The 284,142-nt window shown below is 50.2% G+C and overlaps 4 protein-coding genes, 1 non-coding gene and 1 pseudogene across 6 annotated transcripts; 5 read left to right on the forward strand and 1 right to left on the reverse strand.

Moving 5' to 3' along the window:
• Positions 1–59,557: 59,557 nt before the first annotated feature.
• Zcchc14 (zinc finger CCHC-type containing 14) lies at positions 59,558–116,894 on the forward strand. Of its 2 annotated transcripts, none has more exons than XM_041649699.1 (13): positions 59,558–60,264; positions 83,936–84,059; positions 96,948–97,021; positions 103,850–103,921; positions 104,709–104,818; positions 105,763–105,857; positions 106,061–106,115; positions 106,615–106,897; positions 108,297–108,388; positions 108,938–109,065; positions 110,312–110,452; positions 110,543–112,003; positions 113,280–116,894. In XM_041649699.1, exons 1-13 carry the CDS (start codon positions 59,671–59,673, stop codon positions 113,297–113,299), a joined length of 3,249 nt encoding a protein of 1,082 aa, XP_041505633.1. In that variant the 5' UTR covers positions 59,558–59,670; the 3' UTR covers positions 113,300–116,894. The 2 variants fall into 2 exon arrangements, with proteins under 2 accessions (XP_041505633.1, XP_041505632.1); XM_041649698.1 differs by having other exon boundaries at positions 59,559–60,264; positions 113,200–116,894.
• Positions 116,895–117,509: 615 nt separating this feature from the next.
• On the reverse strand, positions 117,510–127,184 carry Map1lc3b (microtubule associated protein 1 light chain 3 beta). The gene is made up of 4 exons (XM_041650438.1): positions 127,039–127,184; positions 122,501–122,556; positions 119,513–119,619; positions 117,510–118,976 (listed from the first exon to the last, which is right to left on the reverse strand). Exons 1-4 carry the CDS (start codon positions 127,076–127,078, stop codon positions 118,802–118,804), a joined length of 378 nt encoding a protein of 125 aa, XP_041506372.1. The 5' UTR covers positions 127,079–127,184; the 3' UTR covers positions 117,510–118,801.
• An 8,388-nt stretch (positions 127,185–135,572) lies between these two features.
• Trnam-cau lies at positions 135,573–135,645 on the forward strand. The gene has a single exon. It is a non-coding gene; the product is annotated as a tRNA-Met (tRNA).
• A 401-nt stretch (positions 135,646–136,046) lies between these two features.
• Positions 136,047–165,417, forward strand: Fbxo31 (F-box protein 31). The gene is made up of 9 exons (XM_041649831.1): positions 136,047–136,456; positions 149,694–149,765; positions 155,425–155,501; positions 155,840–156,007; positions 157,095–157,169; positions 158,577–158,686; positions 159,278–159,431; positions 160,157–160,506; positions 162,072–165,417. Exons 1-9 carry the CDS (start codon positions 136,159–136,161, stop codon positions 162,292–162,294), a joined length of 1,527 nt encoding a protein of 508 aa, XP_041505765.1. The 5' UTR covers positions 136,047–136,158; the 3' UTR covers positions 162,295–165,417.
• A 7,448-nt stretch (positions 165,418–172,865) lies between these two features.
• CUNH16orf95 (chromosome unknown C16orf95 homolog) lies at positions 172,866–180,122 on the forward strand. Its single transcript, XM_041650889.1, has 7 exons — positions 172,866–172,902; positions 173,980–174,023; positions 174,601–174,741; positions 176,142–176,288; positions 176,905–176,941; positions 179,128–179,419; positions 180,002–180,122. The coding sequence occupies exons 1-7, from the start codon at positions 172,866–172,868 to the stop codon at positions 180,018–180,020; spliced, it is 717 nt and encodes a 238-aa protein (XP_041506823.1). The 3' UTR covers positions 180,021–180,122.
• A 100,520-nt stretch (positions 180,123–280,642) lies between these two features.
• LOC121447430 lies at positions 280,643–281,201 on the forward strand (annotated as a pseudogene).
• Positions 281,202–284,142: the final 2,941 nt, after the last annotated feature.

Below are 284,142 nucleotides of genomic sequence, written 5' to 3' on the forward strand. Positions count from 1 at the left end.
GTCATGTGGAGATGAATCCCTTTCTGCCCATTGTCCCTCCCTCGGAGGAGGAACATTTGGCTGTTTCTGCTTTGAGGTTGCTCGGCAGGGGTATGCGTATGTTTTTGCACGGACTTGGGACTTTAATGTCTCCTGTATGACCTGGGAGAGGAGCTGCTGTCCCCGCGACAAGCTTGTGCTTTGTCTTTGGAGATACTACCCAGCAGTTTTCACCATGGTGGTCTCGTGTTGCATTCCCACCGGCAGGGCATGAGAGCAGGGGATTCCCGTGTCTTCAGCACCTTCTGTACTCATAGTTGGTCCTTTTGATGCCGCTGTCCCTGCAGCGTGCAGCACAGTACCTCTGTAAGACTGTGATTTGTGTTTCCCTGGCAATCAGCCATTGAGCATCTCCTCCTGTGCTTCCTGGCCATCTGTGTGTCCTCGCTGGAGAAATGTCTGTTCAGGTCCTTCTCCCACTGAAATGCGTTCCTTTGAATTTCTGTTGTGTTCCTTACACCTTCTGTATATAAGAGTCTCACTGGATGTATGATTGCAAAACCTATTTTGTGAGCTGTCTTACCCCTTTCCCCCTTTTCTTTCTTCTTCTTCTTTTTTTGTTTCATTTTTTTTAGATAGATCTCGGTTTGTATCCCAGGGTGGCCTAGAATTCATGGCAATCCTCCTGCTTCATCCTTCCTTCTCCTGGAATCACAGACAGGTGCATAGCACCTGGAACTCGGATTTCTTCATGACATTATTTGCAACACGAGCTTTTCCTTTTCGTTTTTTGAAGGAGTTTTTTTAAATTACATTTACTGGAGGGATCCACTGTGTGTGTGCCATGGTGCCATGGCGTCCATGTGGAAATCAAAGGACAGCTTGCAGAACTTGGTTCTTTCCTTCCACTACATGAGTTCTGGGGTCAACTCATGTCATCAGACTTAGCTGCAAGTACCTCTACCTTCAATCCATCTCACTGCCCTGTAGCGGGGACGGGAGACATGGAAACAACTCCAAACTCTGCCAAGTCAGAGACTCTGTGTCTCCTCTATCATTTGGGGGCTTCCAGAGAACCCTGACATACCCGATCTCCTTCAGGATGGCTTGATCTGTGGGTGCTCCTGGTCCTTTATCTCCTCCACCCCTATCACCTTTTCCTTCCAGTAGACCTGGGAAAGTGGAAGCCAGCTCCTTTACAAGAAGTGGGGACCCTGTGGACCCGTTTCCTGCCCAGATGACAGTTTTTTAAAAAAATATACTTGGTTCGTGTTATAATCAATCCAGTCATTATAGAAACTGTGCAAAAACAACTAAACAAAACAAAGCACAAAAGAGAAAATGCTCACCACTATCTAGAAACCCTGACGGCTAATGCGCACTCCACGCAGCTCCTCCCAGAACGTTCATGGTGCTGCTAGCCTAGTGCACTTCGTGGAGTGAGGCACACACTGCACGGGCTTCCGGACCTTCTCTTCCTTTTGCTTTGCAGGCCCTCCTGGCAAGTTCCTTGCTTCATCACATCGTCTTCAGCTGAATTTATCAGTGACTTGCATCTTTCTACAGAGGCAGGAAGGGCAGATTTTTTTTCTTTTTATCTATATCACTTGCTCAGTGCCTCGGAGCCCCGTCGTGTGTACTTGAGATGTGTACGTGATTGCTTACACGGTTTAACTGCTGTCCATATGTGCACCAGTCAACTCCAGTTCCCAGCTCCAGCTTGTGAAGTAGTTAACTGCTGACTTCTTTGGGGAGGAGGAAGCTCAGAAAGGCAAGGCATTTGCCCAGCGTCACACAACTAAGACTCAAGGTAGGACTTGAACCTAGGCAACTGGCCTCTGGAGTCCATGTGGTCTCACTCTGGGCAAAGTGGGAAGGACAGCATGGGAGAGGGTGGGCATGCCAAGGTGAGCATGGGCAGCTCTGAAGCAGACAAACCTCTTTTACTGTGGGTCTCTGGTGGACAGAAAGTGGCTAGCCAGCTTTGGGTGTGCATACCAGCCACCGCAGGCTGGGGGGCAGGGGTAGGCATAGAGGTGAGGGTGGTGGATGCCATACCTGTTCGTATGGACATGTACTACATCCAAAGGACACGTAGGGAACAAAGCTCAAAGTCTTTGTATCTGCAGACACAGAGGCAGGGGCAGCATCCTCCTCTGCTCTCAACTCCTCTCCCCCTTGGTCCCAAGCACCAAAGTCTGGAATGAGAATCTGCCAGCTGCTCACGATGCCAGAGTAGGTTGGCACAGAGTATGCTGTTCAGTGGAGACAGCGGTGGCTCAAGACATAGGGCAACCTCTGTGGGCAGAGCAGCTAGCTGTCTTCCTCTCTGCAGGATCTCAGGGGAAAGAGGTAGACTTCAGGGGGAGGGGCTAGTCATCAGGGGAGGAGCTAGCCATCAGGGGGAGGGGCTGGTCACCCAGGGGGAGGGGCTAGTCTTCAGCCGCAGCATAGGAGAAGTTTGCAAGCATATGTGTCACATGATGTGTTCCCATGCAGACCTGTCCTGCACTGGGCATGCTGTCCAGGGAGGTAGTGGAGGTAGTTGGCAGGGACAGGAGACATGGAAACAATTAACTCCAAGCTCTGCCAAGTCAGAGCCTCTGTGTCTCCTCTATCAAAGCAGCCACCTCCCAGCTGAAATGGAGCTATCCCCTGTGCTTGTAGACGACAGTAATAGCCCCAACGCACCGAGTCACTGTCCCAAAGGCTCTCACACACACATGCACACACCACACTTATACACTACAGTACTCACACACCACATATACGCTACACTACACACACACACACCACCCGCAGACACACACACTACACACGCACACACACACTACACACACACCACACACACACAATTGCTCCTTTCCAGCAGGATGGTGGGTGTGTGGCGGTCAGAGAGCAACCCGAGGAGTCAGTTCTCGACTTCCACCATGTGGGTTCTGGAATCAACTCATACCTCAGACTTGGTGACAAGTCCGAGCTTCTTTACCCACTGAGTCACCTCGTCAGTTCTGCTTCCACCAATTCTAAACCACACACGCCCAGGCCAAAGGGCGTGAGCAGTCCGTACAGCTGCTGTCTGTTGTCTGTGGTCCACTCCCCATAAACTAGCACAGCCCACTCCAGACTCAGCTGGACCCTGTGGCTTTTTCGCAGATTCCCTGGTTCTGCTGAGACCCAAGTTCCTGCACATCCACAGACTGCACCCTCTGTGTCCAGCACGGGCAGCTTCTTTCCCACCACCTGTCACGCAGGAAGCCTGGTCCAGGCAGCAGCCCAGAGCAGCATGTCAATAGCCAGGCCAGACATGTGCTTGCCATATTGGACACTGCTCACGTCCGGGCTCGGCTCCTGCCTCTCCATGATGCCTGAAACTCTGCCATTAGCTTCCAGTCCGCCTGGCTATTTGTGTAGCTAATGTCTGAACGTGACCAGTTCCAGAGAGGCACAGGGACTGAGGCTGGGTAGTGGAAGAATCCATGAGGTCAGAAGGAGCTGGAGCCCGTGGCCTTGGTTCTCTGGTGGCTTGTTTAATCAGGCTCTCAGAGGATCACAGATCGAGGGAGACCCCCTCTGGCCCAGGAGTGACACTGCAGCTCCAGCCACATTGTCCTGAAGGCACAGCCTTGAGGGAGCCTGAGCATTCTGAGCGCTATGCCAATTGACTTCCCCCCTCCCCCACTGCACATCCCGCTGCATGCTCTGCGTTTGGAAGGCTTTATGTGTAGCCCAGGCTGGCCTCAAACTCGTGATCCTCCTGCCTCCACCTCCTTCGGCAAATCCTACCGGTGTGCGCCACCACAACCGGCTTTATGTTCAGGCAAAGGTTGGGGGAGGGTGTTCCTTAGGTTGTTTTACTTTCCACTTGAACCATTGTTATTTTTGACTCTGGGGCATTTTCTGTCTCCAAAAGAGAAATTTCACAGCGTTTAACATTAACACCCGACTTCCAGCAAACCTCCGAGGCAGCTTTGTGAGCTCCCTATCCCTGGGAGGTGTGATGTTGATGCAAGGGTGCACAGTCACGCACATTGCTCGTGTGACAGGTGACATTTACCACACGCCACTGAATCGGAGACGTCACATGCAGGAGGGCTCAGGACCCCTCATCCCTGGACAGGGAGGCAGCGTTAGGAGAGCGCTGGGATAGGCTGAGGAGCATTGGAAGGACCACGAGGGGCTTCCCGCACACAACAGCACGTGTAGGCAGGACTGATAAGCTATGAAGACATAACCCCTGTCTCCTGGAGAGAGGAGCAGACCTGATGTTCTCATTGTGTGTGAGTGTGTGTGTGGGGGGGGGTATGTATAGATGAGTGTGCAAGTCCTTGTGCAAGTGAGGGTCAGAGGGCAGCCATGTTCTCTCACTGGGATCTGGAGATTTCCAGTTAGGCTAGGCTGCCTGACCATTGAGCCACAGAGATCTCCTGCATCTGCCTCCCCAGAGCGAGGATTATATGCATGCACTCCCACATCTGGCTTTTTCCCGGGTGGCCTGGGGATTGAACTTGGGTCCTCACGTGTGCTGTGGGCTGGATACCCTTTTGACCCTGGTTTTCTTTCTCTCTTCAGACATTCTGGGGGTCAGTCCTGGGGAAGTTTTAGAGGCAGAAGAACAAGGCCAGAGTTCCAATCCTGGGAGCATGTCAGCCCAGGGGAGGAGCTGAGCTTGGCTGACTTCAAAGGATGGATAATAAGGCTGGCAGACGGGCAACCCGCCCACCTGATGTCCAGGCATCCCAGGGTAGTGACCACACTGAGGTCACAGGAAACTCTTGCCAATGTTGAACTCAGCAAGCATAGTGGCTCAAACCTGTACTCTCAGGGTTTCGAAGGACGAGGCAGGAAGATTATTATGAGTCTGAGGCCAGCCTACGCTAAAGAATGAGACCTTGTCTCAAAACAAGAGAGAAACAAAGTCAGGCTCAGACATGGGGCACAGTGGGGAGGTAAGGCTTTGTGAGGGAGCAGGATGGGCTCCACCTGATGTAAGTCAGGGATCAAAGACAGGAGGCCAGCTATGGCTGCTATGTGGCTGGAGTGTGGCCTGGGTAAGGGTTCCATGTGTGTGAAAGGGCTTTCCTGCCTATATCCCAGGAGGAAGGGCCTGAGCTGCCCCTGCTCCGGCATCCAGGTGTTAAATCTAGCATGCCCACTTCCTGGTCCCAGATGAACACACGGGGGTGCTGAGCAGGATGCTGAACACTTGCTGTCATTCTGAGACATGACACGTGTGTGTCAGCTGGGGAGGCTAAGATCAGTGTGGGGGTGGGCGTGGGGGGGGGCACACTCTGCCACGCTTCCATGGAGCATGCTCAGGGAGGCCTGTTGGCAAAGCATAGGGAAGATGTCCCATCATGCACAGTTCAACATGTACGGATGATGGCATGACCATGGAGCAGAACAAGTTCAACATGTATGGCTGTCATGTACCACGGAACAGAACGAGTTCAACATGTACAAATGTCATGTACCATGGAATAGAATGAGTTCAACATGTACGAATGTCATGTGCCACGGGACAGAATGAGTTCAACATGTACGAATGTCATGTACCACGGAGCAGAATGAGGTCAACATGTACGAATGTCATGTACCACGGAGCAGAATGAGGTCAACATGTACGAATGTCATGTACCACGGAACAGTGAGTTCAACATGTACGAATGTCATATACCACGGAACAGAATGAGTTCAACATGTACGAATGTCATGTATCACGGAACAAAACGAGTTCAACACGTACTGACACGTGTACCACAAAACAGAACGAGGTCAACATGTACGGATGTCATGTACCACGGAACAGAACGAGTTCAACACGTACTGACGCGTGTACCACAGAACAGAGGGAACAAATGTTCATCTTTCTGCATTTGTTCTTGAGTGTTCCTTCAGGAGAGCAAACTTGGAGAGCCTTGGCACTGTCCCCAGGTCTCAGGTCGACCAAGGAAACCTATCCCTGAAGTGACAGTGTGGTGCTCCCATTCACATCCCTGCCCCCCCTGCTCCATGTGCCTGCCTCCAGGAGCTGTCCCGAGGGGCTCACAGGGCATCACCTGGGTCACACTTCTTGGCAGCTTCCTCTTAAAGTGGCGGCTGCTTTTTGAGGAAGGATGCAAGGCCACTGCATGGAAGCCCGGATCAAGACTCCTCCGACTTTAAAGAGCTGTCTGAAAAGCCCTGGGTATTCTGCCCCTCAAGAGAGGGGGCTCCTTCCTCCTGCCTCCTTTTCTGTCTCTCTTCTTTCCCTCTCCACCCCACCCCCGCACTCCTCCTCTTCTTTGTGGGAACTCTCTCTACTCTCCGAGAAGCCAGCTGCCTGCTGTGAGCTTCCCACAGAGCAGGGAACAGGCTTCCCACAGAGTCCGCCTGGATGTGGAATCCTCAGTCAGTTGAAGCTTCAGACTGCGGCCCTGGCCGGTGCCTCCTCTGCAGAGACTCCTTGGGCCAGACACCCTCAGGACAGTTCCTGCTTCCTTACCTCACAAACACCGCAAGATAATAAGCTATTGTGTTAAGTGCAGACTCTGGGGTTATTTGTTAGGGGGCAGTAGATCATAGATACATCCGGCCAGCACTGCAATCCTGAAATGAATTCAGAGGCAGCAGAGCCAGCGTCAGGGTGAGCGTCCCTGTTGGGTGTCACTGCTCCCCTAACTCCAGCAGCCCGTCCCTCAGAAGCAGCAGAGAGGGATGGTTTAGTGGGACAGGGCGTCCTACCCCCCCCCCCTCCTTCTCTTCTGTCCCCAAGCCTTGCTTCTCTCCTCTGGTCCAGAGGGAGGAGGGCTGAGTGTGTGAATGGTCATGCAAGAGCCCCCAATGCCCAGGCCACCTCTGACATGGTCATCTGTGGGATACAATACCAGAAGACTGTGTGCCAACCCCAGGGAGACCCAAGACCCCGAGGCATCAGGGAGCCTAGGGCTCAGGAGCTGCAGCCACTGTTCCTAAATGGCTTGCCAGTCATATGGACATTGTGGCTTCCCGAGAGACTGGAGACGCAAACCCCCACCCTGGCTCCTTTTCACTTAGACAGAACTTACAGGTAGATTTACCATGTTAACCGTTTTCCAGTGTGGAAGCCACAGCACAACGCAGCCGCCATTGCTGTTCCAGCCATCCTGTTTTCCTAGGAGAGATCCTGACCAAGGTCAGGCTCGGGGAGGCAACAAGGCAGGGTTTGCGGGTACTCACTGATTAGGGGTGGGGAGTGAAGGCAATCACCAGGTCCAACCTAAGAGAGGGGCCATGTGCACACCCAAGAGTTGTGTCAATATGTACATGTGTATACTGCATGTGTATGCACATAGTCATGTGTTTGTGTGTAGACTGGTGTGCAGGCTCCCATGTGCGTATACACACATGTACAAGTGTGTATGTGTACACCTGTGTGCATGGGTATGAATGTGTGTGTGGCTACATGTATGTACTAATGTGTATGTGCTTTTGTATCTTATAAAAATGATTGCAGGTTGACCTCAAGCCCAAGACTGCTCTGAGGGCTTTTTATTTACTAAGCCCTTCAGTCCTCACAGCAACCCCATAAGGTGTAGCCTGTCAGTATCCTTGAGTCACAGTTGAGGGAACTGAGGCTCAGAGAGGCAGATTGGCTTTCCCAAAGCCACACAGCTGGTAGACTGGCTAGCGTACCTGACTGGCTGCCGTAGCACTGACCTGCTGGGATGGCTCTCTGAAGCCGCCAGTCCTCCACTGTGTGTCTTGGTCTGGATTTTCACTCAGCCTGGTTGGGCCTTTCTGACCAGTGGCCTCGGGAAGAGACAAGCCACCTGTCTGAGTGTCTTTTCTTGGGCAGGGCGCTCAAGTGAAGTCAGCTGATACGATACCCATTCTCCGGGGTACCACAGGCCTGACTCCATTCCTTGGGAGTGTGGTGGTGACCTTTGTCTGTCTTTGTGGAAGACTCTAGGAAAGCAAAGGTGGATAGATGTAGTCTGGAATAGGAAGGGCCTCAGCAGTGTGCTGAGTTAGAGTAGAGTTACCAAGGCTGACTCAGCTCCAGGCTCCTCTGCTCCCACAATGTCACCTATGTAGAGGTCCTGCCACGACAGCTGCCCACACACAGCCTGGCCTCAGCTGGAAGTCATATGTACCAAGAGCTTTCTGTCCCAGGAGTTCAGGAGAGAGCTTCATTTAGTCCTTTGAACTTTCCTTAAAAATCCACTTGTTTTGCCTTAGCTTTTTTTTGTTTCTATTTTTTTCATTGGAGAAGACAGGGTCTCACTATATAGCTCGCTGTGTAGACCAGACTGGTCTCAAACTTGATATGTATACTGGGCTAGACTGAAACTTGCAGCTATCCTCCTGCCTCTGCCTCCTGGTACTGGGATCACAGGCATGCACCCTCATACCTGGCTGCCTATTGGAGTTTTAGACAGTTGTCTCAATATGTAAGAAATCCGTATCCACTGTAGAGGAGAGAGGTGCTTGAAGAAGCCAGGACTTGACGTTCTCCCTGCTCAGCTACACGGGGGAGGATTTGAGCGCATCTTCACAGGCAGGAAGAATTGCTGCTAGAGCTGTCCCTCCTGGCTGGGTGTGACCATGGCCATCTTGAAGCAAAGCGGTTGTGATTGCTGATGGAAACCCTCCCAACATCAGACCTGATGACATCCCTTTGGGAGGGCGGGCAGAGGCTCAGGGGTGAATGGTGAATTGGAGGTGTGACAGGGGCACTTCCAGAAGACACCACAGCTGCCTTTGGATGCCCATTCTCCTGTAAGTTGCGGAGGAACCAAGAAGGAATGCTGAAATTGGACTTACGGAGTCCTCCCTGAGACCTCCACTCAGTGACTCCTCCTGAGCCACCAAAACGTGGGCTCAGTAACTGTGGACTCTCATGCTTTAACATGGGGTAATTCCTGTCAACCCTGCCCTTGGGAGCGGTAATAATTTGTTTTTAATTGTCAATCTGACTCCATCTGGTATCAGCTAAGAGAAGGGCCTCTGAGCACATCTGCAAGGGATTATCTTAATTGTGTTGATTTATACGAGAAGGCCTGCTCACTGTGGGCAGCATCTCTCCCTGGCGTGGGTTTCTAGACGGAATGAAAAGGAGAGAGCTGGCTGAGCACCGGTGTGCACACTTTCCCTCTCTGCTCTGCACTGTGGTGTGACCAGCTGTTTCAAGTTCCTGCTGCCTTGACTTCTTTGCAACGATGAACTGTAACATGAAATTGTGAACCAAATAAACCCTTTCTCCCTTGAGAAAAGGCATTTTACCTCAGCATCAAAAACAAGATGGAGGCTGAGGCAGGAGGATAGCCGGAAGTTCCAGGTCAACCTGGACTACACTATGAGACCCTATTTCAAACTCCAAAATGAAACAACAAAACAAACAAAACCCAACAAACAACTTTTTCACCCAACTTGACACAAACCTCTTTCTAAATAAATGGCATTTGTGCATAAATATTTACAAGGGAACCCCAAATATAGGATTACTCCCAACCAAATCCTCCCAAATGCTTAGGACTCATTAGAATATGTAAATGTTCAAGATGCCATGAGACACTTAGAATGTTTAATTCACTAGTGAGTTAGAAATCAGAATGAAATTAAACAGAATGTGTATGGCGGGTTGACTAACGGACAAACTCTCTCTTCTGGAAATACAGACAGATGCCATTTCCAAGTGTCCCTTGCAGTCAGAGCTGTCCTATAACAGAGTGTGTCCAATGGCATTGAGATCGTCATGGTAGGCATCGCATCTGAGCCTGGCCTCCCCATCTCTGGCATATACCAGAACTCACTGCATACATTGAGGCCCCAGATGATGGGGACCAACCACACAGAAGGTGCTCAAAGTGCCGATTAAGACTATGTGAAAAGGGAGTCCACCATCTTGATTCCCACAAACGTCAGAGTGAGATCATGGCCGTCACCCACACAGATATGTTATTTATTTATTTATTTATTTATTTATTTATTGTGTATACAATATTCTGTCTGTGTGCATGTCTGCAGGCCAGAAGAGGGCACCAGACCTCATTAAAGATGGTTGTGAGCCACCATGTGGTTGCTGGGAATCGAACTCAGGACCTTTGGAAGAGCAGGCAATGCTCTTAACCACTGAGCCATCTCTCCAGATTTGAGACAGTCATTTTGTCTTGGTAGAAAGAAAGCTGGTTGGGGCCAGGAGGGTCAGGTCAGTCAGTGAAGTGCTAGCCACACAGGTGCGAGGACCTGAGCTTGGATCCTAGGCAGTTTAGCCAATCAGCAAGCTCCAGGATCAGTGAGTGATTCTGACTCCCCCCTTCCCCCCCAAAAAAGTGGAGAATGATTGCAAAAGCAGCAATACTAACAACTCTGGTCTCCATATGTGCATGCACACACATGCACAAGCACATGGACCCGAACACGTAAACACATACATAAGGAAGGAAACTGGGGTTGGGTAGAGGAAGGTTGCTTTTCTCTTTTCGTCTCTTGAGGTTTGGGTTTGTCCCTTTGAATCAGGGGCTCACTTACATAGGCCGAGCTAGCCTGGATCTTGTCAATCCTCCTGCATCAGCTCCACACGCCGGGGTTTCAGGCTGTGGCACTCCCCACCCCACCCCCACCCCCAGGAGCGTCCATTTAGATACTGCAAGAGCCTGATCTTCTGCTTCAAACCATCTCTCAAAGTTCCTGCAGCAGGTCCTTTTCCTTGTACCTCTGAGTTTGTGACGCTTGAGCCCATTCAGGTTGCCACTGTCCCTGTTAAATGCTGAAATGACATTTGTGCAGGGAACTCCCATAGCATGGGAACCGTGCCTTGGGACAGTAAACTGCCACCTGCCTCTTGTGGTAGTGGTCCTTGTCAGAGGCACACAGAGTGGGCCATAGCCAGCATCCTCTTTTGTGTGTGTGTGTGTTTAAATCTGAAGTGATTTGGGTTGTTAAGGATGGCGAATGATATTTTCCTCTCCAGTTTGCAACAAAGAAACCTATGGCTCAGGGGTCAGCTGACTTTTCCCGTGCCTTCAGATTTGCATACGTGTGGCCTCTGTAATAACCACTGGGCTCCACCCTGTAGAACTGCAGTAGCCAAACAGATGTGACCTGAAACTCATTTTGTGCCTATGCAGGACTAGAACTTGCAATCCTCCTGCCTTTGGGCTCCCAATTAGCTGGGATTGCAGGCCTATGACCATGACCTCTGTAAATGTAATGGATCTCCAGTAGAACCTCACCCCCAGAACCAACCTCAGCTGGATTCAGTCTGAGAACAAGCAAACCCACTTGACTCACCCGCCCTCATACCCTCAGTGGGCACCCTGCTTCAGCTTCCAGAGCCTTAAACAATAAAGAGCCTTTGAACCAGATCTGGGGGGACAGGGAAGGAACAGAGTCACCTCAATATATATCAGCTGCGTGACTCCAACGGGTCTCCAACTTTTTACCCTGGTAGAAAGGAAGCTGTAATCCCAGATCATTGGAAAGCTGAGGCAGGAGGATTGCAGGTCATAGACCTGCCTGGGCTACAGGGTTGAAGTCAAGGTTAGCTTAGATAACCTGTCGAGGACCTGACTCATGAAAGGTGAAAAAGAGGGCAAGACTGGGGCTCAGCAGTGAAGTGTTTGCCTAGCTCCTCCCCCTTCACACACACACACACACACACACACACACACACACACACACCCGCCAGGTGCCTGGTCTCAATCGCTGGTATTGTAAAAGAAACTAAAATAAATGAAAGGAAACGGGGAGCGGGGAGGTGCGTGTGTGCACACACACCCTACCTCCCTGGGGTTTGTTTGGAATAACAGCTGTTGTGCCAGGGGCTCAGCCTAGCTGCTGAACTGATGGGCTGTCATTCTAGAAGGGACAGGGATGCCCTTTTGGGCTATGAGACCAAAGCACTTGGGAGCGAGCAAAGGCATCGGAGAGAGGCAGAAGTAATTAACAGGCAGGTCCTGTGGGGCAGGAGGGAGAAATTGAGGGCGGGCTGGAAGCAGAGGCAGGAGGTGGAGATGCTCTGTAGCACAGATGATGAAGGGGCAGCTTGTCAGTCTGTCCTCTACCCCTGCCCCCACCCCAGGCCTCTGCTCTCCAGGTAGCCAGGGCCATTGTCAGTACCATGTCCTCAGCAGGTGTTCCGAAGAGAACAGAGCAGCCAGGCTGCTCCCACAATCAGCCAGGTAGGTAAGTGGGCTAGCGGGCAGAGAGGGACAGAAGCCTTAGCACGAGGACTTGATGTGAGGCCTGTCTGGGTCCTAATGATGAGGAAACCCCATAAAAACATAAAATTGGGTAGCTGCAGACATTTGAGCATGACTTCTGAGTCTTAGATCACATGTGGGAATGTTGCTACTGGCTTCCAGTGCCAGAATGCTGAGGCCATGTGGTTTGTTAAGAAGAGTCATTAGAAGTGGGCAGGGGTGGTGCATACCTTTAATCCCAGCATTTGGGTGGCAGAGGCAGATGGACCTTTGTGAGTTTGAGGCTAGCCTGGTCTACAGAGTGAGTTCGAGGACAGCCAGGGCTACACAGAGAAACCCTGACTAGGGAAAAAAAGAAAAGAAAAGAGCAAAGTCATTAGTCAGAAAACACTGACGTTGTGCTTTATACTGTTGTTACATCAGAGTAACCACCACTGAAATGCTTTAAACCTGTCTGAGGGCCCGTGAGATGGCTCAGCGCGAAAGGATTCTGCTGCCAAGCCCAAAGGTCTGAGAGTGACCCCCAGAACCTTTTGTGGGAGGAAAGAACTGATTCCTGCAAGCTGCCCTCTGTCCTGGAATGTGCAGGCACTATCCTCTGTACCAAAAATAAAATTAATTAAAAAGGAAATAATTTATAACTTCATTTAATTTAAAAGGCCGGAAGTTCCAGCACGGTGCCGAGGTCAGCACAACTGAGGTCATGTGTTAGGTGCAGACTTTGCTATAGCCTGGCTTGGGGGTGTGAAGAGACTTGTCATGAATGATATGGCTGAGACCTCGGGGTGTCAGGTACACAGTCACACCACCCTTACCAAACTGCACACATTAAATACAGGCGGGGCATGGTATACCAATTTTATCTCAATAAAGCTACTTTTTATTTCAGGTGAAAATATTTCTTGAAAATACTATGGCCAGGCATGGTGACACACACCTTTAATCCCAGCACTCAGGAGGCAGAGGCAGGCGGATCTCTGAGTTTAAGGCCAGTTCTGTCCACAGATCAAGCTCCAGGACACCCAGGGCTACGCAGAGAAACCCTGTCTCAAAAGAACAAAAAAGATGGAGGAGGAAGAAGAGAGAGAGAGAAGGCCAGCTGAGCATCGGCATCCACCTCTTCCTGCTTCCTGTTTGTGAATGAAATGTGACCAACTCATTGTTCAGACTCTGCAGCCATGACATCCCTCCAGGAGGGAATACATCCCCTTCAAATAAGGCGAATTGTTTTTTTTATAAGAGCAAGTGGCAAAGATAAAATTCTAGAGTATTTGAAGAGCGGCCAGTGAGAGTCTGCCCAGCCAGTGGCTCCTAGTCCAAGAAAGCAGTCCTCCCTCCCTCCTCTTCCTCAATGGCTCTGGTCCAATTGACCAGCCTGCTTCTCCCTTCCTCTCCTCTTCCTTCTCTTTCTCCCCCTCCTCCCTGCCCCCCCTTCTTTCTTCTTTTGAAGCTCAAGGAAAATATTATTAGGAATTTATGGCATAGGTTAGGTGAAAGATCTGAGCAGCCAGCAGGAGGAGATGGAGAAAAGGCAAAGCTTCTTATGTGGGGCATGGGATAGTAATGAACAGTGTATCGGCCACATCCAGCAAAGCTCACCCAAGCAGGACCCCTTGGATGAAGCCCTCCAGGCACCACCACCCCATGGGGTCACTTCTGTCCCCCTGAGGGCCTCAGTCCACTTTACACACAGCTCTTCACAGATGGAGCCCCCTTCCAGGCCTCATGCAAAACAGCTAGTAGAACAGGCTGTGGTTACTCCCAGATCGGTCTCTGGTTGCCGGCAGTTAATGTCAATAGAAGGCGAGGTGCAGAGCTGGGTGTGATCAGATGAACAGTGGCCTCCAGGACGTCAACATCATAACCTACAGAGGTTGTGACTCTAAGTCAGGGAGTGATTCTAGGTTGCCTGACGACACCCGGAGTCACCACAGGGTCCTTGCAGAAGGGAGGCAAAGAGAAGTATGTGGGTGCTGGCCATTAAACTCAGGGTCGCATCCTGAAATGGCCACTCCCTGGGTGAGCTGTGTCTGCAGCCCTGAGCCCACAGTGTCTAACTGTAAGACCCTCAGATTCCAGATTCCCTCACAGCTCTGACTGAGTCACAAGGCTGGGACACCACACTGAGAAGCCATACTCAAAGGAGACACTAGGGGTGTTACTCTTTAGCCATTCCAGCTTCCTCAAGGCTGGAGTTCTCTGAACCCCATTCTCTGCTGATGGGCAGACTGAGGCCCAAGATGGTTTACCTCACTTCCCTCAAGCAGAGCATCACTGAGTCCTCAGTCAAGGTCAGGTTCTCTGAGGCCTTATTGGAGCCAGAAACCCAGGGTTTGTGGTGGAGGGATGGGGCCTGGAAGTCTGAGACTCAGGGAGCTGCCCAGCCCCTAATATCCCATCTTCCTCATCTGTCCCTAGGGAACAACACCACCAGGCCTTCAAGTGACTTTTAAGATGAACATCACGAAGTAGCCAGGGCTGTCCTCGGCAGCTGCAAACCTGCTCCAGGTACTTCGCGTCTTGGGTTTCAGTTGCCTTGTTGGGAAGTACAGTACTGGCAGTGACATCGGGGTGGTGGCAACCATGCAGGGACTAAATCGAATGTGACTTATGGCAAGATCCAGAATGGGGCCCGACCACAGCAAGTGCCCTGAAGACTGTCTGAGTGTGGGCGTGAGTGTACAGACAGCATCTGAGTGCCTGGGAGTTAGTCTGAAACTGTAGTTGTGCGCCCTGCAGATGCCAGGCCTGCAAAGTGGTGGAGCTCAAGAACCACCTGAAACAAACCTAGCGACCAAGAAGCCTAGGCAGGTTTGAGGACCAGCTCTGGGCTGACAGGGGGCACCAAAGGACATTTGATATGCAGACAAGGTTAGCCATAAGCCCTGACCTTGTCCCCAGGCCCGCTCAGCCACTGACAAACATGGCCTGGTAGCAGGCTACCTCATTCCTTCTTAGACTGACACCCCCCTCAGTCACCATCTGCTGCTTCACCTGGCACCTGGCACCGCCCCATCCTCCTGCCAGGAAGGGACAGTCCTGTTGCCTTGGATCTCCTCCCTGCTAGTTCTGCCTACATCCTGCCCCACAGGGGGCTCAGAGCAAGCAAGACCATGGCTAGCCTGCAACACTAGGGGACCACACTAGGGGAGGGAATGGCTTGGTGGCTCAGGGCTTGTTTTCTAGCCTCCGTCCTGGGCTCTATGTTGAAGAGCACAGAATTTATAGAGGCTGAGGGCCCCTTCCATGGCCCCGTGCTTTCTACAGATTCTCAGTTCAGGGCAGGGCAAGCACAGCTGTGAGCAGTTACCATCCTCCTCTGAGGCCCCAGGCAACGCTGACTTCTGGGAGAAGCCCTTCTCACTCAGTGCCCCCTGGTCCACGGACTGCATTCACTCTAGGGCCTCTGGACCTTGACAGAGGAGTCACACTGCCAACCTTGAGCACAGACAGGAGCCAGCTGACGTCCATCTTGCCACTGTGGACTTGCTGTCCTGGCCAGGGCTGGCCATATCTAAGTGGGATAAGCATGTGTAATATTTTATTGCTGTATCCCAGCACTCAGGAGGCTGAAGCAGGAGAATTGCTGCGAGCTCAAGACCGGTCTAGGTTTCATAGACAGACCCTGCTTTAAAAGGAGAGAGACTGAGTAGGAGGGAGGAAAAAGGACAGAGGAGGGGAGGAAGGAAAGAAAATTAGGAAAGAAGGAAGGATAAAGTTCCCTAGGGTCCCAGACTCCCCAGAAGTGTGTCATGTGACCAGTCTCTGGATGCAGGACTAAAAAAACACTCAGCAGTTTCTCTTTTTACCCAAGTGACACCCCAACACCAGCAGCCGCTCTTTGGTCCTTGTTTTTCTACCTAATAAGGTGCTTGGCCATCCTCTGAGGGGCTGCCCTCAGCAGTCACTGTGTGTAAAGCCAGCCGCATAGGCTTGTCCAGCTCCCCACTGAGAGGGCCACAGCCCTTTTCTATCTTAGCGAATGCATCAGCCACGATTTGGGCCAGAGAGTTGAGTCTGGTGCACCGAGGTGACAGCCAGATGGAAAGCCAGCAGGATGACCAGCAGGATGCCATTCGAGAAGCCTGGCCCCACCCCTAAACTTGGCTTCTACCAACATTGGCCTCCACTGGGGCTAGCCTAGCCCCAGGAAGGCTGGCTTCTACCCTAGGAAAGATCCCTATCACAGGAGGTCTGGCTATACCCTCAATTTAGCTCTGTGCCCAGGAGACCTGTCTTCACCCCTGTAAACTTGGCCATTTCCCCAGGACAATAACCACACCCCCAACTTGGCCCTATAGACCTGATCTCTCCCCAAGAAGGCATGTTATCCTTATATACTTGGCCCCTCCCCCAGCTGGCATGGCCACACCTCCTCTATAACTTGCTCCTCCCCCAGGAGACATGACCCCCCACCCCCCCACCTCTCACATCCCCCTCCCTGCTCTTGCGTTTCTCCTCCAACCGGGCTGGGCTGCGTCTGCATCAGGCTCTACCCTCTAGCTCCCAGACAGGGGTATGTGGACCTCAAGAGTGGATGTCCTCACCCTCCCTTCTGCAGTGACAGCCAGCTGCAACATCAGCCTGTCCCCTCTGCATCTGCCCCCATCGCACTAGCTACCCCTGCTGGCCCAGTTCTCAGAGCTGGTGGCCCGGGGCATGCTAATCCTGCTTCCCTACCATCTTCTCACTTAATTCTCCACCGGTTCTAGGTCAGACTATCGTTATGACAAAGCCTGTTTGTATTACACTCCCCTGGGATCCACACCGGGACTTGCTAGTTAAGAGAACACATAAATGAGGAGAGCAAAGGAGAAAGAAGAGGCAAAGAAAATCCCCGGTTTCTATAGCAACAAGGATGTAGTCGTGTGAACCAAGGAGCCTATCTTCTTTCTGTGAACGGTGCCGTTGCCAGCTGAAGTGGAGGTCCCCTGGGGAGGGGACAAGTCACAGACTTTCAAGACAGAAGTGTGCCTGGATTTCCTCTGGTCTAGGGGTCCCTAGCTGGAGCGCCTCTTCCCTGAGGGACATTCTGTGGTGGCTGGAGGTCATCACTTTGGTGCACCGGTCACTCTTACCACAAAGAGCTATCTGGCCCAAAATATCGATGACGTCAAGGCTGAGACCTGAATCAGTTCAGTCCCTGCTCTGGGTTATGCCTCCCCCACCCCCGCAGGGTTGTCTCCGTCTTTGTGACGGAAGCATGCTGCCTCTGGGAGCTGCTGGCCTGAGGTAGTAAGCTGGGCAGCAGAACCAGTGCTGGCCACACATGCAGGGGAGGTGGAGTATAGATCGCTGTCAGGAAAGCAACAGTGGGCTCCTACTGACTGGTTTTCCTTCAGCAGAGGTTGGGGACAGAATGGAGGGAGGTGAAGGCTCTCCCTGCTGGGGCTCAGCCTCAAATCTCCCAGCCTGGAGCTGCAGGATCAGCATGGGAGAGACCAGAAAGAGAGGCAAGTTTGACAATTGTTTTTAAAAGTGTAAATTTACTTCTTTTTTAAATATTTATTTATTTATTTATTATGTATACAATATTCTGTCTGTATGCCTGAAGGCCAGAAGAGGGCGCCAGACCTCCCTACAGATGGTTGTGAGCCACCATGTAGTTGCCGGGAATTGAACTCAGGACCTTTGGAAGAGCAGGCAATGCTCTTAACCACTGAGCCATCTCTCCAGCCCATAAATTTACACTTTTAAAGTTCTGTTAGTCATGCTGGGGAGATGGCTCAGGGGTTAAGATGGCTCTTCCAGCATGCCTTTAATCCCAGCAGAGGCAGGCGGATCTCTGTGAGTTCGAGGCCAGCCTGGTCTACAGAGCGAGTTCCAGGACAGCCAGAGAGACACAGAGAAACCCTGACTCAAAAAACCAAAAAGAAAAGAAAAAAAAAAGATTGCTCTTCTAAAGAACCCAGATCCAGTTCTCAGTACCAACGTAGAGGTTCATAACTATCTGTAACTTCAGCTCCAGGAGATCCAATGCCCTCTTCCAGTCTCCCCAGACACCGGGCATACACAAAGTGCACAGACATACACACATGCAGAACTCCCGTACAGATAAAAGAAATGAAACAAAACACAACCTTGTTAGTGGTATGTATTCTGAGCTACTGGAGTGGATATTCCTAACACATTAAAAGTAAGATTATTAGCTTGGTAGATAGGTGATGGGTAGTAGGTGGATGGGCAGATAGATCAAGAACAAGGAGGTTGTTCGGTTCCTGCTGTGCCCCTAGGGCCCAGCTGGCCAGAAAAACCTCCAATTCTGATGTCCAGGCCCCTCTTGCCACTCACTGCCCAGCTGTTTTCCTGGAAGTCCTGGCTGGATGGGTCATGCTGGTCTGGCCCAGAGGTAGAGACCTCGGCCAGCCATGAGTAAGCGCAGCCATGGCTGGTTGTGAGGCTGGCTGGCAAAAAGTCCAGACTCTTGCCACTGGCCTTTTTGCCCTAGGTGCTGGAACCCTGCCCACATACTCCTGCCTCATGGACAGGAGCAATGAGGGCATGCCAGGCAAAGGTGGCACCTAGGCAAAGGTAAGGCCACAGCCCTGAGATGGGGATCAGCACGGGAAGAGATCAGAGAGAGAGGAGCCCCCTTCTGCCTTATCCTGCTAGTCTTCAGGGTATGGGGATCTCAGTTAAACTACTTCCTCTTGCAACATTCTTTTATTTATTACAAAATAGCCACACATACAGGTTCCAAAATATTCAGGAAATAAAAAGTATAATAAGGGCTGAGGACACGGCTTAGTGGGCAGAGTGCTTAGTACCATAAACAAGGCCCTGGGTTCAACTTCCCAGCACCGTGTAAACTGTGCTTAGTGGTGCACACCTAAAATCCCAGTATAATCAGGAGGGAGAGGTAGGAGGCTGAAGAGTTCAAGGCCAACCTGGGCTACAAAGAAAATTTAAGGCTAGCCTGGGCTCACAAGCCCGTCTCAAAAAAGAAAAACACTGTCATTTTGGAACTTGGCACAGTTGAGTCCGTGGTTAGATGCTGAGCCGTCCCCCCAGTGTGCCCTCTGCCAGGCCCACTGCCTGTCTGGTCTATATCCTATCTCTCCCGCTTTCTCCCACCTCAAGCACCAGGTGCCCCACTTATCCCCAGATCCCTGAGCCCTCTGTCTGTCTTGACTTATAGGAAGATTTGGCCAGGAGAAGCTGAGAGGACAGAAGAGATGGGATTTATCCCAGGGGCATCCTGAGCAGGAATCACTGTAGGTGGCTCATGACCCTCCCCAAGGACCTCTGCTCCCAAGCCCGGCAGCGTCTCTCATAAGCCTAGTGCTGTATCTCCTCTTCAGTGGTGACAATGGTTTTTTTTTTTCTCCACAGCCATGAAAAGTCTTATTCTTATTTCTTTATCCATTCTGTCATAAAAATCTTTGGGACAAATTCTAGGAAGTAAAATTTCTGGGTCCCTGGATAGGCCCTTTACAGTGTCTGGCCATCACTTTTGACGACTTCCATCTAAAGGACGCTGCATTGTTTATCCTACGTACCCCACAGCAGGTTGTTTCCAGTCTTCCCATGGTGACTCACGGCAAAGGGGGCATCTGTATACACGGCTGCTTTTATTGCACTGGGTCCAGAGAAGGCGCTTGAGGATGGTTGAGGCAGTACTTGGTGGTTTATATAAAACACATCACTCTCAGTCGGGCAGTGGTGGGCACGCCTTTAATCCCAGCACTCGGGAGGCAGAGGCAGGTGGATCTCTGTGAGTTTGAGGCCAGCCTGGTCTACAGAGTGAGTTCCTGGACAGTTAGAGTTGTCACACAGAGAAACCCCGTCTTGAAAACCAAAACAAACAAACAAAAAACGGGTAACTCTCACTGGACAATGGTGGTGCACGCCTTTAATCCCAGCACCCAGAAGGCAGAAGCAGACAGATCTCTGCGAGTTCAAGGCCGTCCTGGTCTATAAAGTGAGTTCCAGGACAACCAGAAGTGTTACACAGAGAAACTCTGTCTTGAACCCCACCCCACCCCAAAAGATAAAAGAAAACATGCCATTCTCATCTCTACTTCTGCAATGGCTTTATCTGTAACCTGGCATTTCCCTGTAGCCATTCTGTTTAGGGTCACCCTGCTCCTGTGTGACCTTACCTTACTCGGTGACAACTGTAAATAACTTACTTCCAAAAAAATTCCTGTTCACGGGTTCTGGGATCAAACCTGAACATGGTTGTTCACAAACCCAAACCACCATATCCTCCAATGAGATCAGGAGAGGCTGTTCAGGTGTGGAGGCCTCAGTGCTGCCGAGAACCCTCTGTCTTGCTGGGACCCTCTGTGTTGGGGACATCCATCCACACATTGCAGTGAAGGAAAAGAGGCTCCGGGAAGCTCAGCCATGCCCAAAGCCACACAGCATAAGCGTGATGCAGCTGAGTGAACTCCGTGTAAGCAGACTCCACAGCACCGCAAGCCCTTCCCAGGACAGGCTGCCTGTGCCCCGGGGAGGCGGACCCGAGGGACTCCCCAGTCTGCTAGGAGAAATGAGGGGCACATGGCAGCAACTGTTCTGCAGGACCCCGAGTATCACAGACTGTACTGGTGTAGGGTGAGCAATGTCTAGGATCAGGCCCTCCCTACAGGTATGACCCTCTCAACACTCGGAGAGGCGGCCCTGGTGCTTCAGCTCATCACGACTTCCACGCCCCAGAAGAGGTGGTCAAGAGCCTCAAACATGGGACTGAGGAGTAATTACCCAACTTGCAAGGGAAAGAAGACGCTCCAGCCTCAGTTTCCTCTCCAGCAGCAAGGAGCTGGGACGGAGGCCCCAGAGAGCCTACTGCAAATTGCCCAGGCTGAGCCACCTGCTGGATGTCCTAGGTAATGCAGCAGCCTGCACCAGGTAGGGCTCATGGTCTATCTACCCTGAGGGACAGGTGCTCACGGCTGCCCAGTCAGTCCCTGTGATCCTTCTGCTGCTGCTGCTGGGTTCTACCTTCAGGGACCACACAGGCTGTGGTGACAGAATGACCCAACCATCTGTGATAGGGAGGGACCCAAAGAAGGGTCAGCCTGGGGCTATCCCAACGGCACCTGGTATGGAAGCCACAGTCGCATCCCTGAGACCCAGATCCCATGCTCAGCAAGTACGCGTGCACACTGTTGCACATGTATGTTCACACTCACGTTCTCATAGGCACTGCCTCACGTACTGATACTCATAGATGTGTGTGTGTGTGTGTGTGTGTGCATTCTCACACACACACAAAAGAATTCATGCTTACACACACATACCCATCTCCTGCCTCCACTGTACAGAGACACTCAAGAGTTCCTGAAGTGGAGGAAAGACCCAGCTCCCCTTCTTTGGGATCTTCCCAGACTTCCTATAGAGGGGTCTGTCGCGCACACTGCTCAGCTTTTCGGACGCCACACCACATTCGAAGCTTCCGTTTATCCACGGTTGTCACTCCAGAATCCCCTCTCCCGAGTCTGCTGCGATTTACTCATCCTGTCAGTACTGACATGGTCACATTAATTTCTGTTCAGTGGACCGGATGCGTAACTTCTCCTGGAGAAAAGTCAACAAGGGAATATGTGTATCAGATAGGATGCAGGGCAAAGACAGGAGGAAGGTCTCCACACACATCCAGCTTAGTGAGTTGGTGTGTTCACCGCAACGTGGGTGAGGGTCACTCCCAGCAGCGTGGGTGGGGGTCACTCACGGGAGCATGGATCAGAGGTCTCTCCCAGGACCATGGATCAGGGGTCACTCCCAGCAGCAGGGGTGAGGGTCACTCCCAGGAGCATGAGTGACTCACTGAAGTGCCCACTCCAGCATGGGTGACACCTCAGGACAGAAAGCCGTACCCCCATAGCTCTCCACACAACGTGCAGGCAACCTCACTCCCCAGCCGTTGTGACTACTTACAAATAGCCCTTACTTAGGCAGGGCCTCGTGAGTCCTGCCTGTTTCAGGAATTTCCTGTAGGTTTTATTTAATTCCTAAGTCTTGTGATCCTCCCTCCTCTTTCTAGAAGGGCATCACCACCTAGACATGACCCCAGCCATGGCGGAGACACCTCTACTCTGTTGGACACTGAAGGCAGTGACCTCTGACCGAGTCACACTCCGCTCTTTCTTCCTTTCCCCATCAGTGCCTCGGTGTGGCCAGGAGTCTCAGACTTTCTCTGCTAGTCTGCCGGGTGTGGAGAGGAATCTACTGTGATCCCTGAGAGCCCTTTTCCCATAAACATCACCAACTGTCAAGTTCCCTTTATTTGAGGGCAAGTCATACCCTCTGCCCAGCTCTCCATTCCTGTGTGTCCTTTAGGTTTTGAGTTCTTATCAGCATGGGTACTCTCCTTCCATTGCGAATGACTTTAGGAAGTTTCTAACCCATACCTGGGCATCCATTACTCAGGCCACGGAAACTCTTCAGTGCTGTGACAGGACACTTACCATAATGACTTAGGAATGAAGGATTTATTTGGGCTGTCTGACTCAGAGAGTTTGGCCCACAGTCCTTTGAGAATCCTGGTCCAAGGTGAGTGGTACGAGCATGGGGCAGAGATGCTGCCCCTTGGCCAACTGGAGAGCAACCCAGAGGGACCCAGGACCGTACACTCCCAAAGGCACCACCCAATGACTTACTTCCTCTAGATAGGCCCCACCTCCTAAAGTTTCCAGAACCTTCTAAATTAGGGCCACCAGCGGAGATCAAGGACTTATACCACCAGCCTTCTGGGAAGACACTTCCCATCCATGTTGCAAAGCATAGGTTTTGTTTTTGTTTGGGGTATGTGTTTTATTTCTTGTTTTTTTAGCCCTGGCTGACCTGAAACTCACAGAGATCAGCCTGCCTCTGCCTACCTGGTGTTGGGATTAAACTGTGTGTCATCATGCATGGTCTGGTTCTGATGTTTGGAGACAGGGTCTTACATAGTCCAGGCTGGCTTTGAACTTGCTATGCATCTGAGGATGTCCTTGAAGTCCTGACCCCCCTGCTCTCACTTCCTGAGTGGTGGGTGGGCGGACACAGGCCACAACACCTAGTCTTCTATTTGTACTTTGGGATCTTGTTAAAGATCACCTTTTCAGGAAGGTGAGCTGATTCAGAGGGGAAAGGCATTGCCACCAAGCCTAACACCTGGGACCACATTGTGGAAGAACACCAAGTTCTGAAAGCTGACCTCTGACCTCCATGAGTGTGCCATGGCAGGTGCACACCCACACAGAAGCAGTAACTAGGTGCAATGTTTTGAAAAGAGAAATCATTCCTCATGCCTGAGTCACACAGACCCCAGGGGTTTTCCCAAACATTCCACACCTTTATTTAGTTTGACACTGTCCTGGAATGTAGGCCGTCCCTCCTGACCTTTGCTGGCTCCTTTCTTTTCTCTCTGCCACTTCTCATGCCACATTTCCACCTCTGAGTTCCCACCCCTAATCTATTGCAGAACCATTTGCCCTCCAAGGTCCAGGACCTGGTCCTGCCTTTCTACAGGAACAGTAATAACCAAAGATAAGATCCAGGCTCAGCCCAGCCCAGCGCTTCTGTCCCATGAGCCCATCTCCCAGCCTGGAACACCTGTCCGCTGGCACATTTCAAACGAGTGGTGCACAGCTGTCACCTGTGAGATGGTGCCTGCTGCAGGAAACTGACCCCACATAGGGCTCCGGGCTTTGCTGCTCTGGGAGGGTGGCTGGGGCAAGATCCTCATCCTCTGAGCCTCTTGCAGAATGGTTGGGATTTCACAGGACTCCTGGGAAAGTCGGGGCCTGAGGTAGCTGTTAGCCATCCATTTAGTCAGAGCTGGAGAATCCTTCCAGTGCCTGTTATGTGCAGCTAGAACTAAAGGCACCCTTTGATCTCAGAAAAAACATTAGGTGTCTTCAGGATGCTGGGGCTGTGATGGCTCACTGACCTGTGCTCCTCAGCTGTACAGAGCAGGACACTGAGGCCCAGCAGAGGTGGCAGGCTTGCTCAGTGTGACACAGCAGGAGGAATTCCTGCAGGTCAGGCCTTCTGAGTGTTAGTACAGTATTGGTCATGGTAGACTCACGCTGGACTGACCTGCACACAGTGAGTCACATGGTCCTTATGAGGCAGCAGGCCTGAGACCTGCTTCCAACCAACCACACAAGCACACTTGTGACTTTATCAACTGTCAGTGTATGCAAGCCTGGGGCCTGCGAAGCTGTGGAAGCCTTTGGGGAGGCCACACAGCAGGGAACAGAGATGGTCAGGGACCTGAGGAGCCTCAGGTGACAGCCACAGAATCAGGCTCTCTAGCCTGTAGCTAAGGAATTGAGCTTGGAAGCAGACACTCCAGCAGCCGAGTCTACAGGGAAAACTCAACTCCGCTAGTCCCTATGGCTACCTCCTTGAATAACAGACCTGCACAAGCTGAACTGAATGACTCTGGACCCTCAGAGGCATCTAGATGATGGTTGTGTGTTGTTCTGAGCTGCTGCGTTTGTGGGTACATTTGCAGCACACATACCCCCTGGATGCTCCTAACCTAAGATCAATTGTCCTGATACATCTCCATCCCGTGCTTACATCATCATCCTGAGCTTACATCATCACCATCCCGTGCTTACATCATCACCATCCCGTGCTTACATCATCGCCATCCCGTGCTTACATCATCGCCATCCCGTGCTTACATCATCGCCATCCCGTGCTTACATCATCGCCATCCCGTGCTTACATCATCGCCATCCCGTGCTTACATCATCGCCATCCCGTGCTTACATCATCACCATCCCGTGCTTACATCATCACCATCCCGTGCTTACATCATCACCATCCCGTGCTTACATCATCACCATCCTGTGCTTTCATCATCATCCCGTGGCTTTCTTCTTTACACACACATCTAAGCATGGAGGTCATGCAGATGCCAGGTGCATGAATTTCCCTTCACTGAGAATCTCTGCCTTCTAACACGGCAGTTTTAAGTATTCTGCTTCCAGCCTCCTTTGTTAGCAGGCTGTGATACAATTGTAGGGGCCACTTCCCAGTCTTTTTGTGGCTGGGTCACTGGGTCCTGTGAATTTAAACTAATCTGCAAACTAAACCCTGGCCTCTCAGGCCCGTTGTCTAAGGAGTCTTCACATCTTGTCAGGGTGAGATCTGGGCTCTCCGGCTGACAGTTCTGTGGTAACCGCTGTGAAGGTCTTAGAGATGAACGGGCTGCCTGAGACCTCCGCCTGCTGTTGGCAGGTTCCGTTGCCATCAGAGACAAAGCAAGGGATCTTTTCACAGAGTGAAGACAGAGCGTGGACTTCTGGGGAAGTTGCATTGCTGGGTCCTCTGGTATCTTTAGCAGGAGGAGGTCATTCATGACAAGCTGGGGGAGAAAGGTACGCTTGTGTCCTTCCTCAGATGTGTGATGGGGACCAGTGAGCGTGTAAGGCTGGTCACATAAAGATGTGCCTTTGGTGACACAGAGAGCAGTTAGCCATCGCCTGGGTCCATCGTGCTGATGTCATCCAGCTGTAGACCGGTCTTGTGCCCGTCTTGTTAGAGCAGTTGCATGGCGCTGTGCTGACATTTGTCATTGTCCACGTTGAGCCACCATGAGAAGTGAAACTGCCTTTTTTTTTTTTGAGACAAGGTGTCACTATCTAGCCCTTGCTGATCTGAATTCACTATGTAGGCCTAGAACTGCCTCTGCCTCCTGAGTGCTGGAATTACAGGCACAAGCCACCACCACATGGCTAAATTTGCCCCTTGTTTTCCCTGTGCCTAGCTAGCACAGTTCTAGATGGTTTCGCGGATAGACATAAACATAATCCAACAACTAACAGGCCCTCAAAACCCAGGGCTGTGCGGGGAGTTCCACCCCAGGTCTCTCTGATGGTGGCTATGAGCCCAGACCTCCTGGGTAGAAATCGACCATCACCAAGGCCTCCACCAGTCCCTGGGAGCCTGCTGCTTCTCATATCCCTGTTGCCATGGCAACAGCAGACAATGGTTTCTGTGGAGTTCGGTTCTATAAATAATTTCTAGATCGTCCAGGGTGATGTGAGTGAGGTGGGCTCTGCCAGCGGGTTCTTGGTGGCCAATGCCACAACAGGGAAGCTGAAGCGAGGTCTTGGCCTGAGAGATTAGCTCAGGCTCTGCCCTGGCTGACCGGGTCTTTTCATCCTGAAGCAGCTAGAGTCGGTTAGAGTGAGGGATGCAGCTGAGAGATCAGAGGCTGCCTTGGGCGGTGCAGCCCAACCTCGAGGCTCAATATAGTAATCAGGAATTCCACAGGCTTCCTAAAGAGGACCTGTCTGTGGCTCAGAACAAGCTCCTGGAACGGACGGCAAAGGGCAGCTGGGGAATCAGTTGCAGGAAGACGAGGGCAGAACTGCTTAGTGTTGAGTCTGGGAGCGTAGGGAGGAGCAGCTGGAAGTCCAGAGAAAGCAGGGGAAACAACAGGGGGAAAAGGTCTCTAGGTAGAGTGCTTGCTCAACAGGCACAAAGCCGTGGGTGTGGGTCCATCCCCAGGACCACACAGATGTGGCGGCTCACACCGTATCCCAGCACTGGGGGCGACAAGACACAAGTATCAGAAGTTCAAGGTCACCCTCCAATATACAGATGACCCTATCTCAAAAATAAGTAAATGAATAAAAAGAAGAGGGAAGAGATTGGGGAGATGACTCAGGTTAAGAGCACAGGCCGTTGAGCCGGGCGGTGGTGGCGCACGCCTTTGATCTCTGTGAGTTCCAGGACAGCCAAGGTTACACAGAGAAACTCTGTCTAAGACAAAACAAAACAGACAAATGAGAAAGAGCACTGGCTGTTCTTCTGGAGAACCTGGTTCAATCGCCAGCACCCACACAATAACTCACAAATGTAACTCCAGACAGGCATGGGGTGCACAGACATACATGCAGACAAAACACTCACATGCAAGCCCTGAATGTTCCTCATACACTAGGTGAAGGCTGATCACCATGCTTTGGCAGGGGAGTGTGACCACATAAACACTGACCCCCTGAGAAGGTCAAAAGTCAAGTGTCATAGCAACTCATAGCTGTTAACCAAGGAAACATCCCCTCTTGAAGCAATAGAGTGGGCCTGGGCACTGTTCTTGATTTTGACTTCGAAGGTTCCGTGTCTTGGGAAGGGACTTTGACATTGCTGGGGTCACTTGGGTGTTAGCTTGGTGACAGGACCTTGTTAGCTAAGCCCTCAGAAGACCCAGAAGGCAGAGATGGTCCTGACTTTGGAGTGTCTGTGGTTGGCGGATCCCAGTGAGTCCTGAGTTTTCCCTCAAACATCAGGAACGTTTTCTTGAAATGGCAATGGATCCCAGGTGTATGGTGACGTCTCAGTAAGTAACGGTGCTTGCTGTGCCGTCCCAATGACCTGAGCTTGATCCCCAGATCCTATGATAGGAAGAGAGCACTAACCCTCAAAAGTTATCCTCTGACCTCTGGATGAAAAAATAAACAAAAAAGGAAGGCCATGACTGCTCCTAGGTACAGTCAAGGAGAAGGTCTAGGATAGCTATGCCCGAGAGCATAGCCAGAGGCGGAGACCTCTAGGAGAGTCCAGAGTGAACCTGACCCTGAGCCAGGCCATTGGAGGACACGAGGAGAGGAGAGGGGAGAGCCAGGAGACCAGGAGATTGGTCTTCCAAAATGGCTGGATTATATAGGAAGGTCAGTCCAGCCCCTGGGCTGGAGAAGTTTAGGGTAGGGGACAGGGTATACTAGCTGTATCCTGTAACAGGTATGGACTGAGGGATCCTGGGAGAACCTGGCAGCCAGGTCCATTTTGGTTTGAAACCTAACAACCTCCAAATGGGCTCCACGACACACGTGTACCCATGCTCACTTATCATGCACACACAGAATGATGTTAACAAGTAAAAAGCAGGTGTGGCAACACACAGCCGTAATCCCGGTATTTGGTCAAGTTGAGCCAGGATCGGGAGTTCAAGTCTTCAGAGTTTGAGGACAGCCTGGGATACATGAGGCCCTGATTCAAGGGGAAAAAAAAAAACCAGAACAAAACAAAAGCACAAAAACAAAAAAACAAATAAAAAACATAAGAACAAGAAAACCCTTTTCCAATACCAAGTTCCACTGGGGGTTCAGGAGGATGTATTAAGCTTGCCACAAGGGCTGAGAGGCTGTCAGGCTTGAAAACCCCAGGCTAAACCCACATGCCAATGATAGATGGAAATGCAGCTACAAATTTGGAGTCAGGATGCAAAAAAGGTTAGATGAGGCCATGAGGTAGGGCCCTCGGGATGAGATTAGCGCCCTGTAACAGACGGCACCAGGGGGCGCTCTCTCCTTCTCTTCCTTGGAAATGTAAATGAAGGCAGACACTAACACACCAAGGAGGGCCCTTACCAGTCTGGCCTTGCTGCCCCTGCTGCAGATTGACAGCTCCAGGCTGGGACACTGGGCTGGCCAGACCACCAAGGTCAAGATGACAACACACTATGACAGGTCACTTCTGTGGAAAGGGGAATGGCCAAAGGGTGAGGTGGGGGTTCAGGAGAGCAGGCCCCGTTGTCCTTCCACCCACACTGAGATTTTTACCTCTTCTCCCATTAAGAACTCCAGTCTGGCTCTCTTTAACCCAGGTCTGGGAGGCCTGGACAGGGACTGAGCTCTATATGGCGTCTCAGGACGGGTCATTAGAGGGGATGTCCCAGCTACCAGGTCTGGAGTGGTTTGTTTGGCAGCCATCATTAGCAAAAACGGCAGAGGAGAAAGTGGAGGAGACACCTCTCCATCAGAGCCTTTCTTTCCCAAAACGAGAAAAAAACAAGAGGCAGAAGAGGGATCAGCCTGCCAGGCTGGAGCCAGAGCCGGGCCCAGCAACCCGAGGGCGTCTCTGCCTTGTGGATAAGAAAACCAACCTCATGGGGCTGGAGAGATGGCTCAGTGGTTAAGAGCAGTGCCTGTTCTTCCAAAGGTTTGGAGTTCAATTCCCAGTAACCACAAGGTGGCTCACAACCATCTGTAATGGGGTCTGGTGCCCTCTTCTGGCCTGAAGGCATACACACAGACAGAATATTGTATACATAATAAATAAATAAATCAATATTTAAAAAAAAAAAAAGAAATCCAACCTCAGGAGGTACTGAGAGAATAAGTTAAGCCACGAAGGGCTCCACCACCCTCTCCAGCCTGCTCTCTCCTCAGGTAGAGCCCAGGGCACGCAGTGTCCCCTGTTCCTGAACCAGCGCTGGCCTTTGGTAGATGTCACTTTAGGGATGTGGCTCTGAGAGGGACTTTTGTGGTTTGGTTTTTTTTTTGTTTTTGTTTTTTTTTTTTTGGCTTTTTGAGACAGGGTTTCTCTGTGGTTTTGGAGCCTGTCCGCCTGTCCTGGAACTAGCTCTTGTAGACCAGGCTGGTCTCGAACTCACAGAGATCCACCTGCCTCTGCCTCCCGAGTGCTGGGATTAAAGGCGTGCGCCACCACCGCCCGGTGGGACTTTTGTTTTCATTTTATCAAATGGTATTAGTGTGTGTATAAAACATGTGTGTGGGCGGACATGTGTGCATAAAACGCGTGTGTAAGACATGTATTGGTGGGTGGGCATGTGTGTGTAAGACACGTATGTAAGACATCTGGGTGCGTGGGCATGTGTGCCACGACGCACGTGTTGATGTCAGAGGCAACTTGTGGGGGTCAGTTCCACCATTTGGGTCCCATGGACCAAACTCAGATTGCCAGGCTCGGCAGCAAGCGCCTTTACCATCAGAACCAATGGCCGGCATGGAAACAAAAACAACAAATAAAAAACACGAACAAAACCCAAGGGCACCCTTGGTAGCCCAGGCTGGCCTTGAGCTCACATCAACCTTGAAGCAGCCCCTCAAGTGCTGGGGTGACAGGTTTGCACCACCACACCCAGCTTGGGCTCTGCTCTTACAGCAAGACACTGGGCTGTTCGTTCATCCAGCTCTACTCCACTTAGCTTTGCCTCCTGGCTTTTAGATTAGGAATTACTGGACAAGGACATAAACTTGTGAAATTCTTTTATAATTTCTAGTAGTGTTTCTCCTATACAATCAAGTTTCTTTTTAAGGCTTATTTGTGTGTGTGTGTGTTAGCCAGAGGTCAAGGGTGTTTTTTTTTTTTTTTACTTAAAAATTTCTTTATTATGTATACAATGTTCTGTCTGTATGCCTGCAGGCCAGAAGAGGGCACCAGACCTCATTACAGATGGTTGTGAGCCACCATGTGGTTGCTGGGAATTGAACTCAGGACCTTTGGAAGAGTAGGCAACGCTCTTAACCACTGAGCCATCTCTCCAGCCCCCAAGGGTGTTTTCTTCAATCACTGCGCCTTCTTATTCCATGAGACTGACTTGCCTAGGCTAGGCAGCTGGAGACCCTCCTGTCTTCACTACTGCAGAGGCTTCTGGGGATCTGATATCTGACTCTCACACTTGCCCAGCCAGCACTTTGCCCACTAAGTCAGTTCCCCAGTTCTCTTTTGTGCCCCTTTCAGCCGGTGGTTTGGGTGGATAGCCCTGCCTTCCTACACCATTCTTGTCAGGTTCTGGTATCGGGACACTGGCCTCAGGGGGTAAGTTGAGAATGGCCCTTATTTTCTGGACCCTGGGAGGAAAGATCTGTGGCTGAGCTGTGTGTTGCCAGGAACTGTGAGCCTCTATGGCTCCGGGCTTCCTGGGGGAAGACGTCAAGCTAAGTCTGCTCCGCTGAAGACTGTAGAATCTCTCGGACTTGCTTTCTTTATGAGTGGGTTTGGGCAGGCGCAGCTTTGGAACATCACCCCATTCCTCTCCCGCTGTCCACTGAGGTACACTCTGGCCCTCACCTTCTGCGTTCTGCTTACATCTGTGCCTTACATTCTTCCCTCGGAATCCCTCTCTTCACGTCGGCTTCTGTGTCTGTACCCTCAGAAGTACAAGTCACATTGGACAAAAATGATCTAAGCATGTAGCTCAAGGCTTGCCTAGCATACAGGAAGCCTTGGGTTCCACCCCAAGCACTCATATACAGGATATGGTGGTATGTGATTGTAATCCAGGCACTTAGGAGGTGGCAGCAGGACCAGAAGTTCAAGGTCCTCCCCAGTTGCATAGTGGGTTTGAAACTACTCTGGGCTTGCATGAAACTGTACCTCAAACAAACAAACAAACAAAACTATATCCATACAAAAATGGTTTATTATAGTAGCAGAGAATCTTTACTGGATTGCAAAAGCAGCCCAGATGCAGGCTGTCCCAGGCCAGCATAGGCGTCTTAGGGCATCGATGCCACTGCAAGCCCACGTTCTTCTCCACATGGTGGCATAGTAACTGCTGTGATGCTAACATCTGGGTACCCACGAAAATGTCCAAGAAGAGGGGGCGTCTCCTCCTCTGCACCCCTTCCACTAGGAAGGAAGTTTCTCCTAGCACTCCCCACACCACGCAGGCTCTATCAGGTTCTGTTGAGAGGGAGGGGTCAGCACGCACACAGCTCTCAGATATCGGATGAGGAAGCCAGCCTGGCCAGCAGAAGTGTGGTAGAGCCTGGGGCAGCAAGCCCAATGTGGCTTAACCTGGGTCATCCTGCCTGGCCCTCTAGGTCACTGGGCAGCTTGACAGAAAACACTATAGTTGTGGTGTGCTGATAACACTATGGGTTGTGGTGTGCTGACATGCACGTAACACCTGATTCTCTGGGGAGGAGGGGAGTGGAGTGAGCTGTGATTGAAGATCTGTGGTTCTTTAAACGTATATTGGTTGATTCCAGTCTCCTAGTGTGGACCGCCAGACGGAGTTGGATGGATACAGTGGGCTCTCTGGAGCCCTACCAGCAAGCTGCTGCAGCCCTGGCCAAACCACTGACTCTGTCTCCTGAAGAGAGGGGGTAGGACACCCTGGCTAGGAATGACTGAGACACTGAGGGATTGCTGCAGGCAGATGAGAGGCTGCGTACTCTCCACCCCGAGTGCCAGGCACTTCCAAATACTGTCTATCCCACAGCCATCTGTGACAGGAGAGAAAACTGAAGTTAGAGGGGTCACGATGCACAGTGACACGCGGAGTGGGGACCAGCCACAAGTCTGTACATGTCCAAAGCCTAAGTGACTTACTTATGGGCAGAGAGCCCTCAAATGAGAGAGCTGGCATGAACAGAGGCCCATCTGATTCACAGTGCACTCTGAATCCTCTGTAAAATGGGGTGAATTCCCTGGGGGAGTCCCTCTTTCTCCTTCCAGGGTGCTGGTTCATAAGGTTATTTAGCCTGGAAGTTCAGTGTTTCTCTTGGCCAAAAAACAGAAGTCAGGTGCCAAGGGGAAGGGGCCAGGGCTAAGAAGGGAGCATCCTGATCCCTTGTGCGGCCATCCTGCCAGCAACTGTGGGCTGGATGATCAGATGGCTGGATGCGTGGCACACGCTTTTAATCCCAGCACTCCAGAAGCAGAGGCAGGCGGATCTCTGTGAGTTCGAGGCCAGCCTAGTCTAAAAGGTGAGTTCCAAGACAGCCAGGGCCATTACACAGAGAAACCCTGTCTCAAAAAACAAAACAAACAAATAGATGACCAGGTGGTGGTGGCGCTCTTGGGAGGTAGAAGCAGGTGGATCTCTCTGAGTTCAAGGCCAGCCTAGACTACAGAATGAGTTCCAGGACAACCAGGACACCTAAAGCTACACAGAAAAACCCTATCTCAAAAAACCAAAAGAAGAAAAAAAATGACCAGACCAGGGACTGGAGAGATGGCTCAGTGGTTAAGAGCACTTGTTGCTCTTCTAGAGGACCTGGGTTCAATTCCCAGCACCTTATGGCACTCACAAGCATCTGTAACCCCAGTCCCAGGGACCCGATACCCTCTGCTGGCCTCCTTAGGCACCAAGCATGCATGTGGTACACAGACATACATGCGTAAACACATAAAATACTTTTTAAGTGACCAGATAGGAGCTGGGGTGTGGCTCAGTGGGTAGAACGCTTGTCTAGCACGCACAAAGTCTTGGTTCAGTTCCCAGCACAGCATAATCCAGATAATGATGCAAGCCTGTCAAAGCCAGCCTAGGTTACCTATGAGATGGGGGGGGGAAGGAGAGGAGAGAGCAGCTAAGGATGAAGTTGCATAGCTGCTGTAATCCCAGTGCTCAGTAGACAAGAGGCAAGATGGCTGCCCCAATATTAGGCTGGTCTAAATAGGGAGCTACAGGCCAGCCTGAGCTACATAGGGAGACTTTGTCTCAAAATAACAGATCTGGAGAGACGGCGTGGTGAGTAAGGTGCTTTTCTTCGTAAGCATGAGGGTCTGAGTTTGGAATCTAGCACCTACGGAAAAGTCAAGTGTGGTGGTACACACCTTTAATCCCAGTGATGTGGGGAAGAAGACAGGAAAATGACTGGGGCTTGAAGCTCACGGATCAGCCAGTCTAGATAAAATGCTAAGCTACAGGTTCAGTGACAGACCCTGTGTCAAAAAATAGGTGGAGAATGACATAAGACACCCGACATTGACCTCTGACTTTCACCGATGCACAGGGCCTCCGATCCCCTGGGACGGGAGTTGCAGATGGTTGTGAGCTGCCATGTGGATGCTGGGAACCTGAATCTTCCGGAAGAGCAGCCAGTGTTCTTAATTGATGAGCCATCTCTCTAGTCCTAGAGATATATTTTCTGTTAATTTCATTTCAGAATAATTGCAACATCATCCTGAAGTATTTTTAGAAGTCGCGGTGGGGTAGAAGGGGCTGAATAGATGGTCCATTGGTTAAGAGCACAAGACCCAAATTCGATTCCACGCACCCACCTTGGGTGGCTCACAAGCTCCTGTAACTCCAGGTTCAGAGGGACCCCACTTATCTGGCATCTGCAGGCATTTGTACATACACATGCGTGCATACACAAAATTAAAAGTAATAAAAATAAATCTTTTGTCTGTTTGTTTGTCTGAGACAGGGTCTCTCTACACAGCCCTGGCTGTCCTGGGACTCGATATATAGATCAGGATGCCCTCAAACTAACAAACATCCACCTTCCTCTGCCCCCTAAGTGCTGGGATTAAATGTGGACAACTCCATGCTCAGAAAAGAAGTCATTGGACAAGGGGATGGAGCGATGGCTCAGTGGTTAAGAACACAGGTTGCTTCTGCAGAGAATCCAGCTTCAGTTCCCAGCACTCATATATATGATGACTCACAACTGTCTGTAACTCCAGTCCCAGGGGATTGGGTGCTCTTTCCTGGCCGCTGTGGCACTGTACACACGTGGGGTGCCGACATACCTACATGCAGGCAAAATATTCATACTTATAAGTTTAAAACACTGGGGGCAGTGAGGTAGCTCAGCAGGGAAAGGCGCTTGCTACCAGGCCTGATAATCTGAGTTTGATCTTTAGGAAGCACGTGGTGCATGGAAAGAATTGACTCCTACAAACTGTCCCCCCCTCCCTCTTTCTCTCTCCCCCTCTCTCTAAATAAATGCAACTTAAAAAAAATTAATGTCATTGTGTCAATGTGGTTCCAGGAGCTGTTGAGACAGATAATTTTATTCCTTTCAGCTTTCAAAAAAATAATGAAACTGGCCGGGCGGTGGTGGCACACGCCTTTAATCCCAGCACTCGGGAGGCAGAGGCAGGCGGATCTCTGTGAGTTCCAGGCCAGCCTGGTCTACAAGAGCTAGTTCCAGGACAGGAACCAAAAGCTACGGAGAAACCCTGTCTCAAAAATCCAAAAAAAAAAATAATAATAATAATAATAATAATAATAATGATGATGATGATGATGATGAAACTGGATTACAAAACAAGCAAACATTTTTCCTTGATTTCAATAAAGCAAAGTGTAGGGTGCCCTTGAAAGTCACACACTCTGAGGAAGTGCATAGTGAGCCAACTGAAGTTTCTGGCCTGAGGGTCTCTGTGGGTGGCCTCAGACTCACAGAGACCCACCTGCCCCTGCCTCCTGAGTGCTGAGATTAACCCCTGCCTCCTGAGTGCTGAGATTAAAGACAGGTGCTACTATGTTTGGTCCCACACCTGTTTTTTAAAAACAAGAGTTTCCCTAATTGCCCAGGATGGCGTGGAACCCATAATCCCCATCTCCACCTTCTGAACGCTGGGATGGCAGGTGAAGGCTACCATGCCTGAAGACTCAAGAGAAGTCTCCTCGGCTGCCCTGTAAGACAACTTCACATGCCACCTTCGGCTGCTTGTTTGCCCTGTTTGTTTCCCTTTCCCTTCTAAAGGGAAGGGTGAGAGGCTGATATCCCAAATGGAAAGTCTGTCTTAGGCAATCTCAGTGCCTTGACAAGTTAAACGCTTAACTGGAATGTTTTGTCGTTATTGTTTTACTGGAAGGAAAAATAAAATAAGAACCAGAGCTCCAAGGAAGTGTCTGGTAACAGATTCCCACGTGCTCATGCGGTTCAAGCCGCGTGACAGGCTCTGCTGCTCCCTGGGCTCGTCCCCCTACTAACATGCTCTCTTAACAGAAGCCCAGAAGGGCTGGCTGGGCGCTGCCTTTCCCTCAGTGCAAACAGACCGCTCGTGACAGCTGGTGTCAGAGAACCCTCAGATGTGCCAGGGAATGGGGGGGGGGGGTAGTGTGGGGAAAGTAGACTCACCCAAACAGAGCCAGGTCCACTGCACAAAAGGGGGTGCTCAGGGCTGCACAGTGTCCTCCAAAAATCTGCAGACAGCCCTAACCATAGCATGTTGTTTTGCTTGGAAATGGGGTCTCTCTGTTAATGGAGTTAATTGGGGGTAAAGTCAGGCTGGATCTGGGGACCCTGGGCATGACAGGGGTGTCTCTGGAAGAAGAGCAGAAGTCAGAGGGACACACAGGGAAAGCCATGTGAAGATGGAGGTGGAGGCTGGAGTGGTGTGACCAAAAACTACGGGACACCAAGAACTTCAGGAGTTACGAGGAGCTGAGAAGTCATGGCAAGTTCTTCCTGGAGCTGTGAGGTGCGTGCAATTGCCCACACTTAGACTAGAGACTGCTCAGTCAGACACTCTGGGAAACACATTCTTGTTAGCTTCCTCCTTGGGCATCTGCCATGGCAGGCCTGAGAAGCTCACCCAAGCCATCTGATGAAAAACAAAGGGTTATGTCTGGCAGTGGTGGTGCACACCTTTAGTCCCAGCCCATGGGAGAGAGGCAGATCTCTGTGAGTTCGAAGCCAGCCTGGTCTACAGAGTGATTTCCAGGACAGTTAGGGCTGAGACACAGAGAAACCCAGTCTTGGGAAAAATAAAGACCTATTTTTATTTGTGCGTATGCACACCCAAGTGCTGAGCCTTCGGAGGACAAAAGAGGGTGTCACATCCCCCTGAGTTGGGGTTGCAATTGGTGGTGAGCCAGCCACCTGAGGCAGGTGCTAAGAACTGAATTCTGGTCCTCAGCAAGAACAGGAATCTCTCTTAACCACCGAGCTGTCTCTCAAACCTCTACATTGATAAGGTTATCGATGCATAGATGTGAGCACCACTCAGGAAGGTACCCTCCAAACAACTGCGTGGTAGGTCGCGGAATATCAGGTTTGATTCATTCACAGGGTGACATTGTTATAGATTATTTAAGGATGGCTAGAACTCTCCTTCAAATCCTTGGAGCTGCTAAAGTGCAATATTAGAGTCGGCGAGATCTGGTGTTAACAGTCCCTTGCGTCATGGATGAGGAATGTGAGGCTCAAGTCAGATAGCTGTTTCCAGGGAGAGCCAATATGGCAGCTCTAGACTTAATGCATTGGCACTGTCTGTACCTCCTCCCTCACTCCGGAACTTGACATCTATCCAGCACAGAATGTCTTAGGCTGTGCAGTTATTAATATTCAGGGTCCATTCTTCCCACCTTCTTCTTTTAACATTTTTTTTGGTTTATTTATTTATTATGTATACAGTGTTCTGCCTGTGTGCATACCTGCACCCCAGAAGAGGGCATCAGATCTCATTACAGATGGTTGTGAGCCACCATGTGGTTGCTGGGAATTGAACTCAGGACCTTTGGAAGAACAGTCAGTGTTCTTAACCGCTGAGCCATCTCTCCAGTCCCTTCTTTTAACATTTTAACACTATCTTCATTGTGGCATAGTGATCACTCACTAAAAACTACATGTCCCAGCCTCCCTTGCAGTTACATGTGGCCATGTGATAAAGTTTTAACTAACTGGATAGGATCTGAAGAGGGGAAACCTTCTAGGCATCACCCTTTGTAAGGAAGAGAGTTCCCATTCATCTCCCCTTCCCTTTGTGCAGCTGGAATGTAGATGTGTTGTAGGAGCAGAAGCATGCAGCGTAGGTCTTAGGCTACAAACCACATGTTAGGGTTGGCAGGCAAACCCCAGAGAGGCCTGTTGGCTAGAACTGCTTAATCCTTGATAGTTTCACAGGAAATAATCCGCTCTTGCCTATAAGGCACTGTGAGTTTGGCCTTTGTTCTAGCAGCAATGCAGATGAACCCACACCTTTTTATCTCCAGGGCACCCTGGGGGCTGTCCCTGTCCTCTGAGGGCAGTAGGTCAATTTACCAAGGATGAGAATCAAGTACCTAACTCAAGGTTGAGCCCAGAACCCGGACATCAGCACCCTGACTGACTAGGATAGGAAACATAATTCTCCCTCTACGGCCTTGCCCTTCCCCTGTCCCTACACCCCCAATAAATAAAATGCCCTGTGCTAGGCAGCCCCAGACATGCTATCCCGTGCTATAATAGGCCCTGAGGAACATCTTCTCCCTTCCCCGTCAGACATCCCCACCGCCCCACGAGGAGACCCCTGCCCAGTTCCTCATAAGCCTGACAAGGTGGACTCTTTCTGCCCCCTACCCTTCGTCAGGACAGGGGGTGATTTGTGACCCAACCTGGGCAGCTACCTGGAGTTTGCCATTCCTCTGTCCACAGGGATTGTCTAGGCTTGAGGCCTTGATCACTAAAAGGAGAAATAGCTTCAGTCTGTCATGGTAGGGAGGAAAATTGACTCACACCATGGAGGAGAGAGAGTGTGGAAGGGAGGAGGAGAAGGGCAGGGATGGGGAGAAGAGAGAGAGAGAGAGAGAGAGAGAGAGAGAGAGCGCTTACCTGCAATCCCTAGCGGTTTCCTTCTTGCCTTTTACTCCATCCAGGCTCTCAGCCATGGGGTGGTATCACCAGCATCTCAGGGCTCCCCACACTCCCGCAGACACACTGGTGTTACCACCCTCCTCAGCTCGTCTCAGTCCAGTCTAGTTGACAGTCAAGGTCAACCGTCCAAGGCCCTGAGCCATGGGATGAAACACTGTTGTGACCTTTCCGCTCTGCGCCATGGGGGTGGGACCAGCCCTTAAGGCTGAAACTGTCTGGGTCCTGTGCACCCTGCAGTTGTACTGACTGCCCCAGGGGGCTCATCAGACACTCACCTGCATCTCTCTGCCGAACCTAGTGTGAACTCACACCCCACCTCCACACTCACCCGTATCACAGGGCTGCTAGTTCAAAAGGCTATCTGTCACCAGAGCAAGAGACTCAGGCAGAAGCCGTGGTTCCTTTTAAGACCCAATCGTAGAAGTCCTGTGCAGCTTCTACCTTTCCAGAGACAAGGTCAAGAGGAGGGGTCTGAAGGACCCCTGTTCACACTGTAAGGACGTTTAGGTAGACATTAAGATAGAAACCAAGTTCAGAACATACAACTGGTATGACTGGGACTGCCCACCGTTTTCCTTTCTCAAACAGACAAGCCTATCTCTGAAATGATCCTAACACAGTAAAGACAAGGATGGACACCATCTCAGTCCCTAGATCCAGTGGGACCTGAATCCAGACTCATGCATGAATTCCTTTCCAGTTAATAAGCCCGCAAAGGGGCTTTCGTTGTGAGTTAGTCAGTGGAGTGCTCATCCAGTGTACACGAAGCCTTGAGTTCAATGTCCAACAGCTCATGAAATGGTGTGCAGTGGTGCACATCTGTGCTGTGGTGCACATCTGTGGTGCAGTGCACATCTGTATGGTGGTACATTCTGTAACCACTAAACTTTCAGGAGGTGAAGGTGAGAAAGTCAGAAGCTTAAAGTCATACTGATACAGAGGTTTATTTTTTTAATTCTTATTTTGTGTGTATTGGTGTTTTGCCTAGATATATGTCTGTACACTGTGTGTGCCTGCCCACAGAGGCAGGAAAGGGCATTATTTGTCATAGCCAGAACCTGGAAACCACCTAAATGCCTCTCGGCCAAAGAATAAATAAGGAAAATGTGGTATATTTACACAAAGGAATACTACACAGCAGAAAAAATGACATCTAGAAAATTGTGGGCAAATGGATGGATCTAGAAAACATCATATTGAGTGAGGTAACCCAGACCCAGAAAGACAAATACCATATGTACTCACTCATAAGTGGCTTTTAGACAAAATGCAAAACAAAACAAAACAAACAACAACAACAACAACAACAAAGCCTACAATTCACAATCCCAGAGAACCTAGACAACAAAGAGGACCCTATGAGAGACATACATGGTTCTAATGTACATGGGAAGTAGAAAAGACAAGATCTCCTGAGTACATTGGGAGCATAGGGATCATGGGAGAGGGTAGAAGAGGAGGGGAAAAGAAGGGAGGAGAGTGGAAATATATATATAGCTCAATAAAAACAATTTAAAAAAAGAAAAAAGAAAAAAAAGAAAGACAACTTTGCAGAATATAGCATTCTTGGACCACAAAAAAATTATTTGGGCCATTAAGTGTAACTCATTGTCAAAGTTTGTTATGATGGTACAATTACACACACACAGTTGTTACAGCTGGTAGCTGGCCTTCTGCCGTTGGCATTCAAGAGAGTCCGGAGGGAGACCAGGAGTGCATGGAGGTGCCCAGTCTGTACCAGGACACTGGCTAGTGCTGTTAACTTTCCTTTGCTTGTGTGTATGTGTGTGTGTGTGTGTGTGTGTGTGTGTTTGAGATAGTATAGCCCAGGTTGGCCTTAAACTGAGTATGCAGTCCAGACTGGCCTCCAACTTGTGACCCATCTACCCAGCCTCCTGATTATAGGTATGTGCCACCATGCCTAGTGTCGCTGGTGCTTCAAAGGGACAGTTCTCCTCTGTCCCTGACTGGCAGATGCTTCCCTGGTGTACATTCTCATTCTGGTCAGCCAGGTTTCATTTATTAGAATTTAATTTATCCATTTAGTGTGTGTGTGTGTGTGTGTGTGTGTGTGTGTGTGTGTGTGAGATATGGGGAGTGACACGTGCCTGCCATGGTGCACACGTGGAGGCCAGTGGAGAACTTGAGGGTACTGATTCCTTCCTCTCAACTTGTAGGTTTCAGGGACTGAACTCAAATTGCCAAGCTTGGCAGCAAGTGCCTTTACCTGCTGAGCCATCTTGCTAGTCTTTCATGGGGTTTTTAATACCCAGAGCTTCCCCTTCTTGCCCCGAGGACAGCACAGCTTCCATCTACAGCCTCTGGATGGTGCTGGGAAGCGGCCTGGTTCCGGGATGGGTAGCCCTAGGCTAAAACATTCCTCCAGCCCTGATCCCTAGGAGGCTGGAACATTCCTCCAGCCCAGGTCCCTGGGAGGAACAGCAAGTTTGCAGGACTGATACCCATTCCATGCCTGGCATCCACCTGGTGACTAACAACTGCAAAAGAGGTCTCATCCCTGGGTCACACAGGAGAAAATAAGGGGGTAGCTTGTCTTGGCTGTCAACCTGATATCAGCCTGGGCAAGGGGGACCATTACTTGAGGCTCTATCAGACTGACCTGTGGGCATATTTGTGATGCATTTTCTTGATTGCTAATTGATTTAGAAGGGTTCAGCCCACTATGGGTGGTGTTGTTCCTAGGCAGGAGGGCCTGGGGTGTGTATACAAAAGTAGCTGAGCAGGCCAGAGGCGCCAGTAAGCAGCACTCTGTGTTTTCTGCTTCAGACTTCAGTGTTGAGTTTCTGCCTTGACTTCTTTCTATAACGAACTGTAATATGTAAGCTTAAATAACCCCTGTCCTCCCCAAATTGCTTGCTTGCTTGCTTTCTCTCTCTCTCTCTCTCTCTCTCTCTCTCTCTCTCTCTCTTCCTCCCTCCTTCCCTCCTTTCCTCCCTCCCTCCCTCTCTTTCTTTGTTTCTTTCATCACAAATCAAACCAGAACATGGAGGCAGATAAAAGTGGTACACTATATCCAAGAGCCACACCTGGGAAGCTGGGAAGCCAGGCGTGAGGTCAAACTTTCTTCATCCCGGGACCAAGGAGCCTGAAGGGGCATGGGAATGCAGGCTAGGGAAGAGAAACACAGAGGTGGGTGGTGATGTACAGTAAGGAAGGGGTGCTCTGCGGGAGGAAGGGAGGGACTTGGCTTCTGGGGAGTCCAGCCTAGCCAGCTGAGAGGGGGTTGAGTGGTTACAGACCGCCCCCTGCCAGTCTCTTGGCTGGGTGGCTACAAGTGAGTCACACTCCCCATGCCTGCCTGGCCCCCCTTCTGCCTGGTCCTCAGTCTCATGATCCAAAGAAACAATGTGTCTGAGGTTGCCGGATCTGGGAGGGAGCCCTGATCCGGGTATCTAGGGATGGGAACTTCATCCTCTCTAGGGAGGACCCTGGTGGCCTTAGCATTGGGAGAGCCCTACATCCACAGAGGTGACTGAGTTCTTTGTAAAATGGAAGAGTCAGGAGGAAGCAGAATCCCCCCTATGGCCTGCATGCCCCACCCCCCATTCCCAGAGCAGCCTTCCTGAGACCTGGTTGTCACCTTTCCCTGGAGAAGCTCCCTGAGACCCCTGAAGCAACTGTTCTAGCCTCATCCCAGCTCTCTGGGGTCTGCTTCTGTGATTACAGCCACGGAGTCCTGGCTGGAAGATCAGTAGGGGCTCCTCCTGCTTATCAGCTCACAACCTCCAAGGTTCTAGAAGGAGCCGGCAACACCCTGGGCCTTCAGACCCTAGCAGGCGGGGCCCTGTCTCCCGTGGTGCCAGTACAGGCTGAAGCGGGCCACGTTAGAGGGATCCAGCAAGGGAGGCAGCACCCTGTGAAGTTTGCAGAGAGTAGGGTGGGGCTACATGTGTCAGAGCTGCTGAGATGCCAGGCAGGATGTGATTAACGTTGCTGTGGGTGTGACAGCCCTCCCGCCTGCCAGCCCCCAAGCCCATTGTTCAGCAGCCCAGCAGCCCCCTTTCCTTTGCCCCACCCTGCTGCTGCATGCCCAGCCCCCCTGCATGTCAGGTCCCCTCTGCTCCCTACCCAGCACTTATCCATGGTGCCAGCCCCCTAAAAATAGCAGCCAGCCTGAAATGTAGGCCTGAGGCGGAACTCCGCAAGATGAGGCAGCCTCCCCCTGGTGCCTTGGCGCAAGTCATTCATGAGCTGTCCACCCAGAAGCTGAGTTGAGGGCCTGCCTCTGCCTTCTGCTCTAGACAGATGGAAAGCCATCCATAGGCTTCTGCTTATGGCTTGGGCACTGGTTGTGCTTCTGCCTTTCCAGGGACACTTGTTTCTCTCCAGGCATCCTCTCTCCAGGCCCTCTATATCTCCCTGGGTTCAGCCTTGGCATGAGATAGGACGGAGGGAGACTGGCCACGACCAGACAGAGAGCTTGTGGTCCTGCACCCGTCTACCTCACCTTCGTCCCACGGCTTGGTCCTGGACCCCTCTGATCACATCTTGTTGGTATCCTTGAAAACAGCAGAAATTGGGGCAGGAACTATGGCTCAGGGATCAGAGCATTGGCTGCTCTTGCAGAGGAGCAGGTTCGATTCCAGTGCCCATGTGGTGGCTCACAACTGTCTGCAACTCCAGTCCTAGGGGATGCATACCTTTTCTGGTCTCCAAAGGCATAGCACACACATAGTTCACAGAGGGACACTCAGGGCAAACACTCATATACATAAAATAATTTAGATTAAGAAAAAGTTAGCAGAAGAGCTGAGCATGGTGATTCAGACCTTCAGTTTCAGCACACGGGACTTAGAAGCGGGCAGACCACTGTGAGTTCAATATATATATAATTGAATACATATACACACATACACATATATGTTCTGGTACATATATGACCTTGGAAGAATGCTGGAAACTGGAGTGGCTGTGGAGGGAGTGACAAAGCCCTGAGGAGTCCTATGTGGCCTCTGGAAGCGTCCTCCTCTCATCCTTAGATGCCATGACACGTTAGTCATGACACTGCACTGGTAAGTCCATTCCAGAAGGAAAGGAAGAAATGGATGGAATGCATCTTCTGATGTTTATCCTGCAGAACATCTGCGAGCCTGGTGTGTTGATATACCCCAGCACTCGGAAGATGGAGGCAGGAGGATGATGGGTTTGAGGCCAGTCTGGGTTATATGGTGAGTTCCTGGGACGTTTCTCAAACAGAAACAAACTATGATGAATCAGGGCGAGGTCTCTCACCTGTTGATCCCGGCACTCTGGAGGTGCAGTCAAAGGGTCAGGATATCAAGCTCATCCTTGACTATACGGCAAGGCCCTGTTTCTAAACTAAACCTGCCAACAAACAACAGACGCACCTTTGCATCATAAATATCAAGCTGAAAAGTACACACTGGTAAATGTGGTAACTTGGGTGTATACCCCTTTTTAAAGGTTTGGTTTATGTGTTTGGGTGCTTTGCCAGCATGTGTGTCTGTGCACCACATGTGTGCCTGGTGTCCTTGGAGGCCAGAGGAGAGTTCAGATTTTCTGGAACTGGAGTGACAGGAGGTACAAAGGGTTATGAATCACTATGTAGATTCTGGGAGGGGAGAAGTGGGGAGGGAGAGGGAGGAGGAGAGAAAGGAGGAAGAAAGGGAGGGAGGGAGACAGGGGCAGAGAGATTTGAGGCAGGGTAGGATTCTATTTTTTTTTTTTTTTTGGTTTTTCGAGACAGGGTTTCTCTGTGGTTTCTATTTTATTTTTTTTATTTTATTATTTTATGTTATTCAGACGGAGTCTCATTGTGTCATCCAGTATGGGGATGATGTTGGATTTCTCTCTGTATGCTGTGAATATGCTTATTACCATTGGTTAATAAAGAAGCTGCTTCGGCCTATGGCAGGGCAGAAAAAGCCAGGCAGGATGCTGAAGGAGACAGACGTCGGAAACTTACAGGTAGGCCACAGCCTTGTGGAGGCACACAGATTAATAGAAATGGGTTAATTTAAGATATAAGAGTTAGCCAGGAATATACCTGAGCCATTGGCCAAGCAGTGTTGTAATTAAATATAGTTTCTGTGTGATTATTTGGGTCTGAGCAATCGGGAGACAAACGAACAGCCTCCATCTGTTTGAAAGAAAATAGCTCCCAATGGGAGTGGTACTACTAGGAGGTATGGCTTTGTTGGAGTGGGTGTATCCTTGCCAGAGGAAGTGTGTCATCGTGGGGGTGGGCTTTGAGGTCTCATATATGCTCTGTCCACACCTATTGTCTCAGACTACTTCCTGTTGCCTTCAGATCGCCATATAGAATTCTCATCTACTTTTCCAGCACACCACCTTATTCCCAGGGGCCCTGATGATAACAGATAAACCTCTAAAACTGTAAGCCGCCACCTCAATTAAATGTTTTCCTTTATAAGAGTTGCCATGGAGCCAGGCGGTGGTGGCGCACGCCTTTAATCCCAGCACTCGGGAGACAGAGGCAGGTGGATCTCTGTGAGTTCGAGACCAGCCTGGTCTACAAGAGCTAGTTCCAGGACAGGCTCCAAAACCACAGAGAAACCCTGTCTCAATAAACCAAAAAAAAAAAAAAAAAGAGTTGCCATGGTCATGGTCTCTCTTCACACCCTAAGACACCCAGGCTGGCTTTGAACTCACAGATACGCACATGGCTCTGCATCTGGAGTGCGCCTCAGGATTGGAGATATATGCGGCCACACCCAGCTGACTTGAGCCTACTGTTAAGTTTTAAAAGGTAGCGTGTTGAAGAGATAGCTCAGTTGGTAAAGTGTTCACCATGTAAGCATAAGAACCATGTTCAAATCCATAGTGTCCATGGAGAAAGCCAATCTTGGCGTTTCATGTTGCAATCCCAGCTGCAGGGAGGGGAAAAGAGGATCCCGAGGACTCACTGCCCAGGGAAGACTAGGTAGCTGAATTGGTCAGGTCTAGCAAAAGACCCTGCCTCAAAAAGCACAGTGGAGAGAGACCGATGCCTGGAGACACCCAGCTGCCCTTCCAGGTTTCCTCCGGCAGCTGTGGGAGTGCACGCATGCACCAGCCATAGATCCATTTACCTTTGCAGAAGGACAGTTTACATACGGGTACACATGCTAGCTTTTCTCAGTACTCAGCAAGCTGTCTTTGGTCTGTGTGTGGTGTGTGTACCTGTCCATGTAGACAGGTTTATGTGTGTGTATGAAGGCCAGAGCTAGACATCTGGGGACTCCTGCCTCAGCCTCTGAGAGCCAGGATTACGGACGCGGCCGCCATGCAAGGCTTTTTCCAGCTTATGATGACCTTTGACTCTCTTAGTGCTTTTCTGCTTCTGATTTAATAATTAGACTAAGATAAGCACACCTGTCCTTCCTCCTTTCCACACACCCGCTCTTCCCCCTCTGCAAGGACTATCTCGCGGAAACTTCCTAACGGTCCATCAGGGTAGGGGTGCTGGTAGCTTCTATTTTGCAGGATAGAATATGGAGCCATTTCCCCCAAAGCCACACAACTGTCAGTGACAGCATTGGGATTCAAACCTTGGGGCATTCTGGCCCCAGAAGAGGCTGTAACCAATCCATGATTGACACAAACTCAATAGGCTATTTCTTTTCCTTTTTTTTTTTTTTTTTTAGATTTTCTTTGTGTAGGCTTTGCTGTCCTAGAACAAACTCTGTAGACCAGGATGACCTTGATCTCAGAGATCTGCCTGCCTCTGCATTCTGAGTACAGGGATTAAAGATGTGTACCACCACTGCCAGGCTGGAGGCTGTGTCTTAAAAACAGAGAAGGCCGATGACAAAGCTCAGAGGGTAAAGGAGTTTACTATTCAATCCTTGTGACCCTAGCTTGGTCCCTGGAACCCACACAAAGGTGGAAGGAGAACCTGACTCCACAGAGTTGACCTCTGACTTCACACGTGCTGTGGCACATGGCCCCTGCGTAATAATAAACAAAAAATTATTACTTTTTATTTTCTTAAGACCATAGTTCAACTTGGGTGAACAGCATGCAAGAAAAATGCCTGCCGTCAGCCGTGACGCTGTGGTGGGCTTTGTGACACCAAGCAGCCCCTGTGGCTTGAGCAGCTCAGCAGAAACATCAAGTGTCGGGTGTCGGGTACAGAGGTCAGGCACTGCAGCCGGCAGAGCAAGGCAAATGAGGTGTGGGTACTCAGTGCACACTAGGACTGGGGCGGGCCCTGCGTGAGCTCAAGGCTGAGCTGATTTTGCCCAAAGGAGCCACCGAGGGACAGCTGGGAGCCTTCCAAGAGCAGGCAGTGCGGGCTCACTTCCTGGAACTCAGCTGAGTTTCTTTCTCTAGGAGACCCCAGACGTTGTCCAAATAAACAAAAGGCTGCTGGGAAATGGTGGCCAGGAGGTCAGGGAGGCTGGTGGAGCCATGGGGGGTGGGGTTAGGGGGGGAGGAGGAAGTCAGTGGTTCCTGGGATCCTGGGATTGTGGGCTGTGGGCTCTGTGGCTAGCAGCTGGCTCCTGGAGTCTAGGCTCTTCTTAACAAACAGCCCATGTGCTGGCAGGCCTGTCCCTACCACACAGACTCAGGGGACCATGACTGTACCAGGCTGAACACAGATGCTCGCGCTCATTCTTTAAATTCCCCTGGTCCTGCAGCATCTTGTAAAAGTTACAGTCTTGCGCCTTAGAAACAGACTGGGGCTCAGGAGGTGACCGACCATAAAACTCTGTCCTTGCAAGCACGGTGACCTGAGTTTGATCCCCAGAACCACATTAAAATAAATCAATAAATAACATAAGCTGGGTGTAATGGCATACACTTGTAATCCTAGCACCGGGGAAGGCAGAAACAAAGAGATCCCTAAGGTTCTCTGGCCAAGCTCCATGCCAATGAGACCTTGACCCAACTACAACAGAAAAGTCTGGAAGGTGCCTGAGGAATAATTCCTGAGGTTGACTTCTGGCCTCCAGAAGACAGAAAGGCAGGCATGCGCACACGCGCGCGCGCACACACACACACACACACACACACACACACACACACACAGAATAGGGGCCTTCACTGGGTGCAGATGTATATAAATTCAAAGTGGTTTTCATCTGATGATCAGGAACACTATTGACCACTCCAAACTACTCATTTACCTTTTTCTGTGTCCATCCAGGGTCTGTGGATGTTGGGAGGACGCTTTCTCCATCAGTCTCTCTTCAAAATGACCCAGAATGATACTTTCCCTGGAGCTATATGATGCATTTGGGACCGAATTTTACATAGAGGCTGGAGGGGCCAGGACTGCCCTGTAGGTCTGTCTGGCTATGGGAAGCTGAAGATTCCTTCCAGCAAACTACTCAGAAGGGGGAGGTATAGGGTCTCTTCATGTCCCTTCATGTTGTGACACATCCATAAGACCAAATAAAACCAACACTAAACACACCTGTCCCGGTCTACCCACAATACCCCTCCAGAGCTTTTTGTCAGCCGCTGTGTGGGTATCCCAACACACTGCATGCTGTGTGCACATGGTCCCCAACTTATGTGACTTCCACTTCACTGTGACATGAGAACAAACCCCACATTGTGGAAGCTGTTCTTGGCTTTCTCCTGGGCAAATGCTACGAAGTCCCTCTCTGGTGGACAGGGACACCAAGTGGGAGAAACCTGTGTCGTGTGCTGTGCTTGCCCAGCTGTCTAGCGGACTCAGTGTGTTGGGACCTTTTCCGTTGATTGTGTGAATTCAAGGATGGCTTGCTCTGACACTCTTGTGACAAACCTCATCTAGGAGCACCCATCATCAGTCTGGAAGTTTTCAACAGGTCCTACACACAAACTTGTGGGGTTTTGTTTTTATTGTGTGTGTGCGTGCGCGCGCATGTGTGTGTGCCGTGTTCTCCCTCTCACACACACAGGTATATGCCACCCTATCTAGCACACATCAGGTCTTTTGTAGTGTGAGGACATGATGTGGGTTGGGCATCAAGGCTTGGAAACCAGAGGATCCCTGCTTCACGAATGCATTTATTTATGCTCCCTCAAGGAGAACAAACATCCTCAAAAAAGCTGGGGCACCCTTGTGCTGGTCCAGTGTTGTTCTCCTGATTTACCTAGAGACTCAGCAGATGGTCTGCCTCACCTCATCGGCAGCCCTACCACAGAGCGTTCACAAGAGATCCCCACAGAAGTCGATTCTTCTGCCATTCCAGGCGGGCTGAAGTCCTGTGGGCTCTGCTTGTCCTTTTGACTTCTTGATGTCCTCTCCAGGCAGGACTTGGTGAAAAAACCTCTGCTGTACTCAGCTCGTGCCTCTCTTGGATCCCCTGGCCATCCACACAATGTTGTGTGTGTGTGTGTGTGTGTGTGTGTGTGTGTACTCATGCTTCTCTTGGGTCCCCTGGCCATTCACACAATGTTGTGTGTGTTCCTGTTGCTGTCACCCCGATAAAGCCACCTAAGGGAGAAAGGGCTTTTTCTGGCCCATAGGTCAAAGGTGTAGTTTATCACGGTGGGGAAGACAAGGCAGCAGGGGCGTGAGGCAGCTGGGCATATCGCATCCACAGTCAAGAAGCAGAAAGAGAAGCTGTTCAGCTGGCTTCCTCCATTTTATACAGCCCAGGATCCCTGCCCAGGGAATAGCCCTGCCCCCATCAAGAAGGCTCTTACCTTGTTAATGAGTATAATCAAGACAACCCCCCACAGGCGTGCTCAGAGGCTCACCTCCAGGTGGTGCTGGGTTCTCTCAAGCTGGCCGAGTTGACCATTGGCACCAGCCATCACTGTTGGCAAATGAGACATAAGCAGGAATTTGCTAGATGGTCTCTCAGAAGAAGAAAGATGGGTTTAGCTTTTAGCTCTGTAAGGAGGTATTAAACCTTTGTCTCCTGGTCCTGCGTTCACTGCATGGTGTGAGGGCCGGAGCTCTGACAGACAGACTTGGGAGTACAAAAAAGATCCAGAGACTTGTGAAGACTGTCCTGGACGTAAGTGACCAACCCTGGGCTTCCTGTCCTGTGAGAAAATAAACTCCGTGTTTACGTCACTGTTCATTGCAGCCTATGACAATCTGGCATTGCAGCTGCTACTTGTCACGAGGATAAAATGCTTGGCTCAAGGGACTTAATGGATTTATTTGGCTCACACTTTTAGGAGGACAGTACGCCATGGCAGGGAGGCCATGGCGGAGAGCTGCTTGCTCTTTGTTCCCATCTCAGCTGATCAGGAAGAAGGAGGACTGAATGGAACCAGAGGAGGTGAAGTCAGACCACTCAAGGCCCAGCTCCCAGCAGCCCACTCTTCCAGTGAGGCTCCGCCTCCTCATGGGACCACAACTTCTCTAAACAGCACCGTTTGGGAGCCAGGTGTTCAAACACATGGGCCTGTGGGGGACACTTCACAGCACAGCAATCTGGAAGCCACAGGAAGGGATCGTTGGGCTCAGAGACAAGACATTGCGACTCCCTTCTGGTTCATGGGCATTCAACAAAGCATACACCCTGACTGCTCCTGCAGGCTAGAACCCCAGGAGCCTGCCTCTGAGAGCTTCTGGAGAGCAGGTTATATGGACATTGTCTTCTCTAGAGACACAAGAACAGCGAGCAGCATGTGTCTTTCAGAACATTGCCACAGCCAGGACATGGAAGAGTCTCGCCAAACACATCACTGATGCAAATCTGAAATTGCTAGATGGGGCTGGAAAGATAGCTCAGGGGTTAAGAGCCTGTATTGTTCTTGCAGAGGACTCGAGTTCGATTCCCAGCACCCACATCAGGCAGCTTACAACTGCTTGTACCTCTAGTTGCAAGGATGGCCCTAACCTGAGGTATATGTACATATATAGACATGCACACATGTACACTTAAATAATATTTTTTTTTAAAAAAAGAAGTTGCTGGATCAAGCCAACCAGCTCCCCAGCTCGCCAGTACAGTTAGTGATTAGTGGCTAAAAAGTCACCTGTTTGGTTTGTTTTTTGTTTATTTTGAGATGGGGGTCACATGTAGCCCAAGCTGGCCTCAAACTAAGCTAGCTAAGGATGACCCTGAACAACTGACCCTCCTGCCTCTACCTCCTGAGTAATGGGATCACATTTCGTGCTGCCATACCTGGTTTTTGCAGTGCTGGCAATAGATCTCGGGGTTTTCCTCACAATGGGCAAGGACTCTACCAACTGAGCTACAGTCCCAGCCCAAGTTGCTTCTGGGAATTCATGTTTTTCATTTGCTGACTTAACCTTGATGGCCCAGCAATTTGCTTCCAGCACAGGTCTTTCCCATCCCATTGGGGATTATTGACAAAAGATAAGGAAATACTAACACTGCGCTGGAAAACTTCCATTCTGCAAGCATTCCAAGGGAACGCAGAGGCACTTGTGACTAGTCCTACGTGGTGGATAAGGCACAGCATTAACGAAGGAAGGGCCGAAGTCCACAGTCTGCACAGAAGCGGACTCTGTTTAGAAGAAGCATTACCAAGGCTTATACAGGAAGTTGTACTGACCACTGATAAGCACTGATTGAGTACCTGCTGTATACACAGGATCCACCGAGCATTGGAAATCCACAATGACAGGGTATTAGAACAGTCCTTGCCCTCTCGGATAGTGGTTCTCAACCTTCCTAATGCTGCGACCCCTTAACACAGCTCCTCATGTCGTGGTGACCCCCCCCCACCCCAGCCATAAAATTATTTTTGTTGCTACTTCATAATGTAATTTTGCTACTGTGAGTTGTAGTTTAAATATCTGCTCTGCAGAGGGTCTTGGGTGACCTTGTGTGAAGGCATCTTGACCCGAAGGTTGAGAGCCTCTGCTCTTGGAGCTGCTGCTCTCTCTATGTTCTGTGTTGTGTACCAGCAGCACTAACTCTCTGCCAGGACAGCACAAGCTACAGGGTGTTTGATCATATGGATGGCCGTCGGGATGGTCTGCACAGGTGTCCCTGCGCAGAAAGTCACCCCTGGAGAAAAGGATGTGTTGGGATATCAAGGAGGATAAAGGGTTGAAAAGGACCACAGGGGTGACAGTGGAAGTGCAGGTTAAGAGCATCTAGACCCAGGGCTGGGGAGGCCATTCAGGCAGGAAAATACTTGCCCTGCCAGCAAGAGGGTCTGAGTTCCAGAATCCATGCAGAAAGAGCTGGACACGATGATGAGTGCTTATAGTCAAAACACTGGGGAGACAGGAAGAGCCCCGAGGCTTGCGAGTCAGCCAGCCTAGCTTGATGGGTGGGTTAAAGGCAAGCGAGAGACGCTGTTTATAAAAAACAAAGTGGATGGTGCCTGGGGAAGGGCAGATGAGACTGTACTCCGGTTTCCATGTGCACACACGTGCAGATGAACACATAAACACATACACACAAACTACAGACCCCCAAAGTTTTCCAAATGGGTTGGGGCTAGATCATTCACACACACACGCACACACACACACACACACACACACACCACACCACACACTCACACACCACACCACACACCACACACATTCCCAGAGCCACTGGGACTCATAGGGGGCAGTGCTATCACAGTTGCCGGGCAACTGGCCTCTCTGAGCTTCAGTTTCTCTGGCTGTAAGAACTAAGAGGTATCACATTGGTAAAACCATGAAGAGCCACCGCAACAAGACGGTGAGCAGGGCTGAGGCATTCGCCTCGCTCGCCCACAGGATCTGAGATGCTGGCTGCCATTGTAGGTAATCAGGACCACATGCTGTCCCCACTGCCTGACCTCCACACGTGGGGACAATGATATACTGACTTCAAAGTGCACCGCAAGGGTGAAATGAGCCATGAAGGTGCTCTGCCTTCTGGCATCGCTTCCCTTCCTGTTCTTGATGCCAAAACCTTTACTCTGGTAGGCTTGACAGTCTCAGGACCTAGCTCTGCCATTTGCTGTGTGTCCTCTGCAAGTGATTTAGCCTCTCTGTGGTCAGTCTTTTTTTTTTTTGTCTGTAAAATTATGATATGTAGAACTGTGGTATATTAGAGTTAGCCCACAGGAAGTTGCCAATTCATGTTGGCGTGTCTACGTGCGCGCGCACACACACACACACACACACACACACACACATTTGGCAAGCACAGATGCACTCACAGTCTTATGAGAGAGATGCTTGTGACTTTGAGAGCCCTGGAAGCCAAGTCTACCAAGCTACTGCAAAGAACCACCAAGCTTTGTCACCTCTAGCCCTCCCAGTACACTGCTGAGGCCACTTCACAGGAAGACAGACAGGTGTGTGACCAGGGGGAGCTGCTAGTTGTGAATTAGAGGCCTGCAGGGGGGTTATCCAGATGAGAGCAGTCTGGAGGGATGATGTATTCACAAGCCACAGGATAATAGAGAGGTCCTAGCCACCAAGAGCTGGGGGTCTAGAGCCACAGGAGGAAGTAGCTTGCCTACTTTAATGGCAGACCTCTGACCTGTAGAGCCAGCAGATAATATATTTTTATTCTTTTATATTTTAACCACCAAGCTTGTGGCCCTTTATAGCTGCCTTAACAAGCAGGGTTAGCTACTGGTGTTAAGGGGTTGGAGAAATGGCTCAGTCATTAAGAGTGATGGCTGTTCTGGCAAAGGACCTGGGTTCAGATCCCACCACCCACATGGTGGCTCACAACTGTCTGTACCCTTAATTCCAGGGGATCTGACATCTTCTTCTGACCTCCTCCAGTACCAGGCACACGCTTGGTGCTCATACACACATGCGATTTAAAAAAAAAAATAAGTTTAGAAAATTTTTTTAAATAAATGCTTTAAAAATAAATTTAAAACTGGTGTACTGAATTTTTGATTAGGGGCTGAGGTATAGCTCAGTTGGTAGAGTGTCTAGAACACATGAAGTCCTTTGCTTGAACCCAACCTCAGTATCTCATAAATTGGGCACAGTGGCACACAGCAGTAATGCTGTCCCTTAGAAGATAGAGGTAGACCAGAAGTCCAGGGCCATTTTGGGGGTATATAGTGAATTTGGGGTTAGCCTAAAAAAAGATTTTACTTTAAAATTTATAATCGTAGGGCAGCGAGGGCCTTCCATAGTGCGGCCCTGTGGAGATTAGCACTTTTGTGGGGTTGGGTCTTTCACTTTTATGTCAAACTTAGGTGGCTGGCTTGCACAAGCAAGGCCTTTGCCCACTGAGATGTCTCACCTTTCCCGCACTTTATTTTCTGAGCAGGGTCTCCCTATGCTGCTCAAGCTGGCCTTGAATTTGCCAGGTACTCCAGACTGGCCTCAAACTCAATCCTCCTGCCTCAGCCTTGCAAGTGCTAGGATTACAAGTGTGTAAGACCACACCTGTCTTGCCTTGAGTATTTTAGATGTCTACTCTCTCTCACTCAACTAGTGCAGTCTGGGTGTGTCTCCCGAGACTTCCATCAGAACAGCAGTGGAGACAGAAAGGCTCGACTGGGTGGCATGAGGAAGCCGGTCAATTCCTTTATCTTTCCTGTTTCTCTGGAATGTGATCTTTTTATGAACCCCAACCCAACCCAGAGGAGCCAAAGCCCAGGGCTGGTTAAACTGTCCTCAGTATCTCCCTTAGCATGGACTTGAGTCTCCTGAACTGGGAGACTTGCCCAATAGGTCAAGGTACATCAAAGCTCTGTGCCCTTGTACCACCATTGACAATAGCAGCACTGGTTTGGAAACATGCCAGGGAGCCAATTTAAAAAAATATGTATTGATGGTGGTGGCACACACCTTTGATCCCAGTACGTAGGAGGCAAAGACAGGCAGATCTCTGTGAGTTTGAGGCCAGCCTGGTCTACAGAGAGAGTTCCAGGATAGCCAAGGCTACACAGTGAAAAAACAAATAAATAAAATTATATATGTATATCTATATAGGAACTAGTGGTTAAGAGTCCTTACTGATCTTCCAGAGAACCTGTGTTTGGTTCTCAGCACCCATGTAGTAGGACAGCTTACAACCTCCTATAGTTCCAGCTCCGGAGATCTGAAACCTCTGACTTCTGAGGACACCCTCACTCGCAGGCATATATATACCTCCTCACATAGCTAAAACAAAATAGCCTTAAAAGTGTATCCTCTATAAGCACATATATATCCATACATGTTATAGAAGTGTTGAAACGTTTTTATTATACAAAAGTATAAACAATAATCCCAGCACTCGGGAGGCAGAGGTAGGCGGATCTCTGTGAGTTTGAGACCAGCCTGGTCTACAGAGCTAGTTCCAGGACAGGCTCCAAAGCCACAGAGAAACCCTGTCTCGAAAAACCAAAAAAAAAAAAAAAGTATAAACAAATCTTAGATGAAACCAGGACGAGGGGCGTGAGGAGTTGCTGTACCGCTCTCCCTACTTTGGGGCGTTTTGACATTTCCCTAATGTCTCATTGAAAGGGTGAAAACAAGCAGAACCCAACACCCTGCGAGGGAGGTGAGTTAGGCATTGGCATTAAAGCACACCGTTGTGGAATATAGGAAATACCACACAAACCTGGAAGGAACACACACACACACACACACACACACACGAGAGAAAGAGAGAGAGAGAGAGAGAGAGAGAGAGAGAGAGACCTAAGCAGCAGAAGGCCATGAGAGACCCCTGAAGCTATGGACTGTGTGACCTCAGCTCAGGAACCTACCATGCCAGGACTTAGTTTCCCCTTCTGGAATAAAAGAGTGCCTTTGCCAAGTGGTATGCATTTTTGAAATTTCAATAATTTTAGTTGTGCTTTTTGACTTTTTAAACCATGAATTCTGAGCTGACAGTGAACTCTCTATGTCGCCCAGGCTAGTAATCCTCTTACCTGAGAATCCTAAACGTTGAGGTAACACGTGGGAGCCACTCTACCTAACAAAGTGTTTTTCATGTGGAAAAGCCCCTAGGGAGGGAAAAACAATTTTGATTTCTCTTTTTAAAATTATATGGTAAATTGTTTAAAAAAAACTATTTCATTCATAATTCTCTAATCATGCTCATTTACAAGGCCACCAAGACAAAGTCAAACTTTTAAGATTAAGGACAAAGTAAAATTTGTATATTCAAACAGCTAAGCATAACGGAAATGTCAGCACCTTGGTTTGGTTTCAGCATTTTACCAGCGTTTTCTTCTGCCTGTTAACCCAGAGTTAACAGTTTATGATGTGAAAATGTATGTACAAGATAATTTTATAATTTCATTTTGGTTTGTTTCAAAATATTGAATATATAAAAAACATGTTTCTATTTTAAAATAAGCTTCTTGTAAGATATGACTGAAAAAAAAGAAAAGAGAAAAAGAAAAACCCCCTAGGGGCCTGGAAGCAGAAACACCACACCCCAGGAGTACTTCCCTTGTGTGTGTGCGTGCGTGCACATGTATGTAACCCCCTAGGGGCCTGGAAGCAGAAACACCACACCCCAGGAGTGCTTCCATTGTGTGTGTGCGCACACATGCATGCACGTGTGCGTGTGTCTGGGAGGGGGGCTACAAGCACCATGGCACATGTGTAGAAGTGGAGGACAACTGGCAGAAGTAGGCTCTCTATATTTGGGTTCTGGGTAGTGAACTTGGGTTGTCAGGCTTGGCAGCAGGTGTCTCTACCTACTGAACTACCTTGCTAGCTCCATTGTTTTTAAGGCAGGGTCTCTTGATGTTTCTGTAGTGCTACAAATTCAGGCCAGCTGGTCCTTGAGCCTCTGGGAGATTCTGATCTCCACCTCCCTCCTATCTCCCTGTAGGAGTGAATACAATGGTACTCTGTTACCCATTGAGCCGTCTCATTGGCTTTAGGCTCCTGTATCTCAGGCTGTGTTGATGTTTTGATCCTTCTGCCTCAGCGGCCTGAGCTGTAGGGTGACAGGTGTGTGCCACCACACCTGGAAGAACTCTCCACTTTAAATAGGAGTCCAGATGTTTTTTCCTGTTTCCATTGGGAAAACAGGACATCTGACCCTGTACTAGACATTTGGGAGAACAGTTCTGCTCTGGGTAAACCCTGCCTGTGCAACTGCCAGGTCCAGAAGTTCTGGGGGCAGACACCTGCTTATGGCTCCAGGTGATCTCAGCGGTAGATGTTAGCATACAGAAGACAGGCTTGCTTCCTTGGGCTGGCAAAACACTGAGTCAATGAGTAGTGCCTACGATTCTTTCCTGGGAAGGGTGCCATCAGTAGGTGACTGACATGCCAGATTCCACTTCCAACATGAATAAGCTGCCCTGCCAGACTGGTGTCTGGACTGTTTCACATCTGGGAACTGTGATTTGGATGGCAGCATTAGGACCCAATGCTGAGTTGGTCGTGTTAGGAAGCTAGGTCTGACATAAGAATCCTATCAGTAGGAGCTGGAGAGATGGCTCAGAAGTTAAGGCATTTGGTGCTATTGAGGACCTGGGTTCGGTCCCCAACACCTACATGGTAGCTCACAACCATCTCTAAGTCCAGCTCCAGTAGTTCCAAAGGAAGCCATTTTGGAACAAACATACATACAGGCAGGCAATCCAAGCTACCCTGGATCAGATCACATTTGGATGGTTTCAGGGTCCATATGCACCAGCAGCACCCCCACACCTGCCTCTCCAGGCTTAGGGGTTTGGGACCTGAATGACAGTCAATTTACAGCAATCTCTGTTCCCTGCAAGCCTTCTCCTGTGCTGCTCCCACAGACGCTCGGCAGCCCTTCTGGCTCATCCTGAGCCCTGGGGTTAGTTCCCAGCATGCCCTAGGAGCCCCCAATATTCAGTTCTCTAGTTCTTTGGAAGGAGACAGACAGGCGCAGTGAGGAAAAGATGTAAGGAAGTCTGCAAGCCCTTGAACCTAGGTAAACATAGAGTGGAAAGTTCAGGAGTCCACAGCTTGGCTGTGCCAAGGAAGGAGCCTTGAGCCCTGGGACCTGCCACAGACACCCAGAGCTTTGCAATATAAGGCCTGGAGTAGGGACAGCAACAGTGGCATGGACATTGGCTATCTCCTCCCAGGACGTTGTGCCCAGGACTGAGCTGAGGCTGGGAACCATGAGAAGGGAGGCTAGGGAGCAGAGACCTCTAAAGCCTGGGTGTGTGGGCTTGGGTCTTACTCATTTCTAAAGCCCCAATCTCAAAATGAGGTCTGGTCCTATAGCTGAAGCAAAGGGGGAAATAATCTCCTGGTTTCCTCTGGTTGCCCCGACCCCAGTCATAAGCTCCATCCTCCTCCCTTGGAGGCCTTGATCTAGAGTCAAGGTGTGGTGGCCAACGTACCCACAGAAGGCACAGGAGAGGATCTGGCCTGCCCGGGAAGACACAGCTTTTCTATTAGGATATTCTCATTGAATCTGGGACCTAGCCTTAATATGGCACAGTGTCTCTTGATTCTGGCAATTATTGTATCTCCAGAGACCCTATTTCTAAATAAGGCCACATTTACAGGCTCTAGGTGGACATTAACCCTTGTGGGGGGTGTTATTCAATCCAGCATGGCCTTAATTAACACACCACACAGCAAGAAGGACTCCATCCATCCAGGGCCTTCTATGGTTCCAGGCCCTGCTTTCCAGCTAGAAAGAGCTTTGGGTAACACCCATGACCTCCAGTGGCCCCTTCCAGGCTGGGCTCTAGGCTGCCTTTACAGATGAGGAAATTGAGGCTCAGAAGGGTTAAGTAGGTGGCCCAGGTCTCATAGCCAGTCAGAGGTGGGGCAAGGCACCAGGTGCCAATGGTTTCTGGGGCATTCCTGCAGCAAGTAGGGAGTGTGCTGTCTTCCAGGTTAGGCTTCTTTGCTTCCTGGCTCTCAGACTTAGGGGTGGATGTCTTCTCAGCAACTACAGAGAACTATGATTCATTCAGTAGTCTGCCCTAGGAAACCAGGTAGGGGACAGTGGACTCTGCAGGAACCCTACTTCTCCCTATGCCCCCCAGCACACGGGGTAGTCAGAGAAATACGCCCAAGGGGCTTGGTAGGGCCGGGGAACAGTTTACCGGCTCTTGGCGGGCAATGTCCACTCAAGGTGGGAGATGCAAGGCCAAGAATGTTCTGCCTAGAGTTTTCAGCACCTTGGACCAGACGAAAAGGATCTATTTACTGGCTTCACAGACTTGGCTGCAGACTCTGCAGCGGGGCTCAGCTTGACCCAGGTCCCGATACCCTGTACCAGGAAGGGACCTAGGACATCAGAGAACGCCATCCAGGAACGGGAGTGGGGTGTCTCTGTCTGCACAAGGTGGGCCCTGCATCCCAATCACTGCAAGGGGTTGGGTGTCCGCCTCCCCCTCTCCCAACTGCATCCCGGTGCCAATCAAAAGCCTGGGTTGTGGCGGTCCTTGAGCTCTGCTCCTGCCCGCGGGTGTGCATTTCTCGGCTCCAGGGCCCGAGGTTTCCCGCTGGCAGGGCGGGCTGACTGGTTGGCTGACAGACCTTGCTGACAGATGTTGGGGAGGAGGCTTGTTTTTCCCATCACCTTCGCCCTAAGCGGGCCTGCCGCCTCAAAAACGCAGGTGCTCGCCCACTGTGAGCTCACCACCTAGTCCGAAGCCCCCAGGGAGGGTATTATTACTCGCGTCTTCCCCAGGAGGCGCCTAGGGGCTTAGGGAGAAATACCGACACCCAAGGTCACACAGCTTGACTCGGGCAGACAGCGGGAAACCCGGCGCCAGTAGTTCTTCTAGGCCCACCGCCACCTCCCTGCTCTCACGTTCGTGAATAAAGCACGAAGGTCCAACGCCCGTCTTTTCCCAAAAACAAGGCTCCGGGCTAATCTGAGGGAACAAAAGCGCCCAAAATTCCATCCCGGGTTTTCCATCACTCCGATTCCCGCCGACCAATCGGCTAGCACCGGTGGTCGGGGGGGGGGGGGGGGGGGGGGGGAGTGAAGGTGGTCTCGGGGTGATCGACAGTCCCTCTCCAAGGCGGGGCCTCAGCTCCGACCAATCCTGAGAAGCTGCTGGGCCGAGTCCGGGCGCAGGACAGGCGGCCGGGCCAATCGGCGTGGGGGGGCGGGTCCGGCCAGCCCGGGCTGTCGCGAGAGGCGGCCACCCCGCCCACTCCGCTGGCCGCGGCCGCCCGTGCTCGCGAGCGCGCTCTGCTCAGCTCCGACGGCCCGGGCCGCGATCCGTCCGCGGGTCCGGCTGGATCACTCCGCCACGCCAGGCCCGTCCGGGCGCCGCGCCCAGCCTCGCAGCGGGTAACGGCCGGCCTGGGCGCAAGCGCAGGAGGCGGCATGGCCGGGGCGGCTCCGTCGGGGGGCGGCCCGCACTGACAGACCCTGCGGCGCGCGGGGAGATGGGGGCGGCCGCCTCCCGGGCGACGACGACGACGACGAGGAGCGGCCGCCGCCGCTGCCGCGCACCGGCCGCCGCTGGGGACGGGCGCGGGCAGGGCGCCTCCCCGTGAGCGGCGGCCCCGAGGCCGCTCGCCGCCCCCAGCCGCCCCGGCCGCGGCCCCGGCTCCGGCCGCCGCGGGGCCCCTGGCGGGCGGCTCCCCCGGCCCGCGCGCGCCCGGCCCGCGCCCGCGTCCGCGCCCGGCCCGCGCGCGCGCGGCCTCGCCCGGTCCCGGCGCCCGGCCGCGGCCCTGCGCGCCCCCCGGCCGCCCGCGCGCGGCTCCCGGGCCCGGCGGCGGGCGCGGCGCGGGCGGCAGCATGGTGGAGAAGCGCTGCCCGTTGCAGAGGGACGGTGTGTACCGCTGGTTCTCCGAGCTGCCGTCGCCGCAGCGCGTGGAGTTCCTGTGCGGCCTGCTGGACCTGTGCATCCCTCTCGAGCTGCGCTTCCTCGGCTCGTGCCTGGAGGACCTGGCACGCAAGGACTACCATTCCCTGCGCGACTCGGAGATTAAGGCCAACAACCCGGCGGACCTTGGCAGCCTCACCAACCTGACGGACGAGGTGGTGCGGAGCAAGCTGCTGGTGTCGCTGGCGCTGCTGGGCTCGGAGCAGCGCGAGGCGGCGGGCGTGTTGTACCGCACGCTCACGCACACTGACTCCATCATCCACAACTACGGGCTGCAGCTCAACGAGGGACGCACGGGCGATGAGTTCCTTCTGCTCTTCACCATGGCCTCCAACCACCCGGCCTTCAGCTTCCATCAGAAGCAGGTGCTGCGCCAGGAGCTCACGCAGATCCAGAGCAGCCTGAACGGCAACGGCGGCGGTGGCGGTGGTGGTGGTGGCGGCGGCGGCGGCAAGAGCGCGCCCGGTCCGGGCGGCGCTCTGCCCACCTGCTCGACCTGCCACAAGGTGAGCGCGCGCGTGCGATGGGGGCAGAACGCCTGGGGCCTTCCCTGGCCGGCAAGCAGAGACCCACTAGGGACCCGGTGGCCGGCGTCAGTGCGCAGCCCCTTTGTGTGCTCTGTGTCACAGCCCACGCTGGAGACGCGATAAGGCCTTTGTCCTGTCATCCGGTCTCTTAGGTGACAGATAAGAGTTCAGCGATGTGTCCGACTTGCTCTGACCAGATCTGGTGTTTCGGAGAAGGCTCTGGAACCTTGGCCGAAGAGGGCCCTGCCCCTGCCCTCCTGGCACAGGCGTGCATGGCAGGGGTACGATGTATGCGAACGTGTGTGCGCGCGTGTGCGTTTGTGTGGGTTGTGCACGCTAGTGAGCATGTCTGTCTGGAGAGTCTAGCCATTGATAGGGGCTTTGCAGCCACGGCGCCTCTCTCTGTATGTTATTTGCCACTAGTGACCCGCCGTCAGGGAGAGCCCAAACCCACTGAGGTGGGATCCTGCCTTAGTTATTGATAAGTCAGCTTGGTGGACAGCGAGGGCAGGCAGCCTGACTGTTGAGAAATGCCAGCTTTGGCCCAAATGTTTGAGGATTGGTGCAGCACCTGCTTCTGATGGAAGCTGAAGGCCAGGTTTTTGGAGGCCATGGTGACAAGCAGAAGGAATTCGTTCTCCTGCGCTCTCTAGCCTATAGTTGTGTATGGGCATTTGAACCTTTGAAGGCAGCCCTGGATCCGGGAGCCCATATTTGCTGTAAGAGAAAGGCTTTTCAGTGCCAGGGGACCATTGAGGTACCTACCACACTGTGTCCTTGGCAGTAGGAGGCCACAATTGGGCCTTCTGCCCAGTTTCTCTGCAGCCTTTAAAAAATTTTTTTTTTAAGTTAAAACTCTTAATAGGCTTCCCCTGCTCAAGGTGAACAAGATGGGGTGGTCAGGAAAGCAGGCTTTTTTTGTTTTCTTTCAGCTCTCTTTGAACCTTGGGTTGTGGCTTCTCCTTTTTAATGTCTTCCTCTAAGAAGTGGTTGTGGTTACTGGATGGGCTTCTATGGTGTCTTACCTTTTCAGTGACATTTATCTCTGAGACTGTGGTTTTTCTGTTTTGTTTTTGCCCCTCCCCTTACAGTTTCCCACCTCACTTCCCTATTGTGTGCTGGGCAGCTGTCACAAGAAAGGCAGGGCCCAAGGCAATTTCAGCTCCCCAGCCTACCAGACTGTCCCCTGGCTGGGGAGGCTAGGTTGTTGTCATCTCCTCCCCTGCAATTAGTTTTGCTCAAGATCATGCACTTGCCATGTACTTGCTGCAGCCAGACGGCTGTGAGTGAAGCTCACAGTGCATCCAGGGGTACCACTCTATGTCGGAGATGGTGATACTGGGTTTAGTAGGGCAGTCAATTCAGAGTAGAAGTGTCTAGAACACATGTCTTGGGTCCTCTCCCACCTACAATGTTGGGGATGGGACCTAGAACCTTGTGCATACCAGGCAGGCGCTCTGCCCCCGAGCTTCACCCCACTCCAGCCTGCCCTCAGAGTGTCTTGTTTAAGATAGTCTTTGTCTCAGGCATAAGTCCTTTGAGAGATGAAGGAGTTAATCTAGTCGCCAGGGTGTGGGCACTGGTCACCAGCTGTGTAACCTCAGCCTTTGTCTCCTGTGCCCTAGAAGGCCGGGCTAAAGTACTCCAGAGGTGACAGGGCAGCTGGCAGCTGTGCCATCAATATAGCCTTCCCGACCATGCTGGCTCTCAGTGCATTTCACAGAGGTATGCATTGTCTGGTGCTAACATACCTGTCTTGCCTTGGGCATCACAGCTGTTTCAGGAGTTATGTGGGCCTGACAGAGTTGGGGTCCTTTTTGTAAATTTAGGGACACTGCTTGACCCTGGAGCAGGGTCAAGACTTAGCAATGAAGGCTGGGTCATGTTTGCCCAGGTCCAAACAGACATTTTTCTTTTTCTTCTCCATGGCTCTTAGAAGTCACTCCCAAAGGGACTTTAGCTCCCTTAACTGGACTTTGGGCTCACTTGCTGCTCTGCAATTGAAGGTTGATGGTGTGCTTGGAGGGTGAAGTCCAGCTGAGTACCTGGTTAGCCCTGGACTGGACTGGTCCTGGGCCTCCGTGTCATCAGGAGAAGGCAGCCCTTGCCTCCTCCGTAAGTGTCACACTTGCTCTCGAGGCTCTGCTCTCAGAAATGAAGATGTGGGTTGCTTTTGGATGTCTTTGATTTAAATTTTTATTTTTCTTAACTTTCTGAAAAAACATTATTTGTAATCACTTCTCTAAGCCCTCACTTTTCATTTTATTTAAAAATACACAATGTTCTGAGTAATCTAGGAGATTAAAGGCATGGTTTATTGATTTTTTTTTCTTTTTTTTTTTTTTTTTTGTTGTTTTTTGTTTTTTCGAGACAGGGTTTCTTTGTAGCTTTGGAGCCTGTCCTGGAACTAGCTCTTGTAGACCAGGCTGGCCTCGAACTCACAAAGATCCGCTTGCCTCTGCCTCCCGAGTGCTGGGGTTAAAGGCATGCGCCACCACCGCCTGGCTATTGATTTTAAAGACCAGCATTTCACTGTATTGCTCACTCTGGGCTGGGAGTTGCTATCCTCCTGCCTCAGCCTACTGAGAGTTGAGAAGATAGGTATGCACCAAGCCCAGCTGTGAATGGCATTAAATAGGCATGACTTACTTCAGAAAACCGTTTACTGTATCATGCACACTAGTATGGGAGGATGAGGGGCTGCAGGGCTTAATTTCCTGAATGCTGCCAATGTTTTCTATCCCCTAGACATGGTCATAGGGTTCTATAGTGAGAACAGTGTTTGCATTTTATTTAAATAAAAAGCCTTGGTTTTGGAAGCAGGTTAAATTAAGACCTTTGACTGGGTAAATGAGGTTCTTGATCTCAGCACTCAGGAGACTGAGGAAGGAGGAGCTGGCGTTCGACTGCCCTGAGTGGACTTGTACACTTGTTCAAGTTGGTGATAGGGAGCTGGTGCAAGAGAACATTTACTCTGAGTTGTGCTGGTTAAGGGTGTTGTGCAGTGCTCTGTGGTCATTAACATGGTTGAACTTCAGATCATCTGATCATTCTTTTTTTTTTTTTTTTTTTTTTTTTGATTTTTCGAGACAGGGTTTCTCCGTAGCTTTTGGTTCCTGTCCTGGAACTAGCTCTTGTAGACCAGGCTGGCCTCGAGCTCACAGAGATCCGCCTGCCTCTGCCTCCCGTGTGCTGGGATTAAAGGCGTGCGCCACCACCGCCCGGCTCTGATCATTCTTGAAAGACACCTCTGAGCCATCACTCCCATTCTCCCTAGCGGTCCCTCAACAGACAGACACTCATGATCAAATTTCTGTCTCTATGGATTTGTCTTCTGTGATCATGTCATGTAAATGGAATCACAAATACTTGCCCTTTTGTGATGAATTTCTTTCACTTGGCATGCTTTTAGGCTTCTCTTGTGAGAGTTTGCACACCACTTTGCCTTTTTTTTTTCTCTCGAGACAGGGTTTCTCTGTAGCTTTGGAGCCTATCCTGGAACTAGCTCTTGTAGACCAGGCTGACCTCAAACTCACAGAGATCCACTTGCCTCTGCCTCACGAGTGTTGGGATTAAAAGCGTGCATCATCACTGCCTGGCTGCCCTTTTTTTATTGGCTGAGTAATATTAATTTATCATGTGGCTGAGGGTTTTTTTGGGTTGATGCTTAGTTGAGGTCTTTCAAGGTAAACTCTTGAATGCCCAACATTAATACATGCTCCTTGGCACTCTGTTATCACATGCCATTCCAAGGGACTTCATTCTTGGGGTGGACTGCCATCTGGGAGACTGCTGGGCAGTGCTGCATAGCTGTCAGGCCCTCTGGGCACTATGGTTACAATGGCAGGTGGAGTTGGCTGTGGATCTGTCCTATTACAATTGTGACCCTGGTGTCTGTTCTGGAAGCCAGAACTACTTCATTAGGGGTGTTTTTCTCTTAAAGGAGGTGTAGCATGAGTAATAAAAACCCAGAGACAGATACTGGGGTTCAAACTGAAAAGATAAAAGAAGCAAAGCAGCCAATCACTAAAGAGCTCTTACCTCTATGAAGTCTTCAGACTGAAAAGAGAGTGAGTTCCTGTCTCATTCCTGCCTTATATTCTTCTCTAGTGCTGGTATTAAAGGTGTGCACCACCACCACCCGGCCTCTTTGGCTAACTAGTGTAGCTATTGAGATTAAAGGTGTGTGCCACCAGTGCCTGGCCTGTATGACTGACTAGTATGGTTAGCTTTGCACTCTGATCTTCAGGCAAGCTTTATTTGTTAGATCATAAACAAGATAGCACTATAAGGAGGTCCGAAATGGTGTGCTGCATGTGGTGTGTATTGAGGTCCTGGTCTTGCTTTCTGGCACATGTCTGTACAGTTGCAGAACTGTCTACCTGGTTTTGGCCGTGTGTATCCTAGGGTTTGCCTTGTGCAGACAACAGTGTCCATAGACTACAGATAAAATTGCTAATAAACTCTTGCCTGAGACAGGCTACACTTCTGCTTGGCCACTTGTCTGTGGTAAGCTCTTGCAAGTCGTTGCAGTTCAAAGGTCAGGCATTGGGGCAGTTTGTCCTGTGGATATCATGTGAGGAGCAGATGGCTTCGCTTGGTTTCTCTTATAACCCTGAACCCTATACACTGCTGCCAAAAGCCCCCAGCATTCTAAAGAGCTAGAGTAGGTTGTGTCTTCAAGGGACCTGGGACTGAGATGCTATTTTTTTTTTCTCCAGGGCAGTCGGATTTTCTCTCCTGAGTCCACTGTCTGTACACATTGCTCCTTCTGTTTCTACCTAGGTGGGAGTACTTCAGTGCATGGCCAAAGCATTTGTCCTGTTCACAGTGAAGTGCATGCTGTGGGCTTTTAGACACCCTCAAACTCTGTTTTAATAGCCTTCTTAGTGGCATTATCTCCAACAGTAAGCAGAAGCCTAGTCAGGTCTTAGAGTCATAGCAGGTTCGCTTGCTGCCATGGAATGGTGTGGCTGTGTGGCTCTGAAGTGACTGCATTTCCCCCACGTTGAACTCCAAAGCTGTTGCTTTCACAGTAGTCAGTCCATGGCCACCTTGGTCACCACTTGAGCCCCATCTAAACTGTGTGCTAGAGCGTCAGAACCTGGAAGCTGTCACAACAGGACAGGGTCTTATACATAGCATGGTGGCATTGTGTGAGTAGGTAGCCAGCAAATGCCAAGTCTTGCTGCTTTTCTGAAGCCATATTTGCTGAAGTTCCATTCTGTCCATTGTGCCTCAGTCCTGTGTGCCATATTTACCTTGCCTTTGGGTTGAGAGCACACTTAAAATACATAGTTTCCAGAACATTGGCATGCCATCTGCTAAAGGTGCCACCTAAGTGTGCTGTGTTTGTAAGCTGGTCTTGCACCAGCCAGCTTGTCTACCTCTCTGTGGCCACCGATACTAAGGTACAAGCCTTTAAGAGGCTTTCTCTTGATAATTTGGACTTGACATCTCTGTTCCCTCCCTCAGACCTCTACTTGAGTTTGTCCTCTGTTTCCTCAGGGACATTGCAGGGTCAGATGTCTGAACTTTGCTATTTGCTATTTCTTGTCTCCCTTCTTCCCCTTCATCACCTTTGACCTCTACTGTTTTTGTGTTTGGTTCTTAAGCATGTTCATTGGCTTTCTAAACAAAGCTAGCCATCCTTCTTTGTCCCTCCTGAACATGTGCCCGTGATGTCTACTCTCATCTTCAGATATACCCAGCCTTCTGTCACTTCCTTTGAGCCTTTCATTTCTTCAGCTAAGATGTTTGATTTTTTTTTTTGTTGTTGTTCTTTTTTTTTTTTTTTTTTTTGAGACAGTGCTTCTTGTGTAACAGCTGTGACTGTTCTGGAACTCACTCTATAGACCAGGATGGCCTCAAACTAACAAATCCACCTGCCTATTCTTCCTGAGTGCTGAGATTAAAGGTATGTGCCACCACTGATCAGCATGCTAAGATACTTTTTTATTGGTAGGAATTTCAGTAGTTTATTGATTTTAAGGTTTAAGTAGGTTATGTAATCAAAGACAAGTGACCAAAATGGTATAAAAGGACTCTGGATGAAGAGTTCCCTCACCAGGGCCAGATATTGCTCCTTTCTTTCCCTGGGGCTTGGGCTAGTTAGTTTTACATTTAAGGTGCTTGCTGGCCATGGTGTTTTCCAGTCAGCACTTTAGAGGCAAAGACTCTGCCTCAAAACAAAGTCCTCAAAAAAACAAAAACATAGTTTTTGTCTTTTCCCCAGATACCCAATCCCTTTTGTAAAACAGTTCTTTCTAGAACTTTTGGGAGAAACATGTTTCTTCCTCCTACATCCATCCCTTTAACTCTATGCAGTCTGTCAGCATCACATGTGCCTACCGTACAAGTATGACTGAATTGTTCACCTTGTCCTTGTAAACATGACCATTTACCTGCCATTAGTGTCACCTGCACCATTCCAATGATACATCTTGCTGAGTACTGACAGGCTCTGTAGTGTGTGTGTGTGTGTGTGTGTGTGTGTGTGTGTGTGTGTTAGTCTGTGCTCTTTAAAGCTGCAGTAGAGTATAGTGTGTGTGTGTGTGTGTTAAATCTGTGCTCTTTAAAGCAGTCACAGAGCCGGGCAGTGGTGGCAAACGCCTTTAATCCCGGCACTTAGGAGGCAGAGGCAGATGGATCTCTGTGAGCTCTAGGCCAGCCTGGTCTACAGAGTGAGTGCCTGGACAGGCTCCAAAGCTACACAGAGAAACTCTGTCTTGAAAAAAAAAAAACCATCCAAAAATAAATAAATAAAATATTAGTATGTGTATGTGTAGTCTGTGTTCTTTAAAATGGTAGCAGAGTGTGCCTACCTGCTTGCTCCTTTCCCCACACCTACCAGTGCAAAAACAGACCTTGGTCATTGCCATTCAGAGAGAAGAGCCATCCTCAGGGTCCTCTCCAGGTGATGCACATTTTTTCTGGTCACCAGTTGTTGGTATCTCTTTGTGTTCCCTATTCTTTCCTACCAGGGAGTAAATGTGTCTTCGTGTTCTAGAAGTAACTGGGCTTCTGAGGACATTGACTCTAGGAAGAGTTGTGTTTGTTTTCCTAGCTTTGACTTTTCCACACAGTTTGGTTTGTTATATCACATATGGCATTGACCTAAGTAGAAATTTGCTATAGAACACATCTACTATAAAAGATACATATGTGACACATGCGTGTTAAGCATGACACAGCTTAAGAGAGGGTACTTCCCAGTGTCATCTGGCGAGAACTTGTTGAGTATCTTTCTGTTGAATCACCCAATCTGGAATTGATTTGGTGTGAGGGACAAAGCTCCTTGACACTGTACATCCAGCCCCTTTCTCAGCACTGTCTGTTGGATGGTGGTCCTTTCTCCTGAGGTGGGACTGCTGTCACCACATACCTCATCACTATCTGGATTTGCTTCTCAGCCCTCTGCATGGTTCTGAGGATGTATGGGACTTTTTTGTTTTTGTTGTTGTTAAATTTTTAATTAATTAATTTACTTATTTTGAAATGGGGTCTCACCCTGTAGCCCAGGCTTGCCTGCCTGGAACTCATGATCCTCCTATCTGAGCCTCGCTAGGGCTAGGAATATAGCTATGCACCACCAGGCTGGCTCCTGTGAAGGTGCTGTGGACTCCCCTGTGCCAGGCCCGCAGTTCTCAGCATGGCACGCCTGTCTCTACATACCATCTTCTCTTGCAGTTCCTGCTGTTCTCTGATTTGTCCACACCATGAGCCTGTACAAGGGTGACTGCTCCATTGCCCACTTAATGGCTCACATATTCCAGTCTTCCCATCACATCCTTTGAGATTTTCTGCCCAGTATGAGCATACACGTCTTTGTGTGTCTGTTGAAATAGTCACTCACGGAAGCACAGAAATGGTGATCATCCGCTTCCCTGCCCCACGGCTCCAGGGAACATCTGTTCTAGCCAGTGAGAGAAGGGAGGGGCTGGTGCTGTGGCCAGTTCCTGATGCAGCTCCGTGGCATGGCAGGAAGTGTTTTTCTCATGTACTGTGGGCTGTTCCCAGGGAATTGCATCCTCTGTGTCCTGTGTGGTGGTCTTTGACTTGTTCTTTCTCTGGTGCTGGCTGCACAGCTCTCAGGTAAATGCTGTGCCATGGTTCTGGGCTTCATGCTGTCTTCACTGCCAACATGTAGAACCCATAGAATCCTGATTAGGTACATTGAGTGGTGAGGGCCCTGTGAGGCATTGGACTGTTTTCCTGTGGCAGTCTGGGGAGTTTAATTCATTTTTGCAGAGTAACTATTAGTCCTGAGAAAGGCTTGTGTGTACTGTGTTCCTTCTGTGTTCATGCAACCCTGGCTTGTAACAAAGCTGGGTGCTGTAGTTGCTAATGATTAGAAGTAAAGGGAGGAGCCGTGTCACTCCAGTGTCTTGCCTGCTTCTCTCTTAGTCTAACCAGTGATGCCAGGTCCTCAGGAGGGAGAACCGTGGAATCATTCTTGATTGTTTGAGAACCACAGGGAAGTATCAGTAGAGTTCCTACAAAGGAATTAGTGTGCCCTCAGGCCTTGTACTGACCTACAGTGAGCCTCATTAAAGCACATGCAGGTGGGAAGTCCTAGATGTGCCCAGTGCAGCCACAGGGCATTCTGCAATTTGCAGTTAAGATTTAAAAGTTTATGAAGCAGAGGCTCAACCCCCTCCGCCATCACTCTGGACATGTGAGAATGATGCTGGGCAGTTTCTTGGTGCTGTTTGGTTAAAATTGAAGGGACATTTGAAGGTGCCAAGTGGCAGCTGTGGGAAGGTTGGTGTGGTACACCCGTGTATGCCAAGCTCTAGACTTTCTGAGATGGGGGTAGAGGCTTCTGTGCTATGCAGGGTGCTAAAGGCCGGCAGGCAAAGCACATTGGGAGGACAATCTTCTGAGTGGGTGTGGGTGTGGGTGCTTGCCCTATAAAGAGAGTAGGAGCCATCTAGGGGTGGATGAGGAGGCTCTGACTACCCTGTCTTCCCCTTCAAGGTCATGTGAATGTGAGATAGAGAACAAGGGTCCAAGAAGGGAGGATGGATGATAGCTCACTTCTGCCATGTGCTCAGCACTGTCCCCCCTGCATTCCAGGGATGTTTTGAATCATCACCACAGAGTTAGTTGACCCGTGTTCCTCTTTTGGTACCAAGGAAACAAACAGGTAAGCCTAGCAGTTTGCAGAGGTGGCATCAGTTGGTGGCTATTTTTGTTAGGTGAAGACAAAATGATATCTGTTTTAGTTCTTTGTTAGAAATGAAAGGAATCTCAGGAGAGTGAGATGGGAAGGCAACTTGGTGCTAGGATACTGCAGAGGTGGGCAGAGCCATTTACACACCAGTACTTCTCTGTGATTAAATTACAGGCAAAACTTACACTGGGTGAAATGCACAGTTTTCCTTTTGCTATGCTTTTTTTTTTGGGTCGTTGTCGTCAGTTTGGTTTGGTTCTTTTGAGACAGGGTTTTTCTGTAGCTTTAGAGTCGGTCCTAGAACTTGCTCTGTAGACCAGGCTGGCCTTGAACTCACAGAAATCCACCTGTCTCTGTCTCCCAAGTGCTGGGATTAAAGGCATGTGCCACTACAGCCTGCCTTTTGCCATGTATTTTGACAGCTGTGTGAGCCAATGTGACACAAGCCTCTGGCAGGGTAAAGAAGGGGCCATTTTCTACTCCCTTGCTATTTTCCACTCTGTTCCTCCTTCATCCTGTGCCCTCTTTGAGCTTTTTTTGCTCTTGTTCTTCGTTCTGTTCTGCTACTTTTCTGTTATTGGTTAGTTTTGTGTTCTCTGAAGGCTTCATTTAACAGAGTCATGGAATTCGGTTTTATCTCCTGCTTCTTTTACACTGTGAGGTTTCATGGTGGGTCTTGTGGTAACTTGGTGCTGTCTTACCTCTCAAGTCTACTTTGAGTGTGCAGTATTTCACACCTGTGGTGGAGGCTACCTTTGTCCAGGCGGGGGGTGGGGGAGTATTCCTATGCCAACCACAGAGGCCCTGAGCCTCACAGTGCATTGTAGTAGTCTGCTTCAATAGGAATTTTTTTTTTCTTTTTTAAATTAAGATGAAGATAGATGCTGGACTGAAGCATCTTACACACACACACACACACACACACACACACACACGGGAGGGGAAAGGGAAAGAGAGAGGGAGGGAGAGGCAGGAAGTGGTGCCACATACTTAAAATTCCAACATTTGGAAGGCTGAAGTAGGAAGACCACAAGTTCAAGGCCAGCTTGGACTACAGGACAAAACCGCGTAGTGAGTGAGTGAGTGAGTGAGTGAATGTAGATTCTTTCACATTTGCTCACATAGCAAAAATGTGATTTTTTTTTTCTTAGAAGGCCCAGCTTGCTACTGCATCCTTTCAGCTTGTGCTGGCATACAGCTTTGCTTTCCCTGTGTCATCAGCGATATTGTTACTGAGTTCAGGACTTTTGGTTGATGGCTCTTTTTTTTTTCTTGCGATACTTTGAAAATTGAAAAGTGGTGAGCCAGCTGCTGTTTTGTACCTCCCTGTTTTCTGTGTCATCCTCTGGCTAGGCTCAGGATCTTGTATTGATGGCTCTGCTGTGTCTGTGTGCTCTCCTAAGCTTGCCTGTTGGGTACTCCGAACATTTTGGAGCTGTGAATTTATGCCTTTTGCTAAATTTGGGGGCTTCATCAGCATATCCCAGTTGTTATGTCTATTTCCTGTGGGGGTGCAGTTGCATGCATTTACCTGCTGTTGGGACACCTCCATGAATTCATCTTCAGAGTCATTGAGATGACAGTATCTTGTTGCCTCTAGTCTGCTGCTAGGCCTTCCTGTGGGCTACTAGTTCAGAAATGTCATTTTCCTGTTCTGAAGTTTCACCGTTTTTTGTTGTTGTTGTTTATTTGTTTGAGACAGGGTTTTTCTGTCTAGCTTTAGGTGCCTGTCCTGGAATTCACTCTGTAGACCAGGCTGGCCTCAAATTCACAGAGATCCACCTGCCTCTGCCTCCCGAGTGCTGGGATTAAAGGTGTGCACCACCACCACCCGACTTTTGAAATTTCACTTTTAAAATTCCATTTTCTTGAGGGGTATGGTTGCATACATTTTTAATCTCAGCACCCAGGAGTCAAAGGCAGGTGGATCTCTGTGAATTCTAGATCAGCTAGAATTAGTTAGATCCTGTCTCAAAAAAACAATCAACCAACAAAACCAAAATCATCCCCCAAACCATCTCTGTTTTTTTCTTGGTGCCCTTTTGTTTTTCAGCCTGTGCTTTCCTTGTATTGCTTAATAATACTTCCCTGCTCTTCCTACCCGAGGTTCTTGACCAGCTTAGTCGTTTCTAAGAGGCTTTTCCTCTGCCAGGGGTGTATTTTTGTTTCTCTGGTTGCTTCTTGGATTTTGTGAGGAAGATATTGTAGGACCTGTGGATTGCTTCTGAAGAGTAAGGATGCTTGGGTTGGCTAGGCATCCCACACATTTCTCTTCTTAGCCCATGGTCAGCTTTATTTCCCTCAGCATTTTAGTTGCTGTGTTTTCTTGAATGTATGAGTCACAGAGAAGCAATCGACCGTCTTTCAAATCCATGGTTTATTGTTCACACACAGGGAAAGAGAAACTCTTAAGTGACACCACCGTATCCAGGGGGAGAGTTAACACATGGACAGTGGGTAGAGGTGACACAAGCCAGTCACGAATCTATTTTATTTTCTGAGACAGGTTTTCTCTGTTTAACTGTCCTGGAACTCACTTTGTATGACTGGCCACCCACCCACGGAGATTTGCCTGCTTCTGCCTCCTGAGTGCTGGGTTAAGTGTGTGTGCCACCACTGCCTGGTCCAGTTACAAGTCTGAATGACCAATGCACAGCAAGTCACCATGTTCATATCTATAGTGAGTGGGTTCTGACTCTGCATAAGATGCTGTTTGAGAGGGACAGAGGTTAGCTAGTTACAGCCTCATTTATGCTTATCCAGGTCAGCCAGGGTGCCAGAGACTTAGCAGTCACTGAGATCAGAGCCAAGCCAGAGGCAGGAGATCCTGGTGAGAGATGTGGTAACTGAAGGGGTCCTTTGTTGCTAGTGTGTGTTGGAGATCAGCATCTGCTGAACTGCTGGGAGACTTGGTTTTTGGTCTTCCAAATAAACTTCCAATTGGTGGGGTCACCAGAGCTTGCTTCTCGTGGCAGGATGTTGAGCGGGAGTGCTTTCATTTTCCTTTATTTTTGTGTTTTAGGCGTTCACTATACATGTAAAGTGTCTTGGAACCAGCTCCATACCTGTGTTTCTCAGAACTGTGCTGAAACATGGCACAGTTGATAGGTAGGGTATGGGCATCTCTCTTGGAAGTAGCGGGGTTCTCTTTGTGTAGTTGTACTGAAACTCTACCAATAGGCTGCACCCTAGATCAGCTCATGGGTTCCTTCTCCCTTCTCTGGGCACAACGCACAGGGTGAGATACCTACCCCTTGTCTGTCTGGCAGTAGTTTTGCCAGTGTCGGTTGCCCTTAGTGCTGTTCAGCTTGTTGGTGTTTGTAAGTTTGAGCTAGTTACTGGATAAGCCTTTTTTTTTTTTTTGGTTTTTCGAGACAGGGTTTCTCTGTGGCTTTGGAGCCTGTCCTGGACCTAGCTCTGTAGACCAGGCTGGTCTCGAACTCACAGAGATCCGCCTGCCTCTGCCTCCCGAGTGCTGGGATTAAAGGCGTGCGCCACCACCGCCCGGCTGGATAAGCCTATTGCTTTGGCGGTGTGGAGCCCATGTTCTAAGGCTGCACTGCAGTCACATTAGCATTCTTCTTGCTGTGGCTTGAGTTTTTAGTGGGTTTACTGTGTTTGGCCAGTTCATCACACAAAACTCCAAAGTTGACACATGCTTCTGAGCCTGACTCAGAGATACACGCCTGTAGTCACACACACCTGGGAGCCTGAGGCGAGAACATTGCTTGCTTGAGCCTAAGAGTTTGGGAGCTTAGGGCTGGCCTGAGCAGGATAGCAAGACCCATTCCCACTTGTTAATGAAACATATTCCTAGCCAGAATATTCACTGTAACAATATTGTGTATAATATGTTTTCAATATCAGCAGTCCTTGTGATAAGCACCCACAACTTGTGCCCATTGCTTCCTCTTAGGTGTGGGATTGGGGACCTAACTTCCACTTAGAGGCACAGAGCTGAGGGTGGCAGCTGCTGCCTGGGTGTAGACATCCGGGGATTTCCTGTTGGGTGTTCCAGGAGGACAGCTGAGGAATGGTGTGTGCTTTACTTTAGATGGAGTGGGCTTCTTGTACTGGGTTCATTATGCCTTTAAACTTGGCTCCTGGGGGCTGGAGAGATGGCTCATTAGTTAAGAGCACTGGCTTCTCTTCCAGAGGACCTGGGAACTGGGTTCAATTACCTAATGGCAACTCACAAAATGTCTGTAATTCCAGTTCCAGGGCATCTGACACCCTGTCTGGCCTCCTGGGTCCTGCACTCATGTGTTATACAGATAAACACAAAGACAAAAGACATGAATAAAATAAAAACAAATAATCGCTAAGTGTGGTGGTACACTCTTTTAATTCTAGCAGTTAGGAGACAGAGGCAGGTAGGTCTCTGTGAGTTCAATGCCAGCCTGGTCTATGTAGAAAGCTTCAAGTCAGCCAAGGCCTCTGTGGGCACCTTCACTCATGTGTATATACGTATACAAGGAATTTAAAAAATTTAAACTTGGCTTCTGAGCATTCTCTCACCTTCATGGTTATGATCACACCTCACTGCTGATAGTGGACCTTTTTCTGGCAGCTGTGGCATTTCCTACTTCCCCGACCCTAGCCAGACAGCCCCTCACCACATATCATAGGGGAGACACTGAAGCCAAAGCCTGAGTCTGAGGCTGGCATGGATTGCACAGCGTTCCTTCTGCCTGTGTATGTCTTCTGACAGTGCTGGTGGCAGCTGATTCTGTGATTATCACGAGCCCCCATTCTAAGCTGCTCCTGAGAGCCAGCAGCTTTAGTCTTTTTTTTTTTTTTTTTGGTTTTTCGAGACAGGGTTTCTCTGTGGTTTTGGAGTCTGTCCTGGAACTAGCTCTTGTAGACCAGGCTGGTCTCGAACTCACAGAGATCCGCCTGCCTCTGCCTCCCAAGTGCTGGGATTAAAGGCGTGCGCCACCACCGCCCTACTAGCAGCTTTAGTCTTAAGGTTGCTATAAGCTGTTGGAGATGCCACCTGCTTCCTCTAGCTGCATGCACAATCAGTGTATGGCTCAGGGTCCCCAAGGGCATGAGTGCAAGCTATGGCTCTTGATTATAGGAGGATGATAAGGTTTAACACCCTGTTCCTCCTCCTCTCTCTCTAGTACCTGGACTCACTGTGCAAACCTCCAATGGAATGGTGTGTAGTAAGGCAGAAGCTGTAAGTGGTTAGGCAGTAGCCAGTCCCAGTCAGCAATGATAGTCCCTTGGACCTGCCTCATACCATATCAGAAAGGGCATGGTGATGAGAAGCAGGTTATTACTTCCAGGGACATCTTCTGTGTACCATCTCAGCCCTCAGTTACATCTGTGGAGACATGTTTCAGCATCATAAACTAATACCTGGTCACCAGGAAGAGCCTGTTTACACAGTTCCCAGCCTCCTTTTGGTGTCTAGCAGGGTTCTTCCAGCAGACAGGGCTCTTTTGCTGACTGTGTTGAGTAGCTTCCTGTGCAGGATGTGGGAATAGCTTGTGGTGGGGTGTCTAGGTCCTCAGAGCTGTGTCCTAGCCGACCTCACTGGATGTGGAAGAAGCCCATTCTCCCACCACCTTGAGGATTCCTCCCTATGCCTCTGCCACAGTCGAGCAGTCTCTTCCCTTCTCTCCATTTTCTCTATCTGTCTGGTAGGAAACATTAAAAGGAATTTTTTTTGTGTGTGGAAAGTGGTTTTGGTTAGCATTGGCTTTCATTTGCCTAAGTCAGCAAATAGCTTTCACTATTAAACTATTTTCTTGTTCTGGTTTAGAGACACAAAATGACTATTTTAGTTAAAGTGCTTACAAATCGGTTTTCTTTCTTTCTTTTTTTTTTTACATTGACTTGAAAGCATGTAACAGATGTTACTCTTTCCTGCTTAGGCATTGCTGGTAGTTGGCTAGACTGTGTTTGGGTAGTAGTGCCAGCTTCTGTTGCCTTGGCTCGACGCATACCCTTACACCCGCCCAAAGACCCATCCCTAGGTTTGGTAGTTCTTCCTGCCAGTTAGGTCCCGGCATGGTGGTTTCCTGACCACTGTCTCATCCTCTCCACTTGATTTTCCTGAAGTTGTCATCTTCTCAGTGAAAAACAGGGCATCTGGGGTCTTGATCAGGTGTCTCTACCCATCCCACAGTCCTGGGGTAGTACCCTGGGACCTAGTTTGTGGAATGGGTATATGGAGGCTGTAGAAGGCAAGCACAGCTGTGTGTACCCTTCTGAGCTGCTTGTACCTCGTAGGAAGGCATCTATATTTAGACTGGATCTTTAGCTTCTTTTTCTAAAAGTCATGTCTGTTCTTTGTATAAAAGCTGAAAAACAAAAAATTAGAAAATAAAGCCAGACGTGTGTGCCTATAACCTCACTACTCAAGAGACTGAGGCTAAAGGATCACTGTGAGTTTGAGGCCATTGTGGGCTATAAAGTAAGACTGTCTCAAAAACTTACCTTGTCTCTAACTGCTTTACTCTGTGGTATCTGTTGTGATACCACTGCTGCTGAAGGGCCTGACTGGCTCCACCCTGTGGCTGCCAGTGCTTATGCCCAGGACTGGTCCAGGATGCTGCTGGAATAGCTGAGGGGCTCACTTTCTGCTTCCTGGTTGCCTCCTGCCTGTGGGCAAGGTCCTGTCACATCTGAGGACTCTTAAGAAGCAGGAGAGAAGGGATATAAGTGCTGTGAACTCTTTGGTTTTTCTTTTCCTGTCTTTCCTGTGACTGTCTGCTTGTATACACATTTTCCTCTTTTCACGTACCTGTGAGCATTTCCCCATACATTTTGTTTCCTCTGATTCTGTTTAAAGGACTTCTGGTCTGTTGGGTGGTGGTGGCACCCGCCTTTAATCCCAGCACTCAGGAGGCAGGTGGATCTCTGTGAGTTTGAGGTCTACAAGAGCTAGTTCCAGGACAGTTTCCAAAGCTACAGAGAAACCCTGTCTCGAAACAACAAAAACAAACAAAAAAAGGACTCCTGATCTGTAGTCAGACAGCTGTGGCTTTGTGTCACCTGTGAATTTGATGCATGTTGATGTCATTGATTTTCATCCTGTGAAGGTGAATTGTGTCTTCCTACATACAAGTCCTTGGCTATATTGCTGGTTGGTGATAGTTTAGGAATCTGCTGACTTCTAGGTAGCGTCAGAAGATCAGAAGGCGCAGAAGTGTCAGTTAGCTGTGTCCTGCCTACTGGCTGTCCAGCAGTGGCACCAGTCAGTACTTGCCAGCTAAGATTGAGACTGTTACCTGTCTTGTTGTGATGACTTTGTTTAACTGAAATTTGGGTAATGAAATGACTTCTCAAGCTGTCATTTCTAATTATAAATGGAATGATGGCCTATCGTGATGGACATATAAGAAGGATCTGTTTGAAGGAAGAGAGACCCCCTGACCCCCTGTATTCTAATACAGGGAGGTGGATGTTAGGGTAGCTATCTTCTCAAGTCATCATTGCTAGTCTTACATGGAGTGATGACCTGTTTGATGGACATATAAGAAGGGTCTGTTTGAAGGAAGAGAGACCTCCTGTATTCTAACACAGGGATGTGGATGTTAGGGTGGCTGTTTGGAGTCCTGCCCAGTACCCAGGGGAAGTCCAGGAAGGCAGAGAGTCTCTGAGGATCCATGGCTTATGACCCTCCTATGTGGTCATGTGTTTTTAATTGTGCTGTCTGTGGCAGTACTTTAGTCCATTGAGGTGACCTAGCAGCCCCACTATGTGTACCACAGCAGTCGTAGTAACAGTGTCTAGTATCTGTCTTCCAGCTTGGTAAGCTTCATACATGCATTTTAATTACCATTAAAGCCCTGTGAGCGGCCAGGCGGTGGTGGCGCACGCCTTTAATCCCAGCACTCGGGACGCAGAGGCAGGCTATCTCTGTGAGTTCGAGACCAGCCTGGTCTACAGGACTGGCTCCAGGACAGGCTCCAAAGCCACAGAGAAACCCTGTCTCGAAAAACCAAAAAAGAGGGCTGGAGAGATGGCTCAGTGGTTAAGAGCATTGCCTGCTCTTCCAAAGGTCCTGAGTTCAATTCCCGGCAACCACATGGTGGCTCACAACCATCTGTCATGCGGTCTGGTGCCCTCTTCTGGCCTGCAGACATACACACAGACAGAATATTGTATACATAATAAATAAATAAATATTTAAAAAAAAGAAAAACCAAAAAAGAAAAAAAAAGCCCTGTGAGCTACTTACTATTATTTCCAGGTTGCAGTGAAAGAGGCTGAGACAGAATTTAGAAATGAAATCTCCTGATCAGTCTCATCAGTAAGCAAAAGGTCTGCACACTGTGCCCATGTTATCTGCTCATACTCTTGTTCCCCTTCTTTTCTTCCTTCCCTCCCTCTCATCATGTAGCTCAGGATGACCTGGAACTTGTGATTCTTCTGTCTCTGCTTCCATGAGTTCTGGGACTGTAGGTGTTTGCCACCATGTTCACTGCTCTCCTTGATGTCATTGCTGCTGTGCTTTACTCTTTTCTTTCTAACTGGGCATGTGGCCCTAGACAAAGTGTTGGGAGTTGTGCTCCAATTTTATTTGTAATGTGGGGATAACTTGGTGTCTTGTGTGGGCTGATGTGTGTACCTACTCCGGCAGCTCACTTCCATTTCCTGTTGGAACAGTGGCACTGGGCTATGAGAGGTCCATGCTTCCTCTGCTTGGCTTGTCTGATGCAATCTGTATTGGGGGGGGGGGGAGGCTCTACTTCCAGAAATATGACTGCATGTGAGCATGTCCTCTTTGAAAATGAAATTGGTGTTTAAAAATTAAATTTCTAAAGATTGTTTCCCTGATCTATGAATATTAAAGTGAATTTATTCATAGTTTTAAAGAAGCCTGCTGTGGCTAATGCTCTTGTACAGTGTAAAGATTTGTCACTTTTATTGGTTTAATAAAACACTGATTAATCAGTAGCCAGGCAGGAAGTATAGTTGGGACAATCAGACTAAGAGAATTCTGGGAAGAGGAAAGATAGAGACACAGTCGCAAGTCAGATACAGCAGAAGTAAGATGAGAATGCCTTACTGAGAAAAGGTACAAAGCCATGTGCCTAAACATAGACAAGAATTATGGGTTAATTTAAGTTGTAAGAGGTAGTTAGTAACAAGCCTGAGCAATATGCCAAACAGGTTATAATTAATTTAAGCGTCTGTGTGTTTCTTTTGGACTAAACGACTGTGGGACCAGGCAGGAAAGAAACTTCCATCTACAGAAGCCTATAAATGTGAACTTTTTCATAGGATATTACTGTCTAAAGAAAACCTTTTTAAAAATTGTCTATGTTTGAGGAACAGTTTTTAGCTGTCATGATAGGACCGACATCAGCCATCAAGCCACAATACCCCCATGACTTACTTCCCTGGAAGTAAGATATAAGTCCATCTGGTCTGATTATCCACATGACACTGGAATTCTAATGCTAATGGACCTTCTTGTAGGAGTTACCTAGCCTTTGATCTGACCCAGGAATACTCCTTTATTTTGAAATGTCGTGGTAGTCAGGAATGTAGAATCTTGAGGTTCACCATGGGCCCAAGTTAGAATACACATGTACCATGATTTGGAAGTGCTTGTTTTATTTTGTTTTACTTGACCCTGGGGAATCCAGTCTAGGGCCTTGCATATTCCAGGTGAGATTCTTGAGTGAGCTGAGGACACTTTTCCCCCTTTTCACTTTTTGAGACAGGCCATCACTAATTACTCAGGCTGACCTTGAATTTGGTCTCTAGCTTGGACTAGCCCTGAACCTTCCATTCTCTTGTTATAGTCTCCTGGTTATCTGAGATTACATGCCTATGCCACCAGGCTGGATGTACAGGTCTTTACTTAGGTCTGGATGTACCAGTTCATCTCTACATGCCTAGCAGATACACCTCAAGAGCCAGGGGTATGCTGCTTGGGGCCAGTGGCCTAAACTCCACTCCAGCAAGGTACTTCTGAGCAGGCAGCAGCACTAGAACTCAGGTGATCTCTCCTGGGACACCAGGAGAGAGGAGTATGTCTTGGGTTCCGGCAGGTGCTGAACATCAGATCTGCCTGCAGCCATTGCTTGTTGGTGCCAGAGCAGAGCTGCTGAGACCCTAGTGATGACAGCTAGGCAAGATGGGAGTACAGAGAATCACCTGGAAATTAGTGCCACTGGGGCCTTTGGAACTTGGTGCTGTAACTGAATGTCTTACAGATATCAAGTGCTTCTAAATGGAAGACGTTGTTGTATGTTGCAGAGGATCCTTCCATGAATAGACCAGCCCAAAAGGAAAAGAAGAAACAAACAAACAAAACGCAAAACAAAACCATGCCTTGCTGAATGCTGGCAATGCAGCTATATAGAGGTGAGAGATACTAAGGGAGCCATATGGACAAGGAGAACAGAGCCCCAAGGTCTTACAGAAGGGACTTTGTGTCCACTGGGCCAGGGTGAGAAGTAGGGTCAGGTAAATGAGATGGTGGTGCCCACCTGAGTTCCTGTGGGCTGTGCCACAGGCCCTGATGGCCTTGGAAATGTTGACCATGATGTTGAAAGAAAAGTTGGAAGGGAAAACCTATGAACTTTCCTTGGAAATAAAGTAAGGTACTCTGCTCAGAGAGAATTTGAACTCATAGGAAGAGCTGGGCAACAGAGTGCCTTGGCTTAGCCTATAGGCTTTGCACAGGATGGGAGGGCAACATGTGAACATCAGGTCCACTGGGGCTATGCTGAAAGTGAGTCAGAGTATCTGTGTTGAACTGTGGGTCACGTGGACAAATTAACCTAACCAAAAATAACTTAAAACAGCATTTATGGGAATTGCAGTTGAAGGCAGCATTCATTGTAAACAGAAGAGCAAGAGGTGAGAGGAGGAAGACCAGACAGACAAACAGGCAGACCATTTGACCTTGGGGTCATCACTTCTTAAAGCATTTTTTCCCCTGCATGTGTTTTCATCACACAGCTAGCTCACAGCTTTGCCCTGTCCTAGACCTGGCCACTGGCCTGGGGACAGCAGCTCTCAGCTCAGGGCTGAGTCTACATGGACATAGGAAGTGCTTCCTGTTGTTGTCATTACTGAAGTCAGCGGGTGGGCAAGCCTTACTTCCTGGGTCTCAGCACCTGGCCCCACATAAGGATAAACCCCTGCAGGACTCTGGCCTGGATGTGTAGGGGTACCCTAATGAGGCAGCACACCCCTCACTGCCTTCATAAGTACGCTGGGGGTGGAAATCTGGGTTTTGCTAGTGGGCTCTCTGATGATGGGGGATGCTGTTTTCCTGTGACTAGTCAGAACAACTCTGGCCCCTTCTTGGAATCAGGATGTAGAGTCAGGAGCTGTGTGAGTCAAGCAACCAGGATGGGTTGCTGGTGGCTGGTGGCCATATACTGAGAAGTTATATATGTGCTACTCACAAAGTTGTGTGAGAATCTTATCTCCCAATAAGGGTGTGTCTTGTTCTTAACGTTCAGCTATTAAAGGATGAAAACTGGTAAACTAAAGGCAGCTTGCTGTGCAGTCCAGTTTGGTTTGACTTCCAAGTGCAGGAATTATAGACATATGTGAAATTCCAGGTTTATAATTTAACATTTTTTGTGTCTTTTATTATCATATTTATTATTAATATGTGTATATGCATGATAGGGTACATGTCTCCATGTCACTGTATGCATGGAAGTCAGAAGACAACCCTATGGAGTCAGTTTTCCTACCTTTTTACTTTGTTTTCAGGCATTGAACTGAGGCTTGAAAGTCAAATGTTTTCATCCACTGAGCCATTTTACCCTGCCCTCTTCATTGACCTTCCTTCCTGAGACAGAATTTCATGCAGCCCAGGTTAACATTGAACTTGCTGTACAGCCAAGGGAAACCCCGAACTTTTGATCCTTCTGCCTCTACCTTCTGGATGCTAGGATTACAGGTGTGAAATATCGTGCCTGGGGATCCAATTTAGGGATTCATGAATGCTAGGCAGGTACTCTGCCAGCACCTCCAGACCCAAATTTAACTTTCTTGATATCTTCTTGCTAATGTCTTTTTAAATTAAACAAATGACCAGAATCTTTTCCTTGAGTTCTGTTGACGTTCATAGAGGCTGGCTGGTGGCACACTGCTTATAGGCATCTGTTGTGCTCTGCTGGATACTGGGATGCAGAGTAAGCCTTTTGTTGTTGAGTCAGGGTCTCCTTTATAGCCCTGGTTGGCCTGGAAATCACAATGTAGGTCAGGCTGGCCTGTAACTCAAAGAGATCCATAATCCTCTGCTTCCCAAGTACTGAGATTAAAGGCATACATCATCATGCCTGGTCAGAATAAGCTTTCTTGACTCCAGTTTGGCCAGGCTTCTACTGAGTGACTCTGACAAACTGGGTAGTAGTCTGTTGTTGGAGGAGGCCACTTAGAAAAAAATCACTCAGAAACCATATTATTTGTTATACTGTTTGGCCAATAACTTAAGCATATTTCTAGCTTGCTCTTCTATCCCAGACTAACCCATCTCCATTAATCTGTGTATTGCCACGTGGCTGTGGCTAAACAGCAAGGTTCCTGCACATCTGTCCCCAGCTGTGGCTACATGGCTTCTCCTTGACTCCGCCTTCTTTCTCCCAGCATTCAGTTTAATTTTCCTACCTAGCTCTATTCTGCCAAGCCACTGGTCAAAACAGCTTTATTCATTAACCAGTAAAAACAAAACATAGAAGGACTTCCCACACCAGTCTGTGCCTTCATTAAACTGCCTCTGTCTACTTCAGAGCCTCAGGGCCTGGCCTCTGAACAGCCAGTGCCACCTGCCATCACCAGGCAGGTAACAATGACAAGCCATGGACACATGGCAATAATATTAGGAGCAGGCATGTCCCAATGCTCACTGCTTAAGTTACAGGCTGAACCAAGAGTAGCTGCTAGTTCTTCAACTTCCTGCTCCCATGGTACACACAGTAGGCTATTAAGTCATGGAACCCACAAGTCTTTTCCAAAATTTTAAAATCTTGGATCTTTTTCTAATATTTGAAATCTTAAGGTAAGACTGAAGTGAAAACATTGCTATTTTTTATTTTATATCTAGTCTATTTGTGCTATAAATTTTACCAATACTGATAAAGGGGGAGGGGAATGGAGGATACTGCAGTCCACCCCCTTCCCAGTGGCCAGTCAACTGCCCAGAGCTTGTGGGCATAGTTCTGTATGTGTGTACAATAAGAACCTTCACCTTACACCCAGCAATGGCAGAGGCTGTCAGTCTAGCTGAGTGTCCCATATATCAGCAAATAAAGTTTTTTTGTTTTTGTTTTCTTTTTCTTTTCTTTTCTTTCTTTTTTTTTTTTTGACACAGAGTTTCTCTGTGTAACAGTATTGGCTGGCCTATAACTTGCTTTTGTAGACCAGGCTGCCCTTGAACTTACTGAGATCTGTCTGCCTCTGCCCCCCAAATGCTGGGATTAAAGACGTGCACCACCACTGCCTGGTGATAATAAAGTTTTCAGTGTCTGGTCGCTTCCTGTGTAAAAATGTGGTGAACCCTTTTCCTGGGGAGCTGCAACACGTGTCTTCTCACCCTAGATGGGGACCCCAGGGCAGACCAAAGTATGGATTTGGTTAAATTTGGTGAGCCAGTGAGTTTCACTGGGGTTACTTACAGGAGCAGAAGTGACTCAGAAGACAATTGTATCACCAAGGCCCACCCCAGTATGGGTGACAACTCAGATCTGGGAACCTGGAGCAGACTGCACTGCATGCCTGCAAGCAGCTCATCAGGTTAAGAGAGTGCCCATTCCAGATGACTCCAGATGCCTGCTCTTGCAAGCAGCTCTGGTTGGTTTTTGCTTTTTCCAGGCAGCTGTCTTGGTCTTAGAGTCTTCTTGGCAACTGTTCTCCTCTGAGAGTTAACTTCACAGCTCAGCTTCACTTTCATCATCTTGGCAGCTCAGCCACAGCTGTGCTGCTCACTACCTTCCATCTGAATGGACTCTCAGCTTTCCTGTTCATTCTGGCAGGGAAGGGCCTAGTGAGTCTGGTCAGTTTCAGGAACTTCCGGAAGCTATTTTGAGTTGTTTACCTTCCTGCTCCAGAAGCTTCCTTGCAGGATGGAATGTTTCAATCTTGGAGAAAGGTATTACACAGCAATCTCTAGAAGTGGAATTGCTGTAGGATTCTCTTACATGTTTTTCAAATTGTACCTGGCCAGATGTGCTGTGTTCTTTTTCTGTGGCTCCCAGAGCTCTGTGGAATTTGTTATAAGGAAAGCATTTAATTTAAAGATGTAAAAACAGGCTTTTGGCACATGCTACAGTGGCTAAGACTGCTGTTCTGTCTGATGACCTAACCTAGACAAAAGCCCAGGACTGTTTATGGGTTTGGGAGAAGCAGTGGTTGGTGGTGTTTCATCTTTCTCTGGAAGAGCATTGTGTTATGGTAGGAAAACTCAAAGCTACATTTGTGTGCATAACTTTCAACAAGAGACAGTTGTGCAGAAAAAAGTAAGAGGATAATATTTTGTCTTCTCAGATGGCGCCCAGAACTGAGACCCCTGTCAGCAGCATCAGCAACAGTCTGGAGAATGCATTGCATACATCAGCACATTCCACGGAGGAATCCTTGCCCAAGAGGCCTTTGGGAAAACATGGCAAAGGTGGGTGAGTTATACTAGATATTAGTGAGAAGTCCCAGGTGCAGGGAGACGGCATCCACAGTACAGAGCTGTGGACTACTGGGACATAGTGTCATTAGTGAGAGAAAGAGTCAGCTCAGGACCCACAAGACAAAGTCTTTTTTAGCACAAGGGAGATTTATTTGCCCCAGTGGGACCGAGGACAGGAAATAAGAGACAAAGATGGGAGATAGAGGATGAGAGAGAAGGGAGAGGGACAGGGATATTTATTTGTCCTGGAAGGACAAAGGACTGCCTCGCTAGAGAGGAGACAGATGTGGCATATAGGAAAATGGTGGTTTTGTAAAAGGTACAAGTGGGAATCCCATGGTAGGATGAGGTATTTAATTGCCCATGTTAATTAAGTGAGCCAAAGGGAGTTTTTGATTGCTGGACCTCAATATCTTGATAGTTGGACCTTGGTAGTCAGCCTCAGGAGGAGGAAGTGGCCAAATAAGGGGTTAGACCTTGGTGGCTAGCTTTAGGGATGCAGTCTAAGGGTTTTTAGCAAGGCAGAGGGAATCGGGAAGAAAGGTAAGGCCTGCCAGAGCCATGTTTTCCACATTTGAGCTGGCCAAAGTCCCTTCAATCAGACATGCTCAGAGGGGGTTGTTTTCTTTCTAGTTCTCCCAAGGAACTCAAGACCACATTTCAATGATGTAAACTTTAAATACTGGTGTATTTAAAAAAAAGAAAAAAAAAAAAAAGAAAGGTTTAAATACCCTCTGCTCCTCACACCAGAACCAAACCTAGAATCTAAAGCTGCTGGGCCATAGAACACTTCTTTCCCAACTCAATGGTCTCCTGAGACTCACCCCATGCTGATGTGGTGACAGGTACTCCTATCTTCACTCACTCAGTGCCACCAGCCTCAGTGAAGTTCCACATTCCTCGTGCCACTGAACAAGTGTGGTTTTTAAAAGTGTATTTGCTGAGTGTAGATCTGCAGCTGATGAAACCTCTCACCACAGGCCCTGGGCCTCCTCACTTTCTGCCAGATTGATTCTGAAAGCACCTGGGCAGGCACAAAGCGATTATTTTAAATTAGACGAAGTTATTTGTGGGACCAAGTCTTAGCAGAGTTAGGCAGGGACATCTGTCCTGACTGGTCATGTCCCTCGAGGCTCCTGGGAGTCTGTCCATCCCTACTCATGATTTGCTCTGCTTTGCTACTTGTAGCTGTTTTGCCTTTTGTAAGTTGAGCTGGTCCTTCTGCGATTCTCTGTCTCTTGTATCTCAAGCATCAGCTTTTTATCTCACAGGTTCATTCCATGCTGTTGCTTTAAAGGCCTGAGCTCATTCTATGTAGAGTGCTGTCTGCTCTGCTAGGTTGCAGCTCAGGGTGTGTCTGCTTCTTTGCCACTGTGCCACATCTGTGTCTTAAGACCATGGCACAGGGGAGAGCAGTGGGTGACAGCAATGCTGGAAAGCCTGTTCTCCCACCTTGCAGTAGCGGCAAGGTCACAGTTCGCATGATGCAGGCTGTTCCCAGGAGACTATGTCCCTCTGTTGACTCTCCCACCAGGTTTTTCTAGCAGTATGATCCCAGAATGGAGTTGGCACCTAGAGTGCAGGGCTGCCTGCTGGAGAGTCAGCTGAGTGCCGGGCCTCTTGTGAGGGCGGATTGTTTTCTGTAGCACTCTCTAGACCAAGTAGGGTATCCACCCTGTGCCACAGTGCTTTTTCTTGAGACATGACCAAGATCCTGGGTTGTGGAATATAATTTCCTTTTCTTTTCTTTCTTTCCTTCCTTCCTTCCATTCTTTCTTTTTTAAAGATTTAATTTTATGTTTATGGGTATTTTGTCTGCATGTATGTCTGCCATTTCTGTATAGTGTCTGTGGAGGTCAGAAGAGGACATTGGTTCCCTGGGACAGGAGTTACAGACAGTTGTGAGCATGGATGCTAGGAACTGAATCCAGGTTTTCTGGAAGATCAGCCAGTGCCCTAACTACTGAGAAACCTCTTCAGCCTCTGGGTATAAATTAACAACATGGCTGTTGTCTGCTGCTCTCTGATTGTATACTTTAGTGCTGAGGGGGATAAAGGTTCAGCAGCTGTAGCAATGGCTGTGGTGGAGAGATTGTCCTGTAAGACCATGCTGCCCACTTCTAGCCAGCCCAGCATCCCACCACTCATCAATAACCCAACACCAGGAGTTTCTTCTGTCCAGCATAGGCAGGTAAATTAGCTGAGTTTTTGGTGCCTTTCTCATGATCCCTTCTCCTGTGCTTGGCATTGGTCTGCGGTTACTGTAGTCTGAAGTTTTACCTAGTTTTCTCTTAGGAGTCTTTTTTTGTTTTGTTTTGTTTTGTTTTGTTTTTGAGATAGCGTTTCTCTGTAGTTTTGGACCCTATCCTGGAACTAGCTCTTGTAGACCAGGCTAGCCTCGAACTCACAGAGATCTGCCTGCCTCTGCCTCCCGAGTGCTAGGATTAAAGGCTTATGCCACCACGGCCCGGCTTAGAAGTCTTATAGTAATATGATAGAGCTTGCAGAATAATCAGGCTTTGGACAACATTCCTAAAACATCTGGTGTTCCCACTCTCTCACAGTGCTCTCAGTGATCCTGAGAGCATGGAATTGAAACCCATATTCCCAGGAGTAATACACCCCATTTTCCAGAAGAGATTTAAGTCACAAGTGAGCTCCTGAGACACAAACCTGTGCTGCGGGGATGAAGAGAGTGGGAAGGAGAATGAAGGTGTTATTGCCAGAGAGTACTCACTCTTGGTGCTGTTTCTTACCTTTATATGTAGGAGCAGAGGTCTTGATTTGATACGGAAGTCCACAGGCCTGGTGATTGGTTGTTTCCCTTCTTCCCTGCCATGGTTGGGGACCATTGTACGAAAGATAACTCATCTCAGGTCCCAATCTCTGTGCCAGTTGTTACTGGTGCCAAAGGAGGTGTAAGAGGAGACATCCCCAGAGATGCTCAGTGTAGGAGGTTCTGTGCCTTCACAACTAGAACTAGAGTCTGTCTCTGGCAAGACAGGGAAGGGGCTGCTTCTGTCATCTTGATTAAACAGCAGACCTAAAGTAATCTCTGAACTCAGGTTCTTTTTATTCTTAAAAATGTTGTACTTGAAGGAGTTTATGTTTAAGTATATACTGTCTGTAGCAACTTTACACCATCAGACAAAGTGGAGTATTTCAGCCAGAGCACTGTACTGAGGCTATGGTTCTGTACTGAGGCTATGGCTTTGTTATGTACTGTTATTATGATGAAGAGCAGCTTAAGGACTGAACCTTGAGCCAGGGCACTGATGGCACAGCCTTTAGTCCAGCACTCAGGAGGCAGAGGCAGGCAGATCTCTGTGAGTTCAAGGCTAGCCTGGTCTACAAGAGTTTCAGAGCATCCAGGGCTACACAAAGAGACCCTGTCTCAGGAAAAGCAAACAAACAAAGACTGAACCTCAAAAGTCTTAGGCTTTTCTTTCTTTTTCTTTTTTCTTTTTTTCTTTTTCTTTTTTTTTTTTCTGTTTGTTTTTCGAGACAGGGTTTCTCTGTTGCTTTGGAACCTGTCCTGGAACTATCTACATAGACCAGACTGACCTGGCCCTGAACTCTCAGAGATGGATCTGCCTCTGCCTTCCAGTGCTGGGATTAAAGGTGTGTGCCACCACCACCTGGCAATATTTTGTTTTCTGAGACAAGGTTTCTCTGTGTAGCCCTCGTTGACCTGGAACTCTTGTTTTAGAGCAGGCTGGCCTCAAACTCACAGAGATTCACCTGCCTCTGCCTGCTGGGATTAAAGGCGAGTTGTACCACACCCAGCTTATTCTTGGACTTTAATAAAGAAACTCAAAATACGAGCATGAGTTTTAACAAGACAGGAACTGGAGATAAAAAGCTAACTTCTGAAACCACAGCTGTGTGTTGCCTCTCCTGAGGTGCACTGGGATCACAGTTGGCAGGGATAAAAAGCCTTTGGGCACGGAACATCCTGGTTCTGCATTTGATTTTCACTGTGAGTTAGCAGAGATCAGAGCTTTGCAGTGAGTGGCTACCCCCAGATCACACAGTGTTATTTTACTGTACTTATTACTTTACTTTTTGTTTTTTAATTTATTATTGTCATTATTATTTTGCAGTGCTGGGAATCGACCCTCGGGCCTTGCACATGTGTACTAGGTCAGTGCTTTTCCCGTTTCTAAGCAGGCTGCTCACAGCCTTCCTCAGCAGTTCTCCTTTGAACCAAGGCACATGCAAAACTAGCCAAATGACTGCTTCCTTAGTTTCCCCAAAGAAAATGAGGCTGGCGATTTGGGATTGAGGGACATTCCTCTTACAGTTTCTATAGTCAGTGGGTGAGTTGGAGGAAGTATAGTGTATACCTTTCACTTTGAGACACTACTTTGAGCTAATATCTCACCACTTTAGATAAATATAAGAATCTGGGCTAGAGAGGTGGTTCAGCAGCCTAGAACACAGGCTACTCTTTAAGAGGACCCAGTTTGATTCCAAATGATGACTCAAAACCATAGTAACTCCAATCCCAGGGAATCCATTGCTCTTTCCTGACCTCTGTGGGCATCAGACATACATGTGGTACACATACATACATGTAGGCAAAACATACATGCACATAAAATTAAGAAATTTAAAAAACCAAAACTCTAAGAACCTTGCAACTATGTGTGTATATACTGACTCTTCAGAGTCAGTACTGAACGTCCAGATGTGTCTTAGTAACAGGGTTTACACCTCTGCACGTGGCAGGTGCTGTGCATGAGGGTGGTTACAGTGCTGGCATGGTTCCCCACGTGCCCTGTGTAGAGGTGCCACATGTATCGTAGCTTAGCTGTTGTATACCTTGTGCCCAATGATATGTCCTTATGGTTTTTGCATATATTTTGAGAAGGGGAAAGAAGGATAATCTTTGAATGCTCTGTGTGTTTACCCCCTGGCTGCCCTTTTTCTCCCAGTTGATTTTGTACAGCTCTGCGGATATGGACTCTGCCCATTGTCATTAGCCTGAAGATGTGGTTCCTGTGACTTCATTCTTGCTGACCATGGAATGCTTGACTGAGCTGGTTTTGCTCTTTAGCTTTGCCAGAGGCGTTTTGTCTGCTGGCCTCCTTTAATGAGAGTCTTCCTGCAGTGTGCAATTGGCTGTCTGTATGCCAGTGCCATTTTTCTCTGGTTGTTTTTACAGTTTTCTTTGGTCCCTACATGAGGTTTTTCTTATAACTCTTTTACTTCTTATACAAAGCCTGGAGGATTTCCAGCTGTTACGGACTCACTCCTCCTCCTCCTTTTCAGCTGGCACTCCAGGGGCTGTGTCTGCTGTGCCCTCACCATGTCAGAGCCTATAAACCGTCCTCCTCTTTAGACAGGACACTTTCTTCTTCTTCTTCGTCTTCTTCTTCTTCTTCTTCTTCTTCTTCTTCTTCTTCTTCCTCTTCCTCCTCTTCCTCCTCTTCCTCCTCTTCCTCCTCTTCTTCCTTTTCCTCCTCTTCCTCCTCCTCCTCCTTCCTCCTCTTCCTTCTCCTTCCTCCCCCTCCTCCTTCTTCCTCCTTCCTCCTTCCTTCTTCCTTCTTTCTTCATGTCTGTGTGAGCCTGTCAGAAGCCCTGAAACTGGAGTTACAGACAGGCATAAGCTGTTGTGTGGATGCTGAGAATTGAACCCAGGTCCTTTTGAAGAGTAGACAGTGCTCTTAACCTTGAGCCATCTCTCCAGCTCCAGACAGGACACTTTCTTTGCTCTATAAATTCAGTTCCTCTTGTTATTCCCAGCCTGTTGTCCCACTGGATGTTCTTACACCAAATAATGTATTTCTGTCTGTCCGTCCATCCGTCCTTCCCTCCCTCTATCCCTCCCTCCATTCCTCCCTCCCTTTCTCTTTGTGGTTATTTTTGCTTTGCTTTATTGAGGTGGGATCTCACATAGCCCAGGCTGGCTTCAAACTCAACTGCGTAACTGATGATGGCCCTGGACTTACAGTGTCCCTGTCCCTACCTCCCTAATGCTGGGGTTAAGGTTTGGCTACCACACCCAGCAGATTGATTGTTTTGGTACTGATGGTAACTAGGGGTGCAGAGATAGTTTGTTTTCTCCACTGAGCACAGAATTAAAAGGTAGGAAAGAGGTTTGAAAAGCTAAGATAAAAAGAAGATACCTTGATAACAGGGCTTGAACCTGGGAGTTGCAGCAGAGCCACTGTATGATACCAGGGAACTTGGGTCTGCTTTCTTAGTCTCATTAATAAAATAATTTAAGAAAGGACACAAGCTGGGTGGTGGTGGCGGCACATGCCTTTAATCCCAGCTCTCAGGTAGCAGAGGCAGACGGATCTTTGTGAGTTTGAGGTCAGTCTGGTTTACAGAGCAAGTTCCAGGACAGGCTCCAAAGCTACACAGAGAAACCTGTCTCAAAAAAATAAATAAAAAGTAAAAAAAACCCACACAAAAAAGATGGAGGATGGGGAGATGACACACAAATGGAAGCTTGAAGACAATTTACTAAAATCTGAAAGGAAAACCCAAGGCAGGCAAGCTATAAATCTCACAGCTGCCCGGAGGAGAATAGAGGTGATAAGCTAGTATAGAGGGTAGCCACATGGCAGCAAGCGACCACACAGAGGCTACTTTTGGAAAAGATCATGGGAGCCTAAAACATTAGTTAGGAACTTTAAGCACATAGTTAGACCCTAGCCATCTGAAAGAAAAAGAAGTCATTAAGTCAGGAGCCAGGAAGGTGAGCAGACCTAGCCAAACCTGCCCCATGTGGCTTATAGAGACTGCTCTAAGGAGTGGGAATTCTAGGAAGGAAAAATATCTTACAGTGAACCTGCATTTCTAGAAATGGTCCCAGTCTTTCTTTTCTTTTTCCTTTTGTTGTTGTTTGTTTTGCTTTTCAAGAGAGGGTTTCTCTCTGTTGCCCTGGCTGTCCCAGAACTCACTCTGTAGACCAGGCTGGTTCTGAACTCAGATTTTCCTGCCTCTGCCTGTCAAGTTCTGGGATTAAAGGTATGTGTCTGGCTGGTCCCAGTCCTTACTTTTTTTTAATTTGTTTTTGAGTATGTGCTGGCATGAATATGTGCACCACTTGGTGTCCACAGAGACTATAAGAGGGCATCAGATTCCCCCTAAAACTGGAGTCACAAACTGTTGTGAGCTGCCTATGGGCGCTGGGAACTGAACCCAGGTTCTTTGAATGAGAAGCAAATATTCATAATTGCTGGGACATCTCTCCAGCCCCCCTTACTTTTCTGTTCCTGTAGTAAAACACAATGACCAAGGCAACACATAGAAGGAAGAGTTTATTTTGCTTAACATGGTTCCAGAGAGTTAGAGTTTATAATGTTAGGTCAGCAGCAGTATACAGCGCGGTGGATGGGGCAGCACGCTGAAAGCTCACAGTTTTGAACCACAGGCACAAAGAAGAGCCAGAAAACTGGAACTGTCACAAGTCTTTTAAACTCATAAAGACCACTGGATGGTGGTGGCACATGCTTTTAATCCCAGCATTTAGGAGGCACAGGCTGATGGATCTCTGTGAGTTTGAAACCAGCCTGGACTACAGAGCAAGTTCCAGAACATCCAGGGCTACACAAAGAAACTGTGTCTCGAAAAACAATCAAAACCAAACCAAAAGAAAAACTTTTAACACGTTTCAGTGACATACTTCCTCCAACAATACCACAAGTTCAAAACCTCCCCAAATAATGCCATCAACTGGGAACCAAATGTTCAAGCGCCCAGACGGTGGAGGACATTTGCATTCAAACCACCATTTAGGACCAGAGTTTGATTCCCAGCACCTAAATTTTGGCTCAAAACCATCTATAACTCCAGTCCCGGGAGGTTCTGTGCCTTCTTCTGACCTCCACAGGCACCAGGCACACATGTGGTACACATACATATATTTTGGCAAAACATTCATACACATAAAATAAAAAATTTGAAAAAAATTTTAAGAAAAAGGGAATTTCGGGTAGCTTGTTTTTCACAGGATGGTCCTAGCCCTGTGAACCTGGTGGCCTAGTACTGTGGGACTCAGTTTTTTTTTTTTTTTTTTTTCTTCATCATTTCCTCTTTTCCTGCCCCTCTGGTTTTGTTCTCTAGGTGAGAACCATTGTTGTAACTCACAGCCCGGCAGCATCTCAAGCCCCAGTGCTGTCTGCATTGGTCTGCTGTGCTGTAGTCCTCTGGAGCTGGGCTAGGGTTTCTCTGCCAAGGTGACTACACAAGGCTTACAGGGACCCAGTAACTGCTGTTTCTATGAGCAGCAAGCCTCATACCACCAGCAGGCCATCTGAAAAGAGCTGTGAGCTGACTAGAGCCTATAGGAGAGCTCAGAATTCCTTCACATGCCATCATGGTTGTGGTCCTGGCTCTGGTCTGGTCTCGTCTGACGTCACTCTCATAGTGGTTGAGAACAACTGTCCCTGTCCTGCCCCTGGACCCTGGCATGCATCAGCTGGCTTGTCTACATAGTCCTGAGTAAAATCCAGGGGACATAGTGCCAGCCCTGCACATGCTTCTTTTGAGTACCTGCTGTCAGCCTCGTTTCTGTGATCATACAATTTAGTGCAGAGCTGTGTGTGTATCTTCCCCAGAAGATAGAGGAAAGGAACAGCATTGCAAGCCAGTGCTCAGACCACCAGTAATTGTAGGAGGTAGGTATCCTTTGGTCAAAGTTGATCAAGAATCAAATGCTGCACAGTGCAGAGGGGTGTGTGCATCTATATACCTTGCTTCAGCCTATAGGTGCCAGTGCACCAGCCAGAACACGCCCTCCTCACTCAGTGACTGATGATTAAGGGGTCCATATGTTAACTCTGACTGACTGATTTTGAACTTGAGATCTTGCATTTTCTCTGTGTTAAGTTTTGTTCCAAAGCGCTAAAACATTCTGTGGGTGAGAGCCATACTATACATTGTGCAGGAGACAAAATTGGTTTCCTTGATTGGAATTGTATGTAATTCTTGAGTATTTATGTAGCTTGATTTCTGAATAGCATCAGAAAGCATAAATAACCCTTGGAAATGCTTTTCTGTGACTGTTATTATTTAAGGAGGCTTATTTTGAAGCTGAGTATCAAAACAGACTACTCTTGGTCTGGAGAGATGGCTCAGCAGTTACGAGCACAGGCTGCTCTTCCAGAGGACCTGGGTCTGATTCCCAGCACCCACATGGCAGCTCACACCTGTCTAATTCCAGTTCCAGGGGATGCAGTGTCCTCACACAAACACACATGCATACAAAACAGTGCACATTAAAAAAAGACACCAAGGGGCTGGAGAGATGGCTCAGTGGTTAAGAGCATTGCCTGCTCTTCCAAAGGTCCTTAGTTCAATTCCCGGCAACCACATGGTGGCTCACAACCATCTGTCATGAGGTCTGGTGCCCTCTTCTGGCCTGCAGACATACACACAGACAGAATATTGTATACATAATAATAAAGACACCAGTGCACATTTTAAAAAGTTCAAAACAGACTACACAACTCACTGTCCCAAAAGCCTCATGAGATGCTGAGCCTAGATTTGATTGTGGGCAGCATGTGTTCCTGCATGGGTGTGATCTTTGGGCCTACACCTGGTACCTGTCTTTTTTTTTAAATATTTATTTATCTATTTATTTATTTATTTATTATCTATACAATATTCTGTCTGTGTGTACGCCTGCAGGCCTGAAGAGGACACCAGACCCCATTACAGATGGTTGTGAGCCACCATGTGGTTGCTGGGAATTGAACTCAGGACCTTTGGAAGAGCAGGCAATGCTCTTAACCTCTGAGCCATCTCTCCAGCCCCCCTGGTACCTGTCTTGATGACAGTATGATATTAGAATTATTTGAGGAACTTTTGACTAGCTGGTGCCTTGTTAAAACCTCTCCTTTGCCATTCCTGAAGCAGCAATGGCCGTCAGAGAGGCAGTAAGGGAAAGATGGTGAAACAAACTGGCTGGTGGTGGACACGCTTTTAATCCCAGCACTCAGAGAGACAGAGGCAGGTGGATCTCTGTGAGTTTGAAGTCAGCTTGATTTACAGAGTGAGTTCCAGGACAGCCAAAGCTACACAGAGAAACCCTGTCTTGAAAAACAAAAACAAAACAAAAAAGATGGTGTAACAGTAACAACCAGGAAAAGTCAGTTCACCCCTCTCAGCAGTTATACGTATAGAATAAAAGTAAAAAATATAGAAAACATATTTCTCCAGTGTAGCCAGGCCTACATAAAGAGACTCTGTCTCAAAATAAATAAATAGAAATAAATAAATCTTTTTTAAAAATGGAAAAAAAAATTTGAGAAAAGCATTCCCTGGTGCCCATGAAGCTTCCAAGATACCAGTTGCCCTACACTGTAGCCCTGGAAGCCATTCAAACCAGTGGGCAGAGTTCTGGAAAGGTTCTGCCCTAAAGGCAGCTAAAAAACTGCAGCGCCCATTGTGTTTGAAGTCTCTGACCTTGTCCAGAGGAGGAGGTGGCAAGCACCCTCTCGTTGCTCCAGCCAGCTCTACAGGTGTAAGGTGCCTTTGGTGTGAGAATCATAATTACCAGTTCCTAAAAGCCCAGCAGTTGCCTGGGAGTTGAGACTTTTCTTTTGCGTGGTGCTGCTTGGAGATGCCTGACCTCTCGATCTCATACCCCTCAACTTTGTTCAGTTGTGTGAGTTTTGTTTGTCTTTTGTGATGTTGGGGCTGGATCTCTGGAACCTAGGCCCATAAACATACGAGGCATGTGCTCTGCCACAGAGCCAGTCCAGTTCCTATAATCATGGCCTCTAGTGACTCCAAGTTTGAGAGTAAACTGAAACATGGTGTTTTATTACATTTATTTACTTATTTTATTTATTGTGTGTGCTGTGACGTGGCACATCTGTGGAGGTCAGAGGACTTGTGTGAGTTGGTTCTCTTCTTCATCTCTTGGGTCCTGCGGATTGAATCAGGCCATCATGCTTGGTGGTAGGTACCCTTACCTGCTAAGCTGCTGCCCTGATATTGGGAGCCTGGAAGAAGAACCTACAATGAGTTGGGTGCTGAGGCTGGCAGCAATAATGCAGTGAGATCTGTACTTAGTTTAAAACATATTTCATGGGCAGTGGGCTGGCTGTGAGTGCTTGGCCTGGCTCCAAAATGCTTTTATCTGCAAACAACCAAATGATATTCATCTACTTGGCCTGTTTTTCTGTTCAGCTCTGAGTCACTTCCCTTAGTCCAAATGGATTTTTCCTTTTTCCTTTCTCATACACCCTGATACTCTTTAGTTTGGGAACACTGGGTACAGATTGATTATCTGGGCAGGGCAGGCACTGGTCCTACAGTCTGTTGCTTAGAGAAGGAGGATGGTCTAAAATGGTGTCACTGAGACTGTGTAGAGGGGTCACTTCCTGCTGACTGTAGCTGGAGTGGCAAGGATGGCAAGAGATGATGGCACATCTCTTCCTCCATTTCTGCTGCAGCTGGCGCGTGCTAGTGCTGAGTGCTCTGCTGTGGTGGGGTGCAGCGTCCAAACTGGGGCTCTATTGTAGTGTCTGTCTCCGCTCTCAAGTCCAGCTTCACTACAGTGGGTGGAGAGCAGCTGTCAGTGGTACTAGAGCAAATTGTGTAGCCATGTGCCAAGAAAGCTGTTCACACAAATGGGAGGAGGTAGTTTGGTCTGTATGCTAGTCAGTTCAGACAGCACTAATAAAAAACACTTGAATACTGGGAATGTCCATTCTTCATCATCCAGAGTAGTAGCCCCACACACATGTCTGTTCAGTACCTAGACCAGAATTTAGTCCACTTTTATTCCATTTTAATACATTTAAACAAATAGCATAGTGACTCCAGCATGGAGCACCACAGGTATAGGAACCTCCCAGTGCACCTCATAGAGCAGGGTAAGGTTACCATTGCCGAGAATTTTTTTCCTCCTCTAGGTCTTTTGTCTATAAAACTTCTTGGTTGTCCCTCAACATGTCACAGTACTGGCATTCTGGAAGGCTCTGTCTTTGCTGACCAGAAGAGTATACCTGCAGGGAGTGTAAAGCCTAGTGAGTGTGTCACCATCCATCACTAGGGTTCAGAGTGTGCAGAAAGCTCTGCAGAATATGGAGGTGGCTTCCTGGAATCCTGGAAGCTCAACCAACCTAGCAATCCTTCTCAGTTGTGGTCTTCACCAGTTGCCTGAGCAATGGGTTATGTGACTCTCATGCCCATGCAAAGTGACTGCCTGGAAGAAGCAGTCGAGTTCCTGGATGGTATCAGTCAGCACTGTTGTCTGGGGGAGGATGTGTGTGCTCAGATAGAGAACTTAATTGTGAACACATGTTTGGGCTTGCCTGGAAACAGTGCTAATAGTTTAATGGTGTCATTTCATTTCTGAGAAGAAAGGTTTGGAACATGAAGTAGAGCAAGGCTTCAGAGCCCCGTGGTGACAGCAGGTCTCCTTTAGCATGGTCAGTTCCCAGCCTCGTGGTCATGTCACAGTGCCTGGGAACCACTGTAATTCCTCCTAGACCTTGCCATTGGAGCTTCCATTTTTGCCCTAGTGGCAAAGCTGAGCACAGTGCACAGGTCCGTGGAAAGACCCTCAAGACTGTGCCAGGCTTCTTCTCATGTGGAACATTCACTGTGGGAGACATGGTTATAAATTTCCGAGAATTAGACACAGTTTTTGACTGTCTTGAAGGACAGCACAAGAGCTCACAATGTGCTGTCCAATTCAGGCTCCCTACACTCCCTTTCTTGGAATTTGGTTGGTATCTGAGTTTCCCTTAGTCTTCCAAGATGCCAATACCAGCTGAGGCTGGTCCAAGTGCTACTCAGGTATTGGTTCTGGCAGCCTTGTATGGAATAGCTACTTGTCACATGCCCAACAATCATTTATATCTCAAAGTCTTACTGCATTCTTTAATTTTGTGTTTGTTTTTGCAGTGAGTGTTGAAAAAATAGACCTGAAGGGATTATCACACACGAAAAATGACAGAAGTGTTGAGTGTTCCTTTGAGGTAAGATGCTGTTTTCCCTCACCTTGGAGGTATGGAGGGCACACTTGTCACAAGTAGCCACTTCATGTGCTAGAATAAAAGCTGTGCTTCTTGCAGAACAGTGGTGCTGAGTGAGATGGAGCCTGTCTGGGGCCGGTGTCTGGGGTGGGCTAGGGTATTGGGGGACAGCCACCTTCTCAGGGAGAAGCTAAGCTCTAAAAAAACATCAATCCAGGGGGCTGGAGAGATGGCTCAGAGGTTAAGAGCACTGATTGCTCTTCCGGAGGTCCTGAGTTCAATTCCCAGCAACCACATGGTGGCTCACAACCATCTGTAATGAGATCTGGTGCCCTCTTCTGTCTTACAGGCATACATGGAGGCTGAACACTGTGTACATAATAAATAAATAAATCTTTAAAAAAGAACCCTGATTGCTCTTCTAGCTGATGAGGGAGGGGGACTTAATTGTGGGAGGGGGAGGGAAATGGGAGGCGGTGGCGGGGAGGAGGCAGAAATCCTTAATAAATAAATAAATTAAAAAAAAAACACATCAATTCAGTCCTTGTCACCATGGGTCTGGAGGCTATGGCACTGGGCACTCCAGGATAGTAAGTCCCCTAGATGAGACACATACAAGCTGACTATGTGGCCACGACCAGTCGGTCTGTACAGGGGCATGTGCTCAAAACTAATGCACCAGAAAGGGCTGTCTTGTGTGAGAGCGGCTTGCCATAACAAAGGCTTAGACAAGCCTCAAAGTTCCCTTTATTCCCTGTTACAGTGTTCAGGGAGCCAGTCCCAGGCCTCCATCAGAACACATTCCTGGTTGACTCCAGATTTTACTGTGAGCATATCCACAGGATATAGTCTTTGTAGTCCAAGATGGCAGCTAGGGCTCTAGTGCTCACTTGATGGTGGGCAGGATGCATACTAGGGAGAAGGAACATGCCCATGAGCAGCTGGAGAGGCTTCTGCTTATGTTTTGTTGATAAGACTTCAGGTTCTTGGTCTCACTTATCTTCAAAGGAAACTGGGAAATGTATTATTGATTTGTATCAGGGTTTTGTTACCCACCCGGCATGCTGGGGTAGCTGTTTCTCAGACTCTTGTCTTCAGACATGGACAGATCATGAGCATATGCCCTGGCAGTGCTGGGAAGCACACTCACAAGAGACTCTTGTTTAGTATTGTGTGTGAGTCAGGGTTGCTCTTTAGGAGGTGCTATTTGGTGAGAAGAACCCTTTGTATCACAGGTGGGATCATTTCTGAACCCTCCCCCACAAAAAAAAAAACCAACAAAGAGGGGGTAGGGGGAGAGGGAGAGAGAAAGCTCTGGGAAATAAACGAGTGAAAAGCTTCAGAGCCCAGTGCTAAAATGTGCTCTTTAAAAGCTGCAGCTAGTAGATAGGACTGCTGTCCTCTGTAAAGCTGTTTTCTAGGCTCTGAAGAGAATGGGTGAGCTAGTCATAAGACGGAAAGGGGCATGAAGTCTACAGAGAGCTCTCAGAGCAGCTGGGTGGGAGTGGTGTACGCCTTTAGTCCCAGCAGTCGGGAGGAAGAGACAGGCGGGTCTCTGTGAGGTTGAGGCCAGTTTGGTCTACAGAACGAGAGAGAAAGGGAGAGAGAGAAGAAAGAAAGAATAAATGGTTTTAAGATTTTGACAGAGTCCTAAGAAAGAGGCATGTCTGGTCATTAGCATGTGTGGAGAGGTGTGCCAGCAGCCTCATAGCTGAGGCGAGGTTTTAAGGCATTATGGAAGAGCTCTTGGTGTGTGGTTTGATTTGTGATACTGTACAGCTTTGTTTGTGATGCTTCAGGATCCAAGATGAATGGTGTGAGTGTCTGCGCTAGGAATCTGCATCGCCAGGGCTGTAGTGTCCATAGGGGACACTGCGCAAGAGGGGCACAGAGAGGCACAGTGACCCAGACTCTTCCTCCAAACAGGTGTATACTGTGGAAGCCATTTATATGCAACTCTATAAAATGCAAACTACTCCATGGTGAGGGAGCATGTCAGAAAGCATTTATGTAAACGGTGAAAGTCTGCTGAGGGCTTAACTGTCCTGATTAAGTGATGGTTTCACAGGTGGCACAACATCCAGTCACAGACTTGTGTGTGGCTCACCATCAGCTATAATCAAAAGTGAACATTTTTTTTTCTTACTTGTTCTTGATAGGGTCTAAAGTTTTGCTGTGTACCCCAGGCTGACTTAGAGTGTGCTTCAGCTGCCCAAGTGTGGCTTACCATACTTGGTATCAAAATCTTAAAATGTTGTTTGAGAATCAACATACTCTACATAGACTAGTGGAGTAGAATAGAAGATAGTGAGAACAGTAAGTCAGATCAATAGCTGCTTCACTGTGCCTTGAGCACTGGACAGCTTGTAGTGAGTGGGTGTGTTCACATTTGAAGTGTCTTTTGGGCTCTGTGTGCTTAGGGAGAAGCCCAGAGCTTCCTGCCCAGTAGTCGTCTTTTGTGATTCTCTAGAATTCTGATGGCTTCCACTGTTTTGTGGTTAGGATTTCTGTTGCTGTGATAACCCTGACCAAAGGAACTTTGGGAGGAAAAGGTTTATTTCAGCTTATACTCTGAGAGAAGTCAGGACAGGAACTCAAGACAGGTTCTTAGAGGCTGGAACTGAAGCAGAGGCCGTGGAAGAATGTTGCTTTACTGGCTGCTCCCCATGGGTTGCTCAGCCTACCTTCTTAGACAACCCAGGACTATCTACCCAGGGTGACACTGCCCACAGTGGGCTGGACCCTCCCATATAGGTCATCAACCAAGATAGTGGCTACAGACTTGCCAAAGGCCAGTCTGCTGGAGCCACTTCCTCAGTTGGAGTTGCCCTTCCCAAAATTACCCCAGCTCGTGTTGAGTTGACAAAGGTCTAAGGATAACACAGTGTTTCCCTGTAAGGAGTTGCTGAGGAAGCGTCTGCTGTAGACAGGTGTGAAGCTCCGTGTTCTTTTTCACAGAGGTAGTTTTAGTTATGCTGCAGCTGTACTTGCTGGTTCCGAGGAGGCCCAGCCAGAGTCTCAGGAAGCAGATGGAGGAGTGGATCTGAAGAAAGTGATGACTGAGTCTCTCAGAAGTGTGAATTGCTCCCTACACCTGCCGGTGTGCAGGAGAAACAGTGGAGGGGTGCCATTTCTGAAGCACAGTCACTGAGAGTGTGACTTGAGTTACAAGACATTACTAGTATAGTACACCCCTCCAAAGCCTGTTGTGTCTTGTCCTTAAAAGTTTATTTTCATTTGAGAGCATTCTTTACTGATGCAAACCAGCCAATACTGAGCCTGATGCTTTTCTGTCTCACTCAGATCTATTCTCTCAGAGTTGTGGTTTTTGTTTTGTTTTGAAGTCACGATCTCATTGTATAGCCTAGGCTGACCCAGAATTCTTCATTCTGTCTCAGCCCGGGGTTATAGGAATTGTCAAGATTTTGGAGTGAGGGTATGAACCACTGTCCTTACTGAGTCATCTATTTTTAGGAGTGGCAGGGTATTAAGAACTAGCTGGGCGGGCTGGAGAGATGGCTCAGAGGTTAAGAGCATTGCCTGTTCTTCCAAAGGTCCTGAGTTCAATTCCCAGCAACCACATGGTGGCTCACAACCATCTGTAATGAGGTCTGGTGCCCTCTTCTGGCCTGCAGCCATACACACAGACAGAATATTGTATACATAATAAATAAATAAATATTTAAAAAAAAAAGAACTAGCTGGGCAATACCATTTTGATGCTTCCTGTTGGAGATGCCTCATCTATTCCCCCCCCCCCCACTACCCTCTGGTGGTTGGGTTGGTCAGTGTTTCTTGTTTTCATTTTGTGCTTTTTTGGGTTTTTGTTTGTTTGTTTTTGTTTTTTTCAAGACAGGGTTTCTCTATAGCTTTGGAGCCTGTCCTGGAACTCGTTCTTGTAGACCAGGCTGGCCTTGAATTCACAGAGATCCACCTGCCTCTGCCTCTGGAGTGCTGAGATTAAAGGCATGTGCCACCATCGCCCAGCTTTTTTGTGTGTGTAAAGATAGGGTCTCTCTATGTAGTCCTGACTGTCCTAGAACTCTGTGTAGACCAGGCTGACCTTTAACTCACAGAGACCCTCTCTGCCTTTGCCTACTTAGTACTGGAATTTATGGAGTATGCCATCATACCTAGCTGGGACTGGAGAGATGGCTCAGAGGTTAAGAGAACTGCCTGTTCTTCAAAAGGTCCTGAGTTCAATTCCCAGCAACCACCTGGTGCCCTCTTTAGGAAGAGACTTGGTTAGTTGTCCTCATCAACTTAGACCATGAAACTCATTATGGAAAAGTTCAACAGAACCGCCATATACGGCTGCCCATGCATGCTTCAGCATTGCCAGGGCAGACATTTCATTCATTTTCTCCCATCATACCTGGCTGGGCCATGGCTTTCCTGAGGAATGTAGGAGAATGCTTACCTAGTTTCATTCTGGCCGGTTGTCTGGCAGCCTTGGTGTTACCTGCCTCGTCCCTCTTATGGGATTCAATCTGCCCTGGCATCATGCCCCTATTTGGCTTTTGTTTTCTAGTTTGAATGTTTGGCTTTGGGCTTTCCTCCAGATCCTTCCCTGAGGCCTGTGCTGCCTGCTGTGCCAGACCATTGCTTGCCACCATTGCCTCAGCCAAGCTCTTCTTTCTGTTCTTGGCATCAAGTCCCCTGAGAATATGGATTGCAGGCCTTCATCCTCCATCCTCCATGCTGGTTTTTTTTTTTTCCTTAAGATGGTTGGGAATGGCCTGGAGAGATGGCTCAACCGTTAAAGGCTAGGCTCACAACCAAAAATATAAGAGTTTGGTTCCCAGCACCCACAGCTGTCCCTCCAGGTATTAAAAAAAAAAGAAAAAGAAAAAGAAAGAAAGTTGGGAGTTTGGGAAGTGTAGGTGTTCTTACAAGGTATCTTATAGGCTGGGTGGGGCCATCTGCCCAGCACCTGGCTAGTTCAGAATAAAGCACATACCATTTTGGTGGTTCTAGACAGATGTGCTACATGTGGATAGGAAATAAGGCTGCATGTGGAACTGGCCTTATCCTGTGTGTTGCTCATTTCTTGTGTGACGAAAGATTTAAGTCAGCCTCAGTGTGACTCTGCAGCTCCTGAAGGAAGTAATTGGTGCTGTGTACCTCAACTTTTCCTTCAGTGCTTGCTCCTGGAGGTGGATGGCAGATGCCAGCTCTGATGGGGTGCGTACCATTGCTGCGCTTTTGTGGTGGCCTGTCTTCCTCCAGCGCCGTGTTGAGTGGGTGGAGAGTGAGCGTGAGGCCAGTATAGGCCTGGACCTGGCCAAAAGTAGGCACCTTTGGAAGTGAAGCAGACCCCTGGGACCAGGCTGTGAATCCTCTGCCCTGTGTTCTTGCCTGTGATGAGAACCCCAGAAACACACAGAGGGCAAACCGTACCATGGCAGGGGTTAGACTACTGCTTTCAGCATGACTGTCCTACTTCCCTTGTTTTGCTGTGGACTTTGTGCTTTCCTTGGGTCAGATTGGGAGAAAAGACTCCTGTTAGAAACAGTTTGCCAGCTCTGGGGAACTCAAGTTTTCACTTCAGTCTGGGATGTCAGGGTTGATAGGGCACAAACTTAGGAACCCCAACTTTGTAGGATTGTTGGAAGCCAAGAAGCACTGAGGCATTTTTCTACCACGTGCAGACAAATTGGGGTGGAAGCCACACTCCTAGCAGCAGGTAGCTCAGTGACTGTAGTTGCCGTACCTGTGAAGTCATGGCGCCTTCTCTCCATTTGCTGTGACTTTGTTAGTGCTATCACAGAGTGCTGAAGCACACAGATCCATGTGGATCCCACAGATGAGAGGAACGTGACTGAACCCTCCCAAGTCAAGGGTGTCTCAGCTGTGCAGAGAAGGGATTGGGCTTGGCATCTTGAGCTCTTGCCTCTATACCGGGGTAAATGTGATGTGTCCCTTTTGGGCAATGACTTGGACTTTAGACAAAATTGGTATTTTGTATCTCCCAGTTGACCTACTCCTCATGTCACCTGCCCTTGCCTTTCTAAGTGGGCTCATGTTATCTTTTGCACAGACCCCCCGCCCCCCCCCCCAAATCCCACACATATATACCTGCAGAAGTAGCTGCGTTCAGACTGCATGGCAGTGTTATAAGGAACAGCTTGTAGGAATGACAGGAGAGCTCAGCCAGTGCCAGGAGCTTTATGATGTCAGAAAATCATACAGGGGCCCCAGTGCTATGAGTTAAAACAAGTGCCAAGCCCGAAGGCATGTACAGTTTCTGACTCTTCTGGCCTGATGAAGCCCTCCTGTGGAGCACCGCTCCTGTTCCACATTTGTAGTCTGCCTGAGGGTCCAAGCCAGGCCTGGGCTCAAGTGTTGATATAGCCACAGCACCTGTGTGGTACAGACACCTGCTTCCAGGTGAAGAGGCAGATTGCTGGTGCCTTGATGCTATGTCCAGCATGCTGGTGGAACATGCTGGTACACAGGGGTGCTTAGGTGGCACGCGATGCCACTCCCCCATGCTCTAGTGATTTGGTAGTATGTGAATGGACTTGGGTTTTGTGACTGTTGTCTTCACAAGTCAGGAGTGTGAGTGTCCCATTCAGGCAGTAGTTACTAGCTATGAGCACTGGACAGTTGGAAGCTTGTTTTGGTTTGGTTTGGTTTTTTAGTTTTTTTGCTTTGTTTTGTTTGAAGATGGGGTTTCTTTGTGTAACAGCCCTGGCTGCCCTGAACTCGCTCTGTAGACCAGGCTGGTCTTGAACTAACAGAGATCAGTTTGCCCTGCCTCCCAAGTGCTGTGCCACTACTGCCCAGTTGTGGTATCTGTTTTTTAAGGCTTATTTATTTGTTTTTAAGGTCCTGTGGTCTGATTCTTCAATAACATCAGTAACCAAGTCTTCCTCAGAAGTAACTGAGTTTATTTCTAAGGTAAGGTGACCAGGGGCTCTTTAAAAGTTATCTTTCACCTAGTCAGACTGTCAGCAGAGAGGGTCTGAGATCACATGCATGAGCCACCCCACCTCTTGACAACACTGACAGTAGTCTCCCTGGCCCTATATTCTCATGTCTTTGAAATTTTTATTGAATGTTAGATGTTATGTTTAAAAGGCTGTAGAATCTGAGAAAGCAGTAATTATGCCTGTAGAGGTACTTCCCTGCCAGGCTAGGAGTGAGGTCCTTGAGTCAGTATACACAAGAGTGGCTGACTCTGGGTGTGATCACAACATCTTCGATGGGCTGCTGCTTCCTGGGTCTTGAGTGCCAGAGCCTTGCTTACCTCCAGTACACTGGTAGGACTCTTCCCTGTTTGTGTCCTCTCTCAAGAATGGGCTGCCAGTGCCCATTACCCCGTGAGAGGAGGAGTCCCTGTTCTGTCCTGGCCATTGTCCTAAACATAGGGGCTGTTGTGCTGGGGTACTGGAGGCTAGACTTTGTCAGAACTGCTACTCTTTGCTTTTTTTTGCAGGCCTGGTCCATTTGGATTCTAGTCAGGAACTGGCCCTGTGGCTCAAACTATATTAAACTCAGGAATAGTTATGATGAGTGGGGCTTTACCTGCCTGTAGTATCTTACATGTGTACAGAACCCAAGCAGCTAGAAAGGTCCAAACTGTCTTACCACAGATGTTCCAGAGACCCCTTGCCAAGCTTCTTGTAGCAAGGCAGAGTGCTGGTGTGCTGTGGAGACAGACCTTCTGCCTTGTCTTTTCTTTCAGTTATCCCAGCTCTACCCTGAAGAGAACTTAGACAAACTCATTCCTTGCTTGGCTGGCCCAGATTCCTTTTATTTGGAGCGTAACCATGTGGATTTGGAAGCAGGTCTGAGGTAAGTAAGAATCTTGGCCAGGTGGCTGTGGCTGCTCTGGTGTTGGTGTTTCCTTTATCTCCAGGGCTACCTGTTGTAAAGGTTTGAAGGATATGGATACCCTTAGGGTGAGTTAGTGATGAGGTGAAGGAACCAGAAGTTTGTGCTGTATGGGGTTTGCTGTCCTTGTGAGATGATGTGAGCAGTCAGCTATATTGTCTGGTTAACAGCTGAAGCTATGACCAGGCTGTGGTGGTGCATGCCTTTAATCCCAGCATTCAGGAGGCAGAGGCAGGTGGATCTCTGTGAGTTCAAGGTCAGCCTGGTCTATAGAGTGAGTTCCAGACAGCCAGGGCTACAGAGAGAAACCTTGTCTCAGGGAAGAAGCATCTGAAGCTTGTCAGAATGAAAATAGGTCCTGAATCAGCCATACCCCCACACATGGGACATATAGTGCTGAGGCTCACCAGTTCTGTCCTGTTGTTTTGTTTTGAGACTGAAAATGACGTTGAATTTGTAATCCCCCTGCTTCCTAAGAGCTGGGGTAAAAGGTCTAGTGAGGAATAGAACCAAGGGATCCATGTATAAACACTCTACTACCCGAGGCACAGCTATGGCCTCTTGCTGGTTCTCTAGTGTGTCCTCTCAGGGCCCTTGGGACCAGTGTCTTCACATTGTGACTTAGTTCCAGCAGGCTCAGGAGCGCTAGGGTTCCAGTGCTCATGTCACAGACTCTTGTAGAGGTTGATTTGTTCACTGTGAAGATGAGAGAAGGGACTTGAGGGGAGCTATACAAATTGAATAAAAGCAAGGAGAGTATCAGGCTATGGGACTAGTTTGTTTTTTCTCTAATGTCTCATTCTCTTGGGTGAAATTTTCAGATTTTTCCCACTGTTAAGTTTGCATGCATGCATGGGTTGTGGGGGGAGATTTCAGTGCTGACAAACTGCCCTGTTACTTCCCAGGTATTTGGCTTCCATACCTTCACACACACTGAAACATGACCATGTTAGGAAATTCTTCAGCACTTCATCTCCCACCCAACAGCTCCAAAGTCCAAGTAAGTTTGTGAAATGGTTAAAAAAAAAAATTAAGCCAGCCTGGTCTACAAGAGCTAGTTCCAGGACAGGCTCCAAAAAACCACAGAGAAACCCTGTCTCGAAAAACCAAAAAAAAAAAAAAAAAGAAAAAAAAAAAAAAAAAAAAATTAAGTTACATTATTGTTTGTAAGTTTCTATGATAACGTTTTTTTCTACTTTGTAGGTCCTGGCAACCCCTCCCTTCCTAAAGTAGGTGCCATGATGGGCGTGTCTGGAAGGTGAGTGGTCCTCTCTAGCCACCCTGGTCAGCACTGCCTCCCGTGCATGTATAAGCAGCTGCTGTCAGAGCTGTCTGCTTGATCTACATCTTGGATAATGTCAGGAGAGGAATTGTGTAGAGAGAATCCAGTTTTTGGCTTCCCAGTTTCATGGTTTTTTCACAGTGCTGAGTAACTTGTTTTAATCATGATTTATTGGTATCATCTTGTTCCTTAGAAGTGACAGACACCAGGTAGCTCAGCTGAATCTCTGGTACATGTGGACACACATAGCATGGACACACACAGGAGTATCCCTGTGGGCATTGCACTGTGAGGAGGGAAGTCATGATGGGGGTGGGAATAGACAGGACACTGATTAGCCCCAAGTATGCCGTGAGCTGAACCCCAGATGCCATAAGGGAATAGGTGCCAGAATGGGATCCCTCTAACTAATCTTCTGGTGCCAGGCAGCAGTCTGTAGAGCAGCACTTGTACTCCACTGTCCCCTTTGTTGCAGGCCGGTGTGTGGAGTGGCTGGGATCCCATCCTCGCAGAGCAGCACCCAGCACCACCTGCAGCACTCGGCCAGTGCATCTGCTTCCCTGCCCCACTGCTCCCACACAGGGGGTGCAGGCTCAGCACTGGCTTACCGGACCCAAGTAGACAACTCACCTACCATCCTGATGCCCTCTAGTCTACAGGCTCCTCAGCCCCAGGAGCAAAATGGGATTTTAGACTGGCTTAGGAAGCTACGTTTGCACAAGTATTATCCCGTCTTTAAACAGCTCACCATGGAAAAGGTATGTTGACTACTCAGAGGGCCTCTGGTAGGCTGTGCCCTGTCCTCATTACTAGAGGTGTCAAGAACTTGGGTAATGATCATATTGCTTGGTGTTAGAGGGCACCAGGATTTAACTACCAGGCTGCCTGAAGCCAAAAAAGTAGGATTTGTCATAAGCAAATAGTTTTCCTGGATGTTTCAGGTCTTGACAAACCAGGGACTCTGTGACTTGAATTGGCTCCATCCCTCAAGCTGCTGTAGGCCAGTGCTCATTCAGATACCATTTGCTCTTTGAAGCAGCTTCGGTATAACTCATGCTGTGTGGCCAGTTTATAGAGTCATTGCCTTGGACTCGAGCAAGTGGGGGCTCAGACAACCAAGGCTGCATTTAATAGTCAGACCGAGAGAACAAAAAACAATATTGGGCGATGGTGGCATACACCTTTCCCAGCAATTGGGAGGCAGAGGCAGGTGGATCTCTTGTCAGCTCGAGGTCAGCCTGGTCTATAAGAGCTAGTTCCAGTTCCAAAGCTACAGAGAAACCCTGTCTCGGAAAACAAAAACAAAAACAAAACAGACCTGGAGTCATGGAAGAGACCTGCTCAGAGAACAATGTTTTCGCGGGCAGTTTTGACTAGGGATGCCTTTTGACATTTTCTAAGTCTCAGTGCCTCTGGCTAAGCCAAATGATACCTGCAGAAGGTGTTTGAAATCTGAACTCCCCCTGCTGGGCAAGACTGCTTTGTAACAGCTCCACACATCTCAAACTCCACTGTTAACCTAGAGATGGAGCTTTGGAGACAGCACACGCAGCACTTATGCTTGCCATGCTGCTGCTCACAGCTATTGAATCTTAACGACAATAGATTTTCTAACATTGATCATGATCAGTTTGAATTTTCTATCAGAATTATGATGAGATGACTGAATCCCACAGCTGTCTGTGTTGTGGTATACCAGTTGTCCTGGGGTGTCAGGCTTGTGGGTTCCTAGTTACCATTTCATCTGGATAGTGCTTTCTTTTAGATTACTTGGGTCCTCAGCAAGCTTCTGAAGGTGACTTTCCAAAAAAAACGATCTTACGGCAACCATGCTCTGCTTCTGTGTGCAGAGATTGCTGTACACCAATGAAACCTTCCCCAGAGGACAAGGACAGCCTTCAATTGTAAATGAGGAGTGGCTAAAACTATCCAAGGTGTACATCCCTTGGTAATGACTGGGATGCAGGGACCAGAGGGCTGCAAGGTACCTGTCAGCTGCACTTGTGATGAGGTGCAGAGGAGAGACCACGGCTCCTTAGAGCTTGGGAAATTGTGTCCATGTCTCTAGTCATCTGTTTACTAGCCCTTGATCTGTTGTCCTGCACTCAGAGTCCCCATGGTCATCTCAGTAACTGTCTTTTGTTTCTCCTATGCAAGTTTCTGAGCCTTACTGAAGAAGATCTGAATAAATTTGAGTCCCTCACCATGGGAGCAAAGAAAAAGCTCAAGACTCAGTTGGAGCTGGAAAAGTAAGCATGAAATTATTTGATGTATGCTGAATGTTGGTGACACACATCTTTAATCCCAACACTTGGAGGCAGAGGACAGCAAATCTCTGTGAGTTTGTGACCAGCCTGGTCTACAGAGCTAGTTCCAGAATAGCAAGGACTACACAGAGAAACCTTGTCTTGAAAATACAAAAAAAAAAAAAAAAAAAAAAAAAGAAATCACTTAATGTTTTCTGGGTGTGGCCACACTGCAATCCTAACCCTGAGACTGAGGCAGGAGGATAGGGATTTGAGTTTGAGGTAGTCTGGACTACATAGTGAGACTGTGTCTCAAAACACCAAATCAACAGAGAATAAGTTGTGTTCATCTTAGTTTCTCATGTGCTAAGCAGTGTTAGAACCTGCAGGTTTTAAATGTCAGGGTCTGGGTTACTTTATTTCTTACCCCGTCCTCTGGGGATGCCCAACATCGTAGGTGGAGCTTTGGCTTCTGTGGACCTGCCTGGGAGGTGCATTGGAAACTGGAGTGTTTCAGGAGAGGAGCTGTCTGACTATGCTTGTTATTCACAGGGAGAAGTCAGAGAGACGGTGCCTCAACTCCTCAGCCCCATCCTTGGTCACCAGCAGTGGAGTGGCCCGAGTCACCCCCACCAGCCACGTGGGGCCTGTGCAGCCTGGGCGTAGCAGCCATGCTGCAGGTGTGTGAGGGCCTGTGGTTCAGATGTGTGGCATGTGTACAGGTGTGGTATGGTATTCTTCTGGATCAGAATTAGACTTCAGATCACTCTTGTTTCTCATTTACAGGTTTTAAATGTTTTACACTTAGTTTTCTTTATCCTGACTCTACAGGAAAGTGATTCCTCCCTCCCTCCCCCCCCACCCCCCCCCCCACACAGGGTTTCTCTGTAGCTTTGCCTGTCCCTGAACTAGCTCTTGTAGACCAGGCTGGCCTCAAACTCCCAGAGATCTGCCCTGCTTCTGCCTCCTGAGGCTGGGCTCAGGAAAGTGATTATATAGATGGCCTTAGGTGCCAGACACTAGTGCCCAGCCTCAGGTTATTTAGACACTAGGGTCCAGCCTCAGGTTATTTAGGCAGTAGTGTTAGACCCTGAACTCTTATGCTGTGAGGGGGAAGCAGGATACAAGCCAGAGAAGTGAAAAGGCCCTTGCCACGCAGGTGCCTGTCATGAACTGTTGCCTGGTACCCTTTCCCAGACCACTGTTGTCATTCCTGTCTTCCCATTGGAGACTTGAGAGACTTAGGGACTTGGGTTTTGACAGACAGTGTGGCATACACCTTTAGTCCCAGCATGTAGGAGGAGAAGCAGGCGAATCTCTGTGAGTTTGAGGCCAGCCTGGTCTACAGAGAGAGTTCCAGGACAGGCTCCAAAGCTACAGAAGTACCGTTTCCATCTAGAAAAACAGAAATAAAACAAACCAAAAGTGGATTTGGGTTTTCAACCTCTGTCGTCCTCCTCTTCCCCTACTCCCTGTCTGTGGAAGAGGCTGCGGACATATGAGTCAGTGGCTCTGTTGTCCTGCAGGAAGCACTGAGCATTGCTTTTTTCATCAGCAAGATGTGATGGATGCAAAAGCCATGGCAGATTGGTAAGAGACAAACGTTTGTCTTGGACAGTTCAGTCGCCGTAGGGAGCCTTTATGACAGATAGTGTTCATGGCTTCATGGCTTTTCTGTACTCTCGAGGACTGGACAGGGCGACCCACAGTGACTGGACATTGACCTTGCAGTGCACTAGCCTGGGTCAAAAGTGCCCCTTCCTTTGATCTAACAGTATGGCCTTAAGTAGTTGGTGTAGTGTTCAGGATACTTGGATCTTAATCTGACCATGATTGGGGACCATGTTTCCTGGTGTTACTGCCAGGGTTCTCTTGCCTATGGGCAAGTGCCACAGAGCTATTGACCTCTACCTGCCTTCTCCACAGAGCTGCGGGTGGAGGTGGAGCCACCGGCTCACCAGCTGCCCCGGGAAGGCAGCTCCTCCGAGTATTCCAGCTCCTCCTCTAGCCCCATGGGTGTGCAGGTGCGAGAGGAGAGTTCAGACAGCGCTGAGGAGAGCGATAGACGTAAGACACCTGTGCAGTGGCCTGTTTGCTGCCCCGCCTTCTGAGCTTCTGCTGGGTACACATTGTGCTAACAGTCTTTTCTGTCCTCAGGTGTGGACATACATGTTGAGGGCACTGATAAGGAGAAGCCTGTGATGCTGCTGACTCACTTCCCATCCAGCTCTGCCAGACCCACAGCCCAGGTTCTGCCTGTGCAGAATGAGGCTGGCTCCAGCCCTGCAGGTCACCATCCCCTGCCCCCACAGCTGATGCCTGCAGCTTCACACCTGGCACCTGTCCGCATGCTGAACTCGGTGCACAAGTCGGACAGAGGCAGCACAGACGTGAAACTCCTCTCATCCTCTGTTCACTCGCTTCTGTCCCTGGAGGAAAGGAACAAGGGGCCTGGCCCTAGAAGTGGCACAAAAGTGGACAAGAGCTTTGGCGGTGCTGTGCTGGACACACTTCCCTCAGCGGCACCCCATCCGCCAGTACAGGTCCTCTCGGGCCTTGTAGAGAACAATTCTGTGTCACCCACAGTCTCCTTTGGTCCCCGGGCCAAAGTTGTGCATGCAGCCACACTGGACAGGGTGCTGAAGACAGCACAGCAGCCAGCCCTGACTGTAGAGACCAGCTCGGCCACCACAGGGACACCAAGCACCGTCTTGCATGTGGCCCGGCCGCCCATCAAGCTGCTGCTGTCCTCCTCCGTCCCTGCTGATGCTGCCATCTCTGGGCAGACTTCTTGCCCCAACAACGGACAGATCAGTGTGCCCCCTGCAATAATCAATCCCCGGACTGCTCTGTATACAGCCAACACCAAAGTTGCCTTCTCTGCAGTGAGCAGTGTGCCTGTGGGCCCACTGCAGGGCAGCTTCTGCGCCAACAGCAACACTGCCTCCCCCAGCAGCCACCCCTCTACATCTTTTGCAAGCATGGCCACTCTGCCCAGTTGCCCCGCCCCCAGCTCCAGCCCTGCTCTCTCCTCTGTCCCTGAAAGCAGCTTTTACAGTGGTGGTGCTGGCAGCAGCTCCCCAGGAAACATTCCTGCCTCAAGTCAGAACCACCACCACCACCACCACCATCAGCAGCCCCCCGCACCCCCACAGCCTGCGCCGCCCCCACCTGGCTGCATTGTGTGTACATCCTGTGGTTGCAGTGGCAGCTGTGGCTCCAGTGGCCTGACTGTCAGCTATGCCAACTACTTCCAGCACCCATTCTCTGGGCCATCCATGTTTACCTTCCCTTTCCTACCCTTCAGTCCCATGTGCAGCAACGGCTATGTCAGTACCCAGCAGTATGGTGGTGGCTCTGCCTTCCCTGTTGTACATGCACCCTACAGCGGCAGTGTGACTCCAGACCCTGTCCTAGGTGGGCAGTCCACTTTTGCGGTGCCACCCATGCAGAACTTCATGGCTGGGACAGCAGGGGTGTACCAAACCCAAGGCTTGGTGGGCAGCACCAATGGCTCCAGTCACAAAAAGAGTGGTAATCTGTCCTGTTACAACTGTGGGGCTACTGGCCACCGTGCTCAGGATTGCAAGCAACCGTCCATGGACTTCAACCGGCAAGGTAATCACTGGGAGGTGCTGTGTCTTCCTTGCTGTGCTGTCGTGGCTCCTGGGAGAGGTACCTATGGCTGCTTGGCTCTTTGAAAACATTGTTAACTTGTTTTTAAAGCCAATTTATTTAAAGGGACCCGAGTTCGGTTCATGTTAGGCCATTCAACTAATTCAGCTGTAATTTCAATTCTAAGGAATCCAGAGCCCTCTCCTGGCCTCTGTAGGCACCTGAACATATGAACACACACAGACACACACACACACACGCACACACACACACACACACACACACACACACACACCTTAAAAACAAAAATTATGGCCTCAGATCCTTGTTATCTAAATAAAATGAGCTGGATGGAACTTTCAGGGCTGTGAGCTGCCAGTGATTGCTGCCACCTCCTGGAAGATATGTGGAAATTAAGGGTGGGGCAGTTAGTTAAGGTTTCCCAGCCAGCACAGCCACCTCTGCTGCTCTTGGGCTTAGGGTTCAGGGCAGGTGTGTGGTGTGCCTTGTGTCCTGCTGACTGGCTGCTTCTTCCTTCCCCTTGTTTTTATCTCCTATAGTGCGTCTTCGTCTTAGTTATTCAAATGTCAATGTCTACTGTATTACAGCAGGCTTATTATTTTGTTGTTGTTTTATTTTCTGGCTTTGAACTTGTGTTCCTCTTGTCGTGAACTCCAGAGTGCTGGGATTTTATTACCACACACCTGAATTACTAGGCTTACAATTGCTATATGTTTTGGAAAAATTACAGTAAAGTTAGGAAAGTTGGTCCCACTTTGCCTGTCTCTGGGTTCCCAGCACCTCTATCTCAGGTTGTACAGTTTCCTGTTGATCTTCACCATCTGGAGAGCTTTTAGAAGCCAAAATCTGTGACCTGAGAGATGCAGTGGTGGTACAGGTGGCTGCCTCCCTTCCCAGAGCTGACCTGCACCTTCTAAATCCAGGCCTTTCCTGCCCACCTGTGTGTACTGCCAGCCTCTGATGCAAGGTCCATGTTCAGAGAAAGAGATCCAAGGCTGTGATGAGAGCTGTGATGCTCTCCCCAAAGAGTCTTGTAAAACCATGATAGCCAGCTATGTATGACAGTTGTCAGTCCTAAGCGGCAGCTCAGGGCAGGTGGGTGATGTGTGCACTTCTACAACTGACTCAGGCTTCACCCTCTTCTCTCTCTTTCTCTCTCTGTCTTTCTTTCTCTCCAGGAACTTTTAGGTTGAAATATGCCCCTCCAGCAGAAAGTCTGGACTCCACGGACTGATCCTTTTTTTTTTTTTGGCAACAGAACATTTTATTAAGCCATGAAAAATCCTATAGAGAACTGAAGTCAAGTTGCTGTGGAGCCATGGAGACCTAAGGAAAATCCCATGGAGAACTGAAGTCGAGTTGCTGTGGAGCTTACTATTTTTAACCCAAAGGTGCTTTACTTTACTATACTGGATAGAGAATCTAGCATAGAAGTGCGTCAAACTCGATTTCATTGCCAAAATCCTAGTTTGGAGCTTGATATAAGAATTGCCTAGTGGACGTCTCCACAGCAGTGATGTGGCCACCACACAGTTGTTGCAGCATGGAGACTTGTCTCCTGAAGATTGCTGGTTCTTCTAGGCTCACACACAAATTCCAGGGCAGCTATGCACGACCTGAGTCAAGACTGCAGGTCGGAGTTCTCTCAAGTGGAGTTCCCCCAGTCGGATCCAAGACCCCTATGGGTTAGGAAGTGCCAACTGGATTTTGCTGTTTCCTAGAGTGGGCGCCTCACATCTGGCTTCTTAAGGATTGCACTACCTGACAAGGACCTCTTCATTCTGGGAGGCAGACTCTTCTGGGACCCGACAATGTAGGGGACTCCATCAGTGGGCATTGGAGTTGGCACCAGCAGGCTGCTCGGCCTAGTACACCCAAGGTCGCAGGGTGTCCTTCTGCAGACACTTGGAGCAGTTCCAGGTTTTTAATATTTTTTTCTGTAAACAAATTTACACAATATTAGTAGATAAGACATAGCTCACTCTTGACAACTTCGTTTCTAAGGGTCCAAGTCCCAGGGAATCCAGTCACCGAGGCTTGAGACCACCCCTCCCATTGGTGGCTTTGAGCCTGCTCTCTCCAAACAAGAACCAACTCCTGAGGACACGGGAATGACTCAACTTTGTGAGTTGACTATGACCGATGGTCCTCATTCTTCAGGAAGCTGGCAAGTTGTCGTGTCTCAAATGGTTTCCCCAAGACCCCAGCCCCAGAGCTCACTGCTGACGAATTCACACTTGAGACAGTTCAACAGTAATACAGGCCTGTGATTTATGAACAAAAGACTGGAAACTGTCAGCTTCTTTTGTATTAGGCTGTGTGTTGATAGTTAATTCCGTTAAAATCGCCTGGAAAACTTCAGTAGAGAGACGCAAGACTCCTCGAAACCACTCACCAGTTATGGTCCAGACGGGGGGGGGGGGCCCTCACTCCTCAACGGGGTATGAACCTGTCTACCCACCACAACGGAGGCATTGAGGGGCTTAGACATTCAAGGTTAAAGGGAATTTTATGCTCAAATAATGTTATTTAAAATGCTGAAGCCTTTGGTGTTAAAAAAGAAAATTAATGGTAAGATCTTGCCAAGGATTTTCCAGCTTCATATTTATGGAGAAGAAAATCTCAGTCCTTAGACCATTCTTCAGATGGGACAATCACCCTCACGCAAAATTAGTGTAAATCACAAAATACCCTATAACTGGAGGCGCTGTGATACAAGGCTTCATATTCTAAGATGGGCTTTCTCTCCGTGGAGACCCACACGGAAGGCTTGAGTGTTGTCGATTCTATGCAATGCAGGATTGATAGACCTCTGTTCTGTCCATGGCACACAGTATCCCATCTGTTCTGAGGGGATGGTGATGAGGCGTTAGGGGATGCTCTGTTGATCTCTCACTCAGTAACACTACAGATGTCAATACAAGAACTGACACACTTTGCCTTAAAGAGCACCAGACTGGGATCGGTCGCATTGTGTTAATAAGGAAGACTTAGAGTGTTCATTGATGTTTACGATTTTAATATTTCTGAAGGCCATTACAGTGGCCTGGATATGTGCTGAAAGCCAAACTTTTAAATTTTTTGGTTTTTTTAAACAAAGAAATATTTTAAATAAATCCTATTTCAACACAGAAATTGTTGGAAACTGTCTCATAGCAAAAGAAAAAAATCATTTAAGTTTTTTGTTTTGTGGTCAGTATAGGGATTGGAAGTGTCTTGTTACCCTTTCAGCTGTTAGCCTGAAAGACAGCAGTCTGCTGTGGCAACTCCCACATGACTTGTGCCATTCAACTGAGGTGAGCGAGCCCCAGCACCATCTCAGCTGTGCAGACGACAGCAGTCTGTGTCTGGAAGCCGCCGGTTGTCTTTGGAAGAACTTGTGTGGCATTTCTGTGAAGCCGGCAAGGATTACATCACGCAAAGGAACATGCACAACATGGAAGCGTGGGCAGATGTTTGCAGGTAGGGCTCACTCCCAGAGCCTGTAGAGGCCGTCAGCATGGCCAGCACTTAACTTCTTCACTGTTACAGCCTGAACAGACCAGCCCTTTCCAGTCATTTTTCTAAAACTGCTGTGTCAGATGGCAGTGGTACCCAGGTAGGCATGGCCCTGGGGCTGCAGCGTCAGTTCTGATCCTGTGTTAACATCTCAGGGTAGGAAGTGGGATAAACATAGGAAGGAGGGCACAGTGTTGGGATAAAACAGCTATGTGACCTTTTTTGTTGTTTAAGCAAACTACTCAATTTTCTACCTTACTTTCTAGTTTTTATTTCATGCTTGGTAGTGACAATTGGAAAGTGTTTTAATGCTGAAAACTCCTAACTTCTGAAGAGCACTGAGGAATGGGAGCTAGCTCTTACAGTAAAGACAAAATACTTGTTGAACATATATACGGTTGAGTATTAGGAAACGAGCGGCACGCTCATCTCCCAAAGATGATAGCAGCCTGTTAATGCAGTAGTTAGCAGCTTCCGTGTGGAATTCCAGTTAGGCTTCCAGTCCTTTCTACAAGTCAGACTGGCTTGTACTACACGCACGTGCAGAGGCAGTCGCAATGGCGGTACCTTTGCCTACATGTGTGCCATGACAGTCCCTTAGGGACAGCCTGATGGGAACTGGGTCTCTCTCCTCACTCTGTCCCTGTCACTCTTTCTGCTTCCTGGCATTTGGTCTGATACACGCTAGTTTTACAGCCAGCTAGTGGGTGGCATTACTTGCTAAAGTCTTAAAAGGATGCAGGGACTCTGTCTGCTTAACCTCATCCCCAGTGGCAGACTTGGGGAACCTGAGCAGGGATAGCCGTCCTTTCCAAGGTGCCCGAGGTGCAGGTGACTTCCATAAAGCGAGTCAGGTGGCCTAAGAAACCATGGAGTGCAGAAACCGAGCTGCTGGCCTGTCCCAGTTTGACTGAATGCAGCACCTGTAATCAACACTTGGCAATATTTCAGAAAAACCACATACTGTACTGGCACGGCCACGTCCAGGCCGCTGTCCTACCACAAGGGGGCAGTGGCCCAGCCCTCAGCACAGGTCAGTTCTCACGCACACACAGAAGAGGTGTTGGTACCAAGACTGAAACTATCACAGATTCTATTGGGCATATTTTCTTTTTAGGAATGAAGGACAATTCTCCCCATTTTTGAGCCATTCTTTTGTCAACTCTACAAAATTGCATGTAACTTTATAAATATTTTTAAAAGATATAGTTTTGTAAATATTTAATATTCTGCTAATTTGATTTTGAATTGTAAATGTCAAGTATTCTGTTTTTGGGGTTTTTATGTTTTATTATACTTTGTTAAAAAGGAAAAATGTACATTTTTAGACTGTTTTTATGAGTAAATTTAATGTACGGAAAATAAAAATTTTAAAAAACTCAAGTATTTGATGTTCCCAGATCTTTGTCACAGAGGCAGGACAGTGAGGCACCTTCTTCCCTTTCCTACTTTCTGCCAAGGTCCCCAGATTTGAACAGTGTCCTCCTAGTACAGATAGACGTGGTAAAGAAGTTCCAGCTGCACCATCTTTTGGCAGTCACACCCTGAGAATGTGGTTTTCCAGAACAGCGACAGCACTGCCCAGACTGACTTGACCAATGTTTTGCGTTGTGAGGGTTGCTGAGGCAGAGCTGCACCTAGAAGGCATCTGCCACCAAAACCTCAGATCCAGAGCTGTCCAGTTTCACCTGGACAGTGTCTGCAACCTGAGTGCAGCTTCTCTGTCTGCTCTAAGCTGAAGTTGCTTACACTGGCTCCCAAGTGCCAGCAGCTGTCGCCCTGTGGTGTGTGTGCCCTAGTGGGCAAGGCTATCATGTGAGTTCGCATAGCACTGACATCATCCTGACAGCTGGCAGATCAGTCAGCTATACAGAGAGTTTAAAACCAGAGCTAGTGGCAAGGTGTTGACCAAGGACAGGAAGATGCCCTCCCCTTCAGCACACTGCAGGGCCCAGTTCCCACACTGACACCATGAGATAGACAGCTCTCAGACAGGTTCAGTTGTGCCTTTATTCACTTAGCGCATTGAAGTGTACAGGTGTCCTATAAATGAAGGCCGCCCCTCTGAGCAGCATTTTTAAAGCAGTATTACAGGAATCCTTATTGATCGCACCGTAGTTATAAAAACCAGGGACATAATGACGTACACAACCTACACAAGACAGGTAGTCAGAATATACATGATGTAAATAAAATAACATTGAAAGATTGAAAGTTAGCAAGTGGACAGCTGCATGCAGGGGGGGGGGCGGGGACGGGGGCGGGGGCTGACTGTAAGGAGCTAGGGTAGGAGGTGGCTATGTTGGCTTCCCTCCATGGCAGCACTGAGATTCTCAGATCACAACATGAGTGACCAAGGGTGGTCTGAGTGTCACAGTGGACCACATGCAGGGAGCCGGAAGCAACGGTTTGCTTTAGTTGGAACTGGCCATGGGTATCTGTCAAGAGCATGTATCTCCTGCTGCTGTTGTCACAGCTGACATCTAGTGAACTGACATGGAGTGGGAGAATCTCAACAGCTGTCTGATAGAACTACCTTACAAAGACAGTTATACACTAACAAATTATCTTATAGCTGTAAGCCAAGTGCAGATGGAGTGCATTGAACTTCAGAGTTCAGGCTACCATTCGACAGCTGCATCCTAATGCCAACACTGCACACCTGCTTGCTCCCTTCCCTGAAGCAGGTATGGGCCAGACAAAACCAAACCAGAAGAAAAACACTTTGCAGCCTCTTAGGAAGCTAGACCAAGTGACCCCTTGTTCAAGGCTGGAGCTGGCCTCTGAGCAGTGCTTGAATGTCTGTGGTAGCATCTAGACAGCAGCGAGGAAGCTTCCCTGCACTGCTGAGGGTGAGCGTGATGGTGCAGCTGGGGGCCTCCGCTAGACAGCCTGGGCCAAGGGACCGCTTAGGCAGACTGCTGAGTGAAAGCCCTTTGAGAGAAGGCAGCTCTCAGGAAGACTGCGCCCCTGATGCTGTTCCATTTTAAATTTCTACTGAGAAAAGTGTCAAAATAACTTGGTCTGTTTTATTGGCAACTTAGGATGCAAAGTATTTTATTTTTAAACTTCTAAAGTTTGAACACAAGAGAGCCTAGTTTAGGTGAGTTTCCAAGCTGAATGCGCTTGCATGGAGCTCAGTTTCTGGCTGACAAACGGTTCCTAACACCCTAGGTGGGCGCCTACGTTCTGATCTGTGAGTGGTGAGCGGACCAGCATCGGCTGGTAACGTCCCTTTTTTCCTTGGTAAGGGCTTAACAAACATTAGGCATAGTTCTGGTCTTACACAGCCAGTGCTGTTCCAAATGTCTCCTGGGAGGCATACACCATGTACAGAAAGCCGTCTTCATCTTTCTCGCTCTCGTACACTTCAGAGATGGGCGTGGACACGCTCACCATGCTGTGCCCGTTCACCAGGAGGAAGAAAGCTTGATTGGCGTTGAGCTGTAAGCGCCTTCTGTGGAGATAAGACAGTGGACAGACTCAATGAGGTCTCCAATCTGTGTAGAACTTGGGCCACTAAAAAAACCCACTGATCTGGCAAAACTAAGCAAGCCCACAGCCCTCTTCTTAGCGTGTTACAGAACTCGGCGGTGGTTGGAATCAGGGACTGGTTCTGTGTCTGAGGCCAGTTACATCCTGTCATCCAAATAGCCATCAGTATTCAAAATCTACAACCGGCCAGACTTTATGTTACTGCAGCTCTGCTACACATTCTCTTACTAACGCCCACTGTCCAAGTGTTCCTGACTGTTTGCTGGGATGGGGGATCTCAGACGGGCCAGCAGCAATCTTTTAAAGAACCACTATCCAGTATGTGTGTCCAACCTATAGCCCTCAGATGTGACACCGTTATAAACAAGCTAGACCCCACTCACAGCTGCAGAGGGGACATGCCTGCCTTACAAGGACATGGAAGAAGGAGGAGGCTGACACCATGATGGGAAAAGGAGAAGTCTCACTCAAGGAAACAGACAGGAAGTGGCCAAATACCTAATTATCTTGATGAGCTCGCTCATGTTCACGTGATCGGGTACAAGGAACTTGGTTTTGTCCAGGACGGGCAGTTGCTTCTCACCCTTATATCGCTCTATTATCACCTGCAAAAGCCAAAGACATTTAGCCGCAGGCACAATGCTCCCCATGCTGCGGCCAGCACGTGCCCTGTAGAGTTAGGCCTAACCTAGTCTTCCCTCTGACACTCCTGTGACCAGCATTCATTCACAGCTCTGTGACACAGGACATGCAATGGCTACCAGGCACCCTTTTTTGTTGTTAAATTGTACTAGGATTAAAGGTGTGTGTCACCATACCTGGGTGTTTTTTTAAAAAAATAAGTTTCACACTGTAGCCCAGGATAGCCTTTAACACATGGCTATCCACCTGCATCACCCTCCTAAGTTCCTAAGTGCTAGGATCACAGCCATGAGCCTCATCATACCCAGCAATATATACAGTTTTATGGATCAGATGGTTATGAGGTCCTCTGTGAGAACAAGTACTCGAAGCCACTGAGTCACCTATCCAAAAAGATTAAACTAGAAACACACACACACATATAACATACACATGTTTGTTTTCGTTTTTCAAGACAGGGTTTCTCTGTAGCTTTGGAGCCTGTCCTGGAACTCGCTCTGTAGATCAGGCTGGCCTCGAACTCACAGATCTGCCTTTCTCTGCCTCCCTAGTGTTGGGATTAAAGGCGTGAGCCACCACGTCCTGTCCCCTCACCAAAAATATTTTTTTTAAAAAATGTTAAAAGCAGCTGGGTATGGTGGTGCAGGAGGATCTGAGTTTGAGGCCAGCCTGGTCTACAGAGTGAGTTCCAGGATAGTCGGGGCTATTACACTGAGAAACTCTTTCTTGGAAAACCAAATATGGCTGGGCGGTGGTGGTGCACGCCTTTAGCAGAGGCAGGTGAATCTCTGTCAGTTTGAGGCCAGCCAGGTTTACAAGAGTGAGTTCCAGGACAGGCTCCAAAGCTACAGAGAAACCCCGTCTCAAACAACAACAACAAAAAAAACCCCAAATACATAATTTCATTAAAAAAAATAATAAAAACTCTAAAAGCTATGTTTGGATATGTGGCACATGTGTAATCCCAGTATTTGGAGGCTGAGGCAGTGAACTGCCTTGAATTAAATACTAATCTGGATTAAAATCCAAAACTAAAGAAAAAGCTGTTACAAGATTTGAGCGTTGATGGACCTAAGAAACGACAGTTTCCAAGTGCCATGGGCATCCACCCAGAGAACAGAAATCCCTGCCTGGTCATGGCATGGCACAGAGGAACACGACCCCGTGCTTCTGGAGGGAAAGCACTTGTCTGCACATGCTCCCTGGATGTGACCTGCATGTGCTTCCTCGAGAGACTGTCTCAAGCTGCCACCCCTATCCCTGCGAGATTAACAACTCCATCCTGTTGCTTGCTTAGAAGCATGGCATCCCCAGGAAATGCCAGCTGTGGGTGCCACATACCTGGGTTCATGAGGCAGACCCTCCGCCAGCGGGGTAGTGAAGGAACATAGAAGAAAGACCTTGGCACTCTCCTAGAAGGCCAGAAGCACGGGAACACTAGAGGGCTGTCCCCGACCCCTTTCCTTGCTCACTGTCCTGAGACTGGCTCTGAGCAGGTCCCAGCCCCTTGTTGGGAATCCCCATAGTGACAGAATCATCTCAACAAGCCTGGCTCCCTCTCCAGTTCCTAACTTCTGCTTTTCCTTCACTCTCCAAATTTGGAAGATGTACATACAGGTCATGGCGGAAGACGTGGCTGGCTGGTCTGAAATAGGACTCTGCCTTCAAGGTTTCCAGCCTGAAATGCCTGGGAGCCAGCCATTGTGGCCACCCTTTTCTCAGCTAGGCAGCACCGAGCCTGGCTCTCTTGCTTGCTTGGTGTCATGAGCAGATAGATGGGCAGCAGAGTCTCTGCAAAGACTCTGGAGCTCTTGTGGGAAGGAGCTGCTATCCTGTGCCCAGACCACAGCCCTGCAGGAAGTCGTGTGCAAATCCTGGCAGGCTTAGGGAGCTGGGCTTCCTGCAAGCAGGTCGGGCAGGCACTCCAAATGAAGGATGGGTTCATTCCAGGAAAAGCCACTCCTCACGGGGCTCTGCCCAGGAAGCATACTCTCAGGAAGCTCCACCCCATTTAAGGACAGGCTGGGAAATGTCCAACCAGCGCAGAACATGTCCAACCAGCGCAGAACATGTCCCACCTCCCCCCACCTGCAGCAACAGTTCTGTCCCCTCCCTTCCCAGAATGGGATGATGGGGTTGGTGGGAAAGCTACACAGGGACACACCCACAGGACGTGGCCCTGGGGCTCCCTCCTAACACAGGGGGCACACCTCCAGGACCTGGTGCTGGGGCTCCCTTCCAACACAGGGACAGCTGACAACCCGAGAGGCTAAGTCCTCTTCTGTTGTGTCAGAGGCACGACACCAGAATTCCTCCCAAAATGTGGGGACTAGCTATAGAACACTGAGCGACTTTGAACCCTGGTCTGTCCATGCCTGACTTCACAGCTCTATGTAAAGTCTGCAACCAGGGAACAGAGCGGGGGTGGGGGGATACCGATGGCTGTCTATCAGCAAGACACTCAGTTAAGGGGCCAAGAATCATGTCCCTTCATCTACAAAGCAGCCATACCACCCTGAGGACTACTGATTCTGACTGACATATGCCATCCTTGTGTCCCTAGCAGTGGGGGCTGGAGTAGAGTTCAGTAGTCAATGCTCAGGCCCTTGGTTCAATCCTGGGATCACAGAGGGGAAAAAAAAAAGCTAAGTTCTAGCCCATCTGTCCCTTTCCCCTTTGACATGCACAAGAGCAACAAGTTCCGGTCAGGAAGAAATGCACGTGGCTAGGTGGGCACACAGAGCCTGAGAGCCCCAGGGCTCCTGCGGGGGTGGGAGGAGCTGTCTTGTGGGGCCAGGGTCCCCTCTTGCCCAGAAGCATAATCACAGTCACAGAAGAACCTACCGGGATCTTGGTGGGGTGCTGCTCCCGGATGAGCCGGACATCTTCCACTCTTTGTTCTGCAAGAAAGGAAGAGACAGAGCTAAAGAGATGGCTCAGAGGTTAAGAGCACTGGCTGCTTTTCCAGAGGTCCTGAGTTCAATTCCCAGCAACCACATGGTGACTCACAACCATCTATAATATGAGATCTGGTGCCCTCTTCTGGTGCACAAACATAAGTCAGGTGGTAGTGGCGCACGCCTTTAATCCCAGCACGGGGGGGTGGGGGTGGGGGGTGGGGGTGGGGGGGTGGGGGTGGGGGGGCAGAGGCAGGCAGATCTCTGTGAGTTTGAGGCCAGGCTGGTCTACAGAGTGAGTTCCAGGGCAGGCTCCAAAGCTACAGAGAAACCCTGCCTCGAAAAAAACAAAAACAAAACAAAAGAAATACATGCAGGCAGAATACTGTATATTTAATAAATAAATCTTATTATTATTTTTTTTTAAAGGAAGAGGCACAGTGATATCAGGGGCCCCAGTTCCTGCTGGTGACAGTCCTGACTGAGGCAAGGCAGAGCAGCAAGGACACCTTTCTCTGGACTTCAGGGATGGAATGCATCTCACCACTGAGCACTGAGGCGGTCAGTAGGCCCAACAGCAGCTCAACACAGCTCAGCGGTTAAAACCCTCATTTCATGGAGCTACGAAGCCAGATGTATAGCCACACAAAGGAGGTTAATTGTGTATCCTGGGGGAGAAGGGGGTGTCTCCTCTGACAACGTCTATCATTCCTGTCAAGGCTTGTTAAGTTTTCAGTCTAATGCAATTTTCACTCAGGACTTGTGGTTAAGGGAGGGGAGCCCTTGGCACTATTCAGGATGTGTTTTAACTATTTTCTGAAATGGTCTCCATATCCCAGGCTGGCCTCAAACTGGAGACCCTCTTGCCCGAGTCTTCCCAGTGCTGAAATTACAGCTGTGCACCTGGTCTACATGTGAAACCCTCTCTCAAAACACACCCCCAAAATCAAAACCACACCAAGCCGCCTGCTGATGAAACACGTTCCTGAGAATATCTGTTTCATTGTTGGGTTCTGGAGCTAGGGTCTCCTTTACACAGCTTGGCCTCAAACTCATCATAGCTAAGGATGACCTTGACCTCCTCAGCCTCCCTACCTCACGAGGCTGGGAGGCAAAGAGCCAGTCTTATCTTCATTTTCAACTTTGTACCAGGCTTTCTGTGCCCAGGACTTGGCCATACAGCTGGAGACACGTCATTCATGAAAGGAGGAGGTGGCGTTAAGCAAAACAAACCCAACAACTCTGACGCCTTGGGGAACACTCACGGTGTATGCAAATAGCTTTGTGGAAATCTTGAGAGGGCTCCAGAACAAACGCTGCTGTCACCGCACTGAGACAAACTGTGGCACTGCCAACTGCACTTGGGTCAAATTTTTTTGATCATCTTTAACAAAGACCATGGAAATAACTCCTGTGTTAAATGCAACCACAGGGCTGCGTTCCCAGCCAATCCTTAACATCACCTTAAGCAGGGACTCGGAGACTAATGAGGAACATGGCTCCACAGACAAGACAGAGTCCTAACTGGTATTTCTACCGGTAGTTCGTTCCTCTTGCAGGAACATTCAGGCAAATTCAGCTGCTCCTCATAGTAAACTCAAGAGGTTGGGGATGTGCTTGATGGCAGATTAATGCCTGGCACATGTCGGGCTCTGCAGAGCCAAGTGACCAGCACCTCTTCGCTAACCTCTGTGCCCTTCTCTACTCTGAAGAGCTGCCTTAGCTCTCTGCACACATTTTCCTGTCACCCCACAGATGGGATGGTACCATCTATACCCGGCTTCCTGCCTCTTTCCAGAAGAGCTCTCCATTGTATAGCTGCTGAATGCTCCAGAGTGTAGGGTAAGTCACTGCGATGAACTCAGCATACATTCCACACTCTGGGGCTGTAGAAATGGCTTACGAGGAACACTGGCTCCTCTCAAAGAGGACCCAGGTTCAGTTCCCAGCACCCCCATGTGGCTTACGGCCACCTGTGACTCCCCCTTCTGGCCTCCACGGGCACCAGCAATGCACATGGTACAGACATACATGTAGGCAAAAGAATCATACACATAAAATAAGAAAAGCTTAACTCACAGGGTCCAAACCCCAGTAGGGCAAGCTCTTTCTTTTACAAAAACCAGGCGTGGTGGTTCACACCTTTAATCCCAACACTGGGAGGAAGAGACTTGAAGATCTCTGTAAATTCAAGGTCAGCCCAGTCAATATTTAAAATAACCAGCTAACCACTACTAACAAAGAACCCTAAATTAGCACGTGTTAAGATGGGAACATCTGGGGACTGGAGAGACGGCTCAGTGTTTAAAAGCCCTGGCTGCTCTTCCAGAGATCCCAAGTTCAATTTCCAGCAACTGCATGGTGGCTCACAACCATCTATAGTGGGATCCAGTGCCCTCTGTTGTTGTGCAGGCAGACATGCAAATAGAGCACTCATGAAACATAAATTTTTAAAAAAGATGGGAACATTCAAGCAGAGTCAGATTTCTTCAAGGAGAAATAGCTATCATCGGTAAGCGGAGAAGGAAAAGGTCAAAGGGCTACACCATCAGAAACCACGATGTCCCAAAATAAGGCCCCAAAGGGAAAGACAGGAATAGTGGTTTTTTTTTTTTTTTTTTTTTTTTTTTTTTTTTTTTTTTGAGACAGGGTTTCTCTGTGTAGCCTTGGCTGTCCCAGAACTCACTCTGTAGACCCAAGCTGGCTTGGAGCTCACAGAGATCTGCCTGCCTGAGTGCTGGGACTAAAGGCGTGTGTCACCATGCCCACCTAATAGCTGTCTTTTTTTTAAGTAAACAAGGTACAAGACTGATGGCCCATAGGATGTGCTCAGCCTTTAGCTGGCTGCAGGGCAAATGAACTGGGGCAAACCTGGAAGTGTGGGGAACTAAGGGCATGCTGGGGCCTCTGTAAGCAGACAGCTGCTCAGAGGCCATCAGTGTGTACTGGAAGAGACGGGTCCTTTAACTGTAAGGGCGTATTTATCACTCCTGTGTCCACTTTTCTGGTGTTCAGGACCATCCTGAGGAAAATGAGCGGTGTGTGGAAAATAGGTTTGTTATTAAATAAATGGATCATCCCCTGTGTGTGTGTGTGGGGGGGGGGTCGCTGTAATCACTTTTGAGAAGAGTGCACCCTGAAACCACTCCATCAGTTTTCACTTGTTTTTCCCAGACAGGGTTTCTCTGAGTTGCGTGACTTTCTTTGAGTTCAAGGCCAGCCTGGTCTACAGAGTGAGTTCCAGGACAGGCTCCAAAGCTACAGAGAAATCCTGTCTCGAAAAACCAACCAACTAACCAACCAAACAAACAAACAAATAGAAAAGTATAAATGAAGTTGGTCCTCCTGTCTTTCTGGCCTCCAGAATGTCTTAGGCCCCTTCCAGCACTGGGGATGATGGCTACTTACTGGAAGTGCAAAAATTTATGACAGAAAGCTAATGGGATTCTGCCACTAGGCGGATCCTGAGCTTCACTGGCCTAAGCCCCACCCAAATTCTTTAGCTACAAAGGGTCTGTTTGGGGTGAGTCCTAAATCCAACCAGTTAGCATCCCCTCAATGCAGGCAGAGAAGACTCCAGAGCTCCACCAACCCAAATACCTTAAAATGGAGATGCAAGAGTGATCTTAGCCTCAACAAAGGGGCCGCTCCAAACAACGTCTGTATGGCAAATCTCTAAACTCTGTGCCCACAGTCAGGACCACTAAAGTCAAAAGCAAGGGAAGCAGCAGCCATCAGACCCCTCGCTTTCTTCAGAACGGCTTGGGGTAGGGGAAATGAAGACAAACTCTAGGGAAACACCTAAAATGCGTTCTAAGGTAAAGACGGAGCTTTGGAGTTTACCCCTCAGACACACAGAGGATCCGGGTCCTGGCTAATACGCACGTCTCACTTTTCCCACCTCCCCCCCTTACTCCTCATCTTTCTTGACGACTGTTCCAGAATAAAGATCACTACAAGCAAATAAGCTAGCTGTCAACTTTCCGTTATGAGACAAAGGCTATTTCTCCTACCCAAACGTCCCCAGGCGACTGCTGGAGCGGAGCAGAGATGGCTGGGTACTGCCTCGGGGCTTGCGGGGCGTCCGGACCTAGGGCCCCACTGAGGACACAGCCGAGACCGCCACGGCTACGGTCCCCTCTGCCACCCGGGTAGCGTTCCCAGTCCCGGCGGGGACGCCGAGACCACCGACGACTAAGGGGACAAGCCGGGCCTGGGCTACCCAGGAGACTGAGCAGGCAGGGCTCGCTAAGCTGGGGGATGAAGAGGGAGACCCTAGCGGCCCGTGCTGCATCCCGGCCCCTCTGACACCACCGGGATCCCGATCGCCGCCCCTCACGACACCGCCGGGACCCCGATCGCCGCCTCTCACGACACCACCGGGACCCCGATCGCCGCCCTTCACGACAACACCGGGACCCCGATCGCTGCCCCTTACGACACTGCCCGGATCTCCCACCCCAGGGCCCCGCGCGCGGCACGCACCGAAGCTGCGGCGCTGCTTGAAGGTCTTCTCGGACGGCATGGCGCGGGGGTCCGGGATCAGAGGCTCAAGCTCCCGCGACGGCCACTTCCCTTGTGTCTCCTCAGCCCGCAGCTGAGTCAGGTGACCCGCGGCACGTCAGCCAGGGCGGGACCAAGGGCGGCCCCGACAATCGCCATGACTGGAGTGGCGGAATCCAGGGCGGGTGTGCGCGTGCGTGCCTGCGGCCAAGGAACGGTCTGTCCTGCGCGTGCGCCGGCGGCGGGGTGGGAGAGGGGGAGGGAGTGCTGGTGAGCAGCCTGGACAGTTGCCGAGACCTGCAGACACCGGTCCCCCTCTGGCCACGCATGATCCGGTGGGTGTCCCAGATCTGCTCCCTTGGCTGATGTCATTTGACATCTCTAAATTCTCAAAAAAAAAAAAAAAAGCCTACTTGAGGTCTTGCCTTTATTTACGAACCCCAAGATGCCTGGAGACTTCTCTTGAATCCGATCTTGTGGCGCCTTCCCCTGCGTGCCCTGTGAGGCCACTAACACAAGTATATACTCCTAGACTAATCTTGAAGAAAAGTAAGATCTCAGGAACTCCAGACTTGTCTGTCGGGGTAGGTTAAGGTCAATTACATGTTCCCTCAAAAAGTTGATGGCCCCCACCTAGTGTTTGGTATATCCATTTTCCCTTCCTATAAAAGCCCATTTGTGTAGCGCTGATTTCCTGAGCATGGAGTTTTGGGGGACATGACTCCCCTAGACTTCCCAGGGTACCCATGTGTAACCCTCCTTTCTTTCCCACCACCTCTCCTCTCGAGCTCTGGTATGTGAGCCGTCAGAGTCCTGGAATACCAGCACAAGCCTGATCCAGCCCTGATCTGCCTCGGGAAGTCCAGGAGGACGGTTCTGTCTGGAGACCTTTACCTCAGCTGTCCCTTCACTGACAGATACTTTCACCTCAGCTGACCCCTGAGAGGCTTTTATCACAGGGCTGTCCCTGCCTTGACTCCTGCTGGGCAAGAGCCTGGACCTGCCCACTCCTCAGCCATGGCTGCCTAGGTCTAGCACACGTTTCAGTCGGTGCTACACCCCAGACCTCTTCCTTTAACTTTGGAAACAGCTTTCTTCACGTGCAGTTTGTCAGAGGGATTGCCTTGTACCTCAAAGGGAACAGGAAGCATTCAAAGCATATTATTGAGGAAAATCTCGGAGGGCCAGTCCTTGTTTGTTTGCACTGTTGCTTGCTTGTGGGTGGTTGTTTCCTATGAAGCTGCTGCCCTGAGACCCAAGAAGCCAGACTAAAAATTAAAATGAAAGCCAGGCCTGGTGGCACGAGGTATGTCATCCTAGCGCCCTGGCAACTGAAGCAGGAGTATCAAAAGTTCTACGCCAAGTTGGGCACGGTGCAGAGACCTTTAATCCCAGCACCCAGAAGAGAGGCAGTCTGAGCTCTGTGAGTCTGAGGCAGCCTGTTCTATGTAGCAAGTTCTTACATAGTGAGAACCTGTCTCAAAAAAGGGGTGAGGTAGGATGGGACTGGTGGGGGACTCAGGCTGCTCTTGATGAAGACCGGGGTTTGCTTCCCAGCACCCATATGGCGGCTGAACTGTAACTCTAGGGGATCTGACCCCCTATTCAGGTCTCCTCAGGCATCAGGACCTACATGGTACACATACATACACACAGGCAAACATTCATCCATATGAAATAAAAAATCTTTGTGTTTGTTTGGGTTATTTTTGTTGTTGTTGTTTTGTTTTTTGAAGACAGGGTTTCTTTGTGTGACTGCCCCTGGCTGTCCTGGAACTAGCTCTGAACTCAGAGATCAGCCTGCTTCTGCCTCCTGAGTTCCTGGACGAAAACTGTAAATCACCCAGCCCCACCCATCGTAGCCCTATCTCAAAAGATAACAAACAAACCAGTAAACAGAAAAAGAATGGACTCACCCAAGCTAAAATCTAGGTCCAAACTTAGATTAAAACTAGGAAGAGCTGGGTGTGGTGGCCCACACCCTTAGTCCAGCTCCCAGGAGGCAGAGGCAGGCAGATCTAGACCACCACCTGGCTTATATCTATTATTGATGGATGCTTTCTCCAGCCTTTCTCTAGCTGTAAAACCCACCTCCTGCACCTGGCTCGGGAAAATACAGTCTGGAGTCCTGACTTGTGCAATGAATTGTTGCCTTAACTTCAGGCAAAGTAAAACCTTCTACATTCCAGGGAATGTAGCCAGGTGATACAGTGTTCCCAGTCTCTGCAAGACCCTGAGTTTGAGCCCTAAGATACAAGAAAAATCTTCAAGTTGTAGCTTTGCTCTCTGACAACGGAGGGGCTGCTTGTTTTTCTGGGTGTTTATGACAGTAAGCCTTCCCTGCTGAAGCTTTCCTGACTCAAATGCTACTGTGTATATGTAAGAAATGATTTTTCTTTTGTTGTTTATCTTTTTACTTATTTACTTATTTTTTTGGACCCTGCGATGGTGATGCTTGTGTCTTTAATCCCATCACTTGGGAGGCAGAAGTGGGTGGATCTCTTGACTTTGAGGCCAGCCAGGGCTAAACAGGGAACATACACACACATACAGAGGAGGAGAAAAAAAGAAAGAAAACCAAATGGGCTTTTTGTGTTGCTGAACTGCAGAAAATACAACAAGAAAAGGAAATGTCTTTTCTGGCTTGTGGCAATGGGGGAAGGGAAAGATGTTTGCCTGCCCCGAGGAAACCCAAGCCTCTTACTTATCAACAAAGGGTTGAAGAAGGGATGGCCAGGGTTGTTCTTTTGTCTTTGCAGTGCTGAAGTCTACACTTTTGGAAGCTGCTTTAATACCACCCCAAGTTCTCAATGCCATGTGAACCTAGACTCATACATCCCAACACGATCTCGCCTCCCCCAGGAGAATGGCAGTTTATACTCACCGAGTATGGATTCTATTCAGAGCGGGCTCATTTTCCTTTACACACAAACACAAGAATCAGACTCGTGGAAATTTGTAAACAGGTGTGTGCTTGAGTAGACATGAGTCACCTAGGAAATGCCAGTTCACCTGAGTCTGTTTGGTTTTCTTTAGTAGTGCAAGGAACTGAGTCAGGCCTGGCACACACTCAGCAAATGAGCCCAGCTTCCAAAATACCCTAGGTTCCAGTCCCAGTCAAACTCAGACAAAAGATGCTTATATGATACATAGAGTATGATTTATTTTGAATAGCCACTTATGTGTATCTTTTTGTTTTGTTTTGTTTTGAGACAGGATTTCTCTGTGGCTTTGGAGCCTGTCCTGGAACTAGCTATTGTAAACCAGGCTAGCCTTGAACTCACAGAGATCTGCCTGCCTCTGCCTCCCAAGTGCTGGGATTAAAGGTGTGTGCCACCACCGCCCAGCTATGTGTATCATTTTTATCCAAATGTATTTTTGTATACCATGTGTGGGCAGTGGCCACAGAGACTGGCATTGGATCCTTTGGACTGGAGTTACAGACCTTTGTGAACCCAGGTCCTCTAGATGCTCTAAACCCCTGCGACATCGCTCCGCCCCCCTCCCCCTCAGTATTATTTACTTTCAGCAATATGATTCTTCCCTCCGAGTCAGTCCATATACACTGGAAAAGTAAGAACACAACGTTTCTACAGACTCATTGTTTACTCAGAGAATTTTCTGGTGCTTTTAAATTTAATGCCTGCACTCTGAAGGCCGAGGCCGGAAGATCTTTGTGGGTTCCAGGCCACCCTGGTATACAACAATGAGCCCTTTTCTAAAAATACAAAGTAAAAACAGGTGTATCAACCAAACTGCTCCTTCTAGAACCCAGGCGGTGGCACTTTGGGACCTCACTGGAAACCGACACCCGTTTCCAACGACGAGCCTAGGCTCAAACCTGAGCACTCCGGAACGCAGGAAAGCCAGGACACCAGAAGACGGGAGGACACTTCCGCCCTGAGCACAGAGCCGAGGTGCCACACTCAACATGGAGAGCACAGGGGCCCCAGGCATGTACAGAGTTTAGGGTCCTGCGCACGCGCCGTCCCGCCCCTATCACTCTCTGATTGGAAGAACCCGCCCATCAACTTTGTTGTCTGGAAATCTATTGGCCAGCTGCGCAGTCACTCTCAGCCTCACCTGCTCTTTAGAACAAGTAAACAAGAATTGCTCAAGAACGCCGCGGGGAGTAGGGCGGTCTGTTGACCTGCGTGCGGCGGGGACAGCGACCTCGGGGAGACCTCTGGGCCACTGGGACGGGTTTGCGTTGTCGCTCTGAACGTTGTCGCCGTGGGCCCTTCAGGCGTGCAAGGTCTTGGTCGTGCCTTGGCCCCGTCCTGGCGCCTGGTGGGGGCCTTTCCCGCACTTTCAACCACCCTGCACTTGGCTTCTGACTCCTGGCACGGACGAACAGATGCTTTCCGCCACTGTTTACGTTTTATTAACATTTCTCAGGGCTCATACTGGAGCCTGGGCTGGCCTGGAACTCTGGTTCCTCTGGCTGCCTCAGCCTTCTGACATTACAGGCGTGAGCCACCATGTTTACCCAAAGTCGACACTTTTTTAGTATTTATTTATTTAATTTATTTTTTTAAGTTTCTTTGTAGTCCAGGCTGGTCTCGAATTTAGAGATCTGCCTGCCTCGGGATTAAAGAGGTGTGTGCCACCACCTGGCAAAGTCTACGTTTTTTTGCTTGTTTTATTCAGACTTGGTTTGGCGTAGTTGTGTCTGGTGGCGGGCAGCTCTACACAACCTTGCAACTCCTGCGTTCTGCCCTTCGGTCTTACCCTTCCCTCTGCTTTCCTTTAGGAGTCTCCTCCCCTCACGGTGCCCTTTCCACTTTTATGTCCTCGACCACATACACACGTTGAAACCTAGGATCCACTTAGGAGAGAAAATGTGTTATTCGTCTTTCTGGATTTGACTTATGTTACTTAGTAGAATCATCTCCATCCAGTTCCATCCATTTTCTTGCAGATATTGTAACTTCGTTAATCTTTATAGCTAAATAGAATTCCCTTATGTATAGACGCATTTTCCACACCCATTCTTTGGGTTTCTGTCTCATGGCTCTTGTAAACAGAGCCAGCTGCGGTGAACACTGTAAGTATCTCTGGCACGTGGACTTTGGAGTCCTTCAGGTTTGCGCCCAGGAGTGGCATGGCTTGATAGTTCCAATTGTAGATTTTTGGGAACCTTGATACTGATTTCCGTAGCATCTGCACCAGTAGCATCTGACCCCATAGTATTGCAGGGTCCCACCATTTTCTTTCCAATGTGCCGCTTTTTATATGAAGGTTTGTAAAAGAACTTGGTTATTATGTGCAGTAGAGAGACCTATACATTCTATGTACTAGTTAATTTTCACCTGTGCGTATCAAACGCTCAAGCAAAACAAAATGTGTTTGTGTTCCATGAAACATAATCTTGCATGTTCATCAGCATCCCACGCTGCACTGGAAGCCTGAGCTGGCTTCCCAAAACACCACCTTCGGGATTGCATCATCCTGCTTGGTTCTGGCTCCATCTCCTGTTTCATCGGCTCAGATTCCGTTCTGGCTTGAGCCTTCCTTCCACGCCTTTGTGCCTCTTGGTCTCTGCTTCCTGGCAGATCTTTGCTTTCCTATCCTTGTGTATGTCATTGCCTGGCACCGCTCTCAGCGTCCTGGCTAAATTAGTACTTAACAAGTACCTCAAGTAGCTGCCTCTTCTTTCCAGAACAGTCTACCTCTTGTGCTTTTCTCCTAGCTAGCTTCATTTCCTTATACATGTACATATTCTTTGTAACTTTTCCTCCGTAGTTTTTGTTTTGTTTTGTTTTTGACAGGGTCTTGTTGCGGATCTCTGCCTGGAACTGATTGCTCTGTGGATCAGATTGGCCTCGAACCCACAGAGTTCTGCCTCTGCCCCCAGAGTGCTGGAATTAAAGTTGTGTGCCATTTCCGAGGTCTCACCTGTTTTCGGTGATATTTTGGTGTTGGGGATTGAATTGAGGGCCTGCGCACTTCTTGTAACCACAAATGCTGCTTCCCCAAAGATCCTTTCTCTGAGCAGAAACAACGCTGTCCTCTGACTAACAGTTACATGTTACATGTGCTGTGTAGATCTGTGTCTGTCTAATGTTTTCCAGTTGCAGAGTTTCAGAAGTAAACATAGGTACATTTATTCTTATAAAGTGGAAAACGTGGCCAAATTATTTTATGTTTTAATGAGCGCTCAGTTCCTCTAGGGAAGGTTTGCTATATTAATCCCTTTCTGCCCAGATCCTGTTATTGACATTGTGGGTTGATAGATTTGCTTACTGTCTTTCTTGAGATAGGCCGTCACCTGCAGCCCAGTGAGTTGCCTGCCTCAACTTCTGTTATGGGTGTGGGCTCACTTAGAGATTAGCATTGACCATGAATAATTTTTTTTAATTATTATTATTATTCAATTATTAGATTTAATTTATTTAATCAATTCACTCTGTACACCAGGCTGGCCTGGAACTCAGAGTTCCACCTGCCTTTGCCTCCTAAGTGCTGGAATTAAAGGCGTGTGCTACCACTGCCCTGTCCATGAATAAATTTTAATAAGAGGAAGCTTTTTATTTCTGACACCTGGACTGATTGGGGTCAGTTCTGCACTTCAGAGCATTCCCAAACTGCAGCACCTAGCCATATCAGCCCAGGGCCTATAAAGGCAAAACCCTAAGATGACATGGATTCTGCCTATCTGTAGGCAGGGTCTAATTTTAACACATAAAGGAGCAGGGTAAGCTAGTTTGATTACAAAGCAGAAGTAGCCAGATGGCTCAGTGGTTAAGAGCACCGGCTGCTAGGGTACAGCCTGTACCAGCTAGGGGCTTACATGATAGAGGCTTTTTTTTTTTCTTTCCCTTTTGGTCTTTCAAGCATTAATTCTAAACTCTAAATGTAATGTTACCCACCCCACTTCCACGGCGCTGGGATTCGAGGAGCCTGCCACCAGGGCTGGCTTTGTTGTACCAGAGCGAGTATGGTACTTTGGAATGGAAAGACGCACAAAGCAGTGGCACCCAGTCTGGTGAGGCAGCTACAAAAGCTGATGCAACCACCAGTCCCTCGGGTTCTGGCTCAGCCTGTGTTCCTCATTCCTCTGCATGACACCTTGTTAGTTTTCATTTTGCGTACTCAGAGGGTAAATATGCATTTCCCCATGTGCTGGTTGCCACATCCAAACGGTGTTTATAATAAACAGGACCTTTGCTCTGGAATAAAGCCTGTCCCCTGAGGGACAACATAGGGTACTTCCTAGAAGGTGTGGTTTCGAGGCTGGGGAGAAGCCTGTGGGGTCCAGGCAGATTGGGAACTGCGTTTTCCGGGAGGTCACCCCTGCTCCCTCTCACCAGGGCAGCCAATGCAGAGGTGGGCAGGGATGGAGGTGAGACAGAAGCTAGCTAGGGCTAGAATGTGAGGAGATGGTGACCTGGTGAGGTCAGTTTGGTCAGTGGATGTTTTCCAGTTAAGTGAGAGACGCAGCAACATGCTGGTGTTTGTTTATGTGTTACCGCGCGCGCAAAGGAACAGCATCTAGGAAGCATGCTGGCAGGAGGAATCCCCGCTCAGTGAAGGTTGTGAGTCCTGGGTACCAGAGGCTGAGTTAGGACACACAGCTCACTGTTGCTCCGTCGTCTCACTGAAGGCTCCTAGACATAAAGCCCATGAAATGATGGATCTGAGGAGGTTTAGCCTGGGCCTCGGCCACACACGAACACGGAGCTTAACTTTCCCACGAGCCTTCACACACCAGAACCAGAGCAGTGTGTGCTCAGCTGCACTCTTACACAATGCTAATATTATTATGTAACTCAAGTTTATCTATTTATTTTTTGGCATGAAATCTTGCTGTGTAGCTCAGGATGTCCTAAAAGTCCTCATCCTCCTGCCTCAGCTTCTGAAGGTCTGGGATTACATGCCACCAAGTGGAGCCCTTGGTTAATGTTATTATTAATCATTTAACCAATGAATTAGATAATATTTGTTTGCTTGTTGAGGGTAGTTTATTGAGTGGACTACAAAGGGGCACACAGGTCAGTAATAACTAAAGCCTCACGTTGGCTTTTTTTTTTTTTTTTTTACATTGGCTTTTTATGAGACAGGGTCTCTTGTATCCCAGGCTTGCCTCAAAAATCACTAAGTTAGTCAAGGATGACCTTAAATTTCTGATCCTCCTGCCTCGATCCTCCAATCCCAAATTGGGATTAGAGAGTACCATGCAAATGACTAATCTTAATAATTAAAAAAAAAAAAGGTGATATAGTCTCTAGGGTCATGAAGTGGAGAGAGCTGCGGAGGATAGACCTTTCCAGAGATGGAGGTTTCTAGATGCCTTGTGCTGTGCAGGAAAACGTGAGCTGGAGCGCAGCTTGGGGACACCTGAAATTCCCACCACACTGAGCACCAGACCTCTTTGCGACCGAGGTGCAACCTGGGCAAGTCGTTTAGACGTGGCGTTGTTGCTAGGCGACAGTAACTTTGATCCCCTTTGCCAGATCTTGCTCACAGCGACGCCTCCTGTGCAAAGGTCCTGGTTGAGAGCTGGTTGCTAAGGAGCCTCGTTAGCGCAGTAGGTAGCGCGTCAGTCTCATAATCTGAAGGTCGTGAGTTCGATCCTCACACGGGGCATCCTGCACTATTTTGTTTGTTTGCCTTTGTAGCAGGTGGCGTCAGTGTTGGGAGGAGTGTGATCATTTTTAGGGGCTGGGCATTCCGGGCTTGAACCCGGCGACCTCTTTTAGCGAGCAGCAGCGCTTCAGAGGCGTGGGGAGGTGCGGGGCGGGGAGGAGTGCAAACGCTCGGGGGCGGAGCCTGGCAGTAGGGCGTGGCCGCATTCGTAGGCGAGAGCAGCAGAGAGGGTGTGGCCACACACAGGGAGGGGCGGGGTCTATCTGCCCGAGGGTCCGGTCGAAGCGTGGGGGGGGGGGGGGGAGGGCTAGAGGGAGGGCGAACCCACGTCTAGGGGCGGAACCTATTGCCCCCGCGGGGCCGAGGGAAGCTCCGCGGGTGGGGCTTTGTTGGAGGGCGTGGCCACGTTTTGGGTGGAGCTTGAGGCTCCGGCAGGCCCGGCTAGGGTCGTCTCGCCTACGCAGAGCGCAGTGCGTGCACGGTCGCGTGCGCGCGTCCGCGGTGGTAGCGGGCATGGCGGTGTGCGCTCGGCTTTGCGGCGTGGGCCCCGCGCGTGGGTGCCGCCGCCGCCAGCAGCGCCGCGGCCCGGCCGAGACGGCAGCGGCGGACAGTGAGGCGGACACGGACCCCGAAGAGGAACGTATCGAGGCGGGGCCGGCGCGCTGCTCCCTGCTGGAGCTCCCGCCCGAGCTGCTGGTGGAGATCTTCGCCTCGCTGCCCGGCACCGACCTGCCCAGCCTGGCGCAGGTCTGCAGCAGGTTCCGCCGCATCCTGCACACCGACACTATCTGGAGACGGCGCTGCCGCGAGGGTGAGCAAAGAGATCCCATATCCCGGGCATTCGGCCGAGATAGGAGCATGGTGCAGAGTGCAAACCAGGCCTGGCTGCAGAGTGAGACTCTTGTCTTAGAAAACTAGCCAATTAACAGGCCTGGGCTGCAGAGTGAGACCCTGTGTTTAAAAATCCCACCCCACCAACCAACCAAACAATAAAAGAAACCCAAGCCTAACCAGCCTATCTGTCAGCCCACCCATCCAGTGCATTACCGCAAGAACGAGGACGCAAAAGCTGTCAGGGTCTCTTTTGGAAGGCCTTCCTTCCATATGCGTACAGCAGCACGGTACGCGCTCAGCCTGAGTGGTTTGTTACTGTGTGTCCTAGAGCCTTCCTGGTGGAGAGAGCTTCAGGGATTCCGCTGCCTGCATGCTACATGGGCTTAGTCCCGTGACCGTGGGCTTCAGCGTTTTTTGTCTTCTGGCCACAGCACTCTGAAGACTGCTTTGTGCATTTTGTAGACATTCAGGGGATTTGCATTTGATTTCGGGAACCCCTGAGGTGATCTTCGTGGGCTTGCACCTCTCAAAGTGGGATTGTGGGATGGCAGGCTGGGCGAGAAAAGCAGTTTCCTTTTTTTCCTCCCCAGCGGCAGAGTTCTTTTTACCATGCTGTATAATTTCTTGGTTGACACCAGAGTTCTGGCCTTGGCTCCACTTACCCACTGTGTGGTGTTGGGCAGATTACCCCAAGTTTGAGTGGGAGCATTTGGTGACAGGTGCCTCTCCTGAGGGGTGACGGAAAGAAGCATGCCAAACCCTCAGTCCTGAGCGTGGCAGTTTGGCATGTCTGTTGGCCTATGTGTAATGTCCTGTTTATCTTTTGTCTTATTTTCTCTTTGGAGGCCTGTTTTTGCCTAGAAAGTTTGTGAGACTCCTCAGTAGTCTATGTAACCTTTAGTCACATAGGAACAAGTGAAGTTTGTTTTCACTTTCTGAGCGCTGCCTTTTCTTTTTATACATGGCTTCTTTGATTTAGTATTGTTATTGTGTGTGCGGCGGGTTTGTGAGTGGGGCATGTGTGTTTGTGGAGATTGGAGGGCAGCTCCTTTCTCTACGGCGGTGGTTCTCAGCCTTCTTAACGCTGTGACCCTTTAATACAGTTCCTCATGTTGTGGTGACCCCCAGCAGTTATTTTCATTGCTGCTTCATAACTGTAATTTTGCTACGGTTATGAATCGTAATGTAAACATCTGAGTTTTCCAATGGTTTTGGTTGAGCCCCGCGCTAGGGTTGTTTGACCCCTAGGTTGAGAACCTCTGCTCTGTGGGCTCAGGGGATGGGCAGCAGGTGCTTTTGCCCGACGAGTTGACTGCTCTTTCATCCAATGTTCAGAACCTCTGCTCTGTGGGCTCAGGGGATGGGCAGCAGGTGCTTTTGCCCGACGAGTTGACTGCTCTTTCATCCGATGTTCAGTGTGTACACCGTGACACTCAGTTCCCTCCAGAGTGCTCCCTGTCCGCCAGCTGAGCCTGTGCTGGCCTTTGGGGGAACTGTAGGAGATGTGGGTAGGTCATTGCTAAGACCAGAATCACAGACTTTTGGTTAAACTAGACATTTCAAAGGGATGTGCCAGTCATGCTAACTAACCCGGAGCTTGGGACACGCTCTGAGAGCTGTGGATAAATGTGCTGTGTCCCATTGCCAGTATGGAAAGCAGTGGCAGTTTGGGAGGGTCTCTTCAGTGCTCCCTGCCCCCACTGTTGCAGCTCTTTGGCAGCTCTTTGGGACTCCAGAGCTGTGACCAGAGAATAAACCATCTCACTACAGTAAAATTCCAATTTTGAGAAATTAAAGGCCTGAGAACTGAAAGTCTCCAGAGTGCTGGTGTTATAGGTGTGAGCTACCTACCACATCTAGCACTAACATTTAAATTTTTTTTTTTTACTATTTTTATTTGTGTATATGTGTGTGTTTGTGTATGGGGTACGTGCATGTGGCTGCAGGTACCTACTGGTTCCAGAAGAGGATATAAGATCCCTTGAGGCTGGAGTTACAAATGCTTGTGAACCTCTCCATGTGGATGCTGGGAGCTAAACTCAGGTGCCCTGTGAGACCAGTATGTGCTCCTAACCGCCAGGCAGTCTCTCCAGCCCTGCATGCAACATTTTTTTCCCCTTTTATTTGTGAGTTTTAAACAGTTTATCAGGAGGGATTTCTGTTGCAGGTGGTCTCTGATGCTCTAAGGTGCCGAGTTTGGCCTGTGACTGTGCTGTCTGGGTTCCTGGCAGCCTTTTGTGGGATGAGATCTCCCATTGCAGACCAGACTGGCTTTGAACTCTCCAGTTTCCTGCTTTATCCATGCACACACTGGGTACAGGCGCTGGGTGCTGTGTGGGCTCGGTGCACCTGGCTGTTCAGCAGGTGAATGCTAATCCATGCAGGTGAGGGGCGGGTTGGCTGGCAGGCCTGGATTTGTGGCTCTCCGAGGCAGTCTGTGTGTGTGTGTGTCTGTGTGTGTGTCTGTGTCTGTGTGTGTGTAACTTCCTGGGGAACTGCTGTGTGTGAGACATTCGTGCCCTTTTTTGAGCCCCTGAGCATCTTCTTTCCAAAAATTAAGTTGGTTTTGGTGAAGAGCTGCGCCTGTCCCCGCCCCTTGAGCAGGCCTGGGTCCTCCCAGCACTGCAGTTGCCTGGCAGGGTTGAGATGTTGGCCCAGGAAAGTGGGTGAGGCTGGTTGTAGTGGGATTTATTGTTTCTGAGACTTGGGCCATGACCGACAGTCAAAGTGTGGACCAAACATTGTGCTTTAATACATTTTTCAGTGGGGCTTGCAATCCCAGCTCTCAGGAAGCTGCGGTAGACGATTCAAAAACTCAAGGCCTGCTTGGGCTTTATTAGACTGAGTTCCAGGCTAGCTCTTGTCTCAGAATAAAAGGTAGAGAGAGCCTGGGGTGAAGCTCAGGGGATGAATACTGGCCTAGCGTGTATGAGTCACTGGGTTTCATTCTGTAACTGTTGAAAATTAACAAAGACAACAAAAAAGCCAAACTCTCTCTACGAGGGTAGGGTGGCCTGGGCCTGGGAGACAGCAGAAACCTGGGATGACATCGTCCTTCATGTTTAGACTGTTGCTAACACAGTGAGCTCCTCAGAGTCTTCTGTCCCCCGTTAGTGACACATGCAGGTGCTGTCCTTTGTCCCTCCGCTGCGGTGACACACATGTCAGGTTGTAGAGTGACTTGGGGCAGCTGAGCCCCATTGCAATTGTTCCTGGGCAGGTCAACATGTGCCTCCTGGTAGCCAGCTCTGTCCTGCCTCTAGGGCTTGTGCCGAGGGCGGTGATGCTGTCTCCAGAGGAGAGGGACAGAGCTGAGTACCCAGCCACCTGGGCATAAACATTTTTTTTTGATGCGTCACCCCCTTGGCCACGGGCCACTTGCAGTTATGTCGTGTGGGAAGGGCTCTAATGAGTCCTGGTCTCCAAGCACCTAGGGCGGGAGCCCGTCCTTGCCTGGCAGGCGTCTGTGGTTAATGCTTCCTCCAGACCTGCTGCTGGTCAGTTTCATATCTTGTGGCTGGATGTGGCTCCTGAAGCCAGCCCAGGGCTACTGAGTTTCAACATTTCAGGCCCTGGTTCCAGATCAAACTGTTCATGCAGGGGCTGGCAAGATGGCTTTGTCAGTAAAATCATCGGCTGCCAAGCCTGATGCCCTTAGTTCAATCGCTGATCCCACCTGGTGGAAGGAGCAAACGGATTCCACAGAGGCTCCTGAGTGTATACAAATATAAGAAAATGTGACAATTTAAAAGATGGAATTCAAAACAAGGAAACAGTCAAAATTCGGCACCTTACTAGGACTGTAGGGCAGGCACCCTTGGTTTCCACTGTGATGCTGCTGTGGTCCTGTGCAGTGTTGTGATTGGAGTCTGCCACGGGCTTGCTCATCATGCCCCTCACTGTCTGACCCGATGGTGGCAGAGAGGAGAAGCCAGTGCCCCTCCTCTCCCAGCTTGACTGTCAGTCTGAGTGCTGTGATGTTAAGTCACTGAGCTTAGAGTTGCTGTCTTAGGAGGATGTCTGGAATTGGTTTAAAATTTTTTTCCCTAGTTTTTGGAGACAGGGTTTCTCTGTGTAACAACCTTGACTGTACTAGAACTCACTCTGTACACCAGGCTGGCCTCGAACTCACAGAGATCCGCCTGCCTCTGCCTTCTGAGTGCTGGGATTAAAGGCGTGCACCACCACTGCCCGGCTGGTTTAGGAATATTTAATGTCCAGTGGACAGTTGAGCTCACCCATCAGAGAAACAGACGGTCCAGGAAACAGGGCAGAAGGCCCTGAGTTGAGAGTCACCTCCCCACAATCCCACAGCTCCCTGCTTGAGGAAACGCTTACACGTTCTTGTTTTAGGCTGGCTGGCTTGTTCCTTGTGAGGCAAGGTTGTGCTCTGTAGCCCAGGCTGTCCTCATATTGGACAGATCCTTCTGTCTCAGCCTCCTGAGTGCTCACCCCCTGAAGCCCGCACACACACCTTCCTCTCCAGAGATGCCTGGGCCTTGTGAGTCATCGTCCTCTGGCAGATGCCCAGCTGTCCCCAGTGAATGGAGGGCAGGCCAGGACTCACAAGCCTGGCAGTGGTGTACAGATGTGAGTCACCATGCCTGGGGAGGGGGTCGAGGTGAGGCTCAAACCCAGGCCTTGATCCCTTGATCTGGCAGACTCTCTACCATTGGACTTGACTTCGGACTCGGGCTCTTTGTGTCTGATTTTTTTTTTTTCTTGAGGCTGATTCTTGGTTGTGGGCCTTTGTTGGCCTCATCCTCCGCAGTGCTGGGGTTATGGGAGTGTACCACACCAGGTTTAGACCTATTTTACTTTCTGCTGGGCGGTGATGACACACACCTTTAATCCCAACACTCAAGAGGCAGAGGCAGGAGGATCTCTGTGAATTTCAGGCCAGCCTGGTCTACAGAGTGAGTTTCAGGAGAGCTTCTGAAGCTACACAGAGAAACCCTGTCTCGAAAAACCAAAAAAATAAAATAAAATAAAAATAAATAAATAAAAACAAAACAAAACCCTGTTTTACTTTTGTAAGACCAGATCTTACTTGGTAGTCTAGGCTGGCTTTGAACTGAACCTCCTGCCTCAGCCTTTGGACCTGGGATGACAGGGCTGTACCATCACAGTCTGGTTCTGAGGTATTCAGAAGTTGACTTCCGTGTACAACCTGTGTGACCTTTCTCTTGGCAGCAGATGCAGGAGAAATGTGCTTAGGAGGTCTTTAAGGCTGCCCTGCCATAGGAGAACAGGCCGGGTGTGAGTCTGTTTCTGCAGGCCCAGGGGAAGGCTGGCCTCGCCACAGAGAGTGGACGGACCTGGGTGGACTGGCTCTCTGAGACGGCCACAGGGCATCTGAGAAACTGGGTGTGTCTTCCCTCTGGACAGAGTGTCAACACAGCTAGTAGGGCTGTGCTGAGGAGATGGTCACCCCCTGAAGCCCGCACACACACCTTCCGCTCCAGAGATGCCTGGGCCTTGTGAGTCATCGTCCTCTGGCAGATGCCTAGCTGTCCCCAGTGAATGGAGGGCAGGCCAGGACTCACAAGCCTGGCAGTGGTGTACAGGAGTATCACGTCCCAAGCCTCTGAAGGGTCCATGGCAGCCGACTCCGAATTCAGACCACCGATGAGTAGGGCCTTTGCTCACAGCGGGCCCCTCCCTGCTCTGCAGGTGTCTGGGGATGATGTGGTGGTCAGTGGTGGCTGTCACGAGAGCAAAATGGGCTTCCCAAGCTGTCTCCTGGGGACTGGAAGATTGCTCGCCTTCTGCTGGCTGCTTGAGAGGCCACGCTAACCCCATGTGCATTTCAGCTGGTCTGTTTGCTAGCCGAGTGCCCAGGTGCTCATGGACAGTGCGGGCAGTAGCTGCAGGAGCAGTATTCTGAATTTGCTTTATTTAAGATTGAATGTTCAATCTCTGTGAGTTCGAGACCAGCCTGGTCTACAAGAGCTAGTTCCAGGACAGGCTCCAAAACCACAGAGAAACCCTGTCTCGAAAAACCAAAAAAAAAAAAAAAAAAAAAAAAAGATTGAATGTTCAGGATGGCAAGGTGGCTCTGTGGTTAGAGCACTGGTTACTCTGGCAGAGGATCCGGGTTCAGTTCCCAGCTCCCACCTGGTGCTGCACACCCACCTGTAACTCTAGTTTTAGGGAATTGGTGTCTTCTTCCGGCCCCCACATGCACTGTATGCTTATGCTACACATGCATGCATGCATGCCAGAGACTTATGCATGTGAAATGAAAACAAATTAATACATATTTTAAAAAAAGAAATGAGGGCTGGAGAGCTGGCTTAGCAGTTAAGAGCATTGTCTGCTCTTGCAGAGGACCCAGGCTCAATTCCTAGCACTCACATAGTGGCTCAGAACATTCTGTAGCTCCAGGCCTAGGGGATATGATGTGTTCTTCTGGCCTCCTCAGGCACCAGGCACACACACGGTACACAGAAATGCGCACAGGCAAGACACCCATACACATTAAAATAAGTAAATCTTTTTTTTTTTTTTTTTTTTTTTAAATCAGTGTCTTCTGTAGTCACAACCATGACTGAGTCCAGCGTCTGTGGCAGGGCAGACAGACTTCAGTGTCCAAAGCTGGAACCGTGGATGGAGGGGTGATCACTGGTGAGCTCATCTGTCAGCACCTAGCTCCTGGCCTGGTCCCGTGACATCACTAGGAGCTTGCCTCCAAGGCCCTGGGAGTTCAGTATCGCTTGCTGGCCCCTTGTCCAGTCCAGAGCCACCCACACTGCTTTTCTTCCTGAACTTTGTGCTGCTGCTGTTGGGCTTCCTCTGGAACTCATGCCAGGGGTTCCTGAAAGAGACATTTGGGGACAGTGACACTAAGTCCAGTCGTTGAAAGATGTACCATCTGCAGGGAGCAGCTGGGTTGCAGAGTTGGCCTTGTGGGACCAAAATCCGTGTCCAGAGGGTGTAGCCCTGCACTAGAGCCCCAAGGGATGGGACCCAGTGATTTGACTGTAGTCCTGGCTGGGCTGGAACTTGCTAAGTAGACCAGGCTGCACTCCACCTCAACAGAGATTGGCTGGCACCTGCCTCCCAAGTGCTGGGGTCAAAGGTGTGTGCCACCACACTTGGCCTCAGAGTATTTTGTAAATATTTTTTTGGAAGTTTTCCTGTCAGAACATTTGGACTATTTTCTCCTTTGTAGCCCTAGCTCCCTGTGGTGCACCTCTTCTTTCTTGCAGTCCCGCCCAGGCTTGCCTGGGATTCATTGTGTAGTTCTGTGCTGGCCTCGGGTTCATAGTTGATCCTCCTGCTTTACCCCCGACCCTACCAGGATTATCCCCTGAGTTAGCGTGTACCTGCTTTCTTTTTTTCTTTCTCTCTTTGTTTTTTTGAGACAGGGTTTCTCTGTGAGTAGCCCTGGCTATCCTGGAACTTGCTATTTAGACCAAGCTGGCTTCAAACTCACAGAGATCTGTTTTCCTGCCTCTGTCCCCTAGGTGCTGGGATTAAAGGTGTTCACCATCACACCTGGCCTGCCTGCTTTCCTATTTTTTTTTCCTTTTTTTTTTTTGTTTTTTTGTTTCTGGAGACAGGGTTTCTCTGTGTAACAGCCCTTGCTGTCCTGGAACTAGCTCTGTAGCCCAGGTTGGCCTCGAACTCACAGAGATCTGCCTGCCTCTGCCTCCCCTGAGTGCTGGGATCAAAGGCTTTTGCCACACAGAAAGCAAACTCCACATGGGTTTGTGTGGTCCATTTTACACAGTGTCAGGTCCTCAGGGATCATCCATGTTGTAGTATGAATCAGAGATGTGGCTCATTGCATGTTTGTGTCAGAATTTGCTGACCCTCCCACCCTGTTCAGCTGTGAGGGGTGTATGAACGAGGAGTGTGACATTTCTGGAGACCCTACTTTCAGTTCCTTGGGCGTAAGCCTGGCAGCAGACTTGCTGTCCCATGGCGAGACTTGAGTTGAATTTTCTGTGGGGCCGTACAGTGCAGATGTACGCACCCTTTGCACGCACACACCCTCCCAGGTTTTGTGCTGCCTTTTGTGGGGTAAATGCTTCTCATGGAGAATCACTTACGCCACTTCTCTAGAGTAAGAGGAAGTGCCGACCTGCAGCACTAATTGCATTGCTCAGGAGCACTGTGCCCTGGCCTGGGGATGGCGCAGGGTTTTATCTCTAGCACCATGCAAAAAACAAACAAACAAAAACCAACAAAAACAAACCCAAGTCAGGTTGGCATGCAGACCTCTTGGCCGAGCCTGGTGCTGAATGATGGCGGGAGCACTTGCTAGCTAGCCTTCCCTGGAGCACTTACTAGCCTTCCTGCAAGGGAAGTTACTACCTAGCTGTTGGCCAGGGCCCAGTGTGGGAGCTAAGCTAAGGGCAGCTTCTTTAGAAGCTTGTGGGAAGATTGCAGAACAATGCCAGGATGTGAGATTGTTCTTAGCCTCATGAGGAGCTGTGAGGTCAGAATGACTCTGCTCTTCCCTGGTGGTTGTCCCAGAGTTTGTGAGAAGGAAAAACCCATCGTGGCTTGCCGCCTTCATCGTACTGCGCACGGACCGGCTACTCTCAGTTCTAATGTGGTTCCGTCAGGTTAGGCTGTAGAACTGCGACGTGAAGGCAGGGAGCTGGAAGAGCGCATGTAGGGGGACAGTGGAGCAGTGTTCGTCAGGGGAGTGCAGGACGGAGGGAGCAGCACTGGCTGACTGGTCTCTGGAGCAGAACTGGTGTCCCTGAAGGTCACCTGGTGGTGGGTGAGGTGGGTGGACCAGCTGCTGCAGTCCTCTGGCCCCCAGTGGGTAAACCTGTTTGTGGCTTTCGCCTGGGCCTGACTCCGCTCGGCACAGCCTGAGAGTCAGTGTTGCTGAGAGATAGCTGCTCGTGCTCAGAGCTTGCCAGAATTTGCCAGATCACATCACCGAGGCAACACTGGTGGGCAGCTGGAGTGTTGGGCATGTTCATCAGGCTGCCGCCCACTCGTCTAGATCGGCTCCAGCTGACCCGGCATCCTCTTAAATGCCACTCTGATCTAGGAAGTCACCGCAGAGCACTTGGGGGGGGGGGCGCTGTACCTCAGAACCCTCTCTTGGTTGTGAGGTTCTTCTGTCCCAGTCACTCTCGGGATCCTGCACAGCCCCACAGCCTGGTCTGGCTGCCACAGGCTTAGAGGGCTGTGAGAAGTTATATTTACCCTAACAGTTTTCACCAGTTTTAACCGAGCCCTTTTTATCTTTAAGACCTTGTCTCACACTGTGACCCAGACTAGCACTGAATTCACTCGGTAGCCCAGACTGGCCTCAGATTCACTGTGCAGCTGAGGATGACCCTGAATTCCTGGTCCTTCTGCCTCTTCCTCCCAGTGCTGGGATAGCACCATGCCTGCTTTGTGCAGTGCTGGGAATTGAACCCTGGGCCTTGGACATGCCAGGCAGTCATGAGCTACATCCCCAGCACAAATTGTGCTTTTTTGAGAGTAAAGAAAGCTCCAGTCAAAGCAACAGAGAGCCACATCCAGGTGTTCGGGGTCTCCCTGGGCTGTGTAGTGAGTTCTGGGCCAGCCTGGTCTATAGAACGAGACTCTCACAGAAATCAAGGATAAAGTAAACCAGTTGTCTCCGTGTTAGGGTGTCTCGAGGCCCTGGCTCAGTGGTAATTGGCAGAAGCGTTTTTAGCATTGTTTTCTCCGAGACATTCAAAATATTACAGAGACCTTCACAATCCCACGGGACAGTCCTGCTGCCTGACCACCAGACAGGCTCTGTACAAGTACCATGGAGTGCACTACTGTAAGCCACCGCACACCTAGGTCACCACCCTATGTCAGCCATTTGTGGGAGCCTCATAACAACTGAAATCACTGGGTAATCTGCCCGCGGAATCTCCCCAGCCCCTGGTACTGGGGATGAAACACGGCCTTGTGCATGGGAGGCACGTGTTCTTCCACCAAACTCCGCCCCCAGCCCATGACAAGAATTTCCTGGGTTTAATTTGCAGACTTAAATCATGTTAGTGGTCAGGTTTCCTCTCTGAGGTTAGTCTGGTTCCTGGATCAAATCTGCTGGTGCTTGATTACAGAGGGCTGAAGCCTGTTCTTAGCATATTCTCGTGATGGTCGGGTGGGCGTTCAAATGTTCTCTAGCCTGTGGTTACCCCATACAGAGCTGACCTGTGCATTGGAGCTCTCAGCTTTGAAAGGCAGTTCACACAGACTGTGGGTCTGAGGGCTTGAGTAGAGGCAACTTTCCGGGGCTCAGGTTAGACTGCATTAAGATCTGGTGCCTCCCGCATCGTGTGCACCCACTGTGCAGTGAGACCCAGGGCAGCTATATTTGGTAGTCGGTTCTGGTTCTTCCTGGCAAGGACACCTCCATGGAAGTCAGGCCCAAGGTGCTGGGTCTGGGCCACATTGCTGCCCTTGTCTCAGCCCCTTCCTCCTCAGCTGACTTTATAGGAACCACTTAGCTCCAGCAATCAATTGCAAGGATAGACTATGCTGGGTCACCATATTTGAAGTTGGAATCTGGGCTGTGGGGGGGGATGGCGACTTTCCCGAAGGTGAGCCAGAGATACACGGCTAAGATGCTCACATCCTGGTCCAGCCGACTGTGGTCTCTCCACTCCCCGTCTGTTCCGCACATCTGTTGGTGAGCATCCTTCCCTCCAGATAGAGTTGCTGTGAGTAGGCGGGGCCTTTTACAGACAGCTGGCCAGACCCCTGTGATATGCTGGAGAGATGAGCTCATCAGTGGGGGAGCCAGGACATGGCCCCTGTGTGTGACTCAGTCTCTGAGCTTTGTCACCAGTAAATCCATTTACAGCTGCACACACCAGTGTGCCAGTGCTGGGACCTTGCCTGGATCGTCTCCCTGGAGGGGACGGCCAGGCACAGCTGAGAGGAGGGTGCTATGTGGGACCTAGGGTACAGGAAGGGAGCCTGAAAGGAGCTAGTGCCTCAGGTCCCACCAGAGCCACCCAGAGAGCCTCCTTGATGCCTGCATCTGACAGCCGTGAGCACTAGCAGGACCCCATCCATCCAGAGCATGGGGCTGGTGACATCTGTTACTGAGGGAAAAGACCAGCCTCTGGGGACTGTCAGAACTGAAGTGCTGAGGGCATGACATTGGAGAGACACCCCCCACACACACACTCTAGGCTGACCCATTTCAGGCAGCTTGGTGTCCCACCTGTGCAAGGCTGGAGTCCTGACATGGGAGGTCCCTGTGAGCATCCGATGAGGGCGTGCTGTGAAGCCCAGCCTGACACTTCACAGGGTGTGATCCTGGAAGTGTGAGTTGTAACTGTCTGGGTCCCGGGGTCCTCTTACCCCTTTTCATGCCATGTGCGCACTACTCGGGGTGCTGATTTAGCTTTAGTCCTGGGTCACACTGTAGGCTTGTGGTCCCTTGTTCAGGTCACATCCCCTCTGTGTCTCCTGCCTCAGTGCTAATGGAGAGGACATGGGTTTAAATATAGTGGATCATGGCTAGCCCTTGCAGGGGCACACTGGTGAGGGATGGCACTGTGGATGGAGGCTGCCCAGGCCTGGTGCAGTTAACTGTGCTGGTAGCACCTCCACTCCCCAACCTGAGACCTGAGGCAGAGGGCTGGCATTTGGTTGGGTGAGTTGGGTGTGGGGTGGAGCTGTGGTGAGCTGGAGGAGGTGGGAGGGCGCTAAGGACCTTTCTATTGATGTGGTGTTAGAGATGGGTCTGGGCTGTCAAGACAATTACCGCATCATCCAAAGTATTTGAAAAGGAAAAAGATCTACTTCTACAGAAGGGTTTTCACATGGCTGTGCCAAATTAGCAGGCAGCCACACCCAGTGGAGGTCCCACTTGGCTTTTGTTTTTGTTTTTCAAGACAGGGTTTCTCTGTGTAATAGTCCTAGCTGTCCTGGAACTCTGTAGACCAGGCTGGCTTTGTACTCACAGAGATCCGCCTGCCTCTGCCTCCCGAGTACTGGGATTAAAGGCTTGTGCCACCACCGCCTGGCACCCACTTGGTTTTTATTACTAAGGCAGGTGGTCAGGGCTCGACCTCACCACGGCTGCCTAACTTAAATGGACAGTCATTAGCAAAGTGCCCACTGGCGAGGGTTCCTATTGGATGCCTCTTTACAGATGTCTTTGAAGATGGAAGGTCCTTTGCCCCATTTAACCCTTGAAAGAAAGGGCTGCACATCCCTTTTGCATTTCCCTCAGTAGGACTGGGGCACTTTGACCAAAGGGACATTGTTGCCCCACTGCTCTCCAGCATCTGCTGTGAGGATAGGCCAGGGCTGAGGGGAGCCATGATGCGCCCCTGGGACCGTAACACCAGTGTAGACTTCATATAGGTGTGACAGGCACCAGTTCCAGACTACCGAGTCTTCACCTCATTGTACAGTTAGGCTGCTGGACCACAGCGGAGCAGACTGCACAGGTGTGCATTGAGGGTGGCCCTGACTGCAGCGGAGCAGACTGCACAGGTGTGCATTGAGGGTGGCCCTGACTGCAGCGGAGCAGAGAGCACGGGTGTGCATTGAGGGTGGTCCTGCCTGCAGTGGAGCAGAGAGCACGGGTGTGCATTGAGGGTGGCCCTGCCTGCAGTGGAGCAGGGCTCTCATTTGTGAGTAGGCAGAGAGGCTGCCACAGTGAAAGACTATAGCACAAATTCTAATTGGACTTAATAATGAAAACCCGGAGTCAGATATTGGGGTAGGTGCTGAGAGATCAGAGAAGTAAAGGAACAGGCACTAGAGAGACCTCTACCAAATCCTCAGACCAAAGTGGGCAAGACCCTGTTTCCATGAATTCTCAGACCGAATGCGGTGAGCTCCTATCTCCTCCCGCCTTTTATTCTCTTTGCCCAGCCATATCCCTTCCTGTCTCCACCTTCCTCGTGCTGGGATTAAAGGTGTGAGCCACCACCCTCTTGGCTCTGTTTCTCTTTTAGACTGGATCAATCTCCTATAGCCCAGGGTGCCCTTGAATTCACAGAGATCCTTCTGCCTCCCAAGTGCTGGGATTAAAGGTGTGTGCCACTACTGCCTGGCCTCTATGGCTAATTAGTGGCTAGTTCTGCACTCCGATCTTCAGGAAGCTTTATTTATTAGCCTGCCTGAAATACCGCCATAAAGGGCAGATTCTTATGAGTAAAGGAGTAACTGCCTGTCCTCGGCTGCTGTCACAGTCACTGTCTCTGCTGCTTTGTGAGTTCTCGAGTTTACTTCTGTTGTGTTTCTTGTTGCAGAGTATGGCGTTTGTGAGAACCTACGGAAGCTGGAGATCACAGGCGTGTCTTGCCGGGACGTCTATGCGAAGCGTGAGTTGTCCCTTTGTCTTATCCACCGCCCTGTCCTTTGTACCAGAGCGCAGTGGGTGGTGGCAGCCATGACTAACAGTGGTGCTGCTTTCTCCTGTCCTGGACACATCACTCTTAAATTCATAATGGCTAAAGACATCTTAACCGAGACATTCAGGGCCTGTGTTTCTGTTTACCTAATCTAGATTTTACTTTTGGTGGTGTTGGGGGTTCAGTGCTAGGTAGATGCTCTCTTTGTCTGTGACCCACAACCCAGCCCATATGTTCTGTTATTAACATACATGACAATTGTATGTATTTGTGGGATACAGTGACCTCTCTACATATACAGAACGTGTACTGGTCAGGTCAGGGTTAATGGCGTGTCTGTTATTTCAAACATTTACTCTTGTGTTGGGAGTGCTGGGTTCTGGCTCAGTATGAACACTTGTTACCAGAGGCCAGCGCTGAGCAGTGCAGTCTGGATAAGGACACTCTGGTCTTCTGGACTTGAGCCTGTTGAGATACAGACAGCGTGCAGGGATTGAGAAGCAGAGCTGTGTTTCCCATCAGCTTCCTCAGTTTTCAGAGTGGCTGCGCATGCACCACGCTTCACGTCCTTCGGTAGCTCTGCGTTCCCTTTCCTGTAAGCGTGTTAACCCCTGGTCTCATTTCTCATCTCACCTACTCCTTCACTTTCTAAAACCAGCACCCCTTGTCCCCAGTTAGCCTCTCTCCCGAGCCCGTAGTGCTCATATGTTCCACATGGTGGTCAAGTGGCTTCCATTCATATTTTGGGTGATGCCGTCCCCTTCTGACTGCTCTGAGCATGGCTGCCTGACCCTCATCATTACGAGCCAGTAGACACAGCCTGCCCCTCGGGAGTTAGGAGCTCCGGGCGGCTCATCCTCACAGGGATGCAGCTGTGGACACTGCCTGGTGTCCGTGTTCTGTGGCAGCCCAGGGAGCACACGTGGATGGGGTTCCTCAGCTGCGCTCCTCTCCTGTGGGAGAAACCACGTGGGTAGAGACCTGGAGACAGTATTGCCAAGGTGTGGTTGGAGGCAAACGGACGGCAGGCTTCTGCTGTTGGGCTCTGTGAATTTGCTGTAGCCATGGAGCCCATCCTGTCTGCCTGCTAGCACCCTGGGGCTTTGGGCTACGCAGGCCAGAGCATACTTCGGTGGTGATTCTGCAGTGTGGGAGCTGAGATTCTGAAAGTCTGTGAACACTCCTAAACTCCGGGACTGATGGCTGAAGAGAGTTAGCCTGAGCCCCTGAGCAGGTGGCTAGGCTGGTCAGTCTGGATTCAGCAATGACAGGGGTGATGTTGCCCTGAAACACACAGCATGAGGCCAAGGAGATGACGAAGCTGGCTGTGGGTCAGTGTCTTTTAGGGGGAAGGAACCCTGCCTGACCTCTAGGGACCTGTCAGCCACCGAAGAGCTGTGACCAGGGAGTAAGGGGGTCACAGGGGCCACCTGAGTTTGTGGCCGCAGTGAGTTGCCTTAAACAGGGAAACCTGCCCCGTAGTGTGATCTGCAGTAGCCTGACCTCTGGCAGGAGGAAGTGGGTGCCGAGTCCCCTGGCAGCTGCTCGCATGTGGGGGGGGGGGGCTCAGCCTTTCCTGCTGTGTCTGTTCAGGTATAAACCCTCGTGTGAAGTCAGGACGCTTCATGAAAATTCTCCCCGATTACGAGCACATGGAGTACAGAGATGTGTACACCTGCCGTACGTACCCACGCCCTGCACTGTGGCTACGCTGTCGCTGCATGGGTGACCACAGGCTCACCTCCTGTCCCCGGGGGGGAGGGGATACTAACCCCTGGTCTTTTCTCCTTTGCTCTGCTGCAGCCGTGGTTTGTGGTTTGCTGTGGTGGGTCAGGCTGAGGGGTAGCCTGGGCTTGGTGGTATGTGGTTTGCTGTGGTAGGTCAGGCTGAGGGGTAGCCAGGGCTCTATATGCAGGGGATGGGATCGCACAGTAGCCTAGCCCCAGTTGTAGTGGTTTGGGCAGGCATCTCTTACCTCTGGTTGCTAAGGCAGTGAAATTCAGGTAGAACAGAGAGCAGAAGGCAGTGTAGAGGCTCCTCCATTCGAAAATAACATGCCTGTGAGCCCAGCCCTTATGAGATCGAGGCAGGAGAGTTGCTGTGATAGCTTCCAGGATAGCTTGAGCTATAGAGTAGGATACTTTTCAAAAAACAAGAAGAGAAAGAGGAGGAGGAGGAGGAAGAAGAGGAGGAGGAGAAGAGAAATGTAAACCACTCTCTAAGTCTGTCAGTTAATCACGTGAGCTTACAGAAAAATCACCCCCCGCTTCACCCCCATCAGACTCAGGGAACCACTACTGCTTCTTTAGAACTGGATTCTTGGCCCAGTGGTCAACACACTTGCCTTGTAAGCCCGGTTGCCTGAGTTGAGTTTCAGGAACCCACGGAAAGCTGGGAGGACTGACTCCATCAGATCCTTGTCCCAGCTCCGTGTTCTGACTGCGGCATGTGGACACACACAAATAAAATTATAACAGTCTTTAAAAAGCCACCTGCCTTGGGACTCTGAGTCCTGGAAGTTTCCTTTGACACATCAAGAGTGAACCTCAGTTGTCAAGAAAGAGATCAGAGGGGCTGGAGAGATGGCTCAGCGGTTAGGAGCACTGGCTGCTCTTCCAGAGGTTCTGAATTCAATTTCCAGCACCCACATGACACCCCACAACCATATATAGTGAGATCTGAGCCCTCTTCTGGCGTTCAGGTGCACACGCAGACAGAGCACTCCATACATGAGAAAGAGATCAGAGCTGGGAGTGGTGGCCCTGTGTGCCACCCCAGCTCTTGGTGGAGGCAGGAGGATTAGGAGTTTAAGGCTAACTTTGCTATATAGTAAGTGTGAGGCCAGTCCTAGCTCCAATAAAACCCCAAACAAAAGTTACAAATGGCCATTTCCTCCCTAACAAAAGCAGTAGAATGGATAGGCAATCTGACTGTTTCCTAATGCGCTCTCAAGGGCACATAGTTACTGTGGACACGAGGTTCTGACTCCCCTTGGGGACAGTCCCAGCCTTGTGAGATGCTTGCCTTTGTCTAGCATGCTCCTGGGTGTTGTGTGGGCACTGCATAGCCGCTAACAAACACCTTTGCTGCATTGGCTGGCACCGAGGTGGACTAACGGCCAAGGTCATGACAGGGCATGGGAGGCCCTAGGCGTGGGAGGGCACGGGACCTGGGCAAGGCTGAGCTAGGGAGCACTGTCCCTTTGCAGGGACAGTATTTCCAGAACACTGTGTCCCGAGCCAACTAGCCCTCCCTGCTGAGCAGAGAGCAGCAGGTCCTGCCAGCCTCACAGGGAGGAGAAGGCTCTGGGAAGCCATGGGAACAGCTGACCTCGTGCAGGGCCAAGGATCTTCCCCACCCCCTGCCCTGCTGCAGCCATAGATTCTTCGCAAACAGCACAGAAGTCTAGCCCTCCCAGGAGGTCTGGAGAGGTAGTGCCTTCTCCCTCACCCCTGGGAGGTGCTGCTAAGAGCCAGGGTTTTCAGGCTCCTATTTGGTGGTCCTGCTGCTTGTCCCTGGCAGCAGAGACAGAATGGGGATTGCTGTTCTGCCAAGGTTTGAGTGCATTTGAATCACCCAGCACTTGGTGGGGGCCTGGAGAGCCTGAACTGGTGGTGAGCCCCTGCAAGCCCTAACCTCTGAGTGCTACCAGAGAAGAAAATGGGCCTTTACCATGTGACCTGGAGCCTCATGCTTCTGGCTTCCAGGCACTTAGTGTCAGCTGGGCTCTAAGGTTATGTTGTTTTCTCTTCGCCTGCTGTGACTTCTTGCACCGAAGGCTTTGGGACCTTGCCCTGCCTGGGCTTTAGTCACCTATAGGGCCTGAGTTGGGACTTACACATGAAGTGTCTTGGACCCCAGACTCCTGGGGTGGATGGGACTAGAAGGGTGATGGGAAGTGTCCTGATGGAGGACTGTCCCAGGCAGACACAGATCTGTGGAGTGCCAGTGATCGGCCTCTGCAGAGCGTTCAGGGACACTTGTGTCCTTGTTGGTGTGGTTGTCTGTCCCTGCTTGTGTGGGTTGAGGGCGACTGCAAAGACCTCTGAACACAAGTTACGTGGAGTGACTGTGGGTGTCAGGTGATGCTCCAGAGTTCTGAGGCACGAGCAGGACTGAGGACATGGCCTTGCCTGTGGTCACAGGATGTGGATGGCCCCTGTGAACCCTAGCCTGCACAGTGGAGCATGCTAAGAGGCCTCCCACAGAGCTCCAGACCTCCCCCCCACCCCCACAAGGAGGGCTGGGGAACGCTCAGGGCGGGCTCATCTTCTCAGTGTTGTGCACTATGGCATTCTGCCTTTGACCCCGTGACTAGGACAAGAGGTCTATTAGTTGCATTTTTCCTTTTGGACAAGAGGCAAGTATGGGGCCACTCAGGCTCACCCACTGTCTGCAAACAGACCTGAAGACAGAAACTTATCCAGTTATTTCTGTCTTAGGTGGGGGCCATGCTTGGACTGTTTTTCTGAATGTTGCTGAGATGTCTTTGTTCTGGGCAAGCCTAGGCTATCGCTTGGGATAGCACAGGACTCACCCTGGGAGGCAGGTTTAGTGTTTCAGTAGATCCTGTGAGCTCCTTATAGACTGACTGCTGGGAGAAGCTGCTGTTTCTTCTCCTCTGGGTGTCCGACTCTCTTGCTGGTGTGAGCAGAGGGAGGAGGCTGGCTTCTCCTCAGGGTTTGTGTGTAAATTAATGCGCCACCAGATGGAGTCATCCGTGACGTGTCCTCCCTGTTCCCGCAGCACACAGTCACTGATCTCTGTGAGTTGCTCTGTTTTCTAAAATGGGCGATTTCTCCAGCTTTTCTATTTTTTAGCTATAAATGATGACAGACTGTTGCTGTTTTCTTCTTACATCTGCCCTTTGAAGCATCCTCCTTACCCTGCAGGACGACACAGTGGCCACTCTTGGGAGTGGGTCCCCATCTCCCTGCACTTTGGCTCTGGTGTTGCCTGCTGTGCATGTGAGTTTAGAGACAGGTAGCAAGGGGATCTTCGGAAGCTATGGTTCCTGTGGGTCAGTGTGCCTGCAGCCCGTGTATCCTTGTAGCTCTTTGGACATGTCTGGTGGTGTCCCAGGTGGACTAGCCAGCCTGACACTTGTTAGAGCTGCTGAGGATGTTGTTAGCGTTAGATGCATTCAAAGATGTCCACATTAGTGTGCCCTGCCCCTGGGCCCTCCCTGGGCCCTCCTCTGTGTCGAGTTGTGCATGTGTCTCTGAGCTGTGTCAGCAATCAGTCATGGCTGCTTCACTGTGCCTGGGCAGTGACCCATGCCTGTCAACCCCCTGTGATGGTCTTGGACTGGACCTGAGGGTGGTAGCAGTTCTTCACAGTGTCAGACTGGGCTGTCCCTCTCCCTGCACCACAGGCCAAGGCCTCTGGGTCCTATTCCTTTGTGGTCCTGCCTCCATGGCCCTCACAGACCCCACGTCTCTGCACTGGACAGTCAGGACCTTCAGGGGCACCCTGCTGCATCCATCTGTCGCTCTGAGCAGCAGTTATGCAGAAGCAGTGGCCACGGTGGTGGGCACGGGCTGGACTGTTACCTCTAGTGGCTCATGGTGGAGGTGTCTCCTGTGCCCCAGGAGCATGCTGGGTAATAGTGCCCCTTCTCTCCCCACAGTGCTTCACCGATACAGACACATTTTGGGGCTGTGGCAGCCAGACATCGGGCCATATGGAGGACTGCTGAACGTGGTGGTGAGTGGGGGCCTCGTGGTGGTTGGGGGGGGGGAGGTGCCCACACTGGAGAGCGGCAGTGCAGTTTTTGGCTCCGCAGAGGAGACTGAAAAGCCGCCCCTAGGGTTTCCTTTCAGGGCCAGGTGTTACTTTCCAAATGAACAGAGATTTGTTGTAAACGATCCATTAACCCTCTGACTGTGCTCCTGGACTGTTTAAAGACGCTCAAGCAGCCATAGGGTCCTTAGCTACCAGATGCTGAGGCTGCGGGCTCATGTCTGCAGCCACAGGCTCTGATGGGCCGTTGTTGGCTGAAGGAGAGAACGACCCCTGGTGTGCCCACTGTCTCCTTGCTGCAGGTGGATGGCCTGTTCATCATCGGCTGGATGTACCTACCTCCTCATGACCCTCACGTTGGCGACCCCATGCGATTCAAGCCCCTGTTTAGAATCCACCTGATGGAGAGGAAGTCAGCCACGGTGGAGTGTATGTACGGCCACAAAGGGCCCCACAACGGCCACATCCAGGTAGAGGAGGGCTAGGTCCTTAGGATGGGACAGGCATGTGCAATTGAAAGGCCATCCTCCTTCGGTTGTCACAGCCTCATGCCATCCTGGTGGGTGCCAGGCATGTGTGCTGTGGCACCTTTAGCTGCGGCCTGACGCGGTTCAACTATGACCCCTAGCTGTTGGCTCTGGCTTGCCAACCTCAGTGGAGTGGGGGAGTTTTCCCCCATGGTATGTGTCCGTGTGAAGATAGAGGTTGCCGGAATTCACTGGAACTTTCTTTTGCTTGGAGCTTCTCTACTCTCTCTGTAGGCTGTTTTCTCTGCTTCTGTTGACTGGTGAGGCAGTGTGCAGTCACGTGCTTCACTCTGCGGCTCCCAGGAGTTTGGGGGGACCTGCTGTGCCTGCCTTTGGAAGTGACGTGCCAGGAGGCGGGGTTCTGACTCTCCTTTCCAGTGGCCTCTTATAAATGCATTTGGGTCTTTTTTGTTTTGAATGTTTTGAAAAAATTACAAATCAGCCATTTTGTGTGTATGTGTGTTTCACAGCGCACATTTGAGGGTCATAGGACAACTTCTGGGAGTCAATTCTCGCCTGCCATGCAGGCTTTGGGGCTCAAATTCAGATCTACAGGCTTGCTTGATGATAAATGCCTTTATCTGCAAAGCCATCTCACCAGTCCCTTAAAAAAAATCTATTTAGGTGGACATGTGTGTATGTTCACCTGTGTGTGGATGCATGTGAGCATGTGTGTGCATCCACGTGGCGATGGGACCAGCCTCAGGTGGTGTTTGTTGTTACCTGTGAGCTGTCCCTCTTGTGTTTTGAGTCAGGGTCTCTTGCTGTGACCCAGGACTAGCCAGTTATGCTAAGCTGGCTAACAAGCCCAAGGGATGGGCCCAACTTTGTCTCCCAGCTCTGGGATTGCAAGCCCATGTCCCCCCAATCACCCTCTTGCTCAGGCAGAACCTGAAATCTCCTCCCTCAGCCTCCCAAGTAGATGGAATTGTAGGCCCCTGCCACCATTCTTGATGTATTTTTGTGAGGAGGGTGGTGGATATTGGGACTCATTGTTTTTCCTGGTCCTTTTCCTTCGGTCACATTGAAGATCGTGAAGAAAGATGAGTTCTCCACCAAGTGCAACCAGACAGACCACCACAGGATGTCTGGTGGGAGGCAGGAGGTGAGTCCTGGAGTCTAGGAGGGAGGCTGTGGGGAGATGTTTGCATGCCTGGCTGTCTTTTCTCCTGGGCACTGACCTGGCTCCTGCTGGTTGAAATAGAGGTCCCATCATTGGGAATTGGCTTCTCATAACCGATGTCCTTGCTGAGCACTGTCCCTCCAAGCCTGCCTGTCATCCCTGTGGGCACGCGCGTGACCCTGTGCCGTCTGAAATCATTCCCCGTGCTCTCCTGCATGGTCTAGTGGGAACCCACCCACTTCAGACTGCTAGAAGCTGTGTCTAGATGTATCTGTCATTCAGGGGCCCCGAGGGCTATTCAGGGCTGTTTTCTCCATTCGGGGGACCTGGTGGCCTGGGTTTAGATCATGGCAGCGCAGTGGATACCTGAGAATGCTTGGCTTCCCGCCGCTTGCACAGTGAGTTTCTGTTGCCTTTGAGGTTTGAGTTTTGATTTTTGAGCAGCTAAGAACAGCTAGACATTGTTGAGTGTGCGTGTCTGTTTATGATGGCTGTACATCGGTAGGCAGCTTCTGAGTTTCCAGGGTTCCTGGTGGCCAGAGACCCAAAGGAGAGTTCCAGCAAACAGTGCTGTTAAACTTTGGTTCCCTGCAGTCATGACTTGCTGCCCCTGAGAGATTGTTAAGTTTCGAGGTTGTGGGCTCAGTTTCTGGAGTTCTAAAGGCTGCTAATGCTGCACTCCTGGCCGACAGGAAACGAGGGCTTTCCCGGGAGCCGGGTGTCTTGTAGGAATGAGGCCAAAGACGTCCTGTGTTCACAAGGTCTGGCTTTCCTTGGTCCTGGGCCCTGGTGACAAATGCATATCTCTGGCCACATCCCAGACAGGCATGTCTATCCCAGGTGTTCACAGACACCGCCTGAACTTTTCCTTACAGCAGCTAACCAGCGTCCTTCCCTCTCTTACCTAGCCAGCCCCCTTTCCTTCTGACTGGGGCCTTCAGAGATGGCCTGGGAAGAGCAGAGTGGGGGAGAAGAGGAAGTCTGGCCATGTCATCACCCTTGGCCATCTCCCAGGGCTGTTGGGAGCATGTGATGGTGATTGCTGAGTGCCAGGCACAGTGTGTCCCCTGGATGGACATGAAAGTCACTCCTGAGCTCTGTTCAAGGCCTTGTATAGCTGGAGCTTGCCCTGGTGGGTTGACTGGACATCACCCTGCTTCAGACCGTGGCTGGGGCTTCCGGGTGGTGTTTGTTCCAGTCAGCTCAGTGTGATTCCGATGAGGTCTGTTGCTCCCATTCGGTTGCTTTTTTACAGGTAGGCTGTCCTCAGACCCACATATTAGATGCTCCCCAGGAAGCCCCTTCAGCTTGGAGACATTCAGTCAGATCATACATATAGTGACCTCTCTCCTTCCATTTTGGTGACTCCCTTACCCTTGTCCTCTGAAGGAATTTCGGACCTGGCTAAGGGAGGAGTGGGGCCGCACGCTGGAAGACATCTTCCACGAACACATGCAAGAGCTGATTCTGATGAAGTTCATCTACACCAGTCAGTACGAGTGAGTCAGGACTCCTGTGGTACTTACTGGGAAAGTAGTTCACCTCACGGTAGATGTGAGTACAGCCCTCTCTCTGCGCGGGTGTGGCCTGCCTACGGGGACTGTATGGCCCACAGTCTGTGGGTGCCCTCGTGTACAGGGAACACAGCTGTTTCCCCTCTTTGGATACTGTGAATTCAGTTCTCCCTTTTCTGTATGGGTATTGTGGGGACAGGTCCCCTTTCTCTGTCCCTTACCTTCACCCCTACTGTGATATTACCTTTGTCAACACAGTATAGGTACCAAGTGTCCAGTGTGTGCTGAAGCCAGGTGGCCCTGGGAAGCCTGGTCTTAGCCTCCTCCTGGCCTCTGGTTCCATGTCAGGTCATGACCCCTCATAGTCCTATGGGCATAGGCTCCTTTCGTGAGGGTCATGGTGAGCCGTGCTGTGCTCGTGGGCCTGCCCTCCTGGGCCCTGAGCGTGTACACCCGTGTCAGGAGTGCTGTGCCCCAGGGCTGGGGGCAGGTGGCTTGGCCAAGGGGCTGCTAGGCATGGCGGACACCTGTCCAGTCAAGCTGAGCCCCTTGCTTCTTTTGTCCATGCCCCTGCAGCAACTGCCTGACGTACCGCCGGATCTACCTCCCGCCCAGCCACCCCGACGACCTCATCAAGCCAGGCCTCTTTAAGGGCACCTATGGCAGCCATGGCCTGGAAATCGTGATGCTCAGCTTCCATGGCTCACGTGCCAGGGGCACCAAGATCACGGTGAGCTATACCCTTGCCTCACAGCCACCTGGTAGGCAGGCCTGAGTCCACCATGCTCCAGGGACACAGGATTTGGCGGACAAGGATCCTGCAGTGCTTGGCGTGCTGAGTTTTAGGTCCTCTCCAGCATGGATGACCCAGACGTCTAGGTTCTGAGTGAGCTGGCACTCGGGAAAGGCACCCCAGGCTGCCCAGCTAACACCCTCGTGCAGCCTCGTTGGGTCCCTCTGCCTAAGATCATGTTGGCTTGGTCACCGCACACGAGGCTGCTCCTGGCCAAGGCTACTTTGCCACCACGCTTACCTGTCATTGAGTTCTGGGGTTTAGGTTGTACTAATGCGTCCTGAGCAGAAAAGCCTCCATCGGGGGCTTTTCCGGCCCACGTCCCTCTGCTGTGGGAGAAGCTCTACATGGATCAGGATAGGATCCAGAATCAGGGTCCTCGCTGATGTCAGCCTCCTCCCCTGGGGTTTTAGCATCACACCACAAAGTGGCTGGGCTGAGCCACTGAGTCTCTAGACACCGGCGAGCACTTGCGTGGGGCTGCACTCGCAGTGGGCATCTTGCGTCACTCATTGGTGCCGTGGTTGTCCTGGGAGCTGATTTGTGAAGGAAACCTTCAGACGCTCGTGCCTTCTAGGTGGCAGAGCCTGAGCGTGCTCCGCAGGCCTGGAGGTTTCTGTGGGTTTCCCAGCCCTGCTGACTGCCACCTGTCCTCTCTGCAGGGTGACCCCAACATCCCTGCGGGGCAGCAGACCGTGGAGATCGACCTGCATCGCCGCATCCAGCTGCCGGACGTGGAGAACCTCCGCAACTTCAACGAGCTCTCCAGGATCGTCCTGGAGGTCCGAGAGCAGGTGCGGCAGGAGCAGCAGGAGGCTGGCGAGGACCCTGCCCCGCCCCGGGAGCCTTCGGCCAAGGGCCCTGACGGGCCACCTGCCGAGGGCAGCAGAGAGCCTGGCAGTGGAGCTGAGGCAGCCGGGCAGTCGGCCTCATCTGGGCAGGGGCAGCCGTTTGTGTTGCCCGTGGGTGTCAGCTCAAGGAATGAGGACTATCCCCGCACTTGCCGGCTCTGGTGAGGATCGGGCCCGGCTCTCAGCCAGCACAGCTTCCGTGGCTTCTGGGAGGGTGGAGGGGCCTCTGCCTCACAGCTTAGAAGTCTGTTTTTAGATGTTTTGTCATGTGGGAGTGGGGGTGAAAGGTAGAGAGAGGTGCCTGGGCCATGGGTCATGTGGGGTCAGGACAGTTGTTGGAGTCAGTCAGTTCTCTCCCACCTCTGTGTGGGCTCCAGGGATTGGGCTCAGGTTGTCAGCCTCATAGCCAGCACCCTTACCCAGTGAACCATCTTGCTGGCTCAGGGTCTGTTTTGGGCTCATGGTTTCAGCCATTGTGGCTGGGGGCTGGGCTGTGTTCCTGCTGTAAGCATGTGGCAGAAGCAGCTTACATATAGGCCAAGAAGCAGGGGTCTGGCTGTCCCAGTAAACTCCTTCCTACAGCTAGGCCCTGCCTGCGGAGGGTGCCACCGTCTTCCAGGACAGCATCAGTAGCAATCAAACCCTAGCCTGGGGCTGGCGTGGGGCGGGACAACACTGCAGGTCAAACACAGCACCCTTTCTAGAAGGACCTAAGGTAGGATTTCTAAAAGCCTCGCGCACGGGGCCACTTCAGGTGGCACAGACTGCAAAGTTTCGCCAGTGGCTCAGAAGATGACTTACTTGGCTAGCCAGGTGAAAAAGAGGCAAGGAAAATGCCCCACGGATTTGGCAAGTGGGTGGAGCAGAGGAGGATTCCAGTCCTGCAGTGGGCCTGGGTGTCCTGTAGGGGATGCCATCATACACAGCTCATACTGCGTGGTGAGTGCAATTCATGAGGCTCTTTGCTTTCTTTTTTGGCTCTCTTCCCACTACTCCCTGTCTCTCCTGCCTTTGAAGTCAGACAGCCCCTTGGTAGGTTTGTCATATGTGCTGATTGCTGGGGCGGGGCATCTCTGTCTTCCCTGTCCACCCCTGGAGATGCTGGGCCACTGACCTGCAACCTGACCAGCCGGGCAGCAGCCCACACCTTCTCAACCTTTGCCCCTTAGACTTTAGTCCTGGCCACTGTCTTCAGCAAACAATGGGCCCACCCGCATCATTCAGGCCATTCTGCAAAGATGAGTAGGGCCAGGCCCTGCGACCATTGTTTACCTGCCTGGAGAAGGACATGCTTTTCCCTGTTTTCGGAGCCTCTGATCCGCAGTGCTGTTTTCTGCTCTCCCGAGCAGCCTCAGTCCTACGTGCTTGGGTGTGGGAAGGGGCACGGGAGAGTTCCTGGCGGGCCTGCCTGGCATTCCTAATCCAGTGGCCACAATGTTTTACAAATAGGCAAATCTTGGTCTCTTGCACACAGACTAGGTGTGCTTCTTAACAGAGTTCAGTCAGGGACTTTTGACCCTAACCCTGTAAGGTGGGGGCCCCCTTGGGTGCTGCTTACCAGGCAGTTGCTGTGGTGTGACTGGAGCTATGGCAGTGGCTGGCACAGTGTACACTGTGCATGCCCCGTGTGCACTGTGCATGCCCCGTGTGCACTGTGCATGCCCCGTGTGGTGCGGGCTCCGGCTCTCTGGGCGCCTTCTGACGGCTTGCTCTCTTGTGTCTCTAGTTTCTACGGCACAGGCCTCATCGCGGGCCATGGCTTTACCAGTCCCGAGCGCACTCCCGGTGTCTTTGTTCTATTTGATGAGGACCGCTTTGGGTTCCTCTGGCTGGAACTGAAGTCCTTCAGCTTGTACAGCCGAGTCCAGGCCACCTTCCAGAATGCCGATGCCCCATCGCCGCAGGCCTTTGACGAGATGCTCAGGAACATCCAGTCTCTCACCTCCTGACCTCCACGTGGGTGGAGAGGCTGCACTGGGACCCGGGGTGGGGGAAGCATGCACTTTGGAAATGAACGCACACCTTCTCACTAGGGTCCTGGTTGCCCTGAGACACTTCTTGTATAGGGTGTAACATACTCTTGTATATTTGATTTGTCGGTAGCTATGAAGGAGAACTTTAAGCATGGTGGGAAAGCAGAACAGTTGAGCCAGGGTGAATCTGACTGGCTGGTGGCTGTGGCACAGAGAAGCAGGTGGAAGGCGAATCTGTCTTCAGGGAGGATGACACAGCCACCGTGGATCACGGATCTGCTGCACCTGTTCCCCTGGATGAGCTAAACAGGCACAGCTGGGCGGTGGCACAGTGGAATTGGTGGGGTACCAGGCACAGGGACCCCAGATGGCTTCCATTTTCTCACTTGCTTAGACGCAGGCATCCTACCATGACCTGTTTCCCGTCCTGGCTGATAGGAGCCACCAGGGAGTGTCACCGCAGGTCCCCTGGTGTCCTCTGTGTCACACCTGCTCCAGCGTGAGAGCCAAGCTGTCAGGCCAGCCACTAGCTTGTCCCCAGAAGCCACACACACTCCCTTGGTCTTCCACATCAACGATGGAGAGCTGGCCCAGCCTGTTTGTCTGTAGGGCCTGCCTTGGCTGGACACTGTAGCCCTGTTACTTTGGTCTTGTCGCTGTGCAGGTGCCTCTCACAGTGTTGACGGTGTCAGCAGAGATGCCCGTGGAGCCCTTCTTAGGTGAGAGAGGGCAGCTCTCAAGACAGTCACACTTCCGTGTGGCAGTATTTTCAGGAGCGTTGCTAATTGAGGACTCGTCTGCTCAGAGATCTAGTGCTGGGCCGTACTCATGTCTGTTTTGGGAACCCTTTCTGAGGTCAACATTTGTGTCTCCCAAAGGGCTGAGACCAAGAGCTTAGACCTTTGGGAGCTCCTGCCAGCACTTCCAGGGTTTAGTAGACTTCTAGGCTGCCTCTTGCCCCTTGGGTCCTCGTCCCTGGGGGCTGCTGCAGGTTCTTGTCCTAGGTGTTCAGAACTTGTCCTATTGAGGAGAGACTTTGGGAAGGTGGCAGCCACAGAGAATGGCTGTATCCTCCCTCACAGTGGCCCACCCTTCCTGCCAGAAGGGTCTGCAGTCTCAGGAGGCAGTGTGGAAGAGGAGCCTTGCGAACTGGTTTTGGGATGCTGGCTTTCTGTCAGGCGCTATAACAGCCTGCAGTGAGCCACCAGGATTGGGTCCTGACTTCTACCATCTTTTGCAGGGTTGAGCCCCAGCCTTTTGTTCCTTCCTTTGTTAGCCATGAATGTTTCTATTGTGCCAAACAGGGCGGGCAGGCTTTGGACAGTGGGGACTGTGACTAAGAAGCCGCAGGGACAGTCCAGACCCGACAGCTAGATATGCAGGTGGCCACTCTTGTGGTTTCACCATGTTTGGAGAAACCAAGAATACATTTTATCCAGGCCCTGAGGCTTGCTGTGGGATGCTGTGGTTCAGAGTTTTAAATCTCAGGCACTTCTAGTTAAGAAGGGGTAACCACATGTATTAACCAACCACATATTAGCTTTCCTAAACACATGCCCTGTTTGCTGCAGGAGAGGGTTGATAAGGGCTGACATCACTGTTGTATGCGGATGAGACAGTGCTGCGTGGTGTGGAGAATAGCTAGGCCCAGGCACTCTGCAGGCAGCAGGTAGACACCTATGTCCCTGGGCCTCTTTGCGGCTCACGCTGCATAGTCTGTGGAAGTTGGAGAGAAGGCCTCTCGTGGGTTTGCACACTTGCTCTGCTGTGTGTGGTTGGGGTCAGGTGCAAGCCTCAGGAAGCTTTTCTAGGGGGAATAGTCCTTTGGCGTGAGGATGTTGCTGATGTCTGTTCAGGCCCTGGTACAGTGTCAGGACATTGGCCACCGTTTCTCAGACTTCCAGTATCTACATGCAGTCTGTCCTTGGGAGCCCAGTGCTGGGAGTTCTGACTCACCTTGTGTCCCTCTGGCATCCGCTGCCTGACTGTGGCATGGCTTGAGACCCTGGGCCCCTCTGCTCTGGATTGTCAGCTCTGCGTCATCCCTGGACCGCCTCTTGGACCTCCCAGTCCCTGCATGTCTACCAATAGAGCGGGCACTTGACAGTGGCTTCTGGCCAGATGCTGTGCCAGCCAGATGCTGTGCCAGCCAGTCCTTCCTCACAGTGTGCAGTGAACTCAGAGGTACTTGCTTGTTAGAGTTGTTCCTTCGCCGAGACGTTGGAGCTGAACATTGTTGTGCTGGATAGCCAGAGCTCATCCCTATCCGCTGGCTGTCTAGCCCAGCCCTCTAGCGACTCTCTCTGGTTGCCAGGCTTGCTTGGACAACACACCACCCATCACGTGTTCACTTTTCTGTACTTGTGGGCACTAGTGGAAAAGAACCATCCTCCTCAGCTATCAGGATTTTGTGAACCCCAGGACACCCTTGTTCCTTGTTCCCAACCTTGTTTGGGGCTCTTTTCCTCAAGACAGTAAGCATGGATGACATCCGGCCCCTGACCTGTAATGTGCCAGGCAGAGCATCTGGGTATGCCGAGCTCCCTCTGCTCCCTGCCTTTCTGTCCTGACTGGGAAGAGTATCAACCTCCTCAGGTCATCGTCCATTTGCCGTTATGGACCCAGTCTGTGGTTCTGGGGAAGAGTGGGATAGATGTCTTCTCGGAGAAGCTGTGAGCAGGAGGGTATGGTTTAGAACTTGTGAATGTGGCACTGGCAGTCACAGCCCCTTGGCCCGTATGACCAGCCTCCAAAGAGGAGTTTAGCGGTGGGTGGTGACACTGAAGGCACCTGAAGGACAGCTGTCTGTGGCTGGATCCTCTGTGTTTGTATGGAGACCAGCAAAATCCGCCAGAATGTGCTTTCTCAGCCCAGTGGCTCGTGCTCACAGCCTGTCTGGAAAACGTGGTTTGTCTCGAGTGCATCCAAGCTCTGGACAGAGGGCGGCTCTTAGAAGTCCTCTCAGGTCAGCTCAGCTTTGCCTAAGGGTCAAAGAAGGACCCTGAAAAAGTAGCTGCTGTGTTCCTGGTGTCTGCACACCTGTGACCCTGTCACCTAGGATGTGTGGTTGTTTCTCCTTTCAGTAAACCTGTTTTTGAAGCCTTGTTGTGGGCCTTGTGATTTGTTTCTCTGGGGTGTTAAAATGGAGTTGGGGGCCCCCAAGGGGGTGGCTGGCGGGCGTTGTGCACTCTACACACACACACACACACACTTTAAAAAAAAGATTTATATATACAGTGTTCTGCCCATGCGTGTCCTGGAAGGCCAGAAGAGGGCACCAGATGGTCCTACCACAGCCAGGGTCTGTGTTGGTGTCTGGTGGCCATGCTGAGCTGACCCCCCTGACACTGGTCCTGGGATAGCTGGCCCTACCCCTTGCTGGATATTGCAGCAGGGGAGCTGCTCCCACTGCATTCAGGAAAGATGGCCTCGTTCCTTTCCATGGGTGTGCACCTCACCTGGGCAGCACACTAGAGCTGACTCTGTTGTTGGGGACGCAGGTGAGCTGGCTCTGAGGTGTGAGAACAGCAGAGTTGACCCCACCCCCGCCATCTCCCGTGTGGTGGCATGGGTGAGGGAAGGATGTCCCCTGCTTCCCTGCTACCTACAGCAGGCGAGAGAGCTGGCTCTGAGTTCAAAAAGTGAGAAAGCTAGCCACGCCCCTCACCAGCTGCAGCAAACGAGAGCAGACCCTGCATCCTGCCAGGGCAGCACACTAGAGCTGGCCCTGTGTCAGGGGTGCAGGTGAGCCAGCCCTGAGCTGACCGTGCCACCCCCTCGTTTGCCTCCTACAGTAATTGAGAGAGACAGAGAGAGAGAGAGAGAGAGAGAGAGAGAGAGAGAGAGAGAGAGAGAGAGAGACAGACAGTGCGCCCTGCGCCTTGCCTGGGCAAGACAGGAGCTGGCTGAGGCAGTGCTGCAGGACTTATCTGGGTGATGACTATGGGGGGAAGCTGGAGGGCTGCCCAGCCCAGCTACCACCCAGGCCCAGAACCAGGGTTATGGGTTGGCCCACCTCAACATCCACCAAATTTGTGACCTGTTGGAGCATGTGAAGGGGACGAACCTACAGATCCAAACCATGGGATTCCCATGACATAGGATAGCAGGATCACCAAGGGAAGTCCCAGTGATAGCCCATTATCAGTGGTGTAATAGGAACCAGAGGCCTCAAACCGGACCAGTGACTCTAAGGCAGCGGACACTTACAAGGGGAGATGGAAGGATGGAGGATAAACTGAGGCCACACTGCAGCTTCCACGACAAGATTCTTCTTTTTTGTTGTTTGGTTGGTTTGGTTTTTCTTTTACATTTTGTTTTGTTTTGGGGGGAGGTTGCAAGAGTAGTAAGTGGATGCAGGGGAAGGGGAGATGGGTGGGATTGGGATGCATGATGTGTGATCTGCAAGGGATCAATAAAAGTTAAAAAAAATTCATTCACATGCTATGTAAGTCTAAGTTGGCTTTTTGATGAAAATGTTTTATTTTATTTTTTTATTTATTTATTATGTATACAATATTCTGTCCGTGTGTATGTCTGCAGGCCAGAAGAGGGCACCAGACCTCATTACAGATGGTTGTGAGCCACCATGTGGTTGCTGGGAATTGAACTCAGGACCTTTGGAAGAGCAGGCAATGCTCTTAACCACTGAGCCATCTCTCCAGCCCCGAAAATGTTTTAAATATATATTTTTTTAAGAAGTGGAAAACAATAGCGTAAGACACTCAGTGTCAACCTCCGGCCTCCGCAAACATGTGCAGCCATGCACACACAGCAGGCCCATGTACACAGATGACACACATAAAAAAAGCATGCAGTTAATGCTGCCTTGTGGCCACTGTTGGGCCTCTCCCCATGCCAGGGCGGGGCCCCTGCTGCAGGTGTACCAGAAATGTAGGAGCCCCCAGTGGCCATAGAACAAGACACTACTGTCTGCATGGGAAAGGTAGGTCTGGTGATGGGCGGATGTCTTCACACAGCTCTCAGAAATAGCTTTGTTTTCATAGAGGTGGGCTACACTAGGCAAGTTGCCTGCCTTTGAGGTACAGCCCCAGGTCTTAAATACTTTAAAGCAAAATATCTGGTGGCCCTACTTGCCCTGAATTCCTGATTCTGAGTGTGGGCTTTTTTGTCCCATGGGAAACAGCCCCCAGCCATGAGCGTCAGGCTGGATGCTTTGTGGAGCTGAGGCTGCAGATGGGGGCTCATGGAGGGGGTCATGGTCTGTCACTCGGCACTGATGAAGCCTGTTTCCTTTTTTAGGTGTCTGGGTAGCTCCAATCTTCCAAGGCACAGTGTTTTTGGTCAATCTTATGCCCCAAAGAGGCGGTGGTGTGACCTCTAGTGGGCACTCAGGGTCACTGCAGCCCACAATACCTGAGCAAAGACAGGGCTTTGTAAGGCTTTCGCAGCCCTGACTGTAGCTTTCAAATCTATAGGTGGCACAAGGCAGTGTCCTATGTCCTCGGGGGAAGCTGCTATGCAGTGAGGGCGTTCTCCACTCTCTTCCAAACAGGGAAGACCACTAACCCCTTGTCCCGCTTCACCTTGATCTGGAAAGGAAGGTGCCTCAGCCGCCACGTCCTGCCTGCTAACCCAGTGTGTGTGTCTGTCTTATTTACATTTTTTTTTCATTTTTTTGAGACAGGGTTTCTCTGTAGCTTTGGAGCCTGTCCTGGCACTAGCTCTTGTAGACCAGGCTGGCCTCGAACTCACAGAGATCCGCCTGCCCCTGCCTCCCAAGTGTTGGGATTAAAGGCGTGCGCCACCACCGCCCGGCTCTTATTTACATTTTTGAGTTGAGGGCCACTTAAGCCTTACAGTGGGGACAGAATGTTGTCACCCCTCTGACCTATAGTTCACTTCCCTCTTCCAGAGTGTCTAGTCTATGCACACAGTAGGGATCCATTCCCTGCACACAGTAGGGAGCTCAGTTCACTTCTCAGAGCCATTTCTCAGCTTGTTTCATTACTCTCCCTTCTAAGGAGCCATTTCAGGATTTTTTTTAAACAAGTGCTTTCATGTGGAATGAATATATATAATATATATTTATGTAGTATTTCATATATGTATTCATTCAATATTTACGAGAGAGAGTCTCTGAACAGATGAGGCTGGCTGTAACCCATGCTCCTGATGCTTTAGAGTGTTGGGATTACAGGTGTGTAGCACCACGCCTGCACATCCTCAGACTCCACACTCCTAGGGTGGCCTTGAACTCACAGAGATCCACCTGCCTCATCCCTGAGTCCTGGGATTAAAGATGTGTGCCAGGACTCAGGGATGAGCCACCCTGGGCTATGTAAGATTGTAAAGAGAAACAGAACTCACACGAAGGTGATTCCCGCACTTGGGATCACCTGTCTTTAAACCCAACACTAGAGAGGTAGAGTCAGGAGTGATATGGCTGAGGGGGAGAGAGGAATATAAGGGGGAAGAGGTAGGAATTCAGTGGAGTGTGCAGTCTGAGGATTTGTGGAGACAGGATCTTGCCCTTTGGTCTGAAGATTTGGTGGAGGTAAAAGGCTGTTTTGCTTTTCTCATCTTCGGGTTGAACCCCAATATCTTCCTCTGGATTTTTATTATTCGTGCTACAGCAGCCTGGTGATAAACTCTTTACTTTTTGTAGGTCTCAGGGAGCCCAGCCTGGGTGCATCATGACAGGTGCCAGCCTCTGTCCCTCAGTGTCACCCGAAAAAGTGACTGTGGGAAAGGAAGGTAGAAAGTGCCCAGCATCTATAAACCTTACCTGTGATCACCTGTCACCATATGAAGCTCACACTCTGCCTTGCTCAGTCAGCTCTAAGTGAGGCTTCTTCTGTGCACCCTAAGAAGTGAAGCCCACAAACAGCTGGTGACAGCCAGAGCAATTTGGGCTGAGGGAGGAGGTGGTTTAATAAGGGGACCACACGGCACTGTGGAGCACCAAGGAGCATCATGTCGCTGAAGGAGGCTGAGCTGCCCGGGGGATGGAGTCTGTCAGTGTGGCTGTTTGGATGAGGATGTGTGTGTGTGTGTGTGTGTGTGTGTGTGTGCGCGCGCGTGTAGTTAACTACGGCCCTGGAGGCCGTGATGAGGACCGTGGCTCTCTCAGCCCTACAGAAGCCCCCGAACTGGCTGCCTAGCTGAGAATGGCCTGCGAGTATGAAGGGCTGGGGCAGCTTCTGTGAGGCCTGGAGGTAGGGGTTCCTGAGTGTCAAGGTTGAGGGGCTGGAGAGGTTGGATGTGGGGCAGAGTTAAGAGATGTAGCATGAATAATAAAAACCCAGAGACAGAATTTGGGGTTCAACCTGAAAACCAGAAAAGCAAGGCAATCAAGCCACTAGTGAAGCCTTACTTCTACCAAGGCTGGGTGCCCACAAACTAAGCAGACTAAGCCTCTCTCTCCTCCCATTTTATATTCCCTCTAGTGCTGGGATTAAAGACATAACTACCTAGTATTGGGATTAAAGGGGTGAATCACCATCACCCGAATTTATTTCTGCATTGATCTTGCATAGTCCAGGGTGGCCTTGAACTCACAGAGATCCATCTGTCTCTGTCTTAGTGGCTTAGCTTTGCCCTTCTGATCTTTGGGCAAGCTTTATTAAAACATAAATAAAATATCCCTATAAAGAGGTGACTGTTGGGTCTGACTCCACTTGCCTGCCTGGGTCCCACCAGTCTGTGGCTACACTCTGGAGCCTGCTGCATGGAGCTTGAGTTGACACCAGGACAGGGCAGCTGCCGCTGGCTCAGCAAACCATCCAGTGGAGTCCCGTGCTGGGTGGCCCTTTGGAAGATAAGCTGCAGAAAGCCACTGCGGAGCTCTATACACCCTGAGCCTAGCACAGTAGACCTCATTTCTGTCCACTTCTGCAGTCGCTGGGCCTCTGCTGCTGGAGTCAACAGGGAACAAGAGCTGCCCGAGAGGGACCATTTATCCTATCATCACCATGGAGCTTCTGTTCCCAGAATTCCATAGTTCCATTGGAAAGTCAGTTCCCACAGAGCACCATGGTTGTGGGGGACACAGAGGGTGCACAGGCAAGTAGGTGGCTGCTTCTCCCAGATATGTCACAGGGAGGCCTAGGACCATGGGGTGCAGGCTGACGGAGGCATTTGGGAAGCAGCAAGCTATTAGAGCCTGTGTGGGTCTCTTCCCTTTCCTGCTCTGATGACAGTGAGGAAGATGACGGTGACACCATATTCCATGGCATGCTGGGGGAGGACAGAGTGAAGGAAGACCAGGCACAGCCACTGAAAGAACTGGGACGTGCTACCACTGGACACAGGGAGGAAAGGGTGGCGATGATGCCTGTGACCCTAAGAGGAAAAGGTAAGGGTCAAGACAGCAGAGCTGACAGAGTGTCTACTCCGGGACAGTCACAATACCACAGTCAAAGCAAGAAGCCAAGAGTCCCGTAGCGAGGGCACCAGAGGAGAAATGTAAACTGAGCTGGCCTATGGTGGTGCACACCTTTAACCCCAGCACTCAGGAGGCAGAGGCAGGTGAATCTCTGTGAGTTTGAGGCCAGCCTGGTCTACACAGTTAGTTCTAGGACTGCCAAGGCTACACAGAGAAACCCTGTCTTGAAAAACCAAAACAACAACAATAACAACAACAAAAGCCTCCAGCAAAACAAAACAAACAAAACAAAACCTCACAAAAACCAAACACCCAAATCTACCTTTAAAAAAAAATAATAATAATAAGAAATGTAAACACACTGGTCAGAGGCAATGGGGTGGACTTGCACTGGAACCCTCCAGAGTCCAGTCGGAAAGGCGTGGAAGATGTCCCCAGAAGGGGAGTGTGTTCCTAGCATTTTGTTTTCATTTTCTGTTTTCCTTCCTTCCTTCCCTCCCTCCTGGGTTACTCTGTAGACCCGGAATTCTTGGCAATCCTCATACTCTCCAGGGCTTTCTGTGCTCAGCCTCCCGAGCAGCTGGGATGTCATCTTTCCTGCAGCTCAGACTCATCGGCCGTGGGCTTGCTGTACTGTCCAGCATGGCTGTGGTGGCCATCATTTCTTCTCCTTTCTCGCATCCTCGGGATTTTCTTGTTATGAGCAGAGGCCCACCACGCTGCTGCAACAGTCAGTATCCTTGCACGGAAGGGAGCTGGGGTGCCCGACCCAGCCCACCAGGTCTCTGAGCCGTTTGCCAGATACGGACACCATTGGTCTGTGGCACTGCCGCAGCTATGCGAGGCCTGGGGACTGCGGGACAAGCAGCCCCTCTTGGGTGTGGCTGTCAGAAGATCGCTGGGAAGAGCTTGTTCAATTTGGGACCCGCTAGTGGCAGACCCTTCCACAGGGATTCGAAGCGGTCATGAGGAGGTGGTGACCCAGCAGAGATGAGAAGGAAAGCCCAGGGACTCCATAGGATCTACAGGGCGATTGTAGGGACGTGTTCTGGAATGGTCACCGCTGTAGTATATGGAGGCAGGGGTAGGTGTCCATATTCCCCTCCTCTGCTAGAGGCAGCTCCGGGATGGGGCTGGAAGGAACCACCTGGCAGAAATCGGTTCCCTTCATCTGCCTATTTGTTGATTGGCAACTTTTGTTTCCTTGATACTTAACTTTTGCATTTTTTTGTAAATTCTGGATTTAAACTCCTGCCTGAGGTACGGCTAGATAAGATTTTCTCCCATTCTGTGGGCTGTTTCGGGGTAGGTGGGCGGGATGTGTCCGGCACACGCATGGCTGTTAGAGGACAACTTGCGGGAGTCCTCGCCTTCCACCAGTCCCGGGATTGAACTCTGGCCTTCAGGCTTGGCAGCAGGTGCCCTAATCCGCTGAGCCATCTCACTGACTCCAAGCGCTATGTTTGGTCTTCCCAAAGCCCTGGATGGAAACGTTTCTTTTAAAGTTACAATTCGTGCACATCTGACAGGCATGTGAAGCCCAGGGTCACTGAGCTTTCGCCCCATTTAATAACGAATGGCTCTGGATAGAGGTGGGTCCCAGATGTCAGAGACACTCAAAGGGAATGTAGCCCATGGGAACTTCCAGTCCTGTCCTACCTCCTGTCTCTTTTCAGGGGACCGAGGTCGGGAACAGGGTCGGGACCGGGACCGAGGTGCCTCTCGCGCGCATAGGACCATCCACAGGAAATGGTGAGTGGCCTCGGTCTGGACACCACGTCAACTTGGGCGACGAGTGCAAAGGGAGCGGGACCCAAGTGTCCAGAGGCCCCTCTGTCCCACAGTTCCCATGAGCCGCTGCAGAAAGTAGCCAATCAGATGTCAGCTCAGTGCACGACCAAATACGACAGCTTCTGATTGGTTGGTTGAGGGCCAATCAGCGGGTCCAGCGGGAAGCTGTTGCGAAGCACCGCAACCCTCCAGCCCTTGCGAGGACTCTGGACCAAGCCTGGCTCTGGTCCGACACTGCTGCATAGCGCATGCCTAGCACAGCCCATCATGACAGATCAGGTCAGCCCAGAGCTTGCACAGGTGACCTCGAAGCTCACCTGTGAGTGCCTGGAGCCCCGGGGCCGCCCGGTTCAGCGGTAGCGCAGTGGCAAGGAAACGGAAAGGCGACCTACTCTTTCCATCCCTGGAAATGTCAGGAGCAGGCCTTCAGGCATGGCTGTATCCAGGTGTGCAAGGACTGTGGCCCTACATGGTTTCTCCTCAGCCCTCATTTCCCTTGTGCTGGCTTCCTTCCCAGGCGAGATGACCACCCAGACCACAGGGTTTTTCCTTGTTATTAGGGTACCTCCTTCATCAAAGAAGTTCCAGATTTAGTCTCCAGGGTTATGAGGCTGTAGTGACCAGTCTCTGAGACCAGGCTGGGTAGGCTGGATGCTGTGCAGGGCAGCCCTGTGTCTTGTTTCCAGTCATCAGTAGGAAAATTGAGTGCAGTGGCCTGAAACACACTCTAACACTCATGTAATCTTAGTACTCAGGAGACTGAAGCAGGAGGATTGCTGTGGGCTTGAGGCGAGCCTGGATTATATAGCAAAATCCTGCCTCAAGTAAACAAAGCAGACAGTAATGGTTGATTATACTGAAACAAAAAAAAATGCTCAGACAGTATGCTTTCTGACATGAAGCAAGGAGACACACACCGTGAAAAACCAGCTTTGCCCAACATTCAATGTCTCTGTGCCAGAGATTCTCATGGCCAACATCTTGGCAGTGTGTGGCTGGGATTGGGGGGGAAAGTAACCATTACTCCAAGAATTCTGTTTTGCTGTGTCCCCCTCTGTCTGCTTCTGTCCCCCTTCGTTTTGCTCTGTCCCCCTCAATTCTCTGTCCCCCTCTGTTCTGTTCTCTGTGCCCCTACATCTTGGCCTGTCTTCCTTGAGGCAAAGTCACCAGGTCTCCTGGGTTTTTGTAGCAGTTTTGACGGGCTCTCCCTCTTATTGCAGCAAGCCTGTGCATATCCAACAAAACCTCAGTGGAATCCTGGGAGGTTTTGTCCATAGGACTTTTCTGAGAACCAAGCCTGGCTTTAACTGGGGTGTATTTAAGCAAACTGGTTTGGGAACACAGGGTCCCATACCAGTGGGGAAGTTATCCCGTGAGTGAGCCTGCCCTCTGTCACCACGAAGCACCTCCTGGGCTCAGAAGGAAGACTTCTCCACACTGATCTTAGTGCCCAGGCTCACCGGTGCCCAGCCTACAGTTTGTGCAGAGCCCAGAACACTCTCAGCTGTGGTTTTCTTTTCTAGGAAGGGTTCATTTCAGACCTTTGGAAAGGAGGTGTGCATCACGGGTCACTCGGTAAGGACATGTCCTCAGCTTCCTGTCCCTCCTGTGGGTGAAGGGGGAGATGAGGGTCCTGGGTGTGGCCCTTGTAGAAGCATGTGCTTGTTTGGGTCTCTTTGGTCCCATATGTCTCTGTAGTGTCACCTCCTTCCTTCTCGTCCCACCTGGGACCAGGCACCCCAGGAAATCCAGAAGCCCCTTCAGTGACTCGCCTTGGTTACCAGCTTCTTTATCTGCCCCATAGAGGGGGCGGTGACCCCCAACACACAGTCAGCACCATGTAGAAAGCCGCAGGTCAATCAGGGATTAGTCACTTTCTCCTGCTCTAGTTGCTCGAATCTTCCATAGACAGACTTGCTTGCAGTGAGGCAACAGTGAGTGGCCAGGATTCCCAAACCCAGCTTGTAGACCCAAGCTGGCAGACTTGTAGCCAGTCTCATCCTGAGCCACAGGTGGGCCTGAGTACCCGTCCCTTCCCCTGGGTGCTGTCCTCCGCTCCTGTCAAAATGCCTTTCGTGCTTAGTCCTGGCCTGTGTCTTGCTCAGGTGCCAGCTGGTTAATTCTGTCCTGTGTGTTCTGCTCAGGTGTACCCCGGTCTCCACACCACCTTCCAGGAGTACATGTGTTGCCAATGCTATGCCAGGTTTGGGGGCCACTTGCCTGTGCCCTGGGCTGATGCACTGCTACCCTACTGGGTCCCTCTGTCCCTGAGACCACGAAAGCAGGTAACTAAGTGATGTGGTAGGTTGTCACTTAGGGCCAGGGCACATGTCCAGGTCCAGAGCCCATCAGAACCGTGGGTGTCCTATGGCTGAACTTTCTGGGGCACAGTTGTGGTTTTAGTTGGGGATTCGACCAAGTAGGTAATTACTCTGCACTGAATGAATAGTCCCTGCCCATCTTCCTCCTCCTCTCTCTCCCTTCCTCCTCTTTTGTTTATTTTTCATTGTGTGTGTGTGTGTGTGTGTGTGTACATGTGCCACCATGGTACACCTGTGGAGATCGGAAGATATGTTTGGGGTTGGCTCTTTCCTTCAGCCATGTAGGCTTCAGGGATCAAACTCCTGTCAGACTTTTGACTGTGCACCCTTACCTGCTAAACCATGCCTTTGGTTTGCATAGTTCTTTTGAAATTCATTCGTGTGTTGTGTGTATTAGGTCTGAAGTGTCCTCTCATCTCCCTCGTGCCTGCTTCTTTTCTGTGGGCACCATGCCCACTGAGAGCAGTTCACTAAGTGGCACAGCGCTGACTACCATGGACCAGGCCATGCCCTCATCCTCCAGGGCAAAAGGAACTCAGAAAGAGTTTCCTGGACTTGGGTGGAGAGGTAGAAGGGCAGTTACCTCTCGTCCATGCCACAGGCTTCTAGACAGCTCATTTACCATGGACAAGGTGCCAAGGAATTTCTTTGGCATGTGATGTTGAGGCCAGCCTAGTCTGCATAGTGAGTTTCAGGTCAGCCAGGGCTACATAGAAAGACCCTGTCTCAAAACAAAACAAAACCATAAACAAAATAACCAAAAAACAAGAAGGATAAAATACCAATAAATAAATTAAAAAAAGAATAGAAAAGACCACACAACTCCTAATTCTTCCCAAACAGTCCCAGCAAGTACAGACCAAGTACTCAAACACAGGAGCCTGTAATAGCCATTCCCATTCAAACTATCACAAGTACCATGTGTGTTTTGGAATATTTTTTACATTTATTTATTTATTGGGTTGTATATATGTATGCGTGTATGGGGTGCACACGTGCCACGGGGCATGTGTAGGAATCAGAGGACAATTTACAGGAGTCAGCTCTCTCCTCCACTGTGAGTCCCAGGGATCGAACACAGGAGGACAGGGCAGATAGCAGGTGCCCTTGCTGCTGAGCCATCTTGCTGGTTTCTGTGCCTGGTGCTGTTGGAGATGGAATCCAGGTCCCTGTGCATGCTAGGCAAGCCCTCTCCTAGCTGGGCTGTTTCCTACCCTCTTAGAGACAAGGGTTCCCTGTGTAGATCAGGCTAACCTTGAACTCACAAAGACCGGTCTGCTTTCTGAATGCTGTAATTAAAGGCATGTGCCACCATACCTGGCGCCCCCTCACCCTTTTGAACCTTTCTTACTGTCCACTGGCAGGTCTCAAAGATGATGCGATGTTCTATCCCCAGAGCCATAAGGTCATGTCGTTGCCCCTGCCACTGCTTTGGGGGCCGCCTTCCGATGCCCAGGGATAGGGCTGTTATGCCCTATTGGGTGCCCCAGGGGCTGAGGTCACAGAAGAAGGTAAGAAGGGGGCTTGTGAAACAGGGCTGAATGAGAGGTGGGCAGGGGAGGAATCCAAGGGGCCACCTCCTCCCTAGTGGCCATGACGAGGGCAGCTGAGGACAGAAGTTTCGTGTCTTGTGGAGGCTGCTGGGAAGTGTAAGCCTCATTCTCTGAGCATAGTGAGAGGTCACGTGATACACAGACCACTGCATCTTTTCCTCTTTGCTGTCTCCTCCTCCGTCTTTCTTCCTATTATGCCCTGTGCCCCACCCCATCTCTCTGGAGCTGTCTAGACTCCTTGGAGGTGACTGGGAGGAATCATGGCTCCCGGTTTCCTTCCTTTGGAGCCATCTGTACCCCATAGCTGCAGTTCTAGGCCAGGATTGGCTGCATCCAGGCTTCCTGCAGCCTAGAGGACCTTCCCAGTATTCTGCCTTCCTAGTTAGAAGTCTTCCCCCCCACCTCTTCTCCTGCCTTCCCACCCATTGCTGATCAGCAAGTGATCCCCAGCATAAAGAACTCAATCCTGAACCGGGAACTACAATAGCCCTTGCCCTGAGGTCTCAAGTCCTGACCACTCCCCCGACACTGTTGATCACAGGATGGCATACTGACCCACTTTCTTATCTCTTAGGTGGTGAAAAGGCTGGAGAACGGCAAAGACACCCCAGGTAACTCCACGCCAGGTGTTACCTCATCCTGCCCTGGAAAGGGGCGGGGCAAGGCCACACAGGTGACACAGTCATCTCTAACCCTTGCCAGGTGTCACTAGCTGCCTGCTGGCTGCCTTTTTACAAACGACACAGGCAGACCACCGGTCTTAGCAGTGACAAGCTGCGGCTGGTGACGTCTAAAGTGGTTTGATTTAAGCTATGAACTTCTGTGACTTGTGGTACATAGCGTGTGTACATGATCACTTTTGCACTGATATGTATTTCTGATGTGACAGCTCCTGTATAATACACACATGTGTGCAGGCATTATACAATCATAACAGTGTGTGTGCGCTGCACAGTGTGTTCATATGCCCATGCATGTGACCTGGCATGTATGCATTCCCATGTTCATGGTTGATAATGTATGCTCACATTCACATGCTCAGTGTATGCACACACACACTTGGCAGCACACTCACATGTTGGTGATGCGACCCTCGGACACACCGCCACGGCTCAGATCTCTGGGAGAGACAATCTCTTCCCCACATTGCTTATGCTTTTTGAATTGTGTTCTGGACTTGATTTTGAAGTCCAGGCTTTGGTCTGGTGTCAGGTGCTACTCGGCTCTGTGCCAGCGCTGCACAGGGAATCCGTGTTCAGGACCTGGGTTGGGGACACCGTTCTGAAAAGGCAGGGGCCAGGAGCTTGTGGAAGGAAAGGGCGAGAAGCGCTTGGGAAATGGATAGCCACCTACCAACCTGTTCTTAAATGTGTCAGAGCGTCCCGTTCCCAACCCCAGAAGCAACACTGTTCCCCGGAGTGCAGATTCTCCCAGCCCTGCAGGCACAATTTGAAGGCATCAAGTTTGAAGCATGGCATTTGTTGGGGACAGTCTGAGGCACTTAGCACTCTCTCACCAGTGTGGGGAAATGTCACAGCAAAATCTTGGGGTGCCTTGAGCTTGTCTCAGTAGAATAGACGGTGTGGGCTGTCCTTGACATGAAGCTCTTGCTATGGGGAGACAGAACTCCGAGTCACAATGACACTGACCCAATGGACTGGCCCCAGGACACATGGCTCCTGGAGAATCAGGTCCTTGGAAGCCATGCAAAAGGATGTCCTCACAGATGTTCAGAGCTGGAACCCTGTAGGGTGCAGAGGGAGGGTTGATAGATATCAAAGCCAGTATTGTTTTACTCTGGTCATATCTTCACCTTTTATTTATTTTTTTAAGACTTATTTACTTTTATTTTGTGTATATGAGTGTTTTCATCCCTGCAATGCCCATGGAAAGCCAGAAAAGGACATCAGTTACTCTAGAAGTGGAGTTACAGATGCTTGTGAGCCATCATGTGGCTGCTGGGAATTGAACCCTGGTCCTCTGGAAGAAAGGACCGTCTCTAGTCTCTGAGCTGTTTCTCCAGCTCCTCCAATCGTGCCTTCTAGTTGAAGTGACTTATTGTTTTGTTTTCAAGATGAGCTCTTCCTGTGTGAACTCCTCTGCTCAAGCCGTCCTCCCTCCTCAGCCTCCCCTGTGGTAGGGATTGCAGGTGCCTCACTGTGTCCCTCAGTTCAGGTGACCTACAGAGTACGTTTGTTAAGCCTCTCACCTGTTCACTATAGGAGACTTCAGAGGCGGGATCAGGACGACAGCCTGTCCACATTTCCCTGCCTTCTTCCATCTCAGTGTGATTCATCATTTGGTTTCAAATCCAACGGGTTTCCATTTGAAGTTTTTGTGTGTGTGTGTGCACTTTTTGCATGCTAAACGACATCTTCAGACACATTTTTCTCTTACATTTTTCTCAACAAAGAGGGTTCCATGACTTTCTGCTCTGTACCGTGGTGGGATTTTTTTCAGAATGAAAGTGTATTTATCATATTGCATATTAAGAGTGTTTTTGTATTGATACAATTATGATAAAATTAAGGCTTATATTTCTATTAATAGGCAGAGGGAACTGGAGGCCAGTCTGGTCTACAGAGTGAGTTCTAGGACAGCCAGTGTTACACAGAGAAACCCTGTCTTGAAAACAAGCAAACAAACAAATAAGAAGGAACTGTCTGTTGGGACGCCACCCTGACATAACCTGCACAGGCTGGGTGGGGCCAGTTTCCCATAGCCTCACAGCCCTCGGTTTCTGGGGACCCCAGCAGGTGTCCTGCCCTGTCCCCAACAGTGCTCCTCTTGCTCCTAGAGTGCTCTCTGGAATCAAGCAGCTGGTATGGCTGTTGGCGGGTCTGTGGGGACCGGCATCTCCTCCTCAAGTGGCAGCAGCTCCAGGCCCTTTATCAAGATGAGCTGTCAGACCCTCAGGAGGATGAGCTGCCAGACCCTCAGGAGGATGAGCTGCCAGACCCTCAGGAGGATGAGCTGCCAGACCCTCAGGAGGATGATCCACCTGCTGGCGGCTTAGGCTTCCTCCTGCCCGTGGGCTTCAATCTCCTGACCCTGCTGCAGGCTGTCCTGAGGGCCATCATGGCCATTCGGTGAGCTGCTGGGGTGTTGAGAAGGGGTGGGTCTGGACTCCTCACTCCCTCTGGAATCTAGAGTCCCTGCCACCAGCATCCTGCCCCAGACTTGTCTTGCGTCCTTTACTGAAAGAGCATTGAGCCCTTGGATGCCAGGCAACAGCACTTGTAAGGCTCTTCCAAGGGGTGTCCTTGACTTCACAGGCTGGCTTGGGGGCAGTGGTGCTGGCCCAGCCCCCTGTCCAGCTGGGATGTGTGGAGCCCCGTGAACCTGGCTGCCCCTGTGGCCTGGCAGACACTCAATGGCAGGGAGTCCAGCTCAGAGCCTTTGAAGTAGCTAGGGAGCCCCTCCCCCCAGCTCTACAAAACTGGGTGTTTCCTCCCTTTCTGAGAGTGGGCACTTAAGGTCAGAGGCTCACTGGGACCCACATCTGGGAATCAGAGTTGCTGCGCTGACCCCAGTCCACTTCCCCAGTTCCTGAGTGTAGAGGGGACGCCCCCACAATCCCCGCTGTGAAGGCTCCTGGCAAGCCCATGCTCAGGACAGAGCCCTCAGCCTGGGGACAGTTCCCAGCACTTGCCTTTCTCTTGGCTTTCTAGCCATTTGTTTTGGGACTGAGGTGGAGTCTTCAGCTACTGTCAAGATCCTCAGCAAGAATGTCAGTCACGATCATGGTCCTCAAGGGGAGCCCTCGGATCAGGAGGGTCTGAGACATTCGCCGTTTCCACACTGATAAGACCTGCACCCACGATCCAGTTGGAACTGGAAGCCACCACTGTGACTGATAGCTGAAGGGGACCTGGTGTGAATGTCCAAACAAGTCTGTTGTGAATGCAGCCAATAAATGTTATTTGTGAAACTATCCCGTGCTTTGCCTGTATGCATGTCTGCATGCATGTCTGTGCACCGTGTGTGTGCCCGGGTGCACGTGGAGGCTGGGAGAGGGCATCAGATCCCTGGAACTGCAGCTACAGACGATTGTGAGCCATCTGTGTGGGTATGGGAATTTGAACCCATGTCCTCTGGAAGAAAAGCCAGTGTTTTTAACCACTGAGCTATCCCTCCTGTCCCCAAACCATATTTAAAGAGCTACCCGTGGTTCTACTTTACTAAGGAGAAACCTGGCCTCTGTCTGTGTCCCTGGAGGGGACTCATTTCTACATCTCTTTCCTCTCAAGGATCGACAGGGTTTTATTTAGGTTTGTTTGTGTGTGTGTGTGTTGCTGTTGTGGTGGTGGTTGTTGTTTTGAAACAGTCTCTCTCCACATCCCTGACTCTCCTGGGATTCTACTCGCTCAGTAGACCAGGGAGGCCTTGATCTCACAGAGATCCACCTGTCTTTGCCTCTTGAGTGCTGAGATTAAAGGTGTACGGTCAACACACCTGGCCTAAAAGGGTTTTATTTAAGACTTGATCCAGGGTGTCGCCTTTTAATGCCAAATAGTAGTATTTAAAATTGTATGTGAGGGTCTGGAGAGGTGGCTCAGTGGCTGAGAGCACTGGTTGCTTTCCCAGAGGACCCGGGTTCCTATACTGTCTGTAACTGCAGTTCCAGGGAATCTGACACCTTCATACCAAATGCACATAAAGTTAAATAAATATTTTAAAAATTGTATGTGAATTGAAACATTTACATTTATTTATATATTTAAAACAAATGTGTGCAGTAACTGTATAGCGCTCTAACTGCGGTGCCTCTCCAGCATCTTGATTTTTTTCTTGTTTGTTTTGAGACAGGGTTCTCACATAGACCAGGCTCGCCTCATACCCCTGATTCTCCTGCCCCCCCCCCTTCCAAGTGCTGGATTTCTAGGCGTGTAACACCATGGTAACCATGAACTAAAAGGTGAATGGGAATATCATTTGCATGATGTAAATAAAAGTCACCACCTTGAAGATCATTCATTTGCTGAACCAGGAGCTCAGGATTTGGCTCTTGGGATCGCCTGTCTCCACCCCCAGGGCTGGGCTCCATTTCTTTTTGTGGAAATGCTGGGAATCCGAACTCAGGTCCTAATGCATGCATGCAAGCACTTTACCTACTGTCTCTCCAGCGCCATTCCAAAGGCTCCCATAAGAAGGTCTCTCCATCCCCTCACCCAGAGGTCCCCTTCTAGCCAAAACCCTCCACAGCCAGGAAACCAGTCTGCTTCGACCTCAGAGCACTGGGTCCCAGCCTTCTACAGGATAAGACTTCCACACTCAGCCTCACACAACCAACGCGAGAGTGTGCAGGGACCCACCTTCCCCCTTGGCAGGTGGCAACTGGCGAGAGCAGCAGCCTCGTTCCCGAAGCCTGGCTTGTACTGTACACAGCAGCTGGGACACTTCTGCTGTGCGAGAGCAGAGCCGAGGTCAGTGGCAGCTTTTACGCTTGAGGCAGCGCAGTGTCCTGGGCCAAGAGCTGAAGGAGACTGCGAGGGAGACCATCCTCCTGGCAGAGCGTCGGTCAAGGGCTGCCAAGTCTGCGGCTGTCCGGCTCCAGCGGGCTCCAGATGCTACCCAACTATACTGGACCGCACAAGTCGATAGTGCCTAGCTCCCAACATGGCGGAGTTGCCACTTAAAGGCAAGCGACAACCACAGGCTCCCTTGGGAGGAATCTGCACCCCCCAGAACTTGACAGTCATCCACCCTTTTTCTCAAGAGTTGGCCGGTGTCCGCCTTCCTTAGGTCTCAGTGGTCACCACACACTCAGCTTTGGGGAATAGTCATCAGTCTTTAGGGCACACTCCCTCCTGGATGCCTGAGCTCTGAAGAATGCCTTCATATGCAAGCATCTTACAGATGGTTCTCAAGCCCCTGGCTGCCCTTAGTGAGGAGGCAGGAAAATTCAGGGTCCTTTGGCACAGTGCTGGGGAGGACAGGATAGCCGAGGAGCCTGGACACCGGGTGCTCACTCCCATCTCCTTTAGGAAAAGGGAAAGCTGCAGGAAGAAGGTTCTGGATTGTTCTTTGCACACAGCTGGAGTCTGAATCCCAAAGCTGACAGCTGGTAAGGGCCTCCCTAGTTCCAGATCCCCAAATGTGACTGCTTAGGACCCAGGTTCCAACATTCTTACAAAAACAAACAAACAAACAAACAGAAAACTAAAAACAAACAAAACCAAAGCCAAAAACACATGTGGCCTCATGTGAGTGTCCTGGCTGTGGCTTGGGTGACACCGCAGGGTGACACTAGGCCCACATGGTGCTGGCCTAGTCACAGCCATGGTGCCTTTGATGACCTTGTTTGCTGAGCCCACGTCAGTCATCTTCCCCAAGCCCCAGCGTAGAGCATACACTATCACTCAGTGACAACTTCCCCCAGTGAAGGAATGAGTTCTGGAGCCCTGCTCTTCCAGAAGACGCTGCACTCAGTTCCTGAAGGTGGCCACACGCCCAGGAGTGGGCTTGGGGAAGTCAGTTGGCATGTGTGGGTCGGGCGTTGTCTGGTGGGAGCCCTTGCAGCCTGCCTTTCTCTCTCTTGCTTTGTGCTGTCTGGGGCCTCCTGTCTGGCCTCCTGTGGCCCACAGGCTTCCCTCACACAGCCCCACAGTGTGCCTCCACTCCACTGCTGTGTGATTAGAGCTGCAGAGGCTCTGCCGGATCACTGAGGCAGGGCAGAGGCATGCGCTGGCTGTCCACCTTCATTATAACTAGTTCAGTTGCTGTGGGTACCTTTGCTCCTCTCTCCCCCTGACTAGTTCCCAGCATTTTCTGGTTACCTGTGTCTGACTATGGTAACCTAGTCACTAGGAACTGGAAGGGTCTGCTTGGGATATCCAGTCTAACCCCTTTATCCACAAACAGGGATGCTGGGTCCAGAGAGTGCTGTGCCCCAACCATGGTCACACTGCTGCCGGCAGCTACAAGGCTTAACCACAGCTTCTTCTTGTCCAGGCTACTTCCAGGGACCTCCTCCTGGCTTTCCCTTCACGAGGAGACTTTCCACACTCTCTGCCAAAGGAATGGCAGGTGAACTCATTTAAGAGAGGTTTAGTGGGGAAATGGTGGCTCTTCAATCAATTGATGATGTCTGCTTCAAGCCCAGGCTGGGTCTGAGAGGTGGGAGTGTCCTGGAATTTTCAATGCTGTCCAGTGTCTCACTGAGCTGGGGGGGGGGGGTGTCTAAGAGGCCCCCCCCACCGGAGCAATGGGAGCTTCCTGTTTTCTCCTTTGCCATTTCTAAGAGGAAGAAGCCCTGTCTGAAGACACCATTTTTGTACTGAAACAGCAAACCCTAGGCTGATCCAAGAGCCCTGGAAGGTGCTGGAATTCCAGAGAAGGCCAAGACTGGCATTCCTGAGCATCTCAGCATTGCCAAGCAAGCATGTCCTTTCCAGACATCCCACATGGAAGGAGGAAATGCCAGCCATCACAGCCCTCCAGCTCACGCTTGGGGAACTGGAGATTATTACAGAGCGGGTGAATGGCTTCAGCTGTTGGCTTTACCCTTGTGTTTCGACAAAGGCACAGGCTTTGCATGGGATAGGGGTGGGGTGCTCTGAGTTTGGGGTCCCTTGCCAGAACCAGGCAGAACTGTCTATGAGAGGTGGTTGTGAAGTGAGGTCTCTTGCTTGTGTGACAGCCTTGGCTTCTGCCAATCCCTTGACAGCCCCCACTTTGTTCCACAGTATCTACCCCTTCTCCTGCCCCCTCCAATGTACCTGCTCCCCATTCCTTACAGAAAACATTTTTATTGTCTATGAATGTTTTATTTTTAAATTACATATAATATTTCTTTTATTAAATCTAACCTCATTCCTAACCATTCAATTCCTTTCTTATTCCTCCATCTCTTTCCCCTCCAAACTTCATATATGTACTCTCTCCCACACTCCACATCCACTGAGTGCACTTAGTGCTGCCTGTGTGTGCATGGATGACTGGGACCCACTACTACAGGACTTTTTAAGGAGATACCTAAGAAATTGTCCTCTGTGGAAGGCAAACCTCAGAAGCTGGCCCTCACCTTCCTTCTGGGAACTCACTTTTGACACGCCCTTGCCTCCCCTTGGAACAGTGGGAGAGAAACAAGGCAGAAACAGGGTCCACAAAATGCAGCCAGGCCAGGGACTGGTCCATGCCTATGTACAGCTGGAGCAGATTGGTGGGCTGTGGGGGTAAGGATGGAATAAGGGCTGCAAACATCCCCATGATGGCTTCTGACTCCCTCCTACCTCACTCCATGTCCTTGGCTTCCCACTGGCTCCTTGGCCACAGAAGTTCCTGAGCCAGGACACATAATGTCGAGCAAAGTAGAAAAATGGATGATTTCATGTGCACTTCGGGGATGCTCCTGGCCTAGGATTTGAGCATAAGGCTCAGGGCACTTGCTTCCAGCAGAATGTTAAGCGGGGGTGGGGGTGGGGTGGGGGCTAGAGATTGCTTCCTAGCAGACTCACTAGCTGAGCAGCTCAGGGTCTTGCCAAGGTCAGACCCAGAGGTGCAACTATGCACCCAGGCTAACTGTGCAGGGCAGATGTGGGGCAACGGGAACATTCCTTTCTGCAGCCCACGCTGTTTGTGACCCTCACTGTCTTTTTCTTCTAGGTAAGTATTTTTCCTGACTGCTTTTACTAGATAAACTCTGCCTCAATGGCCAGGAGGGGACTGCTCTCTCTCTGTAGAGGGGACTGCTCTCTCTGTAGAGGGGACTGCTCTCTCTCTGTAGAGGGGACTGCTCTCTCTCTGTAGAGGGGACTGCTCTCTCTCTGTAGAGGGGACTGCTCTCTCTCTGTAGAGGGGACTGCTCTCTCTCTGTAGAAGGGGCTGCTCTCTCTCTGTAGAGGGGACTGCTCTCTCTCTGTAGAAGGGGCTGCTCTCTCTCTGTAGAGGGGACTGCTCTCTCTCTGTAGAGGGGACTGCTCTCTGTAGAGGGGACTGCTCTCTCTCTGTAGAGGGGACTGCTCTCTGTAGAGGGGACTGCTCTCTGTAGAGGGGACTGCTCTCTCTCTGTAGAGGGGACTGCTCTCTCTCTGTAGAGGGGACTGCTCTCTCTCTCTGTAGAGGGGACTGCCGGAGGGTGGCATAGAGGAGGACATAAAGCTGCAAAGCCAGCTGTCAGGTTACCAACTTCTGACAGTCCCCTGCATCTTTGGGGTCTCACGTAAGGAATGCACAGAGGAACCCGGCCAGTCTCCTGTCCGTTCAGCAGACGTCGGGTGCCCACTAGTCCTGCACGTGTGACCTTGTGTGTCCTCTCCGGAGCCCTGCTTGGCAGACATTCTCATCTTCAAATCTGGTCAAAGACATGTGGGTGGAAGTTTCTTCCATCCCCTGCTCAGGGCCCATCACATGTCTCCAAGTGCTGAAAACCGTAGCAGATGCCAGGCCAATGTTAGGGTCAGGAGGCTGATAGCAGTTTCCTGTCCCAAGACTGACAGCTTACGTCATCACCGTGTGGCAGCCTACTCCACATACAGCCTAAGAACTCACTGCATCCGTTTCCTGCCACCGGCCTTTGCATATTGTTGCCAACACTTGCCTTGCCTGTTCAGCCCACTTTTATTACACTTTTTAAAGTATTTCATATCTATGACTCGGCAGTTCTTTGCTTCTGATTTTGCTATAGGCGTTGTGTGTGTGGGGTATGTGCACGTGTGTGTGTGTGTGTGGGGGGGTGTATGGGCATGCACACATGCAGGTAGGGGACCAAAAAGACTGTCCACTGTCTCCCTTTATCTCTCTTGACCCTGTGGATTTATCTTCATTCACTTATTTTTATTTTGTGCACATGGATTTGCACATGCATGTCACAGTGCAATTGTGGGGATTGGTTCTTTCCTTCTACCACATGAGTCCCAGGGGGTCAAACTCAAATGGTGAGGCTTGGAGACAAGCACATTCACCTGCTGAGCCAACTTCCTAGTTCCTTGTTTCTTTTAAGGATTGTATCATGAAGCCCAGGCTGGCCTTGGTTGGGACTCAGGAAGAGGGTAGCTCACTATGGAACATTCTTAGAACATACAGGTGGTCTCACCAGAACCATGGGCTGATTCTGCAGATCTCCTGGGCGCCAGGCTTCACACCTGATGTGAGCCGGAGATGTTCTTCAGCTTTCTGGGAACAGTGAGATAAGCTGGGGTGAGGACAGCTTTGGGGACCAAAGAGGGCTAGGAAGCTTGGGTGAGAGGCTGCAGCTGGGCATGGCTCTGTACTGTGTGATGGAGCCAACTTCTTGTTCCCTAATTATGGGGCAGGAGAAGAGTCACATGTGGGCAGGGGCCAGAGGGACTGACTGGGTGTTCATGGAAGGCTGGGAAATGGCAGACACCGTTGTTGGGGGTGGGGTGGGGGTGGGGTTGAGGAGCGAAGCGTGTATCTATCCATAGAGAGGACCTAGGGCCTCTACTGAAAGACCTCTCTCCAGTTCCACTCTTGCTCTATACCCTGAGGGGTACTCTGGTGTCTCTGTAACCCATGCCCCCTCATGAGAGTGTGCTCCTGCTGAGACCTAGCTCGCCCACTCCCAATCTGCCTGCTTCACAGGGAGTTGAGCATATTGACATGGAGGAAAGTCAGTAAAATTAATACAGGGATGTTCTCACATCTGGGGTAATCTCTTACCCCTATCTCTGTCAGGCAAATACATCACTGATCTTGTCTGTTCTGAATTTTCTTCTTCTTCTTCTTCTTCTTCTTCTTCTTCTTCTTCTTCTTCTTCCTCCTCCTCCTCCTCCTCCTCCTCCTCCTCCTCCTCCTCCTCCTCTTCCTCTTCCTCTTCTTCCACAGGGTTTCTCTGTGTAGCTCTGGCTGCTGTTCTGGAACTTGATCTATAGACCAGGCTGGCTTCGAACTCACAGAGAACTCACATGTCTCTGCCTCCCAAGTGCTGGGATTATAGATGTGCTCCACCACCGCCCGGCTGAATGTTTTATATCATGTAAGACGTGGCCTTTTGTGTCTGCTTCTTCTTTCAGGGTCATGGTTCACTCATAGGGTAGCGTGTGTCAGCAATGCCCACCTAATGCTTTCAGTCTCTTCTGCATGCTGTCTGACCTAGGGGGAACTGACAAGGTTGGCTGCTCTGGTCTCAATCAAGGCCAGCCTGAGGTTTCTGCAACTAGACATATCCCAGGCTAGATGTCACTGTCCTGCACCTGATTTCCAGAAGGTGGTGCTGTCCCCTACTTTATGGACCCAGGTACAGGACTCAGGGAAGCCAGATTTATTCCCAAGCTGGGAGGCAAGGGGAAGGGATGGGGCTTTGGGCCAGCAGCGTGGAAGGGAAAAACAACCCAGAACATAGAAAAGCATTCGGGTCTCTGTCCAGACTGTGCACTGAGTTCTGAGGACTGTTTGGTTTGAAGAGACTTTGGTTCAGCTCTTGGCTGGGTACCTGTGGGAAGGCTCAGGCTGGATGCTGATCAGTACCAGCTCAAGTCCCTCACCCAGGCATCCTCAGAACTTTCTGGAGCTGTTCCCACCCTGGCTCATCTCACTGTTCCCAGGGAGCTGCAGCACATCTCAAGCTCAATGCAAGTGTGAAGCCTGCCTGGAACCAGAGCTTTAGAACAACCCTGAGCCTGAGTTCCCTCAGCCCAAAGGCAGATAGAGCAGTTCAGACGGCACGGACAGGGCTACGAAGAGCCCAGTCATACCTGTTCTGTGGCTGGAGGTTCCTCTCAGGGCTGCAGACAAGTGCACGGAGAAGAGCTGTGCTCTGATGCACCCAGCGCGCTCAGGCGGGCGCTCTTGAGGACCTGAGGGGAGAGAGTGTCATGGCTGTTTTGGAGGGTTCTCTCCAGGTCGTGGACAGAGAACCCTTTGGAGGGTGTCACAGGACAGAATGGATTGCTTCAGTGGATGTATGCAAAGGCTCAGGGAGGAGAGGGATAGCCCAAGCAAAGGTGTGGAGGTAGAGAGAATCAGCCCGGAACTGTAGGAGACTTGTTTGGAGGGAGAGCAGCCGCAGACACCTGCATGAGGGAGCACACCCTCAGCCCTTCATCTCCCGGCTGTCTTTTCTTGTTACTGTTTTGTTGTTTTCAGACAGGGTTTCTCTGTGTAGCCTTGTTCTGGAACTCACTCTGTAGACCAGGCTAGTCTCCAATGTGGAGCTCCGACTCCAGCTGTGTCCTCAGAGTGATTTCACACTAGAGAGGAGGGAGCCTGCTCAGCAGAGACAGAGCTCGTAGCTCGGTTGCTTTCTCTGCAACACTGAATCCAGGGTAATGCTGGAGTTTCACGTTTAGAGGTATGGACCTGGAAATGGGCCATCCAGTTCAAGGGTGCCTGGCTCCTCTGGTCTCCCTGGGGCCCATGCCTGGCTTGTTTTCCCCATCCCCAGGCTTACCTGCTGTTTGCATCTCTCTGGTTTTCTGTCTATCCATGCCTGTGCCAAGGCCTTGTGTGGTGGCTGCTTTTACTATGAGAGGAGGTTCCAGATCCCAGCTGCTTTCCATGTCTGCTTCCTAAGCTCCTGCTCTATCTCCCTAGGATTTCAGACCCCACCACAAGGTTAGGTCTGTGAGTTTTGGGGGCTATATCTGGAGGGTTGGCTGGATCATTCTGGAAGTTGCTGGCTAAATGCTGTAAGTTAAAGCAGAGGCTTTAGGCCCTGTGGCTTATCCCCTTGGCATCCTGTATGGCCAGCTGCAGTACCAACTTTGGATTTAGCTCTTATCATGCATCCACACATATACATGTACAACAAACATGCACACACACGCAGACACATGCGTCTGAGTCTTCAGGCTGCTGTTTGTCTTCTTCTTCTTCTTCTTCTTCTTCTTCTTCTTCTTCTTCTTCTTCTCCTTCTCCTTCTCCTTCTCCTCCTCCTCCTCCTCCTCCTCCTCCTCCTCCTCCTCCTCCTCCTCCTCCTCCTCTTTTTGGTTTTTTGAGACAGGTTTTTCTGTGTAGCCCTGATTGCTCTGTAGACCAGACTGGCCTCAAACTCATAGAGATCCAGAGATCCGCCTGCCTCTGTATCCCGAGTGCTGGGATTAAAGGCGTGCGCCACCACCCTTTGCCTCTTTCTTTTGATTTATTTATTTTTCTATTTGGCTTTCTATTTGGCAGGTCGGTTTACCAGAATTGGGACAGCACCAGACTGTGGGGGGCAGCATTGAGGTCATGGAGACTGCTGGGAATGTCTCCAGGTGAGGCAGACTGTCCCTGAGTAGGACCCCAGTTTCTGGCAGCCGGGAGGAGGCGGAGGAGGCGGAACCTGGTGCCGCAGGCAGGTTTAGTCCACACCGGGAAGTCGTTAAAGTGAAAGGGGACCGGCAGCCCTTCCCTCCAAACTCCTCACAGTGTGGCTTTTGTTCAGGGGTCTGGAGTGTAAAATCGGAGTGGCAGGTCTTCGCTGCTCACATCGAGCGTTTCCTGGCTCGCCTTGGCCTGCTGCTCAAGTGACAGTCTGTAATCCCGAGTGCCCCCCCCCCCCCCCCCCCCTGCCCCTCAACAGTACCTCCAGGTTCATCGCGAGAGGCTCCCACCCCCAGCCGATTTCTCTCCCTTTTCTTTCGTAGCTGTGAAAGGCGATTTGTGATGCTCTTTCCTGTGTATCCGTCATGGCAGGGCCTCTTGTGCACACGTGAAGGGCCTTTGTTCAACACGCGTCTCCTTGTTTTCGGTGTGGCAGAAATATCTTTTCTCTGTTCCTCCAGTACCATCATTCTCTCTGCTGGTCTGGGGGCCCCGGTCTCACTGTTTATTCTGTCTTTGTTCATGTGGCTGGGCTGATGACACTGCTGATATCAGCTGGCATTCCCCTGTTATTTAGGGATGTTTCTATTGCGGTCTTTTTTTTTTTTTTGGACAGTTATCTCAGTATCTTGTCAAGCAGCTCAGGTGGGTTTCCCACTTGCATGCTTCTGCCTCAGGTTAATGAGTGCTAGGACTATGGACACCTAGTGATTAGAATATTTTTTTTCCTTTTTCGTGCAGGATTAGCAAGATGGCTCACTAGGCAAGGGCAGTGGCTGACAAACCTGACCTGAGTTCAATCCCTGGGACCCACGTGGTAGAAGGAAAGAATGGACTCACTGAAGCTGTCCTTCGACCTCCATACATGGGCTGTGGCATGTATTCCCTTCCCCAATAAATACATACAAAATATTGGAATTTATATGACATTTTCAATCAAAAGTTGTCTTCACTGACCTTCTCCACTGGAGTAATTTTGTGTGTGTGTGTGTGTGGTACCTATGCGTGTTTGTGTTTCTGCTTGTGCTGAGCACGCGTGTTGGTGTGCCCTGTGTATGCATGCCAGAGGTTGGCATCAATCTTCTTCAGTTGCTTTCTACCTTATATATTAAAAAAAAATTGGCCAATTGGTGGTGACTCATGCCTTTAATCCTAGCACTTGGGAGGCAGAGGCAGGAGGATCTCTGTGAATTCAAGGCCAGCCTGGTCTGCAGAGTGAGTTCCATGACAGCCAGGGCTACACAGAGAAACCTCGTTCAAACAAAACAAAACAAAACATTGCATTTATTTATCTGTGCAAAAACTGCATGTTCAGAAGTCAAAGAACAACTTTAGAAAATTAGTTCTCTCCTTTATTGTGGGACCCTGGGATTGAACTCACGTCTTCAGGCTTTGTGTCAGTCTTTAGGCTTTGTGTCAAGCCCCTCTACCTGTTGAGGCATCTCTCCCACCTAATTTATTTATTTTTAAAAACTTATTTATTTATTACGTGCACAATTCTGCCTGCATGTTTGTCTGCATGCCAGAAGAAGGTACCAGATCTCATTGTAGATAGTTGTGAACAGCCATGTGGTTGTTGGGAATTGAACTCAGGACCTCTAGAAGATCAACCAGTGCTCTTAACCCCTGAGCCATCTCTCCAGCCCCAATCCACCTTGTGTGAACTCACACTACTGTGTTCAGATCCTGAGTGCATCCTGGGGGTGAACTCAGTTCCCTGTGTTTGTGTGACAAGTACTTTGCCCGCTGAACTGTTGCCCCAGTCCCTGGAGTTATTTTTATCAAAGACAGATGAACATTAGTTGCCTGAAACATAGACCTTGAGGTTTGGTTTCGCCATTTGGAGACGGTTGTCCCCAACTGGCGCTGCAGGAAAGGTTTTAAGCTGTCAAGGTGGTTCCTCTGATGAGTGTACTCAGACACACGAAACCATCACTTATGGTTTGTGTCACGCTTGAGGGCCTCCTAAGGAGCTTTCCATGGCTAAGACAGCAGGCAAGAGATTGCAAGCCAGAACATGTTGGAGAGACTGTGTATCTCTAAGAGATGTCTTGAGCATCGCCCAGAGCTGCTCTGAGGCCTCTGTGGAGTCTGATGCCTGGCCAAGACCCTGGTGGACTGTGTGGTGACACCAACCTGGTTGTCCCTACTGTGGTGCCCTGGCTTTCTATAAGGCGTACAGCTCTTCTTTAGCTGAGTGGATCTCATCTAGTTGGGTGACAGCAGATATAGTGAGGACCAAAAAACTTCTCCAGGACGGAGGAATCCCTGGTCACACAGTCACATGGCGCCTGCAGCGCTCCCAACCAATGCAGCCCAGGCTTGTCAGCCTCCCAAGTCATAGGCTAGTTTCTTCATTTCTTCCTACTGACTCATTCTGTCCTAGAGCCTCAGTCTACACCAGATGAGGGCGCAGGGGCCTGGGCCCTGAAGCACATAAGAGTGACAGCCGAGGTACCCATGTGTGCATGTGTGAAGGTGCTGCAGGATATGCATGTTAACACAGGACATAGAGCCCCCCGGAAGTTCCCCTGCAGGGGGATCTGCATCCCAGCAGACACATGCCGCATACCCACCACTATAGCCACGACAGTTCTGGGTAAGGGTGTCTCAGTAGGGGTGACATCTCATGGGCCAGCCCCATGTGTATGTAGGGGCCCATGGGTGGCTCAGGACAGGCCACTAGGCTTCTTCCTCCATCTCTGTTCATGTAAGATAGTTTTAGACAGCTCTTGGCCCATACAGGATTCAGGTGACAAACGGGTCATACTGGTACATGTCTCAAGGAGTTGTGAGATGAATTCATGTTCTCCCACTTGGCAAGGTCAAACAAGGACATATGCTTTCATTCCTAAGAAGATTGCTCCTCCTCCGGGGCCACTTGCAGCAGGGCTCTGGCTCCTGCTTGGCTGTCCACATGCTCTGTGGCTTTGGGCCAGTCACTTAGACTCTGCGGGTCTTGTATGTGGGGTGTGGGAGGGAGGGTAGGGGGTAGCGAGCTATTCTGTGTGCTCAGTGTAAGTGTGAAGGGCTCAGAGTAGCCTGGGGATGATGCCTGCTCCTCGGAGGCTGCTGAGTGCCAGCTATGGTCCTGTGCCAGGCATTGTGTTGTCTGTGTGTGCTGTGTAGTCAGCTCCTGCTGGGCAAGGGCCTTGGGGTATGCAGACTCAGATTTAAGATGCTCAGTTCCTAGGATCTGTTCCTTCACGGCACGACCCCAGCAAATCCCTCCTTTCTTTTTGCATTCTGTGCTTCTCCTTTCCCCTGGGCCCGGCTCTGAATTTTGCTACATAAATGCCTGACTTTGCACAATCGGGCTGATACATCATGTAGGCTCTCTGGATCATGTGAGCTTCCAGAAGACATACTTTCTCTTACCTGTCTCATATAGGTACATACAGCACCTGGCATACAGAAGGAGCTAAAGAATTGCTTACAAGCATCCAGGGAATGCAGGGGCCGAGGGAGGGCTGTAACTCTGACATAGTATCCACGCCACCTGTCTTCAGTAAATGGCCCAGGGAGGCCTGTTAGGCAGAGTTTTCTAGAAGGAAGGCATCCCACAGGGCATCGCGTCTGCTCTCTTGGGATCACCCTAAAACACACACAAATGAAGATTGCATGCCGTTTAGCTCCGTCTGTGCAAAATACCCAGGCTGGGTAGCCATGAAAACAAAGCACATTCAAGGGTGACTGCTGTGGGGTGGGGTTACTTCCGGGGTGAAGGAAACAGCCTAGAAACACTAACTGGTGGTCAAGTGACTATCAACAGGCTAACTGCCTCTGTGTTTTGAAAATAGCTAAAACAGACCTGGAGAAATGGTGGGTAAAGGGCTTCCTGAAGAAGCCTGAGGACTTGAACTTGGATCCCAGCATCTGCGCAAAGCTCTAGGTGGTTCTCAAAAAAAAAAAAAAGTCAGTCTAAAAATAGTTATGATAAATACATTTTTTAAAAAATAGTTTTATTATTTTTCTATTTTATTTTCTTCTGAGGCAGGGTCTCACTGTGCAGCGCTGACTTGGGACTTGCTGTATAGATCAGGCTGGCTCAGCTCACAGAGATGCACCTTCTTAGGACTGAAAGTGGGCATCAGCCAGGGGCAGTCAGAGGCAAATGGATCTCTGAGTTCATCCTGGTCTACGCAGAGAGTTCCAGCACAACCAGGAATACAAAGAGAGACCCTGTCTCAAACAACAGCAACAAAAATCTGCATCACCGTATCAGGCCCTCAGGGTGGGTCTTTTGTCTGCACGTATGTCTGCATCATGCGCACATCTTGTTCCCATGAAGGCCAAAGCAGGGACATCAGATCCCCTGGAGTTGCAGTTACAGACAAATAGTTGTGGCCACCATGTGGGCACTGGGAACCAAACTCAGGTCCTCTGCAAGAGCAGCCAGTGCTCTTAACTGCTCATCCATCTCACCAGCCCCGGGTAAATACACATTTTACCAGGACTTAAAAAAGAAAATTTCCTTGGGTTCATCAGAGCTCTGAGTGACAGAAGCAAGATCTGGGCCACAGGTCAGTGAGCTGTGCTGTGGAGTGGAAGGTGAGGCTGAACTACCTAGCCCGCCGGGACTGTGTGGGCTTCACTTCTGGCTTCTCATCCTCCTCCATCAGCAGCTACTTCCGATGGCTGGAAACATGGCCACTGACACCAGTAGCTCTAAGATGCCCAAGGATGCTGGAGATTCCTGCAAGAATGTAGTGGCTTCTGATAAACCAAGTAGTTCACCCCAGAGAAGCGGTTCCCCAGGAGATGGCTACGTGTGCCTGGGCTGGAGAGAACCTTTCTTTTGGAGCCACAGACTCCTCATGCCGTGGTCTGCTCTGCCTTTCTCAGCACCATCCCAGCTTCCTGTGGGATTATCCACCTGGGTCTCCGAGGGCTCATCTGGAGCCACTCCTCCTTACCCTCCATTCCAGAGCCTGCAGGTGCCTTCAAGAGCTCGGACCAGGTGGAAGAATTCACAGATGTGGGGCTCCAACACCCAGCGCTTGAGATAAGGAGATAAGAACACCTGGGAAGGGCCATGGGCGGCCAAGTTCCAGATGGGAATGCCGGAAGATGCCTGGAAGATGAAGCTGGTGATACCAGCTGCTGGTTTTTCAGCTGGAGCTCATGCCGGGGCAGGATGGGATGGGTCTTCCTGAGAACAATCCTAGGGGACTTCCAGGTAGAGCCTGGCAATTAGCAGATCTCCACTGTGGCCACCTGAGCCTGTGACCCTCGAGCTGTAGTGTGGCTGTGTGGCCTGCAGAAAGGGCTGGGAGGTTGTAAGAGGTGATAAAACCCTGGGCTTGGAGGCTGAGACAGTGGCTGGACATCTGCGCAGCTTGGCTGAAAGGCCGTGCAGACCTTGCCTGATCTCCACAGATAGCTGCACCCATTGTTCAAGAGAGAGCGTGAAAGCAAACAAACAAAACCAACATCAAACACGCCTGGTGTCCCGGGGGAGATTTTGTTCCCAACCTTCATTCTGGATTAATTTGTTTTGAAGTCCTCAGCTGCGGTGTGTGCTTGTGTGAGCAAAGAGACAAAGAAAGAAGACAATGTGCCCCTTACAGAAACCATCACTGGCCTTCCCTCTGCATCTTGAGCGTACCCCTGGCTTCTGCCAAGAAGGGCTGTGGAGAGGTAATTGGACCGCCCCACCCTTGCTCCCATCAGGGCCCTTGCTAGGGTTGAGCTCACCTGCACATGTGAGAGTCTCTTTATTCACAAGATTGATTGCAGGGAGCAAAGATGGGGAAGCGGGAGTGTGCTGGTCCCCATTTGGCTGTGTTGTTAGTCGTTTCTTTCTTAACTGGTTTGATTATAATATTGGCAGTGTTATTCTGGCTGCCTGGTCAGCTCCCTGCTCCTGCAAAGTGCAAGGATGCCAGCGGGGTAACTTTGCCCTCTGCCCGAAGACAGAAGGGGCAGGACCACATGTAACATATGTTATGTCGGTAAGTGGCCATGTGCTGACTGAATTCGCTGAGAAACCACCATTCCGACTGACTCAAAGGAAGAGAACCTCAAAACAGCCCAAGAAGAAAAATACCGTGTCTTGGAGACGGTTACTTCCAAAGCTCATTACCGTTGTTCATCCCACGATATAAAACAAGCAAAACAAAACAAACCAACAGGGAAGAAAAGTGGGAAATGATGCCACTGGAACTTGCACAAAGGACAGAATAACATCCCATGGGTGTTGCAGGCCAGGCTTGCAGGGCGAACCCATGGCTCACTTAGTGTCCAGAGACCCTGCGGGTAGGCTGGGCTCTGAGGCATAAGGACTGTCTCTAGCAATTGGAGCCTGGCTCAGGGAGCTGTGCGGGACTTCGTGAGAGATGTGGCTGTGGTGTGAACCTGCCAGAGGCTCAGATAGCAGCTTCCTGGCCTTCGGCTCCTGAAGCTGTATCGAGGTAGTGTTTGTAAAATCCACTGACTTATCCTGGCCAGCTCAAGGTGGCTTCTGCTCAGAGCAGGGAATCACCCGACCAGTTAGAGGTCAGAGCTGTTGGGTGACGGAGGCAGGGCTGGCGGAGTGACTGTGATAGTCACAGCTGTCCTCGGAGCACCCTGACACGGGTGTGGAATGGCGTCTTCACAAGTGCCCTCTTCCCAGATCTGGTCTTTTGGCTTGTGGCTAAATAAGGGCAGTTCTAGCTACTATTTATTTCAATTATATTATATTATATTATATTATATTATATTATATTATATATTATATTTACTATTTTGAGATAGGGTTTTATATAGCCCAGGCTAGTTTCAAACTAACCATATAACTGAGTTTGACCTTGAACTTCTGCTTTTCCTGCCTCTTCCCCCTGAGTCGCTGGAATGATAGGCCTGTGGCACTCATACCTGGCTTACGGTGCTAGACTTCATGCACACTAGGCGAGCACTCTACTGTCCTGGTTACACTACCCAGCTCCAGTTACATCATCTTACAGATGAGGACAAAGGTTCAGAGAGGCCCTGAAGCTGGTCCAGGGCCACACAGCTCAGAAATGGCAAGAGAACTTTGTGTTCCATTTTCATGGTGCTTTGTCTATGATGTCCCACAGCCCCGTGCACGGCTATAGCTTCTCAGCAGCGCATCTGACTTTGCCCCTGTGGGCAACTCTGGGTAGGCATGAGTTGGTGGAGCATGCATCCACGAACCCCTCTAAAATATTCTGCCATAGGCGCTGTTGCTCCTCTGCCGTTTCCGGCATTGGTTATTATGTTTGGAGCAAGGACAGTTTCTCGGTCTCTGCGCGCAGTCAAAGCCATCTTAGACGTCTACCTTATTCCTATGTGGGTCATGTGCCTGTGCCCCTTCTAAACTCATTTTGGGAGTGGTGAGCATCTTGGAGGACAAACGCCATCCTGCCTGGCATGTTATTCACTGTGAACAAGTTTCTATAGTCCCGAGCCAGCTGTGTCTCAGCTCCCGGCCCTGTTGCTGTTTGAGAGATCAAGTACCTGGACTTCACAGGATGGACAGGGCCTTTTGGTTTTTTAATTTAAGGTTTAAAAGTTGCTTTCATACTATAACCCTGGGGGCCTGGAACAGCTCCTCTGTCCTTCCACCTCCAGGAAACCAGACCACCTACGGGAAATTAGCCTGCAGACCCAGCTTAGCCGGGAGGGAACTAAACCCTTTCTCAGCACTGTGGCCCTGTAGTTCGCACCGCATAATCTAATCTTTCAAGATATTTTTCTCCAGTGAGTCAGAGAGCTGAATAACTAAACAGACACAGGCTGTTAATCTCTTTCCCAAGGCAGGCGGTGAAGCCTTGCCTTCTGTTCTCAGTGAGCTCCAACGGCCTGTAGAGGCACACTGGAGTTTTTAAAGGAACTTCTGACTTTCTGTTCTTTATTCAAGGACCATGCTTACAGGGACACGGCTTGATTTCCTTGCCTGGCTGTCTAGTTCTGTTCACTGTGCTTCCAATCCAGTGCCTTGCAGGTTAGACGTCATTGATGTGCATAGAGATGTTAAATAACTTGTCCAAGGTTGCACAGTGGTAGAAGACTCAAAACCTGGCCACTGCCTCAGAGTTTGTTCCTGACGGGACATGCTCAGCAAAGCTCTAACTATCTGCCTCCTCAGTTTTCATCCTTATATCCATCCATCTACCAATCCATCCATCCACTATCTGTTTACCAGACTATGCATGCATCCATCCATCCATCCACACATCCATCCAAACATTTATCCACCCATTCATCTACCAATACATCCATCCACTGTTTACCAGACCATGCATTCATGCATGCATGCATGCATGCATGCATCCATGCATCCATCCACACATCCATCCATCCACACATCCATCCATCCATCCATCTATCCATCCACCCACACATCTGTCCATTCTTCTATTCAACCATCCAACTGTCCATCCATCCATCCATCCATCCATCCATCCAAACATTCATCCATCATCCATCCATCCATCTAAATATCCATCCATCATCCATCCATCCATCTAAACATCCATCCATCTAAATATCCATCCATCTAAATATCCATCCATCCATCCATCCATCCATCCATCCATCCAAACATTCATCCATCCACCCACACATCTGTCTATCCATCCATCCATCCATCCAACCATCCAGACTGACAGGAGTATGGATGTATCCAGGGTGGTATATTCTGGAAAACTCTCTGGGTCTGAAGTCACCTTCAGTGTCTGAGATGGAAGCCAGCAGAACAGCGTCCAGCTCCTCTGTTTGGTGAGCTTGGCTGGGCAGGGCCATCACCAGAGTCCTCTCAGGAAAAAGCAGGTGAATGGAGGCTGTAGCCCAATAGCCAGCTCTGCCAAGTGTGTGGTACCTGTGGGACTCTGGATCCACAAACCTAGCCGCTCCCAACTGCTCGTGCCTGACAAGGCCTCTGTGATGACGCAGGAGATGTGCCTTGTGGTTAGCTTGCCAGCCCCATCCTCTCCTTCTGGATGTCCCCAAAGCTCTAAGGATAGTCCTGTCTCTAGGACACAGTCCAGGATGAGTTCTTGATCATTGCAGAGTGGCTGCTGGTCACTGGAGGATGTAGATGAGTTCCAGCTGGTTCTAACCCAGCAGACTGCCCATCCATGCATTGTTTTTTGGTTTTGTTTGTTTTGTTTTTGAGACAGGATTTCTCTGTGTAACAGCTCTGACTGTCCAGGAACTCACAGAGATCCACTGGCCTTTGACTGGGATTATAGGCACCGCTGTGGCCACCACCACCTGGCTCATCTGTGCATTCTTGCTTTCTGTCCCAAGCCCAGTGAGGTACATGCAGGTCCCCCAGCAGAATGCCCTTGCCCACAAACCCACTGAGATTAACCACTCTGCATGGCTATGTGGTTCTGCTGAGAGCCCCTTGAGAGTGCGGCAGGCCCCACAAATGGGAGCTCAAAGCCACTGGGAGCTGGAAAGTGCTGTCTGCTGTCCTGAAAGGTGCACTGAGGTTTAAACAATGACTTCCAAGAGGTTCAGCAGGCTCTTTCTGGCTTCCCCTCCCCAGCCAACACCAGCCAGATGAATAGTCTTCCATCCCCCCTTCTTTCTGCTCCCCTTCCTCAGCTCCCCCTCTCTCTGTAGTAGCTTCCTTTCTCTCTCTGTCTTTCCCTTGTCCCCCCCTCCCCCCCCCTGGAGCTTGGAGTGAGTTCTAAGGGACCTCATTAAGGGCTCAGATCTCGCTCTTACTTTTCTTTGCTTGTTTGTTTTCTACCATTTCTCTGAAATAACCACACGTGGAGGGTCCTGTTTGCTTTTCTTGCTTAGCACCTCCCTGCCAATCACTTCTTCACCAAACAAAGACTGCAGCACTTCCCCATGCCCCTCCCACCCCAGCCCTGCAAGGCTGGAAGGACAGGGAAGGGATGCCAACAGACACACCTGGGGAGGGGGCCCGCTAGGTAGTGGCACAAGTAAAAGCCAGTCCCTTTGTCAGCTGCAGGCCTGCAAACGGTCCAAACCCACAACCCATCTAACCAGTTCTGGCCCACAGAGGAGCCAGGAGCCAAGCGTGAAGTTAAAATTTTCCAGGAGCCACCTGGTAGTGAAAATGAAAAGGGGATCAAGTTTTTTTTTTTTTTTTTTTTTTTTTTTTTTTTTATTTAGCCCGATGTATCCTCAGTGTACTGCCAGCATCAGAGAGTCAGGGGGGCTCTTTTGACTCTCATGCCTGGCGTCTGGGGTCCAGGGTGTAGGTGATGATGAAGCTGCATTCCAATTCCATCTGCCTTTCCTTTCTGTAGCCCAGCGTCCATACTGCCCCAGGATCCCAGGTAAACATGAGCCACAGCACTGTCCTGAGTGGGTACTGCCCCCAGGGTCACAGGGCTCTCAGACTCCTATGAACATTTGACTGTGGATCTGAGTTCAGCAAGTACTTCCTCTGCGGGGGTTTTACATACCCACCATAGTAGGGGAACTGACATTTCCTCTGCAGGTGAAGAATCTGAGGTGCTGAGTGTGTGGCCAAGGCCATACAGTACAGGCTGGGATTAGGAAAACCCTTCACTTCCGGTAGCCTTACTTCCCAGCCCCTCTCCTGGCTCCTGCCCTCAGAACCCAGACGCCCCATAGTGTCCGCACACATGTCCGTGGCACTCCCACCGAAGATGTACTGGTCGTCTCTGGCTCAGGGAGATCCTCGGAACTTGGGATCAGGGAGCTCTTTCTGACAGGTTGCAGAATCTTTTACAATCAGACAACAGCAGTAGGCATTCATGAAACAGTCACACATGACCCACAGTGGCCGGGACAGTCAGCCTCACCACGTGGAACCCTGTCACAAGATGGCTACAGTCGTAGCTTTTTCTGCTGGGGCTGGGGTGCCTGTGCCCCTTCAGGTCTCATGGAGCAAGATCATCGTGTCTAAGCTGGGGAAGGTTCTAGTTGGACCTAAAGCTTTCCCAGGATGTAAATTAATGCCAAACCTCTCCCTCATCACGGGTGAAAGAAGGTGGCTGTGCAAGGTCTTAGTTTCTTTCTGTTACCTGCCTAGACTGACTCTGGTGGTTTTTTTTTTCCTTGAGAACTTTATTATGTATTTTAATAGCAAAAAATATTACTTTGGAACAATAGGGAAATATTGAAAGCAGATCGTAAAAACACTAAGTTGTCCTCAGAGGCAAATTTGCACACATGTGGATTAGTAGTTTTATAAAATATATAGTGTAACTATATTTTAGGTGCTAATTAAATACATCAGTCACCAAAAGTTTTTTCACTTTTTAAAGAGCCTAGTCCGGGAGGTGGGACCATGCCTGCTTAGCACGCACAAGGTGCTGGGTTCAACCCCCAGCACTGTATAAACTTTGTGGGGCGACTCAGACCTGTAATGCCAGCAGTCCTGCGGCAGAGGCAGGAGGCTCAGAAGTTCAGGGTCACTCTTGGCTATGAGTTCAACCGTACCTGGGCTGCAGGAGACTGCAGTCTGCTCCCTTAGGTTTATGCCTAGCCAGGGAGACAGAAACAGTGAAAATCAGTGATTAGGATAGAATGGGGGAGGGAGGAGGGAACATGCGTGTGCAGTTTGTGAAGAGTGTCCTCAGCCATCAGAGCTGAGGCTTGGGGTCTGGAACTCAGGGTTTTCACATAGAAAGGAAGAAGGATTTGGCCAAAGGCCTCCTTGCTGGTAGGGGGATTAGCTTTTGTGGCCTGGGTGTGAAATAGTGAAGGAAAACCCCTCTATCCCAGGTGTGGGCCAGTGTAGGATGAAGAAAGGACTGTTATGTGTGTTGCCGAGGTAGACCCCTCTTCCTGGAGTTTTAATCTGATGACAGGAGACTTCCAGGGCTCCTTTTGTTTCCATGAAGAGGGTCAGGAAATGGTGGGAACAATGTGTGGCCCCTGGCCTCCAGCGGGTGAGCAGATAGTAGATGCGCTAACTGTGAAGCTAGCCTGTCTTGCCCAGGGCTATAGCAGGTGCCCTATGGCTACTACAGCAGATCCTGATGACAGTTACCCTGGACAGAACCCTAAGGTCCAGCCCAGAGATGGACATGCTACACAGAGCCACAAGGCCAGGCCCAGTCACTTACCCAGGACCACAGGGGAAGCTGAAGCTGGGCCTAGGGTGGCCTCCGTGGCCAGTTTTGTGGTCTGGCAAGGGCTACCAGCTCCAGTCTGGTATTTTTGGGTCTGTGAATTTCTATTGAGTCTGTTATAAAGCAAATGGATTTTTATTTAAATGAAAATGCTTAGAGGCAAGGAATTTAATTACTCAATGACTTCTTTTATGATTGAAATTAATTAAAAAATAATTTTGGAATGTATGGCTGGCATATCGCCAGGAACACGTCATGTGTAAAGTTGCAGAATGAGTCTCCTCCCCATAACATAACTTCTAAGTCTGACTGGTCACCTGTTTTCACAGGAACCTGTGCAGCCCACCCTTGGGGAATTCTTCTCCCCCAAATAAATGAAGGCTCATAACCTTTCATTGGGAATAAAATTCTAATGGACACACACAGGGACATGTTTAATAACAAGAGGTTTATATATGTTCAGTTCATCAGGCTCAATACATAGCACGTGTGTGAAGGTGTATGTACCTGTGCATGTGTGAGGATACGGGTGTGCATGTATGAAAATGTGCACCTACATATATGTGTACAGTTATGTTTGCTCTGAAAAAATGGCTCCTTCGGTGTGCTGGTCCATGTAAGAATACCTTCAATGGCTATATGTCACTAGGTGATGTCATCTGAAGTGACCTCAGCATGCATGTGGTCTGTCGTTTGCAAAATCATGACCACATGGCTGTGTCTGATTCTGTTCAGAAGCAAGGTGTCAGTGAACTGGAGTCCGATTGCTATGATCCCCGTGAAAATATGGGTGTGTTTTAAGCTGTTTCTTTTCTGCTTTGGAGCTGTGGGATTTATGGTAAGGGGTTGATGGGCAACGGGGAACTTGGAGCCATCCTGATGTTCTGGGGAGACATGTCAGGATGAGCAGGTGGCTTCTTCCCATTGCTGCTCCACCTTCTTGCCAAGTTCATCCTCAGAAGTACTCCACCCTTGGTATCACCCCATGAAATGCTGGCCTGACCTCTGAGAATTCACCTGCTGCTAGCTGGTGAGGGCTGACTAGCTGGCATTCATGCTGACCATAAACACCAGAAAATAGGGCATGTATCATAGTGGGTGCTTTGTGCTTCTTGGGTTGCAGCAAAGGAAGTCCCACGAAGTCTTCAGGGGCTGAATGCAGCAGACAGGTGCCCCTTCAGTTTGGAAGGCCTGAAGCTGAATTCAAGGTGTCAGAGGGGCTACACACTCATAGGGATAAACTTGACTCTTCTCAGTCATCAGGAGCACGGGGGTCATACCTGGTGTTCCTTGGCTGTGGTTGCATGTGCCCAGCCTCGTCCTCCATCTTCTCATGGCTTTTCTGCATCCCTGTCCTGTGGTCCTTTTCATTTGAGGGCACTGGTCATAGGATAAGGACCGTCTGAATCCAGAGTGGTCCCACTTTCACTTGGTCCCATCTGCAAATCCTTTCCAAAATTAGCTCAGTTTGCAGAGGCAGGGAAATGATTTGAGGTAACACCTCTGAGATGCGGTTCAGCTCAGTGGAGAAGTTTAGGGTGTTAGAATCTGGGGGTCGGAACTCAGTGCTGGGGACACAGGGATGATGTTTGTACTGCTGCTGGTCTACAGTCTGGAGCAAGAGTGACCCCTCTTTTCTGATCTACTGGGTCCTGCCTTGTGTGTTACTTGGCCCCTTCGAAGCGGAGGAGTGGTCAGGAACTCGTCTGCTCACTGAGTTCCTGGATGCCAAGCTCTGCACCCCGTTCCTGGAGCCCCAGGGCTGGCTGGGAGGGGAGCGCTCTGCTCAGCCTGCCTTCAGCTGAAAAGCTGACGCATTTCCACCAACACCAGCTCCTGAAAGCTGAAAATATATTGAGCAAAGGGCTCCATTTCCTGTCCTCCGGCGGCGGGTGTGCGTACCAAGCTTTCATTCCTGGCCAGGCACTCTGGGGAGGTAGCACCGTGAAGCATTTTTCTGAATAAATGTTTGCCCTGTCTGACATCCGTTTGGTGTGAAGTCTCACGTGTGCACAAAGAAGAGGAGACGTAGGCCAGGCTCACCGGGCAAGGTGGGAGCCCACGAAGCTGGCAGTTAAGGGAGGCACAGTGTGTTCCCTTGGGGTTCTCTCTTTGGCCCCCACAACACATTGCAGGAGGGTTGAGATGTCTACAAATTTTTCCCATTGGCTAATATTTTAGAAATACTTTTTTGAGACACGATCTTACTGTATAGCCATTAGCTGGCTTGGAACCCTTTATGTAGAACAAGCTGGCCTTGAACTCACAGTAATATGCCTGTTTTTCCTTTCAAGTGTTAGAATCAAAGGTGTGTGCCGCTATGCTAGGCTTATTTTAGATTTTTTTCTGTTGTTCACATTCCTTGAGATTATGAACCAGCCCTGGGTGGTTTAAGATTATGAACAGGCCAGGAAAGAGTTTACTTTTGGTGTGTGTGTGTGTGTGTGAAAAGATTTATCTTTAAATTATGTGGCTATGTCTCTGTGGCTATGCACACGTGAGTGCAGTACCCACAGAGGCCAGAAGAGGGTATTAGATTCCCCTGGAGCTTGAGTTCCAGGGAACTGTGAGTCACCTGACCATACTCTTAACCTCCAAGCCTTGTGCTCTCATCCAAGATATTACTTCCTCTGTCACTTCCCACTTGGCTTTTCAGTCACTGTTGTCATTTATGTACATGTGAGTGTACCCGCATGAGTTTATGTGTACCACATGCATGCAGGTGCCCACAGAGACCAGAGGGCATTGAGTGCCCTGGAGTGGGACTTACAGGCAGTTTTGAGTGTCTAATGTAGGTGTTGGGAACCAGACCCAAGTCCTCTGAAAGAGGAGCAATTAACAGCCAAGCCTCCCCCAACTCCATTTGACTTTTGGATACAGGGTCTCACTAGGTTTGGAACTCACCAGTTTGGTTAGACTAGACTCAGGGATACCTCTGTCCCTGCGTCCCCAGGTGTGGGACGGCAGGTACATGTAACCAGCCTTTCAGCATTTTCTATGTGCATTGGAGGGGGCCTCGAGTCTCATGATAGGGTAGGGGGTGTTTTCCCAAGCGAACCACCTCTCCAGCCTCTGAAAAGGCATTAGTGGATGAAATGCAGCCTTGGGGGAGCAGGCCCAGTGCACTTTTCCATTTGTGGGATGTGGAGTGTCATGAAGGGACCCATGGCATTTCAGAAGCCACTGGCTGAAGGCACAGCCAGAGTCCCCACACCCCACTCCAGGGACTGCTCTTGAGGGTGCTACAGGTCAGGCTCAACACCCCAGCCCCGCCCCCAGATTATGGGTAGGTTACAATTTACCAACGGTGCAACTCAAATCCTATAGTACAAAACCAGTCAGACTAGAGGAACTTTTGGGGTGGGCGGGGGTTTCATTTCCAATCTTTTAAAATGTTGGTAGATTCACAGGAAGTTGCAGAAATTGTGTGTGTGTGTGTGTGTGTGTGTGTGTGTGTGAGGGGTGTGTGGAGCTCTCCCTCGGCGTCCCCAGTGGTGGCATCCTACAGCAGCAGTAAAGTTGCAGGACCAGGAAATTGGCTTTGGAACAGTGAGACACCAGGCCTGGCTCAGGTTTCACAGTTTTAAATGTGTGAGTTTCTGCGCACACATGCCCTCAGAGACCCTGTAACCAGTGCTGCCTGCCACGGAGTGGTGTCACCCCCAGGGAGGATGCCCTGGTGCAGCCTTGAGACCTGCTACACATGTAGGGGGACCCTTACCCGCCTTACGGGGTCTCCCCACTCCTCACGGGGAATCCTCACCCCTCACAGGGTCTCCTCACTCCTCACAGGGTCTCCTCACTCCTCACAGGGTCTCCTCACACCCCTCACAGGGTCTCCTCACTCCTCACAGGGTCTCCTCACTCCTCACAGGGTCTCCTCTCACTCCTCACAGGGTCTCCTCACTCCTCACAGGGTCTCCTCACCCCTCACAGGGTCTCTTCACCCCTCACAGGGTCTCCTCACTCCTCACAGGGTCTCCTCACACGCCTCATGGGTGTACTGGGTGAGGGGAAATGCGCAAGCATCAAATAATGTCATATGGTGAGAAAATATTACCATAGAAGGACACCAGGGGCCATTTGGCTGTTGAAGCTCCAGGACCTGTGGTTGGAACCTCATCACCCAGTAATGAGCCAGATACAGTGGTGTGTGTCTGTAGACTTCACTGATGGGGCAGGGCTTGGGGCAGGGGAAACTAAAGTTCCCTGAGGCTCATTGGCCAGCCAGCCTCGGTGACTTTTCTGAGCTTCAGGTTCAGTGAGAGATTCGGCCTTAAAAACAAACAAACACGGCTGGAGGGTGGTGGCGCATGCCTTTAATCCCAGCTCTCTGGAGGCAGAGGCAGGTGGACAGGTGGATCTCTGTGAGTTTGAGGCCAGCCTGGTCTTCAGAGCAAGTGCCAGGACGGGCTCCAAAGCTGCAGAGAAACCCTGTCTTGAACCCCCCCCCCCAAAAAAAAACCCCAAAACAAAAACAAACAAACACAAAGGCAGAGAGGGCTAGAGCAAGACAGTTGACATTAATGTCTGGCCTTCACACACACACACACACACACACACACACACACACACACACACACACCTTGGATATATCACTTTCATCTATCAGAAAAGGGGTGATCTTATTGTGCGTCCCTGCCGGTCTTTGCAGATCGCTTTCTGGATGAATTCTGATTGTTTTCTTATAACATCCCGTGGGAATTCCATCTCCCCTGATTCCTGCTTGCTGGTTGGCTGGAGGATCCATCTGCATGTTTTACTCTCCCTCAACACTAGCTGGACCTTTCTCTTGGTTTAATAGGTACTTCAGGAGCCTAGTGCATGTAATTCCAGCACTCAGGAAGCTGAGGCAGGAAGATCATGATTTGCTGGCCAGTTTGGGATATATAGCAAGAGGCCATCTTAAAAGAAGAAGAAGAAGAAGAAGAAGAAGAAGAAGAAGAAGAAGAAGAAGAGGAGGAGGAGGAGGAGGAGGAGGAGGAGGAGAAAAGAAGAAGAAAGAAAGAAAGAAAGAAAGAAAGAAAGAAAGGCGGGCACCAGGCTTACTATAGCAGGGGGAGTGGAGCAGGGTACTGCAGGAGCTACCCAGGGTCGTCTCCATTCCAGAGATTAGGGAAGAAAGTGTGCTCGGATTATGGACTTCAGCAAGAAGGAAGGCTGTGTCCATATCTGGTCACCAGAGGGTGCCATAGAGGCCCTGCAGCTACCCTCCAGGACCATCAAATATCCAGAGCAGGGCACCCACCCTCTAAGGTGCGACTGTCCCTGTGTGTGTGTTCCTCATGTCCCATGGAGACCAAGAGAAGAAAGGGAAAAACTAAAAGGAGGGAAGGAGGCTGGTGCAGTGTCCTGGCTTCAGAGAAAGCTCGGCCCCGGTGTGTCTCCTGCTCCAGTGGTGGGCGAGTGACCCAGTGGCAATCACTGCCGCCTGGGGGCCCAGCCTCCCTCTGCTGCCATTAGAGAGAATCCCGCAGTCAGCCGCCTTTTGGGAAACCAAGAGAGCCATGGCTTCCTCTGGGGATTTTCAGATAAAATCAGAGGCTAATCCTTCGTCTAATAGCAATTTAGTATGAGCTGAAGCTGGAGTCAGCTTCCTCCATGAGCACCGGGTAACATTTCTTTACAGAAAGCTATACTATTTTCAGAAGATTACAGACAACCACCGTAAGGAGACTTAGCAGGCTCAAGGTGTTTGCCTTGGATCCGAGACTGATTTCTAATTGACCCAGTCTTCAACAGTCCATCAGAGAATGCACTTGCCTGCCAAATTTCACACCTAAGGGGAAGAAATATTCCCAATAAAATTTTCCTTGAAAAAAAAAAACCCCACTCACTCTTACCGCTAAAAAACGTTCACAACATATTTAAATCAACCGCCTCCAGGAGCATGCAGAACCCTAACGTTGCAGATCCCAGGCCTGTCCGCTGTGGCCCAGCAGTGAGGAAGGGTCAGGCCAAAGCTTCCTGACTGCCAACCACAGGCCTAACACCCACGGTGTGGGGAAAGTTTAAATGCCGGTATTGTCCCGTCACCTTACAGAGTGTGCTGACCACTGTGCACAAGAAGGAAGCCCTATTCATCCATCAAGAGGCCGGTTTTTCCTCCTGCTCCAGACCGAGCAGAGCACAGGATTTATTTCCACACATTGGGGTGGAGACCAGTGTGTGTTTCTCAGCCTTAAGCTTTCTGGAGTGGGAGCTCCCTGGGGCCCAGACCTGTTTTGTGTCCTTCGTCTCTTCCCTGTTTCAGAGTCCTGTGCACCTCGCAGGCTCCTGGAGGGAGTTTGTGGAGGAGCTGTTTGGTTTTTAAAGTGAGATAGGTGTTGTGGCTTGCTTTACCACTGCTCACTTAAGATTTGGCTGTGGAGGTTTCCGAGCTTTCCTGTCCTCATACAGATACTTGCATGCTACATGCACACGTGTGCACACGCAGACATGCTTAACTACGCAGTGCAGGGATCCTGTTGATTGTCATGGATCAGTTAGTAGAAACAGACTCTTTTCTAGTGCTTTAGCTTTTATATGGGTTTAAAAATAAGAACTTCTGTGGGTATTTTGGATGTTGAAGTCTGGAGGCTGGAGAGAGGGCTCAGTGTATTAGGAGCAGTTCCTGCTCTTGCAGAGAGCCTGACTTTGGTTCCCAGCACCCAAGCCAGGCAGCTCAGAACCACCTGTAACTCTTTAAAAAAAAAAAATATAAAAGACAGTTTCTTTATTTGGTCCTGACCTGTCTTGAAACTTGATCTGTAGATCAAGCTGGGCTCAAATTCATAGAGCCCCAGCTCCAAGGGATCTAACACCCTCTTCTGGCCTCTATAGGCCTTTGAACTTACATGTATGTACGCATATCTACATAACTTAAAAAATGAAAATAAATCTTTTTAAAAGTTTTCACATGGCTCGGTGGAGCCAGGCTCATTTGTGAAGCGGGGTCTGTTTCCAGAGGAAACAGTGCTTCCGAGAATGTGGCCTTGGAGAAGCCACTCCCCTTCTCTGGGCCTCAAGTGCCGTTTTTGTGCAATGAAGGTTGGAGTGGGTGCTCTAAGAGACCCTCCGACCCTCCGGCTGTGGCACTATTGAGATGGACTCGTAGCTTTGTGATTTGGAGTTAGAGGTGTGTGATGTTTGGGAATCAGCTCAGACACGGGCATGTCAGCATTTTGGGAAGCAAGAATCCAGGAGACAATTTACTAGTAGAGAACCTATAGAAGTTTCTGGAACTTTTTTTTTTTTAAAGACGGTTTTTCTATTTAGTCCTGCCTGTCCTGAAACTTGATCTGTAGATCAAGCTAGGCTCAAACTCACAGAGATCCACCTGCCTCTGCCTCCTGAGTGCTGGGATTAAATGTGTGCGCCACCACACACAGCTGTGGAATGTTCTTTGCTGTCTGAACAGGAGCATTTGGCAGAGTTGAGAGGGTGAAGGGGCAGCTTTAGTTCTAGCTGGACGGTATCATGGCACGGGGATGATGGCCCTTGATCCTGGAGTGAAGAATAGGCAAAAGCCAAGTCCTGTCTCTTCCTGGTGACAGGGACTGTCCTCAGACCTCATGCCTACTACCGACCTACTTCACAGCCTCTTGTTCTGTCTCTCTTTGAGACAGGGTCCTGCTAAGTTGCCTAGCCAACCTTAAATGGACTCTGTAGCCCACGTAGGCTTTGAGCTTTCCCATCATCCTGTCTTGGTCCTGAATCAAGGCTGTCACGTCTTGCTGAGAAAGGGTAATTCTTGGATATAGAAGCCAAAGGAGTGGAGAGACCAATAGTAGAGGCCTGGCCTCCAACTTCAGTGCTGCCAATGGTCCATCTTGGTGACTTATCTGCAGGACGGTTAGCCTTCTTCCTGGGATCTCAGAGATGGTGGCTGCAATTTAGGAGGGCTCCAAGAGGGAGACAAATGTCACCCCCATACAATGCCAGTCACCATGGGTCCTTGGTGTCCTGCCTGCTAGAGAGTAAAGTGGCCCCTTGCACACCATCACTGCAAGGAAAACCAGTGCTGCCGTGTGACATCTGTGCCTCCCCAGCAGGGCTGTCGCAGGCTGGAATGTGGCAAAGGTATCTTTGTGCAAATTGTCCCTGTGCAAAATGTTGTCACTTTCATTATGGGAGAAATGGTTTCAAACGTTGGTTTTTGTTTTTAATGGAAAATGGTGAAAAATTGGAGGGGAAACCCACAGGATCCCTTGCTTTTATTAAAACCACAAAAATTGATTAAAATTTTATTTTTTTAAGAAAGCCCAGTTTTTTGCTGAGGGCTGATCTTTTTGCCATGAAAGGCTCTGCTTTCTCCGACCTCTCCCTTGAGAGTATAATGAAAGGTTTCTCTTGTTCACTGGGCGGAGTGAGTTGAGGCACTCTGGAGCCCCACTGTGTAATTCTTGGGTCCCAGTGCAGCCTTTTGAGGGTGTCTTTGTACCCTTAACTGAAGTTCTGCTCAGCTTTCCCAAAGCCCTGGGTGGGTAGGGCCATGCAGCCTCCGAGAGTGCTTGCTGGGCTCCGATATACTGTATTGGAGGGACCTTGATAAAACTGCTGAAATTGAATACATCCTGGTGGCTCAGACCTGTAATCCCAGTACCCAGGAGGCTGAGGCAGGAGGATTATTGTAAGTTTGAGGCCGGCCTGGACTACAGGGTGAGTTCCAGGGACACAAGTTCTACGTCCCAGGTTAGCTTCTTCTGTGAACTGACTCCCACTTGTTGGCGGGTACAGTCTGTCCGTGTCTGTGTCCCCATGGAGGGGCCATCAGCTTAGCCTGGCTGCAGCAGGGCCTGGACCTTCTTAGTAGAAGTTGCTGGAACCTTTCCCCTCGTCCTGGGATAAGAGTTGGTTTCTGTCACCAGACCAGGTTTGTTCGGGCGGGAAGAGGCAGGAGCCAGGGTTGTCATGGGGGCACTGTGATGGGCTCAGAGGTGGCCACTCAGACCCAAGGTCTCAGTCTATGCCACCTGTTCTGTCTCTCTTCTCTGTAAAGGGGTCTTACAAGGGGGGCGCTCAGCACAATGAACTGGGCTGGGCTGTTGGGCTCACAGCAGTGTCCTGGCAGGTTGATTGCTCTTCTGGGTCCTGGCTTCTCCAGTTGTCAAAAGAAGGTGTTGAGGGTGAAACAGAACCAGACCTGCCCACAGTTAGGGCTGCCCCCTGGAGTTGGGTTGACAAAAGAAAGTCGGTTTGAGAGTGTTCAGGACAAAAGGAAAGACTTTCACAGTGCCTTATCCCCATCATGCGGGGACAGGGATTTCTTTTCTTTTCTTTTTTTTAATTTATTTATTTATTAAAGATTTCTGTCTCTTCATCGCCACCGCCTCCCATTTCCCTTCCCCTCCCCCAATTGAGTCCCCCCCCCCCCCTCAGCCCGAAAAGCAATCAGGGTTCCCGGGGACAGGGATTTCATCACTTCTGTTATTGTCACGTCCAGGAGACCCTGTTTCATGGATGTCCCTCCCTTGAGCAGCATGGCATGCACCCCACACAGCACTGTCCCATGCTAACCAGCATCACGAGGTGTCCGCAGTGGCACCCCAGTCCCTTGTTTGTCACGGAGGTCCCATTGCCATCGGAAGGAAATACTCTCAGATGCTCAGATGTGCCGTGTTCCCCCCCCCCTCCCCGCCGCCCTGCTCCTCTCCCCTCCCTGCTCCTCTCCGGCTTTCTGGATTGATCTCTGAGCCATCATCTCATTAATGTCTGTTTCCTGTGGAGGGCACTGTGCTGGGGGGCAGCTTGTGACAAGTCTGCCGCTTGCTTCCTTATCTGATTATCTTCTAGGAAGATCCTAGAATAACAGCGTCCCTGCTCCCAGGCCCCTCCCTCTTCCTCTCTGCGCAGCTCAGTGTGGTGTAATCGCAGAACAAACCTGTCAGCACTTGGCACATCTGATCCTCAGGTGTCCTCCTCCCAAGTCTCCTGGACACCCTGCCTCATCTGAAGCGCTGTCCCCCCATGCCAGCCACCCCTGAAGAGTTCCCTGGTCAGAGCTGTGTTCTTGAGTGCCTGCTTTCTGAGATGCACAAACCCCAAGTCCGACCCTCAGATTCCTGTTGGTAAGGGGCTGGTGGAGCAGAGGCCAGGCCTGGTTTGGTCAACAGTGCACACTTTTCCAAAGATCCAACTGAGATTCTTTTGAAAACACACAGAGGCATAGAGAAGAGCAGCCTTGAGGACAGCAGCCAGTTGTCGGAAGGGAAGCTGGCTTAAAGGAGAACCAGGAGAGCCAAGATCCAAAGGTAGCAAGGAAATGAATTCTCCCTTCTTCTCCTCTCCTCCCCTCTCATCATCTCCCCTTCCCTCCCCTCCTTTCCTCTTCTCTCTTCCCTTCTCTTCCCTTCCCTTCCCATTTCCACCTTCTCTCCTCCCCTCTCCTCCTCTCCCCTTCTCTTGTCTCCTCTCCTGTCCTTTCCTCTCCTCTCCTCCCATCCCCTCCCCTCTCTACCTCTCTCCTCCCATTTTCTCCTCTCCTTCCTTCTCTTCTCTTTTCTTTCCTACACCCCCTTCTCCTTATTTTCTTCCTCTTCTTCCCCTTCCCTCACCCTTTCCTCCCTCCCTCTCTGTGTAGGCTGGCCTTGAACTCTGAGTAGCCCTCAAGTCTCAGCATCCAGAGCGCTGGGAAGACAGGAACACAGCAGCATGGCTAGCTTGGAAATGAACCCTTTGTTTGTTTGTTTGTTTGCTGGTTGGTTGGTTTTTCAAAACAGGGTTTCTCTGTAGCTTTGGAGCCTGTCCTGGAGCTAGCTAGCTCTTGTAGACCAGGCTGGCCTTGAACTCACAGAGATCCACCTGCCTCTGCTTCTCAAGTGCTGTGATTAAAGGTGTGTGCCACCAATGCCTGGCGTTTCTTTCTTTTTTTTTAGTGCATGTTAGACACATGCTCTACCACTGAGCTATGTTCTAGCTGGAAATACATTAATTTTTAGAAATTATTTTTAGTTTTTTAGAAGATATGGTAGGAGCTCAGCAATTTAGCTTCTTTCTTCTTTCTCTTTCTCTTTTTTTTTTTTAAAAAAAAAAACAAACAAACTGGTTTTTACTATGTCACCCTAACGGATTTGGAACTTGCTGCATAAACCAGGTTGATCTTGAACTTGGAGAGGTCTACTTGCCTCTACCTTCTGAGTGCTGGAGTCAATGTGTGCCAACATACCTGGCTTTTGTATGCTGTTGTGATGGCTTCAGGAGTGGAGAAAGGAGCGGTAGGTGACTTTTCTTGTATCCTCTAGCCCTTGGCTTTTGGGCTGGAAATGGACATAGCTCCATGTTAGCCAATAAGATCCTCCCATCTAGAAACTGGATCCTTAGATACTGCTCTTTAGAACTGGGTACATCACCGAGCCCACCTCACACAGATGGCATTCTGTACCAGAGGAGCAGAAGTCACAGAAGAGGCGGAGGGTACTCAGCCAAGGGTGAGAAGGGATGCCCAGGTGAGGGAGGGAGAGAGAGGGGGGGGGGGAGGGGGGAGAGGGGAGAGGGGAGAGGGGAGAGGGGAGAGGGGAGAGGGGAGAGGGGAGAGAGGAGAGAGGAAAAAGTGAGGGGTAACTGTTTTGCTGCCAAGTCTGGAAGGCTTCTTCTCACCTAAAGTCCTCTGTTTGGGTCCAGCCATCCACATTGGTTATTGTTCCTCCCACATGGAGGGTTTTGCCAAAATCTTTTGCTTCCTGAGGTAGAACAGGTGAGAAGAGGGTCAGCACCCAGAAAGCCTCAGTGTCCCCAAGCTGTTCCTGGTGGAGTTTGCCCTCCTCCCATCCCCCTACCCCGGGACCAGAATGGCAGGCACTGCTCTGACCCTAGCCAAAGGCCTTGAGGGCCTCCACGCAGGAGCGCAGTAGTGCAAACGGGCCGGGTCTTGACATACATTCCATGCTGGACTTGAGAGCCAAGCAGACCTCCTTCAGGGTCCCCATGGGCTGGGGCCTTGTGAGCTTTTATTGGTGCTGACTTTCCATGCTGACCCATGTGACTGGCCCAGCTTCCCTGCAGGCTGGCGCTGGCTGCCCCCCAACAGTGACACCTTATAAACCACCACTGTGACCCGCCTGAGGTGCCTCTGGGGGCACCTCACGGTGCCTGGTAACCGAGAGTAAACAACTGGGCGATGTGTCCTTGCACGGTTTCGCCTGCCTTCGGCCTCAGAAGAAATAAAACAACTTACTTAATGGCGCCCTTTAATCTTCTGCACCAGTGGCCTTCTTTACAAGGTGTTAGACGGAGCCCGTGTAAAGCCGAGCCTCGCAATGGGGTCAGTGTTTCCTGACAGGTGCTGGGTGGGTCAGGGTGGGGGCGGGGGAGAGGCACCCCACGCCCCAACCCACACAGAAGCACGAGCTTGCTTCCAACACAGCTCCCATTCACAAGGCAGTGGCTGTGCCTGGCCGGCTGCTGGAACCTGATGGGGACCTGTACCCCGTGTCCCTGCCTCCCCAGCTCCATTGAAATCCAGATCACAGGAGGGGGTGAGGGCACCCCGCAGTTTGTGATAGTTCAGTTACTCTAACTCTGGCTGTTGCTCATGGCTCCTCCTCTTCCTCCTATTCTTTGTTCTCTTCCTGCTCCTCTTCCTCCTCTTTTTCTTTCTCACCATTCTCTTTCTTTTCTTCTTCTTCCTCCTTTTCTGTCACCTCTTTCTCCCTGGTTCCTGCCCTGAGCAACTTCTTCCACCCATAGGCCGAGTGGCCTCACAAGCCCCCCACCCCTCCTTTCTCTGTCTGACATTGAACTTCCCTGCTTAAGGACCTTTAAAGTACTCAGAGAAGGATTCTGATTGGCTCTTACATTCTCCCCTGCCCCCCTGAGAGTGGAGTCATGAGCAGATGGCCCCCTCCCTGGAAGGCAGTGTTGGACCAGGTAGATAAGTGACTTGTATCAGAAGTTGGAGGTATAGAAGAAAGATGTTCTGGGGGAATGGAGAGAGCCCACTGTGTTCCCCCAGAATGCATATATTACCAGTTCCCCAGGGCTTCTGGGAGCAGGAGGCCCATGGCACTGTGTCTGGTAGCTAGTGTGTGGTTAAGTGACCACTGTCCTTGCTTTTTTCTCAGGACCCTATTACTGCCCAGTCCTTCCCTTGCTCAAAGGACCTCTCAAATGTGGGTCCTGGATAGTTTCTGGTGAGAAGGCTCAGGCCTTTAGGCTCTATTATTAGTCTTGTGCTTGTCCCCAGGTCATGTGGGGGAGTCACACCAGTGCCCCTGTGCCCCACAGGTGATTTTCTCATAATTATGCTTGCCACCATGTGCCTTCATCTGCAGCACTCAGACCTCAGAAGACAACGTGATGGTTCGTCCCTGTCAGCTTGGTTGGCATTCTAGTTTGCTGTCCTCCGGCTGTGGTAGACACAATGACCAAAGGTAGCTTAGGGGAAGAAAGGGTCTATTCCATCTTACACTTCTGAGTTATTGAGGGAAGTCAAGTCAGGACTGAAGCAGAGGCCGTGGAGGAAGGCTGCTTCCTGGCTTCTTCTGCTAGCTTCTTTTTACAGCCCAGGCCCGCTCACCCAGGAATGGCACTCACTAAAGTGGGCTGGGTCCTCTCCTATCAATCATCAGTTGAGATAATTCCTCCTGGATATAGCCGCAATCTGATGAGAGCAATGGTTCAATTTAGGTGGCGTCTTCTCCGGGTTGTGTCACACTGATGATGAGAGCCAACCAGTAGAACTGAATTTAGAGTCACCATGGAAACACACCCTTAGTGTGGCTATGAGGAGGATGGTTCCAGAGGTTTAACGGAGAGGGAGGACCCTCCCTAAATGTGGGCAGCGCTGTCCTGTGGATGGGGTCCTGGATGGCACAAGGAAGAACATGAGCTGAGAACGGGCATTCGCCTCGCTCTGCTTCCTGACCACAGACTCGGTGTGACCAGCAGCCTCCTGCCCTCTGACTTTTCCACCATGGCAGATCGATGGCACCAGAGTGATCCCTTCCTTCCTTTCCGGCTTCGTTCAGTATTTTGTCACAGCGAGCAGGAAAGTGTCTAGGACAGGCCAGAGCCTGGAAACGGTTTATGTGAATTTGACACAGAGGAGTTGAGTGGCAGAGCTTGGCCTAAATGTTTGGTTATGTTGCCGGATACAAAGATAACATAGCCTGTTCGTAATCCCCACGGAGGAGCTCTGAGACATATATGGCCCCAGGGGTTTCACTAAGGGTAGGTGGTACTCTTCATCTTTGGTAGTGTCGGAAAACAGGCACAGGGTAAGAATGGATGGTTTCCCGGGGGCTTCTGCAACACTGAAGGTCCTAGCAGGGCAGGCAGTGCCACCCTGTACCATAGCCTGGAACCTTCAGACTGGGTGCAACGGCCCTCAGAGGCTTGGGCTAGGCCGTCACTGCATAATACAGATGGGGCAGCGTTGGTGGGGAGGGCATCATGCCTACTGAGTAAACTGTCCTCAGTCCCAAAGCTACGGAGCTGTGGAGGGGTCTGGCTGACTGCTGGATAAAGTATTGGACTGTCCCCCCACTTCCCCATGACCCACACGGTCGAAGGAGAGAACCGACTCCAGGAAGTTGCCCTCTGACCTCCACACATGGGTCATGGTACAAGAATGTGCAACCATTCACCCATGCCCACACTCCTGCACGCACAGGATCACACGTAAATAAACCAAAACCCAAACAAAACACTAATGCAACGTGGAGCCCTTATTTGAATTCTGGTAGAGGCAAACTGTTGCAGAATAATTTACATTGTAATGAAGGGTTGTCAATCAGAGCACCCACATGACACTTTTCCATCACTGGGACATCATGGGATATTGGGGTGTGCAGAAGGGTGGGGACTGGGAAGGCAGGGTGGAGATGAAGCGGGCTTGGATGTGAGCCCGTGCTTTTGAAAGCTGGGGATGGGAACACTGGGGCTCCTCTCTGTTGTGGCATACGTTTGATTTTTTCCATAACAGCAAACAGAAGAGGGGCACGCTTGCTCGCCTCGAGCATGCCGCTCTTGGAAACAGTTCAAGTGACGGAAAAGGGAAGCAAAGCGGCAAGGCTGAGGGTTCTCAGAAGGACTGGTGAAGAGATTTATGTCACCTTGTTCAGAACTTCCAGTGTCTGTGTAAGCAATCACGTATTTATGCTTTCTTTCACAAATGGGATTAGAGGAGGCTTGGGGGTCCGCAGCCTGCGCTCTTCACTTAACACGAGCCGCGGGCCATCCTTCATGTCAGAGCTTCCACCTTCCTTCTTAGCTTCACCGAGTTCTTGTATGTCTGCGCTGTGGTTTGCTGAGCCATTCCCTCTGGGTAAACTCTCTGAGTCTTTGCTGTTGCACACTTTGCTCCAGGGAGTGTTACTGCACATGTGTGTTCCCATCCTTGTGTGAGAGCACTTGTGACTATGTTCCTAGGAGCTTGGCTGCCTCTGAAGGCCTCCCGCCAAATGTCCTGGAGAGCCACGGTCCTCTTGAAGGTGGTGAGGCAGGCTGTGCCCTGGCCCGTACTGCGAAGCCCTGCTGATGACCTGGGGTCATAGCTAAGTGCGTAAAGTGTTTGCTTCAGATGCATGAGGACTTGTGAGTCTGAGCCAAAGCTGTGTATAAAAGCTGGGCATAGTGGTGTGTCCTTGTAATCCCAGTGCTGGGGAGACCACGACAAGGAGATCCTGGGGTTCACTGTCCAGCCAGCCTAGCCTGGGGAGCTCCAGGCTAGTTAGAACGTCTATTGCACTCTGGGTTAATTGAGCACCTATTGCACTCAGCTCGTGGTAATCTACACAGCCCTTGAATGTTCTAGAACTGGACTCAGAAACTGCGCTGCCCCCTCTGCTGGGAAAGCCTTGGGGATAGTCTCATTTGGAAATTAGTACAATGGGCTGGAGAGGTGGATTAGCGGCTAAAAGCTCTGGCTGCTCTTTCAGAGGACCCGGGTTTGATTTCCAGCACCCACATGGTGGCTCACAACTGTAGTGACTCCAGTTCTAGGGGATCCAACACTGTCTTCTGGCTTCTCCAGGCCTGCAGTCCACAGAGATCAATGCAGACAAAATACCCTGTAGATTCCTAATGCATCACCGTTGCTTACGTTAGCACTAGTACTCAGAGCCTATGCTAAGCAGCTTCAAACACAGCATGCTTTAGTTCTTTCTGGAAAATGCTCTGCTGGTCAAACGAAAAAATTCTACTTTCCTATTTGATTTTCCTACTTGGTCCAGATAAGTCAGGGCCTCACACTGCAAACCCAGAGAGGATGGTGATGTCCACACAAAAGGGACCTCTGTCCCGGCAGCTGTGTCTGTCCCTTGGTCCCCTCCTGATGGTGTGTTCTGGGGGGAGCCTGTGCTGGCCTAGCCCTGCAGCCGTTTCCTGAGCTTGCTGACAGAGCTGGCTGCAGAGGGCTTGCGCACATTCCAGGGAGTCTCGCCGGCGAGGCCCTTGCTCCAGGCCCAATTTCAACAAACACAGACAGACCACCACAATCCTGCTCTCGACGTGGGGCTGGCACCGCAGGCCTTGGCGGTGGGAACATAGATCACTGTGGCCAGGGCAGCAGATGTGAGCTTTGCAGGCCCGCCAGCCCCGCGAGTGGGAGGCCTGCCAGATGCTGCAGGTCCCAGGGAGCTCCAGGGAGCAGGGAGCAAAGCCTAGGCTGGGACGGGGGCTCTGCAAAGCAGGGCCGGCCTCCTCCTTGCTGGGCGGCCAGGAGCTCATCAGAGCATCCAAAGGCACTCCATGATCCCTGTGGCTTTGGCCCAAAAGCAACCTCCAGGCAGATGGGAATCTGCCTTTTCGTATGAACACGAAGAATTCTTTGAAGACTACTCATCTTCCTGTCCTGTTTGGAAAAGTAGGAGGCTGAGGAAAATGGAAACCGCCCGTCCCATTAGGGTCCCGGGTTTGGGGTTACGAGGATGGAATTTGGGACTTTCTTGGAGAGTTTACAAGAATTCAACCTGTTTAGAGAGGATCCCAGGCCTGCCATATGTGAGCGACTTGCTCACCTTCCAGGCACTTCCAGAAAGGCACCTCCGAGTTTTGGGGAGATGGGCCCGGACTATTCTTTTCGGGTGACTGTCAGTCATGCAGATTTACCCGACACCACCTTTCTCATGCTCACCTCACCGCCACCATGACCCTCACAACTGAGCAGGGTCAGTCTTTCTCTCTCCCTTTCCTTCCTTCACCCATCGTTACCTGTGTATGATAGAGACACATGCCTGTCAGACCTATGGTGGAATGTCCTGTCTCTCAGCTCTGGGGTGGGGCGCTGGGTCTCTCCCCTTCTGGTTCTTAGTTTCAGCAGTGATGTGGGTCTCGCTCTGGTCCTCTTCAGTTAACCAAAGATAGCAGAGTGTTGGGCTTTTAATGGTATTTTAAGAATATTGTGATAGAATAACCAGCTGACATAGGTAAAACACTGAAAACAATATTATTACTTTCGTGTGTGTACAAAATAATAGCTTTATATTTTCCTTTTTGGTGCATGATATGTGTGTACACATGCATGCACTCAAACACACACACACACATACACACACACACACAAAATCATATATCTAAAAATTGTTTTTATTCCCTAGGGTTATGTAGGGTTACATTCAGGCATGTTTGACACATTCGAGCATACTTCTCCTTATCCCTCCTTTCCCTCGGTGACGATAAGGTTTGCTGTTTTGAGATGAGTGTTACTGTACTTTGATGTTTTTGCTCTATCGCCCTCACCCGTTCCTTTCCCATTGGTCCTCTTCTCCCTGCCCACAGAGTTCCTCACGGCATCTAACTGACTGTAAAATACTGGCATTTCATTGGTTTTAGTGACGGTTAGTGTGTCACCCGGAGTTGGCAGGCACCTCAATGACAACTGCCCATTGTCTTTTCTGCCCTTTGCTTCAAGTGCTGGTCTCAGATAAGATGGAACCAATACTTATCTGGACTGTCCTTGTCCAGGCTCTAACATGGTCCTCTCTCGTAAAATTTGGAAAAAAGAGGGTGAGGCCACGCAGAAAAATACAGTGGCTTGAGTCAGTTAACTGTCTATTGCTGGCTTCAGAAAATGACAGCGGTCTCAGAGTGTTGGCTCTGCAGCAGCTGGAACAGAGGCAAGAGGTACACTGCAGAGTGCTCCCTCCAGGCTCTGGGCTCCTCCAGCCTGAAGGAGAAATGCCTGATTCTGAGTCTCCTTGAGCTTCATAGAAGCGCAGCTGCCTTGGAAACCTCCCCCACAGAGTGACAGAGGGTGGCGTGCCCACGGCGCTGGAGTCCCTGGCTGGGCAGAGGCAGAGCTCAGTAAAGCCTTGAAGCTTGAACCCTCATCAGCTGTGAAGTAACTTCAAGGGCCGGGGGATGCAATCCTCCGGGTCCCAGTAAGATCCAGGGCAAATAGGAGACCACTGGGGCATTCAACTTTGGGTGGACTGCTAGGTTTTTGTTCCCTTTGATACAGGGTCTCATGCTGGTCTCAAATATTATGTTGCCAAGGATGACCTTGAACTTCTGACCTTCCTGCCTTCACTTTCTGAGTGCTTAGATTATTGGTGAGCACCACCATGCCTGCCTGGTTTTTGCTGTATAGGGCCTGGAACGTAGGTTCTTTGTATATGCTAGGCCAGCACTCTACCAAGTAAGCCATACCCCCAGCCCTGTTTCTGGAGATAGACTCACTCTGGAGCCCTGGTTGGCTTTGAATTTAAGGCTACGCCCCTGCTTCAGGCTCCTGAGTGTTTCTGGGATAACTGGAATGAGTCCCTGTGTGTAGGCTAACCCAGTGGCCCTTTGTTCATAGGGTGACACGGAGTTGAAACCTCTGCCTTACATTTTCTTGAGGGGATAGATAAGGCTGGCCAGCCTGAATGATGTTCAAAGCCACAGTAAGGAAGCTGGGCCGGGAGGCTCCTGGGGAAAACCACCTGGATTGAGAGATGGGGTTTGGGTGGAGAGATGGGTGGCACTGGAGGCTGAAAAACCAGAAAGGAGGCTGGGAGGATGAGGGGAACAAGGCTGGGCAGTTTTAAATACTTTCTGAAAGCATGCTCCTGGCATCACTTGAATGGTTAATGGTGAAGTCACAAAGAAGGACTCCGGGAAGTGCACCTCCTACTGGGGCACACTGACCAGCTGAGGCTGGATGGGAGGTCTGATGCGTGTAGCTGCTCAATCTGCACACTGTGCAACCCTAGTGACTCCATTCACACCACCGTAATTCACACTGAGTAGTAAGGAATGAACTCTTATTTTGACGCTTTTCTGGCTCTTCCCAAAGTAATAGAAATGAACTCTTATTTTGACACTTTTCTGGCTCTTCCCAAAGTATGACAGGGCCATGTTCTCCAAAGAGGCAAAGTCTTTTCTAGTTCACACCGAGGTCTTGTCTGGGACACATGTTTCATCTGGAAGATGGGGTCATAGTCTGTGGGGAAGCTTTCAATTAAGTGCAGCTTGGGCAGCAGAGGCACCCACACTGGCAGGGAGTACAATGGTGAAGAACTGAGGGCTAGCTGGGTGCGTGGGCACACACTTGCAATGCCAGACTGGGGAGGCTGAGGAAGCTTGCTGAGAATTCAAGGCTGTCTTGGGGTACATAGCGAGATTCAGCCTCTTCTACTGCCTCCAGGCTCCATGCTGGTTGTCCCCAGGGTTCAAATACTGGCCCTTTCTTTTATTGCCTGTGTATCTTTGGGCAACCTGGTTAACCTCTCTGTGCTTTAGTCTGTGAGAAATCGTGATGACAGATGACAGTGGCTCTCAGGAGGATGCTGGCCCCCCCGAGATATCTATCTATCTATCTATCTATCTATCTATCTATCTATCTATCTATCTATAATCCATCTATCTAACTACGTACAATCTATCTATCCATCATCTATGATCTATCTACCTACCTAACTACAATCAATCAATCAATCAATCTATCTATCTATCATCTATCTATCTATCTATCTATCTATCTATCTATCTATTATCTATCTATTATCTATCTATCTATCTATCTATCTATCTATCTATCTATAATCCTATCTATCTATCTATCTATCTATCTATCTATCTATCTATCTATTTATCATCTATCTATCTATCTATCTATCTATCTATCTATCTATCTATAATCCTATCTATCTATCTATCTATCTATCTATCTATCTATCTATCTATCTATAATCCTATCTATCTATCTATCTATCTATCTATCTATCTATCCATCCATCCATCATTACAATCAATCAGTCTCTCTCTCTCTCTCTCTCTCTCTATCTCTCTATCTCTCTATCTCTCTATCTGCCAAGTGATTAGAGCAGGACCCTGGCCTGTTGCAACATTCACAGACCTTGTTAAAGGCGGTCTAAGGTCCTTCTCATGAAACACAGGCTTCAGAATCCCTGGAACCTTTAGTTGCCATTCCTTTTCAAGTCTCAGAAGTTGTCAGGGCCAGCTGGGAGACTGCTGGGACAGGGACAACCCTGAGGACCTCATGGTTTTAGAGGACTGAGGCCTTCCACTGCACTCTGCACACTGCACGCTTTGTTGGTGGGAGGGGGGGTAGAGAGCCGTGGGGTGGGAGATTACTGTGCTTCTGTAGATTGGGGCTTCATAAGGATTTTACACACAGCATCACGACTGTTAAGTTTGCAGTATTTAAAGAGTGTGTGTTGAAGACATGCAGTGTAAGCCACGAGACACCCTCTCATGTGCTGGGCAGGAGCAAGCCCATGCATGCATTTGAGTTTCAGTTACGTTTATCTTTTTTCTTTTCTTCCTTTTTTCTTTTCTTCCTTTTTTTTTTTTTTTAATATCCAGAGACCTGCAGAGATCGGCTATAGGGTGGGAAGTTAGCCAAACCAGCTCTGCTCCGCGTGGGCGCTTGTGAAGGCTGCCAGGGCTGCTGGGATTTGATCCCGATTGAAATGCAGTCATTTTCCACCTGTGAAAACAGTTTTTCAGGGAACTGAGGAGGGGGGTAGGGGCGGGGCCCCCGCCACATCTCTCCAGGCCGGGCCTTCCCTTCCACCAGGCTCAGTGCCCTCACACCCATGCTTTTTATAATGGACACCTTGGAAAGCTTTTAATATGCTTATTTGTGTTTTTAAACTTATAAGATGTTTTCTCTGGCATTTTCCATCAGCATGTGACGAAATGAGCCATGCACGATCTAACTCAAGGTCTTGAGGGCCTTGAATGAGCTCCGGGCCATACTGAGTCTTCATAAGCCCCTGCGAATGGCGTTGACGAATGTGTTTGGCTCCAGGTATAGCAAAGGGCCCTTTGCAAAATGGTGGAGTGGACACTGTGAACTCAGCAGGAGACAGGAGGCAGGACAGGGGGTATGGGCACGGCCCCACTCAGTTGTGGGACAGGCATCAGGTTCTGTGACTTTGCCGCTTCTCATCTGAAAGGTTCTACCTGTGGCCCCGAGGGTCTCCTGAGGGTAAAATGCGTGGGTACAAGGAAAATGAGCGAAATGAAATGTGCTGGGCGCTGTTCACAGTAGCGATGTCTAGAAATGATGGAATGGGAATGACTACGGTGATGGCCGTGGTGTGATGATGGCGCTGATGGTCACGATAATGGCGCTGATGCGAAAGATGGTTTGGATGATGCCGATGGTGATGATGGTGATGCTGCTGCTCTGAGTGGTCATGGTGATAACGGCCAATATTCCTTAGCTGTTTGGACACTATGGGATAGTTATTTTCTTTCTAGGGCAATTGGAAGGAACTCAGTCATTCTCAGAGCTTTACGTTCTTACACCCACCTCCCACTGAAAAGTCACTCTTGTCTCCTCTTCAGCATCCTTCAATCAATCAACTTTTATGATTTGCATGTTTGCCTCTCATTTTAAAATCCTTATCAATTTATTTAGCAATTTTCCCACATTGCTTTCCAAATGGTTTGACTAGAGAGTGTCTTTCTATTTAAAAATATCTATCTATCTATCTATCTATCTATCTATCTATCTATCTATCTATCTATCTGTCTATCCATCATCTATCTATCATCTATCTATCCATCCATCATCTATCTATCATCTATCTATCTATCTATCTATCTATCTATCTATCATCTATATCTATTTAATGTGCATGGGTGTTTTGTTTGTATGTATGTCTGGGTACCACATTTGTGTGCCTGGTATCTGAGGAAATCATAAGAGGCTGTTGGATTCCCTGGAACTGGAGTTACAGATAGTTGTGAGCTGTCATGTGGATGCTGAGAATCGAACTTGGGTCCTCTGGAAGAGCAGTCAATATTTTTAATCACTAAGTCATCTCCCCATTCTTAGAAAGTCTTTCCACAAGTATGTCATTCATCTTCTACCATCTACCCATGATCTACCCACCCATCCATCTGTCTGTCCGTCATGCACCCACCCTCTTGTCTAGCCACCATCAACCACTATGTAGTCATCATGATCTCTTCATTCATCCCAGACTGCTTGGTGAGTCATCGTGCTCCTTCAGTCCGAATACTCATGATCTTGTTTGAGTTTTGGATTTTGAAACATTTTAGAATTTAATTCATTTTAAAGCATCTTTCTTATATGTTGTATTTTAAAACATCTTTCTCATTCTGTTTTATTTCTTAGGAATTTTCTGAGGCTCAGGTTAGAACTCCTTATTTTATCTTTTGTCTCTAACTCCCCTGCATGTTTTCTACCTTAGTGGGTTGTGTGTGTGTGTATGTGTGTGTGTGCAACATTCTGTAGGGTCCGTTAGCTCAATCTTCTAATTCACTGATTTTCTCCATTGTTGCGTCTTATCTACCAACAAAATGTATGTGTGTGTGTGTGTGGGGCATGTAGGACAGCGGTGTGAAAGTGAAATACTTCCATATAAAAGTCAGACATGACCAGGAAGCAGGAGGAAGCCATCTCTGTTTCATAGCATCCTGGAACAATAAGGTTGGGCTGGTCTTCTGTCAACAGGGCCTGTGAGAGAGCTGAGCCCACGACCCAGCTGTCATACTTTCTAGATTTATATGATGTGTCCAAAATTTTATTTTTCATTTATAGCTCTTTGGGATTTTTAGTTTATTATTTATTTGTTGATTTTTTTTTGAGACAGATTGTTGTTGTTGTTGTTGGTGGTGGTGGTGTGTGTGTAGCCTTGGCTGTCTTGGAACTTGCTCTGAAATCAGGCTGGCCTCAAACTCACAGAGATCCACCTGCCTCTACCTCCCAAGTGCTGGGGTTATAAGCGTGCCCCACCATCATCCACCACATCCAAAATGTCTTTGGGATTTTTAAATGAGAAATTAAAAACGCCTACCTGTCTGGGTTAGTCCATGGAACATCAGTTTCAGAGATGTTCTGGGATATGACGTTTGTGCTCAGTACACGTTTTCGCTCCAGAACTCTGGAAGTATGCCCTGGCACCGGAAAGGCAGAGGGCTTTTAGCCTTAGTAACCTGAGGTTTATTGGAGCCTGGGCCTGTTTCTGATCTGGAAATGGATAGAAAACATTAAATATGACCTTCATGAGCGTGATATGTAAGTGTGCTTTTATTTATTTATATTTATTTATTTATTTGCTGTTTCGAGACAGGGTCTCATCTTCCCCAAGCTGGCCCTGAGCTCGCAGTGTAGAAAAGGATGCTCTGGAACTCTTGATCCTCCTGTTTCCACCTCTCAAGTGCTGGTACAACAGTCACCATTCTTGCTCTGGGCGTGGCTGTATTTTACAAAGTACAAATATTTATTCCTGGAGCTTTCCCTCCTGAAGAGCTGGTGTTTTGAGCTGGTTCCTCATCCCAGGTGGCCATCTCCTACCCTGAATTCCACAGCATTTGAAATCCCTTCAAATGTTTTCTTAACACCTTGTTGAGTTTCAGGTTGGCTCTTGTCATGCCGTGGCTGGCATGCTCTGTCGTCCTTCATGGGGACTGCTAGACTTACGTGGAGACCATGTGCAGAAGCTCCAAGTGCTGCCTGCTGGGGTTGTGGCAAGCACATCTTACACGTCATATATTGAGTCCTTCATCTATGCTGATCAGGTGACAACGCCCACCACTTACAGAGTGCACATCTATCCCTTGTGGATGCTACTTGCAGAGGCTTTGACACAAACCTGCTGTGTAGCAGGGAACTTGGAGATTGGAGGGGACCAATGTGAAGGGACTTCTGGCTTTTGCTTTTGTATATGAGCATCTCTTTTGGTAGCTCAGGCTGACTTTGATCATGTGCTGATCCTCCTGCTTTAGCCTTCAGACTTCTGGGATTACTGGTGTGAGCTATGAGGCTCAATTAAAGAGATTTATTTATTCATTTTATTATTGCATATCAATAATGTATAGCAATGGGTTTATTATAACATTTTGATCACAATCCATTCCTGCTACCTCCTTTTATCTCTTCCCACTCTGTAGATCTCTGCCCTTTTCCCAATTAGTCTTCCAGAAGGAAATTTATTTTCTAATCATTCAAATTTATCATCGTCATCATCGTGGATGGGAACATGTGTGCATGTTGTGTGTGGAGATCAGAGGACAATTTTGTGGAGTTTGTTCTCCCTTTTCCCCTTTACATGGGCTCAAGGGATCAAACTCAGGTTGTCAGGCTTCTGCAGTGAACACCTTCATCTGTTGATAAGGCCGTGGAAGGACTTTCTCGTGACCACAGAATGTTGAAGTGACAGAGACATGAGAGGTCTCTTTGGCTTTAAACCCCGAAATCCATCTCCTATTTAGATGACTATGTTGGTTAGATCTAGGTTTTTCTCTTACCCAGCCAACAACCAACCAACCAACTAACCATAGTCAGCCTAGCCAGTAACAAGCAGTAACTAGCTGACTAACCAAACAGCTAGTCAACATCAGCTACCAACCAACCAGTTCCAGGTTTCTGTCAGTCTGCTGGATGCTGGGCTTTGAGGAAGTGAGGACGTGGCCCTGCCCGTCGTATGGGAAGGGAGAATTATCTGGCTTCTTACGGCATCCCAATGCCTTCCACACCTGACGGGTAACTTCTGCAGGGGTTACACCTGGGCCATCTTGATATTCCCAGTGATTGGCACATGGTGACATGTTGGTGGCCGGGAATGGGGTGAGGAAGGGCCTCAGAAACATTGTGCAGACATACACATGCTATTGCTGTCCCTTGCTCACTCCTTTCCCTCTTTCCTCTCTTCCTTCTTTCCAACAGCACAAGACTCGCCGATCTGCAGCAGGATTCTTGTGTAGTGTACCCAGGAGCCTTTGTCAGCAGAACTCTGGGATCAGTCCCATCTCTGGTACCCTGGGAAGAAAAGGTGGGATTGTGCCCTTGTATGGGCTGGTCCCTCCCTCTGTCAGGAGCAGATGTGTTCACATTCCCAGAGGCAGCTCCCAGGGCTCTGTCATAGATGAGGCCTGACATGTGGATGGTGACCCTGCGTGGGGTCAGGGGTCTGAGGCCAGCTGAGCTGCAAACACCTTGGGTGGCCTGGGCTTGCCTCCCTCACCCCCCCTCCTTATTTTATGGACAAGGCCTCCGAGGCCTGGAGACCCGAGCTCGCCCCTCTCCAAAGTTCCTTCCAGCTTTGGCATTTCCAGCCTCCTCTGGCTCCTCGTTAACGGAGTGTTTTCATTTTCCAATCAGCATTCCAGCTCCCTCTCGGGAGCCTCGACCTTCTGGCAGGGAACTGGTGGTGTGGACGTCGCAGAAGGGCTCCAGGGAGTTTGCCATCTCATGGATGGGGCTCAGGGCCAGGCATGGCTGCTGCCCCATGAGCCCCGTGGACATACGTGGCCAGGGCCACGCTTCTGGGAAGTGCGCTGCAATGCCCGTGTCTGGTACAGGCCCCTTACTCCACAGTCTGCTCGGAAATTGGGTAAGTGTTTTCTTACCCAAACTTGAGTAACCGCTGTCCAAATGTATGGTTGGAAAGTCTTGGCACTCGGCACAGACCACACAATGACTCGTTTCTGAAACCCAATGCCCCGGGCTTACTGGGTTTTACCTACACCAGGCTGCCGCAACTCAGCACGTGGACCTGGAGGGGACGGTCCATTCGGTGCTGAAGATTCATCAGTCCCAGGAAGGCTGGAGGTGCCCTTGCTGCTCAGTACTAGCAAGGTCTAGACCCTGGGTTCGAGTTGGCAGGAGGCCCAGAGAGTGTGGGCAACTCCAGAGCCTCTGGCCTTCGAGGCTGGACGCGCGGGTTGCACATTTTCCGTGGGAGCTGGAGCCAGCGAGGATTATGGCCCAGGCCCGGCGCGTCCTGTACCACATTCCGGGAGGCTGTCGAGCATCCAGCGGCCCGTTTTTAATCAGCTCTTTCACCCGCACAGCCAAGAAAAAGCTGTAAAGTCAGAGGCAACGTTGGCATCTGCTCTGGAGCAGAACAGAGCTGACATTGTCCTCGCTCGCAGCTCGCAGACCTGCCTCGTGCTGACCCCACAAATGGTTCTAATCAGCCCCGGGACCTCCACACGGCTTCCGACTTCCCTCACTGCATTCTAGGGGCCGCAATCCTCAGACACGAGTGTCATCTCCTGCTCACCCTGCTCAGCTGCTACGTGTGCATGTGATGCTTTGTAAGGACCCCCCCCCCCCCCCCCCCCCCCCCCCCCCCCCCGCCACACACCTCACCTCAGTGGTCAGTTTTCTAGGCTGAAAGGCTCCACTGGGAAGCTGCAGGGGATGTGAAACTGGAGTCCTGAGTGTCTATGGGGACCCTTCCCTTGTGGGAATTTGGGGAATTTGATCTAGGTTGTTCAGGGACTGCAAGATACACCACACATCTCAGGTGGCTTCTGCCTGTTCACAGGCCACACCCACCTTCATGCCTTGGCCCCCTGGTCCTCTGGCCACTCCTCTCTGAGTGGCAGTGACTATGTCTACTATGGACATCTGACAGTTCCTTCTCATTGGCGAGCTTTGGGCTCTTGCTTCAGGGGTGGGTGCTGAGCCTAAAGTCTTTCCTACTGGACTCTCAGTGAGCCATCAACTAGAAGGAAGGGACAATGTTTGCACCCCCATCCCCCGCCCCTGGGATAAACATGGCGGCTCTGCTGGTGTTTAGAAAGCTTGGCTAGGAAGAGATGAACCTCAAGGTCAAAGTGGAGGTCTGGGCTCCACTGCTCACTCACAACACACGATGGCACAGCAATGTATCGCCACGATGTCGTATCCTAGGGACAAGACTTCCAGGTTGACTTACTCTTGTTGAGAGATGGAAGCCCTCTGAAGAAGTCACCTGTGGTAGGACTCTTTGCTGGAGACTAAATGGCAGCTATGGGTCATAGCCTTGGGGTTCTGGGTCTCTCACTCTGTTTCTAGACATGATTTTCTTTTTTAAGTTGGAGAAGGACACACATGCACACACACAAGCATGTATACACACAAACACACTCACACGGATGCAGGTGTATGTCCAAACATAGGCTTACACACAAACATGCTCACATATGCACACATTCATGCTCATACACCTGCTTGCTCACAGGGCCATTCTCTCTCTCTCTCTCTCTCTCTCTCTCTCTCTTTCTCTCTCTCTCTCTCACTCACACACACACAAGCATTCTCACACACAATCTCACACAAACATACTCACATAGTCTTTCCATCCTCCAGCTCCTGTGACCTCCCGGATCCGAGTAACAACCCCTAGATGGAACATTCCAGGGGAATCATTTCCTTTCTCCTCCAGACCAAGATGCCTCATGATATCAGCTGAGAAGAATGAACTCAACCCAAGGGCCCAGGGGACACAAGTTGACCCAAGGCTCACTGGCTCTGGGCCTTTCTGACTAACCAGATTCACCCCCAGCATACCTTGCTGGGCCACCCAGTCTTTCCTGCCCCCCACAGGAAGCCTGGTTAAACATCCGCAGTGGGTGGGCTTCCTCCCATTGGGCACCAACCATGCTGGGGCCTCCCCTTCGACGTTAACCCTTTCCTGGAAGGCAGACCTATGATGTTTTCTCTTTTCCAAGGCTGTTCAGCTCTACTCGTGTTTGTAGGGTTCTGACAGGCCTTACACTGCCAGCCCTCAGTAAAGGTGAGACTAGCAGGTTTGGCCAGGCCTGGCCTGCTGGGGGCTGTAGGGGTGCTGCGATTGGCCATTTGTCGTGTTTTCCTACTCAGCACCCAGCTTCTTCTAGAAGCAACATCCGAGTTCTCCTTCAGGGAGCCCTGTTCCTGTTCTCCCAGCCCAGTTCCTTCTCATCCTTGCTTAGCGTGGTTGTGGTGCCAGCTCCTGGCCACAGTGACAGCCTGGTGATGTCACACAGCCCAGCAGTCTGTGCAGGGCCATTGAGAAAGGCTTTTTGCTGGAACTCTGAGGAAAAGAGGTTCTCTGTGCCTGGGAGTCACTGAGCCGTGAGGTTTGGGCATGAGGTTACTGGAAGTTTCTGCCACCTCCCTAAGGGACGGTATGCCTGAAATGTAACTCGGACAGAGGGGAGCAGTGTGGATCAGAGAGATCAAGACTTGGACATGTTGTCGGAGGCTCTCGTGAGACTCTAACTGAAGCATGGCATTGTGGTTAAGAAGCTGTTTACCCCGTCCCCCCCCCCCCCCCCGCCCCCTCGTGGCGTGGGGCAGCTTACAAAAGGCCTCTGCTGGCTGTAGCTTTGAAGAGTTGTAATTCATACAGCCTGTGCCCAGAGACATCAGCAAACCCTGCAAATTGCTTAGCATCAGATTTCAAACCAGAGCTTTGTCTGAGAAAGCAGTCAACATAGCTGTTCGTATGAACCCTAGTTAGTGTTCTTGAATACATCATTAAAGACAGGGTATCACTATTATCACCTCTATGAGCACTACCACCATCACCACCATCACCGCCATGGTCACAATCCCCTTTATCACCATCACCACCATCACCGCCATGGTCACAATCCCCTTTATCACCATCACCACCATCACCGCCATGGTCACAATCCCCATTATTCACAGGACATGCCACTGTCATCGCTGTCTTCCCCATTCTCCTCCTCTGCTCCAGGGGCTGTTGGAAATGCCCAGGAACAGTGTGATTGGCACACGGTCGGGCAGAGCTGTGGTCTTCGGGGCCAGGGTCCAGCACTGCACAGCACTGGTTGTGAAGCGGTTGCTCTGCAGTCAGGAGCCACTTACGATGGCAGACAAGCCTCAGCAAGAGGCAGGTGGTGGGGTCTGCAGCAAACATCTGCTGCAGATGTGGGGTCCTGAGACTGCTGCAGGGCGACCGTCGCTGCCCAGAAAAGAGCGTCCAGCCCTTGGGCAGGCTCAGCTCTCCAAGTCCTGGGAGGACTCACACACACTGTGGCCAGTCTGGGTCTGTGCTTCCATGTGAACGCCGAGATTAGGTTTTTCTATTTTTTTTTTGTGTGTGTGAATTTGATATTTTGATGAGGATTGCTACTTTGCTGAAAGTGTTTATCAGATTTGTGGCTAATGATGGAATCTTTAGATTAGTGGTTCTCAACCTGTGGGTTGCGACCCCTCTTAGGGGTCAGCTATCCTGCTTATCAGATATTTACAGTACTATTCATAACAGTAGCAAAATTACAGTTATGAAGTAGCAGTAGATTAGTTTTATGGTTGGGGTCAGCACAACACGAGGACACTGTATCAAAGGGTCACAGCCTTAGGAAGGCTGAGAACCACTGCTTTGGATTCATCTCAGGGTAGGGTCATACTGTTTGCGAGTATTGGCGACTTGTCTCCTTTCCTTGTTTGTCTCCTCTTTCTCACTGTACGGCTATGGGCGCGACTTCACACACTACAGTGAATAAGAGCTACCCCAGCACGTCTGTTCCAGATCCACACAGAGGGACCACAGAGCAGGTGGCCCCATCAGTCTGGTTTCTCCCCCTTAGCACAACACCTTTGGGATACAGCAGGTCACTGTGGATATGTTCTTTCTGAGTAGGAGTGGTTGGAATGTGATTTTTTGATTTATATCTGGAAGCTGGGATGTTTCTTTGGAAGACGAGGAGTCCAGGTCTGTGTCACGTCTATGGAGGACATAGGCCCTGCGTTATTATTTTGTTGTTTGTTTTGTTGCTATGGGGTATGACCACACAAAACAGGCTGTCCAGGATCTCAATCCTCTGCCTTTGCCACGGGAGGGCTGGGTTTACAGGTGGTAACCGCCACACCCAACTCGCCCACACTGACGGTGTTGCTCTGGCTACCTAGGCGTGCTTTGCCCAGTTTCCTCCCTGGGGAAACATGTGCTGGCCTTGCTGTGCACACTGGAGCATCGCTGTTCAAGATGGTCTGTCTGGTCATGGACGTGTGCAGCTCTCGTAGCCCTTGGAGCCTCGTGTCAGGGTCGCACACCTGCCGTGAGGTCCGGAGGTGAGCAGGTGTTCACGAAGAGCTTTAAATAGTGCCTTGTGTGTGTCCTTTCCCGCCCTGGGGCTTCCCTTTGGGTCCTCCTGTTCAGAAGTGGGACTTGGTTATCCTGTCTCACTGCTATTACCTCACACCTACACCTGTGTGGGGGCGGGGCAGGGCATGGATGGAGGCAAACTGTACTCAGGTTCACCTCAATCTACTGATCAAAGGAGGGAGCTCTGCCATCCCCAAAGCTCAGAAACTAGGTACAGGGCAACTGAAGATGACAAGAATGGGGGTTCTTCTGTCTCTCCCCCACTCCTGAATCTCTCTTTGTCTGAGATAGCAGCTGTGTGCTGGGGGGGGGGTCCTTGCTCTTCTCTCTCCAATCTCTGACTCTTTCTGGATAGTCACTCACGACTCCGTTTGTCTGGAGCTCCCCTGGGGAGAGCTCTAGGATGAGGCTAGTCCAGGTTCTGGAGCTGAGCTCCGTCTCTAGGGGACTGTGAGGCCACTTCCTGCTCCCTGCTTGGAACGCTGGTGAGGACCGCTCAACTGGTCTGGTCACACCCACTCTTTATGCCACAGTGGAGCAGGGATGGATGTGACAGCTCCTGGAGGTGGATGACAAGACAAGGCCCCAGTCTCCTAGAGGTGGGCTGACAGGCCAGTCTGATCTAGGCGGTTCCCCAGCCGAGGCCTCTCTTCTCAGCTGACTCAGCGCTGAGTCGTGTTGACAACCGAAGTTAAGGAGGAAGGTAGCGGTTAGATGGCTGGGGGCAGACTGGTGTGTCTGGGAAGGAGACTGTGGCTTTAGAGTTTTGGTCTGTGTTACACAAGTGGTTTCAAATGTAAACAGTATGTATTTTATATGTGGACGTGTCTGGGAGAGTTTGTACATATGTGTGTAGTGCACAGACCTGTGTACCCTCATGGAGGTCAGAAGACGCAGTGACTGTCCTCCCCATTATCCTCCACCCGTCCTTTTGAGGCAGGGGCTCTCCTTGAACCCAGGACTGACAGTTTTTTGGATAGGCTGGGATCCAGCAAGCCCTAGAGATCCTGGCTCTGCCCTCGTTGGAGCTGAGGTTACAGGTGGATGCGGTGCCTGGCTTGTTTTGTGGGTGTTGAGGTCTGGGCTCCGGTACGGCAAGTGCTCTTAGTCACTGGGCCATCTCTCCGACTCCCCTGGCTGCTTCTTTCGGACACTGTTTTGTTGGAAGGGTTGAAAGGGAGAAGGGCTCATCACTCCCCTCTGCTCATTCCTTACAGGTAGAGGAGCAAGGTGCAGCAAGTGACAGTAGAGAGGACTCTAGGATCAGGGAAAAGTCACGGGACCCAGCTGGGTTTCATCCGGCACTCAGCTGGAGGAGGGGTGGGCTTGTTGACCCCAGAGCAGGTGTACCCACAATTCTTGCTGCTGTTCATGCTCTTCATCTACTGGTCCTAGCACCTGGCCCTGGTTGTGAGTTGGCCAGACCTCAGAGCAGTGGGAATACCGTCAGCAAGTAGAGCTGTCAAGGGAGGGCTGGCAGCCTTCGAGCCTCTGCTTGGAGTGCGAAGTTCAGCTGTATACGGGAACATAGAAAGTGTTGACTCAGCAGCTGAGTGCCCAGCAGAGGCCCTGGTGGGATGGAGGTTCAGGACCTGGTACAGGAGTAGGAGGCTTCACAGCTCTTAGGCCCAGATATGGTGCTGGGAAGTTGGGTATGTCCCGTGGTAAGAGGAGGGATCCTGGTTTCCTGGTGCTATCTGCATCTAGCCCTCCTCCCAGGTATCCCCCACAGAAAGGCCCTTGAGTCCCATTGTGAATCCGCAGTAGCCCGCTTCCCCATTGCTCCGTAGGAACAGGCAGAATCCAATGACTCAGACTCTTTGCCACAGCTGGCTTTCTGTCCTCATCACACAATACCAGCCAGCGGCAGGGCACTAATAAAAGGAAGGGGCTCGGGGTGCAGATCAGTGGTGGAGTACAGGGCACTTATAAACGGAAGGGGCTTGGGGTGCAGATCAGTGGTGGAGTGCTCGCCTGGCATACATAGAACCCTAGGCTATGGTGACTCCAAGCTACAGAAGACCCTGTCTAAAATTCAAGAGGAAGAAAACAAAAGAAACAAGAGGCATAATGGGTTGATGCAGACCACAGTTTGGAGGTGGCGTCTACATAGCCCGGCCCTGGCTTTGGTGAGGATCTCTTTGGCTAGTGCTACCTGGCCAGTGGCTTAGTGTTGATCAGGGAGAGGCTACCCTTGATTGGTAGAACATTCCCCTGAGAACTAACCAGTGCTCCTGGGATCCTGCAGTGATTCCCTCCAAAGACAAAGGCTGAAGGACCTCTCACCAGGCTCTGGGTCTGGAAGGCCCACCTCGGGCATCTTCACACTTGGAACCTGTGATTCCTGCTTTCCTTCTGTGGCCTCCGTGGTGGGCAGGCAGGCACAACACACCCCAGAGGGGTTCGGGATGTTCGTCTTCTGGATGTTGAGCCAGGTACAAAGGGATCTAGGACCTGCCAGTGAGGCACCTCTGTGATGTAAGCCCCACTGTGAAGAGACAGAATATATTACAACTCACAAGGAGTGGTGGAGGGTAAGCTCAGGTAGGCCTGAGCCCGAGCTTAAAACTGCGCTTCACCTTACTAGCTGTGCAATCTTGCATGAGTTACTTAACGTCTCTGAGTCATCTCAAAATGGAGGTATCTCTAGTGTCGTAGAATGCTATCTCTGAGCCAACAGCTGCCACCCTATCAGATCAACTGTGACTACTTTCAGAAGACTCTCAAGATTGGATCTGTTGACTGTTGACATGCTCACTTAGAAGGCGGGGCTGGGGAGGGTCCCTGGTCCCTCACCCAAATTGTGGCCTCTCTCTCCTGCCCCTCCCGGTCACACATGCAATTCTGTCCCAACTGCATACGGACTCATCATGGAAGCTTCTTGAGCAGGCAGATTGTGGAAGGCTTATAGAGTTGCAGAAACGTGTTTTCACACACACCTTTGATGAACGGGTAAACTGAGGTTGTATGCAAGAAGGCACCCTGGGAATATAGAGCTTGGGTTCTTTGATCTAGCCATTCCGGTTCTGACAGACCTCACTCACGGTGACCTGTGGAGTTCCACCCTTCAGCCATTGTCGTAGTGAAATCACTGTAGCTGTGGTCATCTGCAGCATGTTGTCTCATGGAACAGCGTTCCTAACGCTCACACTTTCTGGTGGAAGTCGAGGAGGCTGTGTGAGACCATGTTGGGCATGTGAGGCCCTACCCTCTCAAGGGTATAGTTTAACTTTGGCCAGGGGAGCGAGCCCCTGGCCAGAGTGACTGAGCATGAGCTCCCCAGCCTCCAGTGACCCCAGTTCAGCCCCTTGGCTTTCCAGTCTAGACTGGGGTGGAACCTGTTGGCGCTCTCTCTGCGGCAAATAGATGTCTATTCACATCTCCCCAGGAAAAAATGTCACGAAAGCATTGTGAACCTATAATCCCAGCACTTGGAAAGCAGAGGCAGGAGGATTGCTCTAAGTTGAAGGCCACTCTGGGCTGCATAGCTACTTTTGATAAGTAAAAACCAACAAACAGTTCTATTTGTCCAATTACAAATATGCCACTTTCAGTGTTGTTTGTATTCATGTTAAAAGGGGAGGAAACATCATAAAGACCCATGGCTAGAAAATATATTAAATAAATGCCGGCTTGATCTACATTGGTGTGTGGCCCAGAGGTAGAAGAGGTGATGCTTGTATCCTCATACAAATAGCTGCCTCATCCAGACCCCATGAGCAGTTGGGCTATTTCCACTTTTGATGTGGGTGGACCCTTCCTGGGCACCTCACTTGCATTCCTTCTCAGGAGCCCTCAAATTTCTCCTTTCCTGTCTAGAACCTCCCTGAAGCAGCCCTCAGGAGGGCAGAAAGGACCTGATGGGGTAGGCAGCCATCTCTTGCCTCCTGTTTCTAGACAAGGTGCTCACAGGCCCAGTAGATAGTGTCTAGCTCTCTCCTGCTCAGCAGGGGTTTCCTCACCAAACTGAGGTGGCGTGGACCCCATTCCAGTGTGTGTGTGTGTGTGTGTGTGTGTGTGTGTGTGTGTGTGTGTGTGGTGAGAAAGAGTTTTTACAGAGTATCCCAGGCTGCCCAGGAGCTCACTGTTTGACCTCAAACTTGGAACAATCCTCCTGCCTCTGCCTGGGATGTGCTGGGGTTCTATGAGCCAGGTGCCTTGTGTGTGGTGTCTTTTATGGCTTTCCCATATTTTATCACCGGTGGCTGTGCAGGTTTTCCAGGTTGATTCTGAGTTTCCTTTTCAGATATGCTCGTGTGTGTGTGTGTGTGTGTGTGTGTGTGTGTGTGTGTATCAGATTCTGTGCACAGGAAATGTGCTAGAATGCAGACCTGAAGAGCTGATTGGCCAGGCAGAGGCTGCATAGCGACGTTCATGTGGCGGGAAAGCTCAGGACTCCATAGAAGTGACCGCAGGTCCTGCCACAGAGCCGTACTGATCAGGACAGTTAGCAGGGCAAATGTCACCTTGTGTGTATTTTACTCTAGAGCCATGAACTAAATACCTATCCTGGTGATGGTAGCAGAGGTGACTCTAATGATGGGGATAAGAATGGAAGCCCAGACCAGCTATGATGGGCAGGCCAGCTGCGGGAGGCTCCTGCCCACTGTGCCCGGCCACGTCAGCCCTGTTCCAAGGTTTCTAACCAGCTGGCTTTGATCTGCTCTCTGGGTTTCTTATTGATGTCCCCAAGGGCAGTCCTGAATTCGGCCGAGCTCACTCTGTGAAGCTCAGCCTCAAAAAGCTGGATTCGCCTCAAGCGAATGTGGGTCCAGGAAAACAAGGTTTCCGTCCAGAAAGAAACCAAGGCTGTGTTTGCTGTAGCGTCCGGGATCAAATGATGGTGTGGTCCCCCGCGGTGGAAAAATACTTCCATCTAGCTTTGCCTATTAATAACGGCGGCCAGCCCGTAAAAATTAATGTGTCAACTCCCCGGGAGCCCAGCTATCTCAGCCGTTTGATCACCTTCCTTGTGCCTGCCCGCCCTCAGAAATGTTTTCACGCTGTATTTCTCTTGATGGGTTCGCAGGAAGGTAATTAAATTATTAAAACTTTAATTGCCTTCCTGAATGTAATTATCGCCTGCCAAAGGACACTTTTTATTCAGGGGCTGAAAAAAAAAAACCCATTGCTATCCCACTTCTTTCCAGAAAAGGCCTTGCTGCTCAGCGCTCAAACCAGCCACACGCTTGCTTTTCTGTCTTTAATGTGGGTGAGCCTGGAATGGGCCCTCTTGATTTGCTGTGAAGGAAGGATGTCTTCTCCAGTCCCTTGAGGACGGGCCTGCTGTGCACCTTGGAGGCCGAGGCTGACGTGCCGTCTCCCAGGAGGTGGAGGACGGTGACTCAGTTTCTTTTCTGTTGCTGTGACAAGATACTGGACCGAAACATCTTAAGAAAGGAAGGGTTTGTTATAGCCCACAGTCTGGGACTCGGGCCCGTCATGGAGGCAGGAGCATGAGGCATCTGATCACCCTGTGCCTGCAGTAGGGAGGCAGAGAGAGATGGACGCAGGTGCTCAGCTCACTCTCCTTCCTATTGGTACCGAATCTCATTCACGGAATGGTGCCACCCACGCAACCCACATTCAGGTGGGTCTTCCTACCTCGCTTATCTAATCTAGAAACATCCTCAAGACATGCCCAAAGGCTGGACTTTTAGATGCTTTTAGATCCTGTCAAGCTGATATCAATATGAACCACAGCACTCAGGCTGGCTCAAGCTCACCGACCAAGGAGGATGACCTAGAACCTCCTACTCGATGCCTGCACCGTCTGAGCCAAGCCTGCGTTGCTCAGTATTCTCTTGGCCATCCTCACAGTGCTGGGGAAGGGGGCATAGCAAGGAGGGAGGCAGATAGGGAGGTCTTCTGACTAAGATCTTCTGCCCCACCCTGACTGTGCCAAGGATCGAAATCAATGTAGAGAGCGATGTCCCCATGACCCAGAGCAGTGACCTCCCTTTGTCTTCAGACTGTTGCTGCCTTAGCCATCCTGATGCCATGAGCTTGTCACTGTAGAGTGGCTGCTTGTGAGGGGGACTGTGTCCCAGTAATGGCTGCCTTCCTAGAGTCTCCGAATAATGGACAAAGTTGGGCTCCCTGCAGAAACTGGGTCCTCAAGAATCTCTGGGGTGGTTGTTGTGGGAGTGGGGCCATGATGGTCACTTAGAAAGGCACGGAAGTCCCAGGACCATGCAGGCCTGGAACAGTGGTACTCCGTGGGCCTGGGAAAACCTTAGTTTGGAAAATTAGTCTTTCAAAGGATTTACTATTTATTTATTTATTTATTTATTTATTTATTTATTTTGGTTTTTCGAGACAGGGTTTCTCTGTGGTTTTGGAGCCTGTCCTGGAACTAGCTCTTGTAGACCAGGCTGGTCTCGAACTCACAGAGATCCGCCTGCCTCTGCCTCCCGAGTGCTGGGATTAAAGGCGTGCGCCACCACCGCCTGGCCAGGATTTACTATTTATGTATGTGTGCATGTGTGTGTGTGCTTGCACGTGCGTGTGTGTGCATGTGTGTGCGCGTGTGTGCGCATGTGCGTGAGTGTGTGTGTGTGTGTGTGTGTGTATGTGAATGAATATGCCTGGAGACCAGAAGATGACATCAGATTCCCCTGGAACAGGAGTTACAGGGGATTGTAGGCTGTTATGTAGATGCTGGGACCCAACCCTAGGTTCTCTGCAAGAGTAGTCAGTGCTCTTAATTGCTGAGCTGTCCCTTCAGCTCCCAAATTTATATTTTTAAATTATATAATATGCAATAACTATTTATAATGTATTAAAATCTATCTATCTATCTATCTATCTATCATTTTTTGAGATGGGTTTTTCTGTATAACAGTTCTGCTGTCCTGGAACTCACTCTGAAGACCAGGCTGGCCTTGAGCTCACAGAGATTCACCTCCCTCTGCCTCCCCAGCACTGGAATTAAAGGCATGCACCACCACTGCCTGACTATAATCTATATTTTTACTTATGCCATATGGTATAAATTGTCATTTATATAATATTTACATATTATGCTTAGAATATATGAGTAACAGCATGACGTCTACATTCTACAGATATGAATTCCTAAGAGTATCTTTACATCTGTGTAAAAGCAAATGCAATCCACTGACTGAAGGAGAAATATTCTTCAGAGCTTCTTGGAGGCTGGGGAGATGGCTCAGTTTATAAACTGCCCACTGGACAAGCTTAAGGACCCAAGTTCAATCCCAAGCACCCGCTTTAGCTGGGTGTGACAATTGGGCTTGACAACTTGTGTTTTTATTCCTGACACTAGGGAGGCAGAGGCTCCTGGCTGCTTGTCTGTCGGTCGCTTTAGCCGAATTGATGAGGTTCAGAGAGAGACCTTGTCTGGAAAAGTAAGGACGAATAGTTCAGCAGCTAAGAGCATTTGCTGTTCTTGCAGAGGCCCTGGGCTCGAGTCTCAGCACCCATATGGTGGCTTACAATCATCCAGGGTATCTCGTATCCTCTCTGGTCTCCTTGGGTACCGGTTACGTACATGACTCACATACACAGGCAAAACACTTGTGTACACACACACAGACACACACACACACACACACACACACATACATACACACACACATAGAGCAGAGAATAAGGAAGATGTCTGACATCTCCTTCTGGCCTCCCTCCCACTTGCACTCAGTCTGTCCTGAGCCCAGATCACACCCATGGGGGCCTAACGAGGTTTGTCTGGTGCTAAGGTTAGTCAAGAGGGTGACATAACGGGGCTGCTTCCGGTCTGTGACACAGCTCAGGTGACTACATCACTCTGACACAGGTCCTCACAGCACAGGGTCTCCAATCCCCAGTGAGTGGGATGACTTGTCCTGTCCTTCTCTGGGAGATCCTGGTCTCCAGGTTTCAGCACTGGCCCAGAGCTCCCACTGGGAGCCAAAGGCAGACAACCTTTCAAAGGGGAACTGGGCCTGCTCAGTGGGACTGAGGAAGTGTGGTCCACAGGCCCATTTGGTCTTGGGGTAAGATTTCAAAGGTCCCTGTTTTGAAATTATGAGACCACCAAAAAAGCAGGCTGGGGCCAAAAACGACTGTAAAAGGTAATAATTGTTAATAACTTGGCATCCTCCTGGCAGTCCGAGCAGCCGGGGTTTGGCAACATGAGGGGCAACATTGTAAGCAAATAGGAAGGGCAGCGGCCGCCCATAAAACCCCTAACCGCACCATAACTGAATATTAAATGTGAATTTTTAATTCAATTTATAGCTTAAATAAGGATCTTTGCACCAGTGTCGGGGAGGGGGGGCTGCAAGGCTCATAAAACAGTGGAGGCAAAGTGCTCTGAGGCCCTGCTGACCCGGGGGTTCCCAGGAATCCATTTATGGGGAACCCAGAACATTTTAAGTAGAAGAAGCCGTGTGCGCGCACATGTGTATGTGTGTGTGTGTGGGGGGGTCACTGTCTAACAGTTTCCACTGCTCCTCAGCATGGCTTGGCTTTATCCTGGTGGCATCAAGGTATGGGGACCATCCCAGGTGTCCCCCCCCCCCCCAGGTGCTAAGAGAAGCTGGCTTCCACCTTCAGTGGGTTTTGGTCTTGATTTTCCCCCAGAAGACTGGCTCATGAGGGCAGAGCGTCAGAGGTTGTGAGACGGTTCACTGTGGCTTCTGGTGAGCTCCTTCCTCAGTTTCCCTGCAGGCCTCCTGGAAGCTGCCCACATTCCTCAGCCATGGGCTGTCAGCCGTGGGCAGCAGAGGAGGCATGGACCACCAGACGCAAAGACTTTTTTTGTGGGGGCGGGGAAGGCTAAAAGAAAGTCCAACTCTTAACTGGGTGGTGGTGGCAGCGCACACCTTTAGTCCCAGCTCTCTGGAGGCAGAGGCAGGTGGATCTCTGTGAATTTGAGACTAGCCTGGTCTAAAGAGTGAGTTCCAGGACCGCCAGGGCAACACAGAGAAAGCCTGTCTTGAAAACAACAACAAAACCAAAATAAGACAAAGCAAAAAGCTCCCAAAACCTAAACAAAAAGTCTAAGTCCCTTCTTTAAGTCAGTAAGAAGAGATGACTCCAGCCTCATCTCCGGGAAAACAGTCTTGTACATGGCACCCTGGGCGGCATTCTATGACTATATATGCTCACAATTGCTCGTCTCTCCGAAGTGACAGTGCCACAGTCGCTGGCTAACTGTGTATTGTACCATGGCAGCACTGTCTCCTGGAGCCCAGGCTGTGTCAACAGTGGGACTGCTGGGGAAGGTGGGCAGCTGGTTCCAGGCTGTGCAGGTAGCTGATGAGCCCGGGGGTCTTCACCCCGCCTCCGTCCTCAGTTGATGCTGCCAGGGGTAGGGTGGACCCTGCTATTCCATTACTGTTTACTGGGGATCTGTCCTGTCATGTTACGGGCTTATTATTTTTAATTAATGTGTATTAATTCTTCAGAGGGATTGGCTTTGTTTTGATGTTTGATCATGTGCGTGTGATGATTTTGAGCACATTTACCCCTTCTGGTCTTGCTTTCCCCACCCCCACCCCATCTAGGTCACCTTCCTCTTCCTCTTCATGGGAGCTTCCAAGTGAGCTGTTCTGGGGATGTGTGCGGACCCAGAATCCACATGGGAGGGTAATATTTACATCCTGACATTCATGCCTGGTCTCACCCTCAAGCCTGCATTGTCTCATATTCTGTTTGAAGCTATGGCTTAGGAGACATCTTCATCACAGAAAGGCGTATGGGATTCAGTTCTGGATGGTAACGAAGAGAGACAAGCCCTTCAGAAGGGGACCATCAGCTCTTGCCACAGGGAACCTCAGGCCCCTGTTCACCCCACCAGGACCCCTCTCCGTTCCCTCGACAGTGTCTCTAGGCTCTCACTCACCCCTCAGAGCTCTTTGTGAGACTCTGAAGCAGTGTTGGGGTCAGGAGACTGGGTGAATTCTGGAGCCTGGGAGCTGCCAGGCTTAGGGTGTGACTGCCCCAAGGGACACCACCTCATCTTAGGGTCTTTGTGCCAGTGGCAGTGGACAAACATGCCCGTGGGTCCCAAGACTGGCTGAGCTATCCATCTGTTCATCCCACGCAGCATCCCAGGATGTGGCAGTGTGGATGCCCTGCCCTGTGCCCTTCTAAGGCCCACATGGACACATGTGACATGCATACACACACGCACATGCCTGTTCAAGAGAGCTGGACTCCTTCAAACATCATCATCGTGTTTCGTCTCACTCAGGAGCAGGCTCATCCACCAGCAACTTGGCCAAGTGGTGCTGGCTACCCTGAATCAATTCTAGGACATTTTCACCCCCGTAAGCCTCCCAGGGCCATTGTGGTGAGCGCCTCTGTCCCCAGCCAGTTGTGTGTTTTCACTTGACACCTACCTGTTTTAGACATTTCACCTGGGCGGGGTTCCACTACGCGGGTCTGTAGTGGGAGCAGCCTACACAGGTAGCTCGCCCAGCACCAAGCTTTCACACTCGCCCGCGCTGTAGTCTGCTCAGCCTCCGTGAATGGACAGCATTGTACCTCATGGGAAGGTCACATCTGCTGACACAATCACCTGTCGGAGGACATTTGCAGTTCTTAAAAGCGGCTTCCCCATGCTTCCCTTTCCCCACTTACAACAAGACTAATGTTTGGGCATTCACATATTGTGATATAGGAAAACACGCATGCCCATGGGTGTGTGCATGGAGAGACAAGTGTGAACTCCCCACACACTCATGTATGCACATGGGCATGGTACACACACCCTCACATGTGTTCATGTGTCATTGTGCACATACCTCATAGAGGCACACACCTGTGCATGAACGGTCACAGATACCCCTGGCCTATGTCATGAGACAGTCCCCTTGTGGTCCTTCTCTGCAGGGAGCAGAGAAGTGTTCTGTTGAGCTGGGCACACAGGCTGGCCCACTTAGTCTGCCCCGAGCACCCTCTGGGCCAGCACTAGTGTAAACCCATTTTACAGGTGAGGAAGTAGAAACCTCACAGAACTCAGAGTTAACACCAGGGGAGCTGACTCTCCTATGTAGCTCAGCTTTCTTTAGAGAACGGCCTCCTCTCCAGGGTATTTTCTCCTGCTCTGACATTGTAGGGATGAGGGTGACACCAAAGGAAATCCGGTCTGTGACGAAGACTTGGCACGTGTGTCAAACCACAGTGCAAGACGCTGCCAGGTTACAGATAAGCTCTGGGCTGATGCCAATGCCAGGAAGAGACTTGGGAGGATTTGAACTCAACACTGTCTGACTCCAGCACAGCCAGGGGTCAGCACAACCCCTTCCCCCTGAGCATGGGCAGTGTGTGGGGAGGTGGGGGTACGGCAGCCGGCCTCCCTGGAAAGTTCCCATTTCCTGACGCAGACTCTGGTCAGTGATGGGCAGGTTCCTGCTCTGCCCTCCTGGCCTCTGTCCTGGCTCAGTGCCCAGCACTGCAGCCTGTTTTCCAGACAGGAAATATGAATCAAAATAGCACGACGTACTGCACTGTAATTAGTGCTGGGCTGGGCTGTGCGGGCCCTGATGAGAGTGGCCCCTCTCCACCAGCGAGGGCTCCAGGCCTTCAGCCACACTGGGCTGATCTCTCCTGAGCACTGTCTCACGCCCGCCCTGCGCATCGCCTGAAGAGATCAGGGTAGCTGGAGACAGAGGCAGAGATGGACAGACACACAAACATGGTGGCTGGGTTGAGAAGGGAAACAGACACAGAGATGAACAGACACACAGACAGAGGGAGGTGGGGAGAGAAGAGGGAGAGAGAGAGAGAGAGAGAGAGAGAGGAGAAAGAGAGGAGAGAGAGAGTAAGAGGGAGACAGGAGAGAGAAGAATGAGAGAAAGGAGAATGAAGAGGGAAGTGGAGGGAGAGGGATGGGGAGAGGGATGGAGAGGGAGAGTAGGAGGAGGAAGAGGAGGAGGAGGCCCTTAGGTCCAGGTTGAGCTGCTTTTCCTGAAGCAGGTTCACTACTTTGCTTGTGTTTGTTGCTTGTTCTGCTCTTTCCCAGACTCACAGAGGCTCCCCAGGAAGAGTGTCAGGGAGGAGTAGGTATCCCCTCCCCGACTCCTCACCCTCAGGCTCCCTGCCTTAAGATTGCCCCCTCCCTGGGTTCTCCACCCCCGCCCCAGGCACTCTGTTCTGTTCAGTCCTGAGCCAGCCGCTGTCTCTGTCCATGTCTCTGCCTCCATTAGTGCCTGGTTCTGCCGGGCACACCCTCCTTCTTCCTGTCTTCTGTCTCATCTCTTCCCTCTCTTGTCTCCTCTGCATTTTCCTTCTTATTTTACCTCCAAACAGAACGACAGGAGGATGGAAGGCTCACAGGGCTGCACAGGCAGCTTTGGGCTTTTGGGTGCCTCCTTCCTGTGACCCCAATGCCCTCATCCTTCACCTCTGCTCCCTACAGCCTTTCAGCCCTTCCTGCTCCTCCCGCAAAGACCCCCCAGAAGTGGCCCTCCTGGAAACGCCATTGCCCTCTCTGACTGACCCCTCGCCACTGACCCTGCTTCCCTGGTGGTCTTTCCTCTGGTCAGTGGGTTGAAAGGTCAACAGCTGCTGGAGGAGGGCCTGGGGTCTTTGAGGGCATCTCATTGGGTGTTCCCCACATGGGGTCTTAGCGTCCCTGTGGGATTTCGAAGGCCACTGCTGCTGTGGGAAATCCAAGCAGTTCCTGCCTTCAGCCGTCAGCATTTGGACCACAGCGTGTGCGCTCCTGGTGGTGACAGGAAACAGACTGGTGGCCCTGAGAGCTCACCCTCGGAGGTGACGCCGCCTGCGGCAGGGTGGTAGTAGGTGAACACCGGCCATTCCTCTTTGGTCTTCACCTTGGTTATGTAGGTCTGTAACTGGGCTCTGAGCCATCAGACCTGGGCCCAGCAGCAGTTTCGTCTTTGGAAGAAGGAAGGCAGTGTTGGATTTCCAGAGCTGAATAGCCTGGCTCTGGGGTTGGCCCACAGCGTGGGGCAGGCTCAGTGGCTGGCACTGGGCAGAATGGCAAGGTCATAGTCACTGTTAATCCTGGGTACTGCAACAACAGCCATCACACATATAGGCTTGTCTGCCTGTGGATAAGGGTACAGGGTCACACATACTGGCTTGTCTGCCCTGTGGATAAGGGTACAGGGTCACACATACTGGCTTGTCTGCCCTGTGGATAAGGGTGCAGGTTTAGGATGGTTGTCTGACTCCAACCCTAGTTCCCTGGCTCTGTTCCTTATTCTTACCTTTATGGGCTCACAGAGAATATGCGATGCCAGTGTGGTGCTGAAGCCTGAGGAGTGACTGGGCTGCTTTCTGCCCTTCATAGAGGAGGTCCATCAGGGGACAGATCACCATTCAAACTACAGGATGCAGTGCAGTGATCGTGCTGTCCTGGCGAGAGTTCTTGAGAATGGGTCTCTAGGATTCGACTGGTGGACCGGCAAGAGCTAAGAGTCGTCTAGGGGGAGACGGCACCTGCGGCAGTTCTTGGTGCAATGGCGGGGCTCAAATATGCCAGTAGGACTGGAGCAAACAGTGAGACAGAGGTGGCAAAGGCTGGAATGGGGTTGACAAGGCAGATCCAGAGGGACTGGAAGACCACCAGGAGGAGTCTGGCTTCTGCTAGACCAGAGGAGCCAAATCTCGTGACACCACGGATAGCTGGCAGAGTCTCCCCTCTGTCACCTGCCCAGTGTAGGGGAGCCCCGAAGTCAGTTATTACTGGCTCAGTGCAGGGGAGACCTGCAACCAGGTTCTGCCTCAAAGGTGGGGACATTTGGACAGCCTCAAGCCTGTCTCCCAGGCCCTTCTGCCGGGTGCTTGCATGCTGCAATTAAGAGCTTTCTCCTTTTTTTTTTTTTTTTTTTTTTTTTTTTTTCGAGACAGGGTTTCTCTGCGGCTTTGGAGCCTATCCTGGAACTCCTGGAACTAGCTCTTGTAGACCAGGCTGGTCTCGAACTCACAGAGATCCGCCTGCCTCTGCCTCCCGAGTGCTGGGATTAAAGGCGTGCGCCACCAACGCCCGGCGAGCTTTCTCCTTTTTAACTTTTCAAGTCTATGGACGTGAGTTAAATACCACGTCTCTCACTCCTGATCTGCAACAGAATTAAACTCAGCCATGGAAAAGAGGAGTTACCTATGCATACGATGCAGCAGACTCAAGAGCCTGCTACGTGAAGGCTTGCAAGATGGCTCAGTGCTACGAGCCCTGAGTAGACTGAGTTTGATGCCTAGGACCCACATAAAGCAGAGAAAGAGAACTGACTTTACATTGGTCCTTTCACATATGTATTGTGTACATGTGTGAAGTGTACCATGGTACACACATACATCATACACACATATTAATAGTAAATAAAGGCTTAAAAGAATCTTGAAAGCCCGCTACACAACAGAAACCAAATTGAGACATGATCACTCGCAAAGACGCCAGACTACATTTCTGGAGAAGGCCATGTTTATTTTTAGATCGATACCTGATACAGAAAAATCAAATTGAATATTTGAAGGCCAAGACCTTATTTAAACATTTTAAAATTATTTTTATTTGGATGATGTGCTTGTATATATATGTGGGGGGGGGGAGGGCATGTGCCGTGGTGCACACATGCAGGTCAGGGGACAACTTTGTGGTGTGTGAGGGGCGTGAGCCATGGTACACACGTGGAGATCAGGGGACAACTTTGTGACGTTGATTGTTTTCTGCTTCTATGTGGGTTCTGGGGATCAGATTCAAGCTGTCAAGCATGCTCAGCCCCTTTCCCTGCTGAGTCATCTCATCCCCGGGCCTGAGCCCCCTGGATGTTAGATTTGTCAGAGCTATAGAACGCAACTCTCTGACAATCCTTAAAAGTTTCTGCTTTTGTAAATATTGAGCTGCTTGGAAAATGGTTTTATTTTTAAATGTGCCTGCTTGTCTCTCTGCAAACTGTGAAGAACTTGAGCGAACTCCCCGTCTTTGCACTCTTGTTGGTTTGTCTGCCCTCTTCTCTCGTCTCTGCAGAGGAACTTCCTGGAGTCCCTGGGCTCCTGGACCTCCTCCACCCTCATCTCAGCAGTGTTTAGAGAGGAGCCCGAGCCAGGGAAGTCCAGACTGGCTTTGGCCACTTAACTGGGAAGCTGATCTAAGAATTAGTTTCACAGCATCAAGATCGAGAACTTGACTGTTTGCTTGTTTTATTTTTTTCAATGTATTATTCGAGAATTTTTATGTTCTTTTTATTTAAACATTATCCCCCAGATTTATATTCCACTTTATAACCACACTAAATAGAATATACATATGCAAATATATAGCTGGGGGTGGATGCTAAGCCTAGCACTCAGTAGGCTGAGGCAGGAGGATTCTAAACATAAGTCCAACCTGAGCAGTTTAGCAGGACCCTGCTCTAAAATTAATAGAGGACTGAAATAGGAACACATGCTGTCCATGGTTAGGTACACAGGCTACTGCTGATCCCAGTGTGGGTTCATCCAGACCAGGAATTGCGGGCCCCACCCTGGTTTGGAAGAGTGCTTATCTAGTGGTCTAGGCCCTGGGTTCAGCCCTCGGCACTTTTTTTTTTTTGGTCTGTTCCTACACAAATACCTACAAATGCCTCTGGCTCCCCTGGGGCTTCACATTTGTGGTCACCTACGTGTGTCAAAAGGCAATGAAACGCTGGGCATTGGAAGCCCAGGCTGTGGCAGTGAAGACCTGCCCTGGGTTTTGGTTTGATGACCTGTCAGGATGTGCCCATAGTGAAACTATCACAGCCCCCACGCCTGTCTACATGCAGGGCCAGCTCCTGCCCTTTGCTTCAATGAGACGCCACTGGTCTTGGGAGAAGCCTATGGTCGGAAGGCTCAGGCCTTGCATAGTCCTTTCTTCAGGGCTGTGTCCAGGATGCCAGAGAGTGTGAGCACAGGCTTACTCCACCATCTGACTGAGGTGAAGGTTGACACCGGAGAAGGTGATGCCCTGCCTTCCTTCTCGGCATGCTCCTGCTTTAAAGTGGTTAAGAGCCTGGATCTGAGCTGGGAGTAGTTTCGCTTATCCTTACTATCGGTGAGGCCCTGGGCTTCATTCCAGAGACACAGAGCGGCAGCAGAAACCAGGAACCGTGGTTTGGAAGCCAGCAAGGTCTGCAGAGTTTCTTGGGTCTCCTTGGGCAAAATGTCTAACAGCCTAAGCCTCAGTTTCCCCACCCGTACAAGAAGTGTTCATTTCCTGTGTGTGTCAGGATACAGCCACACACGGCATCTCTTGGGAGTCTCAGTGCTGGGTGAAGGACACTCCTGTGGACACGGAAGCAGAGGTAGAGACGGACAATGCCTCAGGTCATGCCAGGAGGTGTCTCACTGAGGAGGACATCCAGCAGCAGGGCCTTGTGGGTTCTGCTGTGGCTTTTGGAAGTGGACCCTAGATGCCTTGACATGACAACTGGTGACCAAAAAGAGAGAGCTGGAGCCCTGCTGATGACCTGGAGAAGGACGTTCTGCGTGAGGAACTGACAGTGAAGGTCAGAGGCGGGCGGGAGTGGCAGGGCCAGTCAACACAGCAGACAGCTGACAGCAAACAAACTTGAGGACCTTTTGACTTACGTCCAAGGGACTGGCCATCACGTGAGTCTGCCCTGTCGTGTGGGGGGAGGCCTTCTGATACGTGACACTGAGGCAGGTACCTTCCCTAGCTGTGACAGGACTCCGGTATGGATGGCAAAGGGCTGGTCCAGGGTAGCCCTAGGATGACAAAGGTGTCTGGGTTTGGGGTGTGTTCGTAAGGAAGTGCTGACAGGACTTGGAAAGGTTGGGCCAAAGGGAAGGGAGGGAGGCTCTGTCTTGTGGTCTCAGGTCAGCTGCAGAAGCTCAATACTGTGCTCCCCTCCCCCGGGGTAGCACACGCTACTGTGTGTGGTCACTGCCGTCCACTACTGGCTCAGAAGCTGTGGGTCAGGCCTGCAGTGTGGAGCCAGAGATGGCGCACAGGTGGGAGGTCAGCCCTTCGGAGTGGGAGGGGTCCCTTTTCTGGGGTTGGCGTCCCAGGCGTGGCCCTGTGGGGCAAAGGGCCAGCTCAGCTTTTCACAACCTGCCTAATTGCCCATTTAACCTTTGTGGGACTTAATCAAGAATGTTTAGTCTGGGCAGGCTGTGCTAGACCCATAGGTCAGGCTGGTGGCCTCCCTGCAGCCCAGGCGGCCCAGGCAAGCTCACTGAAGAGTCTCTCAGGGGAGGAGAAACAGGGGTTGAGCTAAGCTCAGCCTGGCTGGGTGTGGGCACCAGAAGGCATTGGAGGTGGTGGGGGGAGGTGGCTGCTGGGGTCAGGGCATAGTGCCACAGAGCAGGGAGGGGAGGGGTTGGGCGGGGGATATGCCCCGCAGAGCTGTTTGCATGTTTTCAGGCTGGGCTAGCTCACTCAGATAATACTTAACCACAGGGCCAGTGTGCTGCCCTCATGTTCCTCCTTGCTCAGTCAGGAGAGCATCAGAGCAAGGCAGAGTCCCTGCCCGCCTAGCAGGTGTATGTGAAGACTGGCTTCTTGGTCTTCAGATCAGGCTGGCCAGCTCTCAGGGGGTGGTAGACTTGACTTAGAGTAGATCCTCTAGAGTCCAGTGCCCAGAGCTGCAAAAAGTTGTCTGTAGAGGTGAAAACTTGTACTCCCAGAGCAGGAGAGGTGGAAATAGGCAGATCCCTGGGCTGGAGGGCCAGCTCAACGGAGTCCCTGTCTCAAAACACGAGACAGAATTGAAGATGGATCAGCTGTGGTTCAGAGGTCAAGAGCACTTGCTCCTCTTGCAGAGGACCCAAGTTCAGTTCCCAGAAGCCATCCATGTCGGGCAGCTTCAGTTCTAGGGCGACCAGACACCCTCTTTGGGGCTCCAAGGGCAAGCACAAACACACGCACACACACACACCACCACACATACACACACACACACACACGCACAAACACACACACACACCACACATACACACACACCACACACACACACACACACACACACACACACACACACACACTAAATACAAAACAAAGTGAATGCCTAAGGAACAGCCCTGAAGGTTGGCCTCTGTTGTGTGTGTAGCATCTGTACGCACACCATGAAGGCTGAGGTCAAGTTTTAAGTCTTTGTCTCAATAATATTCTCCACTGAAACTCTCCAAAGAAGCAAATGTAAAATGACGCAAGGGGGAACTCTGACTCAGGGTGCAGACAGAGGGGACAGAGCTCTAGATGTATCTGGGCCCAGTACAGAACTAGGGCTCTGGGCTGTCCCATGTGGATGCCGCTACGGGCCTTGCAATTCTGACTCAGCTGGTCATTTTCAGCCCCTTACGGGAATGCATTTTGTCATGGACTCATGTTGGAGAAACAAGGGCCACTGGGCACCCCCCCCCCCCAGCCCTGGGATACAACTGCTCACTGCTCACAGCAACCTGCTTGGCACTTGTGACTTTCTCCACCACAGTTTATTCTTATTAATTATTATTTTTACCAAGGGGAAGCGTGTAGCATAATAAATTTTGCGGTCCCAGCATCCCCCAACCATTTCCACGCCCAGGGTGTCCTGAACTGGCCCTTGGACTGTGACTCACTGTCTGCAGAGGTGCCAGGCCCACAGGGATGGTCTTCCCCAGTCCTCTCCAAGCCAGCGTAATGGGTTGGTGCATCTGACCGTCCACGTAGTCCCAGAAGAAAAGCTTCAGGGAGCAAGCGGTGGTGTTGTCTTACACAGCGGGGAGACGGATCCAAACCATGACAGCAATTTTGAAAGGGAACTCATATAATCCTGGCAATTTAGACATTAAAGTTTCAAAGCTTGGATGGACCCAAAATAAATATATACATATATTCCACCACATGCAAAATAATAACTCTGAGCCGCAAATGACTTCTCGTTTCTTGAGTCTGTCACTTCCTTCCTGTGGCAGAGCAGGTGGAGGCAGCAGACAGAGGGGCCTGAGCAGGCTCCCCGTCGTCCCTCACTTGGCTCAGGAGTCCCAGGATCCTAACCCAGGTTCTGCTTCTCCTGCATCAGTGTGAGCAACCGATGTGCTCCAGGAATCTTCAGGTCCATGGGGGTTTCGGCCTAGAGATTGGGGCAGAGAGTTCAGGGATCCAGGAAATGGTCCATCCAGAAAATGGGATAGTAGTCTTACTAAGAGGCCTAGGACCTCCCCAGCCAGGTCATGACCAAGCTTCCCATAACACAAGCACTTCTCTGTGCAGTAGCTTCTGCCCCTGGACTCCTCTCAAGCCAGAGGAAGCTGTACTCCACACACGGCCAAAGACATTTCTCTGCATCTCTGTGTCAGGGTGCAAAGCAGATGTCCTTAAATTAGCCAGGGATGAGTAGTCTATGCTCAGGTCCATGGGACCTGCTGCTCTGCCCTGAGGGAGACCCAGGATACCTTCAAGGTGGGGCTTTTTGATAGAGAGCTGAGAGCTGGGGACATAGGCCTATGACTGTTATCCCAAAGAAGTAGGACCAGTGTCAGGAAGGATCCTGGCTGGGGAGAATGGTAGACCTGGCCTTGTCCCACCTGTGCCCATCATGTTCTCTGCAAACGTGGAGATGATGGAGCTGAAAAGATGAGAATCACAGCTACCTGCAGTTTGGTGGTGTGAGCACTGTACCAGTGTGAAGGCATTTGGTATGGGTTGACATCTGTACTCAGTACACCAAAGGACGTGTTCCCACATGCTGAGAAGAGTTGACACAGGGGTTTGAGCATTTCCAAACTGCTGGAGAGCTGAGGGACGAGGCTTGGGATTGCTTCAAGTGTTTACAAATTTGGTGTAATGGGTACTTTGGGGACGGTGCTGATGGCAGTACCAGCCTATACCTCTGAGGCAGGTTGGCCCATGCTGGAATCAGCAGGTTTGCTCCTGAGGGTGTGTATATAGGGGGAGGGAGCAATGTCATTGGCCTTCTTAGATCTTGTGTGAATGGCTCTCACTGATGAAGTCTGATCTAGAATGCTCTTGATGGCAGAGGATTCAAGGAAATGCTGCCACCATAAAAGGAAGGGTGCTGGGTCTCCTTCAACTCTGACTCTGGGCATGAGCTCCTAAAGGTCCCACTGTGTTCCAGGGGTGCTATCCTGGGGACCAGGCTTTTCATATCCTTACCAAAAGCACAGCTATAGACGAAAGTTTCTGTCTCACCCAGTTCCACAGTCATTCAGTCCCAAAGAAGCACACAGAGGCTTATATTAATTATAAACTGTTTGGCCTATTAGTTCAGGCTTATTATTAATTAGCTCTTACAACTTAAATTAACCTGTAATTCTTATCTATGTTTAGCCATGTGACTTGGTACCTTTTCTTAGTACAGCATTCTCATCTTGCTTCCTCTGCATCTGGCTGATGACTCACTTCTGTCTTTCCTCTTCCCAGAATTCTCTTAGTCTCATCCACCCACCTATACTTCATGCCTGGCTACTGACCAATCAGTGTTTTTTTTTTTTTGTGCTATTTATTTATTTATTTATTATGTATACAACATCCTTTGCATGTATGCTTGTATGCCAGAAGAGGGCACCAGATCTCATTACAGATGGCTGTGAGCCACCATGTGGTTGCTGGGAATTGAACTCAGGACCTCTGGAAGAGCAGTCAATGCTCTTAACCTCTGAGCCATCTCTCCAGCCTCAATTAGTGTTTTATTAAACTAACACGAGCAACAAATCTTTACGGTGTATAAGAGCCCACGGCACACGGCAGTGTGAGAGCGTGGGCAGACTGTCCTCCTGAAGAGACCCTCTGTCATCAAGCATGCATATTACTGTCCCACCCTCCAGGAAACAACCCAGCTTCAAGGACTCCAGTCAGAATCCTACTTCCAGCTACCCCTGCCTGCTCTCCCAGCTCCCTTTCTTCCAGTTAGTCCCCCCATAAAGCATATTTTCCTTAAATAGATTTTTTTTAGCCTTTTAGCTTCAAAATCCAGAAAGTAGCATTCTTTAAATAGATCATAAAAATACATGTCCACTAGAAAAAAAAAAAGCCTGGGAAATAGAGAATCTGGAAGAGGGAAACAGAAGCCCGCCCTGACCCCATACAGTGTGACATTTTGGTGCCAACATGCATAGAAATGCAGGATTGTGTTGACACAATAGTAGACATCACTGGGCATCTGACACCTGCTAAGGGATGGTGTCTCTCTCTCTCTCTGTCATAATCACAAACAGTTGAGGGGTCATCTCTCCCTGGCTCCTTGTTCCTGCAAGTCTCAAGTCGCAAAGCAGCAGGCCCTGTCCTGTCAGAGGGAGCAGCGCTGGCCAATGTGCAAGTCTTGCAGAACTCTCAATGGGTTTCCGTCTCATATGCCTGGCTTCATGCTGACTATTGCATTGCCTGGGGTGGGAGGAAGCACAGTTGTGTAGCGCCTGTGGGCTCCATGTTGGTCCCATACCCAAGTGCCTGACTGGGCTTGATAACATGGATCTTAGTAAGACTGGTTTGTGAAAAGCCAAGGTGCAGAGGTCACTCACACAGCTAGGAAATGGTGACACTGGATTCTTCCCGTCTCTGCCTGTCTCTCTCTCTCATTCTGCCATTTTATTTATATGCATGTTTTGCCTGCATGAGTGTCTGTGCACCATGTGTATGCTGGTGCCCTGGGAGGCCAGAAGAGGGAGCTGGATCTCCTGGAACTGGAGTTACAGACAATTGTGAGCTGCCAGGTGGATGCTGGGGATTGAATCCAGGTCCTCTGGAAGAGCTGCCAGTGCTCTTGACCACGGAGCCATCTTTCCAGCCCCTTTTTTCTCTTCTGAATTTTAAAGATATAATTCACACACTGGAAGTCTCTCACTTACCATGTGGGATTCTGGGTTTTCTATAGTCAAAGCTTCATAGCCTTCATAACCCTAGAGGGTTTTCAGGAAACTTCACCTAGGCAGCTGTCACCCATCTCTTCTTCCCATCCTAGGCAAATATGATCTCCCAGACTCCACAGGTTTGCCCATACTGGATACTTCACAGAAAGGGGATAACAGATGTAGTCATTTGTGCTACACATCTAGCTGTGTTCGAGGCTCCTCCATGTAGCTTTACTTGGCAGGACAGCCTTGTCTTCACAGATGGCTAGACATCGTGCAACATTGTGGACATGCCTCAGGCCAGCTGCTGAACACGGGCATAGGACCTTAATGAAGGTAAAGGAACTCTTTCTCAAAATACTTCCTTGAGTAGGATAGAATCTTCTAGAAACAGTTTGTCGTGTTGCCCTGCTGTTGAGCACACATCGCAAGTCCCAGCAACATGGGACCACCAAGGCGACATGGGTCATTAATTCCTGCTCACCACAGGTTTCTGGAACACAGATTCTGGGCGGGGACCAAAGCTACCCAGAGTCATTGGCTGCCAACTACTAGGGACCTCAGTTCCCACAGGACATGGTAAGGCGGTCCGAGTTTTTTGCTCCAGGCTGAGCTGCCCAAAGGCTCAGCCCTGTGTGGGTATTGTCCTCTTAGTCTGTTTGTCTCGCGTGCTTGGAGCCCTCCACTGATGTACTCAGAAGCTGAGCTCCTACCTCCAGGCCTGTCACAGAGATCCAGGGCCTCAATTTTTCCCATAGAGTTGCCGAGATGCTGCAGGGGGGTCTTGGAAGAAGAAGCTCTCACAGTGACATATTGGCTTCCCATCCTCTCATTACTGAGGCTGCCCTGAAGTCTGGCCCTCAGCCGGTGCCGCCCTCATCTCTGGCCTGAGCCTAAATTGCAGGGTGGGCCAGTGGCCATCACTGGGGTCTGTCCCCAAGACAGTGTGTCTGAGAAGGCTGAGCCTGTGGCTCCTCTCCAGAAATATCCACCCTTCGCTGGAGGACCATCGGGAAGTCTTTCAAGGGTCAGGCTAGTTTGTTTTCAACCCCCCCGGGTGGGGGGGAGATGTGTGGTCCTTAAAGCTTCTTCGGCAAAGTGGAGTTAGGAGAGCAGCCAGCCAGCCAGCTCCAGGGACAATGGCAGCCAGCTAGAGGCAGGGACAGTAGGGGTTGACTTAGAACAAAGAGAAGCCTCCTTACATGTGTGGTGGAATTTGGGGTGTTGCTTATGGCAGACCCAGCAGTCATCCCCCAGCCTCATGGTGCTATGGTGACCACTGGCTTTGCTGTGGTCCCTTCGCCCGAGCAGCACACTTACTTCTGGGGATGTATGTGCTTCGAGAAGAGCAGAATTGAGCACCCAAAGCCTCTGTTCCTCCTGTGCCGATGGGTAGACCTAGGGGTGCGAATGGGAGCAGTCTTAACTGCCACCTAGCAACAGCTCAGTCGAATGGCTGGGGACAGTGACACAAACCAGTGCATGATTTTATTCCCATTTTCCACATGATGGTCTGGACCATGCCTGGTCACCTGCCAGTGACCACTCTGAAGCATGTGTCCATTCTGGCTTGCACCAGGGATCATGACTGTGCAGTTTTCCAGGTTACACCCTGCGAGTTGCTGGCAGAATAAGCATGCAGTGTGTGTGGGGGGGAGGGTGAGGCCCCAAAGCTGCAGGGGGGCATCCGTGGGCCAGCCAGAGGGAACCGCTTCACACACTCCCTGACCTGGCCTGTGGGGCTCCTGTGCACACCCTGGGCCCAGCCTTTGGCAAGCTGAGGGGAACACATGCATGGAGACTCAGCCCCACCTTCATGCTGGGTCACAGCAGGCATAGAACGGTCTTGTTTTTAGAAGCTGTAGACTCTGGCCTCCCTGGGGCATGGTGGAACCTGAGTGATGGACAATGACCTGTGCATCCCAGATCTTCCCCAATGCCCAAGTAAACTCGGTCATGGAGTATACTAAAAAGTGTGTGTGTGTGTGCGTGCGTGCGTGCTCGTGTGTGTGCATGCGCGCGTATGTGCGTGCGTGCGTGTGTGTGTGTGCATGTGTGTGTGCGTGTGTGTGTGCATGTGTGTGTGCGCGTGTGTGTGCGTGTGTGCATGTGTGCGTGTGTGCATGTGTGCGTGTGTGCGTGTGTGTGTGCGTGCGTGTGTGCATTTGCACTTACACATGGAGGCCATAGGAGGAAGGACACCAGGTGTCCTGCTGTGTCACATCCCACCTTATTCTCTCAACACAGAGTCTCTCATTGAACCTGGAGCTCAGCTGGAAGCCAGCAAGCTCCACTGATCCTCCTGTCTGCCACCACATCGCTAGGGTTAAAGGCACATGCGTGTAATAGGCACACTTACACCTGAGCCTCTCCCAAGCCCTGAAACAGATATTTTGGAATGTTCTTTACCTTGTGGGCTGGTCTGAAAGGTCCCAAGGGTATGGAGTGCCCCTGACGTTTCCCCTTCATTGCTCTTGAGGTCTGAATAGCAGATTGGGGTCTTAGGATTAACCTCGGTGACTTAACTACACTATCTGTGGGTGGAATTCAGGGATTGGTGAGGCTGGATGGGAAGTTCCACTTCTTTGTCTTCCCTAAGCTCGAGTTGGAACCTAGCCTTTCCTCCCATTATGGACACAGGCCACGAGCCAGCACCATTAACGAGTCCTGTCACTTTGTCACCAGCTGGTCATGGCTCTTTTCTCCTCCCAGCACAGAAGTGTTAGCTTTTTGAGACGACAGTCTGAGCTCAGGGTGTCTGAGGTCAAGAAGCTGTGGGATCCTTGTTCCCGGCGATGTGCCTGCTACCCCACTTTAAGCCACTCTGAGGGCTGCTCCCTGCAATCTCTTCGATGTCCCATGGGTTTTACACGTGTGGAGACATTCCAAGGAGGGTCCTGGGGCTCTGATGGCTTCTAAAGGAGCCAAAGTCACCAGAGAGGAAGAGAAAGAGAAAGAGAGAGAGGGAGAGAGAGAGAGAGAATTCTTTTGTTCATAGTCACCAATGACTGGTTTCCTAGTTTTTGAGAACCCCAGGGTCCTCCAGAGCCCACTTTACCACCCTCTCCAATTCCTTTCTTGTTCCTGGTGCCAGGGTCCCAGGGTACAAGGTGGTGGGTGGGGGCCCTGGGCTATCCGGACTTAGGGTGTGGCTGTTTTCCATGGCCACCTGCCTCTCCTTTAGAATCCACAGCTGGGTTTCATGGCCCTATGCCGGCCTCCTGGGGTGACTGGCTCAGGAGAAGATCTGTCTCACATCTGCACATTGCCCTGCCTGTGAACATGGGGACAGGGGAAAGGAACGAGGCGAGATTGCTGCCTCCCTGCTGCCGGATAAGGGTGTTGGTGGGGAGTCCTCAGGTATGGAGGAGCAGGAAGCTTCTCGATGCCCTGGTGGGCTGAGAGGGGAGGAAATGCCTTTCCTGGGGGAATAGTGTTCAGGTCATGTCCTGGCATGTGCCTGGGAGATTCTAACCAGGGCTTTTGCCACTACTCCTTTTCAGGGTAAACACTACTGTCCACATGCAGCCAAGTCAGTCCTCGCGCCTGTCCATGGATATCCAGCCCAAGGGCAAGAGCAGGTGGGCGTCCCAGAAGAGGGCAGCAACTAGCGGTTAAGCAGGATCAAACCATCCTTGGCCTCCATACCTTGAGCTGAACACACCTACCCATCATTTCATATGATGCCTGTGTCTTCTCTGTGGGCATGAGCTTGGTCTCCTGAGTCACCCCCTGGTCCCTGATGCTTGCTCGGTCACTCACCAGCTGAGGGATCTGGGCATCACTGTCATTTCTCCCTGTGTCTCAGCTTCCTCATTCATAAAGTGGGGTCAGTACTGGTATTACACAGAGTGGTAACAAGAAGCAGATGAGTTATCTGTCCCATGCTCACAGGAAGCATTTGTGGTTTGTTTATTATGGTTGCCATAGCAATGCTTGACATTAACTTAGTGCTCAAGACAGCACAAGGTTTGAAAACATTATTAACAAGTAGGCATTCTGTGATCAATTAGTAATGTCTGATGGGAGCAAAGGCAGGGTGGGAGCTAGATGGCTAGGACTCATATTCCTGAACAGAAGTTCTACATGAGGACGTGGGCTTTTTCAGGCGGGGGAGCCTAGGGATGCTGGGAATGGTTGACAAGGGTTACTTTCTAGCCCAGCTTCTTGTTTTGGTGTTGAAACAGCTTTTCTTTTCCAAGTAGCTGCCAATCTCTTCCCTCCTTTCACCCCCTACCCAACCCTCAGCTCTGTTCTTTCTGGAAATCCAATTTCCTATTTGGTTTTAGTTCTGTTTCCTCTCTGGCCCTAGTTATGTCTCCTCTTCAGTCTGTGCTCAGCCTTGGGCACCACCTGGCCCACAGGTACCCAAGAGGCCCAGACTCAGCACTGTGCTGGCCAGTCGCTTCTCTGTGACCTTTTCTCTACAAACTGTAATAAGCAAAGCCTTTCTGTGAGGATGAGTGGATACATAAAGATCTCAAAGCAGAGACTCAACGATTGCTTCAAAAAGGTACCACGTGCCAAGTGTCCCAGGCATTCTGGCTTCTGGGGTGGGGTCCCTCTCCCAGAGTCCTCTCTCCCACAGTTCATGAAGGTTTCTCTCCCCTGCTAGAACCAAGTCCCTCTTCAGTTCGAGAAAAACTGGACAGGGAGACTGTTTACATAGAAATGGTGTATATCAGACCCTTTGACTTCTTCCAGCTCTGGGAAGTTCTGGGTCCTTCCAGTGGCTGGAGAATTCACACTTGGTGGCTCTGAGGAGATCAGGATGTCAGAACTGAGGTGTCAAGGTTTGTTTCTTTTTTTTTTCTCATCAAAGAGAACCACATGGTCAGTAGAACCTGATGGGCTGAGATTACAAGGCAGGGGTCGGGAAGCCCTTGTCTGTGCAGTGTGTGGATGGGATCACTATGAACTGGGACTGGGCATTAAAGACAGTGAGACACAACCACCTTCAAAGTTCCTGTCACTTTAGGCCTGGATTGAATGACTCCTCTTGACCCACGGGCAGTATAGTAGGCTCAGTCACTGGGGCAGGGCAAGAGTCACCTTCAGTCAAGGTCACCCTCCTGGCTAAGGACAGGAGCCAAACCTTTCTTTCCTTTTCCTAGAGTCTTACGATAACCCAGGTTGGCCTGGTATAACTGGATCCCAAAGATGATCTTACCTTGTAAGTCCAGGCTGGCCTCAAACACATGGCAAGTCCCCTGCCTCAGCCTCTTGAGGATTGGGATCAAAGGCATAGTCTACCCTCCAGGTAGGTGACAGACAAGGCTGGGAGGCCCCTAGGCTGCCCCTTACTTTAGGGGTCCACTCTACAGTCCTAGTTACCCTCTCAAGACAGGCTCCTTCTCTATGCTGTTTGAGGGGTCACTAATATCATGCAGCTAGCCACCTTTGACCGTCCTGACACAGGGATCACATTTTCCTTGGACTTGATCAACCCTTTGCCCCAGTCAGTAGACTGGTATCCAAGGAGACCCTGCATTGTGAGCCACAGTGATGGTTGCCTATGGGGAGGTTGGGGTGGATAGAGGGATGGTAGATGGATGTGTGTTGTTATGAGCAATGTCCACCTGAAACCTGGGAATGTGGCCTTTATGTGGAAATAGGGTCAGTGTGGTAAGGTGAACTCACACTGGCAGTGGGAAGGCCTAACCCACTGGTCAGGTCCTCATGGGACTGGAATTCCATTGTAGGGCACATGGGGTCTGCGCGGAGGAAAAGAGGGAAGCAAAAATCTGCAGCCTAGGGTCTGGTTGCTACGGAGCTGGTAGAAGGCCTGACTTCAAGAGAATAGTTTTTGGTGCCCTGACCCCCCCAGTCCTTGTTAACCCCAGCAGTAGCTGCTCCAAGATGGGACATCATTGAGTGACATCACTTCCCCTCAGCTGTGACCAAATCCCCCCTCACCCTGGCCAACTGAGAGGACTTGCCTCCCTTTGGCAGCTTCATCTCCTGTCAGCCTCGTTCTGAAGAGCAACACAAGCAAGATGGAGGCTGTGGTACTGCACGGGCTTCCTGGCTGCACCATGGGCAGGGTTTCATTTTCTCAGAGGCTCGATAGTAGCAGAATGCTCTCTAGATGGAAGCTGGGGTTGGACAGACATGGTTTCAAACTCTGCCTGGCTGTCAGTCTCGGGCTTCTCTTCTGTAAAACGGGGCCAGCAGGTGCCATCAGCCTGCAGCCCTGTAGTTAGGACCTGTGGCGGGAAGGAGGCCTCTTACATCATGATCGCCATTGTTGTTACATGAATATTTAGGACGATGACCTACATATTACAACATGTCCCGATAGTATTTATTAATGGTAAGTGATGTTTCTGGTGCATTCTGTCCTTGATGTCTGGGTGAACTGATCTTGGGGCTCACTCCATTTTTCAGACTCATTTTCTTGGGTATGGAGACCCGGGAGGGTGAAGGACATTTTGTTTAGTAAGCGAAGAGCGGCTGGTCGCAGGCACATGGAGCCTGAAGGGTGGGGTGTGGTGGGCAGGTCCACAGGAGCCTTGCTGGGAATGTTTTCCTTCCATCCATCTCCCTGAGACATTCTCTTGCCAGTCGGTGTTGGGAAGGCGGCGGAACAATAGAACGCCTTGTCCTCGCTCTCTGCTGTCTTGCTGGGTGGACAGAACTCGCTCAGCTCAGCTCAGCGTGTAATCTTCGAGGCATGCAGAGCCTGCAGGCGGCCAGGGAGGTGGGTTAGTCGCTCCCTCGGTCAGGGAATTAGAAACAGATTGCTGAATGGGACAGAACATCCAGGGTGGGCCCTCTCTGGTCTGTACCATATATCAGCCAGTCTTTTGCTGGGGTGTCCCAGAAGGTAGCTGGTGGCCCTGGCTGGTATGGACAGAGGGGAGAGGCTCAAGGGTGAGGACACTTGCCAGGTTAGATTCACAAAGTGGGCCATCATAGAGTCCACCAATATGACAGCCCCTTCCAAGGCTGCTACCCACCAGGGCAGGGGTGGAGTCTCCAGTGGTCAGACCCCGGTGAGGTCAGTGAGAGAAGGAGGCAAAGGCAGTGCCAAGCTTCCTCTTAGGGACAGTGGCTGTGACACCTGCCAGTCTCAGCTTCATGTGCATGGGAGGCAAACGTGAGGTATGGACAGAGCAAGAGAAGGAGGGAAGGAGTCATCTCTAGAGAGGGATAGAAGGGCCAGGATGTTGGCACTGAGAAGTTTAGAGATGTGTGTGTGTGTGTGTGTGTGTGTGTGCGTGCGCATGCACACGCGCACACACGCCCTTGCACAAGTGTGTGCACACATGTGCGTTCATGCATATGGAGGCCTGAAGTTGATGCTGGGATAAACTCTCCACTCTTTTGAGACAGGCTCTGTCACTGAACCTCGAGCTTAGCAATTCTGGCAGTGTTGTCCGCCCTGGGGATCCCCTGTTTCTGCCTCTGAGTACCCAGATTACAGGCAGTTGCCGTGCCCACCTGGCTTCTATGTGGTTCTGAGGAGCCAAACCCCTGACCCCTGAGGTCCCACTTGTGTGGACATGAGTTACCCTTTGAGCCATCTTCCCTGTCCCTATAATGTCTGTCTGTCTGTCTGTCTGTCTGTCTGTCTGTCTGTCTGCCTGCCTGCCTGCCTGCCTGCCTGCCTGCCTATCTATCTATCTATCTATCTATCTATCTATCTATCTATCTATCCATCTATCTATCTTGAGACAGGTCTTGCTATGTAGTTCTGGCTGGCCTGGAACTCACTATGTAGACCTTAGTAAACCTGTGGTGATCCTCCTGCCTCAGCCTCCCGAGTGCTGCAATTATAGGTGGTTACTTGCAGGGATGCCCAGTCTTCTGATTTATTTGAGATAAGGTCTCGACAGGGAGCTCAGGATGGCCTTGAAGTTTGGGATCCTCCTGCTTTAGTCTCATAAATGCTCGGATTATAGGTGTGGGCCACTCTTCCCAGCTTAGAGAATTTTTAGTTATAAAGTTCCACCTTGACTTGATCATGGAGATGAAGAATAGAGTTCCAGACTCCCTCAGCCGGGGTTGGCTGCATCTCCTAGTGACCATAAAGGAGTACCCATCCTCTTCCTAGTTCCCCAGGCTGTTCAGTCCTAGAGTGAGTTGGAGGTGTGGGGCCTCAGCCGATGAGATGGCATCTCTGCGTTCTTCCTGTTTTACACAAGTACCACCTGTCCCCTTGTCTCCACCCTGCCTCCTTGTCTAGCAGCTCTCTGTGAGGTTCTGGATATGAGCATATCCTCCTAAGGAGTCTGTGCCTTGTTAAGTCTTACTGGGAGCCCATTGACTTTAGTTTCTTCATCTGTGAACTGGGTCCTCTGTTCTTAAAACTGCAGAGTTATGTGTGGAGTCCCTAGTGCCCAGCTCCCCTCCTCCCAGTCTGCCACCTAACGCCAGCAGGTGGCGCATCTGATGAGGAGGGCAAGTCATCCCTGTGGCTGGTGTAGGCCTACAGGGCACAGGGCAAGGCTGGTGAGGATCAAGGACTCTGACGGGTGAGCTGGCTCTCCAGGTCCTGCCACTGTGACTTCCTCATGAAGGACTGTACCTTGAAACATGAGCTCAGATCTCTTTCCTTTAAGCTGCTTTGGTCAGAGTATTTTAAGCACAACAGAAGAGAAACCGAGTCACTATCTTTGCACGCGGCTACCAAGATCTAGTTCCTTCCATCCTTACTCAGCACTGGCTCCAGGCTACATCCCGGCTGTGACAACTCAGTCACCCTGCACTTTTCTGACTAGATATTACCCTTCAGTAAGTCCTGTGTACACTTCATACGCATGCCCAAAGCGGCAAGTAGACCCTTTGCGAGTCTGAAGACACTAGGGCAGCCAGAAGACACTTGTGATTGGGAAGAATGTTCCTGAATCCATGAAAAGAAGGGCCTCACATGATCTGGGAAAAGTCACACACAGGACACAAGAAGCAGGACCTCGTGAGTGGAGAGATCCTACCCCTGGATCTTGTTGGAAGTTTCCCCTTTAGACAACAGAGGGGCCTGGAAGTGTGGCTAAGGTGGCCAGGGGGCTGGGCTCTTGTCTTCCTTTTGGGGTTAGAGAGAAGTGAATTCACTGAACTCCACACCCCAGGACAGCCATGGCTTCTGTGCTCTAGACAAACACAGAAGTATCCAGAGAATGGCAGAGAGGCATTCTGGCTGGGAGGGAGTGGGGCTCTGCATCTCTCTGTCTCTGAGTCAGGATGGAGCAGAGCCTGGTCTCTGCCTCTCACCAGGACCTAACCTTAACCATGAGCTACACTCTAGTGGAGGCCGCCTAGTCCCCTGCAGGAATGCGGGGCTTGGTGGAGAAGCCGAGGCTCTGGGCATGCAGAGGGAATTCCAGTGTGCACTCCCGTCAGCCTGGTCTTGGAAGGCAGCTGGTTACTTTGGCCCTCACCCAGCTCTTGCTCTCCACTTTATGTTGCCCTCGACCCCCAACTTTCCTTTTTCTTTCAAAAGAAAAAAAATCCCCTAATCAGAGGGAAGCTTAAAGTCATGGCTGAGTGAAGCTGAAGAAGGGGCTCACAGACACCCTCTGTTTGCTGGTTCCAACAGGCCCGGTGCCGAGGGCCTCTGCTCGTGCACAGCGGGTACCAGCATCTTCTCCGTTCTTTTCCCTTGAAGGTTAATGCAAGATGAAGTTGATCCACTATTTTACATCTGGACCCTTGTGTGATGACATAGGTCAAGATGGAGAGCCCCCGCCGCCCAGAGATTTCCATTCACCTCCCTCCTAGTCAGTGACCTCTCCTGCAGTGGACTGCTGTGCCCTGAGTCATTGTGTGGCCCTCTCCTGGTGTTCTAGTTAGGGTCACTCTTGCTGGGACAAAGCACCCCTAAAGCAAGCTGGGGAGAAAAGGTTTGACTTACACCTCCACATCACTGTCTATCATCGAAGGAAGTCAGGGCTGGAACTCAAGCAGGGCAGGAACCTGGAGACAGGAGCTGATGCAGAGGCCACGGAGGGTGCTGCTTACTGACTTGTTCCTCATGGTTTGCTCAACCCGACTTCTTATAGCACCCAGGACCACCAGTCCAGGGATGGTACCACCCACAGTGGGCCAGGCCCCCCCCTCCATCCATCACAAAATTAAGAAAATGACCAACAAACTTGCCTGCAGCCTGATTTTATGAGGGCATTTTTTCAGTTGAGACCCCCTCCTCTCTGATGACTACAGCTTGTGTCAAGTTGACATAAGATTAGCCAGGACACCTGTCATCTGTCCTTTTGAATCATCTTGTTTCATTTAATTGTAAAATGCAAAATTATTTATCCTTTCAGAACTTCCTATATATAAAGTATACTTTGATCGTATGGGCCTGTTATCTGCTTATCTCTTCCCCTCTCCTATCAAGCCTCTTCTTCCTAGAACTGGCCTCGAAATGTCTTCCGTCTGGGTGGTTTTCATAGTGCCAGAAGATGTGAGTTGTAGAGGAAAAACTGGTCTCATTCAGCTGTGAACCCTACAAACCACAAAACTGATCAATCAGAGGTACCCACTGGTGCCATAGTGGCATGGCTGTTAGGGGGTGACCAGCTACAGTATTGACCAATCAGTAAGATGTGCCCGCTGGTGCCATAGCAGCATGGCTGTTATGGGGTGACCAGGTACAATAGTGACCAGTCGGTAAGATGTGCCCGCTGGTGTCATAGTGACGTGGCTGTTATGGAGGCGATCAGTCATTTTCTGATTGAGTCTTCTGTTTGTCACAGCAGATGGGAAATTATCTGTTGACGTTCACGCTTGAGTTTTGATGCTATGTGAATTCCATTAGGGGCACACACAAACACCCCCCTGTTGAGGCATGCCTGGATCGTTTCATGTTTTGGGTTTGAAATGCAACTGCTGCAGCTTGCTTAGACCATAGCTTCCAGTGGCTAGGCTCTTCACTTCTGTCGCAGCATGGGAATGGCTCTGGGAGGTGGCCACAGTTACAGCCCCACTTCAATGATGACAAACCAGAGGCTCAGAACCTGCCCATGCCTCATCTTAAGCCCAGACCTAGGAGTAGGGTTGGGCGGGGGAGTCAAACCTGAGCGGTTGTCTCAGGCCCAAGCTCTTGGTGCCTAGCAGTGCCCAAAGTGCCCCATCCTGGCAGGAGCTGAAGAAGTGGGCTCGGCTGGGGAGTTAGGCAGTTTGTCTGCAGCGGGTCTCTCTCTCCTTTTCTTCTTCCTGGGAGACAACACCCACATGGTTTGCAAGGGGCTTCCACACTTGCCACCCATTCTGTCTCCTCCAGATGTGCACTCGTGGCCACTGGGAGTTCTGACAGCTGTGCCATGTCCGGTGAATGTACAGAGAGTCTCCGGGAGTTGTCAAGAAAGCCTCTGTAAGCCCATGACGAACAGTTTGACGTGTGTTTAATGTGGGGTTCACTGCTGCTCCGAGCGAAGGCGTACTGACATCAGGAACCCTAGTATGGCAAGCGGGGAGGTTCATGGGGCTGTCGGGCAGCTAGCCTACTGCCCAGACCAGCTGACAGCTGAACACAGGCCAAGGAGAGACAGCATCTCCACCCACCCCGAGGTCTGAAGGCCCTCAGGCTCCTGGGGGGACTGATGAGATAATTTGCACAGATCCCGAGCTGAGACCCAGGGGTATTTAGCGAGCATTAGTAATTTCTAGTGTCCAAAACTGAGGTCCCTAATCTGAGGCTGGGATCTGAGGCCCTAGGGCCAGATCAGTTTCACAATTTGGAATCTGTCAGATCTGAGAACAGAAAATCAATGCTTATGCTGTATACTATTAACAGTGCCCGGCGGCCCTGCCAGGGCAGGAATGAGCCACTTCTGCCAGAAACTCTACGTATGCTGTGTAATACATACATAATTAGAAACTTACTCTGAACAATTTTATATCTATTTATAATAAAATTTTCTAATCATTGTCCTAACCTACTTATTGTATATGTGCAAAACATGCATCTTGCTATCTGTATAAAATTTAACATATTCTATATGACAAGTTACTTAACATAATTGTGGATTTTTTTTGTTTTGTTTTCAAGACAGGGTTTCTCTGTAGCTTTGGAGCCTGTCCTGGAACTTACTCTGTAGACTAGGCTGACCTCAAACTCATAGAGATCCACCTGCCTCTGCCTCCCGAGTGTTGGGATTAAAGGTGTAAACCACCACCGCCTGGCTCATAATTGTATTTTTTACATGATATGTTGCTGGGCATGGTGTCTAACACCTGTAATCTCAGCATCGAGGAAACTGAGGCAGGAGGATCACTGAGAGTGCAAGGCTGGTTTACACCTCAGAAAGAGTAAGATTCTGTCTCAGGAATTAGTTTATATTTAAAGGAGGAGAGGCTGGTGAGACGGCTCAAGGGTTAAGAGCATGTACTGCTCTTGCAGAGACCCAGGTTCAGTTCTCAGCCCCTGTGCTGGGTGGCTCGCAGTCACCTGTAACTTTAGCTCCATGGGATCCAGTGTCCTCTTTTGGCCTCTCTGGATTCCCCGCCCCCCCCCCCCCAACACATGTGGGCGCACACGCACACATATCTGCATAAATATAAATAAATTGTTTACAATGTTTTTAGTTAGCATTTTTAAATTGTGTGTTGTATATGGAAATGTGCACACATGGGTGTGTGTACCTGTGTTGTGAGTGTGCACAGGCCAGAGGAGGAGGCCAGTGTCCTGCTGCCACTTTCCACCTTATTCCCTAGAGACACCTGGGCTTAGGCTGGCAGTCAGCAGGCTCCACATATCTTTCCACCTCTTCCCCTAATATGTGGATGCCAGGATTAGAACTCAGGTCCTCGTGCTTGTGTGGCTAACACTCTCACCCTTGGTCATCTTTCCAGCCCTATGTGTTTATTTTTATATAGAACATTTTATATTAATTATAGAACTAACATTTCAGCGACTGGAAAAGAAACAGTGCTTCTAAAGAAGTTTGGAAACAACAACATTGAAGTTCTCTGTCTCAGTATTGGTTTCAGCAAGAACAGCCCATAGGTAACAACCTGGAATCCTCATTTTTAAGCAGAAACATTGAGGAGTTAGGAAAAAAAAATTTTAAAGAGCCAAAGAACAGCCAAACCCACAAGACATCAGAGATGGTCAGGTCAGACCCATCTGTTGGCATAACAAATGTAGCTCCAGTGTTGGGAGGGATGGCAAGTGTTGGAAGATTTTTCCTGGGTCATCTGAGTGTACTCACCTCAGACAGCAAGGGCAACCGATGTTGACTAAAGAGAAGATTCCAGGCTGGGCAGTGGTGGTGCACACTTTTCATCCCAGTGCTTGGGAGGCAGAGGCAGGAGGATCTCAGTGAGTCTGAGGCAAACCTGGTCTACAAAGCGAGTTCCAGGACAGCCAGGATGGTTACACAGAGAAACCCTGACTCGAAAAACAAAAACAAAACCCAAACAAAAAATGCAGAGAGAATATTCCCTCTGAGTCCAGCTGAACCAATGGGGTTACTGACAGCAGTGTGGGTGATAAGCCCCCCAAGCCACACAGATGGGGTGCTCCCTTGTCAGCCTTCCACGTGGTTCACATTCAAGGTGGGAGACTGGGGGTACTGAGGTTGGTGGCGGGGTGAGGGTCTTTAGAGGGGAGGCTGTTTTGGGGGGCAGGAGCTGTCTGTGGGAGGCACCTGGAAATGACCAGAGCACACAGGAGGCGTTAACTAGCTCAGGGGTGATGAGCCGCCAGGATGGTGCAGCTCAGAACGCAATTGTGCTTGACTCCTAGTCTTGGGAGGAGGTAGGCGTGTGCTGGTGCCCGCAGGCTCCGTGGCTCATGCTTTCTTAGGCTGCTCCTTCCTTGTGTGCGACCCCGGTGTTCTTCAGGGTCCTGGATGTGGGAAGGCTAATTTATCTTGGCAGACTACGGGTGACTGCCAGTTAGAGGCTTTTCACTCGGCCAGCCTAGATGTTTCTTTTGTCTTGTAACAAATCTTTGATGAGTCCTTTGGATTGGACATATCTGTCGCTGTCCCAGTCAGAACAGTGAGCCCCAAATATTCTCCTTAGCACAGGGATTTCAGTATGTGATACCACAGCCAACTGTTTATGTGGGTTCTGCGGGTAGAGGCCAGGCCCTCATACATCTGCACAAACACTTTATTGACTGAGCCATCTCGCCTGCCCCGTCCATTGATCTTTAAGGCAATGGCCCTCAAAGTTTCCACGACTTACTGAAGGTTGCTCCATTGCACATAGGATGAGTAAGGTAGCTGGCATATGCCACTGAGCCATGGGTCCTCAGTGATATGACTTCCATTGAGGATAACCCACAACTTGGGGTCTTGCAGAGAGGCCTGGGTTTATGGGCCTCTGACGGCTGGGTGAGGTTTCCACCTCCCCCCTGGAACACGGGCCTCATTTGGGTGGAAAGACCTTAAGAAAGTTTTGCTTCGTTTTCAGATATAAAAGAGGAAAGTGGTTAGATTTCACCAGAAAAGCGTGGCTTTGAGCTACTGGCCTTCTCAGACACAGTGTCTCTGTTTATAAAATAAACAGTGCAGAGATGAATGGGAGAATGAATTTTAATAGATCGCTGGCTGGACGGGCGAGCAGCGCCCTTTGGGTCTCATTGCTATGTAGAGAGAGGAAACTTAAAGCCGCTATCTTAGGAAAACAGGGGCGGTTCCTAGGTGGCCGCCCTCCCAAGATGGTGCCGGCCGCAGCTTTGAAAAACAGTCTCTTTTTTGCTTTCGGAGTCAGGGTCTCATCTGTAGCTTAAGATGGCCTCAAATTGATGATCCTCTTGCCTCGGCCTCCTGAGTGCTGCTGGGATGGTGGTCCAGGCCCAACTCCACGGCAATGGCTTTTTTATGTTGTAACGTGACGACCGTATTTCTGTAATACAGAGGGCAGGGAGCTCAGACGCGTGACACAAAGACAACTTAGGGAAGGAAGGATTTATTCGGCTCATTGTCTGAGGGGACAAGTCCATCATGGTGGCAGGAACTTGGACTACAGGGTGTCGCTCTTCTGTGACTATGCTCTCACCCTTTAAAGAGAAAAAAGTTAGGAAGAAGAGGCACATCCATGTCAAAACCTTCAAGGCAGGCTGCTCCCTCTCCTGCCTTTCTCCGGATCTCATCTCTCTCCTTCTTTTTGTTCTTACCCCATCTATTGCGTTCTCAGGTGCCTTCTTGGGCCCCTGAGCCTCAGTTGCCTCCCCTTTAAAGTGTGTGCCTGTTTATTTTCTTCTGGGTGACTCGAACTCTTTGGAACACAGCACACAGGAGGACGTGTCTGCTACCGCTCTCAGTTTTAGAGGGTCAGTCCAGGTGTCTCCACAGACCAGGAAGCTGGGTGAGGACAGGAAGTAGGCATAGCTTATAACCCTAGAGGCTTGCCCTCAGCCACCTAGTTCCTCTAGCCAGGCTCTGCCTCCCAAAGGTTCCACATCCTCCCAGACAGCATCCCCTGCTGGTGATGGAGTGTTCCCACATGTGAGCCCGTGAGGACTTTTCACATCCGGAAGGGCATAGGGGCAAATGTCTCTGGATGCCAAGAGAAAGCCACACACACGAAGGCTCAGGCTGTGTTTGCAGTGTGTTGAGTGTGGATGAAGCAAATGCTTTCTCCCCTAAGTAGTCCCCCCGCCCCCAGGGTGTTTTATCACAACAGAAGAGATGAAACTAGGTCATTCGTCATTTTAACAAAGAACCTGAACTGAAATACAGGCCTGGCAGTGAAAGGCAGAGCCGAGCCTATTTCCCAGCACACTACACTCACTTCTCCCTCTGGTATCATTTCTGCCTTTCTTCCTTCCTAAAAGAGGGTCTTGCTATGTAGCTCAGGCTGACCTCAAACTCTGGGCCTCACTTCCCAGAAGCCATACAAACAGCTGGGCATGGTGGCACACACTGAAATCCTTGTGCTGAGGAGTGAAGACAGGAGGGCATCTGGGGCTCACTGCTCTGACTAGGGACAGTGACAGATATGTTCAGAGATGCCCACGCTGCCTCGGCCTCCCTTGTGCTGGAATCACAGCTGTGCACTGGGCCCAGCCTTAATGGCCTCATCTGCCCCTCACTGAACCCTGGCAGAGACACCCTCTGATCCTGCAGCTTCTGCACTGATTGCTAGGCTTGGAAGTGCCCATGGCACCCAGAGCCGAGCTTCTTCAGGGACAAAAGTCACAGGTTGGAAATGAAAACCAGGCACCGGAGGCCAGGCAGGGCACAGGCAGTTTCTGCTGGCTGGCCACCAACCACTGAAGGCGGTTGCTCTGTGATTTCCAGGGAGCTGGGGTTGCATTTTAATTAATTTGCCTTGAAATTAGCATGCCCTGTTTTTTCCCTTGATCCTGGCCCAAGCTTTCAGGCATATCTTGTTGCAAGGAAATACTTCCATAAACTGGGGGAGCATGGCACTGGAGGCAGGAGCGGGGGCGGGGCATGCGGAGGCATTTTACATTATGTATTTGTGTTCACTTTTACAGGTGGTATAGCCTCCACTGGCAGCCGCTAAACGGGGGGGTGGGCACCTCTGAGTATGAGGGTCTGCTCCTCTACTTCAAATAGGCTGGGGAGAGAAGATGGTTCAGTGGGTAAAGTGCCAACCTTGCAAGGATAAGGACCTGAGTTTGATCTCCAGAACTCACGAGAGAGGGAGAGAGAGAGAGGGAGGGAGGGGGGGGGGGGAGAAAGAGAGAGAGAGAGAGAGAGAGAGAGAGAGAGAGAGAGAAGAGAGCCAGGACTGCTGAACTGCTGGTGTACTCATGTAATCCCAGTGCTGAGGAGATGGAGACCGGCAGATTCCTGGGGCTCACTGGATAGCCAACCTAGTCTAAGTGGAGAAGCCCAGACCATGAAGCTCACACAGGCTACTGACTGATGATGACATTGCTGTGGGAGAAGAGAGACATCATATGAGTGACTGAGATGACTTGCCCCTACTAGGATGGCAGTGGGGAGGAAGACAGACAAGACCCAGGGATGGTGAAAATGCAGAGATGGGAGCCCAGCAAGAAATGTGCAATGAGACTTAGAAGGAAACAGACAGGAGAACAAGGAAGGGCTATTGACTGAGGAAGCAGTGATCAGGGAGGCAAGCTGCACTCTGTGGGGAGATGGTAAGTTACTGTGCAGGTCAGCCGCAGGCATTGCACCCGACGCTCTCGGAGTTGACGTCTTGCTCACACACATGTGACTATGGATGCTTGGCAGGTGTTTCTCCAGATGACCCAGGAGCGTGGTTCCTTTCCTCCTGGGCTCAGACGTAATGGTGCAAGGTCTGTCTTGATTTCTTCCCCTGCTGGGTTGATAAAAACCATGAAAAAACATCCCAAGGGGGAAAGAGTTTACTCAGCTTACGGTTAAAGAATACAGTTTGTCATGGTGGGGAGGCCAAGGCGGCGGGAGCTCGAGGAAGCTGGTCACATGGCATCCATGGTCAGGAGGCAGAGAGCAATGAACGCACGCCAGCGTTCAGTTGGCTTCCTGCATGTTGTCCAGGCCAGGGTCCTAGCAACAATGAAGATGAACTTTCCCACCTCAGTGAAAAGAATCGGGATAATCCCTCACAGATGTGCTTAGAGCCTTGCCTCCCAGGCGACTCTAGATTTATTTATTTCATGCATATGGGTGTTTCTTCTGCATGTCTGTGTGTCACATAAATACAGCCCCCAAGGAAATCAGAAGAGGGCATTGGCTCCTCTGGAACTGAAATTCTAGATGGTTGTGAGCCACAAGTCGGTGCTGGGACTCAGACCCTGGTCCTCTGGAAGAGCCACTGGCCCACTTAAACACTGAGCCATCTCTCCAGCTCCCTGGTGATCCTAGATTTTTTTTCAGTTGACTATACTAATCACAAGGTCCATACATTTTTTAAAAAAATCAATTGCATTTTAAGATACATTGACCTATAAAGTGAGACTAATAAGAAAATTTCATAACAATACCTGAAAGTATAGATTACTTAGAAAAATTGTTCACTAAAGAGATACAGGAGCCAGTCTGACCACCTCATGAGATCCCAGTACTCAGGAGGCTGAGGCAGGAGGATTGTAGCAAATTTGAGGCCAGTCTGAACTTTAGGGTGAGTTCTGGGCCAACCTAGACTATGGAGTAAGACCCTCTTTGGGGAGGGGAGGTTACAAAATGAGTGTTCTGAAAATAAACATTACTGAAAGCCACTGGGGTGCTCTTCTAGCCCGTCCAGGCCCTGGTCACTCTTAGCCCACCCAGGCCCTGGTGTCTCTCTTAGCACTACAAACAAATGCCCATCAGGACTCAGGAAAGCATTAATGCTCTTGCTCTTGTCAATTTATGTTTTGTTCAAAACTAAAAGCGAAACAGAAGTAAAAAGCATGATCACCCAATAGTCTTGCTTTCCTTGATATAATTTTATTTTTCATTTTGAGTTGAGTCCCGGCGAAGGTTTGAAGTAACTGGGGAGGTGGGCACTGCTGAGCCACGCCCCTTCCATTAGTACAAGACTCACAAGCTGGCCTGTCATACTCTACTTTGCCAGCAAAGGTCTTGTTTTTACGATTTTCCCGTAATTTTACCTAATTTGCATTCTTTTTCAAATTAGTCATTACACCATCTGGAGGACTTGGCATTGACCAGAGTCCAGGGTCCCCACACTTACCATTGCCACCTCTCTGCCCACCTTAGTGCTTGCTTGTTTTTTAATCCCCTTGTCCTAGAGGGTGACACGGCACCGTGAACTCTCCACAGAGCACGGCTTCCTTGAAGTGGATTGTTTCTGTCACCATTTGTTGGACGAGTTGGGTGAGATGACAATCCAGTAGTTTTTGCTGGTTCATTTAGGAGGAATGGAATTGAAAGGCTCTGGCTTACAGGCCCCAGGGGCACACAGACTGCCTGGGACACTCCACTTCCTCAACCATGAAATGGGGGCAAGATGCATGTCTTGGCTGCTGGGAGTCTGGAGGCAGCCGCAGCTGCAGTAACCCAATGGGTATCTGAACACAGCAAACACTGTGTAAGGCATCAGGCATAACAGTGCAATTGTGTGTACTGTGTTTATCAATGCATAGCAGCTCCTGTTCAACACAAGCCCCACCCCCCCTGATGACGTGTTTACCTTGGTTGTCACTCATTGAGGATTTGAGGACTTACTGCATGTGAGTTAGTCTTAAAATTCTTTTCTTGTGGTTATCTTGGGTTACCTTCCCAACCATGTGTGTGGGTGTGCACCTGTGTGTATTCCTATGGTGTGGGTGTGCACCTATGTGTATTCCTATGGGTGTGGGTGTGCACCTGTGTGTGTTCCTATGGATGTGGGTGTGCACCTGTATGTTCTCCTGTGGGTGTGCACTTGTGTGTGTTTCTATGAGTGTGGGTGTGCACCTGTGTGTGTGTGTTCCTATGGGTGTGGGTGTATAACCTGTTTGTGTGTGCCACTTGCGTGTGGCAGCCAGAGGTTGATGATAGACATCTTCCTCAACACCCTTCACGTTATTTTTTGACACAGGGTCTCTCCCGGAACTGGAGTTTACTGATTCTGCTGGATGGATTGGCCAGGGATCCTCCTGCTTGTTTCCCCAACACTGGGGTTACAGGCTGTGGTAGTTTGAATGTAACTGGCTCCTATAATCTCATAGGGAGTGATTATTAGGAGGTGTGGCTTTTCTGGAGTGGGTGTGGCCTTGTTGGAGGAAGTATGTCACTGTGGGGGTGGGCTTTCAGCTTTCTTAAGCTCAGGATGCTGCCCAGTGTGTCAGTTGACTTCCTGTTGCCTGCCGATGTAGGCCCCTCAGCTCCTCCAGCACCATGTCTGCCTGCATGCTGCCTGCCATGCTCCCTGTCATGAGGATAATGGACTAAACTGGAACTGTAAGCCGGTCCCAATGTAATTGTTTTTTATAAGAGTCGCTGTGGTCATGATGTCTCTTCACAGCAATAGAAAACCCTAAGACACGGGTGTACAGAGACGGACTTACCTTTTTTTTTTTTTAATAAGGTGTGGTGGTGGTGGTGTTGTGTGTGTTGGGGTTGGAAACTGAGGCCTCATGCATGTTTGGCCAGCATGCTACCATCATGTTATTCCTTCCGCTCCTGTCTTCCTGCCTCCCCTCTCCTCGCTGCCCCAGGGTGTACTCTGGTCTTGAACTCAATTCCTCATGCTTGTTCTTCAAGCCCTTATCGACTGAGCCATCTACCGAAACCTCAAGAAACTTCTGCAGCTTTGCTGGTAGTATTCTGAGGCTCCGAGAGGCAGGCGACTTGTCAAGGTCTCACAGCCAGAAACTGGCGGACTTGAATTCAAGTCTACGTTGACATGAAGGCCATCTGCACCAGCTTGGGGTAGGGGAGTGACTAATTTTGTGCTATGCTCCTTGGGACATGTGGCTAAGGCATTAGCTGCAGCCAGAAGTACTGCCTCTAAACACCTGGCCACAACTGCAGACCCAGACCAAAGAACTGGGAGAGGAGCCTTTTGGGTGGCTGTGGGCCAGGACGGCAGAAGCTGCAATCGACTGGTGGGGCACAGGGACTTCAGGCTGAACCCAAGGGCCTGGCAGGCTTTGCAGCAGGAAGGATGTATCTGATCCTGCCTGATATCTATCTGCCTGATAGTGGCAGGAAGGAGCCACTATCAAGGCTCATGGCTCTCACTGATGGGGCAAAGCCTTCTGCAGTTGGGGAGAGAGGTAGTTCCCCAGCATGGGATGAGCAAGGGTGAGGGTTTGCACTGTGCTGTTTGCAAGCTGTGAGGCTGCCTCCTTTGGGTGTGTTTGGGGGCTGAGTCTCCTTGAGCATCATGGTAATGATCTCTCCAGAGGTCATGCAGGGAGGATGGGTTCCTTTCCTTTTTAAATGCTGCTACTATGTGGGGTTGAGGGACCTTACCCAGACCCCCATAGTCTGAGGCCAACTTAATGGGTTAGTTTTCTAGTCACACAGTTTTGGGTTCCAGCCCTCTGGCGTCTGTTTAGTTTCCCTGCTCACTTACAGCCCAGGCGTCTGTGCTGGCTGTCAAGGCCTCTGCTTAGAGTACACACTGGGCCATTCCCTCGTGGCCAGCAGAGTGTACATTAGGACCTGGTCTTAGAACACAGACCTAGCTCCCCCTGAAATCCGGGTGCCCCCGTAGAATCTCACTCCCGCTCTTTCTCAGCCGCAATCTCTTACAGCAGCCCCTGGCTCTATCTCACGCCCCATCTCCATGCCTGCCCACCCTGTCCCTGCTCCAGCCACTCAGGGTTCTCTCTTTAAGTCTGCCTCTTGTCCCCTCCTGACCACTAGCTGACAGACTCTTTTCTCTTTCCGCAAACAACTTCCTAACGGTTGCCTACTTGGAATTACTTGCCCTAACAGGCGCACGGAGGCCTTCAGTTGTACCATGGCCCGTGTTATAGCCTTGCAAACACTTGATAAAGGACAGGGCTACCCAAGGGCCTATGGTTGTGACACTCTGTAACTGAATGAATGAATGCTCTACTTAGGGGGCTCTGCTTGCTTCTCTACTCCAGGAGGACAGTAGTTCTGGGAAATGATCTGTTCACAATTGTCTGGAGATGGGAATTTTGAGATGATGCCTTGGCTGGCTTCTGGTTCCAACAATGCCTGGGGTGATGGGTGGAGAGGCTGGCCAGCTCCCCACTCTTTTCCTTCCCAACCCCAGGAAAAAGGACATGGGCCAGGGGAGTCTGTGTATTTAGTGCTGGACATGGGCTCTTGTGTCTGGTCTGTGTTGACTTCATTATAGCTGAGTTCTGCCAGCTGATGAGGTCACAGCAAGGTCATGCCCAAGGTCAGATGTCAGTGGGGATGAAGCCCCGGTGCAGGAACACATAGCTTCCCAGACTCCAGAGTCTTGCCTGGCCTTCCCCTGCTGCCTTAGTACAGCCACTGTGGGCCTGTGAGGTTGGTCACTGAAGAGTTACACAGACCTCCACTACCCTTGAAATGACATTGGCTCCATCTGGAGAATCAGGACTTTTCTCATGTCCAGATTAAAGGAAGGCCAGGTGGTATAAGGGAGCTGGGCCTGACAGGAAGGTACGGGGGACAGCCCTGGACGTGCGCGCCTTACTCTTGCCAGCTCCTTGACCAGCAGGGCCTAGGTTCTAGGGCTCTGGCGAAGTCTATCCATTGGAATGTGGACCAGGTCTGAAATCCCCTGATGCTGGCAAAGAACACTCCAGGTCAAGGGAAGGCCTTGGTGGAATCTGCAAGTGCCCAGAAACCAGCATGTGGGCACTAGAAGCAGGAGAGCTTGGACCTAGCTTCCATTTCTTTTGGCTGCCCTGGACCTGAAAATTGAATCAGACAGAGCAAACACCAGGGTGCATTTGTCTACAATGAAAAGAATCTGAAATGTCCTTTGGAATGTTCCAGCAAAACCAGAATTTAGGCATGTCAAGCACACCTTTGGACAGAGTCCCTACCACCTGAGCTCTTAGCTGTCACTCACTCCTAGTGTCCTGGCCAAGTACCTCCCATGGTAACATAGTGACTGGCAGTCTGCTGCAGGGGATAATTATGAAAACATGATTTCACACTCTCTCTCCTTCTGAGACCAAGCAGGGAAGCTAATGGAAACATCCCCAAGGAGATGACGTGAGGCTGCCTGAGAGCCTCACCAGGGTCAGGAGGCACCCAGCTTGCACCCAGGCTGGAGCCAGGAACCCAGTGCCTTCCTGCAGCTTCAGAGCCTGCCCCCCAATTCCTCAACCTCACCCCATGGGATCTATTTCCACACTCTCTACTCTTAAATCCTGACTGAAGGGCTGGGAAGAAGGCTCAGACAGTAAATGCTTGCCACATAGCCTTAGGGACCTGAGTTCAATCCCCAGCACCCATGTTAAGAGTTAGGGGTGACATCTGGGCAGTGGTGGCACATGCCTTTAATCCCTTGGGAGGCAGAGATAGGTGGATTTCTGTGAGTTTGAGGCCAGCCTGGTCTACAAGAGCTAGTTCCAGGCCAGGCTTCAAAGCTACAGAGAATCCCTGTCTCATAAAACAAAACAAAACAACAACAACAACAACAAAAGAGTTGGGGTGAGCCTGACATAGGCAGGTCTTTAATCCCAGCACTCATGGAGGCAGAGGCAGGTGGATCTCTGGGAGTTCGGGGCCAACCTGGTCTACAAAGTGAATTCCAGGACAGCCAGTACTATTACACAGAGAAACACTGTCTCAAAACAAAACAAAATAAAAAACAAAACAAATAATAACAACAAAAAGAATCAGGGGTGGGGCCACCATCTTATGGTCCCAGTGCTAAGGCAGGAGGTGGGGAACCTTGGTCAGCAACTATAGCCAAATAGGTGACATCCTGTCTGAAGAAACAGGTGAAATGACCCCTGAGCTCGAGTCTGACCTCCACACGGATGACTGAAGGGTAAAGAGCTTGTGTGCAAATGTGAGGACCAGAGTTCAGATCCCTGGACCCCACAAAAAAGTGGGGTGCGCATGGCAGCCCACCTGTAGTCCCAGGGTATGGGAAGTAGAGACAGAATTCCTCAGAACAAGCTGGAAATCCAGGCTACCTGGAGTTGTCAAGAATGGGTTTCAGTGTCAAGATATAAGGTACGGAATGATTGTAGAAGACACCCTCCGTATGCACATGGACACACGTGAACACACACACACACACACACACACACACACACCAATATATCAAGTTAAATAATCTAAGACGAAAAAGATATTAGATCAGTTAACACCGAGGAGAACAAACAGTTTGTGTTCTGCACGCAGAATCGTTAAATTTGAAAGGCAGACAGGTGCGGACTCGGTACCTGAAGCAGTTCCAGGCCAAAACTACAGAGGACTGCTGCCCGGAAACTATGTGAACCCTGACACACTGAAGTGGTCTCCTCGCGGTGCTGACAGAGAGGATAAATCCCTTTCAACCAAGAATCCTGTCCCCAGTGAAAACCACCTTTCAAAAAAAAAGAAAGACAAATGCATTTTTTCCCAGGCAAGTGAAAACGAGGGACTTACTGCCAGCCGGGCTTGTCCTGCTCGACAAATTGAGCTTATTAGAGGAAGCGAACGGGGCGGCGGGGATCTTGGATGCAGAGGAAGAAATGGGAAAGGAAAGTGCTGAACATGGTAAAAGTGAAGACAAATACCATTGGTTTTTCTTATGTTTAACTTCTCTAAAAATACATGACAGCCTAAAGCAAAGATGTTTACAATGTGCAGTGTGTTTACACCGCGTGTAAAAGTAAAATATACATGATAACAAGTGCCAGGGCTCCCGAGGGGTGAATTGGGAACGAGAGCAAGATTACTGCCTGCTCTGTGAATCTGTGTCACGGCAGGCACTCAAAACCAAACCACGATCAAATCAAGCTGCGGACTGCCAACCCCCGGGAACCCCCGGCTTTTGTGAAAGACGTATAAACGCAACTATTTCTCCCACTAAGAGAAGTCAAACTTGAGTCCAGATACCCAGGCGTTACCTGACAGTGCCTGTCGCCTGAGAAGTGGGGTCTCCCAGAAGCATCTGCAACCACCTTTGATGTTGCCCCCTCCTGCTGACTCTTTAATTGCATTTGTCATTCAGTTGCATGGTTTGTCACTGGAAACTGGGTATGTGTGTGTGTGTGTATGTGTGTGTGTGTATGATATATATGGACATATCTCGGGCTTAACTGCATGCTACCAGGACCTTTGCCTCTCCTGCCACCATCATTCCACCCCCTGTGCCCTCCTTGCTGATTCCTCAGGCCCTCATGAGCTCAGGTGTAGTGACTGTAGGCATCTGGGTGTGCTCTTTTTCCTGGACTGGCCCATGGTGCCGTTGGACTCTGCTTCCACGCCTTGGCTTTCTTGGTATCTGGACAGCAGCCTTGGTGAGGTGGGAGGCCATCTGTCTAGCACACAGCGTGTGGCAGATACCCCTCATCATGCTGAAGAAGGATGGGATGAAAATGTGAGTGCCCATAAGATGTTCTTGAGAAATGATGCCCGCTGGCTGCATAGGAGCTTTTGCTGCAGTGCCTGGGGCTCCCGTGAGGCATCAGGGACCAGTTGGAAGGGGCTACGCTCCCCAATCTACCTGATCACAGAACATTTTAGGAATTTTATATTTAGAATGATGTGTGTACGTATGGATGTATAGGTGCACATGAGTGCAGTACCTGACCAGGCCAGCAGAGGGAACTGGATCTCCTGGAGATGGAATGTCAGGAGGTTGGCAAGAGCAGCAGACACTCTAACTGCTGAGCCATCTCTCGGTCCCACAGAACATTTCGTGTAGGGAGTGAAAATTTGGTTTGGGAATTGCTGATAATTACATGGCTTATTATTTTTCTTCTGCAAATAGATACCTGGCTTTCACATCTACTCCTGTGTGTGTGCACATACGTGCATTTTTATGTGTGCATATAAGTATGTGCATGTGTGTGTACATTCATGCTCCTCGGAGCATTCAGACAATGGCTGATCTCACATGATGGTGGTCATATAATATTAAACTAGCTCTGGGGACAAACTGCTCCAGTTTGTGGTGATACTGGCTTGACTCCACTTGCTGTACTTCCTGTCAGTCACCCAGTAGCCTAGGACACTTATGAAGTCACATACAGCACATGATTGATACTTGGTAATGATAGCATGCAGCTATGGTGCCGGTGACATGTTAACCACAGGTAGAAAGTTGTTTGTTAGCATTCTGGCATATTCTTATCCATGAAATAACAGCTGAGTGTAAAACAGTTGCATCTAGAAGCAGACTGAGTAATGGCAATGACCCACCCCATCCAAGCTTGCAGGAGTCATGATCTCCGGCAGAGGCAGGTTTCCCAGCATGCATTTCTGTCTGTTTTTGAGACAGTCAGCTATGTAGTTGAAGCTGGCTTTGAACTTTGTGAGTAGCCCAGCCTGGTCTTGGAGTCTAGATCCTTCTACCTCAGCCTTCCCAGCATGGACTGCCACCTGGCTCCAAGGATACACTGCTGATGACATACTCTGCCACGATTCAGCACGTGACCGTGTGTGCACACACACAGCAGCGTATCCACACACACACGGAATACACTGAGGTACATGCATACGTGTGGGTGTTTATGTGCTTCCCTCCTTACATTCCTGTCTTCTGCAGTGCGGGTGAGCACCACAGAGGCTGTTTCAGTCAATCACAGCTGCCCTGGGGTGCCACTAGGCCACAGCAGTGTAGGGCTTGTGGGGCTCCGCAGGCTCTGAACCATACTGTGCCATGCTGCCTGGGGTTGGAACCTGATAGATCCACTTGTTGCTTGTCTGCTTGTGGCCCAGGGCCTGTGGTTCACCACTGTGGCTCAGTGGTCTTGTCGGTAAGATGGGACACGGTTGACAGTGCTGGCAGCTGTTCACAGGTGCAGTGACTACAGACTGGCCGTCGCCAAGCTGGCAGAGCAGACAGCCCCCGGATCATGGATACCAGGACTGCGTGTGCCCTCACTGTAGAGTATCGCCTGCTGTAATTGCTACACTGTCCTGACCAGCAGGCCGCTTTCCTCCTGTGCCTGTGACCAGTGTCCTGAGGTCTAGCTGTGACCTGTGACTAGGTCCTTCATTTGGAGGCAGATAAAAGGCTCAGGGAGATCCGCGTGGCTGCCTTAAGATGAGGGCAGCACACACACAAATGAGCCTTTGATGGTGGTACAATATGGGAGCCAGGAGTCCAGTCAGCCCCCAGGACCTCACGATGCTGCTTGGGGGAGACCAGGGCTGACGTCACTTGAGGGTGAGGTCTGGTCTTTCCTATTGGTCTACCTGTCACCGAGGAAGATGGGTGACACATAAAGATTAGTTATACCACAGCAGCTGATATGTGACATACTCATGGTCCCATACCTTATGACAGGTTTATGGTGAAGAATCCCCCCCCCCCCCCCCACCACTGTTTTGACCCTAACGTTCACCTTAGAGGACGGTAATGCATTAGCGGCAAGCACTGTCAGGGTGCTGTCGAGGGAGGTGTCTAGTATGGTTTGAGTAACCTGGAAGGGCTTGGGTCCCCATCACTGGGGAGCAAGATGATTTATTACATACCCATGGGTGGTCACTGCTATCTGTAGGACACATTAACCCTTCTTGTGCTGGCATTGCACATCCTGGGCTTTTGCTGAAGGCCCAAAGCAGTTCGCTGTGGAGTGACTTTGAAAACAATTAAGTTAGGTTGAAAATAACTAAGCTGGCCGCTTTGCAGACGCCGCTGTCCCCTCTCACCGCTTGCTGCAGCCATGGTCAACCCCACCGTGTTCTTTGACATGGCGGCCGATGGCGAGCCCTTGACATCCCGGCTGATGGCGAGCCCTTGGGCCGCGTCTCCTTCGAGCTGTTTGCAGACAAAGTTCCAAAGACAGCAGAAAACTTTCGTGCTCTGAGCACTGGAGAGAAAGGATTTGGATATAAGGGTTCTTCCTTTCACAGGATTATTCCACGATTCATGTGCCAGGGTGGTGACTTCACACGCCATAATGGCACTGGCGGCAGATCCATCTACGGAGAAAAATTTGAGGATGAGAACTTCATCCTGAAGCATACAGGTCCTGGCATCTTGTTCATGGCAAATGCTGGACCAAACACAAACGGTTCCCAGTTTTTTATCTGCACCACCAAGACTGAGTGGCTGGATGGCAAACATGTGGTCTTTGGGAAGGTGAAAGAAGGCATGAACATTGTGGAAGCCATGGAGCGTTTTGGGTCCAGGAATGGCAAGACCAGCAAGAAGATCACCATTTCCGACTGCGGACAACTCTAATTCTTTTGACTTGCGGGCTTCTTACCCACCAGACCATTCCTTCTGTAGCTCAGGAGAGCACCCCAGCCCCATCTGCTCGCAGTACCCTGTAATCTCTGCTCTCACTGAAGTTCTTTGGGTTCCATATTTTCCGCATTCCCCTTCAAGTCTAGCTGGATTGCAGAGTTAAGTTTATGATTATGAATAAAAACTAAGTAAGAAAAAAAAAAGAAAATAACTAAGCTGTGTTGGCACACCCCTGGGAGGGTGGGGGACCTGGAAGCCAGAACGGCATAGCTCAACCTAAGGGACAGCAGGCAGGAGCAGCTGAGGCAGCAGCAAAAGAAACCAGCAGATCCTGGGGGAGGGGGGGCAAGGACACACTCCTACGGAGAGATGGTCCCGGGGCTCAGCATGGGAAGGTCCCTAACTGTCCATCACACTAATCTGGCTGGCGGTACTGGGGAGAAAGGACTGGTCAGATAAAGAGAACATTAAACCCTCCATCTGTGGGCCCCATTATTCTCCAACACGAGCCACTGGAATTGTGTTCTTGTCCACTCACAGCCTCCAGGGGGCAGAATGTCTCTCCTGGACCCCTTTTGTACAGTGTAGTGAAGAGCTGATAACTTGGCTTGTTCATTTCAGAGCAAGAAGTTTCTGGTTTACAGCAATCAGGATTGGCACCTGCTTTGGTGGAGGGGTTTCTTTCTGAGCCAGAATATTCATTTGTAAATTCCATGTTGGGGACAGCAGATCACTCCTGTCATCCTAGTGCTCAGGAGGCTGAGACAGGAGGATTTCTGAGAGTTCCAGGCCAGGCTGGGATATATATAGAGTGAGACCTTACCTAAAAACAAACTTTCGCCCATGATGTCATTTATTTACTTATTTTCTGTGTGGGGTGGTTTTGTTTGTCATGGTTCGTTTTGTGCCGCACCTCTAAAAGGGACCCTAACACATGGACTAAACAGGACTTGACCTGAGTGAGGCCTACCATCTTGCATGCCCACTGGTGTTGGTTGCTGTCTTCCATTACAGGGCAAGCAACTGAAGAAGGGCAGTCACAAAGACAGCCCTGCTCTGTCTGTTTGGCACCAGCTTGTGTCTAACCCCATGTGTTTACCTGGGACGCTACATCATTCTTTAGAGTCATGGGCCAATAAAGAGACAAAATGCATCCACGGTTCTCTGTGCAAAGGTGCTCTAGCCAATCCCGGTCCTGGTCCTGAGTGATTGGCTGAAGCCAAACCAGTCCCAGGTGCTGGCAGTTTCCCAGAGTATATCTGTACAAACTCATCACTCAGGTCTCTGGAGCTATGGAGGACAATAGGCGTGGGGCCTTCCTGGGGCCTGGAGAGCCCTGGAGGCTGGAAGGAATTGTCTCCTGCATCCACCTTCTGGTTAACATTTCCTTATCTCTACTAAATTTCTTCTATTTATAGTCAAAGTCATTAAACCATTAAATGCTGGGGACTAAAGAAGACTTACAGAGGTTTGTCAAGCAGTGTCCTCTTAGAAGCTGAGTGGGTTGAAGCTCTGGGTTAGTACGTGGCATTTTGTACAGCTCTGTGAGGTCAGCATTTTCCTACTGGAGTGTACTCTGCTGGCACAGCTGGCTTCATGGGCACAGGTGATCTGCCTTGCCGAGCACAGCCCTTCCCTTGCTCAGTCAATCCCAGCTCACTTTTTAAGGCTGCTCAGGAACAACCCACTTTAGATTTTTTATTATAAATAATGAACAGATATCTTTATGTACTTTGCTTTCTTTCACTGAGATTAAGATTAATACATATATGTATTTGTAATATAATTAATAAGTCAAGTTAATGCATTTAAATAAATATTATTACTTCTAAAAACTAATTTTCAATACTACCAAATAAATATAATAACATCAATTCTGAAATTAATGGTAAATATTTTGTTAGCTAGAATATTTATAAAGACAATCTGTAATGCATTTATGATCTAGTTTAAATACATATTATTATATATATAGTGGGCAAAAATAAGCTTTTTATGTGTTAATTCTCCAAAAAGCTGCTGTTTTGGGGAGTGTTTATTTGGGTAATTTTGACTAGTATTGGTTAATGTAATCAATAGTTTTGACAATTTTTATTTGTAATACTTTTCTGGTATAACTCAGTATGTGTTATTGTCATCTCCCTAGGAGAATCTCTGACACAAAATATATACATGTATACCACCAAGTTAAAAATAACTCAGGCAGTGTGGAAAAATGGGGGAAACTGCAGGGCAAAAACCGAACTGGACCAGAAGGGCAGCTCCCAACTCGGTTTTGGTCACAGCTGATACTTGTTCTGGTCCTTGTTTCTGTGCACCATGCACCCTGCACCGTGTACCGTGTAAGGTTGGTGCGTGGGGTGCGGTCTTCACTCTGCGGGTTTCCGGTGTGAGCCTTGGCTGATTCTCGGTCCTCAGGCCCTCAGATGCGGGCTCTGGGGAGCCACTTGAGTCCTGTTGTAAACCCACCATAAACACAGCGCCCTCACACTCATCCTCCCTGTAAGTTGCTATTGTAAAAACTTCTCACGGGAGACAGTGGTTTGTGGTTTGTGGTTCTCTCTTCAGGGAAGCAGCGCATGCAGACACCTGTGATGTGGGTGGGACACTTAGTGGGGCTGCCGAGAGAGCTGAAGTTGTTCTTTCTGCGGGACGCGGGACACAGTAACACCAAACTCTGCTGACCCACTTTGATCACTGGCTGGGATGGGCTTTGTAAGTTATCCAGCTACTCCCGGGGGCGGCGAAATCTTCTTCGGACAGGAACACACTGTTTATGTATTCAGGATGCTGTGCCGGGTGGTAGGTGAGCAGGTCTTTTTCTCGGTTTGGTTTTTTGTATTTTTGTTCTGTCTGCCTGCTTTCCTGATGGCTTTTCTTTCTAATGCACCTTAGTGTTACTAGCCAATATCTAGTTAATTTATGTTGTTGATTTGGTGTATGTGTGCCGCAGCATGTTTA

Source organism: Microtus oregoni, unplaced genomic scaffold (assembly GCF_018167655.1).
Source record: "Microtus oregoni isolate MIOR12 unplaced genomic scaffold, Mior012 000004F_ref0000308, whole genome shotgun sequence".
Classification (NCBI taxonomy): Eukaryota; Metazoa; Chordata; class Mammalia; order Rodentia; family Cricetidae; genus Microtus; species Microtus oregoni.

What these genes read in the sequence shown, in the direction of transcription:
- Map1lc3b (XM_041650438.1), bottom strand. Translation starts at nt 127,078, where the DNA reads ATGCCGTCCGAGAAGACCTTCAAGCAGCGCCGCAGCTTCG. An exon ending in CAAGCAGCGCCGCAGCTTCG is followed by an intron (nt 122,557 to 127,038) that starts GTGCGTGCCGCG and finishes CCTTTCTTGCAG; the next exon opens with AACAAAGAGTGGAAGATGTC. An exon ending in AGCACCCCACCAAGATCCCG is followed by an intron (nt 119,620 to 122,500) that starts GTAGGTTCTTCT and finishes TGGCTTTTGCAG; the next exon opens with GTGATAATAGAGCGATATAA.
- CUNH16orf95 (XM_041650889.1), top strand. Translation starts at nt 172,866, where the DNA reads ATGTCAGGAGCAGGCCTTCAGGCATGGCTGTATCCAG. An exon ending in CCCTGAGACCACGAAAGCAG is followed by an intron (nt 174,742 to 176,141) that starts GTAACTAAGTGA and finishes GTCCACTGGCAG; the next exon opens with GTCTCAAAGATGATGCGATG. An exon ending in GGCTGAGGTCACAGAAGAAG is followed by an intron (nt 176,289 to 176,904) that starts GTAAGAAGGGGG and finishes CTTATCTCTTAG; the next exon opens with GTGGTGAAAAGGCTGGAGAA.
- Fbxo31 (XM_041649831.1), top strand. Translation starts at nt 136,159, where the DNA reads ATGGCGGTGTGCGCTCGGCTTTGCGGCGTGGGCCCCGCGCGTGGGTGC. An exon ending in CCAGGGGCACCAAGATCACG is followed by an intron (nt 159,432 to 160,156) that starts GTGAGCTATACC and finishes TCCTCTCTGCAG; the next exon opens with GGTGACCCCAACATCCCTGC. An exon ending in CCCCGCACTTGCCGGCTCTG is followed by an intron (nt 160,507 to 162,071) that starts GTGAGGATCGGG and finishes TTGTGTCTCTAG; the next exon opens with TTTCTACGGCACAGGCCTCA.
- Zcchc14 (XM_041649698.1), top strand. Translation starts at nt 59,671, where the DNA reads ATGGTGGAGAAGCGCTGCCCGTTGCAGAGGGACGGTGTGTACCGCTGG. An exon ending in GTGTTGAGTGTTCCTTTGAG is followed by an intron (nt 97,022 to 103,849) that starts GTAAGATGCTGT and finishes TTTGTTTTTAAG; the next exon opens with GTCCTGTGGTCTGATTCTTC. An exon ending in GATTTGGAAGCAGGTCTGAG is followed by an intron (nt 104,819 to 105,762) that starts GTAAGTAAGAAT and finishes GTTACTTCCCAG; the next exon opens with GTATTTGGCTTCCATACCTT.